At 42.6% G+C, this 276,016-nt stretch overlaps 3 long non-coding RNA genes across 3 annotated transcripts; 2 read left to right on the top strand and 1 right to left on the bottom strand.

Moving 5' to 3' along the window:
• Positions 1 to 53,535: 53,535 nt before the first annotated feature.
• Positions 53,536 to 70,551, top strand: Gm29968 (predicted gene, 29968). Its single transcript, NR_136895.1, has 6 exons — positions 53,536 to 53,803; positions 54,934 to 55,034; positions 65,687 to 65,775; positions 67,207 to 67,346; positions 67,867 to 68,119; positions 70,016 to 70,551. It is a non-coding gene; the product is annotated as a predicted gene, 29968 (long non-coding RNA).
• 4930480M12Rik (RIKEN cDNA 4930480M12 gene) lies at positions 65,374 to 94,814 on the bottom strand. Its single transcript, NR_046278.1, has 3 exons — positions 94,765 to 94,814; positions 92,394 to 92,515; positions 65,374 to 65,751 (listed from the first exon to the last, which is right to left on the bottom strand). It is a non-coding gene; the product is annotated as an RIKEN cDNA 4930480M12 gene (long non-coding RNA).
• A 761-nt stretch (positions 94,815 to 95,575) lies between these two features.
• On the top strand, positions 95,576 to 214,119 carry Gm29687 (predicted gene, 29687). The gene is made up of 5 exons (NR_131149.1): positions 95,576 to 95,678; positions 96,400 to 96,451; positions 175,447 to 175,822; positions 208,589 to 208,685; positions 213,869 to 214,119. It is a non-coding gene; the product is annotated as a predicted gene, 29687 (long non-coding RNA).
• The last annotated feature ends 61,897 nt before the right edge of the window (positions 214,120 to 276,016 follow it).

The following is a 276,016-nucleotide window of genomic DNA, read 5'->3' as shown; positions in this document are numbered from 1 at the left end:
GTTTCTTGATCCACAAGTTGACAATGAAGACCAACCATTACAGACTCTCTTAAGAGTAATCTCAACTCTCAGATGCTCAATTCATCTAGATAATGTGGTAAATCAGCTTTTGACTTACCCCCTTATTTCTTGTGGTGCTGAACCAGTGTTACATCTTCAGGAAGGCTGCTGCACATGACATCGCTCCATCCATGTGCCCAAGCCATGCTGCCATACTTTAATGAGGGCTCTTTAATTACCAGTGGTATTCTTTTGAATGCTGGAAAAAGTGCATAATATAATACAGATACTTCTGGAAGCCATCTTTCCAAATCAACAGGGCATTGGTTCCAGGGTCCCCAATGATAGTGAAACAGATGTGAAGATAATGAAGAGTTTGTAATCCATGTGCACACATCCTACTGTGGACTTTCAGTCATCTTTAGGCTTCCCTCAATGCCTAATACAATTGAAATACTGTATTAGTTACATTTCTATTGCTGTAATTAAATCCCATGAACAAAACCTACTTAAGACAGAAAGAATTGCTTGATTATCCAGACATATAGAGTCCAGCACATCAGGAGCTCCATGGGTTGGAGGCAGGAACAGGAGGCTGAATGATCGATCACATTTCATCTATACTGAGGAAGCAGACAGATGAAAAGGAAGTGAGATGAGGATATAGACTCTCAGAGCCCACCCCAAGTGAAGTACTTCCTAGCAACACTGTACCTCCTAAATGTTTTATAACCTCCAGAAAACAGCACCACCAACTGGGGGCCAAGTATTTAAACACAGGAGCTGATAGGAAACACTTTTCCCACAAGCCACCACAGCGTCTCTGTAAGGAGTTGTTATAGGGGAATAACCACAAGGAGGGAAGTCTACACATTCAGTGCAGAAGTGGCTTTAAGTTTTCCTGGATATCCTCCCCTCCATGGTTGGTTGAATCTGCGGACATCAAACCTACATATAAACATGATGAAGTGAACAAAAAGCCAAAAATTCAGTACATGTCCCCTGGAGTTTTCCATCTGCCTCATCTGAACTTTCTTGGATAATATATACCTTATCCACTAAGGTGAATCTAGGAACAGGTAACTAGTTATTTGTCCTGTATTTAAGTTGGAAATATACCCATAGTCTTAAGACATGGGTGGAGGGATGAGTTCTCTGATAACTTGTTGACATGGGCACCGAGGGCTCCGTACATTGGTTACGTGTCTTTGCTGTGACAAAGGCTATGGAGGAGAGGACTTACTTTGCTTCACAGTTCAAGAGTACCATCCATGATGGTGAGGGACTCAGGGTCATAAGACCATGAGGCACTTGTCCTACTGCATCTGAAGTCAGAAAGAAGTGAGTGTTAGTGCACAGTGCCTCCACCACCATCACTCCCCACCCAGTGAACACAGTCTAGAAAGGCTCCCAGCCTTGCCTAGAGACTCCTCAAATTCTGTCTAGTTGGCATTCAAGATTAACCATCGACTTATGATACTGCCCGTCACAGAGCTTTGTCTGAAGAGGGAAGCAGAAGTCAGTTCTTGGAATAAGGAATGACAGGTGCATGGCAGCTTTGGTATGGCATGGACATGGACACTCAGCCCTTGGAGGTCTAGAAAGATGTCCAGGGGATGCCATGCATGAGCTAGGTCTTGCAGATGGATAGGCGTTAACCGAGGAAATGAGTGTTGAAGAAGAGGCCCAGTCTGACAAACACAGGCAAGTGGCTTGATCTTATGTGTATGCTGGCAATAAAGTTACTCCAGTGTGACCTTAGGGTGGCACAGAAACTTGGCTTTCTTTGTCAAGATTCTGAGGGGATGTGGAGCTTCCTGGGTGCTGTAAGAAAGGACCACACCATGTAGGTAGAACAGCCTATAGTCATTGTCTCACAGATTGGTAGCCAGGAAGGCCCAGATGAAAGTGTCTTCAGGGTTGGAACCTTCTGAGGACTGTGTTGAAGAATCACTCATGTATCTTTGTTTCCTCTTGGTAGTAGTATCTAACAGCCCTTGACCTTCTCCAGCTGGTATGTGTGTATGTGTGTACATATATGTACACGTACACATAAACACAGACACACACACACACACACACACACACACATATATATATATATATATATATATATATATATATATATATATATATATATATATATGTAATCCTATTCTGTCTCCAACAGCATGTGGTATTCTCCCCCATGTGCCTGTGATTGACAGTTATGGCCACACGGAGAAACTCACCTTGATCATCAGAAAGACCATTCTGCTGACAAGGTCACACATTCATGAGTTCCTGGTGTTCAGTTTTTGGGAAGTTATAATTCTGCCTTTCCCTGGCAGCATGGTGCAGAGAACACTGCCCCAGCAAATGTATCAGGAGCTCACTGAATCAACTAGGCTGATGGAGACATGAGCTTCTGGCATCCACCTATCTCTTTCCCATAACACCAGGCTATCTACACATGCTGCTATATTTGGCCTTTAAGTGGGTGCTGGAGATCTGAACTCGGTTTATCATGCTTGTACAGTGGGCACGTTATGGACTGAACCATATACCACAAGTCCTCATGCACAGATTCTTAACTGCAGATTCTTTACAGTCAGTGAGGAACTCCCAGTTAGGCAGGTAGACTCCCTTCCGTGAGACTCTGAGGATTTGGCTTGCAGAGTCCACCCAGCGTACATATCCTCAATCATAATTCATTTGGGATCCACAAAAGGACAAAAGCCCAATTGTGCTCAGACATTTGAGGAGAACCTTTCAGGAATGAGAAAATGAGGCTGCCCAGAGTGGAATGTGCTCCTCTGCAGAGCTCCTAAGGCATTGTGAGTGCACAATGGATGGTAAATAATCACGGAATGTTTTTATTAACGACAAAGGGGTAATCAGCACCATAATGAAGCTTGCAGATGAGACTAAACTGGGATTTATAACAAATACCAATTAGGAGACAGAGACAATGGAAAGAGACCCCCCACCCCAGAGGGAAAGTTACAACAAAGCAAGTTTCCGTTTTTGCAAAATAACCACAAATGCACCTGCGGAGGATGCACACTGTGGGGAAAGCCCAGAGTGTTTAAAGGGAGACAGTCCCCAGACACAGCATTTTTATGACAGGCACGAATGAACAGTACAATTGATGATGCCAAACATGAGATGGCAGGCACTGTGTTCTTCAATGAAGATGCAGTACACTGAAGCCCCTCATCTGGCTACACTTCAGGACCTACCCAAGATGCTAACTACCCAGGACCTCTTCCGTTTCATATGGACGCACCTCAGGCCTCCAAGCCCATCTTGCTGACTCCTCACCTCTGTTCTGATGATCTTCTCCATGCTCTCTCTGATGCGTCGTCAGCCCAAAGTCCTTGAAGTCCTCTATGCACTTGAGTGGCTGAATCATGTTCCAAATAGGCCCACTTACCTGCTTGCTGTTCAGTATAACCTGCAGTCCACCGGGGAAAGAATCATGAAGTGACCCTTGAGTGGGGGAAGGCCACATTTCAGGCCACACTAATAGGTTGTCTGACGTCTGTACTATTGTCCCCCAAATACACAATTGCTTTCTACCTTCTGTCCATTGAAATTCCACTCGGGGCCTGACCAAGCCTTGCAGAGCCCTCCCAGTCCCCTTTGTTCATATCATCCTCATGCATGCAAGAAATCTGTCCAAATTTACAAAACATTGTAAAAACTTACAAAAATAGGGTTCATGTTTTAGGTTTGGTTATGACAAAGAGGGGTGCTGGACTGGGCAGGTTAATGGTGCTGGGTGTTTACATCTAAGACTTTTTATATCTGAGTAGACCAAGAAGCACAACCAGCTATAACTCGTTCTCGGTGTCCCACCTTCTCCAGCCAAGTTTCGCCTCCTAATGATTCCAGGAAGCACCAGCACCTGGGACCACCTGCTCAAGCACACAAGCCCAAGGGCGTTCGTGTCACATTTAAACTAGAGAGGATAATGAGTGCTAAGGCATCAGGGTAAAGGGCGAGGACACCAGCTTTGCATCTGTGAGGAGGAAGGCACTCCCATCTGTCCTATGGAAACTGAAGAGAAGACCTTACACTTCCCGATACTGTGGAGAACTCAAATTCTGCCTGCTACCCATCCATTGAGTACCTGGCTACCAGCACTTCCACAGTCACATGGGATGGATGGATGGATGGATGGATGGATGGATGGATGGATGGATGGAATTTGAAGATGACAACATCTTCTCATAGAATTCTGCCAAGGGGTCCGTGGGTGGAGTCAATCTCTTCAGAGATCATATGCAACACAGAGAGTGCTCCCTGGAGGAGCAACTTGGAAGGAGGTAAATGATGGAGGAGATGAGAGGCTGGAGCAGGTTTGCCATGAGTTTGAGGCCAGCCTGGGCTGTGTGGCGAGTCCTCAGAGAACAGAAAGAAATCACAAGATGGAAGTCAGGAGGGAAGGAAGGAAGGAAGGAAGGGAGGGAGGGAGGGAGGGAGGGAGGGAGGGAGGGAGGGAGGGAGGGAGGAAGGAAGGAAGGAAGGAAGGAAGGAAGGAAGGAAGGAAGGAAGGAAGGAAGGAAGGAAGGAAGGAAATGGGACTGACTGTGTAACCGGAAGTGTTTAAAGCCTATTTCCTGCTTTAAATTTTTAATATTTTTATTTTTATTTTTATGTGCATTGATATTTTGCCTGCATATATATCTGTGTTAGGGTGTGGCATTCCCTGGAGTGGGAGTTACACAGGTGTGAGCTGCCATGCTGGGAATAGAACCCTGATCCTCTGGAAAAGTAGCCATTGCTCACAACTGCTGACCCATCTCTCCAGCCCCTATTCCTGCTTTTGAATGAGTTTAGTTTTTTTTTTTTAAGTTACTGTTTAGTGCTCTGAATATTCCATGGAAGAAGTACTCTTATGCTATGTTTAAGGCCTTGAATTCCTATTAAGTAAAAGGTACTGTTTTTCATTACAGAATTGCCTTGAAGAGTTATTAATGATCCAGAAGTCTCAGCCAATTAGAGCATCATGACTGGACTCCCCGCAATGGATCCCTTCTCTTTCCTGCTTCATCTTGTGTTTATTTTCTGTTTTCTGACCATTCTCTTTCCCCTAAGATTTTTAAAGTCTACAAAATACATGACTAACCTTAAGGATGCAGTTGGATGATTTTGTCTTTTTTATTTTCTGGAAAGATGCCTAGAAACAAGTACTCCAGAGACAGCTCTCTCTAGTGCACACATGCCACTATGTGTCACCATGGATGTCCCACAAGCTGGATATTTCCATTGTCCCCCAAACCTAGACTGGCTGGAAGAGACTCTCATCCCAGTGGGCTCTGAATTCCTTTTCTCTTACAAACTTCATCCAGAACACACCCAAAGCAAAATGGAGGGAAATGTGCAATGTGTTTTTTTCTGGAGTCCCAAATAACTGTTCCCTCTTTGGCTCTAGCATTTCTTTCTTTTCTTCACTACCCATGCCAGCATCCTTCACTGTTGTCCAAATCCCAAAACACTATGGAGCCCTTCTCATAGTCTCCTTTTACACGGAGAAACACCTGGCTTTCTCCAAGAGGCCTAGTAGAGACGTTCTCGGTCATATTCCACTTTCCATAACATGCATCCATCACACTGCCCCATGCCTGAGCAGCATCTGCTGATCCCTCCTTCTTCTCCTGACGCAGTAGGACAGTGTTGGCAACTGGATGGACTTCCACGTGTCTGTTTTCTTTCCGGAACCCGGTTCCTTGTAAGCAGAAGGCACCTGAGCTGACCCTGAGGGTTTCCATAGCATCTCAATGAATGAGGAACAAATGGTTTCAGACAAAGTAGATGGAGCGGGTGGGATCAACTGGGAAACTAATCTGTTTTGATGACATCACTAATTCATCACTAGTTCCCTTTGACTTCCCCTACCAGGGGTCACAGGTGGAGAGACTGGTATCTTTTCAGACCTCAGCTTCACTCTTAAGTCCGAGTGAACACCCAAGACCCAAGCAAACACAGCATATGGTGCTTTGACCACTCTTCTCCTCAAGCCGGTTCACGTCTATATTATTTTACCCGGTTTTATGCCTCTAAGTTGCTTTTGGGCTGCCAGTGTCAGCATGGAACCCTGATGGGAGCTTAGCTTCCCACCAGGCTTCAGTTGAATGTGTATGAATAGCCCATAGTAGCTGCTTCTATTGTTCCTGGAAGCCTTGTATTATTTAGAGAGCAATCAATCACTTTTCTGAGGCAGCCTGGGGAGCCAAGCCCACGGTGTGGTTGATGATGGCTTTTTCTTCCAAGATGAACAAAATAAAAAGCCTAGCCAAGGCTTTCCCGAAGACAGGCTTATCTCCCGCATTGATTGGCAACATTTCTACTCCAAGGTGGAATTCCATTACCAAACAGCCAGCTTACAGACACAGCTGAAGGTTGGCACCCCTGCTGCCAGGATCTGCGGACTCTTGGCACATTTGCTCTATGCAGCTCATGCTTCAGGCCCAGTGCTGAGGCTTATAGCTTTGTCTTGCATTTCCATTGCTAAAAGTAACATTGCTCCCAGATTACCCATGAATGTGCATTGCTAGAATTTCAGTAGTTGGTAGGAAGGAGTACTTAACACATAGTGGAGAATGTACTTCGTAGTGTTGATCTTTTATCTAAAAGAGGGTACTTAACAAATATCACTGGTATTTTAAATGCTTATGTATTTTATGCATATGAGTATTTCCCTCCATGTATGCCCATATACAATGTCTTGGAGTCAAGAAGGCATTGGATCCCCTGGAACTTAAAAATGTTTGTGAGCTACCATGTATGTGGGTGCTGGAACTGAAACCAAGTCTTCTACAAGAGCAACAAGTATTCTTAACCACTGAGAAATGCCTCCAGTCCCATCAAATATTGCCCATATTTAAATAGTACAAATCTGATAGCTATTGTTTCCCATCTGACTCTGAAGTAGGTAATAAAAAGAGGTACAAGAAATATGCCAGATAGCTACTATTTAATAAGACATAACTCCAAAATTCAGTAGCTTCAGTTGAAAATCATTTAATCATACAGGCTAGTGCAGTGATTCTCAACCTGTCGGTCACACCCATCAGAAAACACATATTTCCCATGGTCTTAGGAATCACCAACCATAAATTTATTTTTCTTGCTATTTTATAAGTGTAATTTTGCTACTAAACATGTCTCACTTCCTAAGACCATCTTAGGAATATGTGTTTTCCAATAGTTGAGATCCACAGGTTGAGATCCACTGGTCTAGTGGTACCGGTAAGAGGGTGGGGGCACAGTGAAACCTCTTAACTGGACTATTCCATGGATGAGATATAGGGTTCATTTGGGGAAACTCAAAGCTGCCATGGCTACCTCCCCAAGAATACAGAGAATAGCAAAAGGCAGCAAAAGCCTTGTCAGTTTTAAGGAGGCAAGTTTTAGGGCAGTGAGGAAGGGCATAGTAGCACTCAATGAAAACATGAATCCAGAATGGAAGACTGAGCTGTGTCAGGCTGGTAGGCACACTGTCATCAAGAGGGTTGTCATGGTTTGCATATTCTTGGCCCAGGGAGTGACACTATTAGAAAGTGTGGCCTTGTTGGAGTAGGTGTGAGTTTGGGCTTTAAGACCCTCATCCTAACTGTCCAATAGCCACCCTGCTAGCAGCCTTCAGATGAAGATGTAGAGCTCTCAGCTCCTCCTGCACCATGCCTGCCTGGATAGTGCTATGTTCCTCCCCTTGATGATAATGGACTAAACCTCCAAACACAAGCCCCTAAGCCAGCCCCAATTTAATGTTGTCCTTATAAGACTTGCGTTGGTCATGGTGTCTGTTCATAGCAGTAAAACCCTAACTAAGACAAGAGTGGAATATGAGAGGGGGACTCATCAGATGGAAGAGGAAGGACCAGGTGACCGTGCCCCAGAGTCTCTGCTCCATGAGAACGAGCAACCCTATTCCAGGTACACAGCCCTGTCTTCTCCCCATCATTTCTCATCCTGCTGTAGACTGGTGGCTGTTAGAGATCTGCCAGTTGCCCATGTACACTGGGGATCATCGGTGAGGCCCACACATCATCTTCCTAGCACTACACTCTGAAGCATTACTGAGCTGAGTATTGGGCAAAGAGAGAAAAGCTAAGAGGTTAGGCTTTGCCTAAACTGCTGAGGCATGGTCAGTCTTTCTGGGCTGGAGGCCCTTGTGTGGGCATTGATGCTGGATGAGAGCACAAAAATAGGATTGACAGATGCTGTGAGACAGACTTTTCTTGGGTCCTTGGGGAGATGTAACACACACAGACATACACACACACAATCACAAACAATCAAGCATGCACACACCTACTCATCCGAGAAAGGAAGCCCAGGATAGACCAATGTAACAGTTGCACCAATCAATTGGTGAACCAATGAGTGTTTTTTGGTTGGTTGGTTGGTTGGTTGGTTTGGTTATTTTTCCTGCGGTCTTCCAACTGGAGCATGGGTAAAGGAGTTCCTTGCAATGAGCAGGGATAACTCAAAGACAGCTGCATTGCCAGAAAGCCCAGCCTTCCCAACAGGATCCAACCATGCATCTGCAGTTTGTCTGGTCAGAGTTTTCGCTCCCTAAGAACTGTTTGCTTCCTTTTATTCTTTTGGTAGGGGCCCTGAAGAACCTTGAGGCTTCTTTCCTTCCTATAGACGTGAAACTTTACTTACCTCCTATTGACAACTGGCAGCTCCTGGACCTCCCCCCTCCTTCCAGGGCCTAGCATTCTGGTTTGGAGAGAATGGTTCCAGTTCAGAGGAGGTGTCATGTGCAACAGCAGCAGTCCAGACAGCAGAGAGATAGTTGAGCCTAGGCAGCTAGTTTGGAGCAAAGAGGACACACTTAAAAGCTGCTTGCAGGATGGATGTGGAAGACCATTCGAAGGGGACATGTGGCAGCCTCAAGGGCTCTGTTTGGGCTCCTGCTGTGGATGTTCAGGGTCTTGGGGGGGTTTGAATGCAGAGAAGGAGCAGAATGGAGAGGGGGGCACTGTGAGTTTAGTTAGGAACACGGAGAAGCCCAGTGGAAATCCCAGGTGCAGCCCGACCTAGAAGAAAGCCCAACAAGATAATGGGCACAAGGTTTGACTTTTGGGACCACTTTTGCATAGAAGGGCAGTAGGGCATCAGGAGGAGGTGTGCATGAGAGAGAGCAGGAGGTGTGCATGAAGGGCTATATCCAACAAGAATAGACTCAAGGCAGGAGAACAACACTGATGGAGAAGCAGCAGAGGGGACCATATTTCCCAGAATTCCCAGGTGGTAGAGGGAAATGCCATGAGTGGAAAATAAAATACCTCGAAGGAGCTCTGGATTTCCTCTAAGGTTGCAGAGGAAAGCTCTGTGGGATCTTGCTGAGAGCATTCATTATCTCTTACAGTAAGGAAGTAGTTGACGATCTTGTCAAATTCCATCTTCATGGAAGTAAATGGAGGATACAGACTGGTATAGGAGGAATGGTGGAGAGGGGGAGGCAAAGGACACATAACGAAGTCAAATGGTTGCAGGAAGTAGATTGATGCCAGAGAGAAATCTGCTTTTTTGAAAAAGGAAGGAAGGAAGGAAGGAAGGAAGGAAGGAAGGAAGGAAGGAAGGAAGGAAGGAAGGAAGGAAGGAAGGGAGAAAAATAAAATAGGCCTAAATACATCATAAATGTGTGTGCTAAATAATCAGGGGCAGGAGTTTGGAGGAGGTCCTGCAGTGAGTGAGGGGGTTTATGAGGAGAGAAATCTATAGATAGATAGATAGATAGATAGATAGATAGATAGATAGATAGATAGATAGATAGATAGATAGATAGGTAGGTAGGTAGGTAGGTAGGTAGGTAGGTAGGTAGGTAGGTAGGTAGGTAGGTAGAATAGCCAGCATGCAATGATCCAGCATGGCCAGCAGGTGGCATGGAAGCATCGTGTTTCAATATTTCTAGGATCTGTTTTGTTAGTAGTTTTGTTTGTTTGCTTCCTCTCTCTCTCTCTCTCTCTCTCTCTCTCTCTCTCTCTCTCTCTCTCTCTCTCTCTCTCTCTCTCTCTCTCTCTCTCTCTCTCTCTCTCTCTCTCTCTCTCACAATGGTTTGAGACATGGATTTTGTGTCTGTCCTTGTGCATTTCTTCTCACACCCGTCCTTTCCAACTTCTTGGGAAATATCTTCTCTATCATGATCCAAGGCAAGGCCCTGTCTCCAAGTGGGGTTTGAGTGGGGAGCTGGGGATGGATAGGATGGTCAGGTCGGCCTTCCTTTTCTCAGCTCACTAATTGGAGATCCCTCGAAGCTCTTCCTACTAAGGTCATCCTAGACGTGGCTCCACCACGCAGGAAGGTGGTGTCCCCTGGAAACAAATATCCTGAGTGGGGCCGGTGTCGGGGCTTCAAATCCTTTGTCCTTCACAAGCCTCGGCATGAGAAACGAAAGTTCAAGGACAGCCTGGGCAGTGAAGTAAGACCATGTCTCAAAGCATCAAGAAAAAGGACAGACGAGAGAGCCCACTGTCTGAGTGCTTGCCTAGTGTGGGTGAATAGGACAAAGAATTTCGCACACCCTGGGGAGGAGAATATACTCAGCTAGAGTCATCTTTCTAAATAAAACAAGTTTATTTGTTCATCATTCTAATTAAAGCAGGTACGTTTACCTGAACAACCTTCTTGAAGAGTATCTCTGTGAGGGCGTTAGCCACCAGTGACATAGGTTTTCCCCCATGCCATATGGCGATGGTACCACTACCATGGCCCAGGTAGACGCTGTTCATTCCCCATTCATTTTTCTGGTGAGGGTTCTCCACCCTTCACCCTTCAGAAGCAGCCCCAGTTGTGACAAAACTGTATCCTGTCTACATCCAGAACGTCACTGAGTTTCTCACACTTCCAAGTTCCGCGTTCCTGCCTTTTCACCCTGCTAATCATTTTCTCAATAGCGCATCTATTCTTCGCAGGCCTTGAGCACTTGTGAGGCAGGTGGGGTTGATATATCTGTAAGGCACCTTGGCATGAGTGCCAGGCCCTTTGTTAACCTCAGCGAGGTACAGTAGACCCGAATCCACGTGGCTGGAAACCATGGACCCTGCAGTGGGTCCGGCAAAGCATGTGAGTTCGCTAGGTCGGATAACTCCAGTCCAGTGTAAGGAAGGTTAGAATTAAAAGCCGCCGGAAGAAAAGGACGGGCTCTTGTGAGCCACACTTCACCAGGGACTTTAACAGGAGCTATGGCAGCACTTGCCCCTCCCATCCAATCGATTTGAGAATTGCATAAGTAGCTTTTCTATAAGTGGATTGTCTTCTCCATCCCAGAATTATCTCCCCCTGCTCTGCAAGCCCTCGTCGACTGAGCTCCTGGATAATGTCTGGTAATATTCATTACGAAATTTGATTCCTTTTAAGACGCGGCTTTCTCTGCGTTTCCTCTTTGATGATTTGGAACTGATGTCACTGACGTCTTGCAGCACTGTCAAACGGGCCGGGAGTCTCCAACTTCTTCCCTGATTCCTACTCCTGTTTAGAAACCTTTTGCTCTACTCAGGTGATGTGTGATGCTCCCCCACATACATCTTAGAAACCGGGATTGCTGGTGAGATGACTTACTGGACAAGAATAGGGTTCATTTGTAGCAGCTCTGTTTTGAGCACTGTCACACTGCTGGTGTCAGTGGAGATGAGACTTGAGCCCTTATCTTCCCCATCTTGGGATTCATTTATGATCTTCAGCCCAGCCTGGTCACCTTTGCTCTCTCTCTCCCTGTAGGTCTACGGTCACTGTTATTAGATCACTTCACAGCTTTTTGCTATAATCACCACCGGAAATGTAAAACCAGGTCTTGGTTCCATTCTCCAATCCCATTACTACCCGGCGAAGCAAACAAATGTGGCTTTCTTCAGCTCATCCATTTATTTTTCTTAATTTTATCTATTTAATTTCTTGAGTTGAACAATGTGATGACCATTTATTCTTGGTTGTCAACTTGACAACATCTGGAATTAACTAAAATCCCAAAATGGCTAGACACACCTGAGAGGGATGGGTTTTTTTTTTTGTTTGTTTGTTTTTGTTTTTTGTTTTTTGTTTTTTTAATAAGAAAAGCTAGGGAGATCCACTTCTGATCATGGTCTTTGGGGTGGGAAGACATGTCATTAATCCAGGTCTTATGAGCTGGGGAAAAAACACCTCTAACCTGGGCCACACCTTCTGCTGGTAGCCTAGATAAGAGACGTGGAAGAAGGAAGCTTGCTCTCTTTGCCTTCTCTCTATCTCACTAGGAAGTCCATACCTTCACTGGCCTTAGAGCCTACTTCTTTGGAATTCTGGTGTACACTGAAGACCAGCATGAACCTTTGTCAGCATCCTCATGAACTAAACAACTACTGGAATCTTGGATCTTCCATGCAGAGACAGCCATTCTTGGACTGGCTAGACCATAGCCTGCAAGCCACTCTAATAAATCTCCTTTCTCTGTATAGAGTGAGACCAATTCTATGATTCTGTTGCTCTAGAACCCTGACCAACACTAAGCATTAGATAGGGTGTGGGAGCTGCAGTGTAAACTATAACCACAAGTTCATGTATTTGAACACTTTCTCTCTAGCTGGTGGCACCATTACAGATGTCATGGAACTTTTAGGATGGGCTTTGAGAACTTATGGCTCTCCCCACTTCCAGTTTGCTCCCAAGGTTCTTTAGTGTTGCCTTCAAACTGTGATTAGTAGGTTTCCTGCTCCAGGCACCTAGAACTGTAAGTCGACGGAAACCTTTTTACCCTAAAGTTGCTTCAGATCATGGCATTTTATCATAGTAACAGAAAAGCACAAAGACACCAGGTGTTTCCCTTTACACTTCCTCTCTAAAGCAATGGGGGGGGGTGTCCCCCTACCCCTACCCAGTTCTTACACTTACATTCTGTAGATTGTGGCATTTTATATTCTTGTGGTTTTGTCTAAATACTGTGTAGTCTCAGAGTAGGGATTTTGATATTCTCTCGTCTCTGAACAAAGGATTGTTTAGATGGAAGATTATTAAGTTTCCTTGTAAGAGGTTTAAAAGATTGCTCTTGTGTTGTAATTTGGTCTCATAGTTTTGTCTGCCACAACTATATTCTGAATACTTAATAAAGGTTATTTTCCCCTGTGATTTAACCAAAAATCAGATTTCAGTATTGTGCTCTGGTGTGGTTTCTCTTTTTTGTGGCACAGAATTAGATGTGTATCAGCTAGCTATGGTCCCAGTTGTCATCATCTGTTTACGTTTTCTATATTCTGATAGTTTTGTCTGCTTTTGTTTCTTGTAAAATGAGAGGTGAACATTCTACCACTGGAGTGTTTCTGCTTATCCATACAGGTTCTTTATTTCTTGTTCATACATGTGGGGGATGTGAAGTCCAACTCTTAGGTGTGATCTGGTTCATGCTGGAAGCTTGTCTCTCTCCCGAGCTCACCCTATGTGAGTCTGAATGGAGCCTCCATGTTCTTGCCTAGAAAGTGAACTGATGGTCCCTACATTCTTGAGTTTTCATGCACTTTAGGAACATGAGTTGCAAAATGTCAGGGTTCCTAAAAGATACCAAGATGGTGGAGCTGATGTGACTAACTTTGTAGATATACTGGGCTCTTGAATATTAACTGTCCACTTTACCAGTGACTATGTGATGCCCACCAAGTCAGCCTTCTGGCAGCTCCTCTTTTCCTTTGGACGTTCTGTGTATAAATGCCTCTGCCACAGCATAGCTGTTCCCACTTCTCCAGGACCCCTCCTGTCTTACTGCTGTACCCTAAAATCCTCCGCATTATGGTTATTTCTTTTGCTTCTGTCATGTTAGAAGTAATTCTACTCTGGCTGCTTCCCACAGTTACACCCAATGGGCTCCCCTACTTAGCTGCTGTGTTGATACTGGCTGTGACTGTGGTCATGTGTGCTCATTGCCTGTGAGCACACTCTGCTACAGGGCTGGCCAGCCAGGCTTCAACTCTGGCTCCTCTAGTTCCTTCCCTGCAGGTGAGAGCATCCTTACACTGATGTTGCCTCTCAGGTGCTAGGAAAATCTAGAGGCATGAAGGTACTGACTCTCCATAGGCACAAGGGACTAGAAACTATGTTTTTATCTACAGGGTTAGTATATCCTTGAAGTCTAGTCTGAGCTTCACATTCTAAAATGCTGGTTTCTTTTTGTTCCAGAACGGGACTGGGTTAGAAAGAGGATGCTGGTGTCTCAGTCCCCACATCCTAGAGGGGAAAGGTGGGGGGGGGCAGAGGCCAGGAGCCAGCGTCTACCTATGTGTGTCTATTTCTCACATTTGCAGTGTTATCTCTCACATTTGCAATGTTATCTCTGAGCTAATGATCTGCAGCCACAGCCACAGTCGTCTGCAACCTCCATCAGGTTCTAAGATACATTCTATCTAATCTGACTCAAGACATTGTATCAGCTCACAGCAGTGTGGGATTGCCGGTCAGTGCAAGGTTTTCTCTGTTGCAGGAATTTCAAGGGTCTCTAATAGCTCTGGGGCTTTGGGAGGCCCCGACAGGCTTCTGTTTCCCAAGGAATTGTGCATTTAGAGAGTCTCTTCAAGTCACAGGACAAAGGAGCACCTATGTCTGCTCCCATCTGAGACCAAGCAGAGGCTGGGGTGTGACCACAGCTGGCTAGCATGCTTTGGTCCAGCTGTGCCCCCTGCATTGTCATTGCTGATGTGTATTTCAAATATGATCATACATGCAAAAATGTTTAAAATTGAATGTACACAGTGTCTGTCCTCTCTGTGTTGGATATTATTAATAGTTTAGATCATGTGCCTATTCAGAAATAGTGACCTTTCCTGCCTCGCATCAATGAATTGATGGAGTCTAGGATTACATATTCATGCAGGAGGTGAATCAACCAGGTCGGTGGAAGCTTGACAGAGTAATTAGGAGCCAAGTTTTGGCTGTTTATATTTATTACCAAATACTGCCATGTAGATCTAGAGTGACCACACCCCGAAATACCAAATGTGTTCCTGAGGCCAAGTATAGAGCTGACTGTAACACATAGGAGGTCCTGCCCAGGCTGACTGGCTTGCTGGGGCCAGGAAAGGTGCCATGTGCTAAGCTGCCATGGTGGGTCTGGCCAAAGGACATTAGCGAGATCATATTTAGAGAAATATTGATACTATGAGTGTGATATATCCTGCACAGACTCATGTGATGAAGCCAGCCCCTGATCACCAGGTATACTGCTTGAGATACTGTGGAACCTTAGGGAGGTGGGGTCTAGCTAGAGGAAGTGGCTTACTTACCTTTGAGGTTATAGCCTAGCTTGCCATCCAAATAATACCACCACCAGCCCTCAATTTCACTAGAAGCCACACGAACCAGGCACCATGGAGTCTTATGTCATTGTGCCTTCCCCACCATAGTGAACTGTATACCCTGAAATCAGGAGCCAAAATAAAACCTCCATCTCTTAAGTTGCATCTTCTGACAATATCTGGTACCACCTTAGCTGGCCAGGTGGCTTGCTCTAAGCTGTTGCAGTTGTAAGCAGTGTGATGGGAAGCCAGAGAAGCAGAAGCTGGGTGAAATGGCAGGGGGCAGACACAGGCTTGAGGCACTTCCAGAGCTCAAGTGTGTGTTACTAAACCCTGGCCCATAAGGAATCACAGAATGTTGGTGTCAGGGACTTCACCATGACAAATCTGGACCAAGGACACATGAATGGGGTAGGGAAGGAGCTGAAACCCAAGGAGCTGAAACCCCCAGAAGAGCTGCCTTCCCTCTGTGTCTGAAAGGTATCTGCTTGAAACCTGGTTCAGCTGGAGGCAGCTGCACCACCCAGGCCACTCAGTTAGGAGAAGGAAGAGGTTCTTGGATGACTTAGCAGCTCCACACTTTGTCCCAGGGCAGGAGTATCTGGGCATGGAGAAGAATACATTTAGGTAACTGTCATGAAGGGGATGGCAACCCAGGAGGAGGCCACAGGGAGGCAAGGTCTCCTGTAGTGGGAGCAGAGTAGGGGGTCGTCACAGATGAGAACACAATTCTTGGTCTTTTGTTTTGTTTTTGTTTTTGTTTTTGTTTTTGTTTTTGTTTTTGTTTTTGTTTTTCGAGACAGGGTTTCTCTGTAAAGCCCTGGCTGTCCTGGAACTCACTTTGTAGACTAGGCTGACCTCGAATTCAGAAATCCGCCTGCCTCTGCCTCCCAAGTGCTGGGACTAAAGGCGTGTGCCACCACCGCCCAGCTAACAATTCTTGGCCTTTTAAGGCTTCTCAGTTTGTCAATTTCAAAAACCGGTATTTGGGGAACCTGGGTTGATGAGTATGTGGATAAGAGATCATGTTGCACAGGCCTGAGGACCTAAGTCTAAATCTCCAGCACCCACAATATGCCTGTAACCCCAGGACTGGAGGACAAGGGAATAGAGACAGCTGGATCCCTCAGGCTCACTAGCCAGCATGGCTAGTCAGAGTTTGTCGTGTTCAGTAAAATATCCTGTCCCAAGGGGATATAGAGGAGAGTGACAATGCAGTTCACCTGATGTCCTGTTCTCCTCTGGCATTGTGTGTTTGGATATATTTATGTACAGGTACACACAGGTACATGTGCATACACAGAGTTGGGGAGAAGAAGAAGGGGTACTTTCTAACTACACAGTAGCATATCATTTGAAGCTCCACTTAAGCATTGAGCCAGTCTGTTTAGCTGATAGTGAAGAGGAAGTGGATTTTCAACACCAATGGCTTTCCAGGATGTGGGCAGCTCCTGAGTGGAGCACAGATGTAGATGGCTTCAAGAATTGGGCTCTTTATTCTCCTAATCCCCTGGGGCCAGTGGCATAATTTTATTCAGGCTCCCCAGGATCACAAAGGGGTTTCTTTCCTTTTGAAGGTAACCCATGGCAGTTGTGTCTGTTCAAACATCGCCAGCGGGCAGCCCAGAGCCCCATGAGTGTGTGCTTGATGCAAGTGCACATTTGTGAGGGTGATGTTTACCTGTTCAAACACAGGATTTGACTTAAAGCCACCAGCAGCCGTTCTCATCGATCATACCCAAACACCCAGACAGGGTACCTGGCTGGGTTCTAACGCAAGTGATGGAGGGTGTCTGCCTCTGAGGCATTATGGTCATACGTCTTTCCCATTAAGACCTGGAAACATCTGTTCTCCACAGCCCTTTTAAAGGCTACATTTTATTAGGTATTAGTTAATGATTGCAGAGTTATTTGCCTTTAAAAAGCAGGGGCTTTTTACTGCACATAGAATTGGTGTTTGGGGCTAAAGTGGCCACTACACAAAATTTTGGGGTCCTCAAAGGATCCCCAAAGCATCAAAGCAGTAGAGTATCTAGCTCAGGGTCCCCCTTTGTCCTATCTTTTATCCAAGTCACTCTGCTCTAGACCATGATTGTACTTTAATTACAGTTACAGATTTGTAATTGTCTCTAGCACTGAGGGATATCCCACTGGGACACTCAGAGCAAGGACACCCAGGAGTAGGGCTAGTGAAGATGGACAGTTCCTATTCCAGTAGACCTGAATTCTTGCCGGTGGTTGCTGGGACAGTGAGGACTTAAGTAGCTACTTCCTGATTCTACAGGAGCAGCCAATCCCAACAACATGAGCATGGTCTGGGAGGAGCCTGAAGCCAAGGCTGCCCATGAAGCAAGGCACTGGTCTGGAGAGTAGGGATGCCCTTCAGTGGGCTGTGCAGTGCTTCCCCAAGTATCTTAGAGCTATGAGGCCTTTCATGTTCACCTATACAGACATGCAACAGTTTTACTAGAAGTCTAAGATGAAATTTTCAGGATTCATGGGCTGAATGGACAGCTTGATTCAGACAATGAAGCTACAAGTCCTGGGATTGCTCTGCTGCCCTGTGAGAATGTTCAACAACTGATTCTGAGCTTTCTAGGCCCATGGTGTGCCAACACTCACATACCCATCTCAGTACTGCAAGCTTGGCATTCACAGAAGGGTCTACAACTCACCGTGGTGATATTATCATATATTGCTTAGTTAGTTATTTTTGCCTTCTACGATGTCTTAGCTCGGCTTTGGGCAAGGGGCACTTCTTCGTTTGTCTCTGGCACTATTTCTATGCACACCCACACTCCACTGTAGCCTTCTTAATTGAAGAGGGAGATTCACATAAGGTGATAAATGAAAAGCAAACTCTAAAGAGCACCTGTTTCCTATCCCAGACGCAGAGCACAAATTGCACAGTTACCTGCTTCACCTATGCCTGAGTGAGACTCTTCCACTCATTAGACTTGAACACCAGGCAATGAAGAAGCAGCAGACCCTGAAAACCTTTCATTAAAGTTCAGTAGAATTTAGCATCTGCAGGGGATGTGTTCCAAGACCTTCTGTTATATCAAAATCTAATGATGTCTGAGTCCCTTGATAAAATCAGGCAGGATTTACACCTAAATCCATGCCTACGCATGCTTTGAGTGTTCTCTTAGATGAGTGCAATGTAATAAATGTGATATGTGTGGTGCCTGGAACAACGGCATGACAGGAGTCATAAATGCCCGGCACATAGGCATGTGAGTGTTTTCCATCCGAGGTTGGGTGAGTCTCATGGGTACTGGAGGCAAACTGTGTGAGGATCTGCATTTGTGCGTGTGCGTGTGTGTGTGTGTGTGAGAGAGAGAGAGAGAGAGAGAGAGAGTATGTGTGTGTCAGTGAGTATATGTGTGTGTGTGTGTGTGTGTGTGTGTGAGAAAGAGATAGAGGAGAGAGACAGAGGATGAGTAGAGGCACTATCCACAGTTCTTTGTTGGTCTCTCTTACTAGCTTGGAAATTGCCAAACATATTAACCCAACCGGGCAGTGAGGCACCATCCTCGCTCCACTTTCTCGGTGCTGCGATTATAACCACTTGCGACCATGTCTGTCTTTCTCATGGGGTTCAAGTGATCGCAGTCAGGTCCCTGAGCTTGCGACTGCAGAACTCTACTTATCCCAGCTCTTTCTCTAGTCTTAAGGAGTTAGAGCTGATCTGCTCCTCCCACTGCCTCTTCCTAGTTCCAGCAAGTGAATGGCTAGTCAAACAAGGCAGACCTTCTGGCTTTGTATCCCTAGGAAGAAGCAGGGAGCCTGAGAAAGCAGCTCCATGTGTGCCACACCTTAGTCTCACTGGCCAATGGCAGCAAGAGGAACATTTACATCAAGAGGAGGACCTAGCAGAGGGTATGCAATGCCTCCAGCCCTCCCTCACGGCCGCTGCGTGCCACGGCTATTTGGATATTGGAGCTTTAGTTTTCTTCGACATAAAGCAAGTGTTAGAGATGGGAAGCGTGAGGGGGGCAGGCAGAGGGCTATGATGTTTGCTAACATCATCTGAGATTTCAAGGTCTACACAGGCTAACGCAGAGCAAATGAATATAACCCATAGAGCCTCTATTAAGAAGCATGGGGACACAGAGGTCAAATGGTGCCCCCTGGAAGTTCTCAAGGTCATAGATAGCTCCACATAGCGGCATGTCCCTTGATGGCGAGGGACATGTCTCTATGTCTACCAGAGCAGGATGCACAGATCTCCTTCATCTAATCGTCATCTAATCGTCATCTAATCTCTGTTGGAGATTAGAGAAGAGTAAATGGTTGTACCATCTGACTGGTTCCCAGTAGATACCCAGTGTCATCTATTTCTCCTTCATGGTCCCCAGTGGTCAGAAACTCTAAGCACTGGAACTCTAAGCCCTAAGGTCACTTTCACAACAGTGGCCTTTGGGTTCAAATATCTGATTTCCAGGCAGCTGTAGCAGAAAGGTCCTTGCTCTTGACTAACTAAGGATGAACTAGGTGTGTGTTTGCTTTAAGAAAAAAAATGAGGCAAACAGTTGGACCATTTCTGCTTTGTGTTTTTGGCTGGCTGCTTCCTGCTTCATAAATCTGGAGAGGGATATGAGGGAGTCAGTGAGCTGCTCCCTGTGTCCCAAGCCTGACTGTTTTGGGGGGTGGGGGTTGCCACAGTACCTCTCTGGACCAGCTGCCGCATCCATCTGCAGCTGGGCCTCTCCGTGATCTACGGCCAGAGCGCTGCGCCCAGAGCCTTTATTGCGGCTTCGCAGCAGCTGGTGTAAATGGGAGTGGAAAATAAACCCTTCTCTTCCTCAGCATTAGGCAAAATGCTCGCTAACACAAATAAACACTCACCTTGCCTCTTCTGTTGAGGGCTGAGATTACCCCAGTGTTGCTGTGAGCCCCTGGCTTGCTGCTCGGTTTTTACCTCTGAGGCTGATGCATCCAGGCAAGGTTAGCATTCCTGGCCTGCAAGAGGTGAGAGTCCACAGAAAGGGCCTTAAGCTAAGAGAAGCATCATCATTTCCACTGAGTCTGGATTTCAGTTTGAGAATCCGGTCTTTGAAATGACAGATGGCAAAAGCGATTACTTAGCTGTTGACAGTACTGCACTTTATAGGACCAGTGAGGCAGCAGGGCTGCATTTGAAGGGACAGAGAGCCTGTGCACCATCCAGCCTGGTCTTATTCAGGCTTACAGACAGCAGGCGATGGGATAGTCTGAGATGCCTCAGTAGACATGCAATGAGTCCCAGCAGTCACCAGCAGCAGGGATCCTGATAGGAGGTTGCTACACAGCTAAGGGGAGCATCCACTTAGCTTCTCTAGCAAGTCTTTCTAGTAGATACCAATCAAGTATCTCTAGTGTGGATATACTAAAGAAGTGGGTTAGAACTTCCAAGGAGGACAATGGAGCTGTGTACAATGGTGCTCCCAGCATTAGGGCAAATATCTGGAACACAGCAGAGCTGGCCATCAGCGAGAGTCATGGAATGGGATCTTGAGAGATAGACATCCCACAGTAACACATAAGGATGTGACAAAAGTCACTTAGTCATTGTGACTGATGTTAAGATTTAGTCTCTCCATGAAGCCTTTTCTGACCACTTACCTAAGATACAATTTCCTCTCCTAGGCATTTGTATATTTCATTTATTTCCATTTGCTGTTTCCTAGGCGATTTAAAATACGTCCTTTAGATGTCTTAATGGCAGCAACAACATATGTTACATCTCCTCTCTATGTGACAGGGCAGTTGCATGGACGCTTGCCTTCTTTGCCTGAATGAACAGCTCTCACGTGAGTTCCTGGTGAGCACCGGGAATTGTTGACAAATCTGCCAGCCTGGTGAGCATAGGGCCAGGCGGACAGACTGAAGTGAGGGCTGGGTCTACAGGATGCCCACCCTTCTGCTCTGTGCTGTCTACATCTGCACAGGCCTTCCTCCCAAAGTAGTCCAGTGGGGAGGGAAGGAGCTGATGGGAAGTACTATGCTGGGGGAACCCAGAAGTCAAACACTGTCCCTATAAATGGAGCAGCAGTTGAAACAGACCCTGACTGATACTTCAAAAACAGTAGCCGTACCCCTGAGTGCCTTAATTTCACTCTCACAGGTGAAGAGTACCCCACTCTTTATCAACCCCAATATGTGGTTTCCATTCTTTAGGTGTTCTGTCAACTTCAGTCTGAAAATATTAAATGAAAAATGTTAGAAACAAGTGATGTAAGAACAGACTGTCAATTGTTTTCAGTGCTGGGAAATATGTTAAAGTCTGTGAAATCTCTCCTGGGATGTGAGTTACGGACTCACTCCTGAACCTAATGGATTCTAATGGTCCTGCTCGCTAGTCCCAGAACCAGCATCCTAGAGACCAGATTGGCTCTTAAATATTTCCAGCACTGAGCTCAGATGCCCTTTGCTTTATTAAATAATGAGCCCAAGTATAGTGCTGTCGACTCTATCATAGTGCAAGTTTAGTTTATTTTGTTACAGTGATAATCATACTGCACCTTGTTGATAAAGTAAACTTTGTCATAGGTTTGTGTGTGTATGAACAACATACACATTTGTTGCATTTGGGGCTGATACTGTTTATAGCATCCCTTGGGGATCTTAGAACACATTCCCTGTGAGTGGGAGGTTACTTTAAGGCAGCAGTTTTCAACCTGCAGATTGTGACCTGTTTAGGGACCAAATGACCATTTCAGAGGGGTCACCCAAGACCATCAGAAAATACTTTATTTACAATTTATAACAGTAGAAAAATTACAGTTATGAAGTAGCAATGACACTAATTTTATGATTGGAATCACCATAACATGAGGAACTGTATTAAAGGGTCGCAGTATTAGGAAGGCTGAGAACCACTAGTCTAAGTCCTTATAGTCTTAAGTTCTAATTGCATTTTGATCTGCGCCTTAGCAATAGAGGCCCTCACAAAGACATACCATGATGAGACCTAGTTGAAGAATGCCTTAAGGAAGGATGGATCAGAACACATGGAAAGAGGTGTATAAAAAGAGACCAATGCTCTGCTTTCAATCATAATATCAGGGACATGGCCCCCCTTTTAGAGGAGAAGGGAGGGGATGAATTGGGGGAGGGACTGGGGAGGATTAAGGTGAATAAATAAATTAATTAATGAAAAAAAAGTCAAAGACTAGTGAGGGGTAGTGGGATGGCTCAGTGGTTAAGGCTAGTTTGAAGCCAAGCCTGAAAAACTGAGTTCACTCCCTGGAACCCACATGACAGATGGAGAGAACCAATTCCTGCAAGTTATCCTCTGACTTTTGTGTGTGTACATATGTGTTACATGTACAATAAATAAATAATCTGAAAACACTAATAGAAGACTCAGTAAAAACTAAAGACCTTCATCATACTCTCCCCCTTAGGTCCCTGGGTGAACTCCCTCAAATCTTTTTCCTCTTTTTCCTTTTTCCTTAGAACTTAGGACATCTACATAATAGGTGCAGCCGACTGTGGAAAGCAAGAGTGCCTCTTTCATGTAAAAGATGATATTTAATGTGCCCAGAAACAATGTTTCCACAAAAGTTGAGGCTCACACTCGATAGTTGATGATATTAAATAAAAATATATATCAGCACATATGGGTAACCTGTGCCCTGAGGTGCTGGGTACTGAAGCTAAGGTCATGAGCAGACTTGTAAACTCCAAGACTAAATTACATCCCCAACCCTAAGTCAAATCAAGTTGTAAAAGTTCTCTTCTGTATATTCTCTTGCCTCAGTGAGTTAGTAAGTGCCATCCCCCATTATAAATACAAGCTCATGCCACCCTTTTACAAATACCCAAGAGAAACAGTATACAAAGGAATGGTTGCTAAGGCTCTCTAGTGAGGGCTAGTCCATGGTTGGCTGGCTGCTTCGTTTCTGGTCCATGGTGAAGAACAGCATCTCAACAGGTCCACATGGAGGAGCCTAGCTGCTCACTTAGTGGCAGCCAGGAAGCAGAGAAGGAGGGAGAATGAGGCTGAGGACAGATTATATCATTCCCGGACTCATCCCCCGGTGATGTTCCTCCTCCAGCCAGGCACTGCCTCCTGGTTCCCACCACCTCCTACCACACAGTCCAATTACATCACCAAGGGATTAATCCATTGACCAATCAGAACCTTCTGGATTCAATTCCCTGGCTGGAGTCCAACCCTTCCTTCAAGGCATAAATCTTTGTGGATACTTCATTACAACCCAGGCAGTTTCTTTTACATGCCCTTGTTCTTGGATTCCCCTTCCATACTGAAGACTTCTCAAACATCTGGTGCTTCTGGAATTTCAGAGTAAAAAGCTGAGCGTTACCCAGCTATTAGAGCATCTTAAGTGAGCCTGTCGTGTTAACTGGCAAGCTCTGCTCAGAGTCACTAGCATCTGGGCTTTATAATGTGTGACCTTGGGCCATGTTATTTCTCTTGGGCTTTCCTGGGGTATGTTGGGAACACATGGTTAAGGAACTTCTCTTCTACTGTGGAGGGTCTTCCTTCATTTGTTCCTTTTGCCCTGAGCTAGACTCTCTCCTCTTCACCAGTGACATCTAAATCTAGAGAAAAAATCATTTTCAAGATGTGACCTCCCACGAAGGTGCAGGGGTGTGGCCTCTCCATTCATTTCCAGCTCATTTCCTTATTCCTGCTTCTAGAAGCATGGAGCTTGAATAAATGATAGACTTTTGTACTAAGATAATCTTTTGCCTGTTATCTGCAGTGATTGGTTAGATAATCTTCATTGTCAACCTGGCTTGGATGAGATCCATCGTGAGAACACACACACACACACACACACACACACACACACACACACACACACACACCACACGAATGTACCAATGGGAGTACTTCCAGAGAAGTTTGACTGAGGAGCAAAGATCTACCCTGAAGATAGTGGCAGCATCCTGTGGGCTGGAGTTCTGGACTAAATACAAAGGAGAAAATGAGCTGAACATCAACATCCAAGTCTCTCTGCTTCCAGACTGTGGACATGATGTGAGCAGCTACTTCATGTTCCAGCTGTCACAGCTGGAGCCATTTCTGTACCTGTGACTTCCTTCCTATGACAATCCCTCAGTCTGTGAGTTAGGATACATATGTCCTTCCTTGAGTCACTTTTGTCAGACAGCTAGGAAACATGATATTTGTGTTCTGATAATTGAATAGCTTTAAGATCTGTGTGCAAAGATTGCTCAAGATGGCCACCTTTTAAAGATGTGCAGAGCTCAAAATGAGTTTATCAAAAGGCCGTTCTGTCTCAAGTGCGTGCTGATTGCACTTGTCCTGTGTACAGTTTATTTTCTAAATGTCATCCAAGAGCTGGTCAGAGCTACCCACCTTGTCCTCATCTTTACAGCTATGAAAAGAGACAGTCATGAACACAGATCTTCTAAGAGCTTCATGTCGTTAGCTTAGCATCTAGAAAGCAGAGGGAGCCAAGTTTATTGAGTATCTAGTACGTGCAAGCCCCCTGCACAGAGCCCCATGCACATATCCCTTCCCTTTTCATGCCTTAGTGGGGAGGAGCAGGTGGGCTGCATTCCCAGTCTCCACTGGTGATGCAGAAGACTGAAAGTCCCCAAGCTGGAAGGACCCCAGGCAAGTGGAGCAGAGCATATCCAGGCTTGTCTGTACTCCACAGCTGCCTTTCAGGTCCAAGAGCATCTGCAGAGCTGCTGCTGTTTCCCTCTCAGTGCACACAGCTCCAAGAAAAGAGCTGCAGAACTCCAGTGCAAGCTGAGAGGGAAAGTATGTCTCTCTAGTGTTGCTCGTCACCACTGACAGCCTGTCTTCACTAGTTTGATGCACAGGGTCAGTTTAAATCCTAGATGTGCCAAGAGCCCCATCTGCTCCTCCATCTGAAATGGGAATATTTTGCTCTTTTTTTTTTTTTTGAATCTTGATTTGGTCTTTTGGTGTCTGTGTTACAGCCTTCAGTCTAGAGGCCAATTATGAGGAAATGTATTAAGTGTTATTGGGAAATGAGTAAATAAGACCATGGAATGAAAATAGGAAGTGGTGAGTGAAGTCTCTGTATGGCATCCAGTCCAGATGACTCAGGGAAAGCACACAAGTCTTCAACAGACACTGAACTCTGGCTTCATGTCTTAGTGTGAAGGGTCAAAAAGACACTGAGGGAGGAGACAAAACACCTTAGAGAGACTACTGAAAATGCAGCTGTTGCCATGGGACCACTACTGCTTATCCCAAGGCTCATCATTTATGTATGCCAGCCTGAGGAAAGACCAAGAGTAACACACAATATGTTGGAGCCTGCAAGCCTCTGGGACCTCAACCTTCAGCAAAGAAAGTGCCATCTCCTCTGTACAGGAAAGTGGATGATAGCAGAACTATAGATCCTGAAGCCATCAGGGCTGGGGATGTGTCATCTGGGAGTGATGGAATGAGTTCTTACTTAGACATCACAGGAACATGGTGAGGACCATCTGGGTTCCTGCTAATTATTGATGCCCAGAGTCGTCCTCAATTGTTTCTACATCTGGAAAGTGGGGTTCGTTGTGAATATTCAAAGGTTTACATGATGAGCAAAGGTGCTGCCATGTTTGATTGTGTGAAGTAAAGGTTAGAGCCATGCTACTCTAATAGCTCTTTCCTCACTACTGTGACAGAATTTCCCATAGAAACAACGGGGGAGGGGGGGAAAGGGGTCACTTCAACTCATAGTTTCAGAGGGATTTCAGCCTAACTCTGAAAGCACAGCGTTGGCAAGCAAAGTGCCCTATTGACAGGCGTGTGAGGCAGTGCGTCCTCATGGCAGAGGGGCCAGAGAGCACAGGCTGGAACCAGGGTGTGTAACCCCACACTCTAGCCCAGCCCTCAGTGACCTCCTTTCACCATCCAGGCTCCCACTGCTTCGGTATCCACAGGCTTCAAAGTGGAGCAGTACCACCAGCCTGTGGGAACATTCCAGATTCCAACCGTGAGCTGGTGGGACTCTGACAGTGGAGGAAGAGCAGACCTAAGGAAGAAAACCCATCATTCTTTTTCATTTGGGAGCAGTCCTTCTTTAGCTCTTTGCAGTTGCTGCCTCTTGGTGAGTGGTCAGCCTTGGGTTTCATGGTAGCCGGAAGCAGCATGGCAAAGCTGTGGCAGCTAACAGAAAATGAGGAGAGTTGGATGTTGCAGCAGAAAGGTCGGCTTCCATGGGTGACTGGCTCCTGCAGATGGATGTTTGCCCAGCACTGCAAACTGCTTATGGGGTTCATTTACATCTCCGACATCCCTTCATAAATAAATGGGGATGTATTTCCAACTTGGAAATTAGTCTCCCTTGTAGGATGTTTTTCTTGGGGGTGGGAGAGAATTATATGAATGAAGTATCTGTGGTAGTTTGAATGAAAATGCCCTTCCTAGGTTCGTAGGGAGTGACACTATTCGGAAGGATTAGGACATACATGTAGCCTTGTTGAAGTAGGCATGGCCTGATTGGAGGAAGTGTGTCACTCTGCTCAGGGTGGTGGGCTTTCAGAAGCTCAATCCAGGCCCAGTGGCTCCCTCTCTCTCCCTGCTGCCTGCAGATTCAGATGGAGAACCACCAGCTCCTTCTCCAGCACCATGCTTCCAGTTGTGATAATAATGGGATAACCTCTGAATTTGTAAGCCAGCCTTATTTAAATGCTTTATTTTTATAGAAGTTGCCATGGTCATGGTATCTCTTCAGAGCAATAAAAACTTTAACTGAGATGTACTCAGCATTCTTGGGCTGGTTGTTGGAATGAGAAAGTGACCCCCATTGGCTCCTGTGGCTGAACACTTCGTCTTTAATTGGCAGTGCGGTTTGGGAAGTTTCTGGAACCTTGGAGAGGTGTGGTCTTGCTGGAAGAAGCATGCCATTTGGATACAACCCTGACTACCCATAGTCTCACGTCACTTCTAGTTTGTTCTCACTACTTCCTGTGTGTGTATGATTGACATGGGATCTCTCAGTTTCCTCTTCCTGCTGCCATGACTCCCCATAATTATAAACTCCCTGTAAACTGTCTTGGGTCATGCTTTTTCTCTCTCTCATAGCAACAAAACATAGCTAATACTTTAATTCTACTCTGAATTCTTAGTATATATACACACAGTGATGGCTGTTAGCACCCATAGACTCCAGATCATTTCTGCCCTAAAACGTGCATCGTTAGAGATTAGTGGCACGTACTGAATGGACCAGGTTCTAAATAAAAGCTGGGCTTCATTTCTTATGATGTTTCTGTGATAAAATACTCTGACAAGAGAAACTCAAGTGGGCAGAGGTTTATTTCGACTTGATGTTCAAAAGTATATTCCAGCATGTCAGAGAAGTCAATGTAGTGTGTGCTTAAGGCAACTGGATATATCTAGCCTGGAAGCAAGGAGCAATGAATGCCTGCATTCAGCTCACCCTTCTCCTTTTATACAGTCTTAAGACCTTAAGTGTGACTCCTGCCACCCTTACTAACCCAGTCACCCCCAAGTATGTCAAAAGGCTAAGTAATTCCTCACAGGTATGTATGCCTGGATGCTTGTCCCAAAGAAGAGTCCAGATCTTGTCAAGCTGGCAACAAAAGAGAAAGCTGAAATGCAGAAATGATCATTTTGAAGGTGTTTCCATAACCACCTGGACAGGGGGGCATCTTACTGGTCCTCCTATTTTAAAAACCTTAAGGGGAAGGCTCCCTAGATCATAATTTTCAAATCCTGCCTTCATTAAAAATTAAGGTGAAGTAAAAGAATGATAGAATTCTTCCCCCAAGCAGAAAGCAAACTGAACATAGTCATCGAAGCTGAATGCCTATGGATGTTATGGTTCATAGTGTTTTAAGGAAATCAGGGGACTATGGCAATGGAAGTCCAATGGTGGCCTGAAACCTCCATGAATACAGAAGGAAAGAGGGTAGAAGCTCACTCTCCCCGTATGACAGATAGACAAGCAGGGCTCAGAAGTCCCTACCTGGGAATTGGTGACTGTGGGGGTGCCTTCTCTAAGGAGCAGCACTCTCTTAAACAGCTTGCTGTTGGCTTCCAAGGGTGGACACACAGCTGGGGTTCACCAGCCCCTACTTCTCCTGGCTCTCACTAGGAAGGATTGCCTCTGTTTAACTTTTTTTGGAAGATCAAATCTAAGGCTGGCTCCTTTGGGTCACAGGACTCCTTAGAGCACTTTTCTTTTCAATCCTGAAAACACTTCCCATGAGTCCCCTCTTCTGCCTACCCCTGACCTCCCTCCGTTTGGCTTTGCTTGTTCAGCACAGCAGTATTTATTCCCTGCTGAATGAATCCATTTCCCCTTACCAACACAGGAAACCTGAACTCCTCCTGGACCCCATAGAGAATTTCCTTGGAGAAATCACCAGCTTTGTTCTCAACAGCAGGTGGCACTGTTGCTGTAGGAAACCCTGTGGTTTCCAGGGCCTGGGCCAGCCATGAGATATTTTTACCCAAAAAGAGAAAAGGCCCAATATGAAACAAAAACTTGGCAGAAAAAATTCTGAGAAGAATGCAAGGCTCCTGAAAGACTGTAAATTACCAGCAAGTCCTTACACACTGAACCCCAGCTTCGCCAGACCCCAACCCCCATTCCACTTCAGGCCTTTTGGAAAAGGTAACCATCCCGGCAACCCATAGCTGCTAATGACCCCTCCCCTACGGCAGCACGATTCTGTCCCTTCCCACCAGGCCGGGAGGTTCCCACTCAGGATGATGTGACCAACATGAGAGCAAATGCCCTCTTGTCTCCCTGGCTACTGACCTCAGGGGAGCACAAGGGGACTTTGCTATTGGTGAGCTCTTGCCCAGAACCCCTGCCTCAGTTCTCCTGAGGCTCACATTAGCGAGAAGCTCCCGTTAGGGCTACATCTCCCAGAGATCCAGCTGAGTCCAGGTGTGGGCAATGTGGCCAAGAGGAAAAGCTATTTTTTGCCTTGTGCCCCGTAGCTTGCAAAGCTCAGTCACCTATAGATTGGCTCTTGGCATCCATAGCAACAGTATCTAAGGCTCCTCCCAGGTCTCTATTTACAGCACTGAAACATGAGTGTGTGTGTGTGTGTGTGTGTGTGTGTGTGTGTGTATACAGGTTCAGGTGTGTACCCATGCAAGCAGATGCCAGAGGTAAGGTTCAGGCTTATGTCCCAAGAGCTGCTGTTCCCTCCCCCTTTATTGATAGGAACTCTCCCTGGCCTAGAGCTCTCTAAGCAGGCTAAGCTGGCTGTCTAGTGAATTCTTGGAGGTCTGCTTGTCTCCTATGTACTGCTGGACTTTGAAGCATGACCCACGTGTCTGGCCATACCCCTGTGACAGTTATATATGTCACCTCTCCTACCTTACTCTGAAATGGTCCTTGGGTTTGGCAGGTGTGTGTGTGTGTGTGTGTGTGTGTGTGTGTGTGTGTGTGTGTGTGTGTGTGTGTGTGTTCAATGGAAAGTTGGCACATCATGAAATATATAAACAAAGAGTCAGAGTTTGAGGTGAATAGAAAGGTTGCATACGCCAGTAAAGAGCACACTCAGATGAACACATGACCATAGAACTTAAGTAATTATATATACACCATAAAGAGAGAAAGAAACACACATAAGTTAGGAGAGGTTATCCTGGTTAGCTTTAATTGTCAACTTGAGACAGTCTACAATAAAAGCTTCAATAAAAGAATGACCTTAATCAGATTGGTGTGTGGACATGTCTGTGGGGTTGTCTTACTGTGAGTGGACATAGGAGGTTCCAGTCAGCTGTGGGCAGTACCATTCCAAGTAGGAGGTCCTAAAACTGATAGGAAAGCTGAGTATAGGCTAGCTTCTGTGCGAGCTAACCAGCAGCATTCTCTCTAGTTCAGCTGTACCTCCTTGGCTGTGCAGTGAGTTCCTTGGTTAGAGGTACTGCAGGCAGATCTGTCCCAAGCTCCCTCCTGGTCGTGGCTCACTAATGGACTACGGTCTGGAGTTGTGAGATGAAACAAACCCTGGCTTCCTCACGTTGCTTTTGGTCAGAGTGTTTCTCACAGCAATAGGAAACCAGAACAGAGACTGAGGGAAGCAATGTGATCATTTCACTGTCAGGTGTGTGTGTGTGTGTGTGTGTGTGTGTGTGTGTGTGTGTGTGTGTGTCTAGTCCCTGATAAGGCTAATTATGTGTTGGGGTCAGGATCACAAATACTAGTGGATAGAATAGACTGATAGCTAATCTTGTCAACTCCAGATTTAGACCTACCATGGAGACAAACCTTTGGGCATGTCTAGGAGGGAGTTTCTAACTCGAGTTTCTACAGCCTGAATCCACAGGCTGGAGTGCTAGAGCAAATTCAAAAGGACAAAGTGGGCAGAACATCAGTATTTCTGTCTCCCTACTTCCTGACTGGCTCCAATGTGACTAGCTACCTCAAGTTTCTGCTGTCATGTCCTCCCTTGTGGGATAGCAAGGCAAACTAAACCCTTCATTCCTAAGTAGTCTTTTTAAAAAAATTTTGTCCCAGCAATGTAACTAATACAAGTAGATTTAACACCTATGCCACAATTCCTAAGGATGCAGTATATGTAAAGAGAAAGACCATTTTTGTCAAGGGATGAGAAATTATAGTACTTGTTCACTGAAAAAATGGGTTCTGGACACAGCAGGAAAATTGCACATATGATGACATGATGGCTAGACACCAAGCACAAAAACAGTATTAGTTTAAGCCAGTCAAATCCTGCCATGAGTCGGGGGTTCATGTGGGGGCTGAGAGAGAGAGAGAGAGAGAGGGAGAGAGAGAGAGAGAGAGAGAGAATGGATATGTGTACTGAAGCCTACTTGATGCTGGCTCTATGTTAAGATGGTGCTTGTTAATAATAGAGGAGCATGAAGTCCTACACATGGCTGAGGAGCTATCTCAGCAGAAATCTGCTAGGAGAGTCAGTTCTCTTTAAGGGCATGGTCCCTGCTAGGTCTCACACCCTCCTGGAAGGCCGCTCTACTGAAGTATATTTGCAGAACAAATTGGAAGGAAAAATATCTATACAAAGTTGAGTGGGCAAGGAAGGCAGGTGGATTGTGGAGGAACTGGAGGGGAGAAAGTATAATCACAATTCAGTTATCTAAGAACTAATACAGCATTTTAAGAGCTAGGTGTGGAGGCATTCCCAATGGGAAGAATTGGTTTCGTAGGAGGTGGAGGCAATATTGTTGAATCACACAAACTCCGGGAATTCCACAGATTACGCTTAGCTAATTGACCTAGACTTGTGTTAACAAGCGACCTCAGGTTAATCATGTGTTCCTCTAGGTGTTAACTTCCATGCTGGAGGATTGAACTTCCAACTCTCACTCAATGAGGTTGATGTGGGGAGAGAGAGAGAGAGAGAGAGAGAGAGAGAGAGAGAGAGAGAGAGAGAGAGAGAGAGAGAGAGAGAGAGAGAGAGAGAGAGAGAGAAGCATATATTTTGGTTCTACTTCAGATGCACAGAGATGCATGGCTGCAGCCATATAGTCAGAAGCAAAATGGCTGACCCATCATCTGAGGCACCTCGGTTCATGTTATAGATGGTGCGAAGGCTGTTTGCTGAAGGATTAGAGACTAATCACTTTTACATAGGAAAGAATGTGATCTTAGTGCCTGCCAAGGGCATGTGTGGGAGAAGTGATTCTGTTAAGAGTCAGATGCCTGTGGCACTGCCAGGTCACCGTGGCAGCTTTCATCCACATGAAATTCTCAAAGAATAAAATTCAATTAAAATATATAATGTTTCTTCCCCACTTCTGTGATGTTCCCTGAACCTGAGAGGTCGTGATTGTGTTGTAGGTGTAGTGATTGGGGCTAGGCACTTCACAGCCAGTTGGTCCTGGAATTTTTGACTCTTTTCTGTGATAGCTTTTATCAGATGCAAAAAGACCTTTCTTTGATGATGGCTGAGAGGGACACCATCTGTGAGTATAATGATAGGTATTTAGAATGCAGTAAAGCATTTAACTGCTTTAGGAGAACAGCAGTTGTTACCTATGGTCCACAAGATAATGGCTTCTATATATGGCAGAAAAGTTGCACCAATGAAAATTTAACAATATGGTTACCTTTGCAAGCCCTGCACAATGACACCAGTCAACATGACAATGAAAATGAAGAATACACACAGAGGGAGAATTAGTCTTCTCTAGGGTTAGGCTCCTGATTGGCTATCCAAACTCCAATGGCTCTAAACTCATAGACCTAGGAGCTACTCTAAATGGGTTCAGAAGGACGTGTGTGTGTGTGTGTGTGTGTGTGTGATAATAGTTAAAGGATAAGAGGCCATTTGTTTACAAGGAAATATGGGATAGATGGAAGAAGATGGTAGGGGAGAGTAAGAAGGAAACATTACATAAATGTAGTATCCATGCTTGAAATTCTCAAATTAAATTAAGAAGAAATGTAAAATAAATTCTTCCCAAATGGATTGCTACATCAAAGGGAGTTTATTTGAACACCCTATTGTATTGGAGGGAACTAAATGCCATTTCTTTTCTTTTTCTGTTTTCTATTTTCCAAAATAAGCCTGTAATAATTGTCTGCTAAAAGTAACAAAAATTAATGATGATAATGATGATGATGAAGTACAATACCAACCTGAATTGGAGCATTTTCTTTAAAATAAAAAAAATCAATATTTTTTTTTATTTATGTGCCTTTGTGTGTGTCCTCTTGTATATGTATGCCAAAGTGTGTGCAGTGTCTACACAATGCAGAAGAGGACATTGGGTCCTCTGAAGCTGAAGTTACACATGACTGTGAGCCAACTGGTAATGTGTGCTGGGAACTGAACTTGTATCCTTTAGAAGAACAGGAAGAGCACTTAACCTCTGAGCCATCTCTCCAGCCCCAAACCATTTTGTTTTAAAGAGTGTGTGGCTTAGGCTATCCCAGTCCTAGGTGTAAAGTTCAAGGTCAAGGTCCTGGAGACCTAGTGTCTAGTGAAGGCATCTTCCTGGCTTGCATACAGCTATTCTCTCTAGGTAGGGAGAGAAAGGAGAAAAACTCAAGATGGTGGTTAGGGGGCAGGGAAGAGGAAAAGAAGGATGAAGGAGAAAGCAGAGCAAGCTGTCTCTTCACTTCTTGTTTTTAAAAAAGTTTTATTTATAAGTGGTGTGTGTGTGTGTGTGTGTGTGTGTGTGTGTGTGTGTGTGCACATGAAGACCTTAGAGAGCATTAGATTCCTGGGGCAGGAGTGACATACAACTGTGAACAGCCCAATTTCCTCTTCCCTGAGTACTACCTTCATGACACAGTTATCCCAAAGTCTCCACCTCAATTTTCTATCACTCAGGGGATTCATGGAGACTACAAACACTCAGTTCACAGATATAATCCACTCACTGATGTTTATTTCCTGGGATCGTGTTATATATCCCAGGTTAGCCTACATCTCTTGATTCTCCTGTCTCAATCTCTGAAGACTAAAATCACAGGTGACCCCACCACACCTTTCCCTATCAATTTCAGCTTTGACCTGATCGCCCTTTCCCTTTCTATGGACTGCCTAACCTGGTGATGGAGTGACCAGGCCACCTTAAGGACATACTTGGATTGTGACTGAAAACCTGAATCATTCATCTTTCAAAATAATGTATCTTTCAAAACTCAGTCTTCAGAACTACAGAGTAAGGGCAATGCTCTGTATCCTGCTTAATTGTAGTGCCCTTGAGATAAGAGAAATAAGCAAGATTCCTGTTGGCCTAGCAAAAATTGACACTTTGTAGAAATCTTTCTCAGATATTAATAAAAACAAAGTTATGATCTTTCAGATAGATAGAAGCTGCCTCGCTGGGAGGCAGTCTGGGAATTTAAGAACATCTACAGAGCCAGTGCAAAGATTAATTAGCAGTCTGTCTCGAGGCAGGTCACAATGCTGAATGTCAATGTGCTAACATGTCTCCTGGTTTCAAGACAGTCACACCTTTTGTCTAATTTGTCTAATTCAAGGGGCTCCTGGAGCTGAGAGAGATGACAAAAATCTGTGTGAAAGAAAAATTCTCACTGACTAAATCAAGCTCTGTAGTTGTGTGAAACATGCTACTTTGGTGAGCTTTGCTGTGGAGTTTGTGTTGGCAGTGTGCAGTCAGAGTCCCTACAGGTAAACTCTCATCTTTAAAAACGGACCCCATACACTAAAAATGGCAAAATTTGGTTGTTGTAAATTTGAGAGTAGGTAGATGTTTGACTAAGGGTAAGTTTCCACTTGAGTCTTGTTCAACTGTATAGGTTTATCCAGCTGGCCCCATCTTTAAGATAAGCCATGGCTTGCACCAACACAAGACATGTAAAACTCTTGGTTATTCCACATGAAGATAGAGCAGTTGTAGAGAGTGACCCTGACTGGAGAGACTGCGTGACCCATCTGCTTTAGAATGTGGTGATAAAACAAAAGCAAACAAACAAACAAGCAAACAAACAAGGCTTTGAATTCAGCTCATTGGGGAATTAATTTCTAATTCCTGAATCAGCCTTTGGCTTAATAAATGGACTAGCAACATTATTTTTTTTGTTTTTATGTTTTGGTTTTGTATTTTATTGTTGTTTATTATTGTTGTTTTGTTTTCGACCTTATTGCTAGGACACAAAAGGCACACATTTTCTTGTAGATATTTGGGGATAGATAGTGGAAAATGGTTCAGATACCAGCTCTCCCATTGATTCTCACTTTTCACATATTACAGATATTTAGGGAGACATAGGTTGCCTAATGGGCTTATCAGAGGCCTACAAAAGACAGTAGGAAGTCAGGGATGGTTTTGTATGCCTGTGATTCCTTACTTGGATGTTGAACCAGAAATATCCCAAGTTCTAGACCACGCATTGTCTCAAAAACAAAAACAAACCAACTATAATCATCACCAAAACTCAAGTAGAGGAATTGATGTGAATTCATCGAACCAATATTTTGTGGTAAGCCCTTTCAGTATGTCCAAGGGCCATGCTAGTGAGATCCCTAACAATTGAACTCTATTGACTTTGGCTTTGTTTGTTTGTTACATTTTTTGAGATCATGACTCCTGTAGCCAAGTTTGGTCTCAGACTCCTCATATAACTGAGAATGGCCTTGAACTTCTGATCTTCTTGCTTCTTCCTGTTGGGATTGCTGGCCTGTAGCAACATGCCTGGTTTATGCAGTGGCTCTGAGGGACAGAACTAGGGAAGCCCTCTATGAGCTTAAGCACCAGATTCCCACTGTGGCTCTAAATTGCATTTTATTCCATATTTGGCCTCTCGGTATGCATGAACCCATCCATATCCAAACCCCTGGATGTCTGGCCGGCCTCACACCTTCATGTTATGTAAAGGGGAATCTCATTCATTCAAGCAGAATCCATGTACAGGTAACATACAAGACCTGAGCAGAGGCAGACTCAATACATCAACCTAAAGGGAGAAGGCTGGACCCTTGTCATAGTGTGGGTTCTGCCATGGACAAGGCATATATGTGTCTGTGCTAGTAGCTTCTCTTCGAGTTCTTTTCTTTGTGGTTCTTATCTTGCCCAAGCCTATGTTTGCACCCAGGATGGTTCATGGGTTCATTAGAGACATGTCGAAGAGCCAGTAGCCTCAGAATCTATAGCGCAGAAATGTGTTGGCATCAGAGCCTGCATTTTCTGGCTGGGCTCATTTACACGCTGATTTGAGTTTATGGAACACACTCTGAGTTTGCCAGTGGACTAGTCCTTAGCTGCATATACTTAAAGATAATTTACATTTATTCCATTTTTAGAAAGAATATAAAAAATTTCAATGGAGACATTTATATTCTTTGACATGTTGTGTTCTTTTGTCATCACCAAAATTCAGGAGATGCCTTTTACATCCTTAAAGTGATTAGTTCATCTTTATGTGTAGCAAATAACTTGTCTCTCTCTGTAAACTTATATTTATAGGGGAATACTGGACTTCCACAACACTTCTGAAACATTAATTCTCTGGTTCCAGCATCATAGTATTTATAAAGTACATTAAGTCAAAAATTTACATTATACATATTTTGATCCCAACCTTGTGTTAAGGCATTTAACCCTCAAGATAAACACACAGAGTTGAGAAGGCAGAATTATTGTCCCCAGTGTAGACAAAAGAGCCACAGTACATAGAGGTCCAATATCCTGTCTAGGGCTATAGTGTTTGTCAATAGTGGGGAATGCAATTCAATAAAATGTTCAGGGTCTTGTGTATGTGGAGCCATCGAAGTGTGTCTTTCTATAAATGGCGGGATATGTCTAATTAACCTGGCCTGGGAGCCAAGAACTCCAACTTTTCTCTTTACTCCATCTCTTCCTTTCTCTAGCTATGGCTCCCACTCATCTGGGGACTTTTCTAAATCTCATCACTTTAAATAACACTATAACTCCTTGATATATCCCCCCAACACTGCATATACCTACACCATAACACCTTACTCCAGCTTTCTTCCCTCCCTCCTTTCTTTTTCTCTGCTTTTGTGTGCAGTGGGTGTGTGGTGTGCTTGCCTTGTGCATGCATTCATGGAGGGCGGAAGTCTAAGCTTAGTGTTGTCTGCCATGGCTCTTTATTTTATATTTTGAAGCAGGTTCTCTCACTGAATCTGGAGTTTTATTTACATTTCAGCTAGCTAGCTGGCCAGTGAGGCTTAAGAATTAACTGTCTCTGCTTAGCCTTATCTGGGATCACAGGTACATGTAGCCCTGGCTCAAGAGACAACAGCTCCATGCAGCTAACGTATTACCTAATGTGTCTTTTCCCTAGCCCACCCCCTCCCTCCTGCCTCCATCACCTCAGTGACAGATGGAGGATATAGCAAGCACCACCAAATGTCCCTGCCTTTATAGTTCTGGGGCTTGAGGACAGGGCTTCATGCATGCTAGGCGAACACCCACCCCTGAACACTTGGATTGTCACATCTATCCTTGGTTGCCTTTCATGGGTGTCTAAACGTCATCCAGACCTACAATCTCTACACCTACTGTCCCTCGCCCCCCCCCCAATGTCGCAAAGCAGCTCCCTGAATTTCAGTGACAGGCCACCCTGTCCTTCTCTCAGGCCAAACAAATGGGAGAAGTCAACTAAATCTGTCTTCAGAACATGTCTTACTTTTGCTTTGCTGCGATGACCAAGGTAAATCCAAGTGCAGCAAGGTCGGTCAGCAAGCAACAGGCATGTGGGCTGGAGCAGCTGAAAGTTCATATCCTAATCTGCAAGTAGGAGACAGAAAGGGAGGAAGGGGAGGAGGGAGGGAAGATGAGAGAGAGAGAGAGCAAACACTGAGAATTGTGGTAGTCTTTCAAAACCTCAAAGCCCACCCCTAGTGACACACCTTCTCCAACAAGGTCACATGGAACCTTGTGGAATCAGATAGTGCCACCAACTAGGCACCAATATTCAAACATAAGCCTATGGAGGCCATGTTCATTGAGACCACTATAGGATACACCTGAAGCCCTTATCATTCCATTAGGTGTCCTGACACAAGCTGCTCTGATTCTTCTCAGATCAGAGCAGCTCCCTTTGTTTGTTTGAGCATCTCCTATGGCCGAATGGTGCATTTCTTTTCTTTTTCTTTTTTTCTTTTAGAGGTTTTCTTCATTTACATTTCAAATGCTAACCCAAAAGTTCCCTATACCCTCCCCCAACCCTGCTCCCCAACCCACCCACTCCCACTTCCTGGCCTTGGCATTCCCCTGTACTGGGGCATATGATCTTCGGTGCATTTCTAACCTAAACTACAGACAGCAGTCTTTGCATGGTCATGAACCTGTGTCTTCCTGCCTCTTGTATGTCTCGTTTTTTGCCATTTGTCCCTGGCCCAACACTCTCCTCTCTGTAGGCCACTTTTTTCTTTTTCTTTTTTTGCCAGTCCCCCACACCTCCTTAAGCCCCTGTCTTTGCTGAGGTGGAATCATGCCTCATCATTTGGCTTGCTCACTGTGTGTGGAATCCTCCTACTTCATCCTATGAAGACAAAGCAGGATCTGTGCTTTTGATGTTATTCCCAAACCAATAGTAATCAGATTTATTAGCCAATAAGCACGTGTTGAATAGGTTGAGCTTCTCTCTTAAAAACTGCCATTCATGAGTGACAGCGAAGTCTGCAAACAACCCTAAGCCACCTGTGCACAGAACAGGGTCATAGGTGATGAAAGCTAACAGCCAGGGAAGGATGTTCAAAGCAGATGAGACTTAGTTGCTGAGCCAGTTGCAGATTCTGCAAGCCAGAAGCCTACATGATATTTATCCTTAGCCAGGGTGGCTCTGGCTATTAGGGATGGACAGTTCAGTAATTGTATTGCTCTCCACCTAAGTCACCATTCAAGCTGACACAGTTTATATGTTGGAGGTTACATTCACTGAGAGATTAAAAACAGCAGAAGGAAGAACATGCCTTTGGTCTAGAAAAGGAGAAGAGCTGGGTGGCACTTGGGGCCAAGCCCTGGGCTAGCCAAAGTCCAGGGATGCAAAATTAGGTCTTGGGGAGAATGACCACATAATCACAGCCTAGCCTCTTGCTCCAGACCTCAACCAATGGAAAGGTGGTACTGGTTCCACTGTTTGGTTTCCTGGCGGTTGAAGAGCTGCAAGTGTGTGAGGCAGCACCTGCAGCCCAGCTACACTGAGGCAGGCAGGCAGGTAACACAGACAGCAAAGCAGATTACCTTTCTGGAATCTTCTCCAGCTCCTGTTTATGGGATATACCTCCTGTTCCTTTCCTTTTGTTTGTTTGTTTAAAGGACGATTAAATAACCTCACACAACATCATCCCACGGAGAATAAAATGAATCTGGAGCCTTTTTTTTTTCCTTTTGTGAGAGATAATGAAGTAAACAAACGCCCTTGCCTTCTGCCCACCTCTCAGGTGTGCCTGCTGTCAGCGTTCTCCGGCTCCAACCACCTTGCCTCTGAATAGGCTTTACTTACAAGCAGTGTTGGAGGAGCTCAGTGGATCCACAGCTTGTTCCTCCCAGAAGTCTTCCTTGTGAACCTCATTGAACAATGAGCCCGGGCCCTCCCTCCTGTGGATAATGTGGATTATTTGTCCTTCTTTTCATTGTCTGCATTTATTCCACATTTATCTTTCTGGTCCAGATTTCTATTTTGAGTCTGACAGCCAGGTTGACCTCTGCACCTGTGTATCTCAAAGGGAGCCATGTTAAAGGTGAAGCTGCCTTTTCCCAGTGACCGGTACCTGCATCCTCCCAGAACAGCTTGTTTGGACTAACGACTGTTTAAACTTGAAAACAACATCAAAACCAGATACAGATTAACCCCCAAATAAAACATGCAAGTACATTAGACATGGTTTAGTGGTTCTATAATAAACACAATCAACTAGCTCCCTTGGCATCTGATATGGGCAGGTGGAGACAGTGACCTCTCCTCTCGCCTATCTCTTACTTACCAATGACCTGTTACCTGTCATTTGTGTATAGCCTTGTATTGGTCTATTTCGTCATTAGCCACAGCAAACGTGATCCTTTTTATCCTTAAAAGATGAACACATAGAAGTCCTAGGTTAAGTTCCAGTAGACATGCCCTGAGGGAAGCAGGATCAGTCAGAGACAAATACCATCAGAGAAATACAACACGCCATCAGGGTGAGGACATTGGATAACTGGGAAGAAGTGGTGCAGTTTTTAAGTGGCAAGGCCACAACAAATTCAGGATAAATTTTGTCCTTCCAATTCTGTTGAGACATCCATAGATCCACCCACTTAAGCCCACAGTTTCAACTACACCTTCACTGTGAGAGAAAGTCAAAGAATATTTAACTTCTTGGGTGGCTTCAATGAAAACTGCTATGGTGGTTTGCTTGAGAATGTCTCCCAGAGGCTTAGTATTTAAACATTTGGTCCCAAGTTGGTGGCACTGTTTAGGGGTGCTATGGGAAGTATAGCCTTGGGGAGGAAGTGTGTCACTGGGGGTGGTATTTGAGAGTTCACAGTTTCACTCTCTTCCAGATTGCTCTCTCTGCTTCCTGTTCCTGTCATTATGTCTGCCAGTTGCTGATGTGCCTCCCTCCTGCCATGGCACCTTCTCCTTTTAGCATCACTGACACAAATACATTCTTTCATCCACAAATTGCTTTTAGGTATGGTATTTTATCATAGGAACAGAAAAGTAAGTAACATGGTCATCTAGTTAAATGTTTAAAGATGAAAGCAAAAAGGAACCTTCCTTGAGACACCACAGCCATCAGTAGAGCCTCACATGGGCTTGGGCTTCCAGTTTGTAGTTCTTGTGTGTGGAATATGTCAAGTCCCTGGCCACTGGGAAAATCAAGTGTTCTTCCATTCTAGAGGGATTTACCTTGTTAGGCTCCACCCCAGTCCTATTCAAAGAAGACATTTAATCATCGAGGCGTTCAGGAATTGCAAAGACAATGCTCTCGTGCAGAGGAGCTCGCACACATCACGTGGTATACAAGAACTCAAGCACAGGAAAAGTAAGCCAAAATTCACCCCAATGGAATAACCCCACTAAGATGGCAGAAGTCGAAATACTCGGATGCCAGCTGTCTTACTGCCTCTGAAGCATGTGAACCATCAAGTACTTTTCTTAGTTTAGGTTTGGTTTTTGTTGTTTTCTTTTTGTTTGTTTGTTTGTTGTTGTTGTTTTATAATGAAATCCTAACTCAGGAGGTGCCGCACACCCTCTGGGTCCCTTGTCTGCGTGGAACGCGTTTCTGGAGCAGGTGGGCAAGGAGTCGGCAGGAATTGACAGACAGACTCGACACAAGGGAGTGTGGATCTGAATGTAATTTGTCAAATCGAGCATCAAACTTTTTATACAGAAGAAGATAGGGAAGTTGGGTGACACACTGGCAAGGTACAAAGAGGTCACTGGATTCTTACACAAAACAAAGCAATACAAACGTGGAAGAACTGGCAGGAACCAACTGGGGTAAAACTCGATGTTAACAATTGGGATCAAAAACAGCTCCACCTAAGGTCCAGTTAATCTTAGAAGCCAGGGGCAAGGGCTTCCTGCCCTTGCCATAGTTCCTACTCTAGTCTATTGTATAGTCCACTTTGCCCCTAGGCCATTGTAAATATTTTTGTATTGTATTTTGTAAAAATGTTTGTGTATGGGTGTAACTCAGCTACCTATAATTCTAAGTATCTACTCTGGTTCCTCTTTAGGTCACAAATTTCCTTCTTCCTAGATAATGGTAAATTTCTGTGTAGGGCAGTGACTTAGCTAGGTCGGATCAAGGACTGCCTAGAAACTAACTTAGCTATATGTCAAAATATCAATCCTTAGGAGCACTTGTAATAAAGCAATACTAAGGAAAAGCACACAGATCCGTTTACCAACTAAAGCAAGGACATTGGAACTTTCTTTATACAGGGTGCCACGATTCCAGGAGACTAAGTTTCCGTGAACTTTTCGCCTTGGGACAGTGCCCAGGTTTTCAGGGCCTGTTGCACTTGTCACTACTGAAGTGGATGTAGCAAGGAGGACCACATACTCCTTAACAAACTCCGAGGTGGTGTCACTGTGGCTGTCTGTGGACCAAAAGGTATGCAGTGAAGTCTTGATTCTCTGTGTTGCATGTGTTTCCCCTTTGTTCCTGTTGTATCACAGTCTAATCTTACAGCACTAGGCATGTCAGCTCATAGCTCTGGGGGTGAGGAGTTGGCACCCAACATGTTGGCTCCGAGGAGTTCTTCCTTCCAGGTTTACAAATTCTGAATGTACGGGTCAGTGACTGAGGTTTTAGGAGAAGACAGTAGAATAATACAAATTCTTTAAATAATAATAATATTTCTTCTTTTAAAAAATATAGGAGTGCTCTGACTGCATGTACAGAAGAGGGCATCAGATCCCATTACAGATGGTTGTGAGCCACCACATGGTTGCTGGGAATTGAACTCATGGCCTCTGGAAGAGCAGCCAATGCTCTTAACCACTGAACCATCTCTCCAGCTCCAGATAAATCTATTTCTAAGTTCACTATGATTGCTAGCAGAATTTGGCTTCTTGTGGTCAGGGTTACAATCCCTTCCTTTCCTGGATGCTGTCTGCAGGGCCACTGCTAAGTTCAAGTTGTCTGTTTGCATTTGCCTCTTGGGTATTGCAGCATCTCCAAGACAGCAGGGGAATATGGGATTGTCTGAGTTTCTACATATCCATCTTCTTCAATTCTCCCCATCTGTGGCATTTCTCTCCAATCACTCTCTACCCCTCCCTCTCCCCTTCTTTCTCTCAACCTCCCCTCTTTATTGTGTCCATGCAGAGAGCTGTGCTAACTACAGTCTTCATTTCACCTGCAGAGCCTCTTTACATCTTCTGAAAAAATAGTTGCACATACTAGTGTATGCATATTTTATCTTGGGGAATATCTTTCTGTCACATCACAAGTGAAATTAGAATATCTAATAGTTAAAAAACTAAGAAAAAATTAAAAATAGAGTTATTGGAAATGTAAATGAAAAACAATACAGTAATTGAAATGAAAATCTTGTTGTAGGGTTAGACATAGAGAAATGGGAGTTTGAAGTGATAAGCTGAGAAAGGATCAGGGTTATACAGGAAAGCAAGATAGAGGTTGGAGTTCCTGGAAGAAACATTAATACTGGTAATTGTCAGAGTTCATGAGGGAGGTGGTGGAGAGAATGTGGGAAGAAACAATGTTCTGGGACCCATTAACTTGATTGTTCCACATTTCTTAAAATAAATCAGTCTTTACATCTAGAATCCCAAGAGGCCCCAAGCAGGGATAATAAAAATAATAAAAAGAAATCCTTACATTCTAGTGACACTGGTAAAATAAAAATAGAAACAAAGATTTTCAAATAAAATAGACTGTTGCCAAGGTTATTGGTTGACTCCCACAAACTTATGGTAAGGTCATATTGCTGGGGACACCACCTACACAATTCATTGAACTCGGAAAAATTGAATTGGTGTCAATCTAGAGTCTTTATCTCTGTGGAATATTGGTCGTGGTACTAGAATAGACTCTGCATTTTACCAAAGGCAAAAAAAAAAACCAAAAAACAAAAAACAAACAAACAAACAAAAAAACGGTAAGCACCAACTCAGCCACAAATCCTTTGATCTACAATGGTGCCCTGCCTGCAAGATTTGCTAGCACAATAGGAGCCGAAACTTGTGACAAACCAACAAATATGTGTTTGGATTTAAGGCACACCTAATAAGATGCAATCTTTTCCTGACACTGGCCAAAAATCTTATACAAGAGAGTTCAGGGACCTAGGGGAGAACCAAAAATTATTATTCAGCTAGAGGAATACAGCAATAAAACGATTTCTGAAGGCATTCTACTATACTTACACACTGGTGCCCTGCTCAGCTATCATCAGAGAAGTTTTTCTCCTGAAGGAGATGAAACAAATACAAAGATCCACAGGTAGACAATGTGGAGAGAGAGAGAGAGAGAGAGAGAGAGAGAGAGAGAGAGAGAGAGAGAGAGAGAGAGAGAGAGAGATTAGGGCACTCAGGCCTTAATTGATGTGTCCATTAAATCCCCCTCTTCAGGGCTCATGGATTCTGCGAAAGAGGAAGCATAAAGATTTTAAGAGCCAGAGAGGATGGAGGACATCAAGGAAACAAGGTCTTCAAAACACAGCAGTACTGATGCACATAAATACTCATAGAGATTTATAGTCCAAAATAATGGACTTTCTTTGGACTTACAGTTGGAGAGGATAAGAGTCCATCATGACCGATAAGCCTGGCAGGAAGTGGCAGGAATCCGAGAGCTCACATCTTTAACAGCAAACAGGAAGCAGAGAGAACAAACTGGCGAAGTGTTGAATCTCAGAGCCTGCTCCCAGGGATGTACTTCAACACCACTGCATCTTCTGTAACCTCCCCAAACAGCACGGCTAACTGGGGATCAAGTGTTCAAATGTCTGAGCCTACAGGGGACATTTGTCACTTAAAGCTCCACAGTAACCATCAGCTGTAAAGTGAGCTGAGAAAAAGCCTAGAGTCACCAGTATAAATGAATCCACACAGAACATGTGTTCATGTGGGTATGTATTAGTGTTCATATTAATGTAGCTGGAAGTGAAATAGAATGTTCAGTTAAGACTAAGGTTGTTAGAGTAGATCAAAATAGCTTTTAATTATTTATAATTTCGTTTTTATGTTTATATGTGTAGGTGGCCATGTCACAATACATGTGTAGAGATCAGAGGACAGTTTTGGGAGTTCAGTTTTCTCTTTTTACCACGCGTGTCCCAGGATGTGACATTGTTACAAGTCTTCTGACTTGTTAGCAAACAAAGTGCCTTTACCAGCTGAGCCATCTCATTTGGCCCCACAATTGGTTTTGTATAGAGAATGTATTCTATTAAGAAGAAACACATCTAAGACAAAGCTGGGCAAGATGATTAAAGTGAAGGTAAACACTATTCCCACAGGCTATGTTTGAATCTCATTTACTTCCGCTCATTGATGGATGAAGTTAGGATTTTCTTGCCTGTATTGTTCAGGGACAGATGAAATCAAGTTACATCCTAAACTGACATGCAGAGCTAATGTTATCACTGTCATCTGCTTTATGAAGGAAGTGTTTGCTGTATAATTGAGATTGCTTTCATACAAGCATGCTCAGCCATGTGTGAACAGTATCTGAACCTTTGACTGTCATTTATCTCCAGTGAATTACATGCATCACAACTGGGACATGGCACTGAGTTCATCTGAACTTGTACTCTGTGTGCTCCGGAAGTACAGCTCTGAAATGGTATTATGATGCTCTATTGAAAATGAGGAAAGCTGTTCATGGAGCAGAGAACAGAAGCTCACTAGCTCTGCCTTGGTCTCAGACAATGAAATAACAGCTAATGCATGCAGGCCAACACACAAGTTTTAAAGCTAGTAGAGACTAACTAGCTTTACTTGTGGCTCTCAACTGGGTAGGTATATCTGACTTTGAAAATGTTCTAGTTGAATTTGAAAAGGGGTTATTTAGCTTCTAAAGATACAATTACTTTCTAGCCAAATGTTAAACTCAAACAAGACACTGGAGTGGGTAAGAGATTGCCATGGCTATCTGAGCTGAATAAAACACCAAACCAAACCAAACCAAACCATACCACACACACACACACACACACACACACACACACACACACACACAGGAAGAGAGAGAGAGAGAGAGAGAGAGATATCATAAGAATATGTTTTCATTTTAATCAGAGGTGTGGGGATATGGGGCTGCTTTGGACTATCTGTAGGTTCAAGCTCAGCTACCTTTCTTATACATCCTAGGCTCACAAGCCTAAGAATGGTACCACCCACAGTGGGCGGCTGGTCTTTCTCACATCAATCACCAATCAAGAAAAGCTTTTCCAGATGTGGTCAATCTGATAAAGGCAATTCTTCAGTTGAGATAAGAACTAACCAGGATAGTTTCTGTGTGGATATCATGGGTTTTACTCAACCCTTGGATTTTGCTTCCCATATGGACATTCTCTTCTTTGTGAGAGGTTGTCTTCTCTGGCTTCACTGAGCACCTCACCACTCTTTCTGAGATGCTCTGAGGGTTTCCTTGGTCTCAGTGCGGATCACTTCTAGTTCCAGTTCTCATGTATGTGTGTTTCTTCCATGCTAGATACCATGTAGACTGGAGTTTGAATGGTATCCCATGTATGAGGCAGTGGTCCTCCCTCTCCCTTATCTCCATTCTCAAACCACGGACCTCTAAAGTATTCTTGTCCTGGCCACTGGAGTATGAGAGCTCCACCCATTACAGATGGGGGTCTAGGACCAGACATGTCAGGCTCTCTTTAAGTGCTTGTAAGTTCCACTCACCACAAATGAAAGGACCTTTGTAGGACAGATTGTGATGCAGGATGAAGGGAGATCATTCTTGTAGTTAACAAACATATAACAAAGTGGCATATTCTTATTAAGTAGATGCATGCCTGGTACAGAATAAATAGAATGTTCTATAGCACTTGAAGGCTACAAGCAGCATTGCTTTGGATCTATACAAGATGTAGTCATGTGACTCTCACCTCTGCACAGACAGCAACACTGAAGGATGAACTAGGAGGCTCTTTCCAGGTGCCACAGTTACTGTTCTATAGTCTCTATTAGGAACCGGTTTTTGGCCTTCCTATTCTTTATTCTATGCTTTCTCCCTCCTCTGATTCATTCTGGCTTTGACAAAAGTGACAGGAAACGGATTTACTTGTGGAATTCAGAGGGGCCAGCATCTTCTGTCCCTACAGTGCCTGGCAAAGGCTTCACAGGCAGTGCGTGACCCGAGATGCCCTGGAAGAATGAACTGCAGTTGATTCATGAGGCAAAAGTGAGGGCAGTCTATATGGAGGATATGAGATAGAAGGGTCACTGGTGGAGGGGATTCAGAAGGAGCTGAGGGAGAATGGGGTGAACATGACCAAAGTGCAGTGCACACTTGGATGAAATGTTCAAAGAAGAAATAAAAATATTGTCTTTTAAAAGGGAGGAGAGGTATCACAGCTTCTGTCTGGGATAATTTTAAAACATGTCAACTGCCTGTCTAAAGTAATTTAAAAACAGTAGTGTGTGTGTGTGTGTGTGTGTGTGTGTGTGTGTGTGTGTGTGTGTGTGGTGTATGTAGGAGAAAACGCACATGCGTATACACATGTGTGAGACAACATATCAATCTTGGGTGTCATTCCTAAGAAGCAGTCCTATTAGTTTTCTGAGACAGGATATGTCACTAGAATACAAGGCTCATTGCTTTGGCTGGTCTGCCTTAAGGACCCTCTGGTCACCACTTCCTCGGTGTTAGGATTACAAGAGCACGCCATATGCATGGCTTTTTACATGGGTTTGGTGGATCCACAAACCCAGCCTCTCAGGCTTCCTTGGGAAGCACTTGACTGACTGGTTATTGAGGACAGGGGAGTGTTGATGACATTTATATTAAACCAAGACAACAAAAGGATGCATGTCTGTACCAAGGGATTCCAAACTAGAGGTGATCTAAAATGGGACAGGTTGCTAAAGATCACCAGAGGTAATAGATAGGAAATATGGACACATTCAACCTGTCCCAAATGTCTTCCTTGGCCACACTGGTACTAAAATTGTATGCACAGAAGGAATGTTTATATCATGCCCAGAGAATGGATTCGCTTTGTGTTTTAGCCTCCCTGGTAATGTGTAACACCTGAGTGTTGACTGGCAGCTCTAATTGTCAATCTCACACAGCTTAGAACCACCTGCAAAGGTCTCACTGAGGGACTGGTTACATTGGGTTGGCCTCTTCACGTGTCTGTGGGAGTTTGTCTTAGCTAGAGTAACTGATATGAAAGGGTCCAGCCACTGTAGATGGCACAGCATTCCCTAGGCAGGGTCTCTGAACTATATAAGAGGAGAGGAAATGAACTGAGCACAGCATTCCTTTGTGAGCATTTTGTTCTGTTCTTCACTGAGAATATGACTTGAACATCTGTCTCAAGTGCCTGCCTTGACTTCCTCACAAGGAAGGAATGTAACCTAGAACTGTAAGCTGAAATAAATCCCTTTCTCATACCTTGGTTGTTTCTAGCTGAGGTATGTTATCACAGTGACAGAAAAGAACCCAGAACATTGACCATACCCTCCTAGAATCCTAGCTGCTCAAAGTGCTATAGTAACCCATTTAGAGCCACTTTCATAGTAGCCATACCCACAAATCCAGTGTGCTCCATACATAGACATTGAGTACTTTGTGGATAGCTGCCAATTGTTTTGATGGGAGGGAGTGGGAAGGGCAGAACAGAAAAGCTCATCTTGGAAAACAGTCACCTTTTTTGAGCAGTTTATGCCTGAGTGAACCTAGATGAAACTATAAATGGCTTTCTTCTTAAAACTGCTTGAAGGAATTCAGTTCAACAGATTTTCTCCCCCCTTGTTTCTCTGGAAAGCAGGCCTTTGTGCCTTTGTTGTTGACAACACTGGTCATTTTCCTTGAGCTATTCAGAATATTCTGGTTTTCCAAAGAAATGCCCAAGTGTGAAACAGGTATGCAAGCAAATTTTTTTTTATCATTTTAAAATAAATCTACAATGTTTCATGCCAAACAATTCCAGCTGCTGTGAGATCAATGTGTGTGGAATTATTAACAGGAAGAAAATTGTTAGCTACAACCTTTGGAGAAAATTTGTCTCAAGCAAGAACTTTCGTTGAAAGATTGTACCCAGCATGGAAATGTTTAATTCCCCCACAGTCACTCCACAGGGACCCACAGAGGATGCCACCAGCAATAAACAAGGAGATGCTGGTTACAGACTCTTGGAATTGCCAGCTTGAAATACAGAGAGGGAAATGGCAGGGAGGAAAATAGCTTCATTAACTGTGTCTCAGCTTTTGTAGAATAGTGCAAGATGAAAATTGTGCCTATAGATGGCTATTCGTGCTTGACCTAGAGATTCTCTGCACAGTAGATCTTCATAGAAGTCTTTACTCTCAGACTTTACCATGGCTTAGCTGGTAGAATTGGATCTATCTAAAGAAGGGAAGATCTTTGGGTATGCTAACTACTCTGGTGAAAATGTGAAGATATTTTGTTATTTTTTAAATGTTTCTGAAATATTGACTGTTCCAGTAAGATAATGTGTCTCTGGCTTTACAACACACATTAATAAAAATGTTCTACAACAGAAACAGTGTGCTGTGCTGGAGAGAGAGTTCAATAAATATACAGAGTGTTTGCTACAGAAGCACGAAGACCTGAGTTCATTCCCAGCACCCATGTAAATAGACAGGCATGCTAGCAGATGTCCTGAGCTAGGGAAATTCCTTCTCCTAGGAAAGTGGAACCAAGTGGTTCCCTTGGACTTTCTGGCTAGTCAGTCATAGCTAATCTGTAAGCCGCTAGTTCTAGTGAGAAATGCTGTTACAAAAGCAGGATCGAAAGTGGCTAAAGGGGAACAACACCCAAGATTTTACTCTGGCTTCCATGCAGACTCATGTGTACCCACTTGCATATACACATACCATATTCTATCCAACAAAAACAGGATGAGAAAAATATAGAGAAGAATCTCATGTTTTGTTTGCTGTCTTTTGACCCACTATACATTTCTTAAAATCAGACTGTTATATGGGAACATACAAATTAATTTGAAAGGAACCACTAAATAATTATACAAAAAGCTGTGCTAATAAGAAAAATTGGTAGAAATCATATGCTACTGAAGCAGATTTACAGAAATCATGTAAAATATTGTACTGGCTAGTTTTGTGTCAACTTGACACAGCTGGAGTTATCACAGAGAAAGGAGCTTCAGTTGAGGAAATGCCTCCATGAGCTCCAACTGTAAGGCATTTTCTCCATTAGTGATCAAGGGGGAAAGGCCCCTTGTGGGTGGGACCATCTCTGGGCTGGTAGTCTTGGTTCTATAAGAGAGCAGGCTGAGCAAGCCAGGGAAGCAAGCCAATAAGGAACATCCCTCCATGGCCTCTGCATCAGCTCCTTCTTTCTGACCTGCTTGAGTTCCAGTCCTGACTTCCTTTGGTGATGAACAGCAATATGGAAGTGTAAGCCAAATAAACCCTTTCCTCCCCAACTTGCTTCTTGGTAATGATGTTTGTGCAGGAATAGAAACCCTGACTAAGACAAATATCATTCATCTACTCCTATTTGGCTACCCACAATGGCTACCCCAATAAAAGTTAAGGAAGATAGGCAAAGAGCAGAAAAATTGGTAAAAGAAATAGCAATACTAAATATTTAACCAAAAGGCAGCAAACATCGCACTAAGCGTAAATGGTCTAAACAGTCAATTAAAAGACAAAGACTGTCAGATTGGAGTGAAATCAGGATCCAAATGTATCTTGTAGGACTGTTAGTGTATCAGTGTACATAAATAAGTCAGATGATAAAGTTGGAAACAGTTATAAGACAGAGGTAGAGGGATTGTCTTATAATTCTTGTTATGGTTCAGAGGAGTAAAAATTATGAGGAACAAAGAAGCTCTTCATACCAATGTAAGGACAAAAATACCGAGAGAATAGAATAATCTAGAAGGTTAATTGATCTACCTAGGATGAAAACTTTGAAGTATACAAAGACCCTTCTGTGACAACAGAAACAATGATAATTATTGAATTTTTTCCTTCCCCAGAATTTGACAGAAGTAAATACATTACTGTCTTCCTAAACCTCTGACTTTGTGAAAGAAATCATGTGATATGATTTACATCAACCAGCTCTGGTTTCACGGGCTTGAATGTGCATCAGAATAATTTGTTTCCTTGCTTGTCTCCAGCAAAGAGCACTGAAGGAGGGAGAAAACAAGGAGAGCACATTTGGATCCAAGCCTTCCCAGGAGTGTGCAGGGTTCACTGGTATGTGAAACAGCCCAGGGGTTGCATTTTGTCCTCACATAAAACCTGTTGCTAATTAAAGATTTAAGAAATACAGCTGGAGAAGTCACAGCAGCCCAGATGGCATTTCACAAAACCTCTGGTGAGGCTGAAGGCCGACAGTAATTCTGCATGATTCATTGCCCAGGTGGGACATGGGAGGCTTAGCCCAGTACACTCCAGGTGGAGAAGTACACCCAAGGATAGGAATCTCATGGCCAGGCAGATGGCAACTCAAGAAATCACTCTGGAATGATGTAGCCATCAGCTCGAACCTCTTTTCTCTCTGTCATGGAATATTTGTTCACATTGGTAATGGAGGAAAGAGAACTCTCATTATTCAAGTTTCATGTAGCTTTCCTACATGGTTTGTTTAAACTCCTTATATAACAATAATAAGATGAATATGTAATTTAGGTTAAACTATGGAAAGAAAAGTATAGGATGCTATATTTTCCAAAGTCTGATCCAGGAAACACCGATTTCTTTAATAATTCCCAAATAATGTGTTGAGAAACAACTAAAAGGAGGTTTGTGTTACAAAACATTGATTAAAGAAGAACCAAGCATTGTGGTATATACCTGTAATTCCAACACTTGTGAAGCAGAGGCAGAAGAATCACCATGAGTTAAAAGGAAGGGCCTGAAATGCATAATAAATCCTAGGTCAGCCAGGGTTATAAAGCAGGATCCAGCGTCAACTCCTCTGAAAAGCTTGGAATGCCTTGAGGGTTAAAATTCATGTTATGGACACATGAAGACCAAAGATTGGGTTGCCAGACTGATTTAAATTATGGGGCAGGGCATAGCAGCCAGTACCTGGAAGGTAGAGACCAGATCCCTGGAACAAGCTAGATACCTAGACTAGCCTAATCTAGCTGTAGATTCAACTGATAGACCCTGTCTCAACCAATAAGATTGAGAGAGGTCAGAGAAGAGTAGTAATGATACCTGTTGCCAACTTCAGCACATAAGCACATACATGTACCCACATACATGGGAGCATACATCAGCACATATAAGCACATACAACAGTAACATCCATCCCACCACCAGCAGCAGCAGCAACAAAACACCCAAACAAGAACAAAACTCCAAATAAAATGTGAAATGAAATATTTGTCTGGGATGAAAATATAAATAATTATAAAGGCCTTAAACATTAGAAATTTTAGGCTCAGTCTTTCCTAGGCTGTTTTTTTTGGGAACTGGCCAGATATGCTACATAAAAATTATTCCTCAAAAAATATTGCACATTCCCACCAAAACTGAAAACATTCCCAGCAGCTCTCAGTATCAGTGGGATGGAGGGAGGGAAGACTGTAGACATCCAGGATTCAGCTATGCTCCTGGTGGATTCTCCTGACCCAACAATCCTTCCCAAGGGGCCAAGGACTAATAATCCCCAGGTGTCATAGTTAGGTTTTCTATTGCCGTGACAGAACACCATGACTGAAAGCAACTTGAATAGGAAATGATTGTTTGGTTGTTTGGTTGTTTGTTTGGGTTTTGTTGTTGTTGTTGTTCATTTCCACCTCCATATCACAGAGACCATCATCAAAGGAAGTCAGGATAGGAACTCAAGGGAGGAACCTGGAGGCCAAAGTTGATGCAGAAACAATGGAGGAGGGCTGCTTATTGGCTTTGTCCCCAAGGCTTACTCACTTTGCTTTCTTATACACAGTCATTGATAAATTTACAAAGGACCACCTGCCCAAGGATGGTACTGTCCACAACAGGCTGAGTGTGTCACATCCATCATTAATTACAACAGTTCTCCATTTCCTACAGGTAAATCTTATGGAGACATTTTCTCATTGTCATTCTCAGGTGACTCTAGCTTTTGTCAGTTGCCATGAAACTATCCATCACACAATGGAGCAAATGAATACAAATGCTACCACTATATATCTAATATCAAAGGACAATCTTAAACTCATCAGATGTACGTATACGTTTGTAACTGTTAACACCTAGTACTTTATGTAAAATAAGTCTAATGGGCTTTATCATGGGTGTATAAATCTTCCAGGGAAATACTGGAAGCCTCACTAAGATGTTGGTCTGTCTCACATGAGGCCAACTTGCTGTCTTCAGACTGGTTCTCCCGTCCTGTCATATGGTCATACTGGGGCATGCTGGTTTAGGGGTTAAAACAATGTAGGATTCTTCTTTGCATAGATTTTTTTAGTGCATTCCTGTAACAAAATTAAGTATTGGAAATGACCAGCAAAGAATTCGCTTACTGCCAACGACAGGAGAAGCACATAGCAGAGAGTTGAGAAACACATGGAGTCCTGATAAAGTAGCTCAGTTTTGCTCAAACTGCTCTGGTGCTGGCTGGCAGCAAACCACATAGTTTTTGAGGACATCCCAGGAGAGCAATCAAAGGAGCCCTGGGCTTCAGAGTTCAGGGCTTCAGGGTCCAGGTTTAAAAGACAGAACTCTTTGCTGGGATGACTAGCTGATGACACTCTAAATATCAGGGTGTGTGGGGGGCACACTGCCAAAGGAGCACAGCTAGAGATGCAGGAATATAATGAAGCAAAGGAAAACTGAGCAAATGGGAAATGAAAGCCATCGTAGCAGCGAGGACTATTAAACCACCAAAAAGTCCCCCGAGGGGAGTGATGGAAGCCTCCTTGCTCGAGCCATTTCGAAACCAGCAAAGCAGGGGAAAACGGACTGTGGGGAGCAGTCTCGTGCCGGCAGGAGCAGACATGATGATTGAATAGCTCTTGTTGGTCTCTCATTTCCACATTCTGTGAAATTGTATTGCAGCGAAGAAACAAGATTATCGTGCACTCTGGTGGGATGTTCACAGTCTCATCATCTGAAGCAGAGAGCTGGAGAGAGAAGAGACACAATTGCAAATCCTGTCCATCCTCCTGGACATTTTTTATGAGCTAAGGTTGCAGGTATGGCAGAAGGTTAGAGTTTAGGCTGACGTTTCTCTTTCATCAACTTTACCTGTGAAGTGGTTCCGGACAAACGTGGTGACTGGAGGAGGGATGGTCAGATATGGTCTGTGTATTTCTCAGGGTAGGATTAGGTCTGGTTACTTGGTCTGCACACAACACTCATGAGTCGGACAGATTCCTCTATAATGAAGCTACAAGCCCCCTCTATGCACTCATCTTGGGAACAAGTCAAGTCAGTACTGAGGTGGTTCCTGAGATCTTGTAAATAGACACAGCATTTTGAGGAGGAGTCCTGCATGTGCTGTCTGAGGATTTGTGTCCTCTCTTTCATTCCTTTGATCATCTGTTTACGTTGCTGTGGATGGTGAGTCAATGTAATTTTATTCATGTTGCTCAAAGAATTCCAGCCTCAGGGATGTGAGTGCTTTCAGATCCGCTCATGTACCCCTCTCTGCTTCTTATCCTATCAGTTTCCATCCATTTGTGTCCTACAACAATGGCATGTTCCACAACTGTCTTCTGTGTTCCCTCTCTTTGTCCTGAAGATGGGTGTTTCTTGGAAGAGTCCTGATACCTTTCAGAGCAGACAAATTCTTAGAAACCAAAATCTAAAGGGCAGATGTTTGAAGTCCTCTCAGTATACTGAAGGTACATTTTACATATGTGTATTTATATTCAAACATATCATCTCTGTAGACATATGTTGTGCATTTGTGTAGATAACAGGCAGTCTCTCACACACTCACATACATTGGTTCATTCTAGCATTCTAGTCTCCTTACTGGCCTGTGCATGCACACACACACACACACACACACACACACACACACACACACACACACACACAGAATCACACAGAATCACAGAAGCAGGCTGATGGAGTTTGTTCTATCTTTATCATTTCTAGTTTAAAACAATCATCATGGAGTTTGTTCTATCTCTATCATTTCTAGTTTAAAACAATCATCTTATCTAGGTAACTCAGGCAAGCTCCCCTTCTTCACCTCGGGATGTCATGTGAGAAACTTGTAATATACACAGGTTAGTTTGGGATTTGAAAGGACCTCTTTAGGTCATCCAGTTTAATTTTTGTTTCTTAGATTACAGATGTTCAAGCTTATTCTTTCTCTGTGAAATCTGCATGTCTTTGACAAGCTCATACATTCACATATTTATTATACTCGTGCCACACACATGGATGCCAAGAAAGGGTCAGCCATAGACTGCCAGCATCAGCCCCTGTATAGGATATTGTGGAGTTTGCCACACAGAATTATAGAACAGGTAACTGCTCCCAACCCTGCAGGACTTCATGGACATCTGAGACCTGGGTAATGCAGCAGTCTCAGTTCCTTTCTCTGTCCCAGTGCTAGCATGCACCTCACTTACCAAAACCCAGGATGGTTAAAATGCACTGTTCTCATTATGTTGAACAAATGCTTATCTTCTAGATCCATTGGAAGGGGGATAACACATGACATCATTTGCCTTCAGGTTTTTTCTCCTTGTCTTCTTTCCTGTATGGGGAGACATGAGTTCCTCACCCTCTCATTTTCTTTCTCCTTGAAAAAAGTCCTATAAATGTTTCTTTTAAGGTAAGTTTGCTAGTGACAAATTTTTACAATTTTTATTGGCTTATAAAAAGACTTATTTCTTTTGTAATTTTGATGGAATATATATATATATCTTTATGGATGTTTCTCTTTTTCTTGTTTAAAATTTATTTTATTTTTTAGCTGTATGTGAGTGGCTACATAAATATGCACGTGTGTGCGTGTGTGTGTGTGTGTGTGTGTGTGTGTGTGTGTGTGTGTACAAGTGCACACAGAAGCCAGAAGAGAGTATCATATTCCCCTAGAATATGTTGAGAGATGTCTGACATGGCTGCTGGGAATGGAACTTGGGTCCTCTGCAAGAATAGTACATGCTCTACACACTGAGCCCTCTTTTCTGGAAGGTTGGCAGGCTGTCTTCTTCCCTCCCTCCCTCCCTCCCTCCCTCCCTCCCTCCCTCCCTTCCTTCCTTCCTCTTTTTTTTTTTTATTTTTTGGACAGGATAGTTTACTGATATCTCTTCTTGTTTTTATGTTTCAGAAAAAGTTTCCAACAAAGTTGTTTTCCTTGATTTTCTAACCATAAAGAGTTCCTGTACCCTGGCCTCTTCCACGGTTCTCTTTCCTATTAATTTCTTCCAGTTTGAATATGACACATGTGGCTATTGATATATATTTTAAAATTTGGGCCTAGGTTTGTATTTATATTCCTTGTTGGGTTTATTGTTTGCTGTCTGACATCAATTGTGGAAATGTCTCAATCATAATTGATTTAAATATTTTCCCAATTGTATTAGTTGGGGTTTTTACTGCTGTGATAAAACACAATGCCCAGAATCATCCTGTGAAGAAAAGAGGTTATTTTGGCTTATACATCCACATTATAGTCCGCCAAAAAGGGGAGTCAGGGCAGGTACTCAAAGCAAGAACCTAGGACTCATAGCTGATACAGAGGCAATGGAGGAACACTGCTTACTGGCTTGCTCTGCATGGCTTGCTCAGCCTGCCTTCTTATACCTAGCAGGATCACCTGCCCAGGGGAGGCACCACCCACAATGGGCACCACATGTAGTGCCTTCCACATCAATCATTAAGAGACTGTCCCATAGACTTGCCTACAGGTCATCTGGTACTAGAATATTTTCAAATGGGTTTCCTTCCTCCAAAATGACTACCTGGTGCAAGGTTGACATAAAACTAGCCAGCAGAGCATCCTTTCTCTTTCCTTTTCTTTCTGGCCGTTCTGTTGTAAATATGCCATATTCTTTGTAATGTCCTCACATTTCTGGAACATTCTACATTCATCTTTTGCTGTCGTCTTTCTTTTTGTTTTTTTATAAAGACACTGTGCATTATCTATTGGTATAATGCTACCTTTCTGATATTTCTTTGGGCATTATTTCTCCTGAATGTAATATGCTTCTGTTACAGTGTTTTACATGTCTATCTCATGCAATTTATTTAGAGATCCCACTCCTTAGTTTTGTTGTTGCTGTTAAATGTGTTTAGATTTATTTATTTTATTAGATGTCTATGGTGAGTGTTTCACCTGCATGCTTGTGTGTAGAAAGCAAGTGTACCTGGTAGCAGGAGAGGTCAGAAGAAGGTTATAGATGGCTGTGAGCTACCATGTGGTTGCAGGGAACTGGGTCCTCTAACTTCTGAGTGCTACCTCCAGCCCCCATACCCAGCTGTTCCTGATGTTCTCCCTGTTTCTCATTTTTTAGCTTTGTCTGCCATTCTCTGTTATTTTAACTTCTTAGCCTGATGTCTTAATGACCTGCCATACTTGAGTCTGGCTCCAACCTTTGCTTTGGTGCTTTGAGCTGTGTCTTTATATCCTTGCACATACTTTATGCTTTTATTGAAAGCTCAATATGATACAACATATAGAAGAAGCTGAGAGAGGTAGATCCTTTGAATGGGGTTTATCGTTTATCTGGCCAGAAGTCAAGCTGTGCCTCAGCCCTCTGATGCCTGTAGCTGTGACATTTTCTTAAGTGTTCTAATTTCCAGCCGTCTGGGTTTCTGTAGAGACTTCTTATTAAATTATGTCTCAGCTCTTAATATAATCTCTTGTCATTTTCCAGGTGTCTGATGGTGGTAAGTCATAAGGGGAATGAGGCATTTTTTACTGTATTCCTGTTACTGGTCTTAGTCTCTAAGGGAGACCACGCCCCTGGGCTGTACCTTAGTCTATTCAGTAACTTCAGATAGATGGGACTAAACCTAGATGTGTGTGTGTGTGTGTGTGTGTGTGTGTGTGTGTGTGTGTGTGTGTTCCCCACATGAGTTAGACTAAGATCAAACCCATAAGTCTTAGGCTACTTCCTTTTGAGGCAATCCTTAGTCAAGGATTCTCTGGGTAGTTTTGAAAACAGCCTCTCCAGTGCTCAACCATGAGGTGGTTTCTTTTCAGTCTCAGATAGTTTATTCTGGGCTAAGGTAATGGAATTGGGGTAAAACTCTTGAGCCTGGGTTCTTCCTCATAGTATAGATATACAGGGATTTGTTAGCTCTCTAGGCAATGTGCACTGAATTCACTACAGGCTTATAAGTTCAACTTAAGTTTGCCCCTCAGCATAATACAAAACATTATTATCCATTAGACATAAATGTGCATTAATTATGATGATACTGAAAATAATTTGTATTCATATATATGCTCATGCATAAATGCATATAATAATATACATAACAATTATGCATATGTACCTGCATATGACTCTGTAATATGTATACATTGAAACATTAATATTGACATACATTTTTAGGAAAAGGTGAATTATTGCTATAACAAAAGACATAGACTTCTCTAAGTCCTGTGTTCTCTAACCATCCTGCCCTCTTTCATCACATGACCCTCCCCACCTGCCCTTTCTCTGTATCTGTTCTAACAACTCTTGAAAGATTATGTGATGCTTGCTGCATTTTCCTACTTGTTATGGTGGAGACAAGTTGTTGCATTCCACACTTTTGAAAACAACCTACGCTTTCAGAGTCAGGGGTATTTTAAAATTCACCAGCTATCTCCTCATTCAAGGAAGGTATATTATTCTCTCCCTTTTGTTCTCCTGTTGGTTGTCATGTTTGAAATGCTGCATTTTTGAAAGGCTGACCTATGATTTTCTTTCTTTCTTGCCGCTTTTAAGAGCGCAGGCAAGAGAGAGGAGTCCTGTTGGTAGACCACTCAGGCCCCACAATGCTATCATCTCATAAAGGATTTACTCTATTGTGCTTGAATAGATCTTATTTTTTTAAATAATTCATGGTTCCGGAAATATTAATCAGATGAATATTCATAGCGTAGCAGTGTAACCAGGTGGAATTTCACAGAAGGGTGCTTGACCCAAGAGAGACTTCTGTACAAGGTAAAAATGGAGAAAAATACTTTCAAAAGAATTTAAATGCACCCAGTGCTTTTCATTTTACTTGCTTAAAATTAGGAAAGAGGATGGAAGTAGCTGTCATTTGCTTTCTGGCTATGACTGATACCTCATTTCAAATCTCTTTTCCTGTCTTTGTTCAGCTTCAAAGGCATTAGAGACCAGTCAGTCACTCCCTTGCTTCAGTTCTTTCAGGTACCCACTCCCCAGCTCATTGACAGTCTGCACAGCTGGTAACATTGGCATGGAATCAATGTTATCACCCCTGCTACAATTTTGTCTGCCCTGAAGTTCTGGGTCAGGGTCATATGACCCTTCTAGTGAGTATGGGTAAACTGAGGCACGTGTGACACGCTGATGTGTGACACACTGCGTTGTAACAGCTGTGGTTATTAGCTGAGGTGGAGCTGGGATTAAATTATTCAAGTCAGTGCCACTCCCTAGCCTGGTGGAAGTTCATACTGTAATGGGAAGGACCCAAGATGACTTATAATCAATGTTAAAAATACCACCTGAGAAAATTTGCATTTTCCCATAAGCTGATTCTCCATCAGTCAGACCCTCATCTGACAGAAGGTCATCCAGAGCTTCTTCACCCTCTCTAATCTGCCTGTATGTCTCACACTGAAGCAAATGAGAAATCTTAGGGAATGATCAGGCAAGTCTGACTTATCTACCTCCTTGGTTAGAATGTTGTAGGGTCCTGGGCTTTGTCATTTGTCCAGCATTACTAAGGACCAGTATTCCTGAATGTTTCGTATGATAATTCCACAAAAAAGGAAAGTGATAGGACTTCCCCAATATTTTTTTCTACTCTAATTGCTATCGATCTCTGTTCGCCCATTTCTGTATTTGTCATTTTTACTACTTGATTTTCTTATGGGTTTTTCTAAAACTACATGGACAGGCTTAATGCTAACATCCATCCACTCCACCTTTACTTATCAAATGATGTTCTTTGGCTCTGTGGAGAACAGATGTAGATGTAGAGTATGCTATGAGATTCTGAAGAGGGAAGAGCAAGGAAGATACCTTTTCATGTTGCTGTGTACAAGATCTTGAGCAACCTAATCCCCACCTGCTCTCTCAAGTGCACACTGTCACTCTCCAGCCAAGTATATCATATGGGATCCCACTTTTTCTACATAACATGGTTGTTTCCACCTAGAAATGATATCACTGTGATTAGCTACACTAATCTTTTACAAGATACAGACCATTGACATGGAGGAAGGGCTCAAGATGCTTGTATGGGGCACATGGTGGGGGCTCATGAGCTGCACGAGGGAGGCCCTGTTCATTCCTGGGACCTATTTTTGGTGGTATAGTTGCCCCCCAAACTGCCCATGTTTGTATGAGTAAGTCCAGTAAGTGTATTGAATCTCCTGGCTAAACTTGAGCAGACTCATTTCTTTGGTCTTTATTGGTGTCCTATCTGAGATGAGTGGATATCTGTCATATCTTCCCAGGAAAAGTTAGCAAGGAAGCACTGCAGAAATAAGTTTTTAACATTAAAATGTGTTAAGTTCTGCATTACATTAAGAGAGTGTAATGTAAGGATAGTAACTCCTACTTATTAAGGTATCATAGATGAGAAGAATCATGAAGCAAGACCGTCTGCTCTCCTGGGAACCTCTTATAAGAAGGACATCTCATATTTAGTCACAGAAGAGAGAAGAGAAAACAAAGATCCAAAGAATTTATGTCCTACCCAAAGTTATATTCCCCATGGAAGGTGCAGACATGATTTCAGTTAAAAATCCCTTCTCAGGTATGGACAGCGTGCTCCCAGCTGTCTTGTGGCTGGATCTTTCCTAGGTCAGGTACTGGAAGTTAAACCCTTAAGATGCTTCTGTCAGAATACACCCTCACTCATGGCCCCACCCTTACCCACCCATCATTTTGTCAATGATGATTACATTTTTTGGACTGAATACAATCATCTGTATAATTGGAATTATGACATGTCAAGAGTTAAAATTTTTCTAAATACTGATTGAACTCAAGAACACAGTGAAACTGGAGCAAAGGGACAGCAATGGGAATAGCAGCTTCCAATGGGATGGAGTCTCACACTTATCAGTGGATTCATTTTTAAGGACCATTTGCACGACAGGTAGGGCTGACCAGTTTGTTATACAAGCACAGAATCCCAAAGCTTTAAAAGTGAACCCTTCCTTTAAGATCTTCCTGTGTAGTTCCAAGACCCAGGGAATCAGGCCTGTCCCTCCACACACTGGGAGGGACTCTGTTCCCTTCCTGCTGGCCAGACAGCACACCTCGCTTGGAAAACTGATACTTTGAAAACTTCAGCTCTCCACACATAGCTCTGAGAGCCACAACAAAGGCACAGAGATAAACCATCTTTATTCTCTCAGATTTTGCTTGGAGACAGGGCCCAGTGACTACTCTGCTTCTCCAGGTATGGGGACAGGACCAGGCTTGGATTCCTGCTGGTGTCTGGTTATCCAACTCTTTTGGTCCTAGGCTCTGTCTATCTCACTAGAAACTCACCCACGTAGTTTCCATTTTGCAGATCAAGGATTACATGTGTTTACGAGATGGAGAGTTACACACATTTAGTCCTAAAGTCAGCAGAACTGAAAATCTGTTTTTCTAGTTATTTTGAAATTTCTTAAGCATTCTGTGGGAAAATATATTTACCACAGCTAATAAGACTCCATCTCTCCACTATCATTACGTTTCTTCGCAGCATTTCCAGTAAGAGCACTCCAAATTATCCCCCCTCAGCTAGTTCATCTGCTCAGTCAATAAGCGGCATTTTATTGCTTTTATGAATTAAGCCCTCTGCATCCAATCATCTTGGAAACATCTGCACAGAAACAGTCTAGGGAGCTTTTGAAAAGTCAATCAGAGGAGAACAGCTTTCACTTCATGTGTTGGGCTTCTCTCACTTTTTTTTTAATTTTAATAAAGTATTTACACATGTTTGCTGTGCCTGCAATGGAAACACGGTGGCGGCTGTCACTGCGGCATCACAGACTATGGGGAGAATGCTCAAAGCCAAGGTGATGGTGGCCTCCGGCTGAGGCTTCCGTCATGGCTGCTGCCGAGCAAGGCTGATAGGACTCGTGTCGACTGGTGGGTGATGTGTATTTCTTCACCAGTTCTACCTTCGTGAGTTCCCTATTGTAAGGAGTCGCCATTACATTTACAATGTAATTGTAAGTGAGAGGAAGAGGGAAAGTGCCCAGTTACAGCTGGGGAATTGGGCTAGCTCCCATGCAGGGATGGACATGTGTATGCCACATGACACTGATTGCTGAGGTAGGAAAACACAACGGAGACATCCAGGTCTTGTAAGATAGCCTACTTAGTGAAGGTCTTACATTTCAAATAGGTAAACCTGGGCTTTATCCCCAAAACCTACTTAGAAAGCATGGGTGGGTGTGGTCTTCACATGTGTGATCCTAGTACAGGGGAGGAAGAGACATGGTCTAATCCTGGTCAGTCACCATAGCCTGCTTGCCAAGCTCCATGTAGTGAGAAACCTTGTCTGAAGAGAAACAGTTAGACAAACACAGGGAAAATTATTCCAGGTAGTACATATATGTGCACACTTTTCTGCTGGTGCTCCTAGAACATGTACACATATGCACAAACACACAGAAAGGAAAAAGAAGGCAGACAGTGCTGCCCAAGGCTGGGATGTAGGTACTGAAATCCTTACGTGAGTTAGGAGACCTGCAGTGCATTCATCTTACCCCTTCGTTTGTTTGAAAACTTCAGCTCCCCACACATAGCTCTGAGAGCCATGACAAAGGCACAGAGATAAACTACCTTTATTCTCTCTGATTTTGCAGGGCCCAGTGACTACCCTTTAATAGCGCCACCGTTGTATCTTTTGGATGAATATTCACTGTGGGTTTTAGTGTGTCTCAGCCTTTGTGATTTTCATGGTCTATAGGCACTGGGTGCCTCTTTTTATCCCTAGCCTGTGAGTGTGGAGCCTTTCTTTTATGAGTTTCAACTCCTTGGGCTACTGTGTATGGATCTAGTGGTGGAGAGGGCAGAGCATCACCATCAGGGATGACCTCCAGGAGGAGCTGAGATACAAGATCAAGGACAAAGATGCCAAAGGAGAACAGGGATCAGAGATCAGGGGCAGGGAGCAGGGGAGTGGGGAGCGGGGAGCAGGGACCAGGGAGTGGGGAGTGGGAAGTAGGGAGCGGGGAGCAAGAATCCATTCTTCTCAGTATTCTCACTTTCTAAAGAAAGAATCGGGGCAGAAATGTGAAATGCCATGTTGGGAGAAAACCTGATAACATTGTGTCACTTCCAGGTTCTTTATTTTCTATTGTTTTTCCATCTTTGCTATTGACGGGTTGTCTAGTTTCCTTCAATCTTTCCCCCTTTTCCTTCCTTCCTTCCTTCCTTCCTTCCTTTCTTCCTTCCTTCCTTCCTTCCTTCCTTCCTTCCTTCCTTCCTTCCTTCCTTCCTTCCTTCCTTCCTTCCTTCCTTTTCTCTGTGTCTCCTCCCTTCTTTTGTCTTTTCTTCTCAACCTTTTCCTTTTGGGATGAAACCTAGAGTCTCATGTGCAGATAAGCACTCTATCCCTGAGCTACATCCCTGATTCAGCCAGTTACTTTTAGGCAGTACAGGGAGGGATACTGTGCATTGCTCACTACCAGAGTCTGCAGAGAGAGGGAGGGCAAACTACTTTGAGAGGAAGCATGTTTAAACCCTAAAGATCTCCAGAGCAAAACTGAATGTCAAGGACTTGTGCTGCCTTCTAGACTAGATCTTGGTAGTTGTGGTAGCATGCTGCTAAGACCCTGGATGAGCGAAGGCAGTAGACAGGTTTGGGAGGGACAACTGAGAAGAGGAATAATGTCCAGTCTTCATGAGTCTAATGTTTTCTACATGTCAGGAGAAAAGCAGATGAATTTTTCTACCTCTATTCCATCTCGTTCCTCCTTAACTGGGAGCAGGGAGCACAGAGGCTCATGTCTAGTGATTATTGAGCTATGACTCCCTGCCTTAGTCAGGGCTTTGTTGGTGATGGACATGCAGTTATTTGCTTCTGGATATAGATGGGGTGAAACACTCTGAAGCCCAGAAGGAGAGAGGGTTGAACATTTTGGGAAATCTCTGGCTACCCCTTAACAGCTGAAGAGTTGAATTCAGCAAGCATCTCTGGCTTAGGAGAATCTTTCCAGAGAGGTTGACCCCTGACTCCCTGCGACCTCCATCACCTTTGATGGAAGGGATGTAAATCACTCCAGCATCAACCCCAGGAGTGACTTTGAAGGAGTTATAATCCACTTTGCACTGAAAGGAAGCAAAGGGTCTGTAAACATCACTGCATCATTGAAGTCAATGTCCATTGTCTAACTCTGGGCACTGACAAAAAAGATATAGGTGTACTTCACTTTGTTGTAAGGTGTACTTCATTACAGGCCCATAATTTACTAGGAATATGAGATCCTCACTGTTTCACAACAAACAGACAGCTTCACAGACAGTGTAATTTAGATGGGATACCTTCCCTTTTAAAAATAAAGAATACTTTGGCAACTAAAGGAAGAACTTTTTATAGCAGGAGAATGTTCCTATTTTTTTTATTGTTGATGCATCATTACCTTCACATATTATTTAATGCTTTCTAGTTCTGTCCTGAAAATAGACAAGTGGGGAGTATTAGAGAATTCTGGTTTATTTTGCTGTCATTAACTGTGCTAGTACTGTTGTGAGAGTATAGCACTGACCCTTAGACTCCCATGGCTGGAGATGCTGGGCATGGCTGTGGGGACACCACAAATGGGAGGAGTCTGGTCCCTTCATCACCATTCACTGTAACACAGTGACAATTCAGTGAGACCTTCATGTCAGGTATCTTCTGTCTTTGCCCGAGTCAGTTGCAGCTGGTTGTTTTGTTGTGGTTGTTGTGGTTGGGTGTTGTTGTTGTTTTGATAACTTCAGACTTGCATACATATTCTAGGCCCCACATGGTGGTCCATGACTTGCTCCCACTGCATTTTTCCTGTTCTCTGAGAATGGCATCTGATTTATATACCAGACATTTGTTGTGGTTAATTGGAAGGTGAGCAGCGAAGATCTGCTGAATGAATAAGTTAAGACACTGTTCTGAAGAATGCAAGACTCCTTAGTCTTGACTAGAATTATCTCATTTCCTACAAGTGGCTTTAATGGCAGTAAGTCCTTCTCCTTGGCTTAACTTCTGGCCATACTTAGCTCTTTTCTGTGCATCACTTTCCATCCTTTGAACACTGTCTTTATCTGACTCCCAGATCACTGTTGTCTATGATTTCTGCCTTTCTCTCTTCTTAAAAGACCTGTTTACTGTATTTTGTATAGATATAAATATGTGCCTGGATGCATATATGTGCACCAGTTGTGTGTATGAACCTGTAGAGATCAGAAAAAGGCATAGGATCCCCTGAGTCAGGAGTTACAAGTGGTTATGAGCTACCATGTGACTGCTGGGAATAGAACCCAGGTCCTTTGCAAAAGTGGGTGACAAATGCTATTGACCACTAAGCCATCTCTCTAGTGCTCTGACCCTTTGTTTGACTTTCTCTCCCTCCCCCTCTCCCTTCCCCTCCCCCTCCCCTCTCTCTGGTCTCCTTGGCCAGATCCCCATCTTCCTGACTCCAAAAATTTAGGGAGGTCTGAGCTTCAGCCCATGTTTTCTTCCACTTCATGATCTTCATGATCTCATGCCACCCACAGCTTTAATTACTAGCTAGTTAGCAATGACCTCCAATTAACATTTCCTACTCCGGCGTCTGTCTAATCTCCATGTTTCTGTATTTAATTGCCTATTTTGCATCATGCCCACTGTTAATGTTTATTATGAACTTCAAAAACATATGTTAGAATCCCATGAGTATGGGCCTTATTGGAAAATAGGGTCTTTGCACATGTAAAGATGAGGTCACAGTAGATTAAGGTGGGTCCTACCTATTTCAATGACTATGACTTCAGGAGAAAGAAAGAGACTCAGAAGAGAGACACTGGAAGATTAACATGTTACATCAGATGCAGAAATTGGACAGACACATCTGTAAACCAAGGAATATAAAGAGTCCTGGATATGACCAGCAGCTGGACAAGGCCAGAAAGACTTCTCATCTGGAGACTTTAAGATGAATATCTGGATTTCAGACTTCTGGCCTCCAAAACTAGGAGCTGATAATATTTTGAATTTCAAAGACTCTTGGGGCTGCTTTGTTATGTAGCCCCAAGAAACCAAGAATGTCCACAATACATATCCTTACATTTTTGTTTGTTTGTTTGTTTGTTTGTTTGTTCTCATGAGATATAGTTGTATGGCATCACACAAGCTGGCCTGGAATTCAAAGTGATCCTCTGGTTTCAGCCATCCAGGTCCTGGAATTGTACATGGGAAACTTGGTGAGTTCTCATTCTTTAACCCTAACCCCATTCATCATATACTTTCATGATTGCATATTATTCTTGTTTCTTTGGTCAACAGTCTTGGTGTTGCAGTCTTATTGTTCATTTAGGTTATCATGGGAGCTCGTTGATGTGTGTTCCTGTTTGTATATGTACCTCTTCATGTGTATATGCACATGTGTCTGGGGAGGTCAGGGGTTCATGTTGGGTTTCCTTCCTAATTGCTCTCTACTTTTCCTGTTTCAAGGCATGGTGTCTTGATGGTCTCTGTCTGTTGCTGATTTGTTTAGGCTAGTTGTCTAGAAAACCCCAGGAACCTTCCTCTCCTGCCTTCCCAGTGCTGGATTATAAGTATCCACTACCATGACTGGCTGCATTATCTGTGTTCTAGGGTATCAACTCTCTTCTCTTTCTTGCATGGCAGGTACTTCATCTATTGAGCCAGCTCCTTAGTCCTAGTTATAGAACCTCTTGCTTGGACTTCCCACTGTCCTTATCTGGTCAACACAGTTTGTTCTAGCAGCAGAAACCACATGGTCCACTCCTCATCCTGCTCAGATCTTTCTATTGTTACTACCTAAGCACAGTTCACTAATATCTACCCCTCTGCACCCCCCCCCGCCCCCGGGAATTTATCCACTTTATGGCCTGACTTCCTTCACAAAGATAGAAGCTCTACAAAGGCAAAGAATGCAGTCTCTTTCTTGGCTGTGTCCTTGGGGCTCAGGTCAATAACTAGCACTCTATGCATTACCTGTTAGTTGGATGAGTTATAGCCTTGCTTTGCTTAGATTCATGATGTCTGTCAGTTGGGTTGTTCTCCTCTCTATTACAATCACCATGCAGAGCAGTCTAGCCTAGAGGGGGCAGATCATTATCAAGGTGGACTATGGTTTGTTCTTTTTCCATCACTGTAAAATCTTGGCTGAGGAACAAGACTATGGGTGCTCAGTGTCTCTAAGTAGTGGTAGGTACCTATAACACTAAAAAGCTTAACCCATAGAAGCTTCAGGATTGTCTTCTTTTCTCATTTAATATCTCTCTTAGACAACACACCACAGCTATTTGGGAGTCCAAATATTTCTTTATTGCTAGAAAGCCTGAGAGGTACTGAGTTATAATACGGTTTGGAACTCTATCCTGGACTATTTGTGTGAATAAGTGTTTAGGTTCTAGGTTCTGGTTCAATTCAAATTCTGTTTTTCTAACCTTGAAGTTTTCAACCCAGCCTCCAAGTTATTTTTCAAGCATATCTTTTCTTCCTCTTGGACATAGTTGGGGAGTTGATCTCTTCAACAATGAGGTTCTGTGAGGTGGATTATGACTAAGTTTTCAATTTATGTCTTATGTGGTAAATAATAATAATAATAGTAATAATAATGATAACAATAATAATACCCTTTCTCTTTTTTTTTTTTTCTATCTTAGTCTCCATCTTCTCCCTGGCCTCCAAGTGATGAACTTTCCTTGTTCTTTTATATCCCACTTTGGATGTTTTACTTCACCACAGGACCAGAAATGCTGGAGTTAGTGACCATGCACTAAATAATCTGAAAGCATAAGTTCAAGTAATTCTTTCCTCCTTCATATTAATTTTCCCAGGTTTTTGTTAGCCTTAGCAATCTATCATAGCTTCTGTCTTGAGACATCTGCATATATTAAAAGTCAATAGTCATCAAATGGGCTCAGAGGACATTCCTCCTTCTTCCTGTCTCCATTCCTTTCATGCTAATATCTGGTATTTAGCTAGAGAAAGTGTCAGCAATGTGTGACAGAATAGTTGAAGTGATATTGTTCTGTAAAACATGGTCAAATTCAGAGGCAATACAAACAGCCCATTGTCCCTTCCTAGCTACAGCATCAATATATCAGGCACGGAAGTAGATAACCTTCAAGAAAATGGGTGGCATATATATTGGATATTAGTTCCCTATCTGATTTAGGATAGGTAAAGATCCTTTCCCAATCAGTTGGTGGCCTTTTTGTCTTATTGACGGTGTCTTTTCCCTGGCAGAAGCTTTGCAATTTTATGAGGTCCCATTTGTCAATTCTCGATCTTACAGCACAAGCCATTGCTGTTTTATTCAGGAATTTTCCCCCTCTACCCATATCTTCGAGGCTTTCCCCTACTTTCTCCTCTATAAGATCAAAAATTCAGGTGACAGCAGATGCTGGCGAGGATGTGGAGAAAGAGGAACACTCCTTCATTGTTGGTGGGGTTGCAAGCTTGTACAACCACTCTGGAAATCAGTCTGGCAGTTCCTCAGAAAATTGGACATAGTACTACCAGAGGATCCAGCAATACCTCTCCTGGGCATATATCCAGAAGATGTTCCAACCGGTAAGAAGGACACATGCTCCACTATGCTCATAGCAACCTTATTTATAATAGCCAGAAGCTGGAAAGAACCCAGATGCCCCTCAACAGAGGAATGGATACAGAAAATGTGGTACATTTACACAATGGAGTACTACTCAGCTATTAAAAAGAATGAATTTATAAAATTCCTAGGCAAATGGATGGACCTAGAGGGCATCATGCTGAGTGAGGTAACCCAATCACAAAAGAACTCATACAATATGTACTCACTGATAAGTGGATATTAGCCCAGAAACTTAGAATACCCAAGATATAAGATACAATTTGCAAAACATATGAAACTCAAGAAGAATGAAGACCAAAGTGTGGACACTTTGCCCTTCTTTTAATTGGGAACAAAACACCCATGGAAGGAGTTACAGAGACACAGTTTGGAGCTGAGATGAAAGGATGGACCATCTAGAGACTGCCATATCCAGGGATCCATCCCATAATCAGCCTCCAAACGATGACACCATTGCATATACTAGCAAGATTTTGCTGAAAAGACCCTGATATAGCTGTCTCTTGTGAGACTATGCTGGGGCCTAGCAAACACAAAAGTGGATGCTCACAGTCAGCTATTGGGTGGATCACAGGGCCCCCAATGGAGGAGCTAGAGAAAGTACCCAAGGAGCTAAAGGGGTCTGCAACCCTATAGGTGGAACAACAATATGAACTACCCAGTACCCCCCAGAGCTTGTGTCTCTAGCTGCATATGTGTCAGAAGATGGCCTAGTGGGCCATCAGTGGAAAGAGAGGCCCATTGGTTGTGCAAACTTTATCTGCCTCAGTACAGGGGAACGCCAGGGTCAAGAAGTGGGAGTGGGTGGGGGTGCATGTGTGGGACTTTTGGGATAGCATTGGAAATGTAAATGAAATAAATACCTAATTAAAAAAAAAGGAATAAGCTATTTCTTGAAGAAAAAAAAAAAGGAAAAAAGAAAATGGGTGGTTGCCAATAAGGAGAAAAATTCAGGTCCTGAAGCTAAATTTCAAAGAACAAGAATTGAAATAGGTACACAATGGTAAGATTCACACGCCCATTTGCTTGGGTATTGGTTATGGTAGCTGAACCATCTGCAGGCCTTTCACCCTTCTCTAAGGCTGCATTATGTCTCAGAATGATGAGTTTGAAAACAGAGCTCTGACCTAGAGGCCACAATCCAAGCATGACCAATGCTCTGCATGATCTGCCCACACATAATTGCTATTCAACCCCTATGCACAAGTGGCACAGTATTAAGTAATTCTATAGGAACCCCCCCCAGGACTCTGCAGCATGTCCCCCAACCACAGGGATTGAAGCACTGAGAGGGTAGATTGCTCGCCTCCCTCCCCCACTTCCAACCTTCCTCAGAACCAGCCTACTAGAAACTGAATCATAGCCAGCAAAGAGAGTTTTAGAAATGAAGCTTCAAGCTTTCCAGAACTGGTATAAAAGAAAGTCTGTGAGAAGAGTTTGGGATAGAATCTACATCTTTCCCCATGAATTTCAGAGAAACAAAATAAGTAAATGAGTAAAAAAAAAAAAAAAAAAAAAAAAAAGGCTGCAATGTGCTACATAGTAACCATTCTGTAATGTGCTATATAGTGGCCATTCTGTAATGTGCTATATAGTGGCCATTCTGCAATGTGCTATATAGTGGCTATTCATGGCATCAACTGAATACACACCAGATCACATACTCAGAGTGAACAAATAATGTATTATTAAGTACTGATCATTTCTCTTTGGTTCAATTTGTAATCCTCATTTTATAGACACATGCTCAGAGAGTCAAGTTCATTCATCTAAGAATGTTCTGCCTGGATTTGAACCTGATCAAGCTACTCACACGGCTTACTTTCCCTTTGCTTTATCAAATCACCTTTCAGCATCTATGTGACGAACGGAAAAAAATTCATCTTCATCGTTGCTGAATACTGACTGAGGCTGAACGTGGCTGCTTCCCCGCTTCCTACACTCACTTGTGAAGACTGTATACTGTGTACATCTTAAGGGCACCACTACCTGGACACAATCCAGGGCCATGCAGTTCTGAGCATTAGAGGATATAAGACACTCTATATAATCGGTGATTTCGTTTGGAGCTAATTTTACTCACCCTCTCCTTACAGTAGAGAAGTGGGCTTTTAAATGCAGAAGTGAATGTGCTCCCTGGCTGCCTTCACTGGGGCTGCAGTGAATGCTCTTACAGGAACATGTTTTTAGAATCCAACAGCTCTACACTCAAGAGCAGAGTGTAAATGAAGTGACATGGAATATTCTGTGCATAATGAATTGGCCATCTCCTATTCATCCTGCTGATTTGGCATGGTTTGTTTTTTTTTTTTTTTTTTGAACATGCACCTGAGAATTCTGCATATTTTCTCTTGAAATCTTAGAATAAAGAATCTGGAAACAAAAGCTGAAGGACCGTAGCTAATGTGAGGTGCACTGTATTTGGTATCTATCTCATCTGCTTCTCTCCCCCTACTTCTGGAACCTTTCAGAAATGAAGACTTTTCTATGACAGTGGGTGTCTCAGCACAGGTTGGAAAAGTGAAGAAAGCTGGGGATTCCAGGTAGACATTTTATGAGCTCTAAGGAGGGAAGGCATAAGACTTATTCAAGCTCATGTGCACACATATACATGCAAACACAACACACACACACACACACACACACACACACACACACACACACACACACCACCTCTGCTTCTATTTCATTCCAAAATGGAATGATAAAGACATTCTGCTGTGTTTTAATTTTCCACAGTCTTCCACACCCCCCAAATCATTCTTTTCAGCCTCCATTTGCAGAGGTCTAAACATGAACAAATAGAACATGGCTTCTTGCTGAGATTGAATTTAGCTCTTGAGTTTGGAAGATTTCACCCTCTATTGCCTGACTCATCATTCGTGAATCTGTCACGAGGCAGAAGATCATAGCAGACGGGCATGAGAAAGAAAATCTGCTTGCTTGATAGACACTAGGAAACAGATATATGAGGAAGAGAACATCCTTCAAAGACATGTTCCCAATGGCTTGTGTCCCTCACATAATGATAAGCCCATCATGGTCTAATTCAGTATTAAGAGTAGGGTCCTATGACCTAGTTACTGCTAAATAATGCTACCAGCTGGAGACCAAGACTTCCTTTATATAATGGACCTTTTATAGGATAGTTTATATCCATACCTCAGTGAGGGGATATTGAGCATGCCTGAAGGGGAAGGTCTGAGGACTGTCTGCAGTGGGAGAAGCAACTGAGGATATGGTCATCAGTCTGATATCATCTACCCACCCAACCCCCCCATGTCAGAAGTCTCCATTCCAGACACTTTACAGAATACAAAACCACACATTCTGAGTATAAGACTGATCTAGAATTTCTGCTCTGAAATTTGTAATGATGCCTACCTCACAGGGTTGTATTGACGACAAGGGTCCCAGCATGTTCACCCACAATGAGAGTCAGCTAGTGAGCAGCAAATATACTCTTCCCTCACCCCCTGGGGATGCAGTGAGGCCTGATCCAGTTCCCTCTGGCTATCTCTAAATGGAAAAGGACTCCCAGCAAGAGACCATGCAAAATGAAGTGCTGTGATTTCATATAGGGTTTGTTCCAGGCACACCACTGTGATCAGACATCCAGCCAGGGGCGCCTGCTATTGCAATAATCATACGTGTCCTTGCATCTCATCTCAAGCTTTAGCATGTCTTTCTAGCTGCTGAGCATGGTAGGTCTCAGGTGGGAGTATTTCAAAAAAAGAAAAAGACAGATGGAAGATTGAAGAGGGTTTGTGTCTGCAGGCATTTGCACATGGGAACTTCAGGAAGCAGACGTGATGGAGCTAATGCTGAAAGTGACAATTCATGGGGGACTTCAGACATGCAGAGGAAGAGTTGAATGAAATCACAGTCTCCCCGACCACATCTTCCCCTTAGATCCTAGTGCCTTGGATGTAACCTGCCATCTCACAGTTTAGCTCAGAGAGGCATGCCCTGCTGTGAATGCCTCTAATTAGACCCCTTTCTCAGGTGGGATTGCTAGTCCCAGCCATGCTAAGGCTAAGGGATGCAGTTACAGGCTTGTACTGTCAAAGATGAGTGCAGCTGGGGAGAAGGCTCAGTGGATAAAATTGCTTGTTTTGCAAATTCAAAGACCGGAGTCTGGACCCCTGCTCCTGTGCTCCATAAAAATCAAGGTTCTCACGAGGCTGCTTGTATTCCCAGCACTTTGGAGGCAGAGAAGGGATTCTTGAGCTGGTTAGATTAGCTGGAACTGGTGAGCTCCAAGTTCAGTAAGAGACGCTGCCTCCAAGATGAACTGGAAAGCAGTTGAGCCATGAGTTCATGATCTCATATACCCTAGTCCTGAACAAAGCCAGGGCCCATGTCAGGTTTGAGCAGGGAATGCTCTGAATTTGCAGCGTAGAGCCCACTCTGTGGTGCCCCCTACTCTGGGGTGAGCCCACTGAAAGTATTCTTAATATTTCTGTCAATATTGTCAGAGGAGGATGTTGGATCTCCTGGAGCTAGAGTTATGGATCATTGTGAACTGCCAAATCTGTGCTGTGTCTCCAACCTGAGTCTTCTGCAAGAGTTGTCAGTTCTCCTAACCGCTGAGCCATCTCTCTCCAGCCCACAACCTTTTGTTGGCATGGGCATACTTTATCACTAAACTCCTAAGCATTTCTCCTGAGCTTTCTCTTACTACTGCTGATTTACCTAAAAATATTCTTCTGTGTCCTTCATTTAAAAAAAAATGCCTACATACACACACACACACACACAAATGTTTGCAGGCAGGGGAAAATATGCAGGTCAGAAAACTTACATTTTTGTTTTCTGTTTGCATTGACTAAGATGGTTTGGAACCACAGGCAGCATTGCCATGTAAGACAGTAGGGCTCTGACCATGGCATTCACCCAGGTTTGTATAGAAAAAGAAAGTAGGGCAAAAATCTCAGAATATGGAGACTCAGAAGATGACTGACATTTTTTTTTCCCGTGCTTAAAAATTAGACGGGAAAGTGCCACAATGGGAAGGGTAGGGATCCAAGAGAAATAATCCTAAATTTCAATAGCTGGAAACAATAGACCAACACAATAAATAAAGTAATATGGTGCGATAAACAAGACTGTACACTAAATAGCCATATATCCTATAATAGAAATAAATAAAAAGGAAAAAACAATCTACAAAATATAAAATAATTTATGAATCTATAGCATTCACCAGAAGGTGGGGTACAACTTTCCATTGTTTGGAAATGGTCTGGTATAGTGATCCCCATTCAAAGAGGAGGACAGTTGGAAAAATATTAATTCTTGTAGCAAATAACTGGTTTCTGTGACCTTATCTGGGAGATCCCAGTTGACTCCACCAGTAAGTCTTATGATAGTATCCACCCATTTCTTGACAAAGACATGAACACATAAAACATACACATTTTGAATATAGCCAAGGCTATGTGAATAAATGACAAGCCTCAGCAGATAATAATAATACGTCAATCTGAGCTTATTGTAGTTAATTATTGTTAGCACAGGTAATATTCTAATGTAAGATGTCACAAGAGAAGGGGGAATTTAGAAATTCCTCATGCTTTATTAGAATTTTCTATACAGTAAATATTATGTTGATTTAGAGTTTAAAATAAAAAGGTGCTCTATTTCCTGGTCTCTATACAACCTCGGCCTTAGTCTCCTCGTTGAGGCTGTAATACTGAATGAAAGAACATCCCTGGCCTGGCGAAGTATATTTTCTACTGGGACAGATTTCTTGGGCTTTCTTTATATTGTCATTAAATTTGGATCTGTGCGCAAATTAAATTTGCATGAATGCTATTTTGAGGCTCTCACTTCCCTCTGCCATTCAGAAACTTCTTCAGATGTCAGGCATGACAAGAAGTGAACATGAATGTAGACAATGTCTGCTGAGGCTCCGCCAACAGTTGATTCACATACCATGCCTGTCCCGTTCCGTGAAAGGAAACTGTGATTATTGATTGCACACAAATCCTACTTCAGGGGGTATGTCTCAGTATTTAGCCAATAAAAAGGTACCCATTGACTCCCTTTCAGCACGAGTAGGAAGGCAAAGTGATCAATGCCAGGAGGCTGAGGATGTCAATTGGTTGGTGGAGTGCTTGCCCAGCATACATGAAGCTCTGGGTTCCAGTCCCCACATCAGTGCACGCCTATAATTCCAGCAATGGTATGTGGACACTAGAGTGTCAGAATTTCAAAGTGATTCTCTGCTACAGAAAGGGTTTGAGACCAGCCTGGGATACATGAAACTTTGTCTTAAAACAAAATGAAAAAGGAAACTCACCCCAAAACAGGTGCTGATAGGAACATATCGGCAAGTATAATTATCTGAAACCTTTTGGCAGGTGGAAACCATTTATATATCCCTCAAAGATGGCACCTTTGTAGCAAGTTATGATAACTGACGATCTTATTAGTCTAATTAGTTGGCATGCTGTCAGCTTTCAGTTACTACAATAAGGAAGGGACACAATCAACTTCTAAGGAAAAACAGGTTGATTTTGGTTCAGACTTTAGAGGACTCAGTCCATACCCAATTATTCTTCTAAATTCTAGTATTATAGCCTGATGACATATATGGACTGGGAGCACAGTGCTTGAGTCACTTACGAATTAGTCAGATAAAAAAGAGAGAAAGAGAAAGGACTGGAGTCCCACAATGCCTTTCGAGAGAAACACATCTCCAGTGCCCCCAAAGACTTCTCAATAGAACTCATCTTTTAAAGCTGAAATCAAATCCTATATAATACTCAGGTATATCAAATGACAGCCTTGGGAACTAGAGATGTAGCAAGACACCAGATGGACCAAGTATGCATATTGCCTCTGCCACAGCGACTCTGCCAACAAGAGTGCTCCTGGACCCGTATTTCTTTTCCTATCTGACTTTTTTCATTTAACCTATGTCTTCCAGATTCATGCTATTAGATAGTCTCCTTCTTCAATGAATAGGATGGCAGTGTGATGTTAATGTGGTTTTCATTCTCCATACATCTCTTGATGGATACTTATGTTGGTTTACATTGGCATAGTGCAGTGTGGGTGTCTTCAGCAACTACCATCTTACTACCCACACTGGCCACCTTTATTTATTTTTCCAGCAATAGAAGAAGGGATGTCCCTTCATCACCTGACCTTGCTAGGACCTGTTGCCTTTTGTCTTTATGATTTTTGTGACCGATCTGACAAGAAGGAGGAACTATCCCACTGTGGGTATATTTTGCATTTCTCTGATGATTAGAGATAAGTTTGTTGCCTTATGAGTGAGGAACATTTATAATTAGCAACACAGATTACCCTTGTAATACGGAAAACAAGTCTCATTTTGTAAACAGACTCAAGTCATGGTAGGAAGTGTACATGCACTAATTCTGCACTGACCTTTGCAAAGCTCATGCCAGAAATAAAGGAGGGTTTTGGGGTCTGGAAATGATTAACACAGATGCTGTCATGAACTAGGCTGGTGAGTTTCTGTCTTGGTTGTACTTTGCTCATAATCGACAAGGCCTTGAACACCTGACTTACCATCCCCACATATGTATCTTTCTAATGAGTGAGCCTCTTGTACCGCGCTCACTGTCATGATGAACATGAACTAAGCTGGTGGTTTAAAGAGTATGTTTCCCTACACACCCCATCTTGGAGCTCTACTTATGAACAGAAGCATGGAAGATGACTGCACAGCAGTATAACTGGCATTGAATAGGTGTGAAACAGCAAGGGGCATTTGGAGTATGGCGCATCCGTGATAGCGACAAGCAGGGATGTGGATAGCTCCAATTGTGTCTTGCTATCTGTTAGAAGAGACTTGTTGACCTCATCGAAGGATGAAGAGGAGAACATAGATCTAACAACGCCCGAGAAAAAGATTTTTTGATAGGAATCAGTCACCTAGACACAGTGAAAAACAAAGCTGCCTAATGACTGTGCTTTCACAGGGGACAGTTAAACAGTTTAAAAGTCAACACTGCTGGAGGAGATGACTTGTCTTGAGAAAGCAAGTGTTTCCTAAGGAAGCCTGAGTAGCATCCCAGTAGAAGAGAGATCCAGTCTCCACGCAACACAGGCTCCTGCTTCTTAGTCTGCTCCGATACATACCACTAAGATCCTCTTAATTGTCTGAACGTCCGTTGAGAAATTCCTCAGCTCTCCTCAACAAAAGCCATTCACAGCACACATTTCCTCCACTGTCCCCATGAAGAGACCTGCATGTGGCACTTGTAAGTACTTTCCAGATGTCTCCCTAGCCTTTCGAGAGGCTGTGGAGCAACCCTGTGGCTTGCTATCATAACGGGCTGAATTCCCTCCCCCCGAAAAAATATGGGATTGGGATGAGCATAGTGAGTGCTCAGCTTGGTGTGGAGTCAACTCCGCCATATCACTGGGGAGTCAAGAACGGGAACCCCAGAGGGAGAGAGTCAAGAAAGTCACTGAAGCAGAGGAGCCAGAAGGACCACTCACTCAGAGGACCTAATGTATACTTGGTCCACGCTGCCTACTGTGTATATATGGGGACACATATATTTTTGGGGAAGGGTACATTATGAACCCTTGTTTCTTAGTAATGTTAGCTTTCCCCCCACTGAGAACAAGACTCTAGAGCCCTGGGCCATGGCTCTGCATCTTGTATGTCTGTGTGAACTAACAGAAAGCTCACTTCCTAAGGACAGACTGAATGTGCTGGCCTCTTCCTTCCCTACTAACCCCAGATATGTACTGTTTATTAACAGACTAGCTAACTACACTTAGTCTCAACGTGGATTCTTATATAAAAACAACTATTCCATTAAGTAAGCATAATGATGAACGCCATCTCCACACCAAGCATTGGTGTAAGTGCTGACTCAGTGTGACAATTGGAAGTGAGTGGAGCCCTTTTGGAATTTGCAACATGGAGGGGAAGATAAGAAATCCTGCATACAATTAGAAGACAGTAGGGTAGGCTAAACATTAAAAAAAAAAAAAAAAGGAACTCAAAGATAGAAGCCCTGCTTTCTGAATGTAGTATTTTAAGTGATTTCACCACCTTTACTGTCAGCAAGTTAATTTGGCAGGTAATAAATGAACACGATATCAGGATTGGGCCTGCATTTAAAACCAACTCCACTGAAACACCCACATATACATAATAATGGAACTATTGGTATCAATAATTGACAGTAAAATAAGTCCTCAGGAAACCAAATTATATCTTTCTTTTGGACATCATATCACACTGTTCATAAAAATCAAGGCTGGCCTACAGCATACTCTGTGTGGGTAGCAGGGGCTCCTCTCAGGAGGGAGGGATGCTGCAGAGGCCAGGAGGGGCTCCAGTCAGTCTCAGAACCCGGGACTCGAGGACTAGCCAGACGTGTATGTGTATGCGGGACCAGAACAATTTCCAATGAGATTTATACCTGCCCAGGTGGTTTCTCACAGAGGGTACCTTGATTGTCAAGATGCCCAGTGGGATTCCTCTGAAGCCCTTTAACTTCTGCACCCACCAGCTCATCTGGAGCAGTTGGCTTCAATCCCCATCATTGCTTTCTCCTGAACAATCCAGAGAAAATGCTGATGGCCAGCAGTAGGATTATGTATTCACAATATTTTCATATCTATGCCAGGAGACATAAGCACAGAGGACATCATTTACACTAAACATCCTGGTGTGTCGCTACGGAAGATGAGGTTTGCACAATCCGACAGGAAAAGAGACATTCCTTTAAAAGCAGAAGCCAATTATATAAGATGATACTTGCTTCATTTGAGAAGTCTTTCTGATTTTTATATTTAAGGATTTACAGCAGGGACGATGGGAGCGAAAAGAATGAGCCACGAAGGAAGGGCTTATTCAATGTGGCACCTTCTGTGAAAGTCTTAAAAAATCAAAGTACAGTACATTTCCCTCCCCTCCCCTTCCCTCCCCACTGTCTCCTTCCTTCCATTTTGAGCATTTTTGCATCTGCCACTGTTAAGGAGGGCGGGCGGTTGCTTTTCAGAGTGTCCCTCATAGGCTTTCCCTGCTGGCCACACGGCCTTCTGTGCGAGGGCCGCAAGCTCGTTGTATTTTTCCGCTGTGTCTAAATAGAAATCGTTCATTCAAATCTTATTCAACTTCCTAGATATAAAATGCAGAACGTGGCAAGGGCCCAGCGCTCTCTGCGGTCCGATGCAAATGTATGCAAATTTCTTCATATTAGAATCATTGTCTGGTTGTCATCCTCGCACGGGGCACATCAAAGCCATATGACCTGATTTTTGCACCTGCTGTTTAATTAAATTTACAAGGCAGACACACTCTCCACTCCCACTGTTGCACAAATCCGTCTTTACAACCACAGCTTCTAATTTACAAGGCAGTTGACTGCTGAGTTTTTTTTTTCCATCCATAGCTGCCCAACTGCTCTTTGTTAGACTGAAGACTTTTTAAAAAAAATTAAAAAGGAAGGCATCATTTTGGCAGATGGACTAACAGAAATATTAAAAATTAATTTTTATTTTCGATCCAAGGCTTGATTTTTAAAGCTCTTCAAGTACACAATCCATATATAGCAAATTGCATCTTCTTTATGGATGTGTGTTGAGGGGTTTGGCCTGGGCACACAACCCGCATGTGGGTTATGACGATGCAAAGAAGGGTCTGAATCCACGCTTTAAAGCAGACTTAGTTCTGTCACTTACCCACATATTAGGCAGGTTAGCGCTGCTGGGTTCTCCACAGTTTTATGGTTCTAATTACTTAGAGAGCAAGGGTGGTCACACACAAGGATGGAGACTGGAGGACAATCACAGTTCTGAGGGCTGTGGCTGTTTTCAGAGAGATATTTATTAGTGAGAGTGCTGTGCTGTGAAACTCTCCCTTGGCCTCCATCCCTGAAAATTTTAATCTCCGCACCACAAGTATCTAGACAACAGGGGAGGAAGGAAACAGGAATGTTGGACCCTCCTTGCTTTCTATTGAGTTTCTATATAATACACACTACCCCCAACAGCCACCGAGGTCTTCTCTCTCCAAGAGCCCGTGGCTCAAGTTCATATCCTCTCCCAAAGAAGCTAGTCTGTGATAGGAGCTGGGGAAATGTTTAAAGAGGTTAGAAGGAATGAAAAATACTTCTTTGTCTGTTCTTCCTCGTTCATCCAGGCTAGGGACCTAGGTTGGCTGATAATGCCCCTCTGTTACTGTAGGACATTCTATTTATTTTTATTCAGTCTGAAATCTTCAAGACCCTCAGAGCCATCATTTTAATGACATAACTTGAAAGATGATTTTCAGATAAAGGAAAGTGAACTTCTGAGATCTGACCTATAGGTGGCGCCACAAATTCACCAAACCAAAGAACACTGCAGTCAAGTTTGGAAAAAGTGGCATAAATTTAAAACCTTGAGCTACACTAACTGTGGGACATATGGGTTGCGTCCCAGGCCTGCCCAAGAATAACTTTGAAGAAAATTTTGTTTTCTGGCAATACAGATGCTAACACACCACAGAACCTTTAAAAAGAATAAATATGTAGATGGCTCAGAACTTTCAGAATAATTTAACCTTCCCCCAAAAGTTAAGATAGGAGCAAAAAAAATAAAATAAATAAAATAAAGATAGTATAAGCTTTAGTGCTCTGCCTTGGGGAAGGGGGTGAGCAATTTGGTGACAGTGATGCTCAAAGAACAGTTTGCCAGTTGGTGTGCATTTAATAATGCTTTATTGTATTAACTTCCAATGTAAAGGGAAAGAGAGAAATTTAGAATAATCTGATCCTTGATGAATAAATAATATGAAAATAAGGTCCTGCATGTAGAAAAATGCATAAGTATCCAAATTGTGATCTTTTTCCTTCTTTTTTCTTGGCATGAACTGCCTGTTCCAAGTGTTTCCAGTTGTGGATCCACTGTAACACTTAGGTAGGTGTTGCCTGGAAAGAACGTTTTCTAATGAAGCAGGATTTGTCAGCCCATGATTATAACTGCTATTGAAGCTCTAAGACATTAGCATCTGAAGAAGCAGTAAGCCTTTAATTCTTAAATGTCTTGATTGGTCTCGAAAGTGACCAGACACAAGTCAGAAGCAACAGGCATGTCTGTTGTAGCCGTAAAGACCAGCAGCTCTCTTGACACAGGGGTTTCTTGCTTTAGGGTGGACTTCTGGAGAAACATAGTAAGGACATACAGAAGAGGGGTATAGCTACAATTAGTGCTGTTTAGTCCCTTTGACTACGACATCCCCTGTGTGATGGAAGCTTCCAGAGAGAAGGAAGGGTCAGATGACCCCCTTGACATGTTTTTTGGTTGCTTTAGACAATTGGATAAGGGCAGCAAGCAAGACTGGTTTCTATTTTTCCTTAAGTAAAAATGGTTTAGCATGGGGAGCTAAGCATATGATTCAATGGTTAAGGGTTAGAAGACATGGGTTCACTTCCCAGCACACATATGGGCAGGACGTGGCCACCTACAGCTTCAGTTCCAGGGCATTTGATACACTTTTCTGGCCTCTGTGGGCACCAGACATTTACATGGTCCATAAAAACTTACATAGGCTCACACACATACACATAATAAAAATAAATGAATCTTTAAAAGCAAAGAAACCATGATGCAGGTGCTGAGGATATGGCTTAGCAGATATGGCATTCAGTCTAGAGACAAAAGGAATTGGCTTTGAGCCCCAGCATCCGTGTGAAAAGATGGGCTCAGTGGCCCCTGCTTGTTGCTTGTAACCACAGTGCTGGGGAGGTAGGGACAGGAAGATCCCTGAGGGTCACTAGCCAGCTTCTCACGTTTGACAAACTCCAGCTCAATGAAAGGCCCTGCCTCCAAAAGCAAGGTGAGTGACCCCTGAGAAATCACACTTATGACTACATCCTCTGACCTCCACACACATGTAACACATGATCATACACAAACACAAACATACACATAAACATGCACATGTACACAGGGACACACGGATATATACACATGAACACACAGAGACATATCATACCACACACACATGCACACACCTCGCACACACTTAACATGGTGGTACAATTAGCTGTGCAGATTGTCTATCCAAAATAAACAGGCCAAATAACATTGCGATACGTTTCAATGTTGAAGAAAAAGGCTCCTACAAACAAAAGAGACTGACTCCTGTGAGCAGGAATCTGACTACTGCAGCTTATCTTGATTTAAGCTTTCATTACATTCTCACAGGCACGATTCAAATGGAGACGAAAACTTAAACATTACTGTGTGCAGTGCTTCCTGTCAGCCACTGGTTCTTCCTTCACACATTCACACTAAAATGAATGCAGAGGTACCAGTCCACTTCACATAAAGATGCATGCCTGTGTGTGTGTGTACATACAATTGGAGAAAAGGAAAATGGTGCTTAAGTCTGCGTCTCAAAGCAAGGACTGCCAATATAAATCTCTTGATTTGGATCTATGCAGAGTATCTCATCCCGTCAGGCACAGAGCTGGGTCATTCGCAGTGTCTTCTTCTTCACCACATTTTCACTGGTGTACTTTCCAGATGCTGACTACTGGCTGGCTTGTGTTAAATAAACATGTAGTCTCTTCTTGGGGAGTTCATGCTTTTATTGCAGAGGCAGGTGCTATAAAGAGATGGAGGTATGATTCCAATGATGTGAACTAGACCTTGCTTTTTGCAATCATCAGTTTGTTCATTCGCAAAGTGAGGCCAAAGCAGTTCTTTACCAAGTTGGAAGGATTAGGTAAGGCCAGCATTCAAAAGATTAGACATTTGATGGGTCTCTATGAGACTCCACAGGATTAGGCTGGCCATGTACACAGAGTCCTCACATAGACTGTACAACTTTTCCAATCAACTCGGTCACCCCAGAAACCCATGGGATTACCCCAAAGTCAGCTCTATTTTTCATAGAAGTGAGAATCACTTCTTTCTTATGTGTCTTTTTCTTTTAGTTTAGGTTTAAGGTTTTTGTTTGTTTATTTTTTAAACCATGTTTCACTACCTTCCCATAATCCTGTGCTAATTTGCCTAGCATACCAGACTCTACCTCTGCCAGCAGAGTCCTTTCTCACCAGAGTTCCTGTACTTGATGGTCAGCCATGATATCTGCTCTCATTTCTGATGGACCATGAACTCTGTCAGAGAAAACTCTTGCATTGAGTGAGGTCTCTAGGTGGTGGAAGTCTTTCTTGTCCCTCCTTTTATATCAGCTAAAAGTCTGTGAAGACATTAGGATATAAACACAGACCTGGGCATTTTGCTTAGGGACACACCTGAGCGTAAATAGCATGGCTCTTTGTCATGAAAGAAAGTAGATGATAGAAGCTTCACCCTATCTGTAGTTAGCTAGCAAGGAAAGCAATAAGGTACTAAGAGGGGCAGCAGACATCCATAGAGTCTGAGGTATAGGGGTACAGGCTGGCATGTGGCCAGACTGGGGGTGGAAGGTAATATATGAGTGTGACATTTAATTATCTCAGATGCAGTCAGAAGGCAGGCAATGGAACCCTAGGTTTTGCTTATCTACAGGCAGGTTGACTATCTGATATGGTAAGGTATCAAGTATGACAGTGTTGGAGATGGCCTGTTTGGCTACTTCAGTGAGAAAAAAATTCTCATGATTTAATGAATTAAACAACTGCTAGTGTAACACTCCAGGATTCTGTCACCTCTATCACAAGTGAGATGTCATGTGTCATGTACCTCCTCGGGCCATGAGGAAGTCTGGTGAGGCAACTCCAAACTCTTCACAAACTGCAACGCTGGAAATAGAAGTCAGGGGCTGTGAGTCCACCTCCATCAGCCCTCAGTGCACGGTCACTGAAGGCAGCAGGCTTCCCTTGCTGCAGTGACATTATCCTGATGCTTAATGAGGACACAGTGTGGGGAAGCCTGACAGATACTTGGTTGATCTTGTAAGTGGGGTAGGGTGGAGCCAATTGAATGGAAGAACATTCAAAAGAGTGCGTGGGATTCTGGACCTGCAGTGTCTAGCAGGTAGGTGCACAGACATGTAGACCCTGGCCAACAGTGGTTGCTCCACAGAAAAGTGTTAGCTTCCATTGTAAATGGGCAGCAACAGGTGACTCTGGTGCTTCTAGTCTGATGTAGAGAAGACTACTGTGTCAGTATAGAAAGACAGGTAGACACTGGGTCCCCATGTTGATCCTGCAAAACTTGTTTTCATGTCTCCCAAACCCGGTTCTCTCCCATCCTCTCTGCATGTTTATGTTCATGAGAGAAGGAAAGTCTCCCAGTTCCAAGCCTCTGTCCCCCATAGTTAGGAAGCCACGGTGTTCAGCTCAATGCCCTAAGTCTCATCATCTCCATCACTAAAGTGGATAAACCCAACTTCATGGTAGATGATGGGGAGGTTCAAGCAAACTGTACATTTTCCGAGTCCATTATTGTTTGATATGTTACAGTTGCTCTCTGAAGTTTGTTATTGAATGGCCAGCATCCTTGATGGAAAGGACCATCTCCAGGCACCTTTGGATCCTTGGTCTTTTCTACTGCTTGATGACTGATACATCCTTTTTTAAACCGTCATTCTTAATTGCCCATGAGAAGGTGACTTCCAGGTGTTTCTCAGTCAGGTGGCTTATAGATAAAAAGGCTTTAGCAGAGAGTATTGGGAAGGAGCCAACGGCTGTTTCCTTTGGAATGTAAAAAAAAAACTCAAGGAGCCTAGCTCTAGGGAGATTTAATGTAAGATCAAACATGAATCACTGTGCTTGCTATTGCTTTGGAAGGAGGGACCTGTTTCTAGGAGACTGTATCAGGCACTCTAAATGCTTAGCAAATGCATGGCAGGGGACTATGCTCTCTGAATGCTAGATATTTCTGTGTTTCTATTTGGTCAGTGCAATAATTCATCTTGATTGCCAACTCATTGGATTTAGAGTCACCTAGGAGACATACATACTTCTGGGTGTCTGTGAGGGTGTTTCTTAAATGAATGAAGAGGGGATGGGGGCTGAGTCTCAGTTTTCTCTCAGCTTCAGGACTGTAGATGTGATGTGGGGAGCTGCTTCAGGTGTCTGCTCTTGTGCCTTCCCTGCCTTGATGGCCAATATCCTTAAACAGTGGGACAGAATTAACCCTTCCAATAGTTTGTCTTAGCCACGGGGACCAGTGGTGCATAAGTCATCATCCTTACCCTGCAGTGTACCAATGGGCTATGATCTAACTACTTACTATTCAGGGCGCCAGGAGCCCACTTTCCATTCACACCCATGTTTCCATAGGATCACACAGATCTGTAGAGTTAATGAGACTATATTGGATTTTGGTTCTGCTGCCTACTCAATATAGGCTTAGTCCTAAGGAGATTATGTAGGTGATAATCTAACATCTTTTGAATGCTTTCCAGACAGTCCTGGGCCTCATGGGAAACCCAGTGCTGATAATACCACCCGGTGAACTTCTCTCTAGGAAGAACTCATTTTTATTTTACGAATAAACTTCCACTATTGCCCTTCTCAATCAGTCCTTATATAGATCTATACTGAGAACAAATTATCTTTCTACCAAGTGCTAGGCTTTCAGGATCTCAGAACTGTCCTTTTCTAACAGTATTGTAGGAAATGTCATGTGCCTTATCGTCATGATTTTTATGGTACCTATTTGTCTCTCCTTCCCTCCCCTAATTATCACAAATTAGAAAATTAACTCCATTTTCACTCTAAAATCAAGCAAAACTACCAGACAAATGCAGGCTTTTTGATCGGAGTGTGGGTTCAGTCTGTTCCCTTGGTTCCCTGTCCTTCCAAGTCACCTCATCTGCTGGAAGCTGGGAAGTCTTGAATCTGTACATCTCCGGACTTCATTTGGCCTTTGCCATGTATTTGCTCAAATTGTCTCTAGGAGTCAAAGAACACCTTCAGAAGTTTTGGAGCTCTCAGAAGCTCTCACAAAACCCCTCCCACACAGCCTGTTAGGAAAAAGTAGACCAAAGTTGGCCATCAAAGGAGGCTAGGCATCTTGTACACATAGCCATGAAGTTTCTTTGACCTGCAAGGGCAAGAGGTAGGGGTATTATATCTCTTATCTGTGAAGAGAGGGGAGCTCTTTTTGTTTCTAAATATAAACAGAGTATTTTTATTGATTGACAATTTTCTATATTTGTGCACCTTTTGCTCATATTCACTCATCATTCCTGTCCATAGTTTCTCTAGTATCCATCTTCTCTACTACCCAACTCTTGCTAAGGTATACACATCAAAGCTAAAAACATTTCCAAGGGACTCATTGACATCCCCAGCCATAAGTTTTTATTCCAGTGTGTTCCAGTGCATTGTGCTGGTAGCTACCCACCTCCAGCCTCCCCAGGAGGCCCAGAGCCTCACAATATTGATAGCTAAGGCTACTAGGAATTTGTGACTTTGATGATGACTTCCTTTCTCACTGAGAGCCAAGGTGGAGAGGCAGATAACCTCAGCCGATTCGGCTGATGCCCACAGCTGCTGAGTAGGCAACTCTTGACTTTCATGTTGCCATTGTGCAGTGTCAGACCTGTTTGAGCTTGACCCATCCAGTGAACCCCAGATCCCTCCTTGTAGAGACACAGCCCATGATGCGAAAAAAGTTTCAAGAGTACATTCATCCAGGGAACAAGTCCTGCCCTTGGCTCGCCTCAAGCTGGAGGCTATGCTCAGGCGGAGGGATAGGACTTCAGTGCTGTGGCACACTGGCAGGTGACCAGAGTGACTGTATGGCTGAGCGTTGGAAAGAAAGTCTACCATAGATGAGGAGTGAAGAAGGCAGATTCATTTGGTTGCCCGTGTAACTTGCTGAAGTAAACAGCCACTTCAATGCCAGATACCTACGTGTTTGAGGTTTTCAAAAGCACAATAAATAAGCTTAAGTTTGAATATGGTCACAATGTGCATGTAAAGTCATTAAAGCAGTTTGAAGCAGGGAATTTTAATATTAGATGACCTGCTTAAATAGTTGCTCACAGGCTAGCATTTTTGGTCTTTTAACACTAGGGAAGGAGAAAAGCTCATGAATGAGCTTGTGGAGGCGTTCTGGGGAAGGACAGGAATTCCTACAAGGAAGATCAACTCCTGGCCAGTCCCATGCACCTCTCCTCTGCTTTTCTGAGTCTCTGTCATGAAGGGAGGTTACCCTTGGTCTTCCTTTGCTGTCCTCTCTGGAGCTGCCTTGTTCTGGGTTGTAAGTGTTGGAAGATTAAGCTAATGATCTCTCCTGCTGCTGGTAGTGGGGGGCCCAGGCCTCCTTTCTGGCATCCAGCCCTGGTTATTTTTCTTTGAAATAAAGAAACAGGCTGTCTGACATCAGGTGGAGGCCTAGGTGCCTTGCAGAGCCTCAGGTTAGAGAATATCTTTGCCTCTGGTGACAGATGGGCCTTGTGATGCTCTGTCTCTCAGACCTCTGGTTTCAGCAGCACACGACATGAGACATCAAGATTTCTGACTCTCTGTCATCCATTCCTATTAATTTATGACAGAACTCAATCAGTCCAGCTGCCTGCCTCGTTGGGGCAGCCACAGAAAATAAAGAGAACACTTGGTCACCTCAGTGACCTAGTTTTTTCTCCTCCCAGGCAATACTTCAGCAAGCATCTCTCCCCAGCATAACAATCTTTTGCGTCCATAGTTACCAGTGATGTTTGATTAGACCCTGAGACACCATTTATCAAATCGCTGTTCCTTTCAGACTCCTGGCAGACACCCTATGTGTTGACTTTTAAGTGTCAGGAAAGCACGACTTTGTTTCTGTTTCACGCTATTTAATTCAAAGGAGGTGTGTTTGTGGGTGACTGGAGGCTCTGCAGGAAAATGTGTCCTATTTTTGTATAATATTGTATGTCAGGTTTGTTATTCCCCATTCTGTTCTTTATTGGGCTCTTTTCACTTTTATTTTTTTCTTTGTTTTGGTCCTTGTAGCTTTACAACAGAGGCTTGTGTCAATTTTAAGACTGTAGAATTCTGTTTATATCATAAACTTTCAGGACAGAGTCATGGAGTTGTTGGTAGGAGACTCTACTCATGTCTTCTGTCTCTTAGTTCCTGGTTAAAGAAATGATAGATTACATAGTTGCTAGACTGCTTCCTCTGCAAGTCTTTCTTCCAACCTCGGAGAGGCAAATTCCTAAGAACTGGAGAATGAAGTGCAAAGGGGTGTGGATTGTGACTTTTGGGGTTACAGTTTCAGTGGAAGAAGTAAGCCCTTGTTTCTATCCTCTACTTTCCATCCTATCCCCACATGATGATGGGTCATGATGATGAAGATGGTACCCAAGGTATGGCAGAGGTATGGGGACACCTGGTCCCAAGATGCCTAGGATTCATGTAGCCTCTGCACTCTTCTTTTTTCATGGGAAAATGAAATACTGAAGCTCAAACCATTGCTTTCTTCTACATGGAAGCACACATGATCTTAGCTAGGAAGTTGCTAGCATTTCAAAGTTACATTTACTTCACCAGGATCAGAAATATCTCTTACCCCATTCTCCTCCTCTTCCACTTTTTTTTCCTCCTCCTCCCACAAGGGACTCACTGCAAAGCCCTAAACTCACTTTGAAGACCAGGCTGCCCTTGAACTCACAGAAATCTGTCTATCTCTGCTCTCTAAGTGCTGGATTAAGGATGTGTGCCACCATGCCTACATAATGCCTGCTTCTTAAATACAACTAAACAGAATATCTCCTGGCCTTTCTTAGCAGTTTGCAGTGCTTCCGGAGAGTCATCCTTTTGAAGTCTTGCTCTCCTTTCCCACTCTGTGTTGTCTTCCCTCTCTCCCTCCTTCTGAGATGTGTAACTTGCTGCTTATGTACCAGCAGCTGTAACTTTTACCTATGTCATTTTAATCTGCTGAGGAAAATGGCATTTGTGTTAACAAATTCATGAAAACATCACGAAGGGTCTACTGAGATCTGGCATTGAGAAGACACTCAATGAGGATGACCTTGACAATGAATGAATGGAGACCTGAGGGAAAGAGAAATCTAGCTTGGTAATAGAAGGAGAGAAATGCTTCTAAAGGGAGGATCTGACCACATGAAGAACCTGATATTAGAGCTATTATATAAGAGAACCGAATGCTCTTTCTCTCTCTGTGTATTACACATATGCATGTCTGTGTGTGTGTATGTATGTATGTATATGTGTCTGTGTATATATATATATATATATATATATATATATATATATATATATATATATGTATGTATGTCTCTGTGTGTATTATATGTATGTGTCTGTGTGTATATATGTATATGTGTGTGTGTGTCTCTCTCTATGTGTGTGTGTGTGTGTATGTGTATATATGTATATGTGTATTGTATGTATATGTATCTATTTGTATGTCTGTGATCTGTGTATGCAAGTGTGTGTGTGTGAGTGTGTGTGTGTGTGTGTGTGTGTATGTGTATGTGTGTGCGATAGAAGAAGGCACGGGGGAAGTAAGAGAGTTGAGATTAGAGAAAGGCCTATGAAGACCCAGTGATCATCCAGAATCCACATCAAATAACCACAGTCCTCTTGCCATCTCAAAAGTTCAGACTCCATTAGGGAAACAAGAGGGCAGGGTCTTTCTTAGACATGAAATGACCCAAATACTTGTATCCTTTTTCCTACTCTGCTCATTGCAGCAACCTGTGGTGTGACAGCAAGGATGGTGAACATGTCTGGTTGTAAAGGTGGTTGGGACATGCTCCATCTTCTTGGCTAGTTGCTAGGCAATGTTCTTTCTGCCTCAAACTCACATGTCTGTATGCCTTTCCTCATATCCCCATGTTGATTGCCCAGCTATGCTCATGGGTGCCTGCTTAGAACAAGCTACTCATTTCCTTCTCTGAAACCTCCTATTCAAAGGCAGATGCTCCCACATGCTGCCCGAAAGATGTTGCTCTGAGTGGCTCTCAGCAGCCAGTATTTTCACTGCTGTTCCTTGTTGAATCAACTCAACACTATACTTAAAAGTGTAGTGGAACCTTATCTTTGGAGGATCCATGGAGGAGCCCAGGGGCAATGCTTCAATGTCCCATTGTTAATGGAAGAAAAGAATAGATGGACAGGGTTCATGGTAGCCAGGTAGTAGACATAAAAGGATGATATGACTCCAAGTTCCCAGGATGCTGATCCACCTATTAGACCCCACTTCCCCAAGTTCTCAAAAAACCCTGGAATAGCCCATCCACTGGTAGAACAAGTTTCAATATGTAACATTCAGTGCATAACATGCAGTTGTTTTTTGTAGCATATGACTATTCTTGCTATGACATTTTGTTATGTTTCAGAGGATGTGAACAACGTGATATCACAGCATCCTTTCGATGACTCTGTCACCTTGTCAAGGTAGCAGCCCCCTTTGAAATTAACAGGGATCAATTATTTAACCCATCCTCCCAAGTGAGATGTGGGAACACTGAGAAAAGTCTGGAAAGAGGAAAGGCATGTTCTCAAATGAAAGAGAAGCCCTTCAAAGAAGAGAATAGCAACCTAGAATATATAAGAAATCAAATGGAAAGTTGATAGTTGCTCTCAGTATCTGTAGGGCTGTGATATACAAGCTGGTAATAGGATATTGTCCATTTTGGCAAAGAACTAAACAATATGAGAGATACAGTTGCCTAGCAGAAAGAACTGTGAAAATTTGCATAAATAGAAATATGGGATGATAAGGATATTACCTCTTAATTTGTTGATTCATAGTGTGTCAGAATATATGTAGAAAGATTAAGGACTCTAATAGGAATATTAAGAATTTATGTCAGCAACAAGGTATTCACTGCTGTAGTGTTAGACAATGATGCTTTTGTTAATGTTTTATATATGTGTCTCTTACAATAAGCCCCAAACCATCAAAAAAGACCATTATAGTTTTTATTTTCTTTGGTAGAGTCAATTCTTATTCATTCACTCTAGCTATGTCCTTCAAAGCCACTGGAGACTTGGAATTATTATCTTGAGTCAGGCAGACCTAGAGGGAGGAAATGGGATTTTGTTTCCCCACGTCTCTGGTCACAAGTTCATACACTGGGCAGTGTGACATCTTGTATATATGGTTCTGTTTATTTGCATCTTTGGTGGTATTATATGTATTGTTAGTTGTCCCTGACTCACAATTGTCAGATCTGTAACTAGCACATGTATTTTCATCTTAGAGTATGTTGGTCTTCTTACACTTGGAAATGGTAGAATGCCTTTCGTACTGGTCAGTTTTAGTGGTCAAATTGATACAGACAAGAGTCAATTGAGCCCATCTCAATTGAGGATTTATCCAAATCAGATTAACCTTTGGGAATGTCTTTGTGGGGTTATCTTGATTATTAATTGATGTAGGAGGGCCCAGCCCCCTGTGGGTAGCATTATTCCCTGGGTTGTATAAGAAAGCCAACTGAACATAATCCTGTGAGTAAGCCAGCAAACAGCATTCCTGCATGATCTCTGCTACAAGCTCCCGCTTTAGTTCCTTCTCTGGCTTCCCTCAATGACGAACCATGACAGAGAAATATAAACCACATAAACTCTTTTCTATCTAAGTTGCTTTGTTCATGGTGCTTGTCAGAGTCAGATAAGGAAACTAGAACACCTTCACTATTACACTAAAGTTCAATTTAAACAATGGTATCACACAGACACATTTAAGACACAAACAAGAGCCAGACCTTTATGGCAGAATATGGCTCTGTTTAACCTGAGCCAGGAACTTCAGTGTCAGTAACTCTGCTATTTCACTGTTCTGCATGTGAAAATCAGAGGACACAACAGGTTGTGCTTGGGATATCAGAAACCCATTTTAGAGAGTAGGGGAATTGATAGTACGCTGTGGAAGATAAGGGTTAACTGAACTTAAAAGTAACAGTTTGCAGTGGGATGCCCAGAAATTAAACCATAAGCCCACCAAACTGGGCACCTCTCTTTGCTCTCTTCCTAAATATTTGTGGAGCCATGTGCTAGCCACACTTTCTATCAGTTACAAGATAAAAACCTTGCTAGCACTGAGATTTGATGGACTGGAATTCATGGTGGCTGTACATAGCTCAGGAGGTGAAAACGTATTTTATGTGAAGCAGAAAGTGGGTTGCATGACCATAGATTTCTGTATTATTTTGCTCAAGGGACAACATTTGATGATGCTAAGGTGATGAATAGGTTTTTGAAGTCATGATCATTATATGTTTTGGCTAATCTAGAAGAGTTTCCTGCAAAGATAACTGAGTCTGTGAAGCCTGGTGTAGCTCCCTGGTTCTCATCTATTCTAGAAAAGAAGCAATTGATTGAAGGTTTATGGTCTCTGGGCTCCAGTTCAGCACATATGTGCTGCAAATAATGAAAAAATATAATGTAAATGGCTAATAATGTCTCAGGGATCCATTCACGGATCCTAAGCATTTCAAGGGATTGTCTCCTAAAAATGGTCCTTTGAAGTTGTTGCTATTGTTGTGTGGAGCTATGTCTAGGCACATTGTATCAGAGAGAGATTGTATAAATCACCCAAAGCCACACAGGTAGGACAGAGACCTAGGAACTTATCACTATACTGTTCTAACTTCCAAACACACAAGTAGAGGTCAGATGTATTTGCCTTGAGGAAGCAAGAGAAAGACAAATGGTCAGAAACTGTCACCCTATCAGAATCCTTTGGTCGATAAACAAGCCCACCCTCCCTGACTGCCCTGCTCTCATTGACTAGACACCACAGACATGAAAATGTCTACAGAGGAGACTGGCAGAGGATAGAGAATGCTGAAGTTTCCATTAGACTACTCCTTGAGGGAGTAGGAAGGTGGCCTCTCTGGTTTTATGCACGTGAATTTTTTACTTGCTGTAGTAGAAAAGTCAAGGAATTTGGTTCTATCCCCGCCATAAATTAAGGATCAGTATTATAATGCTAAGTGATCAAATCTGCAGAGACAATGATATCCAATGCATTTGTTGTCGTCTTTATCCACAGACACATGTGAGGAATGCTGACTCAATCCATTCTGCAAACCAGAAAACATCAGTCTAATAGACAAAGATATTTGAATTTAGTCTCCAGGGATAGCCTTTCCAGAATTTAAAGGGACCACTTCTGTTTGCAGATCCAGTTGCTGTCATTAACTCCTGGATTGAAGGAATGGCTCCTAGCATGGTAAGTCTGTCTGGCTTAGAGTAAGTAACCTGATCCATAGACACCAGTAGTACACACAAATAGCCCTTCTGTTCTCACTGAGAAAAATAAAACAGCCATCTCCCTTGATTTCTTTTTAAACAAAACAAAAGACAACAAAGAAAAAAAACATACCTCTATAAAAAGTTGTAATATCCAAAATGAATTCAAGACCACTCAGTGCCTTCCCCTTCGAACAGGACTTTCCAAATTGTACTTGCAGGCCAACTGCAGAGCCAGATAAGGAGGCTGGCTGACTAAACAAATATATAAACATAATTTTAGAGGTCAAAATGATTAACCCTGCAGCTACCAAAACAATATTAGCTGTTCTCAGAGAAATAACCATAACAAGATTAGCAATTCTCCTGCCCCCTACCCCCCACTGAATTCTGACAAAGACCACAAACCACCCTGACCTTGTTGGGAGAATTCCTCTGATGTTAATAGTTGTGACATTAATAGCTGATCCATAAGTTCAAAATGTACTATTACTTTGTTGACCAAATCATAATAACCCACCATGGGAGCAAGCAAAGTGAGTCACTAGGCCAAAGGGTTACTTAGTCACTATACAAACCAACCAATGGCTGAAAGGGTTACTTGCTACACCAATGAGAACCTTGTTGCTCAAATCTACCCCTTACAAAGGTATAAAAAGTGTTCTTTCTTTGTTTTGGGTTTCTCCTCTGGCCTGTGTGCTGGGAGGGGAGTCCCCAACATGTTGGATCAATAAAAATCCTCATGCGTTTTGCAGCAATGGCGGTGGTCTCTGTGGTCTTTCTGAGTAAGGGTCTTTTGATGAACTCTAACAAAGTCACAAATCAGGCTGTCCACTAGAATTCAAATCAGATTTTATATTTCAGGGGTTTATAAAAAACCAAAAGAGCAAACAACAAACAGACAGACAAAAAAAAAAAAAAAAAAAAAAAAAAAAAAAAAAAACTCCAAAAAACAAAAAAACCCTCCAGAAGACATAGAAAGAGGTAGCTAGCCAGTTTTCACCACTAACTCGCTTTCAGGGACCTGGGGCCATTTGATGACAGGTTTGCTTTGCTCCTCTATCCTGTGGGTAGACTGCACCCACTGTCTTCATTTCCTGGGCTGTAGTGCTCCCATCCATAAATCAGGGAAACTGGAGATCAGTAATGAAGGGGGTCAGCCAGTTTCACTATTAAATTCCTCAAAGCTGTGGAAGCTGGCCCTGGTGTCTAATCTCACTCCCAGTGTATTGTAATGTCATAGTAACCCAGGTGCAGTCCCCAGGATTTCATCAGAGAGGGCACAGACAATGCCCAGGCTATGAGGCTAGGAATCAGTCCAACAGGTGTTTATTTGTTTGTTATTGTTGAAATTCAGAATCTGAATTACAGTTCCATTAAAAGGGGGACCAAAAAAAAATCTGCCTCTTTCTAGATAGAACCAATCAGTTAAGGGAACAAGAATGAAATATCCTGGAATATGACATATAGTACTGCTGATACTGGATCCTAGGCTTCCGGATTGGGAAGGAAAAAGGACAAGTTTTATCAGGAGATGAGAGCCCTTTGGGAAGGAGCCCAGTAGCTCCTAACTCTCCCTGACTCCCCAGCTGACAACAGTGAAACACTGATTAAGAGGCTGCTGTTTTTTTCCCAATGGTAGCAGCAATCGTTCCCTGGAAGCCAGCTCTCTTGATTAATGTATAAAGGAGATGCGAAAACATACACTCTGCTTTTCTGATACTAAATATACACACCTTTAATCTCTGTTCTCCAGCCTATGCAAGAGCTCACCAGAGAAGAAAATCAAATAGCATACTGTATACAGAAGCTCTCTCCCCCCAAATGCCTGGTTCCTGATTAGAGCAAGAAGAAAGAATAGGATGCCACAGGGAAAGGCACACATCCAAACTATGGAGAGATATCATATTCCTTCTCTCAAGGAAGTGAGGAGCATCTATATGTTTTAATTAAAATATGAAATGCATTTAAGTAAATCTCACTAAGCTCTGAGTCAGCACCTTTAGAAATCATTTTCTCTTTGTTGCAGCCAAATGCAAAGTGATTGATCCGACTGCGAAGTGTAGGGTTTGTGGGACTGTATCAATCCGCCATTTGGAGACTCCGCGCCAACAGTTGTATTTGGTAAGGCGAGTACTAGAGGGAACTCGTAGAAAACTAAAATGCTTGTCAACAGATGAGACACAAATGTACGATCCAAAGCTGTTTCTGGAACGAGCCATTTGGGGAACTGCCACACAGCTTGAGAGATCTGAAAGAAAATGCAGGCTCCACGTGACAACTTTAAATAAAACATAAAGGCCTTTGCTCACAGGGTGGGGGGTCTTACTCTTGCTGATCTACTAGTTTTCCCTGAAAATTGTATTAGCTTGGAAAGTAAACACAATTACTCTGTGAATGCAAATTATGCTTCTAACTAATTACTGATCGAATCCAGCAAAGGACAGCCACATTTTTGTCTTTTGAAATATAATATAAGAAACATTTGTAGTGTGGAGGCTTACCTTGTCCGTCCGAGGAAATTAATTTTCTTTCCTTACCCAGAAAGATTGGTAATTAGCTGGGAGTGTGATGTTCCCTTGTTGCTATGACTACAGCAAGACTTCATAAGGCCCCAGGACTGAGAAAGAGCAAAGGTGACAGAGCCCTTGAGGGAGAGATACTTCCTTGCGGAGCAAGTACAGCCAGCTACCCACCCCATCACACAAGAAGAAGAGGAGCTGGGTTAAGCCTACGGTGCTAATTTACAAAGTATTTTAAAATCAAAGATTGTCCGCACAACATTGTTAACTTTATCTTCTTTTTTCCCCCTCCTTTTTCTTCCTCTGTTTTAAACCCAGGTGTTCTAGGTAATTTGATATTGCTATTGCCTCCAGGGATTTTGTTTGTTTGCTAGTTTTAATCCAAGGAAGTAAAAGAGGCCTCTCAGAGCCACAAGGTTGAAGGTCAAAGATCCCTGGGGTCTGCTGAGCCTAAAAACCCTCCCATGTGGACATTTTCTTAGGTAGAGGAGGCTGCCCATGCTGGAATTTGAGTTTGAGAGCAAGCTTAAACCCCAGAAGCTTCACAATCTTAAACAAGACTGATTCCCCATCATCCTAGTCTTACTTTCCCTGTTGCTTTCTTAACGTTTGATATGAATCTAGGATTCTGTAGGATAGACTTGGACCACCAACACACTTGTTTTTCTGTTTTAAATATGTCACGTTATGAGTCTGTTGTCCTGTTCCCAGCATCCCCCACGTGCTGAGGCAGGTGCTGGCATGAAGCGAGTGAGTGTGAGCCTTTAGGGAATTCACGTGGAAGGGAAGGAGAAGGGTGCACTTACAGGAATAGCATTGGTGCTTAGGGTAGGAAATGAAGGAACGGAGACAAACCTTGACCAATTCGGAGCTACCAAAGTGGAGGACATGGTGAGGTAGGCATGCAGTGATCACAGATAGCAGATGAGCCTCATGGTCTCTTTTCCTCTAAGAATCATACAAGGAGTTTTGAGCATTTCCTTGTGAGGGATCCTATCATTGTCACAGTATAAGTAAATCACATGCAAAGCTACATACTTTTGTCTCATGCATTACAGAAAAAAAGGAAAGCCAAAATTCAGCTCTGGAAGTCTAAGAATGTATGGCTATATTTCTAAAATGTAGCCCATCATACAAAGAAAACAAAAAGACAGACACTCAGTGACGACTTCCTCCTCCTCCTCCTCCTCCTCCTCCTCCTCCCTCCCTCCCTCCCTCCCTCCCTCCCTCCCTCTCCCTCCTTCTCTCTCTTTCTCTCTCCTACCCCTCTCCCCCGTGTGTGTATGGGTGTAGTGGGTGGGTATACACAACTGTACATGTATGTGTAGAAGCCAGTGTGAGATGTATTCTCCATCATGGTAGTAGGTGGGTGTGCACATCTGTGCATGCATGTGTTGAAGCCAGCAGTCAGTATGAGATGTCTTCTTTTGGTACCTTCTCCTGTCTAGAACCGTAAGCCAAAATAAACTCTTGCTCCCATAATTCACTTCTAGTTGTGGCATTTTATCTCAGCAACAGAGAAGTAGCTGAGACATTAAGGTAACAATGTAGTGGCAGAGCTTGTGCTTAGCATTGGAAGGTTCTGATTTCAATCTCTAGTGTATCCTCTCCCCACAGAGAACATCATTACCCATCAACACAACAGAAACCTTTATATCCCTTAAAAATGGTGAGTACATTTTATATTTCTTCTTTGGAACAAATTTTATACTATAAAAAATTAAGAAGTATGTTTATATAGTGTTCTATTATTTATCTTTAAAAAATGAGTGTGAGCCTTAATAAGTTAAAATAGTTGTCATGGATGCTTGATGGCTTGGGTTTAATTCATGAAACCCATAAGGTGAGAGGAAAAGCATCCCTCAAACTCTACACTTTTGCCTAGGCAAGTACAACCATACAGACATGGACACAGACACAGACACAGACACAGACACAGACACAGACACAGACACAGACACAGACATAGATGCACATGCACGCACACACAGAGAGGGAGAGGGAGAGGGAGAGGGAGAGGGAGAGGGAGAGGGAGAGGGAGAAAGAGGGAGAGGGAGAAAGAGGGAGAGGGAGAGCAGAGTTGATTAATTGAAAACAAATAAAAGCTTAATGTATTCATTTAAAGATTAATATATACATACTTGTACATAAATATGGTGCTTCTGGGAGAGTACATAAGAAACTGGTGAGCTGGTTTTCTTTGCTAAGACATGAGAAAGGTATAATTTTTCTTGATTTCTCGTTCATGCACTGTGACAACTGTGTCATATTTTTAAATGAGTCCTACGAAAGTGGGCATATCAACTAAGGAGAAAAACTGCTTTACTCACTCAATTTAGAATTTATTTTTTCTCTCCTTTCTTATGAATCCTGGAATATTCTTAGCTGTTTTTATTACTTCCCCCTTCCTTTTGTCCTCCTCTGCCTTTGTGTTAGCAGCCACAGTCTCTTGAGTGTCCTGTTTCGTCTGCTTTATTTTTCTGTAGAACTTCATGGATTCTTTTGTAATTTCTGCAGCACTGCTACCAATTTAACCATGTTTTGACCACTACATTTATTCAGTTTAGTACATGTTTAATTTCTATATTCTTAATTGAGAATTTGTTTGATTCTTTTAAGTTGGCTTAGCGTTTTTATATACTGGATCTTCTAAAAAATATTTACTTGGATTATTATCTCTCTAAATTCTGGTTTCATTATTTCTAGTACATGACACTCTCTAGACCAACCTTTTGTTATCTTCCTTCATAAACACGTATGCACTTCTTCCTTCCCCACCTCTCTCTCCCCTTCTCTCTCTCTTTCTCTCTCTCCCTCTCTCTGACTTGCTCTCTCTGCCTGCCTGTCTGTCTGTCTGTCTGTTTGTCTCTGTCTCTCTCTGTGTGTATTTGTATGTGTATGTACATGTCTGTGTGAGTGCATGTGAAAACTAGAGAATGCTTTTTGATGTCTTCCTCTGTCCCTCTCTGTCTCACTTTCTTTGGACAGCATCTCTCACTGAACTGCATGCTCACTGTTAGGTTAAGCTGTATGGTCAGTGAACTCCAGGGATCTGCCTGTATTCTGCAATCCCCAGCACAGGCTCTAAGAGTTAGACCCAACTTTCTATGTGGTTTCTAGGAATTCAAACATAGATCCTTATATTTACAGACCAAGTGCTCTTCTCCAGTGATCCATCGCCCCAGAACTGTGCATTGTACTTTAACATCTGAGTTAATGTACCTTAGTTGTACATGTTAGCGTGGTTTAGGATAGGACGTGTTCCCAGCATGCAGTGATCAAGTCTGGTCTCCCTTGCACCTCTTCCCTATCCCTTTTCCAGCCTCTGGTCTTCACTGTTCTGTTATCAGCTCCAAGCTTTCTTTTTTAAATATCCATGCATAAGGAAAATCGTTGACTGCTCTTCTTTGTCTGTTCATTTCCCTTAATGGAATGCCCTCCAGTGCCACTTAAGTCACTGCAGATGGTAACTTCTCAGTTTTGTGATTTTGCTCATAAACTCATCTTTCCTAAGTCTTAGCCCATGTCTTTTCTCTTGTGTGGGGATCCCATGAGATAGGGCTGGCTGACTGGCTGACTGGTTGTCTGTTTGATTCTGTCGAGGGTATCTCCACAGGAAAAGTGGGTTTTTAAGTACAGACCCTGTGGACCCATGGATTGGTCTCTGGGTAGAAATACCTAACAGAATTGTGTTCCTTTCAGAGAAATAGACACCCTCTTTGTTTCCTCCCCTTTGGACACATTCTTCATTCCATTTTTATAAATTAGTAGCACTTGGGAGATGTGTATTCCTCAAAGAGTTTCCTTCAATTCCCACCCCAACTGCTTTTTGCCTTGTGACTTTGACTCTTTTTTGTATGCTGCCATAAAAATTCAGTCGTCAAACATCGGTGGACTTGCAAGCATTACAGACTGGAGCAGTCAAAGCTTTGCATCCCAGTCCTGTGGCCTCCACCTACTTTATACTTCAGGTAACACACTTTTCCTTTCAGTTGCAAAACTGAATACTCATTATGTGAATTGGAGACACCTTTAAGACAGGTAATCCTAAATTTGGGGGAAAATATTTATAATAAAGAAATTACTCAAAGGAAGGTTTCCAGAACTTAGAAGAACACCTGCATATGAAGAAACCTAGGGTAACTAAGGAAGCAGAGGTAAAGGGATCTTAATAGCAGCTAAGGTCACAGTGGGGTGTGGGTTCTAGACCACTGAACTCTGGCTCTCTGCTGACTGGCACAGGAAGCCACTGAGTGATGCAGGAGACAGATGACATGTTCTGAGTCATGCTCCAAGTTGCTCAATCATCCATGGTGTTAGTGCACATGCAAATCAGGGAGACCAGCTGTGAAGTCACCGCAATAACCCAAGTCACAGTGGGAGGTTCAGGCACGGTATCAGTGACAGGGTGGCATGCCGTCACTGGATGCTGTGTGTACTAAGGTCGGACTTTCTCATGGACTGAACACACATCTTGAAAGAAGTAGAAGAGTCAACCTCCAGTGTCTCCAGCCCTTTTTCAAATCCAATTTAATCAAACCCCAAATCCCATCCCTCCTTCCAAACTTGTTCTTCTCATTGATCGCCCATTTTGACTTCTGGTAACTCTCTTCTTTTAGTTGTCAAGCCTGAAATCTACAAGTTACTTTGACAAGTTTCAGATCCATGTCTGGTCTTATCATTGGACTTATGTTTTATGAAAAAAAAACAAAAAACAAAATAAAACACAAAAAGAATAAAGTGGAGTCCTATTCCAAAGCAAATTTATATTTCCCATAACCATCCCCAGCAGAAAGGAATCAGCATGTGTTGTGGGATTATTATTTAAATGTTTATAGTCTGCCATTTTCTTCACACCAAGGCCCCAGCAGTGTAAGTCAGCCAGGCTCATGCAGGTATTGTCTGCTCCATCTGGTCCTTGGCGTTCTGCAGGTAGGCCCTGGATGGTGCAGTAGCTGATCAGACGGGCTCACACAGGTATTGTCTCCTCCATCTGGTCCTCGGCGTTCAGCAGGCAAGCCCTGGATGGTGCAGCAGCTAAGAGTCCATATGGTCTCAGGTGTAGCCCCAGGTAGAGCATATTGCTGCATGCCGGTCTGCAGGCCCTGAGGCAGGAATGACTGCTGGGAAGCATACATCTGAGTGAAGTGGCCACTGCTGTGCCCAAATCAGAGGGCAGAAGGTGTTCTTGGCTCCCATGATGCTCCACACTTCCAGGATCGGTTGGAAACCAAGACGCCATCCTGAACGGCAAATGTCATGCCCAGGCAGCATTCAGAGACAGTACTGAAAATGTACTCTTCTCTGTCTGCTCTCTGCCCTGCTAAATCAGAGAAGGGTTTGGAAACCGTGTAGATGGAAAATGGCATGCCTGGGGTCTCAGAGTGGAGTCTCTGCAGTTTGCTCTGCTTTCTCATCTCCCCACTGGTGATTTAGGAGTTTTGTTCTTTCCTTCATTTCTAAATATGGAAGTAGTTGTTATCTGTCCTAAATGCAACCGCACATGTATTACTTCATCCATAGAGCCAAGAGAGAGTCAGTATGCTCTTCAGTCCTTGAAGAGCTAACTGTGTTTTCTTGGAGTTTAATATTCACTCTCAGTTATGAAGTATCCAACAAAAGAAAGTGTGTGTGCATTCTTACTGATACAAGGAAATGCTGTGAACTTGGTGCCTGTAAACCACAGAAGTGTCTCACAGCTCTGGTGGTTAGATGTCCAAGTTCAACATACCAGCAAATGGGCATGTGGAAGTCCCACTTTGATCCATAGCTGCTCACTTATTGCTGCATCCTTATATAGTAGAAGAGCCAGAGGTTTCTTTTGGGAATTTTACCACGAGAACAAACAGAATAATAAAGCAATAACAATAATAATAATGATGGTGATGATAATAACCTGTGATCACAACACCCCAAGATACCTCCTATTACCATGACATAGGATTTAAAATTTGAGTGCATAAATTGTGAGGGGCACAGACACACAATGCCATAGAACTTTTCAACATGGGGTTGTTCTTGTCTGCCTTCTTTCTCCTCGTCTCACAGCTCACTGCTGACCAAGGCACACCTTTGGTGCCCTATTCATTTGGGTTTTCTTACTTTCTTTTTCTGTCATTCCATGTACATGTCTGAATCTATTAACTTTTTAAAGTCATATGCCGGTCTGGAAGATGGTTTAGTGAATAAAGACTGAGTCCCATCTCAGGACCCCCATGATTGAAGAGAGCAACCAGCTCCTGGAAGTTCTCTTCTGACCCACTAATGTGCACTGTGGCATGTTAGCACTCTCCCAATAAGCAAATCCAATATAAAGATCCTGGAGTCAGCTTTATAAAGAAGTGCCCAAAGAGTAGAAATTTGATCATGAATGATATGGTATAAAATTGTCTAGTTTTTCCCTTTTCAAATAATACTTGGAATTTAATTTGACCCTACAATACAAAAACAAGACAAAAAATAATGTATGCATATTTTTGAACAATAAAAGGGATCAAATAACATTATTTTCATAGTGTTTTAAAGTATATAAAAGAGTTTCATTTTCAAATTCTTTGAATCTACTTGCTATTGTATATTTATTAAGTTTTAATAGAGTCTGTATATCCCAAGGCAAACTCAAACTTGCTACATATCCAAGTACAACTTTGAACTTCTAATCCTCCTGAGTGTGAGAATCACAGATACATACCACTAAATCCAGTATGTGTCTTACTGAGGAACCAAACTCAGGATTTTGTGCTTGTTGGGGAAGCAGTCCACCCATGCAGCCACATCTTTGCATCCCCATTTGCTCTATAAGACTCTACCAGTTCAATCCCAGTTTGAACTTTAGTAGTTCAAACAGATGGCAGTTTGTGTCTCATAAAAAGCAAGGCTGGGGATGTAACTCCGGCAGTAGGGTGCTTGCCTGGCATGAATGAGGCAGCGTATTTGATCTCGGGCACACTGGATATGCCATGAATGCCAGCACTGGGCAGGTAAAGTGAAGGGAATCACAAGTAGAAGTCATTCTTGAATACACAGTGCGTTTGAGGCCAACCTGGGCTACTTGCAATAAACAAGCTTTAAAAATTTAAAAATCAAGTGTATAAACATAATATTGACATCATGGATAAGAAAGAATGTTCCGTGTCATTCTCATGGTTTTATTTGAATTAAGTAGGAATTGTGGTTTATAAGAAGAGAGAGAAATTATGGTTAAGTGTAAGAGCAGAATTTTTATAGCTCTGCAAAGAGGTTTTTTTTGGGGGGGGGAGGTTCGAGACAGGGTTTCTCTGTATAGCCCTGACTGTCCTAGAACTCGCTTTGTAGACCAGGCTGGCCTCGAATTCAGAAATCCGCCTGCCTCTGCCTCCCGAGTGCTGGGATTAAAGGTGGACGCCACCTGACTTTCTGCAAAGAGTTTTATAATGCAGGGGACACTGAGGATATGTGAGATGAAGCTTTCTGAATGTGTTAATACCAGTCACTTTGAGTGTCTACTTGTCAGCCTGGCATGACGGGGGGTTACATGCCGTAGTGTTCTGTCAACAGATGACAGTCATACTTAAGCTTCCAAGTAGCAGTGAAGTGACCTTTGTGGTCAGACCCTTTGTACCTTTGACTACAACAAAGTTGATTGGAATTGTCTTGGGCATTTGCCTGTGAGGCCTTACCTGACTGATTACGGGGTATTTGCGCAGTCAAGAGACGGCATGCATATTGTCATCACAAGAGAGGCCATGGATACTGTCATCTTCTCCTGATGTTATTGTCTACTCCACAGAGAAGAATGATGAGGTTTCAAATTCTTCACCCTATGCATGTCTGTGGACTTGTGATTTTTGCTCCTTTTGGCATTACAGAGCCATGAAGACCGTGTTTTGTGTCTCACCTTCATCTCCTCTCATCTATGTAGATTCTTGTTGGGAGATCTCTTTCATTTGATCCTCAGATGAATGTATCTTTCCCATATCCATCCTTTTCTCGTGTGGCCCCCCAATGGTGTTGTTTGCTTCAGGGGTCTTCATTACCTAGAAATAGGAGCATCATACTTATTGTATCCTCTCCAGGTGTAGGTCACCCCATGTAATACTGAGGTATTCCTTACAACCTACCCACAAACTGCTTCAGAGAAACTGTTTTCCCACCTCACTCAGAAAATACATATTTTCATATATATATATATACTGCCTGCTACTTAACCTGTTACTATTTCAAACTCAGTGGGCTATTATTAGGAGAAGGAATTTCCTGATACCCTTTGCCTAAGAGACTGGCCCCAAGGGCCTAGCTTTATACTTTCACTGGAAGCTCTGTGGAGGCTGAAGCTTGCATAATTGGCTTTGACACACTGTAAGTGGCTAAGACGCTGGTGCTTTGGAGGGAGGGATGATGGTATGCAGCCTCTCCTGTAAAGAGAGGATGGGCTGAGCAGCACTGTTATCGAAGGTTTGCAGATGGCCGTGCAAATGGGATGCTATCCTGGAAGCATCATGTGGAGTGGGGAGAGACGTTTCTGCCTATGTCCTCATGTTTGAAATTTGTTCACTCCGAGTCCTGATGGTCACAGTGTCTGGGCACCACACCATGTGTCCTCCACAAGGGTAAAGAAGGCCACTTCTTTTAGTCCTTAGAGCAGCAGCAGTAGCTAATGGGCCCCATAGGATAATTCTGGACTCGGGGCTAAAAGGAAGGAGTGAGGACTGGGCACAAGGCACAGCTCAAAAGCAGGGAGACTTGAGTTCAACCTCCAAAACTCTTGAAAATGGCACAGAGAGTAGAGGTACCTACAGTCCTCCTTTTAGGGAAGCAGAAGCAGACTGATCTCAGAGGTTCACTGCTGGACAACTAGTATATCTGAATTAGTGATTCGAGGTTCAATGAGAGGCCTTGTCTATATATATTATTAACATTATCCCTGCTACCCCTGCTTGAAGTTTGAGGTGTAAGCTCTTAGCTGTTCTTGCTGCCTTTCCTAGTGCTTGCTGCCATCCTATTCTGCCTTGGTGGTGATGAATTCTTATACTTCTGTAGCTGTAAGCCCACAATAAACCATTCCTTCTGTAAGTTACCTTGGTCATGGTATCTTATCACAGTGATTGAAAATGTTTTCCACACATGGCTGGAGGCATTCTTCTGTTTATCTTGCCATCCTTTCCAGAAAGGGCAATGTCACACTCAGAAATGTGATACTTGGAAAGTGCTCGACATAGCGGACTTACTATAGATGTATCAAGTACAATAATGGTCAAGGTCTTATGACTTTGTTTCCCTTTAGGTAAAGGACTAGCCAATGGGAAATACCTGAGGATGTAGTAGATCCTTCTACATGGAAACAGTGAAATGAAAAAAAAAATCAGTTTTTCAGAGACAAATTCCAAATAGCATAACAAAAGCAATCTCAGTTCCTTACAACCATAGGCACAGATGGGACCAAAGATCTCAGCATATCCATGTGTCAAATATTATCCTCATACCAGAAGCAACATTAACAAGCTAACATAAAGAATTCAAGGATGGAGTACTAAAAATGAATCTTAAAATAAGACAGACATTTCTTTTTATATTTATAATTATCCTAAGTGATTTCTTAAGATTTTTCTCTGTAGGAGTCAAAAATAGAAACTTGAATAATATCTATTACTTATATTTCTCTCTAGATTGTGACTTCTAAGAAGGCAGGCATTTTTGCTTATATAATTTCCCAATATCCTAGCTCCTATACACTGCATGTAGACACACACACTCTCAATTAGCATAATGCTTGAAATTGTAAACCTCAATAAATCTTCAAATGGAGTGGTTGTTTCAAGTTACTTGATGATCATTAAGATGTTGCCATGAAACAGTGTCAACCGGCCAGAGCTCACAGTGACTAGACCACCAACAAAAGAGTACACGTGGAGCAACCTATGGCTCTGGCCGCATAAGTGGCAGAGGATGGCCTTGTTGGACATCAGTGGGAGGAGCATCCCTTGGGCCTGAGGGTGTTTGATGCCCCAGTGTAGGGGAATACCATGGCAGGAAGAAGGGAGTGGGTAGGTGGGTGGGGGAGCACCCTCATAGAGGCAGAAGGGAGGAGGGATAGGATAGAGGGTTTCCAAAGGGGAGACCTGGAAAGGGGAAAAACATTTGAAATGTAAATAAAAATACCCAATAAAAAAGAATAAATTATGTACCTATAAAAAAAAAGAAAAAAAAAAGATGTTGCCCTGAGAGCTGCAGGGAGAGCTCAGCTGGTAAGTCACTTGCCTTGAGGCATGGTAACCTGAGTTCAATTGCAAGAACCAACAAAACAGAACCAGATGTAATGGTGTTCAAATATACTCCCAGCACTGTGGGTGGAGAAAGAGATGAGTCCTTGAGGTTCTCTGATCAGTCAAAATAGCCTCCTTAGTAGTCTTCAGGCTAATGAATGACTCTGCCTTAGGCTAATAGCTCCCAAGGAACAATCCTTGATTTGTTTCCTCCTCTGATCTCTATACACATGTATGTACATGCATTCATGCACATCTACACACACACACACACACACACACACACACACACACCCCTTTGTACTTATACAAGGATGTTTCTATGGATTATATAGTGCATTGCTGAGTGGGGACACCAGAGCATGTTTCTCCTATCTGCTTGTGACATATCTCTAAAACACACTGTCAACTATGACTAAGACAATGAAGAAGAGTAACTCTACAGACATTGCCTTGGTCAGTATGAGGAAGGGGAAAGCGCTTGTTTTTCAGAGATTAGACTCATAGTGAATGCGTATGTTTTCTGTTTGCAGATTCTGGTGAGGTATAACAGCTGAATGACTGATGTAAGGGATGAGAGGGGAGGGTATCGAATCCACCTTGAGAATCAGATGTTGTCCCCAGATGAATCACTGAGCTATAGCTCAGTGCAGGAACTTTCTAGGTAGACTGGGAAGAAAGATGCATGCATTAGATACAGAACCCAGTCAAGAGCCCACCATATCATCATGAATGATTAGATTTTATCGTAAACTTCTTGATAGTAGGGACTATGTCTATAGCACTGTGATTATCACAAAACTTGTTCCATAAACAGCTGTCAGATCAATATATGGAAGAGAGAAATGGCCTCCCAGACTGCCAATTGATTTGAATAATTCTTGCCTCATTTTAAATACCTGGCATTTGACCTACACTTTCCACATATGGCTTATCTGAAAGTGGGGGAAAAACAGAAATGGTGCTGAAGTTAAATTTTCAAGTAAGAAGATGGCAATTTTAAATAGCTATAGCAGAGGATGGGAAAGAAGATAATGGTGAGGAAAGTCAATGGTCTTTCTGATAGCAGAAGTCTGGGTGATACCCTAAAAGGTAGATCAGATGTCCTATTCCTGTCTCTGCTCCATTGTGACCTGCTTTCTCTTTGCAATAAACCTGCATGCTGTAGCTAAGGAGTCTGTGAAGCTCAATGACATACACCCCAACTGGTAAAGAGGATGTGACAATCAAGCCTATTCTTAAGTGACAGTTGAATTGAACTTTTCTGGAAAGTGAGTTGAGGGAATGAAAGGTGAGGGGACTTTTAATGGCCCTGCTGTGAGGTGTCCATCAGAATCGTGAGTTTTTCTCCCACCTAGAGACATGACTGGCCATGCCAATGACCTTCAATCTGTGATATCCAAGACATAATTCTTGTACTGACATTGAACTGCAGTCTAGGACAGCTGCATAGACAGGAATAGGACATCTGATCTACCTCTTGGATATCATCCAGACTTCTGCTATCAGAGAGACCATTGACTTTCCTCGCCATTATCTTCTTTTGCAATTTGGCAGAGAAGGCAGCTGGGCCACTCTGGAAGCTAATGGCTATTATGAGGCTACAGATTTTGAGGGACCTACAGACCTCCCCCACCCCAGTGTTACCTCATAGCCTATGTATTAATGAAGACATCTTTGCTTTCATTTCTGGTTTACAGTTCCAGACAGATAGGTCCATAATGGTGGGAAAAGCATGGGAACAGGCAGTTATAGTACCAGAAGCAGGACGCTTGTTGATCTCATTTACCCACCCCTCCCTCTTTTGATAGTGCCTTACTGTGTAATCCTGGCTAGTCTTCAACTTGCTTTGCAGATCAGGAGACCAGGATGAACTCACAGAGATTTATTGTTTCTATTTTTGTCTCTCAAGTGCTGAAATACAAGGTGTTCATCACCTTGATTGATCATCTTTATGATAGACAGACAGACAGATAACACATTTGAGAACATAGAAAGTGAGGTGAGGCTATAAATCCTCAAAGCCCACCCCCAGTATCCATTGGCATACTTCCTCCAGCAAGACTGCGCCTCCTAAAAGGGTCCATGATCTCCTCAAATAGTACAACCAACTAGAGACCAATCATTCAAATATATAAGCTATGAGAGATTTTTCTTTTTGTTCATACCATCTCAGGGGCCATGTAAAAATCAAGACTTGCTGCCCTGGTTTGCATTTAGAATGAACCCAAATGCATATGAAAACTCTGTTACATTTTACTGCTGTTGTTATTGCAGTATGTGATATGTGTATTCACCCTCAAATTTTAAATCCATTACAAGGAACAAACAAATCTATTTTTTTAATTAGTGTCTGGGACTGAGGCCACACACTTCTTCCTTTTCCCATTTGCATCTTCTTTAGATGGGCTGAGCAGATGTGTGTTTCACCTTATTCTAAAAGCCAGCATCCTGGGGCTCTGTCTTTGTGCAGGCTGCTGTAGGAGGTGGCAGAAAACTCATTCCCTCAGCCCATTTTGTTACCTCAGCAGGAAATCTGTAGAATTTTTAGAATTTTCAATGACCTTGCACTTGAAACTATAGCTAACAGAAAAATGACTGCTGGGCATTTTACATTGTTTTGGTTTCATTGGTCAGGATTATCTATGCAGTCATTCAAACATGAATTCTTGGGCTTCTTCCCTAATTCATTTTAGAAACTTCATTTGCTATCACCTTCTTCCTTCAAAATCTTCAGTACTGCTCAAATCTATTCCTTCTTCACTGTGTCCATTACTTCTGTCTAAATTCATTTTTTTCAGCTCATCCCTACAAGATCCCTTTCAAATTTCTAACTATCCATAGGAGAAACTGGTGTGGAAACATTTTGAGGGATTCAAAGAAAGACAGATCATGGACATGGACATGGACATTCTAGAGGACAAAGTAGTCTTGGGACATAGACTGAGCACCTGGGAAGATACAGTTTAGATAACTTCTTCCATCCAGTAAAAGAGAGTTTGGACTTAATTTAATAGGTGACTTGGAACTTCTGAAAGTTCATTGTGTAATATCAAGGATAAGAATCAGAGGTAAGCTTGTAGAGTTCAGGGATGGGAGCAGAAACTAGATCAAGAGATAGAGTTTAAGCTGATGATATTTGATCCTTTTAAAACACAGTTTTCTCAACTCAAGTATCAGCCATGTAGCCTTCTCTTGTGTCTTACAGCTTTTTGTCAGCATCCAACCAGTACCTTGCCCAGCCTTCCCAGAGAAGAGACATATGGATGTATAGAAGGAGTTGATAAAATTGAAACAACCTTAAAGTCAATGAATGTTGTCCATTGAATGTTTGTATCTCACAAAGTCCATGTGTTGGATAGAGCATTGGCTCTCAGTAGAATAACATTTGGAGGCAGATTCAGTCCTTTGTGTTATTTCTCTCAGGAGACTTTCTGTTCATAGGTAAATGAACTTCCTACATAGGACTTCTACAACTTCTATTGTTTGGCACCATAGAAATAAATGTAAGAAACAGTTACTGCTATCTATCTATCTATCTATCTATCTATCTATCTATCTATCTATCTATCTATCTATCATCTATCTATCTATCTATCTATCTATCTATCTATCTACATACACACACATATCTTCATATAATGCAATGATTATGATATATTCACAATGAAATAAAGGGTATTCTCAGGATTGGCAAATTCATTCCAGAAGAAAAAGAATGGAATAACTAATTGTGGGAGTGCACATTCATGTGGAAACAGGAGGACAAGTTCAGGTGTTATTCCTTAGGCCCTGTCAACTTTTGTTTCATGTGGGTTTTAGGGGATCAAGCTCATATTCATGTGTGGTCAAGGCAATCACTGGACAGGCTGAGCTATCATCTCTTCAGCTGCTATTTTAAAATTTTAGTCAGAGATCTCAGTATGTATCTCAGGTTGGCCTCAAACTCCCAACATGAATGTTGTGATGGCAGGAGACTATCACCACAGTAGTCTTGTGACTAAGCTTGTAAGATCAGGAGCAGGAGTAGGAATTTTCCACAGTGGCTGCTGGGATGCGAAGCTGTCATTTTGAACCAAATCTTCAACGTGAATTGAAATTGAGAAAAAATACCACTCAGCCCTGTCAATTCAGTGGAAAAAAGAGAAAAAACAAAAAACAAAAAGGAACAAACAAACAAAGAAACAAAACAAAGAAACAAAAACCTGACAGCTGCACCAATAGTTTTGCAAGAAGCCAGAACACACAGCAGACTTTTCTCATTGGGTCAGGTTGCAAGAGGTGTTATGCATTCTCACATGCTGTTTCCCTCAGAATGCCTATTGTGTGGAGGGCTTGGAAGCTTCCCTCTTCAGAAATCAAACAAAACAGGTTCCTGCTTGCATGTGTGGGCAGACTGGGTATTAGAAAGAAACAACACAATGCGGAGAAATTGCCTTTCACTGGGATGCGCTGGTTCATTTGTACCTGCTTCCATCGGAAAGGATAGGAAAGCATCATATCGTATTTATCAGCAGAGAACACATTACAGGGTCGCGCTCACCACGGTTTACCAGAGCAGCCACTGACAATGCTGCAGCCTAGGCTTCCAGATCTGTTTCAAACCAGCAAAATGTTCCACACAAACTCATATGTAGTGACATTCTGTGTGTCCGATCTGCTTAAATTTGCCATGGGAAAGATCTGCTTAAATTTGCCATGGGAAACCAATAGCTAGGGAAGGTGGGAAGGTCTGTAATGATTATGTCCTGCTGATAACTCTTGTTTCTTTGGGAAAGCAAAGATGGTTGACTTGGCAATTGACAAACAGATACAGTTATTTGTATTATTTGTGTGTGTGTGTGTGTGTGTGTGTGTGTGTGTGTGGTGTGGTGTGTACTTATATCTGGGAATATTAGAAAAAAAGAAATCAAAGTCCAGTCCCAAGACTATGTTGTTTCTATTGGAAATAACCTTTTATATATGTGTGTGTGTGTGTGTGTGTGTGCTTTTCAAAGTAATGACTTAATCAATGGGATAATATTCATCCCATGAAATACCCTTTGGCCCCTACCCCAATCTTCTTTTCAAATTTTGTACAAAGGGACTTCGTATTATAGATCACTGCTATGATTCATAAGGCATTTGCATTTCTGTCAACCCCATGGTTCTTGACAGAGGAAGTATTATAGTTGTCTGAAACCTAGGGGCTAAGGGAAGCAAGAATGACCAGACTTCTTGTGCAGTGCTATGCTTCCACAAGGAAAGCCTAGTTTGGGATCATTAGCATCTTTGATGGAAATGAAGATATTGAACGAAACAGTTTGGTCCTTGGCTTTAGTGTTCCCAGAAAGTCTGAAAGAAAGAGGAGACTCTATGTGACCTAGTGGATGAAGTCTGGTAGCCATAAGCATCAAAATGTATGCAGAATTTGGTCATAGAGAACAACAAATGCTTGGGTCTGGACTTTGTAAAAGGTTTCTGTGAGGGATGATGCTCACACTCATGTTTCTGGCTTACACTTCTTGTTCCCCTTTGCCCTGCCATCAGTTCAAGTATTTATGTTTATGGTAATAGTTGAATATCGTATAATATACATGATAATAAAGCACTCTTCTACCAAGCTAATTCCTCTTCTTCTTCTTCTTCTTCTTCTTCTTCTTCTTCTTCTTCTTCTTCTTCTTCTTCTTCTTCTTCTTCTTCTTCTTCTTCTTCTTCTTCTTCTTCTTCTTCTTCTTCTCTCTCTCTCTCTCTCTCTCTCTCTCTCTCTCTCACACACACACACACACACACACACACACACACACACACACACACACACAGGGTCTCACTGAATTGTTCAGACTGGCCTTGAGTTCTATAGCATTTCCAGTCAACCTTGAACTTGTGATCTTTTGGCCTTAGCCTTAATCTCTTGTTTTACTGTGATTACATAAATAAATAAATTATTTTATTTTTGTTTTGTTTTTCTGAAACAGCCTCACTACATAGCCCTCACTGACCTTGAACTCATTATGTGGACCCTGGTCTCAAACTCACAAAGATCTAACTGCCTCTTCCTCCTGAGTGCTAGGATTAAAATCATGTGCCAACATCCATGCCCCGCTTAAAAGTGCTATTTTAAATAATCAAAATTTACATAATATCATTTGCTTTAGTTTTATGTGCCGAATAAGGTGTTATCATAGATCATTTGGAAATTATTTTCATATGAAAAATATGAAATTTCTCATTTTATGAATAAGCATCTACTCCAGTTCACATAAATAAAACAAAATTGAATTCTGTTTTAACAATTTTACAATAAAAGTAAATAAACTAAGTTAAATTTCTTGTTTACAAAGAAAAAAGTGCATTTTCAAGGTCATGAGTTTGTTTTTATACAAAATAAATTTGAGATTTGCTTATAGAAAATCCTCTTCACTGTGTATTGGTGCCAAGAGTGGTTCCTTAACTTCACCAATAAAGAAAAATAGTCTCTATTTTTCAGAATTATCACTGATAGATGATTCCATTAAGATTTTTGCAAACATGGTGTGAACAATGCACATGTAGTATAATAAATAATTGTGCAGATCTGACAGGCCAGCAGAAGGCACCGCCCAGGCAGCATCTGCCCAGCCCTCCTGGGGCTGTGTCTCTAGAAGGTCTCTTCTTCACTGGTTGTGAAGCACCTGGGGTCCTTACATACCTCATTCCACCTCCTACAGCCTAGTTGGTGATCTACCCCCCCCCCCAGATTCTCTCCAGATGTGAAGTTCTCTATGGGAACTGCCCACCCGAGTTCCACCAGAGTGTGCAGAGAGAGTTCATTCTCCACACAGCTATGTTGACATTACCTATGGACTTGAACTTGTGGTTTGTGACACTTGACAACTTATTTTAGTCATCTGTATGCCTCATACCAGCCCAATGACTCAATAAGCTATGTAACCCTCTCAATCTTTGCATAGCCTTTCTGTAAATTAGTCTTCCTCCTTTGTAAGTTTGTTATATAGGTTACACAAAGAACTGTATGTTAAGGATCTGGTAAGGTATCACATCTGCCATGATCTAAGAAAGATGTACCCAAGTGTCTTCTTCTTGCTAAGTAGCATATTCGGTCCTACACAGGGGGAATGAGTCCCACTATCCTTATTGCATTATTGAGGCTCCGCCAAAATTAACACTTTCAAATGTATCTTGCCAGGGTGGAGAGAGTATGTCCACCCTGCCTTTCTGACTTCTTAATACTAACTGACCCAACATTAACTTAACAATAGTTGTCAACATTAAAATGTTCTTAACCTTACCCTATTCTTGACCTTGGTTTTCTGCTTCCTGACCCTCCCATGTCACGGCTGTAATGCTATTGTAGATAGTAGAATCAATGGGGCAGTCATTTTGAACAATATATTGCCTCCCTGGAAAGTCATTTTGAGCAATGCAGAACATTGATCTTTGTCTGGTGTATTGAAGAGTAAGTCTTTTAAGGTAAGTGGATATTTAATAGGTATTTTATCAGAAGCAAATCTGAGATTTGCTTTATGGAAGAGCAAACACATGGATCACATTTATACTTCTGTTCCTTTTCCCTCTATTCTAGCTCACTCAAGATTTCCCTTGGAAATCAATTGAGTAATATACATGTGAAGTCACCTCATATCCAGAGGTCATGAAGTCCCATACTTTGTGTTAGGGTTTGAATCCCAAGTGCTGTGACTTTCAGGGTAGATTGGGATGAACTCTCTGGTATTTGGCCTAGAACATAACTTTTTCCCTCCAGTACAGGCTGGTGTCACATACAAGCACATCTGGGACGTAGAGCTCTTGGGTTTGGTCTCCTTTCTGAAGATATGCATTCCTTTCCTGGTGTCTCTATGGCTTTGTGTAGAAACATTGTGTGATGCTTAATTTTGCCTATGGATTTGAGAGTAAGACATGCCTGGGACATTAGTGAAATACATCTTTGGATGTGTCTGAGGAGGGAAGATCTGTTGCAGATGCGGATAACCCCACCTCACAGGTCAAAGTTACAAAATAAATTAAAAAGAGAAAAGGAAGAAAGCTAAAGGAGCCTTGGTATTTCCCTTTCCCCACTTCCTGGTTGGTGTCACAAGCCATGGATTGAGTTGTTCACACCTCCGAGCCTTCCCCACTATGATGAGCTACATTCTTGTGAATTATGTACTGAAGCAAAGCCTTTCTCCCTTAAGTTACTTCCGGTAGGTGTTTGATCACAGCAAAAAGAAACATAGCTAATATGAATTATTTCTTAGGTTATGTTCCTGACAGATACCATTCTTCTTGACCTGTGTTCCCCCAAACTTGCTTGTCTCCTGGCTTCTCTCCTTTCCCCATTTTTATCCTCCAATTTCCTGAACACAATAGGCAGACTTTCCACATTATACACCTAGTGAACAAAGCCAGCCCCCATTTAACTGCTCCATGATCATCCTGTGGTCAGAACAGTTCAGGGGAAGAAATGGCAGTTTATTTCATGTGGCTAAAAAGAGCCAGCCACTCATTTACATTTATTAACGATTAATTTGCTTTTCTTCTGGTAAAGTCTCTATCTGCTTTTCAGAAGACTTGTGATGTTTCCTGTGGGTGATTGGGGGAGGTTTTACAACACAGATTATTTGAAGCACAGACAGTAGAACCTGAGGGTGTTGGGTAAGTGGCCCATCCCTGACCATGGCCCCCAGCCAGTAACTTTCATATTAAAACCCCAAGCCCCACAGTTAGGAAGATCATAGAACAGTGACACATAGTCTCAGGTTCTTATCCCCAGGTCATGGTTCTTTTCTTTCTCTGTCAATGAAGCTCATTCACTAGAAGACACTAAAGGATGTTGTCTTTTAGGACCATGGTGTTTCCCCAGGGCCATACAACTCTTTCCCTGCCCCCCCTCCCCCAGGCAGATCGAGCTCCTTGTGTTGCCCTCCATATGTGTTAAAAGAGTGAGGATTTATTCTGAGAAAAAAAGAGAGAGAGGGAGAGAAATGCAGAGGGTGCTTTTGACATTTTAGAATATGTTCCGGGAAGGCTTTGACATCTGTGACCTCAATAATGGAAGGTTTCGCCATGCTGTGAGGGGTGGAGACCAGCAGGCAGCTCCTGTCAGCGAGTCGGGATTGATAAATTCGTTATCTGGTGCTCTGTCAAAATGCTCCTGTTAGCTGGGCGTGATCTCTCTCACACATGGAACACGGTGAAGCCATCTGCTCGCTTTGGAAGCGTGTACTCTTGAGCCCATCTCCTATGCCCAACTCAGGGCTGTGACTCACCCTAACATAAGGTGATTCATGGATACAGAGGTGCCAGGCTGTAGCCCTCAGGAGCAGTCGCTGGTGTCCAGCTGCAGTGCTGAGTTCTGACAAATCACCCTTGTTGCACCCACCATTCACTCAGGGATCACTGGAGCTCTGGTTGAGTGCTAATGTTTTTATAATGTGCCTGCTTTGCACAGACTGGGATCAGAAAGCAGGCTGCTAAGTGTTCTTTGTTTCTCTTCAAACAAGGGTCTTTGGAAAACTACCACTTTCATCGGAGCCGGACTGGTGGCTTTGCTTGGCAGAGACCAACGACCTGAGGTGTGGGTGTTCGATCAAGCCACTCGGGCTGGCTGTCAGCCACGGGCCTCTTATGCTCTGCTCAGGCAGGAGCTGGGGGTGTGTAAGGCTCTTGATTAATGTGAAAGTCCTTCAAGTGCTCTGTCTTTATGTCTAAGAAGCATCGAGGCATTGCAGTGGAAGATGAGGTGGATTCTGGGCTGTAATTAGCAGAGTCAGCCCTGGCCAGTGCCACAGACTAGCAGACTGGAATGCCAGGAAGGGCCAAGGGTTCCAGAAACCACAGTCATGATTCCCTAAATCCTCTCTGCTTTCCCCTCTGGGTAATGTAAAATACCAAATCTCTGATCCTCAACTTTTCCTCGGTAAAAAGGACTGTATTTTACGTGCCGGATGATGGAAAGTGTATGACATTGCCTTTCCCCAAGCTTGGCTCCTAACTCAGCAAATGTTAGTTTCTTCTAAATTCAGACATCTGAAGGGCAGAACACTTAGAGAAGCAGAGGAATTATGTATCGAGTCCAGAGGATGAGCTATCTGCTAGGTGACAAGATTTTATTGTATGCATAAAATTTATGGGGTGACCATTTTCTTCTGAGATTCAGGTCTTAAGCCTCCGCCAATCCTTCTAGAATGTGCTGCAGAAAAGCATGGCAATGTGGATGGGGAGAGAGCTCGGCTGGTAAAGTACTTGCTACACAAGTCTGAGTCCATGCCCAGAACCCAGATAAAGAGCCTAGCACTGTGATGTGTTCTTGTAATGTGAGTTCTGGGGAAGCAGGGACAGGCAGATCCATGGGGTTCACTGGCCAGCCATGTCACCCCACTTGTGAGCTGCAGGTCAAAGGGAGATCCTGTCTCCAAAAACAAGATGAATGGAACTTAAGGAAAGACAGCTGAGGCTGACCTCAAGCTGCTACACTTACACACACGAAAATGTATGCGCATAAACCCACACAGACACACATAGACACAGAGACAGACACACAGACACAGGCGCGCACACACACACACACACACACACACACACACACACACAGAGTTGAGAATCAAAGACCTGAGACCTTTTTCTGTTGTCCCTGGGGATTCTGCATCTTTGCTTTAGTGTTCTTATCTGATGCCAACCCAGGATCACTCTCTGTACCAGGCAGGTCCATATTAGTTTACTGCTCATGGACTCACTGCATACCTCAGTCACTGACTCAGCCCTAGATGTCTAATTAAAGACACTGGCTCACGTTCTATGTCAAGGACTCATATTTTCTGCTTCCTTGGACATCCACACTGTCACAACCCTTAGTTCTGCCATCACAGTATAGTGCTAGACAGATGCTGTTGGCCTATAAGCCAAGGGTTGTTTCTCTAGAGCAGTGAAACTCTCCTTTGCGTGTTGGATCATGGACCAGCTATGATGCCATTGCTTTGCTGCTCCCTGGCATATTTTGTTAGACCTGTAGACACAGTCTGTTTTTCCTCATGCTCATTGGGAATGTAAGAGAACCCAAGGCTTTCAGTTTTTTGCTGATGTAGCAACACATCTCAGCTTCGAGACCATTTTCTTGCTCTATGAGGCCCAGCCATGTCTTTTGGAGGAGGCAAGATTCTGGCATCTTACAAATCAAAGTTTATTATTACCAAACACAAAGCTTCACTTAGACTATTTCGATGGATGTATTGTCTGTGGCTTACAGACAAGAAGCTCTATACCCATATGTCAGTGAGAGGAGAAAGTAGGATGGAATGATCTTGTAATTCTCTTTCTTTCTTAGACTGTGGAGAAATATTTATGTTTTCTTTCATGGCCATTGCTTCTGGGTGGACAACTGAGTTGTCTGGTTTTCTTGGCCTGAGATGAGGCTTTGACGGATCTCACAGTTGCCTTGTGAATTTCAGGGGTGATCTTCTGATGGAAGAGATGGAACAGCCATGCTAAACAGGAAACAGGGAGTTCCAGGCCAAGGAAATCCAACTTTTATCCTTTTCTTCATCATCTGAGGTCACCCCAAGGGTTCAGCATGGAACGAAGGGAACTGACAAGAGTCTTTTTGTTTGTTTGTTTGTTTTTGTTTTGTTTTGTTTTGTTTTGTTTTGTTTTGTTTTGTTTTGTTTTGAGACAGGGTCTTTAATCGCAAGGGTGGCTTGGCTCTCTCCTTTGACCTCTGGTTTCCCTGTCAGTCTTCTGCTGACACACAGGAGTCAAGATTGACAGGAGCTGTCTTTCCAGGTTGACTCTGTGTGAGCCTGATATCTAGGCTGCTATCAAGCATGAGGCTACGACACAATCCTGTGCTCTGTTGCACTCCCTGGTGCTCTCCAACCATCTGGGCATTGGGCTTCCCACAGCCCAGTTAGGATGACTCGCCTCCTGAAATAGCTGAGAAGTGAACCTTCTTTTTTCCAGTTCTGGTTCCCTTAAAGGGACCCAAGGTGCCCTGGGGGAAGCAGCATTTTGTTTTTCACAGACAGTCTCATAGTGTTTCAGATAGCCTGGTTTCTCTCTGCAGCTTTGTTTAGAGAGTGATTTCTGAGACAACCTTGTTGGCCAGGACAATCAACGTTTTTTTTTACTACCATCTACTCTCCACCTCTGCAGAGACAAGAGCTGCAGCTTCACTTATAGTCTCTCTCTTTTTATCTTTCTCTATATCTATGTGTCTCTATCTTTCTCTCCTTTTATGTCTGTCTGTGCTTTTGCCTCTATCTCTGTACCTCTATCTTGCTTTCTGAGCTCTCTGCAAAGGAAGCAAATGATCTAGATAGACATGTAAATAGGATGGAGTGGCAGCATTCCAGATCCTGGTTTGGTCCATCATTATGGTTTTGACTCTTGTGGGCTCATGTCTTTGAATATCTTGTATACTGATGTACTGTTTCCTTGGAAGAAGGATCTAGAATAACCTCTCCCTCCCAGAGGTAGCTTTTGTCAGACAGATCAGCACCACAGGAAGACTGGTGGAGTTAGCTCATGTTAAGGTATAGGTTTTATCTGCCTTGAGTTCAGTTCGCATCAGCGTCCAGTGAGGAGGCATCCTTCATCTTTCCATATAGTCAGCTGCCATTGCTTTAGAAAGAGAAAGGCTGTAAGCTGTTACTGAGTTCCTGGGAGCCCCCAAATAATGAATTCCTCTACCTGTTGACAGCCCCAGCTCTTAAGCTGGAACAGATGAAAGGACTCTGTAGGTTACTAGGCAGGTGAGCCCTGATGTAAAACCACTGGGCACTTTTCTAACACTCTGAGGTAGATGACACTGGCTCATGTGCAGGCTGGAATCTGTTTCAATAGGCTCCATAATGGAAATGCACACTGAACCCTCATGGACATGTTCTCAAAGGTGTTGGAGTACTACTGTCTTGTGAGCTGGACTGTGGGTTCTGGTCCTTTCTCTGGTTTTCCAGGCCTTCCATTTTTTTTATATGCATAGTAAGTAACAGGTTTTTTTGTCATCTTCTTGGTCCATTCAGTGATGAGTGGACATTGTAACCCTAGGGAAACTGACAGTGAAGGGACACTCTTAGTATTAAAGCTGGTCTCACCGATGGCAGCTACGACTCTCAGCCAAGAGCAATGTAGAGTGTGAGACAGTAATGAAGAAAGCTAGTAAGTCCAAGGTTGAATGCACATGTGGAAATACAAAGTGGAGTCATGATCAGTTGGGTACAAGGAAACACATCAGCTGTGATGTCCGCAGCATGGCATGTGGTTCCCTGTGAAGATAGCTAAATTTTGAAGTCAAATGTGTTCAATTTGTCTGCTTAGAAGTGAGCAGGCTTTGGACAGTGCAGTCACTATTTCCCAGGTGCATAGGTCCCAAGCCTAAGTGGCAACTGTGATACAACCTTCTGTGTCATTGTGGGGAGGGAAACGTGACGGGCAGGAAGTGGTAAAGGAGGAAGTCACCCAGAAGCACGTGCATCTGAGCTGGGCTTTGAAATACGCTGACCAGTTCATCCAGACAATGCTTGCCTCTCCAGGAAGTAATAATGTACAGGGTAGATACAGGACTCCATAGGCCAGGTGGAGAGAAGGAGGGAGCAGGAGGCTCCCAGGGCTGCTCAGGGCCAGAGCACCCACATCAGGTTAAGGATGTCCACTTGGTCCTCTTTGCATTTAAAAAGCCATCCTTTCTGCTGGGGAGAGACGACAGTTTAGGAACAGTTTGTGAAGATTTGTATATTATGTGCATATTTTAACTCCTCCCTTCCTTTCTCCTAGCTTCTTGCCCAGAAGAATGTTGTCAAGGGGGCAGAAATGAGCTGTGTGCATTTTCTGGCTTTCACACATCCTCAGTACTTTGGGGGAAAAGTGGTTTATATAAAAATAGTAACTGGGGATGAACCCAGTGCTGGCCAGGAAAGAGGGAGTTGGGGCCTGAGCGATGATTGGGTGTGAGGGTGGTGGAACAGGAGAAACGGGAGGGGTGAGTGTATGTGTATGTGTGCACACGCACGTGTGCATGTCCATGCATGAGTGTGTGTGTACATGTGTGTGGGTGTGTGTTTGTTGTGTGTGGATGTACATGTTTATAAGGTGTGTGACTGTAGTGAATGTAGAGTTGTATATGAATATGGGAGTGTGTAGGGAGTATTACATGAATAGAGTTTGTGTTTCAGTGTGTATTGTGTGAGTGGGGAAGAGTTGTCACCCCATGTCCTTCTCATGTGGAGTTTTATTCCTACTGTTCCAAGCCTAGACTGACCTTACAAGAGCTGGTTACTGGTACTGAGGCATTTGCCTGTCCCAGGCACCGAGTCTGTGTAGTGAATGATGGGAAATTACATGCTCAGTGTATAAAGTGACGAAGGTTGTAAATGTGTTCAATCCTCTTTCCACCTCTGCCCATTTCACACAGCTAGGGAAGCAACAGGAGAGGAGGGGGAATAATCAGTAAATGCAGGTGCAGACTTGGGGTGCTGCCAGGTCAGAAGGGTGCCACGGGCTGTCACAGAGCCTTTGTTAGCTGGAGAAAGTCCCCACGGAAACACCCACACAAAAGCCTGTTTGTCATTTCACAACAAAACCTTAAAGGGCGAGTGAAAATTACCCCAATTCTTAAGTCAAGAAATCCAAATTATTGGATGTCTGAAGGAGCATCAGCAGAGCCATCTTGTTAGGCATCAGAGCCCATGGAAGTCACCCTGTTCTATAAGCACAGCATCTTTGCCTCCTCGAGTCCATGTTATCATGGCTCAGTGGCTGCTTATCAAGGACACATTAGTTAACTTATAGAGAACTGTGAGGGAAAGAGTTCTGGGAATACATTTGCTGATCACCCTGGGTACCAATGGAATCTTCCATTGCTTGAGCCTCTGATGTCAGGGTTGATATCTGACGGATAAGGACACAAAGGCCTGAGCTTTGTTTCCAGCTTGTAAACAAAGTTCCTGAGAACTCCAGGAAGTAGGCCAAGGTTATAAGAAGTGGGACGGTTAGGTCATAAACAAATGACACCAAACTTTATGGTTTTTATCAGTCCACAATCGCATCCTATTGAAAATGTCTATACAGTATTTAAAAGAAACAAGATTTTTGTGGCATTTGGAATTTACAAATAAATGCTGTAGCTACTCATAAACCATCCTGTGGAGACAATCTGAAAAATAGACAATCTCATTTGTTGGGATGAGCTCTGTCTCTCTCTCTCTCTCTCTCTCTCTGTGTGTGTATGTGGTGTGTGTGTGAATATGGTATCTCTTTCTGTGTGTGTATGTACATGTGTGTGTATGTGGTCTCTCTCTTTGTATGCATATGTGGCATCTCAAGTGTGTAAGGTTGTGTGCATGTGTGTGTGTGTGTGTGTATGTGTGAGATGTTTCTAGAAGTCGACATCAGACATATACCTTCCCCACTGTTCATCTTACATTTTGAAGCAGAGTGCTCACCAGTTGGTTATATTAACTGACCAGCAAACTCTGGTGACCTTCCTGAGTCTAGCTCCCCCAAGTTAGAATTACAGAAGCCAACATCTGGCTGTTTTGCATGGGTGCCAGTGTTCTGATCTCAGGTCTTAACATTTGCATAAGACTTTTCTGGAGTAGCCAGTACCCTACAGTACCCTAGAGCTTATTATGGCTTTCACTGGCATTTCTGTATTAATTCATGGTTTTCTTCAAATGTTGTCATCTTATTTCTTCCAGATATTTAGGCAAAGAAGAAGGAGGAAACCACTGACTTCAATTGCTTCCTTCCCATTGCCACTCACATCCTCCTTTATGTCTCCGCTTCTGTCTGATGCCTCACCCTTGATAGACAGCTAGTTTTGCTGACTGTGCTCTGAGGGAGCCTGTCATGATTTTTCAGTAAGCAGGTTCACTGTGAGCAACATCCTGGGTTACTAGTTATCTCTCTCTGACCACTTTACATCGCCACTCCATTATTTTCTGAAAGTCATGATCTACTGCTTAGTTTTCCGTTGTTATGATAAAATAACCTGGCAAAAAGCAAGTCAGAGAAGTAGCATTTATTTTGGTTTACAGTTAGACAAGGGATACAGTCTATTATAGTGGTAAAGGTATGGGATTCTGGGAGCAGAATGATCACATTTTACCTGCAGGCAGGAAGCTGACAGGGAAAACAGGAAGTGGGTGGGGTGGGGCTACACCCCCTCAAAGCCTGCCTCCCCCACCCCTGCCCTGTGATGTACTTCCTCCAGCATGGTTCCACTTTCTAAAGGTTTCATAATATCACCTAAAAGCACTGTCAACTATGGAGGAAGAATTCAAATTCATGAACTTGTGTGAGAGCATTTCTCATTCAGCCCACTACACAGGGCCTCTGATGAGAACATGCGGTGAATCCGTTTCTTCATTTCCAACCACCTTCCTTAAATGTCATCTTTTCGCTCTTGACTTTCTGTTATTTTCGTTGAGCATCCCCAGTTATGTATGTATGTTTGTGTTTGTGTGTTGATAACCATGTGCTAACTGTTTTAGCTCTGTGGCTAATTGCTACATACCGTGTAGGGTCTGTGGAAAATTCTTCAACCATTTCTTCTCTTTCTGCTGCTCCTGAGATTCTAATTACATGTGTATTACCCTGTTTGATATGTCTCTGGAGATCCACTCCCTGTAAAATTTATTTAACTTGCTTTTTGATTTACCGTTTTGGGCAATTTCTCTTGAAATTTCTGTTTATTATAGATTCCTTCCTTGACTATGTAGGAATATTGATGAGATTTTTGAATGAGTTCTGTAGGGGTGCTATGACAAGATACTACAAAAATGAGTGTATTTACTGTGTTTGTTTACTTTTTATGTGTATATAATACCTCTGTGGAGGTCAGAGAACAACATGAGGAAATTGGTTCTCTTCTTCTATCACATGGATCATGGGAATCAAACTCAAGTCATCAGCCTTGCCAAGAAGTATGCTTAACCACTAAGCCATCCCATTGGCCAAAAAAAGAGTGTATTTATAGTATCCGAAACTATTCTCTAACAATTTCAGAACTTAGAAGTCAGAAATCAAAGTTCCAAGGGGCTCCAGTCCCTCTGAGGGCTTTAATGAATTTTTGTATTTATTCTCATGCCTGCCTAGTTTCACACACACTGGTTTCCTCTCTCTGTATAGGGGTGTTATTGTAAGCCCCCATTTAACCTGGCCTCATTTCAATCAGTTGTATCTGCAAAGACTCAACACACAAATAAGATCACATCCTGGGGTTCCATGTAGATATAAATACAGGACAATATTCTTCAAACCAAAAGCTGAGAAATGGCATGGTGTGCTTCTATATTTTTTAAGGCTAGCATTTCTATTTTGTACATCTATAGTGGCTTCATCATTCCACTGACATTACCAAAATGTTGAATTTTGTACTTGTTTTTATTAGAACTTCTAACAAATTAATGACAACTGCTTTAATATCTCTGAGTGATAATCCCAATGGTCTACATCTTATCTAAGTCGAATTTTGTTGATGGTGTTGACTCTTGGCTATATGTTATACTTCCTGGCTTTATTTAGTCCTCATACCTTTGGTTATAACCAGGTATCTTATGTGAAAGCCTGACATATACAAATTCTACACCTGAAAACAGACATACTTATATTACTGCTGATTTGAGATTTGGCCTGAGTATTTGTTAATGTTGGAAAGTATTCAGACAAATTATGGAATGATATTTATTTATTTACTTATTGTGTGTGTGTTTTTTCTGTGTGTTGTGCGAGGGCACACAAATGCTATAGTGTTAATGTGGAGGTCAGAAGACAACATACAAGAGTTGGTTCTAACCTTACACTTTTCATGTTGATTATAGGGACCCAAACTTTGGACCTTGAGCTTGGAAGCAAATATCTTTACTTACCCAACTGTTTGTCTATCTTTTGGAGTGAGTGATAATTTGTTTCTGAGCAAAGATCAGTTACCTGATGGAACATTATTTCTGGATGTGTCTGAGCAGACATATACAAATCTCCATTTACCACTTCCAGACCAATACCCAAGTCTTTCTTGATGAACCAATGAGTTTAATTGGGGTGACTTACAGAAGCGCATGTAAGGATTTACTTTTAGGAACATATCAAATTATGTATGGCTACACAATGAAATATAAGCTCCCTCCAACTGATTATACATCTCCCTGAGGGGTGAGCTCTCATATCCTATATATTCATATATTCACCTCATGAGGCATTTTGGTCTACCTCATGAGCTACTCCTGTACTTCTTCAGTCTGTAAGTCCTTCATGAGTCTCTCCTGAGTCACCTTGTGTAAACACTTGCCACTCCACAAGAGCGTATCATTAGGCTCAGTCTTTTAAGGGTATCATAACCCTTATTTCAAAATTACACAAGTCAGGTTGTTCCTAGGGGATAGAATCCCACCATAGTCAATCATCTAAGCTGTAGATCTTACATGTTGAATCTGGAAAGTCAGGAAAAGGATGAATTTGCTCTCTGTGTTTGTTGGAGCTGGGACATCTATCCTCACCTGGATTTGGCTTTCCATCCTCTGCCCTCCAGACTTGGACTGGACACCATTGGCTTTCACGGTTCTGCAGCTTACAGATGGCAGCTTGTGTACTTTCTCCATAATCTCATGTGCCAATTTTCACAACTACACTATCTATCTATCTATCCACCCATCAATCATCTACCCCATTACCCTCATCTCTCTGGAGAGCTCTAATTAGAAAACCCTACTTGATACAGTATGAAGAAAGAAAATACTGAAATGTGAAGTAGGTCTGAAATGATGGAATCATAGAAAAGAAATTGCAAACTGCTTTTAGCCTAATACAATTTCTCTGGTATGTTCAATAAATACCATACAGAACAAATATCCCAGTGATGTGGGCCTTATATGGTGATCAACAGAGGCATGTCTTGATCAAATTGCTTTCTAGTTAAAGGGCTGACACCCATTTTCTGCTGGACTTGCCTCCTGGAGAAGAGGTTTCTTTCCTGCCTACTGTGTTCCCTATCATATGGATGTTTTCTCTCCTTCCTTCACATTAATGCTGTAAGTATTGTTCACCACACACACACATACACACTGCCAATTAAGCCAAGCTAATCACAGAGATAATTGCCATGTGACTGGAAAGATGAGGAATGAAACCATCACTTCAGCCTACGTGTTTATTTCTATTAAAATTTAAGTTTTCTCTTACCTGTTGCAAATTAAAAGCTAAGTAAGTGTAGAACATGATGGGCACTTGATGGTACCCAAATGAAGGAAGGGAGGAACCGAAAGAATTAATGCTTTTGTAAACTGATTTTCACTTTGATGTGCTATATAAGGATACACTATGACACATTGTTTTGCCTATTATTTCTGTATTAGTAGCGTCAGCTAAGAAAACAAAGTAAACCAAATAGAACTGTTTATGTTCCAGCTGGAAGCAGGGGAGCTAAGGATAAGCATTCTAAAAGCGTTCTAAAATCCAAAGTTCTTTAAATAATTTCTTTGTTGGTTCTTGCCAGCTTGTTAGGTGATGAGTGGCCTTGCAACAGCCACCCAGGTGGCCCTGTAAGCAGGCTGTTTATGGGGACCTTACAGAGAATTCTTCTGTGGAAGGAAAAATGAAATCTCTCTGCTTCCCTCTTGTTTTTATTGTTTTTTGTTTTTGTTTTCATCTTCTACCTCTTTTCTTTATTCAACATACATTTTGTATATCCAAAGACAACAATGTTTTAGGCCTGGGATGAGAAGATGGAAAGTCAAGGTCTTCACTCGCCCCCACCCCAGAAGCTTCCACAGAAGGAGCAAGAAAACCCAAAATATGTATCTCAGTTTTTTTTTTTTTCATCTTGGCATTTTTATGGGCAGAGCAGAGATTGTTCTGCCATGGTGCTGGCGATGCCTTCCCTTCTGGCTCTCGCAGCCTTTGTTTTTGGCTCCCAAGAGATACCCCCCTCCCCCCATCTCTGTGTGTGTGTAGTTTAAAGTGCAGTGAACCGCACACTGAAGTTCTTTCTCTCTGCAGATTTTGTAGATGTGACATCTCAGCCCACACAGCCCACCTGCTCCAGTCTCTCTTTCTTCTTTAACAACTGGTGTTTGGAACAGCGGTGCTGACTCTGGAGGAGTTAGCAAAGCGTGAGGCAGCCAGAGAAGCCCAGAGTACTCAGTCTGTGCAGATCAATTTGGAGCCAGCTGGCCAGGTGTTGAGATCAAGACCGCATGTCCATCAGAAAGAAGGTCACAAGTCCTGGCATGGCCACTGCTAGCGTATCATTCTTAATAAGTACAGAAAATTCTGGAAATGTAGTTGTTTTAAGAACAGTGTAAGGAAGTGGAAGCCTTCCTGGGATGCAGGTGTGTGGTTAATACTTTGTGGTTTGTGTGTGGTTAAAACTTTGGTTTTTTTTTTTATGGCTTTCAGCAGCAATTTTGGTTGTTTCTTTTTTCATGTATATATATATATATGTATAATGTGTGTATGTGTGTATGTGTTTATGCATATATATGCATATTCACATGTATATATGCATGCACATATTTGAGAATACATATGTCCATGTTATGCATATGGGGAAGCCCAAGGTTGAGAATCTTCACTGCTGAGTCTTCCACCTTATTCTTTTGAGTCAACATCTCTGGCAAACCCTGACCTCTCTCCTATGACTGGTTTATACTAGCCAACTTGTTCCAAGGATTGCCTGTCACTACCTTCTAAGGCTGGACTTACAAGGAGACCACCACACCCAGCCAAGATCTCTATAGATGCTGGACACCTGGACCCAGGTTCCTTATTCAGGTCTTCTTGTTTTTGCAGCAAGTGCTATGAGCACTGATCTAGAATTCTGGCCACCCCATTTTTAAAAGAGGTAACATGTCCCCTGGTGTCTGTCTGCATAGTCAATCTGAAGGGCCTTGCTTAGCTCTGGGTCCCTAGTAGTGATCTCTGTGCTTGACAGAAATGAATACAAATGAATGATGATGGCAATTGGTGGGAACCCTCCTCTTTAAGAGCCATGTTGTAGTGTTCAGAAGTCTTGACAATACCTTCCTGTCGTATGTAGCTATCTCCATCACTGGGAGTGAGATGTTCTTAACTAACATTGGGATTTCCTCCTTGCTCTTCATGAATTACTGATCACTGCCTTTTATTCTCAGGACTCCTGTAGCACCTTCATAGATGCCTTTCCTGTGATCTTTAGAGGGATTTATGCTCTTGTACTTTTGTAGTCTGGGACTAAGTCTACATGCCCTAGGCTATCAAAATTCAGCATGGCTTTGTCACTTTCAAGAGGTCAGTGAAGTGTAAGCTAAAGCAATCCTTACCACTCTAGGGGGTGGGTCTTTATGATCTAGAGTATAATCACATTCTAATTTTCCTCCATCTAAGAAGCCAGCAAGATTTTAGACAGTAACCAAGCAGGGAACAAAGATCCTAGAGGAAATTTGACAGTGATGATCAGCCCGGGGTGCAAGGTAGACACATCAATGGCTCCTGTTTATGCCCATCTTGACTAATGCAGGTACTAAATCCTGATGAATCTACTACCCACGAAGGCAGTGCTATCTGCTTTTCTGTGACAGTATCCAGTACTAGTCAAAATGAGATGGCTTTGCTACATGTATTGATGCTATCCAATAGCCCCGTGGTTATGGTTTGGTTGCTGTGGAAAGCATGATCAAACATTCTACAGTCAGCATTCTCTGTTCTCTTGGTTATCTCAGCAGTAGATTTTACAGTGTGTAAATGTGCAGAGTGGGCACTAGTAAAGCACAATCAAGACACAGCTCCACATGTACTACAAGTGATGCTCCGTTGTGACTCACCTGTGCCCATTCTGTTATAGGCTGCCCACAGCTAATCTTATGCTATTTATACTATCACGTATCTGTGCAAAGACAGAAGACTTACTTCCTACTTCTTTACAAAACACATTTGTTGAAATAATATTTTGAGTCCTTCCACTATGTTGATTGCTTGATCAAACTTTTAAAATGTGTAATGAAGTTCAAGGTTGTCTCCTGAACAGTAGAGTCTTTATGTGTCTATCCAAGCACACTGCACCAAGGTCCAGTTTCATGTACAGGGATTACTGTTTCCTTGTCTTATGATTGCATCTCAGTACTTTCCATAGCCTCCTATCTAACAGGGACTGAGATCCACTAACCTGTAATATGTGGAGCTATAATGAATGGATCTCTTTTAGTCTTAACCCTCTGGGACTGTAAGCTACAATGAACTTAAGCTATAAGTTGCTTCTGGTCATGCCATGATGTTTTACTGTAACAACAGAAAAGTAACTGCATCAAGGAGGAAATATTTAGTTTGGTTCATTGTCTTAGAGGGTTCAGTATGGTTGTGTGATGGACTTGTGTGCTTAGGTAGAGCATCATAACAACAAAAGAGTGTGGCAAAGGCTCTTCACCTCATAGTATACAGTGTTTTAGTTTTTCTTCTGATTTTGTGACAAATGCCTTAAAAGAAAGCAACTTAGGGAAAATAAAGTGTTTGACTTATTTGTGACAGTTTAATGTGGGAAACACAAGACAAGAATTTAAAGTGTTATATCCAGTTAAGAGCAAAGAAAAAACATGTGCATAGCCATTGTTTTCTTGATTGCTGTTCATGTTCAACTAGGTTTCTTGTTTTCCTACAGTTCATAGTCCAGCTCTCGAAATGGAAATATTCAGAGTTCTTTGCACTTTCAGTAAGAACCAATACAATCAACCTCAGATATGCCCATGAGCCAATGTGATCTAGGTAATTCCTCACTGAGGTTTGCTACCCAGGTGACTCTAGACTGTGTCAGGTTGACAGACAAAATTAACCAGTGCTACCTGGAAGTAGAGGAAAAAAAGAGAGAGAGATAGGCAAAGGCAAGGGAAAGAATACTTTTCAGTGATGCCTCTGGGTGATCTACTTTTATCAGCTAGGTTCCATCTAAAGTTTCTGGAACCTTCCTAAAGTGCTAATAGGCAGAACTGAAGTATTCGCCACAGAAGCCCATGGGCCACATTACCTGTTGGGACTGTGGTACTGTCTTGTCTAAGGACCTGAAGTGGTGGGGCATCTTCAGATGCCCCAGTGATCAGATACTCCATTGAGGCTGTTTCTTTGTCTGCATCCTCCTGGGGGCTCATGAGCATTGACTGTTTATAATGGGGTAGGGAAACCTCTTTCACCAAATATTCCAGGCTCTGCTCCTCAGACATAGCATCACCTTGTGTTGGAAGGGAATGGAACCCCTAAATAGTCTGTTTTGTCAACTAGATAAAACCTGAGTGAGAACATCGGAAGTGGCTTTTCAGGGCAGCAAGTTGATGCTGGCTTCAAACTTGAATTTGTATTGTTATTATCTAAAGGATGTTCAAACGAACACTTCACAAGGAATCCTGAACCTGTGTGTTGTGATTTACTTGTGCCATGATGGTGAATGCACTCTGAGGGGCTTAAAAGCACCCCCCCTCCCATTGAGTCTCTCATGTAGACAGAGCTGAGAACCATGGAGCCACCTAATACTTTGCCAAGAAATTATACACAGGTGTTCTGCCCTAAGGCTTATAATGAGTAATTACTTTTCTTGTTTGTATTTTTTGTTGCTGTTTGACAGTTTCATACATTTATATAACAAACTTTTAGTCATTTCACACCCCCATTTTCTTCCATCCCCCCCTGAAGCCTTCATCTCAACAAGTCTCCTCTTCCTTCCATGCCTTGTTTTGTGTGTAGCTCACTAAGTATAGGAATTACTTGTGTGAGCATGGGTGGGAGTTTATTTAGTACTCATAGGCATTATAGGAGAGTGTACCATTATTCTACTACACAGTCATGATATCCAATTAATTTCTAAGTATAGATATTAGAGTTTATGGATTAATTTTATCTAAATATTCATATGTATTAATATTAATGAGCTGCTTCTTACTGTAGGGAGGTGGTGGGTAGTACAGTAACCTTAACTGGCCAAAATGCTAGTGGACTGCTCAGTCTGAAATGGAAGAACTACATCAGCCACTCACAGACTCAGGGAACACAGGGGAAGAGGGAGTAGAGAGAATGTAAGAGTTGAAGGTGAGGGGCAAGTTGTAATTAATTTTTGAAGTGGAGGGACCTGGATTTTACCTGCAACAATGTCAGGAAAGCAAAAGGCAAGATCACGTGGCAACACCTCAGTGACTCTCAATACTTTTCCTGTTTTTTCTGCAGTGTTCTCATTCCTCCCACTGTTCACCATAACTTTTTCTCAGGCAAATGTGGGCAATGACTTCTTTCGACAGCCTCTTAGAGACATCACAGTGTGTTTTCCTCCTAGGGTAGAATTTTTTTTTAAAACTTTTTCCTAAGTAATATATAAAAAAATAAAAGGTGTATATCTTGTCACTAAACAGAACAGTTTTCAGAGGTCTAAGGTCTGTGTGTAACACTTTCACTTCCACACATGACACCATGTCTTTGGCGTCTTGACACTATAAACAGGATCTAACCTGACTATTAGCAGTCACCCACAGGCACGCGTCTCTCTCTGTCAGCCCTACAAGCTGTTAGGCATTAACACTCGACGAAAATATGCCTTGAAAATGTCACGGCCTTTATCACTGCAGCTGCTCTTAAACTTTCCTAGTTGAAACTAAGTATGTTAGACAACAGGGTAGGGACAGAGCCATAAGAGCCAATGACTGGTGAAGATTGCCGAGCCTGGGGTGAGGCAGCAGAGAGACTCCACCCTTCACGTGTGCCCCGAGGAATGAGAGCTGTGAGGAGTGCTGTTGAATTGTATCAGCCTCCAGGGCTCTTCCTGGGATCTGTGGGAGAGCATCCTGGCAGTGTGGCACCCTTCCAAGGATTTTCTGTTGTATCGTCACTGTCTCTGTTGGTTAAAAATACTTGTTGTCTGCCGGGCTACACACTAAGGTGTTTCTGAATCATCAAGTGTAGGAATTATTTGTTTTCTTTTGAAAGGAGTAAGTAAACCCTTTCTGCATGAAATTTGACACTGAGCATCCACATTTAGTTATCTTGCAGTTGTGTACTTAGTCCCGTGTCCTAATAATCCAAATGACTATAGTAATAATAACTTGCACAGAATACATTTCCTCAGCCAAAAGATGATCTTTTTTCTGGGACTCGTCCCATCATTCCTACACATCTTGGTTAATGTCTTCAGTTTCTGCTCCAGTACCTCTAACTATTGCTCCCAATTCCAGCATTCCATGTCTTTCATTAATTACTGACACTTTTGGTGGCACACTCATCTGGTGTGTTTCTGGAAGGCAACTATGTCTTATAACACAGCACAAATGGCTGAGATAAAGACCAACCCCAAAAGACCATGAAGCTGGAATGTGACAGTGAAGGCATTTGAGTAAATTCCTGAAACAAAAATTCATGGGAGACTTCTCTACTGTGTCACCAATGCTACCTGTCACCTGTTTTCTTTACTGCCAAAGCAAGGTACTACAGACTGGGTGTGTTTTACAGCAGGAATTTATTATCTTATATTTCTGATGGCTTGAAGTCTGAGGCCATGATGGACAAGGTTGGTACCCACTGAGGACTTTGAGGAAGACTCTTCTGCTGGCCTCTTTCTTTATCTTGTAGACTATACTTTCATGATCTACTGAAATCCTTCTTGTATACATCCATTTCTTATTGAACACAACATACTAGTTTCCTCTGAGGTACTTAGAATAGAATTATATATTCTGAGATATGCCTCTAACTGAGCCCTGACCTTTGAAGTGAGTCTTGGTGTCTGTTACAGTAGAAGAGCACTGACAAGGCATTAAGCCTTCTATATGAAATAAATTTGCTAAAAGAAAGACAACATTTTCTTTTCAATCAGAAAAGTGTAAATAACAGCTAGAAGACCACCTGTGTGCCAATTTTGTCTTTGAAAGAATGGAGTCAATCGTGGTGCCTGCCTGAGGAGGTAGCTCTGAAGGCTGAGTTAATAATTGCAAAGGACATAAAACACTGTCTACACACATGTATGAAAGTTCTGACTGTACATAGGTCTTACCTAATCTTCAGTTGATCCTTTTGACTAGGAGAGGTCAGAGAGCTTCATCCTGGTTCTAGCCAATGTCTGTCTGTCCTGATTCCTCTGTGGTCCTCCTGTTGCTTCCTATGTCATAATCTCTCATATGAGCTGGCTCTTAGTAAAGGCTCCTCAACACTGATTCAGTCTGGTCAGTGCATCCACACTGAGTCATATCTCTGCCTTGCCTTGCCTTGCCTTAGTGAACGAGGATGTGTCTAGTCTTGAAGTGACTTGATAATGCCAGCATATCAAGTTTTGTTACCCAAAGGGAGCTTCCCTTTTCTCAGAGGAGAAGGGGCTGGGGAAGGAAGGAGGGGTTGCAATTGGGATGTAAAATGAGTAAATAAATTAATTAATGGAAAAGATAGCACTATCCTGTCTCAACCCAGAGCTCTGAAGCCTCTCCTGATTTTGTTGATTTTATTGTTTTCTGTGCAGAAAAACCATGACGTGAAGGAGATGAGGCAAGGGAAGCTATGTTTGTGGATGATTTCTGCAATGGTCCTCCCTTGCTGGAACCTTCTTTGGAAAGGGTCTTTATGGACTTCAGTTTGTTTATACATAGAAGGGAGCACCGGCAAGGGAAAACTTAACATGTTACCCAGAGAATTAGCCTTTCACACCAACATGCAACCCCATCTGAGGTGAGCTGCCTGCAAGCCCAACTTCACAGGTAGCACAGGGGGACCTGACTGCTCTTCTATCCTGCAAAAAGCTCAGAGGAAGAGTAAATCACACTATAGAGGAAACACTGAGCAGGGAGTTTGGGGAAGCTTCTGGAGATTTAATGATCATGAATGTCAGGCCCAGCACCAGGGATACTGACACTTCAGGCACACCTCAAGCCAGCCTGGCTGGATTAGTCCTGCTACCAAAGAGAAGGGCAGGGGAACACAGGGCTGTCCTGCCATACCTTGACTTTCTCAGTTCTGCAGAGCCTGGGGGGTGTAAATTTCACTCAGATGATTAGAAAAAAATATTGGTGAGCAGGAGTAGGATGGAGAGGAGGGGGATTTCAAAGTGGGAACTTAGAAAGGGGATAGCATTTAAAGTTTAAGTGAAGAAAATATCTAATTTTAAAAAAGAAAGAAAGAAAAAAATACTAATTTTCTGGTTTTCAACTTGAAAAAATGGGTCCTAAATTGCTCTGTCCTGAAGAAGAGAGATCCATGGAATCCTCAAGTGGTCCCAGTCAGAGACTTGATAGTTACCGTGAGAGACAGACATGAATGGATGGGTAGAGCCAGTGTCTTGGGGCATAACTAGGGACAGAGCCTCAAAACCATGCAAAGAAAATACCAGTAATTTTTTCATTGATACAGGAGCCAGCTCCTCCTAAATACAATTGTTGTATTGTCAAATAGAGTCTATTTCTACTGATTAAAAAGAGAATGCATGACAGGAACAATTATGGGTCAGAGATGTGACTGTGGGGTGGCAACACCATCCCTCATCTGATGTCATGTCTTCCTGCAGGAGGTGGGCTCTATAAGTTCCCTCTCCCCACTGTCAGGCATTTCATCTAAGGTCCCTCCCTGTGAGTCCTGGGAGTCTCTCACCTCCCAGGTCTCTGGTGCATTCTGGAGGGCCCCCCCTCTGAGGTTGCCTGTTTACACACTTTCTGCTGGCCCTCAGGGCTTCAGTCCTTTTCCCTCAACTAATACCAGATCAGGTTCTCCTCCCCCCCCCCCTGCTCCCCACACTGACTGTCCTCCACTCTCCCATTGACCCAGTCCACTTTCCCTGCAAGGTCCCTCCCTCCCTCCACACTGTGATTGTGATTGCTTTCTTCTCTCTCCCAAGCAGGACTGAGGCATCCTCATTTGGGCACTTCAGCCTGTTGAGCTTTTTGAGTTCTGTAAACTGTATATTGAGTATTCTGTTTTTTTTTTTGTGTGTGTGTTTTTTTTTTGGTTAATATCCACTTATTAGACAGTACATGCCATGCATGTAATTTTGGGTCTAAGTTATCTCACTCAGGATGATATTTTCTAGTTACATCCATTTGCCTGCAAAACGCAGGATGTCCTCCTTTGTAATAGCTAAATAGTTAAGTACTCCATTGTGTAAATGACCCACATTTTCTGTATCCATTCTTCTGTTGTGGGACATCTAGGTTATTTCCAGCTTCTGGCTATCACAAATAAGGCCACTATGAACATAGTGGAACATGTGCCCTTGTGGTGTGGTGGGGCATCTTTTGGGTACATTTCCAAGAGTGGTATAGAATTACAGGGATGGAAATGGAGAGGAGCCTGAGGAAACGAAGGCCCAAAGTGGGATCCAGTTCATGGGGAGGTCCCAAGGCCTGACAATATTACTATGGAGCACTCACAAAAAGGGACCAATCATCACTGCCCTCAGAAAGACCAAACAAGCAGCTGAAAGAGTCAGATGCAGATATTTGCACCCAACCAATGGACAGAAGCAGCTGACTCCTGTTGTTGAATTAGGGAAGGCTGAAAGAAGCTGAGGAGAAGGGTGATCCTGTAGGAGGACCAGCAGTCTCAATTATTCTGGACCCTTGAGATTTCTCAAACACTGGACCATCAAACAGACAGTATACACCACCTGATATGATGCCCCCAACACACATACAGTAGAGGACTTCTGGGTCTGTGTATATTCAGAGATGATGCACCTAACCCTCAAGAGACTGGAGGCCCCAGGGAGTTTAGAGGTCAGATGGGGTGGAGGATGGGGGCATCCATGTGGATGGGGTGGGGTGGGGAGGAGGTGTGGGATGTGGAGCAGTCGGAGGGTGGATGGAGGGGAGGGGAATGGAATATGGAGTGTAACAAATAATTTAAAAATAAATAATTTTTTTTAAAAAAGAGAGAGAGAATGCATACTGTTCCCAGACACCTTCATGATTTATTGCAGCATACAGCTTCTGTAAGACTAGAAACAAAAGGCTGCCTGAGTAGTGGGAAATGTAATGCAATAAAACCCAGCTGATAATTCAGTTTCTGTTGATAAATATGCATGATCGGCCTACTTGTGTGCCAGTAATGAATAGTAGTCTAAAAAAATGAAGGCGGTCTGGATCAGAATGTAGCTGCAAGAATGGGGTTTTGAGATTCAGAGACACTCACAGTACTCTACACCATGCATGACTATGTTGTGGCATAACTATTTATGCAAATGAAGTTGTACAGTGTATCATATCTGAAAATAACAGGGACAACCTCGTGCCTAATATCACTGTGAGCCAATAAGTATTAATGAAAGAGGGATTGATGTACATGTAGATACATTCCCCCCTTTACAGATCACCAGACTCTGTGCAGCTTTTTTTTAAAAAGTAGTTAAAATGATTAAATGCATCTTTATTGAATGATAGCTCTGATGAATCAAGTACCCTCTTTGCCATGGTCACTCATTGATTACCATGGAGTGAATAATGAAAACATTTTATTTTAATGCTGACATTTACTGACAAAGCGATCTCACATGAAGTTCTTCAAAGTGAGAAGAAGGTGTGCCGGGCATTGGGGCAGTGGTATGTGGGTAGTGACCTCAAGAGGATGGGGACCTAGCCATGTGGATTTAGGTCAGGGATTTTTATCTTCTTAATATGGACTATGGCATATATTGATTCATCTCTCTGAAGCTGAGTAACAACATGGGGTCCGACACTGGGCGTAGAAATGCAGGCTAGAGCAGAGGTAGTTCCGTGGCAACCCAGACACACGTGGGCTCTTGTGGAGGAAAGTGAGGCCGAGGAGATGAGTGAGATGCTGGAAGAAGGAAGGAGAACATAACTGGGATACAGAATGAGGTGGGGGTGGGCTAGTACTTGAGAATGGTGAAAGATGGCAGTATACAGATAAGAGTGGTGTACTTAGAAAAATACAATGTTCCTCAGAGAAGGATGACATTATACAGAGAAAGTGTGGGATTCTATGATGGATAGATTCGGAAACCATGAACACATTCCACTGATTTCATATATAGCACCAGATACTTCCAGATACAGTAAAGACATATTAGAGGCAATATCAGAGCTTAGCCTCAGTTGACAGGGGGTTCTTCCTCTAGACACACACCAAAATTGTCACCTAAAGAACTGGGTATGATAGTAACATCAAATCCTGTTATTATATTGGTCAGACCAGCTCAGTGCATCTGGCCTTGTGGAGAAAAACTAACACAAGTGTATTTATTAATCTAGAAAACAGAAACAAACAAACAAACAAACAAACAAACAACAGATGATGTAGTTAGAGTTGTGGTTCTGTGATTAAGAGTACTCATTGCTCTTGCAAAGGACCCAGATTTAGTTCTCATCACCTATAGCTTACCAACATCTATAACTCAGACTCTGGGGATCCATTTTCTTCTTCTGTATTCTGTGGGTAACAGGCACACACATGGCATGCAAGCAAGCATGCATGTAAACATTCATACACATAATGTCAGGATAAATCTTTAAGAATCTCCATGGACTAAGTGGTTAAGTGTACTTGCTGTTCCAGGAGATCTGATATCTCTGGACTCTGTGGGCACCTGCACTAAAAGCATATAAGCACATACAGGCACACATACCTACATACTGAATTATCTAGGAATAAAATATCAGAAATAAATCTTAGAAAATAATCAGTCCCAACCCCCAAAAAAATCCATCATGTAAGATATCCAGAGATATGGATGGACGTACCAAGACTTTTGCATCTACCTGCCCCAGCCAAGGTACATTTCCAAATGTTGACCTAGTGGGCTCCTAACATGATTGATCTTTTTCATGCTGTTCTCCGGACACAGCCCTAATAGAGGTGTCAATGCTCACGTAATCTTCATACAGTATGGTATGACCAAGAATGATGCGTCACTCCGTGCAGAAGTCAATGCTCTGCCCGGGCACCTGTGGAATTTCTTCAGTCTACCACTTACACTAATCACCTATTGTGTGTCAATCAATCAACCGGGTACTGACTGGAAAAGCTACAAGAAAACAGGACAGCATTCTGCCCTCGGGAAGCTTATCATAAACAGAGGCACCTTATTTGGAGGTCAGAGGTTCAGAGATGGTTAGGACCTTGAGGGTGGGAATAAACCAGTTTAGCTTTAGGAGTCCAGATGAGCTTCCGGGGGAGGTAACTCTGAAGCAAAATCCTGGGGTCAAGGACATGCCCGTGGATAGCAGCTGGCTAAATAGAAGATAAGAATGATAAATGGTGATTATCCATGCTTTATTCTGCTCAAGAATTTCAAAGCATTTTTTAAGCTCTCTTGCTTAGTCCTCATCGAATGGGAGAAGATGGCAAGAGACTTCTCATGGCAATTATTCCGTCTTACAATAAACTGATCTTGGAAATGATGAATTCTATCTTTCTGGGACAATGCAAACAGTGGATAAGAAAGGTCAGAACACAGGCTCATGGGAGGGATTGGAACACTGTGTGAGTCTGTGCTCCATCAGACCATTCCTTCCTACCCTAAATAGTTCTGACACTGGGAATGCATCTTGGAAGATTTACATAGCATTGTATTTATTATGATAGTGTGCTCGGATGCTGACTAATATTGTTACAATGAGCTAAGATCTGATGAATATGAATAATAATAGCATATTTTGGCAACAAAACAAGAATGCAAGATTTCTAAGCATTTATTCTATCACCAAGACATTTCTATCACTAGAGGAAAGAGAACTGTAATGATTTTGACCTGTGGAGCCCATATAGCTATAATGAGTCTGTATTCATTATGTATATATTTGGAAAAATATGTTTGTTGATTGATATCACAATTGTTTTGGATTTTAATAGTCACTATAATAACAGCCACAATGTCCTCTATTCATAGAACTGCCCGTTGTTGTGGCAATGGATTAAGCGTCTCATGTCCTTCTTTCTGTTACCATATATTATCAGAAAATTAAAGTGAATTCAAATCTAAATTCTACACATTAGAAAGCCAAGAAATTAGCATGTAAAATGGCTAAGGAGTTTACATTCCTCTGCTTATTGTCAAAAATGTAAATGTAGGTGCTGAAGCATGGGCTCATTTCAAAGCAAGAAGGGTCATGGATGAACTGAGTGAAAGAAAGGTGTCTCTCGCTGTTAGAAGAGACAGGGACTGTGGCTGAGCCTTGTGATGGAGTTTTAGCCATTTCTGTGAATTTGACAGTGTCATAGACATAACCCAATTTGATCAAGTCATATAGAGAATTATGAAACCATGTTGTTTGTAAAACAAGAATGAAAATCATCTGGCCAAATAGGCTTTTCTTAAGGAAATGGTTAGACATAAATAATGTAAAATAAACTCATAGTTCAGCACACATGTTGGATAAATTAGACTGATAGCAATATTCTAAAAATCTTATTTTTACCTTCATAAAGAAAGGAAAATTATTTACCAACATTTTTTTTCCATTTTTTATTAGGTATTTAACTCATTTACATTTCCAATGCTATACCAAAAGTCCCCCATATCCACCCACCCCCACTCCCCTGCCCACCCACTCCCCCTTTTTGGCCCTGGTGTTCCCCTGTACTGGGGCATATAAAGTTTGCAAGTCCAATGGGCCTCTCTTTCCAGTGATGGCCGACTAGGCCATCTTTTGATATATATGCAGCTAGAGTCAAAAGCTCCGGGGTACTGGTTAGTTCATAATGTTGTTCCAATTTACCAACATTTTGAGAAACCTCATAAAATACATTGATCACAAGAATTACATGGAATAGAAATGTAGTAACTGGTTCCTTGATGAATTGCTTTAATTTGAACACAACTCTCCATTAGACATCTCCCCCACTACACATGCCATAGGTTTCTGTTTTAGTCACTGTTCTATTGCTGTGAGAAGACACCAAGGCAACCTTTGAATGGAAGTGCTTACATTGGAGGCTTCCTTATGGTTTCAGAAGGTTAGTCTGTATTATCATGGTAGGGAGTATAGGAGCAGGCAAGGAAGTAAGGCATTGGGATGGTAGCTAAAACATCACATCTAATTGTCAAGATGGAGGCAGAGAGAAAGAGAGAGAGGAAAACTGGTCTGGTGTGGCCTTTAGAAAATGTCCAAGACTATCTTTGTGACACAACTCCTAATCCTTCTTAAACAATCCATCAACAGGAAAGCTGGAAACCAAACATTAAAATGTATGATCCTAAGTAGGCTATCTTCATTTCATACCACCATGGTTTATAATAGAATTTTTTTAACTGTCTCTTGCCAGGGTCAATGGTCTAAGGCTTAAGAGCAATATTGACAAAAACATTCTGTAACAGGCCAAAGTAATTTCATTTGGTTTGAAAATACAAAATTGAAAAATTCTAGGGAAATGGACATTTGTTTTACTGTAGGTGCTATCATATGCATTTTATATGTGTGTTTGTATGTTGAAACACACATATTCAAGCACACTTCTGTTTGTGTTATATATATTTATATATAAATATGTAATATACAATACATAAAATATAGTGTACAGAATATAGAGTATGTACAAAATATAAAATATAAATTATGAAATAAAGTAGAAAATAGAAAATAAATATTAAATATTACATATATAATTGATATATGATATGTCATATATAATATGTGATATACATGATATATAATATATTCCATTCCCTCCCCCCATCTACCCCCCATCTGCTCCACATCCCACACCTCCTCCCCACCCCACCCCATCTCCACATGGATGCCCCCAGCCCCCACCCCACCTGGCCTCTAAACTCTCTGGGGCCTCCAGTCTCTTGAGGGCTAGGTGCATCATCTCTGAATATACACAGACCCAGAAGTCCTCTACTGTATGTGTGTTGAGGGCTTCATATCAGCTGGTGTATACTGTCTGTTTGGTGGTCCAATGTTTGAGAGATCTCAGGGGTCCAGAATAATTGAGACTGCTGGTCTTCCTATAGGGTTGCCCTCCTCCTCAGCTTCTTTCAGCCTTCCCTAATTCAACAACAGGGGTCAGCTGCTTCTGTCTATTGGTTGGGTACAAATATCTGCATCTGATTCTTTCAGCTGCTTATTGGGTCTTTCTGAGGGCCATCATGATAAGTCCCTTTCTGTGAGCACTCCATAACCTCAGTACAGAATACCCAAGATACAGTCTACAGAACTTAAAACGCTCAACAAGCTGAAGTGCCCAGGGAGAGAGAAGAAAGCAATCACAGGTGTGGAGGGAGGGGTGTACCTTGCGGGGAAAGTGGATGGGTTGGGGGGGAGAGTGGGGAGAGTGGAGGGGAGAGGGCGACCTTTTCTGGTACTGAGTGAGGTAAAATGACTGAAGAAGCCCTGAGGGCCAGCAGAAAGAATGTAAACTGGCAACCTCAGGAAATAGGAGGTTAGTGGGACCCTCCAGAATGCACCAGAGACCTGGGAAGTGAAAGATTCCCAGGACTCAAAGAGAGGAACCTTAGATGAAATGCCTGAAAGTAGGGAGAGGGAACTTATAGAGCCCACCTCCTGCAAGAAGACAGGACATCAAGAGAGGGATGGGGTTGCCATCCTACAGACACATCTCTGACCCATAATTGTTCCTGTCTGAAAAAATTATAGGGATGGAAATGAAGAGGAGCCTGAGGAAAAGAAGGTCCAGAGACAGGCCCAAAGTGAATTTTATTTCTTAACAGTGGACATAATCTGATTTGAACAGCAGAGATAGAGCTCTGATTCTCAGACAGGACTGTGTAGGGTTTGTATTCAGAACATATATAGGCTCTATCTTGGCACAGCCTGAGGGAAATGTAGATGTTTGTTCAGGGCAGGCATCTAAATAAAACTTTCCTGAGGCTTCATTGTTGTTTTGTACTATAGCATACAATAGAAACGATGCTCACCTAAAAATATTCAAAGATTTTCTTAGAAAACATCCATGAGAACTCATGTGCCTCAATCACATACTACTTTAAGAAATACAAATAAAACCCCTTTAAAGGGATGTATTAATATGTATCTACTTCTATTATGACCTATGACCCAAAAATGTCAAACAACTTGATAGTGATAGCTTGAACATGACTGATCTGTCTAGTTTTTATTGCCAACCTGACTCAACCCAGAGTCACTTAGGAACAGAGAGTTCCCACTGAGGAATGGCCTTGATTATATTGGCATGTGGGCACGTCTGGGGGGCATTGTCTTGATTGTTTATTGACAGAAGAGGCCCCCGCCCACTGTAGCAATGCTGTATCTAGCAGATGGTTTGGGGTTGTATAAGAAAGCAGGATGAGCAGGCCATGAGATGTAAGGCAGTAAGTAATGTTCATTCATGATTTCTGCTTCCAGCCCCTGCCTTGACTTTCTTTAATGAGGGACTCTAAGCAACAAGAGGAAACAATCCCTTTCTTACCCACTTTGATTTTTGGCCATGGTATTTATTACAGAGTGCTAACTACAACAATGACTTGTTTGATTAATATATCAAGCAGAAACTCTTCCAACTAGATTGCACACTTTCTAAAGATATACTATGCTGTATATTTGTTTGTTTTTCAGTCAGTAGACTTTATTCCTTAGGGCAATTTTAGACATACCAAAACATTTAATAGAAAGATTAAGAATGCCTTGGTTTCTCTGTTATTGATGAACGAAGATAATGTGGTGCATTTGTGACAAATGATGAACCTACATCTTTGGTAGACTATTATTTACTGAATGCCACTGCTTGTGCCCCAATTCACTTTGGTTGTGTACATCATTTGGGGTTTGACAAATTCACAATAACATCTGATTTCCATTGTCAAGTAAATTAGTGTCACCACCCAGAAATTCTTCTACTCTGTCTGCACATGTCCCCCTCCTGTCAAACTCTGATTTTATTTCATGACCTGTACAATTTTGCTTATTATTTTGAAATGCCATTACACTGGAATTTTCCTAAACGTGATCTTCTGGAATAAGATTTTTTCACTTAGAAATAAGTACTTGGAGCTTTAAAGATGGTTCTGTGGCTAAGATCACATACTGCTCTTGTATCACACCATGTTGGGCAACTCAGTACCATCTGTGACTCCAACTCCAGAGGATGCAGTGCCCAGCCTCCAAAGGCACCGGCACTCAGGTGCTCATACCTACCTACATATATACATAAATAAAAAGTAAAATCTATCGAGAAGTGCTTTAAGATCCCCAATCTCTTTTTTTGGACTCTAAGTATCATGTACTAAGGGATATTTTTCTCTTTGTAGTGAAGACCACTATCTGTTTATGCATTCCACATTTTGCTTGCTTTTAAATTTTTGGTTAATGTATTTCCATATATACAAATGAATACAACAAGCCTTTTTCTTACTGGTTGAGAAAATGAGGGGGCATTTCTTTTAGTGAAAGGGGTGATATTATATACAGTCGCCATTTATATAAAGTCACCATAGATGCCTCCTGGATGCCTCAGTTTTCAAACTTTGCCACATGGTCTACTTTAATTCCTAAACAGAACAGAGTGCTGCCCCTTTAAAAAGATATCAGTCACCTAGTTCAGAGTGAGTCTGATTCCAAAAACGTTCCTAAGTGTTGAGAACAAGCAGTCTGCGCACAAAGTAAATTCACTGTCACAAGACAGGGTGACCTGGTATCCAACTTGATCAGGGATGTCTGAAAAAGCAGCTTATTGGAAAAAAATTATGTAGCTGAGGGTGGAACTCTAACTTTAGCATTTATCTTATATGTGTAATTTGGGAAGCAAGGATAAGACTAAATATAAGATAAAATAAGTAATGTTGAAAAATTTAGGAGTACGGATCATCTGGCCTGGGATTACACAATGATGGGGTTATTTTCCTTTGAAGGGCCTCCAGCTCTTTGTGTTGAGCCTCTGAGCTCCCCACTGCAGCACTGTCCACAATGTACTGGTTGTTAAGGCTATCTGAAGTGACTATGTGGCAGTAACAAGGAGGATCAGCTAAAGCCTGTGGTCACCAAGCACACACCAGCTCTCTACTGAAACTTAAAAGCACTTTGTGTCATTTATGTGCCTCATAAAAGCTGTGGCTTCAAGAATGAGAGCTAAATGGAAGAAATGGATGCTGTGTTCTATAAGGCAGGATGTGGCTGGAGCAGACACATGGTAAATGTTTCCTATCCTGGTATGTCATTTGTATAGTTACTATAGTTGGTATATAGTATGATGCAATGATCTAGTTAGGGCCAAAGGGATGGCCCTCATCCTCCAAAGGTTTATAAATATCTACAGTGTATAGCACAATCCAGGGACTTTGTCCTGTGTAAGATTTAGTGGTGTAAGCTAGGTCTGTGACTCTGCTGGAATGCATAAAACATCCCAGATGAAATCTAAGTCCTGGAGGGATTAAACAGACTCTTAGGTTAAGATTTCACGAAAGCAGGAATCTTTAGGGGCAAAGTGGAGGCTCCACAGCCATTTTCCCCTTGGCAGCATCTACCAAATCTTTTCATAGAGTTTCAGGCTGAGCATCTTGGATTTGCCCAGGCAGAGGACTGATGCTCTGGGACAAGAAAAGCGGGAGAGTTTGGCAAGCTTTGAGGAGCTGGAAATAAAACCAGAGACATGCATGCCAGAACTGTTTTACCTAATAAGGAAGAAGCGCAGGGCAGGGAGTCTTGGAAAAGGAGGCTGAGACTCTTTTCTGCTTTGTCTTTGCTGAGGCCATGGAGATTAGAGTTTGAGGCTCATTTAGTAACTCTGATGAACACTGGAAGCTCTGAGCCCAAAGCCTGCAAAATGTTAGGCTAGATCTGGGGCACACTTTAGGTAAATTGAGTCTTATATAACTTCTACTCATGTTTGATGTTGTGTCAGTTTGGGTTTCATTGCTGTGAAGAGACAATATGACTGAGGCAACTCTCATAAAGGGCATTTAATTGGGACTGCCTTATAGAGAGGTTCAGAGGTTCAGTCCATTATCATTAAGGTGGAAAATATGGTAGAGTCCAGGCAGACATGGTGCTGGAGAAAGAGCTGAGAGCTCTACATCTTGATCAGAAGGCAGGCAGGACAGCTAGAAGAGGGTCTCAAAGCCTACCCATAAAGTGACACTCTTCCTCTTACAAGGCCATACCTCCCAATAGTGCCACTCCCTGGATCATGCATATTCAAACTACCACAGATATTAATCATGAAGTGATTCAAATGAAAGTGCTCACCCTCCACTTCACCAGGGCAGGAAGGGGTAGACAGGTCTTTATGAGACAAGATGAAGTACCATCCAAACCATCTAATAGACAACCGTGTTGAGGCAAAGTCAACAGAGGGCTAGATAAGAAAATTATTAAAAATTAGACAAGATCAAAAGAACCATAGATTATTCTGAGGTTAGAAGTGGCAGATGGATGCTTAAATAAACTGTGATTGATAACTGTAGGAAAAAAAGGAAACCAAAGAGAAACTTGATAAAGAACCAAGGCTCTAAAGATAAAAACAAAAAGGGGAAACATGGATTTTCCAAAATAAAAGTGTCAATAATAAGTGGTAATGTGGAAGGCAATAAAAAATATAACTGGCAGCAATGTAAACAGTAAGGAATAAATATTTGGTGAATCCTCAAGAGTGATGCAATGCAGGGGACAGACCCCTACATTATACACTGCTTATTTCCATAGGACACCACCCACTAAGGGAGTCAAACTTATCCAAAACCCCAGTCCTGTCACCGCTTTCTTCTGAGACTCTTTATGCTTAGTTCAAAATTTTAGACTTATCTCTAGAGATGTTGATATTAACATGAACTACACACACTGCATGTCATAATTAGGATTTTTTTACTGCTGTGAACAGACTCCATGACCAAGGCAAGTTTTATAAAGGACAACATTTAACTGGGGCTGGCTTACAGGTTCAGAGGTTCAGTCCATTATCATCAAGGTGGGAGCACTGCAGCATCTAGGCAGGCATGGTGCAGGCAGAGCTGAGAGTTCTATATCTTCATATGAAGGCTGCTAGTGGAAGACTGGCTTCCAGGCAGCTAAGATGAAGTTATTAAAGCACACACCCACAATGACACACCTATTCCAGCAAGGCCAAAACTACTCCAACAGGGCTGCATCTTTCAATAGTGCCACTCCCTGGGCCTACCATATATAAGCCGTCAAACCAGGTTCTGTATCCTGATTCATATTCCTGGAAATACACCACCCCCTTCTCCCTTCCATGTCAACTTATAATTCCATCCCCTTTGTCACAGAGGAAAGTCAGTCAAATGAACATTGCTCAGATTCCCATGCAAATCTCAAAATCACTTAAGTCACCCAACTCAAACCTACCTCATTCTTGATTATTCACGTGGGAAAGTCATTTCTGAGTTCCCATCAAGCCTACTCCCTCTCCTCCTTCTTCTCAGGCACTAAACCCGTTACATCTTGCTCTTCACTCTCCAGCGTCCATCCATCTACACCTGAGTCTTCAGCCCTCCAGTACCCATCCATCTTTTTGAGTATTTAGCCTGTCTCCTCCAATGCCTTTATCCTATTAGCCCTCAGCTTTATGTTTCTTCCTATTTCAACACTAACAGGTTATTGCCCTCAATCTGTCTTTGTCTCTTCTATCCCCAGCAAAACCCTTTAAGTTGTAACAATTTAAAGCCCTGGTCCCTTGATCTCTGTATCATTGTATCTGTCATTGCACAAGATTCATTTTTTTTTAATTCCGTAACTCTCTTACTCACTGCTCAGTAAAAAACACCGTTACCCTGGGAGCTTGCTTTCCTTGAGTGGCGTGGGAAGGTGTGATGAGAACGTAGGACGATGCCACTACCTGTTTGTTTTGACAGCATGATGGTGCTGAAACTATATGGTCCTAAACTATACTGTTCCTTGTCAGATAATTACAAGAAGTCAGCACTTATTATATTCCTATTGCAAAACAAGGCTCCCAGAGAGGACCATCTGCATATAGGTTACACCAAACCATGAATGATCACCTTCAGCTGTTTTTCTCAGACAAGCTCTTGATTTTTAGAGGAGGAATCTATAATATGTTGGCTTTTCCCAGAAGCATATTCGGACACGTGCAGGATGTGAGATAGTGATACCACTCTGGAGTCAGGAGTTTCTGCTTCCGTCGATGCTGGAGCGAGAAAAGCACACAGCTCTAAGGTCTACTTTAGGATGCTGTCTTCTCTCGCCTGAGTAAATGTCAGACCTGCAGAATTTGTGGCAACACAATTCTATTCTTGGAAAGGAAAAGTTTTTACTGAGACTCTTTTTTTCTACCTTGCCCACAATGTACAATGTGTAGTCAAAAGAACTCAGAAATAGCATAGCTGCAGGGATGTGTTAGCATTAGTGCACTTAGGGTTTTCCCATTGGATTTTATAGTATAAAATGTGTTTTTCTAAATCTCCACATAACCCACCCAGGTGCTCCACCAGCTAATTGTGAAGGAAAACTATTCTAGGGTCCAGGTGTATGACACAGAGAGACAAACAGAATGGATCTCCAGTTGTCCTATCATGCTACAGCTAAGCTAACAGTACCCTTAACTATAAAAGTAGTGTAAGCATTTCACATGGGAAGTGAACGGTGATTTTACATCATAAAGAAATTTCAAGAGACAATATGTAATATACATGTATGTATGCATATATCTCTCTACCTCTATCTCTTGCTCTCTCTATAATATATATAAATATTATATAAATACATAAGCTCATATATTACATTATATATTTATATATAATATACTATATGTCATATGTTATATATCATTTATCTTTCATATCATCATGTCTCATACCATATATTATGTATCATGTATATCGCATATTATATATGACATATCATATATCAATTATATATGTGATATTTAATATTTATTTTCTATTTTCTACTTTATTTCATAATTTATATCTTATATTTTATATTTTACACATATTCTATATTCTGTACATTATATTTTATAAATCGTATATTGCATATTTATATATAAATATATATAACACATACAGAAGTGTGCTTGAATATGTGTGTTTCAACATACAAACACACATATAAAATGCATATGATAGCACCTACAGTAAAACAAATGTTCTATTAATGCTTGTTTTTTCTCTTAGCAGTGTCACAATGGAAATATATGACATGTACATGGTAGTTTGTAGGCAGACAATATAGTTTCATAAAAAGGAGCTAAGGTCTTATCAGTAAAATACTTGATAATCTCATATACTAATAATGTTTATTAAAAGAATGCTGAACTTTAAGATTTGGTGTTGATATGGGTATCTTTTACCTCCAAATCCTTTTTGTTTATGATGATCTACCTGCATGGTCTCTTTTTGATTTTTGAACATATTTCCATGGTCTGTTCACTTGCCCCCAAATCTGCCCTTGGCTCATGTGATACCTCTCTGTCCTGATGGCCTTGCTCTGGCATGCTCTTTACCTCTTCCCGAGGAGGACCACCATTCCTCTAACTGCTAAATCTACTCAAGTATCTCCTTCCATAGTTCTCTGGTTTCCTCTACTTTATTTATTTTTAATTTTTTATTAGGTATTTAGCTCATTTACATTTCCAATGCTATACCAAAAGTCCCCCCATACCCACCCACCCCCACTCCCCTACCCACCCACTTCCCCTTTTTGGCCCTGGCGTTCCCCTGTACTGGGGCATATAAAGTTTGCGTGTCCAATGGGCCTCTCTTTCCAGTGATGGCCGACTAGGCCATCTTTTGATACATATTCCTCTACTTTATAAAATTGCTTTTTCTGACATGTGCTGCATATTCACACCTCTGTGCTGTGGTCCCAGTAGTATGCAAGTCCCCAGTGGGTCAGACCTTAACCTTCTGATGGATACTACTGAAGGAACTTACAAGGCTAGGGCCTTCTCCTATTTTGATTTACCCAATTAACCCAAAGTATTTACCTCTTTTCTATGGAGTTAATTTTTATCACTCTTTGAGACTTTGATTCTTAGATTAGTTTCCTACCAAGACTATTCTTTAATGCTTAAGCAAGACAAAGACAACCATGGTAGAAAGCTCCCTCAATCTGATAAGAGACAACTACTCAACCAAACCAAACCAATCAGAAATGACCTGGGAAACAAAACTTTCCTAAGGACAGGCTTTTGCGCACTTAAGATCAGGAATGAGACAGCTGGATTCTTTCAGCTTCCCTTTAAGCTTTCTCTATTGCTCCAGTCATTTTTAACATGGACTGTGTGGATATATTTCTGTCTCCAGAGTGAGGCTCTCTGAGCCAAGACAATGGTCAGTGTGGGCTTCAGGAAGATTGGACAGCAATCTCTAAGTATTGGCAAAAGTTTGATTCACATTATTTGGAGGCACTTGCTCTCCCTGCCTCACACATGGCTGGTGACACCTCTTTATGGAGAACATTCACTCATATTACACAGTAGAATCTTCCTCTATATCAAGGAAAAAGAGCCACATGCACTGACTATCCTGTATAACCCTGGGCTCCCATGACCTGCTATGGGCTTCCATGCTCTGCTATGGTGGAGTCATGCTTCAGACATGGGCAAGTGTGGCCTCTCTTCCTAATGCCTCAGGGATGTTTATATCTTAAGATTGCTGAAACTCTGAGGGATGGCCTTTCCTCTGCTCCAAGGATTTCTTGTTTTATGTCAGAACATCTGTGCATACATAAAAATGAACATCTACACAGCTCAATAAGAGAAAGAAATGCAATGAATACAGATCATAAAGCAGAGAGTGGAGGTTCTTTCTCTGGCTGTATGATTATTAAAGGATGTTCTATGTTGTCATAAGAAATAGTTCTGTGGGGCACCAAATGGACCAGTCTTGTGGGATCCATAGTGCTCCCCAGTGAGGATGGGTGAGATGATGCCCGAGTATTTGAAGTGAGAAGAACAAAGAGCTTAACATCAAGCCAGACAGAAGAGAGGCATAGAGCAAGTAGTCTATTTCTGCAAACTAAGAGTGAAGGCCAGAGCTTCAACAACACATCGCACAGAGCCTCACACAAGCTGTGATGATGAAGGGACAAGACCTGCAAGAAGGAATCAGGATAGAGTAAGAGGTGGGCGCTATCTGAACAGGGCTCAAAAACCGTGAGCCGATTGTGTGAAGCCATGGCTGAATTCAAGTGAAGAGACATGTTTATGGCAGAGACATTTGACTGTCTAGGGAAGGCCCAGAGGGTTGTCACCAAGGATCTCATTAGACTCTTCATGTTTTCTGGGACAGCCCATGGGTTTCTATCAGAAGTAATGAGCAAGAAGCAAGCTCAGATTCAGTGATTGTCAAGATCCCTATAAATCAGTTCCACCTTCTTAACCACCCTGGCCCAGGGAACTGAGCTGATGACATTCACGCCACGCTTTACTCCACTCTCAAAAGAGTCATGATAAGATAATGTCATGCATGTCACCTGGCATGTGTGAAACTGGCAATCAGGGAAATCCTCAAAACACAACTATGATATGTGAGCTCTGCCCATTCTACATCCTGAATGTTTTCCTTCCACCTACTCTTGCTTCCCCAGCCCCTACTGGAGCACCCTGCATAAGTCTGCAGTCTGGCTTTGGTAATTGAAGGAGACTCATTACTGACCTTGCTGTTCATTTAATTCCAGCTCATTTGCGGTAATTTATTCAAAGCCAAGGGCACTGGTACAATAGATGATGTGAGTATCTGAGGGCCAGGCAGATGAAAACTTGTTGAATAGTGGTTCTTCAATCTAGGCTTGGGTTTTTCCTTTTTTATAGATACTAGAAAGCCACTAGAGATGCCAGCAAGAGCAGAGTCAGATTTAATTTTGGGTCTCTATGGGTTTCCTTTCCTTTATTGCCAACCCATGAACTGTATGGAACTTAAGGTGGAACAAAGAATTGGCAGAGGTAGGAACCCAGTAGAAGTTCTGACTACTGGCAAGCCTGGGAGTGTCTGGGGAAACACAGGTGAGGCACCCTCGTCCATGTTGCAGTGGTTCTGTGTGCTCAGCCCACCATGGCACTTTTGCATTGCACTGCATTTAAGGCTTTGTCCCCATAATATCTACTTATGAGGGAATATTTATGACATGAACTTTCCACAAAGGCCTCACTATATGTGGCACCTTTTCCTGAGACTGCCCAGTTCACTGTTTATACTAGAATCACTTGGGCCACTAAAAGTACTAAAATGCCTGAATTGAAACATAGTCCAGAAGCCATGGAACATAGATTTTAACAAATATCTAAAGAAACATATAAACATAATAAGTATGAAAAATCATGGTTACATAGTGTTATATTACATCATTACATGGTATTCAATGTTTGATAAGTAAATGAATAAGAGGAACTATAATTCTTTGCATGCAATTATGACTACTACACATCTCAAAACTGAAGTAGTCAGTAGAGTAGTCTGTATCCCACTGTCTCACTGACATTATTGTTCGTTTGATAAATGTTTTTATACAAATATATGATGTATATAAATATAACACAATATATATTTATACAAATTTATACACAACATATTTATAGAAATATATTATATATTTATACCAATATATTATATTATATATAAATATATAAAACATATTTATAAATATAAGCACTATATAATTATTTATGTATTTATATATTGTATGCATTATAGTGTTTATATAGTATGTATAAACATTCATACTAAATATATATTATGTTGTGTTTATGTGGATGCATAAATTGTTTCATTTTTAAGTATCTGTGATTATTAATTTTAGGTTTCACCTTAACTGAGTTGAGGGTTGTCTAGATAGATATAAAGCATCCCTTTGGGTATAGCTGTGAGGATGTTTCCTGAATTGACAAGCATTTGAACTGGTACAGAAAGTCTGTTGTCCCCAATGTGGGATCATGTCAACCAATCTCCTTAGATCTTAAAGAGGGGAAGGAATGGAGGGTTCTTGCTCTCTGCTGCAGCAGGTGTACCCTTATCTCTTGTTGCCTTAGTTATTTTTATTGTTGCTGTGATAAAATCACCTGAACCAAGGCAGTGAAAAGAGAAAGAGTTCATTCTGTCTCTATATGAGGGTACAGTCCAACACAGTGAGCAAGTTACAGCAGCCAGTGCTGGTCATATCACAGCTATAGCCAGCAAGCACTTGGCGGGATAAACACTTATGATCAGTTAGCTTCTTATTTCTTATGCCATCCATGATTCAAGGCCATAGAATGGTACTATCCTCCTTTAGAGTTCATCTTCTCACCTCAATTAACCTGATTGCCATAATTCCTTGTAGGTATGTACAGGGGCTAATTTTAGTGAATAGTCTTTCATATGTGTCCTTGAATGCTTGTCTTCTAGGCAATTCTATTACATACCTTGTATATTTGACAATCACACTTGTCCATTTCACTATCACACTTACCCTCTGATGTCAAAGTGTCATATTCTTGGGTCTTTGAACTTTAATGTTTACCAGGTTCTCGTGCTTTGACCTGGGACTCAGAGGAACACTATCTGCATTTCTGTGTCTTCTCCTTGGAGATTACATTCCATGTACTATTTCAGACTCCATTATTTTGTGAACCAATTCTACTAATGTCTGTCATCTATCTATCTATCTATCTATCTATCTATCTATCTATCTATCTATCTATCTATCTATCTATCTATCTATCTAATCTATATAAGTATGTAGTATCTATTATCCATGAAAATCTATTATCTATATGCTTATAATCTGTCTAGCATACATATATCTTCTTATCCATCCATCCATCAATCAATCATCTATCTATCATCTACTTATATATCCAATTCTGCTCGTCAGGAGAACCCTAATCCATGATCTCTGTTTCATATAGAAATTATAATATTAGGGATAAAAGTTTCATTCAGACTGTAGTCAACTGACCCGAACTCTTCTCAGCCATTTATATGGGACACAAAAGATCCGTATAGCCTTCCTTGTAATATTATTTGTGTAGACACCTTCATTGCCTCATTTTAAATGTTCTGATGCTATGTGACCCTGAGTAACTCAGCTCATCCAGCTTGACTCCCATTGGCCCACTTTCATAAAACTGCATTTCTCATTGAAACACCCTCCCCAGGTTCTTAGGTCCACTGGTGTATTGATGCTGGGATGGATATATGTGTTCCTGAAGAAACAAGAACAGTCTTGGAGTATGCAATGTCACCTTGTGATGAACTCTTGGAGTCAGACAAAGACAAGAACATAGTTGTAGGACAAATGAACACAGATTGGCTAAGGACTTTGGGTGTTTGGACTTCTATATATTTCTTTCTTGGGTTATTTTGTAGACTTATTTCAGAAAAATTTGATACTTCAAACTGAGCACCCAACCTCCTAACTCCTCAATAGAAAAATGCTCTCAGAAGATGGAAAGATTATTGTTAAGGACAAATATCCCAAATCATTTTCTGATTGTCAAAATGCTTCATTTATCCCCTCCTCTTTCCAGGACAATACAGAAAAGTTAACCTAACTGGGTTGGACCAAAACCAAACTTTAAAGTTTACTACTTTTTAGATGAAAATTTAATAAGGATGTCACTGTACATGAATCGTGTTCTGGGAGACAGTCACTCTGTGCCATGTTCTTAGGAAACACATCTGCCTAAAAAAGTCATGGGAACCACTGAATATACCAGGATGAACAGCTTAAGAGACTAACACGTGTGCCTTGAATTAGCATATATTAATTATGCAAAATAATATGTTTCATTATGACATTTTTATATATGTATGATGCATGTTTTATAGCTTACGTCTTTTTCTAAATAAAAACAGCCTTCTACTGGTTCTTTCTATCTACCCACCCTCTACACACATGTACTGGCTCATCATCAACATCACTGAAAAGAATCTGAAGCACGTTTAAGTTTTAAATTTGGTTTAGTTAAAAGTGGGGTGGCTGCATTAACAGTCTCTTCCGCTGTATGTGCAGTAGACTCTACCAGGATTCTTCAGCTCCTCACACCCTCACCTTTCTAAGCTGAGGTGAGAGATGAAAGAGCGCTCATGTACACCTCAAATGTCACAGAGAGCCCAGCTGAGCTGCCACTCACCCCTTGTCAGGAAGGCTTAATTAAGAGGGCACAAGCAAATTCAGAGGCATAATCATGAGGGCTCCGAAGCTCAGCTGTGTTTGATCCTGATCTTCCTAGCACTGTCGATCCTGCCTTTCTTCATGGGAACTCTTCTGGTCTCTCTCTGTCTCTGTCTCTGTCTCTCTCTCTCTCTCTCTCATCTATCTTCCTACTTAAATACCTACTCTCCTATCATCTATCTATATATCTACCTATCATCTATGTAAGTATGTAGTATCTGTCATCTCATCTATCTATCTATCTATCTATCTATCTATCTATCTATCTATCTATCTACCTACCAATCAATGGATGCTGTAAGCAACCATAGCAGGGCAGAGAGCCACACTTGAGTAGTGATGAGAAGGGGGTTGGGGGCACTTTTAAAGCAAGAGACACTTCTCTCAGTCACCCTTTTTAGATTTAGGAAGCAAACAATGGCTCCCGTGGAGGCTTCTCAGCTACATAGTTCCAGCTACAACATCTGAAGACACGATGGTGTGCCAACCTCTAGGATTAGTAAGATCCCCATCTCCGCCAATTTTGATGAATGGAAGAGTGTAACTGCTATTGTGCTTTGAATGAACTTTTTGTTTTTCTTTTTCTTGTCTTTTTGTCCAATGCCCCCTCCCGTTTTTCTTTCCTGTTTTTTCCCCATTTTGAAACACATGGCTTATCAGCATGGTGGTTGATTATTAGCTACCAAATATGCCATTGTTCTTGATTGAGCCTGGCCTTTTAGTATAGACATTTTCAAAAATAAATCCCCACAACTGTAACAATGAGGAAGAAAATAAACCCGGCCCTGAGCTAGATGCTCACCAATTGTGCTTCCGCTTTCCCGCTTTGTGCCCATTCTGGTGGCAGAGCAATTTTCCTCTCCTTCTGAGTGCTCCCTATTGAAAAGCTAAGTGTTTCAAATCGAATGGGCAAGATTCAGTGCTTCGCATCCCTGCAAGCTAAGGACATACCATCTGACCATTAGCACCCCACTGGGCCTCACAAGGACCATTTTGTCTCGGCTGAATGTCATTTCAGCCAGTAACAATTATTTACTTCTGGAGAAAAAATTTGCTAAGGGACGGGAACCAACTGGTGCCTTTGATTTCGAGGCCTGCTTGGTTATTCCTGAGTTTCAGCTTGGGAAGGAAATTTGCAATTACCCCCTGAGAACAAGCCATTCTGCAGGCATCCTGATGGCTGATGGCATATGAGTGTAAGATGGGACGAGGCTTTGTTAGGCGAGGAGATACCAGGATCCTGTGCAAGCAGAGAGCTTGTCTCTGACTCAATTTACCATGGATCCTGGAAAATTCCCCAGTCCTCCAAGTCTCACTCAATTCACCAAGGAAAAACTGTGGCTGGATTTATCATTCTATTATCTGCAAATGGGAAATTTAATAAGAGTATGAATTTCTATTGCTTCACAGTGTTGAGAATTCTTTACATTAGAGCAAAAAAGAGAGAGAGAGAGAGAGAGATTCTTTCTCTGAAGTCTAAAAACTCTGTGGCACTAGCTATCTTGTCTGTGCTGCATAGCATTTCTTTTAGGCATAGTTTGCTCTGGATTTTGGCCATTCTAATAGGCACACAGTCTTAGCTCAGTATATCATTTACATTTGCTAATGGAGAAAGTCCCTAGTGGAGGCCCAGCAGACTTAAAGACTTTCTTAAGGGGAGCCCATACTTGCCAATTCAGAGTGCAAAATGCCGCACTTGACTACTGTGGGAAAACATTTGTATGGTATTTCCATGGTATTTTTAAGAAAGAAAATCAAACATAAGTGAAAGAGACCCCAAACAAGCTCACAGAAAAGTATTAAAAAATTGACTATCCAACACTGGGGTCAGTCTGGTACCCAGATACCATTTTTCACTTAAAATTTTTTGTTAAAACAGGATACAGCATTTGAACTCATGTCAATATTACATCATAGCACAATATAATATGTGCTTTCTGCTCCTTCTCTGAATCTGTGCATGTTGGCTAACATTATATTTGGGTTACCACATCTAGGAAAGAGCAAGTTACAGGCTTGAGACGGCACTACCACTCTTGTCATTTCTGCTATGGATATCACTGGTTTTGGCAAATTCCTGTCTAATGCATTGTCAGGGTCTTCTACTTAAGATCTTTCCAAATTTTCATTATTAAAACGGGGCAATTTCCACCTGTGTGAGGATGATGTAAAAATCTGATAACATGGTCCAAAGGAAGGTGCACCTCAGATCGTTTGCAAGCATGGGTCCTATTTTCTGAATGTAGTAAAACACAGGCTTTCCTCATTTCAAACACCTGTACTAAGAATGATGCCTCTATGAATGAATGCCCTCATCAATGAAGATGCCCTAGTGTCCATGTGCTGGAGCAGAACAGAATCTGTGCATTTTTCTCTGGAGCCTCACACACTAACTCTTTGTGCACTCCTGGCTTTTTGTGATTTGGAGAGAAGTTACTTACAGCTTATTTTTCTTTAAGAGGTTGTTTACATGCTTTCACTCCTACTTCCATGTGTAAGTGAACCTAGTGTTTGGTTTCATTCTGAATAATGAAAGAAGGAAAAGAAATAGAATCTTTATAGCTGCAAATCTGGGCTGATTCTGACTGCAACTGAATGCAGACTTTACTAACACCATACAGAACCAGTGGACATAGCAGTGAGCCCAAGATAGGTAAAATCCCAGGACTCTAGATTATTACAAATTTCTTTGGTTCTTAGCATGTTGAATCATGCTTATAAATTTGTCTAGTGATACGTTCAAAAATGTGCCATACTTCCCTGACCATGCCATAGAGCTGGGTAGCTTAGTATCTTCTGGAACATCTTCATCACTGAAGAATTGGTTACTCACAGGTTCTAGGGAGAAAGCCCTTGAGTGCCCCTGGATGGTGTTGGATAATATACCCCAGATGATTGCAAGAGGGCTAAGAAAAGGGCAACCTGGTATTTCTCAGAATTGGTCATGGGCAGGAGATAGCATTTTGTTGACCAGTCAAAGGGGAGGTGGAAATGGCAGATAGGTCAACAAAAAACCCCATTATTTATGTACATATGTATGTATGTATATATCTATAATCTCCTCTCTCTCTTTCTCTCTCTCTCTCTCTCTTTCTCTCTCTCTCCAGATGCACTGTCTTCAGTCTTTTTTTTTAACTTTAAACAAAATTTTATTACACAAAGGTTGTCACATAATTGGATACTTCTCTACTTTGTACACAATCATTCCCACCCTGCACAGAACGGCGGCTGCTTCTGAACTCTCATGTGGTGACACAGCGCTACAGTCCTGATGCTAACAGAACAGTAGAGATGCCTCAGTGATTTAAGTTGAAAGCAGGACACTGGTATATGGCTCTTATACCCAGCATCAGGAATGTACAAATGTCTTTATTCAAAAATACAAAATAAATTATCTGTAGGCATGGACAATGACAGCAGTTAACCATTATATATCGTCAAAGGAAACCAGTAACTGATGGTTACAATGATCAGCCAGCCTTCTCTTCAGTCATTTTCTCCAAGTGACTTCTCTGAAGTTATTGGTGAGGAACCTGCCTTGAGCTTCCTGTCACAGTTCATTGATAAGGGCAAAGCACTACTCTAGGAGTTAGAACATGCCACCTCCCATACCCCCTCCCATGCCACCCATTGCACCCATTCCAGGGTCCTTCTCTTCTTTAGGAATTTCTGTCACTACAGCTTCGGCTGTAGTTAGCAAGGAGGCCACCCCAGCAGCATCCAGTAAGGCAGTTCTTACAACCTTTGTTGGATTACTATCTCTTCTCTCACTGAAATTCACCCAGAATCCTTTACTTTTTCTGTTATCCAAGCATTTTAGAACATTTGTCAACAATAGAAGGTGCTCTTATTTTTATAACACTTTCTTTGAAACAAAAACTGACCCCTAAATAAAACTTATTTTTATACCAAAGTAAAATTGGTTATTTTGAGTGTTCCAGCAATGGCTTTTCATATCAAGAAAAGAGAATTTACTTATTCAGTAGGTACCAAAATGATTCCACATTTGAGGATTAAGTCAGATTCGGGTCATACAGACTGAACTGAGATTGCTCATATTCTCACCCTCATAGCAAGGATATCTACCTACTTAGGCAAGATCAAGCCAATTCAGGGTGATTTGGCAGGTGATGATATTATTTTCAAAATGCATTAGATAAGCTTCAAGACTTTCTCCATAATGACATCTGCTGGTGTATCCCTCTATCTTTCCACTGTAAGTGGGTGGGTCTCACTTGAGAGATCCATTGAGTTACAATATACATTAACAAGTGCTGTAACACACACACACACATGCACACGCACACACGCACTCTCATGCAGGGCCTCACTGTGTATTCCTGACTGGCTTATAACTTGCTGTGTAGACCAGGCTGGCCTTGAACTCATAGAACCATCTTCCTCTGCTCCCAAACTCTGGGATTAATTTCACAAGGCATCACACCTGGTACATATTTTTTCTCTTAAATTCATGTGCAGTGGTAGATGTGAGAAGCAGTACTCTATTTGGATGACCAGGGATCAGCCTGAATATTAGATGAGTCTAGGTATAGAGACTCTTATAAGCAACTTTGCATGCTGCCGGTTGGCACAGTTCATGATGCAGGCTAAGGTAAGAGGCAGTACAGGGTCCATTTCTGGGACATAGACCTCCAGGTATGACAAAAATCATCATACCTGCATCGTAAACCCTGCTCTGAAGCCTGTAATTAATATATTGCCTCTTTTCCTAGTAAATGTCATCGATATGTTATTAATGGTGTCATCAAAGAACAGAAAACTGCAGGGAAGGTCTTGTGATTTCAATTTCTTAGTGGATGGTAGATATGAGGACATAATGACTCTCTTGGAAGAAGATTTGCCCAAGCAAAAGGCCTACTGTGCGCAGCTTTCTCCAATATGTGAAGACACCAATATCTACTCTCACACAAGGAAGGAATGGAGACAGTCATACTGACTTTGATCGTATTAGAAAAGATGAATTGAATTGCATTTTATATATGATAACACATATTACTAGGCTACAAGATACAGCAAATGACAAGGGGTAAGACTGTAAAGGGTGTTGGGACAAAAAAATAGCAAATAGAAAGAAGAATGGATTGAGAAGTGCTCACAGACAAATTTAGTCTTAATGTTCTAGTATCCAATATCAAGATGCAAGCAACCTGTGATGTCTCAGAGTAGATGACGTATGAATACATGCTGCTCTCCACTCAAACACTATCATGTCTAATCGTGAACTTGAGACATTCCATTAAAATTCTGTGGCACAGCTGCCATTGTGCAATGATATTTTTCTACCAAACACTGACATAAAATTAACCATGACCTAATATGACTTGATACTTATGTAGCCCAGGCTAGTCTTTAAGATAGAGCAGTCCTCCTATCTCAGCTTTCCAACGCTACTGAGACCACTAAAAGATGCAGACCACTAAGCCTAGCTCAAAATATAAAAATAGTTTTGTGAGTCCACGCATATTATGCTTTGGGGACTGAGCCTGGGGTCTCATGCATGTGAGGCAAGCCGTCTAACACTGACCCCAGTCCTCAATATGGCTACTTTTAATAGTACTTCCAATCAATCTTGCATCTAAAAACAAAAACAAGAAGCCAGAAAAAAGACATTTATGAGTCATCAGAAAAGGCCAAGAAGACCCTTGTCCAAAGGAGGAGCTCTACAAGTCACTTAAGATGTCTGGAAGCCATGCACGAAGAGGGAAACTAGAAATTTCTGAGCTACTTTTGACCTAAAGGCTATTGATAATTAATAATTACCACTGCGACTACTTGAAGGAGCATAGTTTGCATAAATAAAATACAACATAAATGAGTTCACAGTGATGTGAAGATTTTTAGCCATGATTGCAAATTGAGATGTGGTTACAACCAGATTTTCCCATCTACAAGGCTACACTTGAACGAAGATTCCCCCCACCACCCCTGCATAGTAGACAAAGCACTGTGTCTCTCTCCTCTAGGGCACAGCTATATATATAGGCTCAACTGCATTTACCTGGGCAAACATTTCTTCATGTTGTCCAATTTGCTCCAAAGCACAGGTGTGACTACCTGTGCATCTATCTGTCTTGTTACTGCCACTTCTTCATTCTCAGCTTCCAAAGGTATTCATGACTGCAAGTCAAGATGCCTCTGTGTCTGTTTTGTGCATATTGAAGCCACATAGAAGGCACTTTCCTTGGCCGCTCTGTTGAACTAATGGAAGATGGAAGACCTGACTGTGTTGAAAGCAATGTTACTTCAGTGTGAGGTTCCAAACACCTGTGAGATAAAACAAGTCATCTTTATAGTAAGAGCAGAACAATGAGGGCTTTGTTGTGTGTATAAGAAAGGGATATGAGTCTATGGTCAGAATGCTCCACTTTAGACATGCATTCTAGAATGTTCCTCCAGGGCTTGGGATGAAATCTGCAGACGTTTTTGTTTGGAGAAGTCTCTAACAGGTGATGTTTTCAATCCCACAACAAGGATATGCATTCTTTGAAAACCACTGCTTTGGTGTATAATAGATAGACTGCAATTTAATAGGTACCAGTAGTCAAGCCTTAAAACACATCTGTTGTTGGTTCAAACCATGGGTTAGCTGAGACATCTCCATATAAGAATAATAACAAACAACAACAACAACATTAACAGCAAAAGCACATCTATTGCCTGGTTTTCTTTACTATTCATTAGATAATAGAATTCTTGTGTAAATATTGTCTATACTCTTTTGGCCAGATTTCTGTCTGGTTTTATATCAGTTTCCAATAATTTCCATCACATCAGATCACTCACCAACTGTGAGTGTGTAATGAGAGGGTGTGGCTCAGAGCTTGACTTTCTTTAACTGATGGTTTTGTTCAGTGCTGCCTATGGTTATATTGAGGGCAGAATCAAGATCAACCCCATAGTTCCATCACACCTTTTTTCAGCCCCCATGCTCACTTTTTTATTATCAGCACAAGAAATCAGATGGAAGGCATTGATAAGTATTTTGAATTCAGTATTTCCAGTTTTGCATTTGTGATTTGTGTTTCAATTATGCATTTTGTCTTGCATGTTCTTCCATCCAGTTGTGTTTTCCACCAGCCTCTAAAACTGTCACCTTTTCATCTGTGGCTTCTTCCTTTGGCTTTTGATTTGCTAGGACTTTTGTACATTCTTCTCAGGGGTATCCTGGGTCCAAGGACTGACCATCCCATCTGTCAAATATTGAAAATGCACACAGACCTTTCCTTCACCTGCAATATGCACAGGGTTTATTTACGGTTTGAAAATGAAGCAACTGCTCACAACTGTCTTGGTGCTCTTTGCTTTCCTAATGGCTCCTGGTTTTATTCCATTTTATGTAAATTGGGTCACAGATGTTTTATTGCTGCGGAATGCTTTGAAACTATTTCATATGTTCAGTGGGAAAAGAAGACTCTCAAAATTCATGCTGAAATAATTAAGCTTTTTAATTTCACTGTCAAGTTATCAGAACAAGTGATGAATCTCTCTTTATATTGCCTGCCTCTGCACACATGACTTCCCCCTCTCTGAGATACTGAGAATTCTTTTCGGCACCCCACACAGGCATTCTGTTTAGCAATGTCTCAGACAGGCTTACCCTGTGCATCAGTCCTGTTCCTGGGAGCAGGCACAGGCTGTTCTGCAGGTCTCTCAAATGGAGACCAAAAGATCCACGAACCCAATTGTCTCTCCCCCATTTCCTTTCAGTCCCAGGACTACTAGAAGTGTCAGTCTGGCCTAAAGACATGTTTTCTGTCTTTGTGGATGTGGCCGAATTGAACAGGCTTCATCTTCCCCACAGTGAGGTGGACACACAAAGGGAGGTTTATGCTGGACCAGGTCAGCTCCTGACTCCATGGGCTTCATACCACTCCTTTGTATATAGGATCCTCCTCCTATGTCAAGAACAAATAAGTTCCAGGAATGATGGCTCACATCTGTAATTCTTGTACTCATCAGATACCTGCAGGAAGATTGCCTCAAGTTAGAGGTTAGTCTAGATCACAAGTGAGTTCCGGAGTTCTGGGGAAGACTGGGCTACAGCATGAGACACTGCCTCAAACAAAACCAACCAATCAAAAATCCCACCTATAACAAAAAACAAACACAAGGAACTTAAGATAATTCTAAGAACTCTCTGGAATATAAGCAGCCACTGTATCTGAATGTGTGCGATAACTGAAGGTTCCATAAATGTTGGTCTGTGGACTCCTTTTCCACCCAGAGATTTGTTTTCTTAGAACCAGTTCAGGCTGGTATATACCCCCAGGTCCAGCACTGTTTATAGGTCTTAGGTGTTCCTTCTTCTCACTTCTTTTCAGCTGATGAGATGTCTGTAGTCCTAGCTTCCTGGAGTCTCATTAGAAGAGACTGATCTCAAAAATTAACAGGTTCTCACAATGTCTTAGGACAGGGCTAGCTGCTCTCTTGACACAGATATGCCGTGACTTACATCAGAAAATTGAGCAAGTGGTTAGCTGCCTGACCAACCAACTCTCATTCCCCACCCCCCTTCCCTTCCTTCTCATGCGCTCTCCAGCACTGAGTTCCTCCTGGATGTTAAAGCAGGAGTTGGTAAGAGCATTAGCTGCATAGTTCTGAATAAATGTGGAAACTGCTGTGGGCAGATGGTTTCCGTTGTTGTCTTTCTTCTGCCGTTGCCCCAGAGCAGAGACAACCGCTAGATGAAGGAGGTCATTTGTGTTTCAGTGGAAGGGCAGCTCTCTGCAGTCTGGGACTTGGCAGTTGCCCCAGGCATTTGTGATTGTCACAGAGAGAGAGAGAGATGTGCTGCTGGTACCTAAATGTGGGGAGCCAAGGAGACTGCTTAACCATCTTGAGAATGCAAAGCAGTTCAGACTCTCCAGCCCCAGCTATGCATGGAGTAAAAAATGGGCAAATGCAGGGCCAGGCTACAACCATCCCTCCCAAGTCCAACCTCAAAGTTTCTACAATGACCTAAAACAGCACCATTGGTGGCAGGACCAGTACACAGACTCGGTGGGGAATGTTTCCATTCAAACCAGGACAGCATGGAACCATGCATGCCAGTGGATTACTCCTCAGAAAAATTGCAGATCATCCCCTAGGCAAGACCATACACTATAAATATATGTTCTTGGGTAACACCCCATCTCCCTGTGAATTCTGTCTTTTTATTCACTCACTCTGCACCCTGCCCTCCCTGCTTCCTTGATTTCCTCCTGCTCACAGTCATCCGGGCATTATTTGTCTGCATATATGCACAGCTGGACCACACTGATGCCAGTGTCCAGCCCGTGGACTAGCCTCTTCTGACAGGTGACGAGCAGCTGTCTGGAGAATGTCAAAAGATTTTCTAGGCTCCCCTGCAGTGCTGGCCTCAGAGCTGTCATGTGATCTCATAGCAAAACAATAGGAAGTACTGTCTTCCATGTGATATAGAATCCAAGGGATAATTGAGCACTTTTTAAAAGCTGTAACTTCTCTGACTCACTCTGGGAAGTCCTAACATTCTCAGGTATTTTTATGTTGACTGGAGCAAATGACACCTTCTGTTTCTGGAAAGCATTGTGGGACACCATATATATGATGCCCCAGATTGGTACCTGGAACTTTTCGGCAGCTTCAAAGCTATGCTGCCAAGAGGCAGAAAGGTCATAGGACTGAGTATGTGGTGGGTTACCTGGTTAGTGCTATGTGCTGGGTTACTCAATTAGTGCTGTGTGTGTTGGGTTGCCTGGTTGGTGCTATGTGCTGAATTACCTGGGTAGTGTTATGTGCTGATGATCTACTTTTCAGGTATGATGATATACTCCCGTCTCTGTCTTCTGTGTGATTCTCAGGAAACATTGCCTGCTCAGTGTCTACCTTCATCCAAGTTCTTTGTTGCAGCCTAAGTCCTTGTACTAAGATATGAGAACCTGGATATCTTGACAGATCTCATCAACCTGATATCCAGACACCAAAGATCAAATTTGTGTGAGAACTGATCAAAGTCTTCTCACCACTGGTACTAGTGGGAAGATCATTCTGATATCTGCATTGGAAGCTGCCACAATGCCAGGAGGACCTGAACCTGGCTGCATGTCATAGCTACATCTTAAGTTTGTTAAAACAGCTCCTTTCCCTACCTTACCCTGGAGTAACATTAAATTTAAATCTTAGAGGGCAGTGAAAAACAGTGGGTATTTAACATAAAATCCCTAACTGATTTTCACTTGGTCATCTGATTTTAAACACACCAGTATTCATTACATTTGATCTGGGGCATTCAGAAAAAGACCACCATGTCTGTGTGGTGTCTGCAGAGGCCAGCCATCTTGGCATCTTGCATTGTTCCCGAAAGCAAAGTAACTTGCAATTGGTGCCGCCTCCTTTTGTTTATGTTGTGAATAACAGATGTAGGAAAGCAACATGACACATGCTTGCTTAATGTGATCACGGCAATTATTCATTTATTCATCTCAGCTCAGTGCACTGATGCAAACTGGCTCTGTAGATCTTACAGGCATGGCCTTTATGAGTGTGTAAACAGAAACCCGTGTCCTCTGTAATAAATCATCTCCAAGCCCCCGTCACTGCGCCTCCTGATGCAGTGAGCACTGATGAGGAAACAGAATATGAAAACTGATCTCATGCTATGAAAATATCAGCATAAGTCATCCAAGAATAACCAGGACATAGGGTTACCTTTCTGAATAGCTGTCCTGCAGGTACCAATGCACAGAAACTGCAAAAGCGAGAGAAAAGCACTTCTGTTGTCCTTACTGCCATTCAACTAAATGGCAGGAACACTGTTTACTGCAGGTTGATATCTAGACTGGGTTCTGGACAGATGCAGATTTATGGCATCTTTTTTTCATTGAATTAACTAATTTATATCAAATGCTTTCCCCCTTCCCTGTCTCCCCCTCACAGAAACACTCCCTCCATCCCCCCTTCTCCTCAGAGCACCCCAGTATCTTGCAAACATTGGTACATCAAGTCTCCACCAGAGTAGGCACATCCTCTCTCATTGAGGCAAGACGAGGCTGCCCTGCTGGGGAATGGTACCACAGTAAGGCTTTAGGGAGAGCCTCCACTCCAGTTGTTGGTGGGACCTCAAGCTGTACAGCAAATCAATAGTGATAAAAACTGCGTGGTATTGGTATATAAATGGACATGGGATTGAATAGAAGACCCAGAAATAAACCCACACACATAAGGACACTTGATTTTTGACAAAGAAGCAAAGACCATGCAGTGAATGAAAGAAAGCAAGCATCTTCAACAAATTCTGCTAGTCTAAGTGTATGTCTACATGTACAAGAAAGCAAGTAGTTCCATAGTTATCACCCTGCAAAAACTCAAGTCCAAGTGGATCAAAGACCACAACATAAATCTGGATACACTAAATCTCATAGAAGAACAATTGGGACATAGCCTTGAATGTATTAGTACAGGAGGCAGTTTCCTGAACAGAACACCAATGGCTCAGGCTCTAAGATCCACAATGGATAAATGGGACCTCATGAATCTGGAAATCTTCTGTAAGGTAACGGACACTGTAAATAGAACAAAAACAGCAGCATATAGATTGGGAAAAGATCTTCACTAACGCTACATCTGGCATAGGGCTAATATCCAAAATATATAAAGAACTGAAGAAGTTAGTCTCCGACAAACAAGATTTGTGGCATCTTATTCAAAAATCTAAGATAAAGACAAATACAGATTGTGATATAGCAAGGAAATTTTATTCAAAGCAAAATATTATTTTAATAATAATAATAATAATATTTTAATGCAGGTCAAACATGCCACCAAGAGGAACAGAGTGCCACGTGAGTTAGAGAGTGTCTTAGGTCTCTGGCTGGTGCTGAGGAGGAGGGGGAGCCTGTGGATGTGGGGTATACAAGAATTGTCCTCTTCTTCCACTGACACACTTGAGCTGTCTAGCCTTTACATCTGTTTCTTTTACTTCCCATGATGCATCTAACTTTGATCATATACATGTTCCATCACACATAAGGACAAGATTGCAACTAGGGTTTAATACTATTCCCCTAAAACTTCTCTCAGATGACAGTTAGTTTTTCTCTACATGAACTCAAAAATCTGTCTAAACTAGATGGTTCTTCATCACTCAAATGCCCAGCTATATCTGAGAATATATGGTAAATTATTTAAAAATAATTTCACTCGTGGGAACTATAGTTTTATTATTGCCACCCCTCTCTCTCTCCTCTCCACATCCTCTTGTATACCCTCACTACCTCTCAAATTCATGACCTTTTCTTTTAAGTATAGGTGTGTGTGTGTGTGTGTGTGCCTTGTGAGTCCATTTAGTATTGTTAGTACATGTTTATGTGTCCACATGTATGTATATGTGACCGTTTGGGATTGAATAATTCTTTGGTGGGCTCATTCATTCCTAGAGAAGACTGATCCTCCTCTCTCAGCAGCCATGGGTTCCCTGTAACTCTCCATCTAAGGGTGTGGCCCTGTGAGATTTCTCCCATCTCTATTGGCATGTCCACTCCTGTTGGCACTGTGCAGATCTTACTTAGGAGACTCTATTGTTTGGATGTCATGGTTGCACTTTTCTATCATAGATAGAAGCTGATGTTTACATAAGGGAGAAAATTTACCCGTGTATAAAAGTCAAGAGAAGAAATCAACAGAAAGAATAAAGCTGTTTTGTTTTTGCTTGAGTCTGAGTATCTCCATCCCACGTTGCCCTGGTTGGTCTCACATTTAAGAGGTCAGCTTATCCTCTCAGCTCAGACGCTCAAGTATCTGGGACTACATGTACTCAGCTGAAGAAGAAAATGAAGAGAAAGGGAAACTTGTGATAAAGTAAACATCAAGTCAGGCCTATGGAACAAGCTCTAGGGATGAGGAAAAAGAGCACCCCTAAAAAGGCAGCAAGGACAGGACCAGGGACCTGCAGTGTGGATGATCCTGCATTTGCTCACAACTGAAGGAATGAGGTAGTCCACATATTGTAGATGGTTCTGTGGTTTTTGTTTTCTATAATGCATGAGGATGGCTCATTGGTGGAATATGAAGAATGGGCCACTAATTATGATGGACACTAGCAGAGTGACAGAAAGCAAGGATTCCATGTGGTGCTGACAATGTGTTGGACCAGAATGCAAGACATGACATGTTCTTGTAATGACAAACTGAGAGGGGATAAGAAGACACATACTAAAACTGTGAAGTAAGTCAAATAGAGAAGGAATATCTGGGCTTCAGAATCAGGGGTTTAACCTCCAGTGAGGAGCGAATTATGGAGGTCTGATGGTTCCTCGTGACCCTCACATATAATCGCTTTACTCACATAGCTGATATTTGCACAGCTGTGTATTTCATTGGTTGCTTGCTCCTGCCTCTGTGGTACTCTGGAACCAAGGTTAACCACAAACTCTTCTATCATAAAAATTAGGACTTTACATTTCTTTTTGAAGCATATATATATTTACATATTACATGCATATACTCATTTATAGATCTAACCATATATATATATATATGTATATACACACATACATACATATATAGGGATGGATTTTGAGATTCTATTTACATATGTTCAAATATGGCTAGATTATTTATAAAATGTACATTTATTTTAAGTATATAACAGCATATTTTAATTTTAACACTACTGAAATTATATACATGAATAGACAAGTGACATGACAATTTCCCCCTGATAACTGCACTTTTGTGTTAACAAAAAGTTGTTTGATCTTTGTGTAAGTATGCATATGTATATGATATATTTGTTTGCATATGTGTGTCAGTGTGCATAAATCTGGGCACGCATGCTAGGATGTCAGAGGACAACCTTGGGTATGGGTCTTCTCCTTCCAACTTGTTTGAGGCAGGGTCTCTTGTTTGCTATGATGTACAGCAGGCAAGCTGGCCCATTAGCTTTTAGAGATTCTCCTGTCTCCACCCCCCATATGTCATAGTAGGGGTGCTAGAATTACAGGCATAGTGCATACCACTACATTAGTCTTTGTGTGGGCTCTTGGGATCTTAACTAAGGCTCTCATGCTTGTCTAACAAACACTTTTCCCACTGAGATGTCTCCCTAGCCCCATGTCTGCATTTTTAAACATTCAGTATTTATAATTTATATTCTATATTTCTATGACTTTGATGAACAGATAAAAATAATCACATCATTTTAATGGTTTATGTCCAATTTTGTATGATGTTTATGCAAACATTTTAAATTTTTTAATTTTTTTTAGTTTATACTGAAAATTTTCAGTGTAGAAGTTCTTTAGCATGGGAGGGACAACACTGGTGGAGATTTAAAAATAATGTAGACAGAGAGCACTCCTTGCAAGTAGGGCTTTTGTTGGAGTGAGACGGATAGGTGAAATAAATTAATGGAGAATGAAAATTATCCAAATTCTGTATGTACATGAATGAAAGTGTCAAAAATAAAAAAAAAATAATAAATTAAAAGCATAAGGAAGGTTTCTATCTTTTGTGGCTTTCCAAAGCATGGGACAGATGCCAACATGAAAGGAGAGTATCCAGTTTTACCTGTCCTGCTTGATTTCTGTTGTTGTGATAAAACTGTCCAAAAACTACTTGGAAAGGAAAATATTTATATTAACTTACAGCTTATGATCAACCATTGAAGGAAGACATGGCAGGAACTCAAAGCAAGAATCTAGAGACAGGAACTGAAGCAAAGACCATAGAGGACCACTGCTTACTGCCTTCCTCTCCAAGGCTTGATAAGCTACTTTCCCGGGACCACTTATACAGGAGTGGTAGTACCCACAGGAGAACTGGGTAATCAATCATCAATAAAGAAAATGCCCCCGAAGACAGATGTAAAGGCCAATCTGACAGAAGAAATCCCTCAACTGAGGTTTCCTCTTCCTAGGTGCATGTTAAGTTGATAAAAATCCTAGGGTGACATTACCTGTTGACAATGTTCCAGGCATGTTCAGCTAAAATGCATGAAAAAATTGGCAAACTATTAGAAATTTTATGAAACTTACAATTACACGAGTAACAGGTAAGAATAAGAAATCAATATGGGATTTCTCTCCCCTTTGCTTTTCACCCGAGTCATTCAGTTCTAGTGTACATTCCAGACATTATCCAGATGACAGATGAAGCAACAAGCAGGCAAACGTGTCTAGAAGATATTGTGTTGGGTACAGATCTAAATTCCACCTATACATATGTATATGTACCCTAAATCTGTGATTTGTGCCACCTTAAGTTGTTTCTTAAGGTTCTGAGCATGAGGAAAAGATCAGATTTGAGAGGGTAGAATGCATTTTCTGGAGAGACCTCTCACGCTGAGTATTAGTGATCTCTCTCCCTCAGAGTGTGGAGCCAGACTATGAGGGGAGTTCTGCAGAGCAAGTGCTGTCTGTGAAGGTTCTGACACTGGAGAGATCTCTACACTGGGGAAGCAGAAGGAGGAGAGTGTGTTCCATCCCAAAAGTGTCAAAAGGAATGACACGAGGTGAGGCTAGAGGAACCAAAAGGGGCTGACTTACTGTAAGGGGAATGCTAATTTTATTATTACTATTGTTATTATTATTATTATTATTATTATTATTATTATTATTATTATTATTATCTGATTGTGTGTGTGTGAGAGAGAGAGACAGAGACAGAGACAGAGAGACAGAGCAGAGACAAAGACAGAGACAGACACAGAAACATGCAAGAGCCCACATATATGGAGGGCAAAAATTGATACCTGTTATCTTCTTGGATCATTCTGTGTTACATTTGCCATCCTTTCCTGAAGCCAGTGCTGGCTGATTAAAGTAGTCTAGGTAGTGCAATTGATCTGAATCCCCTCCCTCTGGCTTCTGAGCTCTGAAATTAAACGGAGGGTGCCAAACCCGCTCTGCTGGTTAGGGTTATATCAACCAGACACAAATTAGAGTCCTGTGAGGAGATCCTAATTGAGGGACTGCCTCCATAATATTGCCTGCAGGCAAGATTGTGGGGAGTGTTTTCTTGATAAATGATCTGTGTAGGAGAGTCCAGACCACTGTGAATAGTTACACTCCTGGGCGGATGGTCCTGGGTTGTGTAAGAATGCAGGCTGAGTGAACCGGAGGAGCAAGCCATGTTCCTCTGAGGTCTCCACTTCAGTTCCTGCCTGAGGTTCTTGCTATGAGTTCTTCCCCTGATTCCCCTTCATGATGAACTGTGATTGGAATGTTTAGGCCAAATAAACCCTTTTCTTCCCATGTTACTTGGTCATGGCATTTTTCTACAGGACTAGAAATGAACTAGGATACTAGGCAAGTACTCTAACAGCTGAACTATGGACCAGGTCATCATTGCTTGAGTTTTCATTTTAAAACATCTGACTTCACTAATGTTATTGGAGACAAGGAGCCTTCTAGAAGGGAACTGGGTTGTTTCTTTAGGTTCTGAGCATGAGAAAAAGATCAGATTTGAGAGGATTAAATATGGTGGAATAGACACAAGATACTATGTTAGCTCTCCTACTTTCACCCTGAGCATAGAGGTAGATAGGGGGATGGATGGGTCAATGGAAGAATTCACTGTTGATGGAAAACCATAAGAAATGTGCTTAACAGAGCATGGTACCATTTATATCAACCAGAATTTCTGCAGCTCACCGAGGAGCTAGGATGATAAAACAACCCTATTGCAAGAGATGAAGTCTCCAGTTGATAGCTGGTCAGTATGGGGATAGGACTTGCATATGGTTAGATAACTTCTGAGTCTGTCATGTTTTTCCCTGGAGTCTGTGGCTTAAGTTGGTGGCCCCTGAGATATGGACATGGCAAGTTCATCTATTTATGTCTTTAGCATCCTAGTTGAACCTTTCCTGAGCTGCTCTGTCACTTGGCGTCATCCCCATTATCCATTGGTATAAGCAGTAGGGGTCTCCCACCTCTCAATTAAAAATGAAGATGGTACCAAGCAAGGGAATGTCCTCACAACCTCTTGGCCTCTCTAGAACACAGTTCATATTCTCTTGGATGTCCCTAGGGACATTTGGTACAGCACATTAGGAAAACCATGAGAAAGATTTTCCTAGAGAGTCTCAATTTGGCAATTGCATTTTCTAAAGCCGATCACACCTAGTGAGTGATACAAAGGAGGATCCAGGAGCTAAATTAGGATGAAGCCAAAGCATGTTTTGTTCTTGCTCTATCTCTTCCTTTTTTCTAGGAAAGTTAATTCAATGCAATTTATGTTCCTATTTGAGGAAAGGCATTCAGCCCAACTAGTTGGCTGAAAGACATATAAAAGGCTCCAGCATAAATTCCATGTAAATGTGACCTTGGAAATACTCTCAGCTTGCTTCCTAAGCAGGAGTCTGGCCATAGGGATGAGACATCAGCTATGAGCTTTGGAGAGAATGGAGGCAATAGTCCTCAGCTCCGTACTTACTAGGCCTCTTCCTTTGTCTTTCTTTGTTGAGTCCGTTCCTTGACATATGACATCTCTCTACTTCTGCCTCATGGGCTTGCCATGAAGTCCAGATGAAATGAGAATGTGAATGAACTGTGCCAAATGCAGAGAGCCCAGAGGTGGGGGGAGGCCATTAGCATTCTTGACATCAGCTTCCTCTAGCAGCTACTGAGCATTGTGCAATTTGCACAGTTCCAGTCTGTTCTTCCTGTGCCTTTCAGGGACGAGAAGGTGGCCTTTGGCTTAAAAACCTGACCATCACTTGATTTGTGTCCCTAGGCCAGCTGGTAGACCTCAAATGCAGTAGCCAGTGTCCATCCTGCCTCTCCAAGCAGTGTGTTTAGAGTGAGCCACTCAGGTTCTTCTCTTGCTAGCCCTCTATACCCGTAAGAAGCTGACAATTACTCTGGTTTCCATTGGTCATTTCTTCCTCAGATTTTGCTCAGAATTTGGACTAGCCAACAGGGACAGCTATTTGGTGTTGCTAGTAGACTCACTGTCCTTGGGCTGGAGCCTTGCATGACCATTGATATTTTACACTGTATCCTACAGTGATATTGTTCCTACCTACAGGTCCTAGAATCAAACTTTCTGAGAAAGATTTCCCTGGCCTGGCACCTGTCTCTTCTACCATTGGGAAATCGTATTTCCTAGAGCTGTGAGTTGAGCTGACTGTAGTGTTGATGGTTTATTTGTGCAAACTCAATCTCCCATATGAGGTTCAGCATGGCACCTAGAGTATCTTCCCTTTTACGTATCCATCCCCATGCAGGCCAGGGTGCCACTACACATTCATGATCCTGAAATGTGACCCAGTAGGGTGATTTCCCAAACCGGGTCTTCTGACTTCATATCTATACCTTGTCTCAGGGTCCCTTTTCCTTTTTAGCATTATCTTGCTCTTAGAGAATTTAACAGTTGATTGCAGAGGGGAGAGTGACATTGGTACCTTGGATTGAGTCTTTCCTTTCTATACAGACCACAGCTTCTTTCAGTGTGGAAGTAAAATGGGAACGAGGAATTAGAAGCCCCTCTTCAGAGCACCCCATCCCATAGGTTCCCATCAGTGGCTCTTGATGAGCTCTCTGATGTCGTTTCTACCTCCTCACAATGTGCCTGACTGACCCTTTAGTTAATTGTATTTGTATGTGGTTGGGTGGCCTTTGTGCAGAAACTATCAAGGTTTGTTGATCTGCTGACACTAGAACCACTGAGTTCCAGCAGAAACTTAGCTCTTGGGTGGTTTTATTGGGTGTGGTGGTTCATTGGCATAACTGTGTGTGATGTGCTTATACCGTAGGGTTTCTTTGGGGGGCTCCTGGAGGGGTTGACTCACACTGCTGTGACTGTTTATACATGTTTTTAGTTTTTTAAGGAGCTGAATTACAAGGTCATCTGGTGATTTTATCTTTAACTTTTTGGAAACTGAAAGTGATTAGCACAAGGTGACACCAGCAATGTGTGGATATTTGGCTCTTCAGATCCTAGTATTGGTTATTGTCTGCATCTGTGCTGATAGTCACCCCCAGAGAGTAGAATTGATGCCATGTTGTGATTTTCTTCTCACACACACACAAAGGGTTTACAGTAGCATTTATCACACTGAGAAAAACTGTCTCTGGTTATGATCTTTACATATAGCCATGCATGCATATAATGCTATTGGATCATGTCACCCCTCAACCCATTTGGTCCCTTTCACTTCTGATGCTGTGATGGGCTCCTCTTTCTAAATAGTCCCAGTCCTACGTTTCTTATTTGACAGAGTTAGAGAATCAGCAAGTTTAATTAGGGCTGCTTATGTGCACAATTGAATAGGGTATTTACAGGAGCATGGGCACCTCCCAGAGGCTACAACATTGAGGAAAATGTTCCTCCTAACCCAACAACCAGTAACTCCTTATAGATCCTCAGGGGTGGGGTGGTGGCCATGAGGCTCTCTGCCTCTTAAAAGAATGTGGATGGGCTGATCTTACCTGCCCAGGTCACCGTAGCTGCTGAGGGCTCAAGTGTGGGCCATCATGCAATGCCTCATACTCAGCTTTCTCCAGGTCTCCACTCTTGATTTCACATTTTTTCAAGTGAATAATGATGCTGAGTATTTGGGCATTGTGTTGGGGAAATGGATTGTTTCCTCTGACTGAGCTGTGTTATATACTCTAGATAAAAGCCTTTTACTGGATACATGACTTGTAAATGTCTTCCATTTCTTTCAGTTCTCTTGCCACACTCACATACGTGTCCTTGGTGTCTAAATACTCATCATTTTGATGAGGTTCTATTTGTTTTGAGCTTAACATTTAATATATATGACACTATTTTATAACCCAATAATATTTATGACTATATTTTCCTCTAAAGTTTTATAATTTAGTTTTTGACTTTTATCTCCACAACTTTCTTTCCTCCCTTCTTTCTCTCCCTGCCTCCTCCCTTCTTCCTTGTTTCTCTCCTCCTCCTCTTCCTCCTCCTTCTCTTCTTCCTCTTCATTCTTTCCCTCCTCCTCCTCCTCCTCCTCCTTCTTCATCATCATTGCCATCATTGTGGTGAGAAAAAGTTTTATTCTGCAACCTAGACTGGTCTCAAAGTTAGAGTGATCCACCTGCAAGCATTTCCTGTTGTGCTTCTCCTCCAGCTATTGAATAATGGGATTGACATGCCAAACTTTCTTCCTGAATTCTGAGTTGGTTTTCCTGAGTTTTCAGTTGGTCTGGGGTAGAGGTCTAACCTCCTTCTGAATTGTCCAATTGTTAGTGTCTCTTGAAAAAAACTACTTCTCACATGAATTATCTGTAGGATGATGCAGTCTTTTCTAGGATATTATCATTCACTTTTAATATTAGAGAAGCACATACCTGACACATTCAGATCTTGACTTGCCTAGGTTGTCCTTCTGTGCTTTGATACTCCCAGGAAGTTCAGGGTCCTCCTGCATCTCTACCTGTGATATGATACTTCGAGAGTCACTGGTCACGTTGAGTCCCAGTGCTCAGCTACTCTGTGCTATCTTCCCCAGTATAGCAAAGACTCTCTCACTTTCCCCTAAATCCATATGAAATCGCACCATGGGAACCTCATCTTTCAGTAAGGATTGAGGATAAATAAATGAGACCCCGGTAGAGCCAGAACTATTACTTACCTCAGAGTCTAGAGAAGGATACACATCTTAACAATGTGGAATATTGTTCACATGAGGTCTTTCCTCTTCATTCTGTCATATCAGGGCTCTGGCCTTGGTCCCCTGGAGGCATCATGCCTCTGGCCTACAGGCAGCTTGCTCTTGACATGTCAATCCACTATAGCACCTGAAGGTAACTAACCACTGGAACCTGAACGATATTACCTGGTATGTGACACTTGCCATCAAGTCCCCAGAGAAGCCCTCTTCACTGTCACCCATGTTGGTGTAGAAAATCTTCTCTGCTCACCTTGAGCTTTAGTACATGGGTCACACCCCCTGCTGCACTACCTTATAATTAGGGTTTAGTTTCTGGCAGGTAGAAAAGGCTTGGGAAATGTTCAATGGATATATGAGTGACCAGAGACTTCAAAAGTGTTCCATAGCATATGCTGAAACCATGACTTCCTGACAATGTCCACCTAAGGAAAGTGGGTTGCTAAATGCATTTTATGAGAACATGTTAGGAACTTGTGCTGGGAAAAAAATCAATCCAAACTCAAAGCCAGGCCCCATGTGTGACTGAAGCAGCTGCCTGCATCCCTGGATGTCAGTGTTGCTGACTGGCCCTCTCTATCATGACTCTAGGCTGTTATGTTTCTTCCCGGGCTTCTGTCACAGGCAAAGGATTCTATAGTTCATCCACTGATTTCAATAAGATAAAATACATCAGATTAAAATATGTTTTTGATTTTAATAAGAGCCACATGGGTCAGTCACAATTATAATTTTAATTTTTTAAGCCACTATGGAAAAGGAAGACATGAAAGCAATTGCAACAATGCATTTTACTTAACAAACTGTAGCTAAAAATTTACTATGCAGCCAATATACCAATTACAATGGTCGGCTTGGTGTTTTGTTTTTTTTCCGATGGAGTTTTCAGAACTTTATTTGTATATTGTATACACAGCCTTGAAGATTCAAATTTACCATGCTTAGGGCTGGTGATATAACTGAGCTGGTGAAGTGCTTGCCTAGCAGTGCATAAAGCCCTGGACCCCCTGGACCATGGTAACTGGGTATGATGGTCCAGACTTGTAACCCATGCACTTTGGAACTTGAGGCAGGAGAATCAGTAGTTCAAGGTCATCTGGACTACCCTGGGCTACATCACTCCTGTAAATGTGCACATGTACACATGTGCACACATGCACACAGGCACGCACATACACTCCACCAAAAACTCCCCAACAAATTCATTAGCTACATAAATGTTCAATTGTCCAGGTGCCTTATAACTTTTGGGTTGGACCAGAGAGGTTTAGTGTTCTATCACAGTGAATTGATGTGGGGCATGATTTTAATTTAGTACAGCTCTGCTATTGCCATGGCATTAGGAAGATTGAAGCAAGGAGAGGGACGTGTTTGCTACGTTGCATCTGGTTGCACTCTCTGAAAGCTGTTCCTGGGAGGCCCCGCTATGGACCTCAGGAAAGTGGGTGTGGCGGGGCCACGGCCTGTTGGTTTTGTTAACTTGACACAAACCTACCAAAGTGTGAGACTTGTGTTTTTATTTTATAGAGGTTCACGATAAAAGACTGTGGCATGCTAGAAAGACTGAAATTTTAGAGAGACATCTGATATTTTAGAGAGGTTTGAATTTTGAAAGACTTTGGACATGTTGAGATTTTTAAAGATTTAGGGACTTTAATTCATTAGAGAGTTTTATGTTGTTATAATAATATTTAAATTACATACTGTGGACAACAAGAAGGAATGTTTATGATTTAATAAGGATGTGTTTATATATGAGGTTGACAAGGGGTCAGTCATGTTGGTTAGATTTATGTCAACTTGACACAAACCAAGGTCAGTTAGGAAGAGGGACTCTCAATTGAGAAAACGTCTCTTTAAAACTGCCTCAAAAGGCAAGACTGTTGATCATTTTCTCGGCTAGTGATTGTTGTGGAAGGGACAAGCCCACTCTAGGTGTTGTTATGCCTGGGCAACTTGTCCCGGGTTCTGTAAGAAAGCAGATGGAGCAATCATGGGGAGTAAGCCAGTAAGCAGCACACCTCCATCGCCTCTGCATCAGCTCCTGCCTCCAGGTTCCTGCCTTGACTCCTCTCAGTGACAGAGTGTGACCCGACAGTTGTAAGCTGAGATGAATGCTTTTGTCCCTAAGCTGCTTCTGTGCACGGTGTGTTTTATCACAGCACTAGAAACCCCAACTAATACCACCTATAACTCCATTTTGCATTCAACTTAGAGGAAACTTTGAGGAACTGATCCTAAGGTGTGGAGTTCTGCTGAAACCAACCCTTGCCACACTTGTAGGGCTTCCAGAGAACTCTTCAGTTTTCTTATGAAGAGATTTTTTTTTTTGAGCTTCTGCTGGCAGTTTTTAATTTTTTTTCTTCCAGCTCTTGTTGAGATTTTTTTATAGACCCTCAGTTGTTCATAATAAGCCACCCACTTTCGGATAGGTTTTCTCTGCTGCATCTGTTACTAGATGGTAGCAGTGAGCAAGTTCGAGTTTAGAAACACTATGGGAAATGTTAAACACTAGCATTTGGTGGAAGCAGGTGCCACGGGACCCACGTGAATGTCAGTCGCTGCAATCGATAGGGGATTCTGGGGAAACATTCACTTGCCCCTGCTTAAAATTCTGGGGAGGGTGGCATAATACCCGAGCATTTTCCCTTCAAGTTTCAGCGTAGGAAATCTGTCCCCAAAGCTGTGTGGATCTCTGGTGAAGGCCAAGTCCATATTGGCTCTTTTTACTTTCTGCTTTTTCCCCCCAAGTCTTTTCTCTCTTTTCTCCATGCTTTATAGCACTTAGGATTCCATTGTGCAAATTCTTGCTTAGGACTTGAGATTTATGTGTCTTCTCTACCTCTTTTGCTGACCACAGGATTGAGGACATGGAGAGGAACACATTCATGGCTCAGCCTAGCCTATCACAAAACAAGAATGGTCTATGCTACAAATCTGCCTACAGCCAAGTGACCGGGACCCTGACTCTCCTATATAAGCAAGCCATTCTCATTTCCTAGCAGGACACCTGCTTGTCAGCTCAGTTGTATTCTAACTTCATGGAAGATAAAGTAATATAAGTCATGATGACTGCTAGAGACTAGTGTACTAATAAAGAGAAACAGATATGTAAATAAACCAAGGGGACAGTGCTTCACACGGGCCACAGATCATTGTCTGCAAAGACTTTGATGGAGCCAAAGAAAGAATGGTTCCTTCCATGTGGAGCTATCTTGGAAAAATGCCTCAAGGAGGTGAGTATCCAGTGAAGTTGAAATGAAAGAGGGGAAATGTGTTAAAGAGCAGATGGGAAGGAGGCGTCTACATCAGCCAGAGAACTGTCCCAAGGGATGCCAAGGTATGTGCAAGCCTTTCAACAAGGCCTAAGATAGGATGTCCAAGTGCAAGGCTGAGCAGATACTAGTGAGAGTTGGCCTATAGGGAGAGGCAGTGCTCTGAGAGCGCAAGAAGCCAGGCTTCTCAGAATGGAGAGCTTCTGTTTTCTCTTACTCGTTCTTCTCTTTTGTTAAGAATGCATTCATGATTTATTTTCTGTATGCCTTCCCTAAAAACCTGAGTCCCACAATGAATGGCCCTTTGCTAGGCCGACCATCCAAGGAACTGGTTCCTCTGATCATCCCTTCCATAGTAAAGCATCCTTGCCTATACACCCAATTTGTCCTAGACAGCATCTTCTTGGCGACAGGAAGAGGCTATTTCCATTTCTGTCTTTCCAGAGTCAGCAGGAGGCCCAGCAAATGGCAGGCACTTATGGGATGAAGAAACATGAACAACAAATCTCAAAGGAATAAAGCCAGTCTGTCTCTCTGGAATTCCAGGACTTTGTCAAACAGGCATGTCTTAACCATGGCAGGGAGTTAGGACGTCTGTCTGTTAAGCTGTGAAATTAAAACACCCCAGGCTGGGAGCCTAAACAATGGATATTTACTTTCTCTTCGTTCTGGATCCTAGATATCCAAGGTCAAGCCACTGACTGCTTTGATTTCTGAGGAAGCCTTCCTCTTTGGCTTGTATGTGGCCAGGTCCTGGTTTCCTCTCCATTCCTTAGCCTGGCCTCTTTGGCTCCCACAGTGTCCTATCTACTGTTCTTATGATGATAACATTCTTATTCTATCAGAACCCACCCACTGAAACCCAGTTACATCCCTAAAGGCCTTGTCTCCAAATTTAGTTGCATCTTAACATTCTGAGATACGGCTCCAATGTATAGATTTTTTTTTTTAATGTGGGAAGGACAGTTCAATCCAAAATAGATAGTTGAGAAAACATAATTCTAAATTAGACAACCTATGGCCTCAAGTTGTTCAGATCTACTTTAGCAATAAATCCTGTAACTTGTTTATCCATTAGCCATGTGTCTGGCATCCTGTTCATATTTGTGGAGGGACTCAGTAATTCCTGTGCACTCTCTTCCCTCAGTTATGAAACAGATCAGAGCTGCTAGTTGACATGATTCATGGACAAATGAAAGGAGAACAAGCTGCAATGGGAAGTGCCTGTGTGGCAAGACACCAGCACAGGATATGATTGTGAGCTCAAAGCTGATGGTTTTCTTTGTGACTTTTTCCCATTATTTCTTTACAGGTTTTCTGGGCAGAAGCATTTGGGCTGTAGTTAGGCTCCTGTCTTTCAACTGCCTCCAGGAAAGGTGTAGCATCAAGGAGCAGAGGAACGGAAATCCTTTCTTCTGGTATTATGATATCAAATACGAGGTTTTCAGTGAAAAAGATTCAGTACAGAAATCTGGGCAATAACGTGTTAAAAACAAGGAGGCCCCCTTTACTCTCCCCTCTCACAGGACACCCAGGATCCATTATGAAGGAGGAGAAGGAAGAATTAGGAAAAGAGAAGATGGCGTCTCAGGATAGTGACAGCTCCATTTTGGATTTCATAGATGAAGAATCAGGACCAGACTTGTAACATATACTGCCCAATGTTCTCCAGAATTCTGGAGGGATCTGGGAGGATCAAGAAAACTCCAGAGAAGCCGGTCTCCATCCAGGCTAAGCTGACAGGAGGCATAGACCCTCCTTGCTTCTAGCAGGGATGTGAGGGAGAGGCCAGGAATTTCTTGCTCATGCTACTGCACTAGCTGCCTCGGGCAACTGACTGGTCTCCCATGGGCAGAGAGCAGAGCTGGTGCTTGCTGGCAGAGCCTTGGCACTCAGCTAGTTTCCTAGGTGATTCTGATGTGCCCCCTCATTCCACTATAACATCCCCCTAACTCTAAAATGGAGTGTTAATGGAAGCCCTTCCTCTGCATAGACTTAGGACCTCAGAGTTTAGCAGTGGTCTTGTGGACACTGCTCATGTGGGGTTTGCTCAGTTGGGACACCCCAGTCCTTTTAGATGGTGCATGACAAAATTTACTAGAGCACATTAAGACAGATTTAAAGGACAGCACAAAGCAGTCTGGCCTTGGTTCTCTTTTCCAACTCCTTCCCTCAAGCCTCTTCCCTCATGTGTGGCAGTTCCACACTGGGTGGGGGTGGGGGACATAGCCCTTCCGTAGCTGACTGTCCTATCTGTTGGCCAGGAGAGAGGCCGGGAAAGGAAATCCAGGCATGATTGGTACTTGTCTGAGTGTGCACAAGAGTCTTGTTACCTGCCCATCCTATGTCATAAGGTACAGATGACCTCTAGTGGGTGGAGCTTCCTACCAAGACATGCGTTCGGCTTAGAAAAACAAGGGTGACATGTTTGCCATGCGTCCAGGCTGCCATGCGATATGGAACTTGTGTGATTAGTCCTCAGTGCTCAGCTGGGGGAGAGGGGGGGATGTGACACCCTTTCCGTTTCATAGACTCCACTCATTCCACATTTAGTTCCAGCTCAACAGCAGGAAAATTAAATTTAGTTCAATCTGTTAAACTCAACTCAGTCCAATATCTTCTCAATACTTCTCTTTTGAGGTAGCAATTGTCTTTTTTTCTGCTTTAAGAAGGGGAACCAGCCACAATGTTTTGCTCATATCTCCTGATTCTGGACTGCGTTGGCTTTGCTATTCCCAGTACTTGGTCTAAAGCTGAAGCCTGAGTCAGAAACATAAGCACTTTAACTGCTACCTATGCTGGTCACATTAATTCTCACTCCTGAGTGCAAGTAGCCGGGAGCTCTGCAAACACTATACCAGAGGAAAATGAGGCATGGGACGAGTCAGTCCGCACCTATGAATAATGCATAATAAATGATCAACACATGCTTGTCCAGTTAGAGAATTAAGCAAAGTAACAAAGAACAACAACACAGGCCATGTTCTGTACCTATCTGTGCACTCAAGTTAGACACTGTCCTCCAGGCTATCTTCAGGATCGGTGCATGAGACCTGAGATGCATGCAGAGATCAGTACAGGCTCTGTGTGGTGAGACATCTTACCATTCAGGGAGGACTGAGGAAAGGCTGGATCCAGTGTGAGGAACGGAATGTGCCAAACTTGGGGAATGTGGAAGTTTAGCAGTTTTGAGTTCTGTTCCTTTGACACAATGAGGTGAAAAGAACCTGGTACCTGATACATGCAAGCAACTGTTAGATTCTACCTCAGCCTGCCATAGGGGAGGGTGTCAGCACGCCTCAAAGCAGGCATAAAACAAGGCAAAAAAAGGGGGATCAAGAGGGACTGGGTTCAATTCCTCATTGCTGCTTACTGGCTATACCACTGGCCAAACTGATTGAAATGATGAATAGTCACAATGATGCCAACCTTAGTCAGTCACACAGAGTCTCATGTGAGGGGAAAGGCCACTGCAGGGGCTAAATAGGAATCTTCCATCAGAGGTATGATACTGTGTTGTGGAGATTACACACCACAATCCAAACGCCCATACATGGTGATTGACAGGTAAGCCTTCAAAACTAGCAAGACCCGCCTAGATGCTTCTGGGTCCAGTAGCTGTTGAGCTTTGCCTAGCAGACCAAACATGAACAAAGGCTGCAGTTTGTCCTTTGTATGGCTCTGCGTTTCCATCCTCTGGAGACAGAGCTAAGGTTTGCACCGAGGCTGCCAAGCTCTGCCATTTATTCCCGCTGGAACCGGCACTGGGGCAGAATCCAATCTCATTGCAGGCACTCTGGAGTCCTTGGAAGAAAGGATGCGTGCGGAATATTAATATAAACTGTTGTTATCAATCTCTGCCTAAGTCGCCTTCACATTCTGTGTCTCCTCAGAGGTTGTAAAGCAGAGCCTTCCAGGAAATGTGCAGTTGACAGCCTTCGATTCATTCCAACAATGACTCGAGAACCTGGAATTTCAGTGTCTTTTGCATATGTGTATGCATATACCTGGCATTCTACTACATAGGAAATCCAGTTAGGCAGCAGGAGTCCCAGGGAAGCAAGGCCTTCCCTCCCCTCAGCAGTGGCACAAGAGGGCTAAACAGAAAGGAATTCACAAGTGTCTTCATCTCTGTTTACTCTTGGCCGCAAGGCGTCCAGGCATATGAAAGGTGGTCTACTCACAGGGGAAGTTTTCATTACAACCATCTATTTCCAGGGCTGGGGTCAACCTCCCTTCCTCCCTCAGGATTCTCAGCCAACTTTGTTTCCATACCCATCAGGCTGTGCTCCTTGCCACTGTTCGCTGGCCTGGAAATTCTCTCGGCTCTGTCAGCCGCCCAGTCTCCTTGTTTGCTGTGTGTGTTTGTCTTTCTGGTATGAAGTTTGTTTTTCAAGCTCTGACAGACTGGCAAGGCAAACAAGGTTGCCATTTTTGTTTTGTTTTGTTTTTTTTTATGAGTGTGGCAATTTTTAGCCCTCTGCAAACAATCCCGGGACTGGGAGGTTATAATTTGGGATGCCATGTGTATAGGCATATATTCAGCTTGTATTGTGGCTGAGGCAAGGAACTGCAGGAAGGAGGTGGAAGACAGAGGAACACGGGTGGTTTTTATCCGCTGTGGAGGGACAGAGCTCCTGTCAGAATTAAAAGATCAGACAGGAGAAAAATACAGTGTATAAAGTGTTTTGGAGAATTAATTTTGAAGATCATGCTTACGTCTGTCTAGATTATGCATGTACAGCACACAGGAATGAGCATCACATGTCACATGCATTGATTTCCAGATTATATGCATAAGCTCTGGCAATCTCATTCTCTCAAATTCCACAGATAAAAAGACAAAGGGATTTCTGAATGTGAGGGGAATATCACAGGTGTAAAATCACCATAAGGAGCCGGGAAGTGGTGGCGCACCCTTTAATCCCAGCACTTGGGAGGCAGAGGCAGGCAGATTTCTGAGTTCGAGGTCAGCCTGGTCTACAAAATGAGTTCCAGGACAGCCAGGACTACACAGAGAAACCCTGTCTCGAAAACAAAACAAAACAAAACAAAACAAAACAAAATCACCATAAGGAGTAATATTATCTCTCCTGTACAGGCACAGTACTGGGTAAGAGGACTGCCATGGTGGACTTCAGATGAGAGCTATGAAAAGAGGGCCAAAGATAAAGCTCTCATCTTTTAAAAAGCATTTTAAAATTTGTCTTTATTTTTGAGAAGTTTGTACATGAGCACAATGAAATATTATCTTAACTACACCCTATCCTTCCAACTCATCTCATAGCCTTCCAACATACCCCAAGCTTCTTGTCTTTAAAGGCCAGTTAGTGATGCCCATATGTGCGTGCTTATGAGGCCAGTCTATTAGATTATAGGAATTCTACCGGTGGCCATATTGTGAAAGAGGAGTGATTTTTCCTTTCTTCGCAGTTATCAACTGCCAGGAGCTCCCTGGGGCTGGGGCTTGGAGATCACCTACCCTCTTGATGGTAGGATGGTAGCTGACCTTGTGCAGGTCTCGTACAGGGAACCACTGCAATAGCCATACCACGACTAGAAGACAGCATTTCACAGCTCTCCTCCCCATCCTCTGCCTCTTAGATTCTTTCTGCTTCCTCTTTCACAATGGTGTCTGTGCCTTAGTGGTGAAGGGTGGTTTGGGAGGATCAGTGAACTATAAACTGATTAAGCAAGGTCACTCAATCAATCGGAACTCTTTTCAATTCCTCAGCAGTGGTTAATATCATAAATTACTAGTGTAAAGAACAGGTCTGGCAAGATAGCTTAGAGGGCAAAGCTCAACCCCCTGCATAATGGGAGGAGAGAGTAAACTACCTCAAATTGTCCTCTGGCCTCCACATAGGCTCTATGGCATGCACACGAATAAATAAATGCAATAAAATAATGAGCTGGAGAAATGGCTCCCTGGTTAGGAGCCCTTGTTACCCTTCTAAAGGACTCAGAGTCAGCTGCCAGCACCAACATGGTGCCTCACAACTGTCTGTAACTTTAATTCCATCAGATTCTATGCCTTCTTCTGGCCTTCTCAGGCACTAGACACATTTATGCTGTATAGACACATGTGCAGTCAAAATGTCCATGAATATTGTCTTAGTTAGGGTTTTACTGCTGTGAAAACAGACACCATGACCAAGGAAAGTCTTATAAAAATACAACATTTAATTGGGGCTGGCTTACAGGTTCAGAGGTTCAGTCCATTATCATCAAGGTGAGAGCATGGCAGTATCCAGGCAGGCATGGCGTAGGAGGAGCTGAGAGTTCTATGTCTTCATCCAAAGGCTGCTAGTGGAAGACTGACTTCCAGGCAACTAGGGTGAGGATCTTATACCCACACCCACAGTGACACACCCATTCCAACCAGGTCACACCTATTCCAACAAGGCCATACCTTCAGATGTTGCCACTCTCTGGTCCAAGGATATACAAACCATCACAAATATAAAACCAAACAATGTAGAAATTTAAAAACCTTTAAAGAGACTCATTGGAATGGCTGTGAGGATATGTGCTGGGCACCTTGCATATTCTAGGCTAGGTACCAGGTAAATGGGCACAGAATCCCAACAAACATTCCACTGAACATACTGAGTTTGCAATATGAACACCATATCTACTTTTTTTTTTTTAACTTGGACTATAGACTGTATTTTGGAATGCAGTCTTAGGAAGAAAACAGAGTACAACATGGAGGTGTTAAATGGCAGATCTGAGATAAATATAAATATCAAATGTGTTATTTTGATGTATATGGGCGATAATTGGATTTTAAATTACCCATCCATAAAGCACAGAATTCATAGGGCAGGAAGTTTAGTTATGAAAATAATTATAAGAAAAAGATCTGTCGTCCTTACATGTAATTCTGAAATACAAGTACATATATTTCAGGAACATTCTGAGCTTCCATTTCCCACCCCCGGACTTTGCAACTGAGTTTTTGCACAAGGTTGAAGCACAGCACCGAGTCTGTGTGAACTTGTACCTGACTGGGAAGAGCGAGTCTGAGGACTGAGTCGGGTGTCCTTCCATTTCTTTCTGATACTTTATCCAATGGCGACTTGATATGCCACAGAGCAGGAGAGAGTGTGTGGACTCCTGGGATATCAGAATTTTTGCCAAAGTAAGAAAAAAAAATCATTTACAAAATCACACCATCTTTTCACCCCTATTTCGGGTATTCAGTAAATCTTTGTTGAATGTGATTGGGTACCAGGTGCCATTCAGACATGATTATGGTTTAGTTGTCACAACAATTCTGGGGAGTGGTCTCAGAATTACACCCACTTTAGAATTTGAAAGGACTAGTCAGCAAAATCAGGAAGTGAGTCTAAAGCTCTCACACAGTTCAGACTGAGCACCCCATAGAATGGCTCTGTTGAAGTCAGTTAGCGACCGGAGATCTGCATCAAGCAGATTTGGCCTGCAGTGATGTAATGTCTGTGTTTTGGGAGACCGGGTTCTTGGTTTTAACCTTGGGGTAGTAAACAGCTATTTGGTAACAATGAGTGTCACTGAAGGTTGAACCGGTGGAGACAGATTTTGGATTTGTGGAGTGAAGAAGTGATTTTTATCACAATACTGCTAGTGGATAGCAGCTTTGAAGATAGAGGAGTTCTGTGCAAGGAGACTTTCAGAAGGAGGGCTTCTTATTTCCCCATTCTGATCACTAGTATATTTAATTATTCCTAAACAATCATGAAGGACTTTTTTTAACCCGTAGCTTAAAAGTGAATTTGAATCAGATCATAAGAATAAAAATGTCAGGGTGTTTTAGATATTAGTTGTTCTTAATTGCTGCTTTGCAATTGATCTGGCCTTTATAATAGTAAAGCCTGTTTCTGGCTTAAAGGACAACACAAGGAAATCCAGATCTGTGCCTGAAAAGGTAACAATCAATTGTGGTTTTGAGCAGCTGATGGTAAGAATTGCATACCAGCTTTCAGCAGGTGTAAACACGCAGATCACAAAGTGGAACTCGATTAAAATAATTAGCACACACAGGTGCAAATCCAAGACAAGCCTATTCAATTCTCTATGCATGGCATGGAAGTTGGAAACGTGGAAACCAGAAGTTTGTGAAATGGCTGTATAAAAATATTAGGTACCTGGTTGATCTCTACATCAAACCTACTGGAGAACCGTCTTCCAAAAGTATCTTCCCCTACACTCTGAACAGTTATCAGTGGCTCATTCCTATGTGCCGTGTACCAAGCATTAAAGGAAGTTCACTCTGAAAAATAACAAAGGCCTGAAGCCCAAACCTTCAGTTCCCGAAGGGGTGTATGCTGGCTCTACACATTGCATTGATTGTGGATGTACCATTCTAAGATGGTTGATGGGGTTGAAAAATATTTCTTGAACTATAGAAATAAATAATCACTGTGGGGTGGAAAGTCATTATTTGGCTAAAAGCAGTGTTATGTGCCCAGGGAGTCAGCTCTGAGTGTGAAAAGTGAGCTGTTGGTGTGGCCATCAGCGGTCATGGTGCTTATCGGTAAGATCTTATTTCAAAGTCTGCCTGAGGGACCAGCTGTCCTTTCATACCGTGGCACATTATGAGTCTGTCTTAGATTGTTTCTAAGAGTATTTAATGCATTTAGAGCAACACAAGGAGCATGTTATGATCAGAGGTTGCTATCTTAGTATGTGGGGATGGTGAAAGGAAGCAACAACCACTGGGAAAGAACAATGCCTAAAACCAAACATTCTCGCGTGCTTAGATGTATATGTGTATGTGTGAATATGTGGTATGTGTGAATATGTGTGTGAATATGTGTGAAGCATGTGTGTATATGAGAAAGCACAAATATGTGTGGAAGTCAAAGTTGATTTTGAAAGTCGTCTTCTGCTACCTTGTACCCTGGGGCATAACTATTAGGCTGGGATTTCTGGCTAGCAAGCCCTAGCAAGTCCCCTGTTTTTACCCTCCAGCCCTAGGATATGCTGCTGAACCTGGTTTTTTATATACACGCTAGAGACCCTAAATCCAGGCCCCTATGCTTATGTGCCAAACACTTTTCCTACTGAGCCATCTCCTGGAGAAAAGGAGCATCCCAGGGCTTCGTGCTTGCTTCTTCATCAAGGACTGATGATGTTGTCTCTATCCAGAATTGCAAGAACCTCTGGAAGGCAGAGGGTTTACAAAAGATGTCAGATGTAGACAAAGCACTAGATTTCAGTCATGAGTGCTTTTCACCAGGTATTTTAGCTAAAATGTTTTTCGTTTTGGTTTGGTTTTACATATGGCACTTTGTCCGTTTAGGATATAAAGCATGCACACAGCAGGACACAGGGAGGACACAGGCTTTCTACCTGATAGAAAAGGAATCCATAGAGCCTTTACCACTGCAGTTGTCTCTGACAGTTATGATCTCTGGGGAGAGAAGTTAGCCCAACCTATGAGTGACTGTGACAACCTGCAGGTCCAAGAGGCCGTCCTAGTCCTGAAACTAAGAAGCACACCCTTGAAACTGTAATGTTAAGCTTAGAAGGCTCATCAGCACTTTTAAAGAAAAATTTGCATACTTAGATAATTATAATTTTAAAACCAGTTTTAAAAATCAATGAGGTGGGCAGCAGGTGTCCAATTTAAGACATAAATGACAAGATTGAAAAAAATAAGAAAAAATACAGAGCAAAGAAATACCCAGAGGTGACCAGGAGGAAGTGAGCTATATCCATTGCTTCAGAGGTGCTATGGTTTTTTGATGATAATAATAAATTTAGGAAAGTCTTGTAGGACTGCAGAGGAAGTATAAGAAAGTATTAGGAATCTAAGATAACACTGCTAAATAGGCAATAGAGGATGAAGGCATAAGAGACTTTTAATTACAGTTGTGTCAATGAATTAAGACAATATTCCGACAAATTTAAATATATGCAAAATATAGTACTCTGATCTATACTGAAAAAGAACCAAGGAAAGGAATAGTTTCCTAGCCATTAAAGGAAATGAATTAGAAGTTAAAAATACTTGCACCAGGGAGACGCTAGGCCTACATACTTCCATGAGTAATCTTTATCATCCCAGGACCAGAATGTTCTAGTCACTGCTGAACTTTCCCAGAGCACAGATGCGGGAACATTTCCCAACACATTTTGAAAGGACAGTGTAATTTTGACATCAAAGCTATATGCAGTTAGTACAAGAAAAATATATTAAAAGTTCTTATATATGTGTGCAAAACATCCAAACAGAATATTGACCAGATCTGGTAATAAAAACAGCCACATAGTGAACACATTGGTTTATTTCAAGGAAGCATTGCTTAGTTCAACACTTAAATTTTGTTATTACAATTTATACGTGAGAAGAAAAATAGCCTAAGTATACAGCAAATGTTCCTAACACTTGGTATCTGTCAGTATTAAAATGACTGACAAAATTGAGAGGAAATGGAACTTTCTGGTACATCGGGAATATTATACTGTTGGGGGAAAGGTTAAACTTTTCAAAAGTTGTCTGAACTCAGAACAGACACCTAATATCATACATGTTTTCTAGAGAGAGAAACAAGAAGGAAATAATTACAAACTAGAAAATAAAACCATGGAATCATTCTTACTTGATGATTTCTTATAATGAACACATAAAATTATTTATATATAAGTAGCCAATAGTATTATAAAATCTTAGCAGACTTGGTGAGTTAAAAAAATTATATAGGAGTCAAATGCATATCATAACCTCTATAAAAAAAGCTTTGGGAAAATATGAAGGAGAAATACACAGACATAAATGTAACTCCAATGGATCAATTCTTGTCATTAAAAATTGCTGATGGGGGAGTTGGAGAGATGGCTCAGTGGTTAAGAACACTGATGGCTCTTCCAGAGGTCCTGAGTTCAATTCCCAGCAACCACATGGTGGCTCACAACCATCTGTAATGGGATCTGATGCTCTTTTCTGTTGTGTCTGAGGACAGTGACAGTGTGCTCACATACATAAACTAAATAAAATCTTTTTTTAAATTGCTGATGCATCAAAAACATTAAAGAGCAAAATCACTGGAGAGAGGACACATTCTCGTGCTGAGGACTTAAACATCATAAAGATGATGTTTATGTAGGAAAATGCAAATTAATAGATGAAAGAGAAAATCAAATGCATCCAAACACAGACCAGTGATAAAACAACAACAACAACAACAACAAAACAAAACAAACAAGTGAAGAAAAAACTGATATGGATAAAAGTGTTTGAATAGATCCCTGCCTCACAATACATAAAAAATAAATATCTGGCTTAACATATCACTATGAAATCTAAGCCTGCAGATGAAAGTATGAAAACTAGCACTTTGAAACCTTTAAAGTTAGAGGCAATTTTCAAAAACAATGCTCTTCAAAATTAAGTAATGGGGATGAGAAATGTAAAAGTGATACAGCCCAAGGTATAGTTACAGATATAGTACAGAATTTGCCTAGCACATAGAAGGTCCTGGGTTTGATTCCCCAGCTCAGAGAGGGGAGAAATAGAAAAGGGAGAGAGATAGAGGGGGGAGAGAATGGGAAGAGAGAGGGGAAGAGAGAGAGGCAGATCAGGAGTACACACTTAAAGAGGAGTCAAAGCGACAAAATCATCAAGTGATGAATACTTCATTGCTTTATTTACTTACTGGTCAATAATTGCTTCTTTGTCTAGTTTATCTGCTTAGAAGACATGTAGGATTTGGGGTGGTAAGTACCGTTGTATGTTCTGAGTTCCGAGGAAATTTAAACATTAGTCCCACTTTTTAAAAAATAGTAAAACTTACATGTGCCAGCCTAGGACAGTAATAATGTGAGCTGCCTTGTTCCACAGAGCACAGTGCCTATGCCTCCTGTGCCATTGATGTGACGTAGGGTGACCACACAGCTACCCATAGGCAACTTCAGCTCTGGCCTTTCAGCAGATACTTTCTGGTTGGAAAGTCCTAAGCTGGCTAGGGAGTGATTCTGGAGTGATGTTAAACAGTTAGACTTTTCCCCCTAAGACCCCATAATTTCCCCATCATCTCAATCTGAAGCCTTTAATCTACCTGATAGAAGCCTGGTGACACCGCTGACCCCAGAAATACAAAGGCCTGGGTCCTACCAACAACATCTTCAGCCTTCATGGAAAATCCAGATTCCACAATGATCAACAATGTGGCGGACCCGGCTTGAAGGATGCATGGCCTTTGTGTGTTCCTCCTTTATTCCAAGGACTCCTTCCTGAGGCATCAGTCTTAGCTCTACTTCTCATGGGATCACCCTGAACACTACATCCGTCCAAAGAACCTTCCATAGATCCCTCAATCAACTAGATTTACATATCCCTGTTCCATGGTGCCTTAGACAAGGCTTTAGTGCTGTGTCTAGCCCCACGGCCTTAGGAAGCTGTTAATTTCATTGGAATCTGGTGTTGGACATTCATCGAACTATTATATAAGCCTACCAAGGATTACTCTCCAGATGTGACAGTCTGTCTCTCTCCTATTATGGCTTCAGTGTAACATGTTCCTGAGAGAATCATGTACTCAACACTTAGTACCCAGGTAGTTGTACTGTTTGTTCAGGTTTTCAAACCCTTAATGGGACCTTGCTGGAAAAATTAATTGCTGTTGGGTGAACTGGAGGACTGGTGTCTAGTCCTGAGTCTAGCCACTATGTTCTGTTGCATAATCTCCTGAGATGAGAGCAGCTGGTCCCATTATTATATCTGCTTCGTTATATTGGACTCTGTCTCTCTAAACCGTGAGTCAAAATAATACCTTCCTCCCTGAAGTTGTCTCTGAGAGGGATTCTGTCCCAGTTAATGGAAAATTCATTAGTGCAACTTTCATCACGGACAGGATTTCACTCCTGGGATTGGAGAATACTCAAAGGAAATATTAATAAAGTTTGGAAGGTCCTGGAAGATCAGAGGTCTTAGGTATGATGTTAAATTGTATAGAAACCCAACATCCATTTCTTTGATTTCTTAGTGGCAAAATAGTCTAGGTAGAATGGTTGTGTCACTTCAGGAAGTCTACTTGTGAGCTACCCTGTGAACCCCTGTAGTCTGCATGTTCACTGTCAGAGTCACTGACTGACAGGAACATCCTACTCTTTGCTGTGGACCCAATAGCAGCAATGATCTCTATTGCTTATGATGGACTGGACAGCTCCAGTTTAAATGAATCAAGCCTCCAATTACAAGTGGAAATATGTGTACATGCATGTTTTGAATCTGAGACTACACACAATGAACCCGCTCTTCAGTAAACATACATAAACATTGTCATTCACAATGAGAGAAGGATGTTGGCTTGGTGCTAGGATGACATGTGCATCTTTGAAGATGTGAACACAGTTGCTGTGAGGGATGATGTCCATAAGAGTCACCAAGTCCCAGGCACTGATATTCTGTCTGCAGGAGTCTGGTTTTTATTTCTCTGGACTTGGAATCTCCATCTGCTGAGGACCCCAGGGCCAGGCTGACTCAGGGAGCTGAGTCCAAGTTATCAACCACACCTCCACCCCCTGCCCACAGGAGACTAGTTTCTGTAACTAGAATGGGTTCATCTTGGTGAGTACAGAGGCAAAACAAGCATGTCTACTCCTGCTGCCACGCCTCCTTACCATGAGAGACTGTACTCTCCAAACCCTGAGCCAAAAGAAACCTGTTCTCCCTTATGCTGCTTCTTGTAAATTATTTGGTTACAGCAAGAAGCAGAGTACCTGGCCCCCTTTTCTAGTGTGGTGCAGGGCGCTTCCTAGAGGAGGGTTTCTAGACAGTTTTCCCAGACAGGCACAGTGGCACACAGAGCCGTTAGAAGACAGGGCACAGCTTGGTCATGACCACTCCACATTTCCCTTTCCCTTCCTTGGTGTTTGCTTCCTAAGCTAGCAGTCCCTGGAGCTCCCTACAGAGCCCAGTGGGTGTTGGCTCCAGGTCTTAGCTACTTTTCTGTTGCTAAGATAAAACACCACAACCAAGGAAACTTGTGGAAGATTTGAATTGTGCTCACAGTTCTGGAGGGATAAGAATCTATTACAGTGCTGGAGCAAGGCAGCAAGAGGCAAACATGATGGCTGAAAGCTTCAGCCTTGAATTGCCAAGCAGGTCAGAGAGAGCAATACGGCAGTGTATGACTATTTTAGCTAGTCCTCAGTGACATGCTACCCCCAACAATACACCACCATTCAAACCTCCTTAAACAGTGCCTCCATCCAGAAATCAAGTGTCCACATGCTCAGGACAATGGGGTGGGGGACATTTCTCATTCAAATCACTGCACCCAATTTCCTTTGTATCACCAGTATCTGGCACAATGCTGCTCCCAGTCAGTGCTCAGCTCAGTCGCTGGCCTCCAGACTGCAGGGCTGGCCAGGGTCTGAAAGCTTCCTGTGCTCAAGCCCGCTACTACTGGGAAGGACTCAGACTGAGCATGGCCTGTGCTGCCCAGAGGAGAGCACGCTGGGGTAAGAAAGAAGAAAAGGAGCAGGGAGAGGAGGGGACAAAGAGAAGGAATCTAAAAGCGAAACTGCCTCTTGCCTCCAATCTGTTCTGGTTGTCTTGTTTGCTGAATTTTGCTTTGGGCCAAAACCCTGCCAGTCTCGCAACAGAGAAAGCAGAACCAAATTGCTGTCGGCAACAGCAGGAGCCAGAAGATCCCTGACACCACGAAGGGAGGATTATTTTTAATCTGGACAAATGTCAAAAGCTTTAGCAGCTTAATGCCAAACCTCCAACCTCATGTGAACCTTTAATTAGCTGAGAGGCTGGGGACCCTTTCTTGGGGGCTGAATGAACCAGGCTCACCACCACTGTACTGGGCTCTGTGCCTTGGTGGCAGCCAAACTGGAGCCACTGGGTGGTGAGGAGTCGGGGCGCCAGGATTGAGAAGCTGCCCTGGCTTCTGAGTCGTGTGTAGTCCTGGAATGGCTGCCCCCTAAAGACTTTTGTTTCCTCTGTGTCGAGTAAGGGTAGTTTCTAACTTGCCACCTCTCTGCTGTAGTTGGAGGAGCATCAATGCCACCCAGCAGCTGGCTTGTCACACACATTCAACACATGAACACTGAGACCTGGTAATAGTTTGTCTCCCTCTAGACAGTTCCTGGGTGTCAAAGCATGGTATCCCCAGGCCTGCTGACCCAGGAAGGATCCAAAGAGAGCCCACCTCCTAAACCCCACAGGGAGCTGAGTACAGAGCAGACAGAGAGAACTAGACTTGGTGACCAGTCATGATATCTTAAAACAAGTGGTGGGGACAGGCCTGGCGTGCAGAGGACAGCATGTGCATCATGTCTAGGGTTGGGTTCCTGGACAATGGCCTTCGAGTCAAAACGTCTCTACTTTCTATAGACTCAGAGGGCACCGGAAATTGGTGCTTGGTACCTGAGATCACTCTGACATCCCAGAACCTTTGGTTAGATAATATACAGATGGAGTTGGTTACCAGGAGCCTCTATGAGCCTGTGCTCTTCTTTGTAGGAGTGTCTATTCTCTCAGACTTCTCTATTTACATTGTGATCAGAAGAACCATTCTTGAACCTTCTTTAAATCTTCCACTGACTGGAATGGCTGTCTAATACAAAAAGAGATTTATATAATCAAAGTTACTAATGTTGTTTTAGAATCTATGTTTTCCAAATAATGTGACTAGCCAGAGAAGCTGCCTCTCCCTCAAGTGTATGCTCTGGCACTTAACCAATACATCCCTGATCACCCAGGCTTCATGCTTGTTGAGGTTCTGGGAACCCAGACCCTGCACCAGGGCAGCCGTGCTGACTGCTGTCCAGAGCCTGGATACCCCTGAGAGGGAACATCATCTCCTCCCCTCTTAGTATTTGTGTCTAATCAGTCACCAAGTTCTAATTATTAGCAGACTGTCATTAGGAAAGTACAGGCACTGTGTGGGCAAAGAGTGAACCTTATTCGCTAGAGGCCAGTGTCAATCATGAAATAGACATGAGTCTTCTTTGTAAACGTAGACAATAGTTTATTTGAGCAGGTAGACTTTTTGTTCTCCTGAACACAAACACTTTGTTAAGCCAAAGGGTGACTACTTTATGTGAAAAGCTATTTCCTGTCACTGAAGAAAGGGCAGCAGCTTATAAAACATCACTTTTATGGATAAGCATAAGCATGTTCATCTACAGTTAGGGTTAGCAACATTGCGTTTAGTCGTGATCCATGACTGTATCATCTGTTTATACCTTTGGCTATCATGGGGATTTGCACGGAAGCCATCACATAGAAGTAGAGACAATGACAGCTACTGAGTGAGGTTCCACAGCCTCTGTTGGGGAATGGCTTACCTTTATCTCACTTGGCATCCAGTGCAGTTCTATTCTCACAGGGTCACCACCCTTGTACTGTCTTGCACCTCAGAGTTGGGAGAAACACTAATGCTTTGTTAGTTAAGTTGAAACAGCTTTCGAAAACCTGCCTTGTATACAGTTTGTTCAAACTAAGTCTGTAAACTCAAAGGAAATTATACAGAGGAGGCAGTGTGTTCACCATTTATTCACTCAGTGCCCTTGAATGGAGCTCAGCCAGTGACCAGTATTGAGTTCCTTTGCAGAGAAAGACCTGGGCGCCCCACCCCTACCCCCACTAGGCCCCTCATGTCTTTGGAATCATAGCAGGTGGTTGCATTCCCTTTGGAAGCTCACAGTGAGGAGGAAGACTCTTTGATTTTTTTTTTAACTTTCTAAGACAGTTTCTCACATAGTCCACACTGGCCTTGATTTTCTACACAGCCAGGGAACGCCTTGAACTTCCAACCCTCTTGCCTCTACCTTCTGTGTGCTGGGATTACAGGTAGCACCACCACCTCTGGTTTATGTGGTCCTGTGTGACTCAAATCTGGCAAGCACTTCACTAGCTGGGCTTCATTGTCAGCCCTGGGACTCTTGTTCTTGGTTTGTTGACCTCCGAGTTGGTAAATGTGATGTGCTTTGGCCTTGGTCAGAGAAAACAAACCCAGAATGGCAGGAAAACTTATCCGTGAGTGTTTGAAATGTTCTTTTCATTGTGGGGAGAACAGAAGCTGTCTTGTCAACAAGTACCCCTCAGACCCCTCTCTCTCCAGAAGAGGGTGTTTTAAATTATGCAAAGGCTATGAGAGCCCCAGCCATGTTTCTGGACTCCCAGCATCCTCTGTAAGGCTCAGCTTGACCGCAAACCCTCCATGCTTGTACTTCTCATCTTGGACACTTTCCACAAGCCACATATGGGTGGTGGGGTGGGAGAAGAGCTCTAGGGCATGGCTGTGCTCTGGGAGTTTGTCTTACAAAAGAATATTTTAGAAGTCTCCTTCCTGCTCTCCTTCCCCCTGGCCCCTGCCAGTGTGCCTGGCCTCTTCTGTGCTCGCTGGCTGTTTGCCAGAGGCATTGGCAATCCTGCCAGTCTGCCCTGCATGCTGCATCTCCAAGGGCATCGTCTGACCACAGGCTGGGACTCGCCTCTCCCAGCCCAACTGTGTGTTTCCCCTCACTCAAGGCACTTGTACCTTGAGGGAGGAAAGTCCAAGCCACATGTTCTGACAGCCTGCCGGCTGGTCCCACAGAACCTTCTTTCCAGAGCTGGCCAGACTGAACACACACTCAGCCACCAGCTTTTGGCAAGGAAGGCCTCCCTGGGGAATCTGCCCTGTAACTCTTTGTTCAGCTGGAGTCCCAGAAGGGAGCAATAATTAAAGAAAACTTTGTAAATGTTCAAACTGAATAAAACTGTTGTTGTTCATGGCTCCCTTTCTTCTTCATTTTGCCATCTGGAGCTACAACCTGTCCAGTTTATGAGCCCAGATCTGTGTCCTGCTTACTCCTGTCACTTGTCTATTGAGCCGCCTCACTAGTGGTTCTCTGACAGAGAGGAGATTTGCTGGTTATTTGTGCCCCTCCCCTGCACGCCTGAGATCTTCCCTTCATCCTGGCTCCAGGCGGCACACCTCCCCATCTCCCCGCCTTCCATATGCTTTGGAGATATTCCTACCACTGACATGCATGGGCAATGGCCATGTGGAATGTGTGCTTGCAGCTGCCTGGCTTCTTGATGTGGCCCTTGAGGGAGCTACCCATCCGAAGAAGAAAGCCAAGGGAACTGAGTTGAAGGCTCTGGCTGCAGCTTCAACTTTACAGTACGTTTTATAAGCAGCAAAGCAAATACAAATAGATGAAAATAAAGTAATAAAAATGCTCTCATGATGATGGATTAAGACCTTGAGTTACACAAATGCCAAAAACAAAGTCCCAACAACCCCATCCAGGCAAGAAGAGGAGTTGGGGATTATGGATCCCACCACCAACATCTCATAACGTAGCAGATGTGGTTCATTTGCTAAACTGAAGGCAAATTGTGTTAGCGTCCTGATTTCCCTAACCAAAGCATCTGTAGTCCTTAAAAGTAAGGACTATACTAACACAGGTCCTCTAAGAGGGAGGGTGATGTGAAGGAAGCAGTATGAGGATGGAGGTTGTGATTAAGTCTGAGTGATGCTCTCACAAGCCAAGGAAAGACTGGGGTACCAGGAACTGAAGAGAAAAGACAGTTTACAAAAGACTGCAGGGTTCCCTGAAGGCCTAGGAGGGAACAGACCCATTCCAGCACCTGGCCTGACTGTACTTCAGCCTCCAACACCATAATAACCTTCTCTTCCCATTATTAGTTCGTTTGAGCAGCCTCAGAAACAGGCACTGGCTGCCTGAAACTGTATAATAAAGTTTTATTTATAAAGGATTCACAGAACAATAGGGCAATGAAGACAGTAGTCAAAGGTGTGCCATTGTGCTCTCTCTCATCTCTCACCTTACAGTATTATTTCCTTGCCTTTTTTCATTCTAAAATCATTTATTTTATATTGAAATTATTGTAATGTTACATCATTTGTCCATTCCTTCCCCACCCTTCAAGCCCTTCCATATTTTTCTCGTTGCTCTCTTTCAAATTAATGGCTATTTTCATTAATTGCTATTGCATCCATATATGTATATGCATATAAATAGTTGTATGTAATATATATAAATATATTATACAGCACACACATATTCCTAAAGATAAACTGCTCTGTCTGTGTATTGTTACTTATATGTATGCTTTCAGGGAAGACCATTGGGTATTAAATAAGCAGACTATGTGCTCTTCCCTGAGTAAAACTATTTCTCTTAGCATTGTTTAATTTCCTGTGGTTCTTTGTGTATGGTTGAGGCCTTGTGGGATTTCCCGTCCACTTTGGCATGTCTGTTATTGTCCTCGTTCAGCTCATGTTGAAGCAGTCAAGTTGATGATGGCTGTACCTCTTGAAACCATCTCACAGGAAGCTCCCTGGCCCTCAGGCTCTTAATGTTCTTTCTACCCCATCTTCTGCACAGCTCTCTGAGCCTTGGTACGGGGGTCATTCTATAGACATATCCCTTAGGACCAGGCTTCACAACTCTGCAATTTGATTAGTTATAGTTTTCTGCAATGGTCTCCCTCTGAGACCATAGAGAGAAGTTTCCTTGGTAAGGATGAAGACCACACTTATCTGTGGGCATAAAGACAAATGTTTAGAGTGTAGTTAGGTGTTGTGTTAGTTTAGTAGAATAGTGGTTGTAGGTTCCAAGATCCATTTCTTCACTAGCCCTTGCTAGTCAGATATGTTTCCTGTACCAGGCATGACTTCTGTCTTGTTGAGTGGATCCAATTAGAGAGCTATTGGCTCCCAACAAAGTACTGGTGTCACTTGTGCACACTTAGGATTATTGTGTCATGCTGGTCATTGGTGTGGTTTGTAGGCATTGTAGCTGAATAAGACTGTTGCTCTCATCCCTCCTTTACAAGCTTGCATGGTACCTTCTGGTATCATGGGAGTTAGTCTTCAGGAAGGACTGAATTATTTCCTTTATCTATCTATCTGTCTATCTATCTATCTATCTATCTATCTATCTATCTATCTATCTATCTATCTATCTATCTGAGACAGCGCTCCACTACGTTGCTCTCCCTGGCCTAAACCTCATTATGTCAATCCAGCTAGCCTTGAAATCACAGAGATCCTCCTGCCCCTGCCTCCCGAGTGCTGCACTATCCTTATTGTATTTGACTCTTTCATCCTGGTGTGAAGACACGAGATGATGCAGCATCCGTGTAATGAGATAGGAGAAGTGCAGAACACGGGCCCTGTGACAGAGCATCTGGCTGCTGAGGCATCAGCCTGCAGGTACCAGGTGTCTGGCCCATTGCAGTCTGTACCTTTGCCTTCTTGTGGCAGATGGCGAGCCTGCTCCCACACAGTGAATGCTGCAGTGGCCACAGCCGTTGAGAGTAAGCTCTGGAATATGCTGTTTTCTCTCTCTCTCTCTCTCTCTCTCTCTCTCTCTCTCTCTCTCTTTCTTTCTTTCTTTCTTTCTAGGTTTAAAATGCTTGTATACTTTTTAAAACTATGTATAAAAAACATGGAAATAGTTTTTCATGACTCATTATAGGAGTTCTCAAAGACAGTTTAATCCTAATTCCAGCTAACTAAGGAGATTTTAAACCCCTAAGGCCTTTCATCAGTTTTGCTTGTTTACTTGTTTGTTTTGAGTCAGGGTCTCTTGTAGCCCAGACTGACCTAAAACTTGCTGTGTAACTGAAGGTTTCTTTCTAATCTTCTGGGCTCCATCTCCTTATGTACAGGCCTGAGCTACCAGGCCTTGTTTGTGCAGTGCTAAAGAACAAACCCAGACCTTCTTGTACACTGAGAAAGCACTTTTTAATGAGTTATAGTTCCAATCCATTTCAGTCTTATAGATAACCCCATCCATCACAAAGTCCTGGGACTCAGGGATAAAGTTGACCACCAGAAATATCTACTGCACAGAACTGAGAGTGTCAGGGAGGAAGTCCTGTTAGAGTCCCTAGTCTAAGAGCTTCAGCCTTAACCCAGAATAACTAGCACCATGGATTCAATGGGTCACTGTTCTTAAGGGAGCAATGAAGACCCTGTTTATAACATTAAAGGAGGCAAATGAACCAGATACAGCTTCCCTGGGCCCCTCTTGCTGTTTGTGGGACCCCAGGATTTGCTGAGTGTGGGGAGCCGCCCTCACATTCGCCGTTACAAGATGGTGCTGACATCCTGTGTTCTAAGTGGTAAACAAATAATCTGCGCATGTGCCAAGGGTAGTTTTCCACTACATGTGCTCTGCCTTCCCCGTGACGACAACTCGGCTGATGGGCTGCAGCCAATCAAGGAGTAATACGTCCTAGGCGGAGAATAATTCTCCTTAAAAGGGACGGGGTTTCGCCATTCTCTCTCTTGCTCTGGCTCTTGCACTCTGGCTCCTAAAGATGTAAGCAATAGAGCTCTTGCTCTTGCGCTCTTGCGCCCTGGCTCCTAAAGATGTAAGCAATAGAGTTCTTGCTCTCTTGCACTCTTGCTCCTGAAGATGTAAGCAATAAAGTTTTGCCGCAGAAGATTCTGGTTTGTTGCGTTCTTCCTGGCCGGTCGTGAATGCGTGTAAGAGTTGGTGCTGAGACCCGGGACGAGAAGACCTGGGACGAGAAAACCCGGGACAAGAAAACCCGGGACGGTTACCATCACCGGCGCAAGGAAGATTCCCTCATTCCGGAACCAGAACTGCAGGTCACGGTAATAAAGGTTCCCGTAAAACAGACTGTTGAGAAGGATTCAACTGCGTGAATTCAGAACTCTTCAGCTGGGGAACGGTGGTAATAAAGTGTTCCCGTAAAACAGACTGTTGAGAAGGATTCAACTGCGTGAATTCAGAACTCTTCAGCTGGGGAACAGGGTACCCGTAAGTATAGCTTTACAAGGTAAGTCTGGTCTTGAACTTTCTAACGAAATTCAAGACAGTCTATCAGAAGTAAAGTGGGAAATAGCTTTACAAGGTATGTTTGACCTTGAACTTTCTCTAGTGTTAGGAGCCTTTTTGTTCCTTTTCACATGTTATCAAGTGGTTAAGGTAGGGCTGAAAATTCTGGATGAAATTCAGGGCAATCTATCAGAAGTAAAGCGGGGAGAGAGAGTAGGAGCAAAGAGGAAATATGGTTCACAAAATAAGTATATAGGCCTTTCCACGGGTCTTGAACCCGAGGAAAAGTTTAGGTCAGGTAAGAATACCTGGGGAGAGATTGGAAGGAAGGAGAAGGAAAAAGAAAAGAAAAAAGATCAATCAGCGGAGGTTTCTAGGAGAAGGAGCCTATACTCATCACTAGATGAGCTCAAGGAGCCAGTTCTTAGTAGTTCTGAATCAGATGAAAAGGCTATTAGGGCCTGGAAGGCGCTCTCCCGAGCAGGTGAAGCCACTGGACAACTAACAAAGATCATCCAGGGACCTCAGGAGTCCTTCTCAGATTTTGTGGCCAGAATGACAGAGGCAGCAGAGCGTATTTTTGGAGATTCAGAGCAAGCCGCACCTCTGGTAAAACAGCTCATTTATGAGCAAGCCACACAGGAGTGCCGAGCGGCCATAGCCCCAAGAAAGAACAAAGGTTTACAAGACTGGCTCAGGGTTTGTCGGGAGCTTGGGGGACCTCTCACCAATGCAGGCTTAGCGGCCGCCATCCTCCAATCCCAAAAATGCTCCATGGGCAGAAATTAATCAACTCATAGATCTTGTCCAGAAACAACTAGATGTATTATGGCAAATAACTCAGCTGGGATGTGAACAAAAGTTTCCGGGATTGTTCGTTACTTCCATTCAGTATGAGAAATTTACTAGGGCAGCTAATTTGTCAAAAAGTCTTTCTCAGTATATGTTACAGAATTGGACGGCTGAATTTGAACAGACCCTTCGGGAATTGAGACTTCAGGTCAACTCCACGCGCTTGGACCTGTCCCTGATCAAAGGATTACCCAATTGGATCTCCTCAGCATTTTCCTTCTTTAAAGAATGGGTATGGGTGGGATTATTTGGAGATACACTTTGCTGTGGATTAGTGTTGCTTCTCTGGTTGGTCTGTAAGCTTAAGGCCCAAACTAGGAGAGACAAGGTGGTTATTGCCCAGGCACTTGCAGCTCTAGAACATGGTGCTTCCCCTGATATATGCTTATCTATGCTTAAGCAATAGGTCGCTGGCCATTCAGCTCTTGCACCCCACGAGGCTAGTCTCATTGCACGGGATAGAGTGAGTGTGCTTCAGCAGCCCGAGAGAGTTGCACGGCTAAGCACTGCAGTAGAAGGGCTCTGCGGCATATATGAGCCTATTCTAGGGAGACATGTCATCTTTCAAGAAGGTTGAGTGTCCAAGTGTCCTTCTCCCCAGGTAAAACGACACGGGACCAGACCAGGACCCCTCTGGGTGATGAGCCTGGGAGGAGGTTATGTGTACGGCTCCTTTACCTGCACACTGGGGATTTGACCTCTATCTCCACTCTCATTAATATGGGTGGCCTATTGCTCTTATTAAAAGAAAAGGGGGATCTGTGGGGAGCCGCCCTCACATTCGCCGTTACAAGATGGCGCTGACATCCTGTGTTCTAAGTGGTAAACAAATAATCTGCGCATGTGCCAAGGGTAGTTTTCCACTACATGTGCTCTGCCTTCCCCGTGACGACAACTCGGCCGATGGGCTGCAGCCAATCAAGGAGTAATACGTCCTAGGCGGAGAATAATTCTCCTTAAAAGGGACGGGGTTTCGCCATTCTCTCTCTTGCTCTGGCTCTTGTACTCTGGCTCCTAAAGATGTAAGCAATAGAGCTCTTGCTCTCTTGCACTCTTGCTCCTGAAGATGTAAGCAATAAAGTTTTGCCGCAGAAGATTCTGGTTTGTTGCGTTCTTCCTGGCCGGTCGTGAATGCGTGTAAGAGCTGAGGAAGCTAATCCCTTGTGATTGCTCATGTCGACTCACAGCAGGTTGAATTACTACAATCTACTGGGGAGAGGCTTTATATTTAAGTGTGTGTGTGTGTGTGTGTGTGTGTGTGTGTGTGAGACTCAGCTCTGTGAACTTGTTTCTGTGGTTGACATTCTAATTAACATTCTCATCTCTGTGACCAAATATCTGTGAAGAAGAGACTTCATGAAGGACTGGTTTGTTTCTGCTCATAGTTTGGAGGTGCAGGCCATCACCACGGGGGTTGGGGAGAGTAGCACACAACTGTAGCTGCACTAGTGTGAGAGGAGTACACTGTCAATTGTTCATGTTTGAGTAAGCCCAGAAGCAAAGAGCAGAATGCTGGTACACAGGAGGTTTTTTTCTTTTCTCCATCCCGTCTCAGAATCCATGTGGTCCAACCTTCATTCAAGGAGGGATTTCTCCCCTCAGTTCATCCTCTCAGGTAATCCCCTTTAAAGACCTTCAGTACCGAAAGGCATGCCTTCCTGATTGTTTTTATTCCAATGAAGATGACAATAAAAATTAGCTTTAGACCATATCCTTTTCCTAATATAAGGCACTGTGGCAGGATCGCATATGTAAATATTCCCATGAGTTCTCACAGCAAATTACCACAACATGGGAGTAAGCTCACCTTGGAAAATCCCTTAACCTTGAAGTTGTGGAGGAAGGCTTAGAGAATTACATTGTCTTTCGGCTCTTCTAAACTTTAGAACTCTCAAGTCTTTTCTGTTTAGAGTAACTTTCTCTGTGGAGGCTGTGGGTTGCTGCTGAATCCAAGGACCCTCTGTGGATGAGGCCATGGAAGAAGCTATACAGTGAGCTCAGTCCTTTCTGGCCATCAGTGTGTCAGCGCTGGATCCCTGCTCTCAGAAGGCTAGACTCTAGATTGATGTACCTTTTCTGTGTCCTCATGTAGAGCAGCTGTAGACACGAGGCACTTGCTTCTGTGGTTGCAATCATGAATAAGATGGGACCTTTGTCTCAGTAGCTCAGCAGTCATCCTATAGGGTTTTCCACAGGATAACACTGGTAGCATCTAATTTCAAAGACAGTGGTGACTGGTAATAGTTTGGGTTTCCTTAACAGGGTACCAGAACCTGGATGCATTCAATGACAGCTGAAGTCCAAGATCAAGGGCCTCTTTGATCAGGTTTGGATGAGGGCTTTATTCCTGGTTTCCAGATTGATTCCAATTTTCTGTGTTTATCTAGGTGTGTTTGCAAAGAGAAGAGTTGGAGAAGGGAGGTAGGATGATCAGGAACACTCTCTGTCCTTACTCTTGAGACTTCTTTTTAACATGAATCACTTCCGTAAATCCTGACCTACAAATTCCATCAACCACATTAAGGGCTAGCATTTTAACACACACATTTGGGGTGACACAGCACTATCCGTAGCATTGACTCTGGGGGGGGGGATTCCTTAGAAGCCTTGCAAAGGATTTCCTTGGAGAACATGAGAAGAGAAAAGGAGGTGAACACATCTCCATAGGATGACCCTCAGAGGGACAGCTCCACCCTTCTGCCTGTAGTTATATCCTAAGTATACATGGGGACATGGAGATGCAGAAACACCTGCTATATTCTGAGCATCGATTGTCTAAGCAACGGTTAGAATGCTGTGGAAAGACAATCCATGCTTCCACTTGACATGTGCAGGCTATCAACCCACCTGTGGAAGGTGGCTGTGGGCTCTATCTACTGATGCCTTTTAATCTAAGGCTTACTCAGTGTTCTGAGAGCACTTGGCCAACACTCATAGACAGCCAACTGAAGATAGAGTCAGTGTTTCACAGAGAAGAGAGCAGAAGGTGAGATAAATCAGATGGCCTCTGCACTTGCCCAGTTGGTCACATGAACAGACTGGGTCAGGCAAGCCCTTCTGGTGCGTGCAGGAATGCCAACTCCATCCTACTTCATTGCTTCAAGTAGAGGGACTGTCCAGAACCAGTGAAATGACAGACTGCTATGGTCTATATACACAGACGTGCTCTGTCAACGTCTTTTGTTGAGTGAATCCAAGAGGATGTCAGTGTTGGATGAAGAATATGATCTGGAAGAATAGTCCATGGCTGTGTAAACATGTGACTGCTCTCAAGACAGCAGGAATGCAATGGGAAAGGAATAATTACATGTACAGGGTGCAGTGTGCTCTATGGCAAACAAGGATTGTATTACTTTATATTGGTCATAGGAAAAGCTGAAAGATGTGGAAGGAGGGAGGCTGAGTAGTAGTTTGCTGAACGATGTACTGAGATTGAGGGAAGGAGAGGCAACAGGGCTTGAATTGCTAACTTTTACTTTCTGGCGAGGTTCACTCACACCATGGAGTGCTGGAGTTCAGGAATATTCACATAAAGAAGAGAGGCCTTGCAGAGCACACAGGTCTGCAGCTGAGAAGCCCCCAACTCATGCCTCCCTATCTTGGCAAGGGGACGGCCATTTTCTTAGGTTAACTATGGTTCCTTAGAATTTATGGTGATACTGACCTGACAAATATGGGTGCCAGGTTTACAACACACAGAGGATGCCAGATGCCCTTGGTCAGCCGTTTTGATATCCTCTGCCCATGTGGAAAATAGACACCTGAACATCACCAGATGTGAACCTCAAGTCTATCTATAATCCTCATTCATCATCTTTTAAAATGCCTTCAGACATATTTCATACCCATTAGCTTAGTTACTATAAAAACTACCAAGTGCTGGTAACTGTGCGGGCGAATTGGAACATATATACTTTTTAAATCAATTATTTGTGGGCAACCATGCAACATATATACAGATTCTCAAGGAGGCCAGAGAGGGTACTGGATTTTCTGTAGCTGAAGTTACAGGTAGCTATGAGCTACCTGACATTGGTGCAGGGAGCAGAACTTGCATCCTCTCAGGAAGCAGCAAACGCTCCCAACTGCTGGATAATTTTTTCACCTTTATCTTCCATACTTTTAACGAAATATAAGTTTTTGCACCTACTGGGGAAAATAGTGAAACTATTCATTTGGAAATTTTGAAAAGAGACTTGCAATGCAGCACAATTTGATTTTAAAAGAAATTGAAATTACATTTTGAAGATGTCCTTTTGAGCAGCATTGGTCAAATAGTCAAGAACAGAACTGACTCAAGTGTCCATTGCTGATGGGTAGAAAAACATTCTGTGGTCCATGATGACCATGATGTCATGAAAGAAAGACAGTTTTAATGTTTGGTGTACACAGCAACAGATGTGACTCTGGTGCACCTGCTAAGTGAAACAAACCAATCTCGTACATATACTGTGTTTCCCCTCATGTGTGATACTTAGTAGACTCTGCAGAGAGTAAATGGCTCCATGGGTTGGGGGGAAAGGGCAGTGGAGAACTCTTTTTAATGGGCATTGGACTTCAGCATTGAAAGATGGGCAAATTCTGAGAGCTGGTTGTGGAACACCATGAACAGACTTACTGTACATGCAAAAATGGTTGAGATGGCAAGTTTCATTTTATGTGTATTTTATAAAATTGGAATGAAAAAAAAACAAAGATTTTCCAAGGATAGGGTAATGAGTGAGTTACACAGTGGCCTCATAGAGTTCACAGTCCAGTTGGATGGGCATAAATTTAACTGTAGGAACGGCGTAACATGGTAATAGCTGCAAAAGATGCCAGAGATCCTGAGGACAGGCTGGGGTGGGAGGGGTGCTGGGAGCTTCCAGAAAGGGAAGGACACTTCAACAATATCTTAAAGACCAAGTAAGAAATAGTCAAATAAAAGAGGCAAAGATATTTTAGGACGTCAAGTCAAAACCATATGTGCAAATTCAGGGCACTCTTGAAAAACTGCACAGATTTCTGCCGGGCTAGTGTGTTGGGTAGGAGTTGAGGGACGTAAAATGTGGAGTCTGTCTTGATTTATCCAGCATCTGCTGTGCCCAACCTTAGGAGAAAAAGAAACTTGGGGACATAAGGTGACCGTTCACAGCAGACAAAGCAGCAACATGGCTGTTCTAAGTTCTTCCCCACACAAATTTTATCTCAAAAAGGCACAAGAAGAAATTCTCTCTCCATTCCACAAAAGTTCCCATTATTATTAGTTGTTGTTGTTTTTTCCAGTAATCAGTGCTGATTTCCTCCATACCCTGGTCAATATTGTCAACTCGTGATTGAATAAGCACCTTATAAAGTTACCATGTAGTATGGCCCTTCAATTCAAGCCCCCAAAGGACACAGAATGGGGGTGTCTCCTGCTTTTGGGGTTCTGGCAACAGCTTCCTCTTCAAGTTTGGAGTTATAAGCCTCTGCTGGTGCTGGGCTCTTCTCTATCTTTGCTTCAGATGCCCCTGCTGTTAAAGGCAAATGCAGCATATCAAAGAAGATAACCCTCAAGCTACATAATAGGCAGAATCTTTCTTTTCAGATGAGTGGCTTAGGAAAGAAGACCTGCCAGCCCAGGCAATGGCTTTTGTAGATGTCTCCATCACCAAGGCCAGGGGGACAGCTCTGTTCCCTGCTTTCTACATCAACTATGTAAGAATAAGAAGAGATGGCCCACTTAGAGCTCGGTGCTAGATACAGAGGTAAGGAGAAGCAGAGCAGCAAGACATGGAAAGGAGGAGGGGAAGCAGATAATATTATTAGATGATGGTAGGAAAGGAAGATTCATTTAACATGTTTATTATCATATTATTGCTGGTTATGGTAGCTGATGCCTCTAACACCAGCATTTTGGGGTCTAAGAAAGAATTGCTGCGAGTTTGAAAACAGCCTGGGTTATAGGATGAGGCCCTGACTCAAATAAAACATGGGAATGATAATTCGATTTTATTAGAGATCTAAATGTCTGAGTACAGAGGGGTAAGGGGAGGGGAAAGGAAAGAAGAGAATTCTTAGTGTCAGGGGGTGAAGGGTGGAGGGAGACACTGAGGCAGGCAAAAGGGTGATCTAAAAGCTAGCTCCCTGTGGTGGATTATGGGTAGTACAGCCTGGTGAAGGATTACATAGTGTCAGATACTCTCCTGGACAAGTGTGTCCCACCCTTGAGTGTGACTATAAGTGTCTGAAAGTTGTGCCTAACTTTGCACACTTCTGCCTCACTAGGCCTGGCAGTGGTCCTGGAATTTCCCTTTCTGCCCTCAGGTGAGACTGAGGCTATGTGCACAAGGACCCTGGTACAGATAATATCAAAAGCATTCTGACACCACAGACTCCAGATCTGCTACTGTGTGTCTAAGAATCATGAAAGACATGTCATCAAAAGAGCTTAATATAAAAATGTGGTGAGCTAACCTACTTCTCTGGACATCTCATATTGCATTGTTGTCCTAAGCATCATGAAAGGAGACTACAAGATAAGTCATGTGACCTTCTAAAGTTGCTTACAGTCAATGACCATGGGACCTTTAGGTAACTCCTAATAGTATCACAAGAGTTTGATGCCTAGGGTCTCTAGGTACAAGGGGATGGTGTTGCCAAGCCATGCCTTTCCACCATTAGAAGCCAAAGGGAGGCATGAACACAATAGATTTGGTCTGTTATATGTCTGTATATCTATCTATCTATCTATCTATCTATCTATCTATCTATCTATCTATCTATATATATATATATATATATATATATATATATAGTTTATCTACCTATCATTTTATGTCTATTATCTATCTTCTATCTATGTCTCTATCTATTGTCTATCTCTCTATCATTTATCTATCTATTTCCCATCTGTCTATTCATCTATCTTTCATCTATAATCCATCTACTATTGTCAATCAATCTACTGACTATCGTCTCTCTCTCTAGTTTCCATTTTTCTATCATCTAATTATATACATATATATCATAAAATTCTCATAATTAAGATACATACTTAGATACATATTAATATATCTAGATTTAAAATAGCTACTTCTTTATATTCAAAGAGAACACAAAAGAGATAGACAGAGAGTTGAGAATAAGAGAGAGAAAGTTGAGAATAAAAATGAAAGACCTAAAGCAAGATAGCTTTGAGATTTTGGATGAAATAAACTGGACTAGTAGTGGGTCAGGTGGCAGAACAGGTGTGTTAATGCCAGAGTTAAAGTCAGAGCCAGCAAGGTGCCCCAGGTGGCATGAAGATGAAGCCAGGACACAGCTCATGGGAATGTGGCTATGTTACAGAAGAGCTTGCAAGGTTCTCATTGTGCGTTCAGTAGTGAAACCTCTAAGAGGAGTGTGACTCTGTATTTGACCTTTCTCATTCTAGCGGCTGAACATGTTTGTTTGATGGAATTAGGAGCTGTTTTGTTAAAGCTTTTCAGTTCCTGTTTGCATGATTCTTTAGACGGCAGTGTAGGAGTTTGTTTCCAAGAGCCTCTTGTAAATTCATTCAGTAATTATTTATTGACAGTATGCAGTGTTAGTAAGTCCAGAATCTTTTCTCAGTGCCTCTTTCTTAGTGTATATGGAAAAGTTCTCAGGGCTAATGCTGTCCAACCTGGAATGGCTCCTAAGGAAAAGGTAATTTAAATCACTCAGGTTGGCTATGTCCAGCAAATGCAAAGATCCAAGAAGAGTTGACTCCAGCTAGATTCACATAGAATTGGATAGAGGCACAGTGGGTAGGGTGTCATCCTACCTCCCCTCCCATCCACCCTCATTTCTTCACTACAGTGAGGATAGACCACAACCCTGGGACTCCTATACTGATTTCTACTCTGTTCCCCAGTTCCTGGCTACCCTGGCTCAACCTCAGCACTTGCACCTCATCTTTGGTGTGATTAAGAACACCAGAGTGTTTGTGAATAGATTTAGACAGTATCCATAGAACACAGAAATATGTGCTGGGAAGGCAGAAGGCTTTGGGGGGGCGGGAGATGGAAATTGGAATTGCATTTACATGGCCAGCTGAGCTCCAGGTCTACCAGCAGAGAACCAAGCAGGATAGCACCCCAGCACACAGAGCCTGTTAAAGGAACAATAGTTAAGTTTTACTTCTGCTTCTTGCCCTGCTCTGTATATGACTCTCTCAGCCTGGATTAGTGTGTCCATTTCTGCATCAATCCCCACGCATCCTTTGAGCGCCAACTCAAATGGCACCTTCTGCTGGAAACTTGCACCATTCTGAGTCCCCTCGGAGTGGAGCTGCATCCATCTCGCACCTCCTCTTGTTGATCTCAGCTTTGGCTTTTTCCACAGCCTTCCTATTATGGCCATCCGTTTGCAGAGACCATGCCTGAGCTATTTGTGCATGCCTGCAGAGTGTCTCTCTAGACTCTTGCAAAGATTAAGTCTTGAGTGAGAGGTTGAACTCTTTATAAGCATTGAACTGCGTGTTTTCCCATGTTATGCACCAGTAGGCCCATGAGAGAAGAGACGAGGGGAGATCTGCAAGGGAAGTAAATGGTAGTCGGGTACCTAAACTGCACAGTTGTAACTCTTATTCTGAAAAACAAAAACAAAACAGCCACACACACACACACACACACACACACACACACACGAGAGAGAGAGGGGGGGGATATGTTAATTTTAACAGGAATAACACACAATGGTGTACGTGACACAATGGAGATGAGGCAAAACCTGGGGGGGGGGAGTTGCAATCCACATGAACATCCAAACCTAAAGATAATTCCAAGCGAAAAGAGGGATATTAGACCCCAGAGAATGCAAGTGTCTCAATGAAATCCTCCACCCCTTCATGCCTCCTTGTGTAGAGCAAAGGTGACCACCCCTGAAGTACACAAGGCTCTGACACAAAGGGCTGATGGCCCATCTAGAAGGTGCTCCAATCCCAGCTTCTGGTTTCTGTGCACTGTCTCAGCTGTGTAGCTTCAGACAGTCCATCAATCTCCCATGTTAACATGTCTACTGTGTGGCATGTAGGTAGTGATAAAGGCAAGGTGATGTGTGGATAAGGCATAGGTGGTGTGTGGATACAGTGTGGGTGGTGTGTGGATAAAGTGTGGGTGGTGTATTGATAGACAGGATGGTTGAATTAAGGTTTTAGATCAGATTGCTTTTTAAAGCTCACTTGAGAATTCATACTCCCGAACAAACTTTCTGTTTTATGGGTGTAGTTTCTTAGAAAAAGAAGCAACAGTCAACAAACCATAACACTGAAAACATTGTTTCACACCAGCATCTTACAAACTGCCTTACTGAGCAGATTGTATATTTCTGCTCTATAGTGGGACCCAACACACACTGAGGTAATGATGGAAATATGAAATGAATTTCAACAGATAACTAAGGATGCAGCTTCAAAGGCTGGTCGAGTTCTTGGTACAATAATCTTTTCCCCCTCTAAGTCATTTATATTTTATGAGCCGGAAACAACCGATTCCAATAAGTCTTTGGGCTATGGAAGCAGCCAGGGTTGGATGAAATGTAGCATGGTGTAATGGATGAAGCAATCACTCAGACGGAGCTCGCAGCTCATCCGTCAATAAACCTGTGCTGTGTTGAAGCTAGTGGAGTATGGGAGATAGACATCCAGAAGACGGTGTTTGTTCAGTGCATTGGGAAAACCCATTTTTCATCGGCTCACCAAATGTGCCTGAGAAGTTACTAATTTATCATGTAACAAAACAAAACAAAACACCACTGGTGTGACATAAGCATGCAAAACTTGGGAATACTCCATTCCCTTCTTTTGAACCTTGGAAAGCCAGTAAATAAAGATTATGATGGCAGTGACAAACTGGGTGGGATCTGGCCTGGACTCAGCAGAGGTGGAAAGAGTGTCACCTACACGGGCTTGGAGATAGCAGGAAGGCCTGGGCTCTGCTTCAAGGTCCTTGGGAGTCAGCTCTGAAGCAGGAGCAGATTAAAAGAACTTGAGGATGAACTTGAGTGTCCTTGACGAATTGAAGAGCTCCTCTAGGCAAGCAGGCACTTCATTTCCTAGTAGAGGTAGCTCAGTCCTCAGAAGATATTTCCGAACTAACTTATAGTCTTCTGTCTCTCCAGGGCTCAGAACCCACAAGGATTCTCTAGAGGCAGGGTCTCAGAAGAATGAAAGCTCAGCGTCTGTTTCCATGTGCAAATTGGGGGAATCTTGTTTCAGGTTGGTTACATTTGCTTTTGATGGCTATGTCATAAGTTTCCACAAACTTAATAATCACGATTTATGATAGCATGGTTTCTGCGGCTTGGGAATTCAGATTAAGCTACCTAAGACCTCAGCTCATAACTAGATGATTTTCAAAATGTCCAGCAACCTTTGCTCAGTTGGTAGAGTACTTGCTTAGCATGCACTAAGCCCCCGGGGCAAATCTGTATAATCTGGATATAGCAATGTACAGCTATAATCCTAGCACTGGGGAGATGTTGACAGGAGGAGATTCAAGGTCATTCTTTAGTACATAGCAAGCTCAAAGCCAGCCTGAACTACATAATACGCTGTATAAACAAGCAATAAGCAAGACATCAGATAAAATATCTGTTCTTTGGAGACTCAGGGGGCAACAATCTGCCCCAGGCTTCTTGGGCTAAGTACAGAATTCAGATGCATGTGGTTGTGGGGGCCCTGGCTACTACTTTTTTCATAGGCTGCAAAAAGTTCTCTGAAAGAGCAGAAAGCATTCTATTTTTTCCTTTTTCTTTTTCATTTTTTATTAGATATTTTCTTTATTTACATTTTCAAATGTTATCCCCTTTGCTCATCCCCCCCCCTGAAGTCCACCCCATCCTACCTCCCCTCCCCCTGCTCACTAACCCACCCACTCCTGTTTCCCTGTCTTGGCATTCTCCTACCCTGGGGCATCGAGCCCTCTCAGGACCAAGGGCCTCTCCTCCCATTGATGTCTCACAAGGCCATCCTCCAGCAGAAAGCATTCTTAACCATTGAATTATCTCCCCTGCTCCTTTGCACTTATTTAAAGAGAACATATTCAAATAGTATGGAATTGCTTAATGTGGCAGAACTAGTATCACTAGAGAAAACAAGTGCAAATCCACTAATTTCATGAAGAAAAAAAAAAAAAACCAGAACACTGTCATTGTAAATTAGACATTAAAAAGAAAACCAATAACCAGCAGCCCAAAGATGTTACAAACACTGACCAGTACGCATTCCCCTTTCTCTCCTTACATTCATTTCTGGTTCATTCATTATTTCTTAAGTAGAGGAGGCTATAAGGAGACCCAATAAAAACAGGACTGGTATAGGCTCTAAGACAGCTTATACCTGTTCTTGGTTCCGGGCTGTGAACTGCAGTCACTAGTAATGATTGAGGCAAGCTGAATGCTGGGCACAGAAGAAAGGCACCAAACCCCTCAAAGAGAGAAGAGAGTGGCTGATTTGAGGTGAAAGTGTGACAAGAGAAAGAGAGAATGTTCAAAGCATGAAGAATACACTGTCAAATGAGTGCCACTTGCAGCTGTGAAAGCCCTCAAACTACTTCAAGGAATCTGCTCAGCAATAAAGAAGTCAGATAGTTTGGTGTGGCCAGCATAGGAGGGCCCAAGAAAGTGAGAGGTTAGAATGAGAGACTAGACAGACAGGAATAAAACCTACCTCCTATGGATAAGTAAAAGACATAAGGTCCTCCTAGGACAAGAGGTAATCACAGAAAACTCCACTCACTTTATATTTAAGGTCTCAACCTTTGAGGAGAGTTTTAGGCAAAGCACAACTTTGGACTCACCAATGTGTATATGGGAAGTTAAACAAGCGTGTGGATACCAAGAATTAGGCATGGGGATGGGTTAGATTGCCCACAAATTATGCATGGAGAAGGGCAGAACAGAGTCTGAGGGAACACCGACATTTAAAGAGAACTCAAGAAACAAGCAACTGTGAAAGAACACAGGAGGAATGGCTTGGACGGTAGCAGTGAAGTGATGGAATGGAAATTCCCATGAAGCAATAGTCTTAAATGGCTTTTGGGATTTTCCAGTTTCTTTAAGGTACGGAGTAGATGTTTCTTCCACATTGAAAGATGTCAGTGGTCTGCAGTCTTCCTCAGCATAAGAACAGGTTCTTGCTTTGGAGCTGAACTGCTGCATGGCTCCACTTGCAGTCGAGTCTTCTCTGTTCTGTTTCTTTAAGCATGAATGTTCTCTCTTTACTCACACCAACACCTTCAACTCAACTGCATTCCTTTGTCAACCCTTCTGCATGTTTTCTGTCTCAGCCCAAGCATCCTTTCTTCATGCAAATGCTTCCAAAAATATTCATGAGTTGCTCCTAGGTTCTCCTGTGTGCTCTGATGGACCTGGACCAGGTAGAGACATGTTAGGTGGCATCTATATGAGAAGTCATAACAAATAAAAAAATGAAGGTCAAATAGGAAATTTGGAAGCTTGAATAATAGAGATCAAAGCGGTGTGCTCACAGACTAAATTATTGCATTGTCTAAGACTGTTTGTTTCCAAAAACCAAAAGCTGGATAGTGCATATCTTACAGTTTCTATGTAAACCATCCCTATGGCTTCTTAAATGTTAGTGTATAAAACTTTTCCACAAAACATGTAAAAGCACCGACTTACTCCAATAGGTTACTTACAGCAGATCACAATACACCCAAGTCCAACTTCACAAATAATACATTATGCAAAGCAGCAGTAGAAGAACAGTTATTTGTCCATTTGTCATCTCTATAAAGGTGCTGGAGAAGTAAGAAATGAAACTTGCATCCAAACAAGTAATCTTTCAGAGGGGGAAAAAAAATCAAGAAGTCCAGTAGCACTGTCACAGTTGGGTAGGATACGTGCTAGTTGGCTTTTGGTTTTTTGGACTTTTTTTTAGGTTTGTTCATGTAGTGAGGTGACTATTTTGCAGTGTTGGACTTTTGAGTCTAACACTGAGCTTGATGGGAAGGTCATGGTGTTGGGAAGAACATTTATTGATATTTCCAGAGGAAGGCAGGTTCTTACTTTGATTTCACAAAGTTTATAGTCAAGGCCACTTGTTCCAAATTTTGTGATTTTCAGAGTAAAGGCGTAAAATGTAGACTGCCTGCCTGCCTGCATGGTGAAAGAAATGAGTCCAACAGGTTACATGAAGAACAAGTATTTATTCCTTGATGTTGAAATTTATCGTTGTAATCTATACTACCAAGCTTAATGTTTAAATTCTATATTTTTAGATTTATTTCTATTATTTTAAAATTATGTGTATATTTTTATCTGTGTATGTGTGCATAAGCACAGATACTTGTAGAGGCCAGAAGAGGGCATCAGATATCCATGTAGCTGCAGATATAAGAATCTGTGAACCTCAGGAATGGATACTGGGAATAGAACTTGGGTCCTCTGCAAGAGGCAGTATACATTCCTCATTACTAAAGCCACCTCTCCAGTCCCTGCATTCACATTCTTACCTAGGGAGCAATGGGCAAACATGAATCTGCGAGGTGTTTTCTGGAGAAAAGTCCTGAGCCAAAATCACCAACATACAGGGTTATAAGGTGACTTAGGAGTTCAGATGTCTCCATGAACTGCGTGTGTGTTTTAAGTTTCTTTGACCGCAGATGTTTAGATTAGATAAAATCCAAGAGCTCCTGTTTACTTTGAATGACATTATACAGTAGTGTCTATATCAAAATAAGCTATATCTGTCTATATATTGTTCATTTTAATGCAAATACCTCAAGTCACATATCTTAGACCCATAATATCCCTTACTTACTATATAGTCACCAACTTCAGGCAACAGAATTGCCTGCTTCCAGAATACTAGAGATGACCTAGTGACACATTCAAGTTGACTGAATTTGGACTGAGTTTTTAAACAAACATTTACAATACAGAAAAATATATACGAGAGAATTAATTGTACACTGTTCAAAACTTGTTTTTGCTCCAGTAAGGAAATGTCATTGTTTGCATTTGACTATTGTTTATTTGAGAAATGGTAGTGACTGCCTTGTCCTAGCTCAGAGAAGCTTTAGTAATAAACATAATAGGTAGGGATTCATAAGATTACCCTGTTGTAATCTCCAATCTATTATTTTCTTGCAATAGCTTTCCCTTGTGTTAACATAGTCTTTTCAGCAACCTGGTTCAAGGGTTTATCTCACCCTCCTGTTCCTATGAGTAGTCTTAAAAAATAAACAGTACACAGCTTTTTATAATAAAGAAAGCAACACTTATCCTGAAATGTTTGGCCTCATACCCCAGTGACAACCAATTTTTTATTATATTAGAAGTTGTATCTGATCTCTAGTCATACATTTAAGCTGGATTCCTGTAATGTATTGGATCATAATTCCAGTTACAGGGACAACTTGAGAAAATTCAAAGTAGCCCCCCTCTGTGTCTCCTGGGCAGAAATACTCTGCATGAGGCTAGACCGATCCTTCCAGCTCAAGGTAGAAAATGCTTCAAGGCTTTCTCTGCAGCCTTGCCACAGACACAAACAGGAGAACCAGATGAGTGTTACACCATCTTGGGTGGTGCAGGATTGAAGTCAGGGACATGGGTGAGAACGGGCCTTGCTGAACCACCCGGTGTGTTCCATACTGGCACAAGGAGGAGGGCACGCATATCTGGGAGTCCATACAACTGCAGGAACTGTAAGGCATGTTCCATGTTAGGATGTGGAGGGTCACATGGTGATCTGTGAGTCCATGTGGCTGTGATAACTGGGGTTTGCAGCACTAGCTGTTGGCTGGGTACTATCTGTTTGGCTCAGTTTGGATTATGCTAATAGGTTGATTGTCAATACTTCACTTTTTTCTTTATGGTGCCTTAACCTCTTTTCAAGAGAATTCCAAAACTGATGCTTTGCTTCCCATTCCTTGAAATTAACAGGGGTGGAGGAGAGCAGTTATGAAATTCATGAATTTTTAAGGAACCACGAAAAATAAATAAAGCAAAATGTTCTCTCATTTCTCTCCAAAAGAAGCAGCTCTGTGTTGAACAATGAAACCTAACTTCCTGGACAGAGACAGTGAACATGCCCAACAGTACCCGGAGGCAAATGCTGTGCTGAATTCACATCCCCAGCTTACATAACATCCCTCTCCCTGCCTGTCCTTGCTGAAGGATTTCCCACACTACACAGAAGTCAGCACTCATGTTTAAAACAGTGCATGGAAGACAGGACAAAGTAAACCGGTTACATGGGGGATTGTCCTTATAGATTTCATACTGAAGGCCTCAAAGTCAAATTGCCTCATTATTAGGCACCCACGTAACTGTAACGGAACCATTAACCTGTTCCTGTCTGGTGATTTTTTTAACACAGTTTTGTGTACACTATGAACTAGAATGTAGTCTTTTTATCTACATGTTCCCTTCAAGGTTCCTGACGACTTGAGATTGTCCACCTGATGCCAGTCCTCCAGTATCCAGGAGAGAATTATCTGGACCTCATGTTCCCACAATGCACTTCTTTGCACTTTCCCACACTGATGCTCATCTGCCACTTCCACCCACAGCCCGCCTTAAGCAATCTTCCTGCTGCCGTCTACCCATCAGCCTGATGTCTTCTGTTCCATGACATTTTTAGCATTGTCTGCAAACTTGGGAGGGACTCAGCACACTCCTCTACCAAATTAATAACTAAAACAAGAAACAAGACTCATCTTGACAACAACTCTGCAGACTACTCATTTACATTTAAGCATCCTTAAAGGAACTTGTTTTTATTGTCCCTGGTGGATTATTTTAGTAGTATTATGATAATTGAGACTTGAGTAATTTTAGAGCTTCGTGTTTGTTAAAATACTTTCGAAGGTACAATAAAATTATAGAGTAACCATATATTGGGGCAGTAGGAGCTTTTGAGTTGAACAGATAGTCCTTAACAAAATGTTTCAAGATTTGTAAAGATACACGAGAGAAGAGGAGGCAGGCCAGGATACTCAGTGCCAATCCTCAGGGAAACAGAGGGGAGGGGGACACGGAGGGAAGGAGCAAGAACTGACCAAAAAAGTATGGGTAGCAAGGATGTTGTCCCTTGACATTGTTCCTCTACAACATGACATGCCTTCTGCTCTTCTCCTGGATACATGGGTGTTCCTAAGACCCACAGGATATCAGCTGCCCAGGAACATGTGTAATGCTCCATCTGTCACCATTAATTCTGCTCTAGGAAACCTTGTGGTAAATGCATATCCTTATATAACCTTCATCAAATGCCCAGTTCAGGAGACTGGGATTGTTAGAACGAAATCAGCATTGCAACTGGAGTCAGGGACCTCCTGAAGAGAACTGTACAATGTCAGGTGTATGTGGCCAACCCACCTAGAACACTGGGTGATAGGTACAGACCTGGGGCAAATTGCACAGGGTAACAGCATCCTACAGTAGCTTGTGTTCTATCCATGTAACTACTTACAAATACTCATGACTTAGTACATCAGGAAGAACGGCAAGTGTGGGGAGATGGCTCACTCATTGGTGTTTGACTGTGAAGAATGGAGATGTGAATTTAGATGAGCCTACCGCCACATCAACCAAATCCCCACCCGCCTAAAGCCTTTGATGAACATGCTGCTATCATTCCACTAGTTCCTTTCTCACTGAGATTTCTGGGGATGTGTTTGTATACAGTTGGTAGTTCATAAAAGCCCCAAGGATGCCCACTTAATTTGTTCCTCACAAAACCCTGTGTACAAAGGCCTTTAAGTGCTCGGTGTATTTCCACCATAGTACTACAAAGATACTTCCAGGTTCATTCCTACTGAGGCAGTTCCATAGCCAATTAATTTTCAAAACATGTTGGGAAAGACTACTATAGCCTGTCACAGGTTCACGGTACTTTGTAGCTTATAAGATGGCACCAAAATCCTGACCATATTTAATCTGAACAATAGCTCTTAAAATCTTCAGGGAAACAACGAGATCAGTGTTTTATTAATACAGAAGTGTGTGTGGAGAATCTAGTGCCTCTCCCTGAGGAGAATATCATTTTTCCTTGCTAGGTAATGTGTAAGATGATTATTGACAGTTGCTAACCAAATTTTAAGCTGCCCATACTCTCTGCCAAGGGAAACTCTGAAGGATTCAGAATTTGAGAGAGCTTTGTGAGTTCAGAAGCTCCTCTGTAGTTCCTTTCCAGATGATCTAAATATCTGAGACAATAAGGCAGGTGCTACCACCCCACGTGCCAGTAGAGGCTCTAAAGGACAGCACCATGTAGCTCATCTGACCAGAGGCCAGCCATCCTGTCATTCTGACCCTCCAGAATCAAGCATGTCTTCTGTGTCCTTTGCAAAGCTCTGAATTGGGGAAGAATGCCTGCTCACTTGTAGGTAGCTTTGTGAGTGCCCCTGTTCACAGGTCCTAGGGCTCTAAATGTGTCATGGTGGTTTGGTCCATGTCTCTGGTACTTGTCTGAATGAGGTAGTGAAGCAGCCTTAAGGCTCTTTCTTTCAGAGGATCAGTTTAACCAGGCTTGCCATGGGCCTTCTGTTTTTAGAAGATTCCTGGACAGAAGGTCCAGACCAGTTCAGATGCACTGGTTTTGTGATCACTTGTTTAACATTGGCCCAGAAAATTAACATGTGAAGTTGTTGATTTCCTAAAATACTGTTTTGTTCAGCTAATATAGTGTCAGGCCCTTAATCCTTGGCCATTGGTTTATGTATTTGTGAAGCAGGCTTCTTGATAGCTACCTGATCTTCTATACCATTTCTAAGTCACAGCATGCTTGGACTCAGTTATGCACTGGCATGATGGCCCTTCCTGGAACTGGCCTCAAGGTGACCACTTACTTGAACATATGTGTGTGCTGTCATGTTCCTGTGAACTCTTTATCAGAAGAAACTCAATTGCTCATCCAGGGACAAGGATGGCTTGTGTGCATGAGATGTGAGTCGGTGCCTCCCCTGCCCTGAAGATGTTTGTTGTGCATCCATAGAGAATTAGAACTCTGGAGACAGGTGCCTTGGTTGGGTGCTTGTTATATCATCTATACTCTGGGTTGTTTCTGCTTGTCTCAGTTTACTCTTTCTGTGGAAAAGTTACGGCAAGTAGCAGCATTCACAGAGCTTGTTCGTGCAAGCTGCTTTGAATAGTGTTTGGTACCTGACTTGTGCTGAGCAATTTTTTAAGCAAACATAAGTGTGCTGGTAAAGGACACCCTGGAAGTCATGTCCCTACCATCTTGCTAATTTACCACCTGCAGACATATCTGCACAATCTTACTGATTTCAGAAAAATCTCCTGGTGGAAATGACTGGTGAACAGCAGTTCTCTTGGCATGCACTTTGGGCATCTGTGCATGACAGGTCATATTCAGGGAAAACTGTTGAGAGGGTAGGAGGGGTAAGTTGGGGAAGGGGCAGGTCCTGTTTGCCACGGTGGATGGGCAAGCAGGATACTTCCTTACTGCTCAGTTACAGACTCTCTTTTGTCATTTCTGTTCTCCAACTTGAAGTCCAAGGGGAAGTGATTCCTCTAAACTCAAAGTTGGCTGAAGAGGATGCTGATGTACTCAAAGGCTGCATCTCTGCAAATAGCTGTCTGTTCTATTCTTGAAAACTGACATATGTCCACATTCTAGATGAGGTGCTTGAGGATCAGATTAGAAGTAACAGAACACAGAATGTGACTCAAGATCAACTGAGCCAGGAGGCAAGAGATGATCAGTCCCCACGCACAGTGGCCACATGGGACTCAGATGTCAAAGTAACCTCTCTCCACGTGAACACACAACTCATACAGGTGAGTATACAACTCCTCCTTCCACTTCAGGCCAGCATCTCCCTGTATGAAGATGCTACTGAACTCCCAGAAAGTCATGACTTTGGACAAGCCCACAGAGTTTTGGGATGATGGCTCCTGTACTACCCATTCTTGATGAAACAAGTGCTTATGTTGATTGGAAAAGTGATGACTTTATTTCATTTTATTTTTAGAAAAAAAAATCACTGAGCACTGGATGTCGGGGACAGCTGGAGTGTGTGGGACGTGGGACGCTATTTTTTTCCTGGCTGCTTTAGGAACAGAGCAGATGGGTGTCTACTTGATGACATCAGGGGCCATGGGTGGTCTACTCCAGCTGTTGACCATGTGACCAGGTTTACTATGGGCAAGACAGAATGTTTCCTGTCTGTTCCAGGTTTCCCTTGGCCTCCAGCTTCTATGAGTCCCATTGCTGTGTGGCTGAATTCATACCTGCCTCCTTCTTTCTGAAGTAGTCAGCCATGACTTCCTCTAGGGAAGACAATTACCACATACCTTTTGCAGGATGTGCAAAGGAACGCTGAAGAACTCCAGGAAAGTGAACAGTTGATGGGCTTTCCACATAATAAGAGAAGAGCTTCCTGTTTGGAAAGATGGCAGGTCTGGGTCAAGGGAGGTCTGAGGGGAGCTCATCCCCCAAAGTGAGCCTTAAAACGCTGCTCTAAGATCCTCGAGAGGTCTTAGATCTTCCTGGGATCACTGAATGCTCCTCTGGGGTGAAACTGGATATGTGGTACAACATACCACACTCGTCTCAACACTACACCACTGGCAAAGAGCTCCAAACCTTATGTATTACAGGCAAGCGCTTATCCTTGGCTACCCACCACTACTTCAGTCTCACCTCTTCTCTAGGTAGCCACACTCCAGGCGCAGACTTCAAGATTCATGGCTGATGAAATAGGAAAGATGTCAGTGTGGAAGTGATCATCAGTGTAGGGCTGAGCAAGGTGTTTCCCATCCTGGCTGATGCAAGCACCATGCAAGGATGACACAATCTGTCTGTCTGCTCAGTGACACTTCGCCCTCTTGTAGTCCTCACAGGGTAGCTTGATTGAACAGGTAACTAGGATTGGGTGGGAGGAAGGACTGTGACGTTTTGTATGCATGCTGTTAGTTTACTGAGACTAAGAATGGCCTAAACTTGGGCATGTTAGGATTCTCTATGGGATCTTTATTAAATAATACGCCTGGGTTCCCCAAACACCTTACCTCCTTGTGAAAGTAAGAGTACCCTGAAGCACCCTTCTTCTGTGTGCTCTAGAAAGTCTCTCCAACAAGCCACTTTGGCTAGTCTCCTGCCTCTGATGCGATAGCTCTGTATATCACTTTCCTTCCTTGGTGCTTTATTGCCTGAGCTTTTCATCAGTCCTATTAAGTCCTTACCCTTCTGTGACTTTGCCTTTGAGGAACTTACAGATCTAGGGTGGAACTTGCCTGGCAACAAGAAGAACTGGGGTTGGAACTCGCGCTTCCAAACTGAGGGCTGAGGCTTCCATGTGGCTTGTAGTTTGGAGCCAGCAAGTTCCAGTTCTACCTCCCTCGAGAGCCATGTGATGCTTTAGGGTACCTCTTCCTGTCTCTTGTCATGTAAGGCTTCCTGCGAGTCCCTGTGGGAAGGTGACTCAAAGCCAGTTTTGAGTTCTGTAGAAACTTCTTCAACACCAAGCAGGTAATTCAGGGGTGGGTGCAGACTTGATTTTGCAAGTGCATCTGCTCTGTTTATTTTTGCCTCTCTGCAGCATTATCGGCTTCTGCTCCATATGGGTGATCCATATTGTGCCTCAGTGAAATGATACCACATTATGCTTTTATGCCTTTATCATCAAACACTACTCGTGAAAAAAATCACCAGGTTTGCCTAGGTTCATCTGTTCAATTTATTTTTCCCAAACTTTATTTTGAATAAAACACCTACGGTAAATGTGATTTATGTAAATGAATAAAACAAAACTGTTATAGAAGCTTCCTTGACATCATTCGGTCCCGTTCTGTCGGGGCGCTACTCTGCAAAATCCTCTGGCAGCGTGCATTCCATAGAATTATATTATTTCTGAAATCACAGAGCCAAAGAGATAAAACTATAATATACTTTCAGATGCTTTAATTTAATTTTTTCGCCTCTCTCCCCAAGCTTCCCATATGGAAGAACTCCAATATTTTAAAAGGAGCTTTTACTTATGAGAATCTTCCAGCACCATTCCAAGTGCCTGTAGCTATTCCCCTCTCTCTCCTACTCTCCGCATTTCTCTAGCTTTCTCACACCTCACTCCCTGGTTTTATTTAAAGAATGGCAATCCATCTTTGCTCCCCCCCACCCAAACCCTTTTCCTTTATTGTTATATTTTCTTGCTTTCTACCCCCTGGGACCTGGATGGAAGAATTTCCATTTTTGGAGCTTGTGCTAGGGGCTAACTGCTGTGCCCAGGATTTATGCACATTATCTTATTCTACATGAGAGGCAGCTCTGGGATGCCTTCTTATCTCCCGTGGTCAGATGAGAGGAGAAACCTTGGGAGGCCAAAGGGTCTGGCTAGCTCAAAGAAACACCATTGCATTAACTGTGGTACACTGGGTTTGGTTAGTCATGATAATGTGAGATGGTTGGTCTTACAATAAATGCGTTTGTACCTGGTCTCTGGAACAGTGTGCTTCTGACACCCCAGGTGATGCACTGTCTCTTTAGCAAGTAGGGGCACATCACACAGTAGATATACTGAGTACTATCTCACCAAAGAAGCTACCACAGAAGTTTTATCAGCTTGGGCTAGCTTTTTCATCTGTACAGTAAGAACACTGTGTCCCAGAAAGAGGTTGTGACTTACTCAAAGCAAGACATCCTGCAATATAAAGTGTGGTATCGTGAGGTAACTGAACATGGTGGCCAGCAGCCATTTTTTCCTTGACATAACAACCAACAGGAGCTTCCCAAAGTCAATAGAGAAATAAAGCAGACACAAATGAGTTTCTAAATATTTACATTGGAATATATGGAAATAAAGATTTTTGCAAACTCGATATTCCTAAAATATATCGTTTGACGGCTCTAAATGCAAACATTTAAAAATAAAAGTGAATCATACTTCATTAATTTATCATAAAATACTGTCAGCTTGATTTGGATGACTGACTCCTTCTCCTGGTTGGTGGGCCATCTCTCTAGCATCAAGAAGTGTACATAGATGGCTACAGAAATTTCTCGAAGAGTTTTTCAAGTCTTCTCATAATTTTCAAGCCTGGGGTCAGAATCTGAACCCTTCAGCCTGTGATTCTCTTTGTGGGTTACTTGTCAGGAGAAATGTAGTAAGAAGACTAGCGCAGAGACTGGAATTCTTTACAGTGTTAACTAACGGCCTGGTTCTCTGTGTTCGAGGCTCTAGCACCAGAATGGTGAGTAGAATACCATCCTTACTGCCAATTAGCAGGGAGCTGTAAACTATCAGGATGCGCTGGAGGAAGGGAACTGAAGTTGAACTGGTATTTTTCATGATGTGACATCATGTGACATTGCCTCAGTCTCCTTAGTCTCAGTACGTGCGTCTTCCACTGAACATGACTGCATAGGTATTGGTGGCTATCTAGAAGAGACCATGACCATATTTTAGGACTGACTTCAGTTGCTCACAATCCATTTCAGTCTTGGTCCTGGAGGACTGTTTTTTTAATTATGGAAACAAAGTCTTGTAATGTTCTGGTTTCCTGCTCTTTTTTATGTTCCTTTGTTCCTAGGAGAAAAAAGTGTACTCCCACTGATACCAACTATACAAGAAAGTCGATATGAGGAAAGCTGCATCTGAGTCTTTCCTTAAAGCATCCTTGAGGCTATAGATATCCTGTTCTTAGCATATCATAAGTCAAGGCAGCAGGGCATTCATCTCCCCATGTGCATCCTCAGAGGAGCTGACATCTACATTATATCACTTGCATTGTGGTTTTGATACCTTCCCTTTCTGTGGAGATCATGGGGACAAATATCATCAAAGGGAGATCTTCTCTACTATAATTCAGAGGAAAAGGGTTGCCATACACAAGTCATACTCATAAAAAATACAGATTTTACTGTGTTGTTCTCTATTTAGGGGGCAGCCTACTCCAATCTCTCTTCAGAGTGTTTATTTTGGTCTGCTAAGTAAATATCTGCATGTGTCTCTTGAGAGATATCCTGCTCACAAAACCCCCAGGAAGAACACAACATAGTCACTACTTTATGAAATATAGTAATATAATGGAATACTGTACTAATTGCCATCCTATATGAGGTGATAATTTTGACTTCCTCCAAGGTTAATATTTAGCAACAATAGTGTAAGGTACATGACAGAATTAGTACTGCCTGGACAGGGTAGTGGGACTTTAAAGATTATCGAAGGTTTACATGAATTCAGATGTAGTTTAGGAAATGGAGGCCTAGAAGAGACAGAGAGAGACAGAAATCCCAGTCTAGAGCAACAGTTCTACAAGAATGCTGCTGCTGTGGCAGGCAGAGACTTCTCTACATGGACACCTCTGACAGTCTAAGAGGTGAGGTGTCATCACTGCAGGTCCATGAAGCAGAAGGTTGAAAGGAAGGGCTTACTTAGCTCAGAATTTAACCTTAAAACCTCCCCGTTCTCCACCCTTCTTTTCCCAATCCCTCTCTTAATGTGTGCCCATTTTGTCAATTCAATATAGACAATCCTTCATTAAGATTCTCTTCCAAGGCGATTCTAGGTTGTGTTGATAACTAAAGCTAACAACAACCTGCCTTTCATGATTTTTTTTCCAGAGAGCTAGGCAGAGGCATTCTGGAGCTCTAACCGTAGCAGGTTAGGCAGCCCGAATTGCTGGTGAGCAAGCTTTCCTGATACTAACTGCAGCAAGTATCTGAACACATCTGAACACAGGATTCTGATTGGCCCTTCACTTCTGTTAGTAAAGATGACTTTGCCTAGACTCCGATGTGGGAAAAAGGCTTGTCTTCTTCCAGTCGTATGTAAGGCAGTAAGGGAGAATATCAACTTCCATCAGATAGCTTCAAGCCCATTAGAGGTAGCTAGAATGCAATATAAAATAAAAAGAAAGGAAGGCTCTGGAAAAGTCCCTAAATCTCTAACCACATTTCTTTTAATACTTGAATATGATTGTGTACAGCACGCCATCCCCCCCCACTTTGATAATTATCTACATTAATGAAATGCAGAATGTTAATAAACTTCTGAGCATGGTATGCACTGTAGCTTTGAAAGTACACTGCTTTCTTCAGCTGCTCTTATATTCCTAAACTTATGTTACTCCTTGTGATGGTTTGTATAGGGTTGGCTCAGGGAATGGCACTATTAAGAAATTGTTGGAGCAGCTCTGACCTTGTTGGACTAGGTGTGTCACTGTGGATGTGGGCTTTAATACTCTCCTCCTAGTTGCCTGAGAGCCTGTGTTCTCCTAGATGCCTTCAGAACAAGAGGTGGAACTCTCAGCTCCCCCAGCCCCATGCCTGGACACTGCGATGCTCCCACCTTGATGATAATGGACTGAACCTTTGAACCTGTAGGCTAGCCCCAATTAAACGTTGTCCTTATAAGAGTAGACTGGGTCATGGTATCTGCTCACAGCAGTAAAACCCTAACTAAGACACTCCTCTATGCTAATGAAGCTCAAAAGGTCTAAGGATTCCAAATGAGCAAGAGTTCTAAGAGCTCAGGAGTCCATTCTCATTTCCATATTCCTTGCCTGAGTACTCTGGTTCAATTTCACAAGTGCAGCCCTATCAATATCTGTATTCTATCCTTGAAATCAGTTTTGCTATCAAATGTAAGGTCTTGCTTGTTGTCTTGTGTCCATAAACCATAACTGTCATCCATCTGTACCTGCTATGTTCTACTTGGAAAAAAAGAATTATTTCAGAGCACATTTAGGGTCTCAGAAAATTGGAAAGTACAGAACCCTGAAATCTTCTGAGACCAGGGAGTCTACCACCACAGCAGCGGATTTGTTGCAACTGAATAACCTATATCGACACATCATTAGCCTCCTCTCCAATATATTTATTTCATTGCTTTTGACAAATAGATAATGTGGTGGTTTGAATGAGAATGCCCCCCTCCCATAGGTTCATGTGTTTGAATACTTAGGCTCAACTGGTGGAACTGTTTGAGAAGGATTAGGAGGTGTCACCCTTTTGGAAAAGATATGTCACCAGGGATGGGCTTTGAAGCTTCGAGCCCAGATCATTCATTCTAGTTGGTTAACTCTCTCTGCCTTGTGCTTGAAGATACAGATGTGAGCTATATGCTGCTCTGTCATCATAGGTTTTAACTCTCTGAAATCATGAGCACCAGATTAAGTGCTTTCTTATCTGTTACTTTGGTTATAGTGTTTTATCATAGCAATAGAAAAGTAACTGAGACAGATAATGTCAAGTACATACCATCATAATACCACATGGCAGAGTATGACAGCCCTGAAGACCTGTGCTCCAGCTCCTTCTTATCTATTCTTTTGCTCCATCTCTGAAAACCATGTGTCTTTCCATTGTCTCCACAGATTTTCCTTTTCCACAATGTCATTTAGTCAGAATCCTATGATACATAGCCACTACAGACATTTTTATTTCAGTTAGTAATGTGCATTTAATTTTCTTCATGTCAGACACAGCTTGATAACTCATTTATTTTTAATCTAAAATAATACTTAATGTCTCTGTGTACTAGTCTGTTTATCTTTTAATCATGGACTTCAGTCTGGGTCATTTCCAAGTCTGGGTAATCATAAATACATACAAATATTATGTACAAGATTCTGTGAGACCTATATGTTCAACTTATTGTCAATGCCAAGAGTGAGATTTGAGAATTCCCACAGTTAAAGTGCACATAGTTTTCAAAAAAAAAAAAATCCAAATGTCTCCCCAGGTAATGGCACCATTTCAACTTCCCATCAGCAAGGAAGGCAGTTACTTTTGTTGCTCTATACTTTCTCCACTTTGAGTTGGGTAGCATTCTGGGCTCTGATGCACAGAGAATAGTATCTTCCTTTTGTTCTGATTTGCATTTTTTCCTGGTGTACATCTTTTCATGATTATTTACCACTTCCATGTCTTCAGTAAGTTGTTCCTTAAATACTTCGGCATGTTCTTTCATTGAGTAGTTTCTTAGTATATCATTGCATTTCAAAGGTTTGTGTATGCTTCAGAGAGAAGCTCTTTATGAGTTATTTCTTTTCTCAAATCTTTTTATTAGTTCTTTCAGAGTTTCATACAACATGCTTTGGTAATAGACATTTCCTCCCCAAAATATTCCTCAATCCACACTCCTTTTCTACCCACCTAATGTGTCTTCTCTTTCTTTTTCTTTTTCTTTTTCTTTTTCTTTTTCTTTTTCTTTTCCTTTTCCTCTTTCTCTTTCTCTTTCTCTTTCTCTTTCTCTTTCTCTTTCTCTTTCTTTTTCTTTTTCTTTTTCTTTTTTTTCTTCTTCTTTTTGAAATCCTTCAAGACCAATAGTGCCTCCCAACTATTCTCAGGTGGGTGGCCTTCTTTTGGAGCATGGCTGACTGAACTGTATAAGTGTACAGGGACTATGCACTTAAAGAAAGTCATCTCTCACATTTCCAGAAGATAAACATGTCCAATAGCTTGATATCTATGGGTAGGACTGTGTGCCCAACTCCCTTCTCTGTGATAGGATTTGGACTGCCTTGTGCTTGTACAGACTTTTTACATGTTCTCACAACCACTGTGAGTTCATATATGTAGCTGCCTTGCTATATCCAGAAGGTAACGTTCTCTTTTAGTCATCCACTGTCTCACTCCCATACATGCATTCTGCTTCCTTTCCTGCAATGATCCTAGAATTTCTCTCTCTCTCTCTCTCTCTCTCTCTCTCTCTCTCTCTCTCTCTCTCTCTCTCTCTCTCTGTGTGTGTGTGTGTGTTCAAGTTCTATGGTAGTGTGTTTCTATATATCTTCTTCAAAAGTCCTTCAGTGTTATTTATCCCTCCCTACTGTTAGCTCTGGCACCCGGTTTTAAATCTTCCTGACCAAATATTCCCTTTTCATTTTTTATACAAGTATATTCTACTAGATATTTATTTTGTAAATATTTTCTTCCAAATGTGTGGTTTGTATATTCTCTCTCTACCCCTCTTTTTCTTTCATTTTCCTTCTATCTACCAGTGTTAGGAGTTGGACATAGGGCTTCTTAGATGCCAGGTAAGAACCACACCACTGAACGGTATCATCGGGTTGTTTTTGCTCTCTATGTTGAGACAGGGTTTCCGGACTAAGTTTTACCAAGTTTCCCAGACTACTGTTGCACTCATTCTGTAGCCCAGGTTAGTCTTGAACTTGTTGTCCTCCTACCTCTGCATTGAGAGTAGCTGTGCCACTATGGACCTGTTCCACCATGCCCAGGCTACTTAGTTTTTGGATGATTTCATAGAGTATAAATAGCTTGCTTCAGTGAGGTACAGCCTAACTAATTGCTTCTGTCTCAGATTATGCTCTTTCTATAATATCTGAAATGTCATCCCTGTTCTCTGGTCATCACGATTACCTCTTGGGATGGATCATAAAACACCGAAAACAAAGCAAAACAAAACAAAAACAACAACAACAACAACAACAACAACAACAACAACAAAAACCCAAAACACCCTTTTGGATGATAAAGGAAGTAATTGCCAAAATCAGGAAACTATAGAGTGGGAAATACAAACAACAAGGAAGAAGAAAAAGAAAAAAGCACTTTATTAAACACCAGGCAGAAGAATATCTACAATATTTAACAAACTGCAAAAATTAAATAGTGCCCCCCAAATCTCCTAATTAATCAGTCAATAATCCAATAAGCTGAGTAGACAGTTCTCAAAAGTAGAAAAGCAAATGGACAATAAATATTTGAAAAAGCGTCCAACATCTTTACCCATTGGGAAAAGCAAATTAAAATTCTGCGTGTCTTCCCTCAGACCTGGAGGGGACACTGAGTTTAACTCTGCCCTCACAAGTGTCCCACTCTCCCCATCTGGGATTAAAGCCGTTTATTTTGCTCCAGACATCCTTAATTTCCATGCATTTGTTCACCCACTGTCTTCCTTTGTAACTCATCCATGCCAGGGGTGCCACAGGGGGTGGGGCTGGGGGCTCTTTACCAGACATACCCTGTAAGATGTTTCCTTTTAAGCACTGAAAATGAAGACTAAAATTTCATGACAAACAGATGACAGAAGCTCTAAATGGGACTTCACATTGAGCATAATTCAATGCCTGATAGCATCTTAATTTCAGACTTCGAGATCTCTTTGTGCAGTAAATAGTATGATCAGATGCTTGTGGCGCATGCCTGTGGCCAATCACCATTCTGGTGCCTGCTTTTACATGATTAACACAGGCAAAGCCCAAGGCAAGGGAATTAGGAGGCGAAAACAATGACTCAGCATGTGTAGCCAAAGAAGTGATGACACACGAGGCCAAGTCACTTGTCATCAAAGTTTGCAGAGCAGATCTGCATGTGCATCATCCAGGCTGGCTTGCTCTCCACTCAGGAGATAACTCCTACTCTACTCAAACCCATGCTTTTTCTTAATACTATAAAAGAATGATCCTGGAGGTTGTGCCAGATGCAGGGGAGGGAGTTGATGTTTTTCTGATTAAGTCACATAGTCACAGGACATTTGAGATGCCACCTCACCCATCAGCATGCCTGTCATTATGAAAACAAATGGCAGCAGATGCTGCTGATGACTTATGGAAAGCAGAACCCTTATTCACCATTGGTGGGAGTGTGATATGATGATGTCACCATATGGAAAATCACACTGATATGGAAATCAGTGTGGAGACTCCTCAAAAATCTAAAAATAGAGCTGTTATATAGTCCAGCTATACAACTCCTGGATGTGTACCTGAGGACTTTGTAAAAAATCTGCACACCAACTGGATACCAATTAATATGTATTTATTGTTGTACTATATACAATAGCTGAGTTAAAGAACATGTGGCATGCAAGACACAAGCAGTATCTTTGTGTGTGTGTGTGTGATCATGTAGGTTTATGTGAATGGGGTATGTATGTATTCTTGTACCTGTATACAGGGTCTCCCATTGGCTTAGAGCTTTACCATTAGGCTAGGCTGACTGGCCAGAGAACTTCAGAGAACTTCAGCTTCCCCAGGTCTGAGATTAAAGGCCTCTACTTCCAACACTGAATTTTTATAAAGGTTCTGAGGATTGAACTCAAGTTTCATGCTTGCATAGCAAACACCTTACTGATTGAGTTGTCTTTCCAGGCTGGCGACGAAATTTTATTTGGTCATAATGAAAAAGGATATCATGACATTTGCAGAAAAATGGATACAACTGGAATCAAAATTATGTTATCTAGAATAAACCAGATTTGGAAAGGCAAATACTATGCTTTCATATGGGGACCTTGGATTTAAATGACTGTCTATGTGTGAATACAGGTGTGTATATGTTTATGTATATATATGTGGGTATATGTGTTATATGTGTGTACATACATGTGAGTATGTGGTGTGTGTGTGTGTGTGTGTGTAAACATGTATATATGTGTATGTGGTGAATCTCCTAAGAGGACCATAAAGAGGGAAAGATGACTTAGGGACAAGGTGGAACAAAGAGAATGGAACATCAGTGACACAGGAGGGAAGGTGGCTATTGAATGAAGGAGGAGCACCAAAGCAGTGGAGAGGATAGTGAGGGAGGGGACAATTAGGAACAACATGTGTTTGAAAATGCCACGATGACAGTTTACTAACCAACTCTAAGAATTAGTGAGGAATTAAAATGCTCTAAGGCCGTTTTTGTTTTCTGCAGGAATCGTAGCCGAATAAAGCAGACCGAATCATAATTTTGGAAAAGGATTTCTAGGATGACTTATCTTTTCTGAAAGAGCAACAAAAATGTTTCCAAATTTCACCGGGATTTGTAGTCATATAAACAGTGATTTTTAAAGTCTGTTTTGAAACAAGGCAGGTCATTAATTAATAGTAGTGTTACGGGTAGAATGGTTGTAGGGTGTTTTTGTAGGGTCCTGGGAGAGGTCCCAAGTAGCATGGGACCTTGAGTGTACTAGCTATTTGGGGGACTACAGACTAATAGCTGGTTGCTGGAACTGTGGCTTTCCTTAGCAAGCAGGCATCTTTGGAGCTAGAGTTGACTTGCTGAGAACATTAGAGGTCCTGGTCTTAGCAGGTGTATAAATTAGAAGGAAATCTGGCTCTCTGTGGAGACTGAAGACCTCTAAGATGTTGTGGTGGTTCAAGTCAAAAATTCTCCCTTAGGCTCAGGTGTTTGAACACTTGGTCCCCAGTTGGTAGTGCTATTGGGGGGGGGGGGTTATAGGACTTTTAGGACGTGTGTCTTTGAAGGAAGTACATCACTGCGGGCAGGCTTGGAGGGTGCATAGCCCCTCCCCATTTCTAGTTTGCTTTCTCTGCTCTGTGCCTGCTGTTTGCTTAGTGCTGAGAACCTTTCTCTTATTCCCCCACCCCCTCTCTCTTTCAGAAAGTGTAAAATCAAAAGATTAAAAAGATTTCAGCAGATCCCATAGATAGTATTATGTAAATCTACAATCAAGTTTCACCATTTCTTTGTCTCCATGCATGTGAACACTGTTCCATCTCACATGACCCTCTGGGTGGCTGGCATTTGCCTTTCTTCAACTTAGCTCAGTATCTGTTCTTTATATTGCTAGCTCTCTATAATGTGCCGAGAGTAGCTTGTCCCTTTCAGTCTGTTGCCTTTAGATAGTTTCCTTACCAAACTCTCTTATAATTCTTTCTAGTTCATTTGTTCTTTTTTTTCTTTCCTTCCTTCTTCCCTTCCTTCCTTCCTTCCTTCCTTCCTTCCTTCCTTCCTTCCTTCCTTCCTTCCTTCCTTCCTTCTTTCCTTTATACTTCCCAATTTTCAGATCTCATTAGAAAATAAACGGTGGGAAACTAGTATAAAAACAATAGTGATATATATAGTATAACACTGTATGCGTGTGTTACTATGTAATACAACAGTATAATATATAGCAAACTCCATCTCAGTCTGCAGAAACAAGTGGCACCTGAGTATGGTGGTGAACTGTGCTGAGCACTGCAGAGCGCCATGCAGCATCACATAGCCTGGTGCTCATGTTGTTTCCTGGAGCAAATTCATTTCCCGTAGAAACATGGTGCCTGGGGGAGGGCACCCGCAGTCACCTGGACAAGGTACTAAGGCTATAGTCAGACAGGCAAATTCACTATCTGCAGGAGACTTAGAGCATACATGGGTCCCTTTCCCTTAGTGTCTGAACTTCCTCAACCTGGAGAGATCCTGAGTCCCCTGGTTATGTTGCAGAGGTGTGTGTGTGTGTGTGTGTGTGTGTGTGTGTGTGTGTGTGTGTGTGTATGTGTGAAATGAATTCTCTTTATCAGGTCTGCCTGCCCCACAGAGATAAGTTAGTGACAGAACATCAAGCCTTACTGTGTGATTCCTACCCCATCGCCTTTTCGAGAGCAGCCAATTTTTACCTTTTTTATTAGAAGTCACTCCACTTGAATTAGCCACTGCCCCCTTGCTGTTTGACTATATCAAAATGCTTAAGTTCCATGGTGTGGGTAGAACCCCATATTATGTATGAGGACAAGTGCCAGGAGCACCTATGGAGCATTATCTCCACCTGCAAATAAGGATTAAGCTTGCAGAGAGACCGCAAGAGAGAAAGCCAGGCCCCAGCCTGTTACTTAGCGTCTGTTCCGGGGAGCCCGTGATTGCTTCTGCAAACCCAGCTAATGTGATTGATCTGATCCACAGCTGTGGAAGACGATGCAAGGCTTCTGTTCAGCAACAACACAAAACTGCAGTTCCAGGCTCACAGGGCTGATGCTGCCTAACTGTCCCAGATAAGCACTTTTTAAATTAGCACTTTAATCTTGTTAGTGGTCTATAGATGAGAACCCCTCTAGGCTGTCAGATGTTCACAAATCGGGCCGTTGCCCAGGAGCCAATAATATTTAGGAGACTAAAGCCATCTGGCTAAGGAGGACTGACTTTGTAACAGGGTTTGAGCAGACATACCCCCTCCTCCTCGGAGGCTCCTCCTAAGGGGTGGGGCATAGAATTTGTGAGCAGACTTTAGCTGTCTTGCAGCTGTTACTGCTTCATACCACCAGGGTCCATCTCTACTGTCCATTATTCCCACGTCTTTCTCACAACTCCTGTGGCCTCCCAAAAGATGATTAGATGAGACATTTGAGATAAGAGCACAGCATCTCGCTGTGGGACGAAGCTGGTGAAACATGGGTACCCATCTTGTCCAATAGTCAGTGTGGAGTGCCTCATTTCACATTACTTCTGCAAAAACCACGTAGCCATGTACAGGGGGCAATGGCCACCGCACCACAGTGCAGGCTGGGGAGACACCATGCTTTCCATATTCTTTGCATCTCCTTTTTGTGTCTACTCACTTTGGGCTCTCTGTCTTTAGAATATGATACATTGTCATTTTTATAGCACTTTCAATAGGTGTTTCTAATTACTCAAGAGCACTATTTATACTAATTTGACAGGGATATGACCTCTACACTGACAGCTCTGCTTGTTCCTGGGGTGAGTGTGATATCAAATGGGACTCTGCCCAAAGTTATGCTAGATGGCAGGGTTAAAGACCTGGAGAACTGTTGTAGAGCTGCTGAAGGGAAGGGACAGGCCTTGGGTCTGTCACTTCTGAGGTCTTCATCGCACTTCTACATTTCCACCCTTCCACCTCCACATGGTGTATCCAGAGGTAGGGTCCAGATAGACAATCTCCATCACAAGCCCTCTAGAAGACCGTTTTCTTGCAAGCCTATCCTGCAACACACTAGACAAGGTGGTTTCTTGCTTCTGAGAGTTTCTAGGTATGTCTGATAAGCATTAAGACCATGGCCAAAGGTCTGGTGACAAGTTCTACAAAGGATGAGCTAACCTGGAGCTAGGGTAGAAGCAGGAGGTAGCACATGGCAGACACATAGGACAGGAGTGGAAAGAGGAGGAGAATAAGAATATTATTTTGGATCCTATCAAGGGAAGCAGCAATAACTATACTTTAAGGAGCTTAGAGATACTTGCAAATTAGTAAAGACTATGCATTAAGAACGGTTTGAGTAGCCAGGTGTGGTGATGTACAACTTTAATCTGGGCATATGAGAGGAAGAGATCTCTGTGAGTTCCAGGTCAGCCTGGTCTACATAGTGAATCTCATAGCCAGGGCTACGTAGAGAGATCTTGTCTCAAAAACCAAGAGAGAAGGAAGAGAGGGGGGGGGGGCGAGGGAGGGAAAGAGGGACAGACAGACAGACAGACACACAGACAGACAGACAGGGGGAGAGACAACTGAAAAGCTGGAGAACTGTTTAGAGTTCTGTGAGCCAGGCTAAAGAGCTTTGATGCTGTCTGCAGACAAGTGAAAGGGCTGAGCATGAAGCTTCTACACTGGAGTGATCCCTGTGCCCTGTATAGTGTGCCTGCTGCGGACCTCTCTCCCTGCACGCTTCAGGAGACCCCAGCAGCTTTGCAAAGCACCGTGTAAATTCAAGCAGAGAGAAATTGTGTTGTTTTCAAGGATTCAGGTGGAGCATTTCCAAGACAGAGTTTACGTTCTGGAAGCATCATTGTGGTGTTTGACAGAAGAAATGAAACAGACATTTGGTTATTAAGGTAGTATATAAAAATAAAAATACTTGTTAAGTATATATAATAGTAAATGGTCCCTTAACAATTTTAACACTTGTCACTCTCCTGAGAATTATGTTTGAAGGCTTGCTGACTGTGTGAACACCATGGCATGTGTATATGTTGAAACAGATTTTTCTTAACTTGACACAAACTAGGGTCACTAAGAAAAAAGGAAACTTTGACTGAGAAAATGTCTCCATCAGATTGGCCTGTAGGCAAGTCTGTGAGGCAGTTTCTTGATCAATAATTGATGTCGGGGGTTGGGGTGAGGTCCAACCTACTGTAGGTAGTGCTATCACAGGGCTGAATATGAACCTGAGGCGATAGCCAGTCAGCAGTGTTCTTCAATGGCCTTTGCTTCAGTTTCTGCTTCCAGCTCCCTGACTTGACCTTCCCTGACTTCCCTCACTGATGAACTAGGACCTGGGGAGCATAAGCCAAATAAACCCTTCCCTGTCCATGTTGCCTTTGGTCATGATGCTTATCAAAGCAATCTACGTTTCACTAATACAGGTCAATGAGGGAGAAAAGACAGATAGAAGTGGGAGTGGACTTTGACAAGTGATGTCATTTTACCATGGAGGGTAGTGAGGGATTAGGAAGGAGTATTTTTGTCTTAATTTCAGATAGAATGTGTCATAAGGAAATTGGAAAGCTCGTGTGGTCAATGAGCTGAGACAGGAAGTGATGAGTTTAAATACAGCAATCAGGATTCATGTCTCCAGGATAGAGTCCATCAAGCTTAATAATCACAGTGTTGGACTCGTAGATACTGGTGTCATTGAACCTATAGCTTCTTAATAGTAGGATGTGTGATCATTAGATGATAGATAGGTAGGTAGCAACATGGATAGACAGATGGGTGATAGATAAATGATAGAAAAAGATAGCTGGCAGGTAATAAATGATAAAACAACAGATAATAGGGAGGTACATAATTTATACAAGGATAATGGATAGCAACAGAGATTATATATAACAAGTAAATATTGTATATCTCATATGTAACATATATTATCTATCACTATACATATGTGATAGGTAGATAGGTAAGAGATAATAGATGATAGATAGATAGATAGATAGATAGATAGATAGATAGATAGTAAAACAATAGAAAATAGGGGGTACATGATAGAAGGATAATGATAGAGTTTATATAATATATATTAAAATAACCCATATATAATATATTATATATCATTATATATACTCATATTACATATGTATTATATATAAGTAGATAGGCAATAGGTAGTAGATTATAGGTAGATAGATAATAAAATCATGACAGACGATAGATAGGTGACATAATAGAGGTAAATGACAGACACTACCTATATAGAGCTAGACATGTATGCACAGAGACAGATGTACCTAACTATATTACCTTGCACTTCATTGAAGGTGCAGGGCACTGGTGCAGAGTTCATTCACAACAGCTTCTGTGTCTGCCCAAAGCCTTCTTGGGCTCAGAGCCTTGTCCCCTCTCCCATCTACCCACAGGACTGGCATGTACACGCTGACCACCTTCACATTCATGCTTGTTTCTCTTTGCCCATTTTTCCTCATTCGTATGATGCAGAAAGCAGCACATGTCTGAAAGTAACGCTGCAAGGTTAACAGGATAAGATACGTAAAACACTCCCTGTGTGCCTGGATAAAATGTGCTGGGGAGTTCTGGCTTCACGCCTGGGTTTCAGTGTGGCTTAGAAGCTCAAGTGTCTCCCTTAAGTAAGGGAACATCGCAGATACATAAAGGCAGCAAGACAAGATCAGGGATTGCCTTACCTGTAGTGAACTGCTCATCACTTCCACCTGCAAGTCCAGGAAGGCTGCAATGTGTGTGGCAGTGTTTGAGGGCTGGGGTCGCATGCTTTGTTTCCGTCTTACATATTCTGAGCCTAACCACTCAGAGTATGTCTAAAACCAGTCTTGAAATTTCAAGCCAGAGGGTTTTTTTTAAAATAGGATAATTATTTTATATGTAAAATTTTAATGATGAATTAAACAAGCAAGCTGACTATTCAAGTTCTTCTAACTGCATCACAATTGACCCAAACCCCTAGTTAAAGGCAAATCTGTGAGAGTAGACTTCCCCCATGGAAGAAGACGAATACTCTGTTTTACAGGCACAGCTTCTGACTGGAACTTGAGGACCAGGACCTTGACTGCTTTGAGCATGTGAGCTCCGGTCTGTTTGTGTCAGGAGCTCTTGTCTGTCTGTAGACACAGTTTCTCCACCTGCTGGGAGTGAGGGGAGGTCAGAAAACTTAGTGTTTCTTCCAAAATGCCTGATGTCCAGCCCAGAAGCTTAGATTCCGAGGCGAGTCAATACTTCCCTGGGGAACAGTCCCTTGGTGTTAGCCAGACTGGGCACTAGATGGCACTGTGTTGCAACAAAATTCAGGTGATTAGTGAATTTTATGTGGCTGTAAATAAGGAACTCAGCTGCAGGGGTAGGTGAGTCCCCTCTAGAAAGTTGCTCTGAGGGGTCTCATAGTTGCTCTTTCAGGACAAGGTCTTTAGGCTTGTTGATCACCCAGAGAGTTTTATTTCAATTACACTTAAGAGAGATGTTCTATGTATGGATGGTTATACTCAAATACCCATTTTGGTATGGCTTTGCTCTGTGGAGTGGAGAATAGTGAAGACCAAAGACCCAAAGGGGTACACCCTGGGCTCCTCTCCTGAGCTCCTAGTCCTCTCATCCCACCAATGAGACTCTCAGCCTACAATTCCCAAGGGCAGCATCAATCCGTCAATCATGATGTCTTGGTATCTTCTCACAGCTCCTCTGTATTCCTAATTCCCACCCAGGAAAGGAAGGGGCTACTATGTACATATATATGGCTTTTTTTACACCCCCATTTATATCCAACAAATCATTGTGCCCTGATTGTCATTCCCCATTTCTCTGAATACAAAACCTTGTTGAAGCTATTCTCTCTGCCTGCCCTCAGAAGTGATTATGAATTTCCAAATTCATATTCTATGGTTGTTACTCTGCTAACTGATCACTTGAGTTGAGAATTTCCTCTCTATGTATAAAGAAACAGAACAGTAAAACATCAGCAACAACTATGACATCCTGAGTCACGAATGTCCCCGTTGGCTGGGGATCTAGAGGCTGCTTCTCAGCACCCGGGAAGAGAAGCATCTATCTCTGCTGCCTATCTAGTTTGTCTCTGACACATTATCTTACTTGGTAACCCCAAGACTTTATGGGTAGCATCACCCCTGCCAGGGTATTTTTACTCACTACTGTTTTTCTAGCTGGCTGATTGGTTGTGCAAAAACCAGCTCTGACTTTCTCTACACCCATTGTTTGTTGTAGCGCCCGGTGAAGTTCTGCACACTCTACTTGGTTTCTCTCCCCCTGCCCTCAGGTTCTTTTTATCTACTGGAGTCATTTGTAAATCATACAAAAGAGTTATATCTCTTCCTCTTTATTGCCTTCATGATGTTTCGTCGGCAATAGGAAAACAATCATGTAATTGGCAATTTCTATAACATAGAAACCTTCCCTATCTCCAGTTTATTAACAACGTGGTGCATTGGAAAGTCCTCATAGATGGGCAGGTGCCGTATTCCAGAATGGGGTGCAAGTTCTTGATCCTCAGTTTCAGATGGAGGTCTTGCTATGGCCACAAAAATCATGTTTAGGCTCTGAGGGATGACATAAGAAGCCACCAGGCAAGTGACTGAGTGAAGCTAAAGAACCTCAGATCCAAATCCCTCTCTATGCTTGGCTTTGTGACTCTTGGGAGGGTTGGAGACAGGAAACTCCTCTCTCATTCTCTGAGGTTCCCTGGTCAATTCTGTCCACTTTGTACTGGGAGTCTTGGGGAGACAAAAAGATGGATTTGTCCACTATTGTGGGCAGATGACACTATTGTCCACTGAATGACTGGCTCAGAAACAGTATTTCAGCACTGAGGGTCTCCTTGTTTCTATAGCCAAATACATCATTCTTTTTTCTTAGAAGTTGTAACTCTACCACCACCACACACCTCTGTCACATGGCACTCTTCTTCTGTCTTAGATACCACTCAGGTCCCCATCCCAGGTCCTGGGTAATAGCACTCAAAGAGCTGTATGTTCCTCACCCCATCTTTGTTCAGAGTCCCCCATACCTAGGGCTGAGCATCCATCCCTGCTGCTGTAGGATGCTAACTCCTTTCTGCCTTCAAGCTCCGTTCTCCAATACGAACTTATCCATTCTGTTTGGATTTCATTGATAAAATGAGGAACATTCCCAAGAGAAATGCAGGTGTGGCTCCTCTCCAGTGTTCAGACGTTGTAAAGACCTCAAGAACATTTCAAGAGAGGGGAGGCCTGCTTTGCAGGCCCGCTATGATGGACATGTGGTCTTTGGCTCCTCTGGGATAGGTAACAGCTCTCTGCATCTCTCTTCTCTTGAACTCCAACATTTCAGGATGAGATTTAAGTAAAGCCTGGAAGTGGCAGGTAGCAACTCCAGAGAAGGGTGGAGACAGGCTAACCAGAACCCTCTGGAGACTGCTGAGGGTAGACAGGACCTCCGTGAGTTCCACTTAGGTCATGTTGTGGACCGTGATGACTTTGTGAACAGGGACTAGTATATAGTTATGCATTTTTTTATAAGAAGAAGCCTGATAACACACGCGCGCGCGCACACACACACACACACACAGAGAGAGAGAGAGAGAGAGAGAGAGAGACAGAGAGAGACAGAGAGACAGAGACAGAGACAGAGAGGGAGAAACAAAACCCTCAAATGCAAAGAGGCCTGCTTTAGTGTGTGTGTGTGTGTGTGTGTGTGTGTGTGTGTAGGAACAGAAGCAAGACTAAGCCACCAAGCAGGCTGCAAAGTGCAGACAAGCCAATCAAAAGTGTGACAATAAGAGAACCTGCCTTTGATGGGGACACATCTCGGGTTCCTCTACTGCCCAAGAGAGATATCCTGCTTGGCCCAAAGCCTGCTCAGGTACTCTTAGGATTCAGAAACTTGGAGTAGAGTGTGTAAGCATAGCTGCATGGGTCTTCATCAGCCTGCTGTGCTGGACCTGGGAATTCTAGCAGGTTTGACAGCTTTACCCTTTCCTAGTGGATTACATAAAGAAGTTTTTGCCACAGTCAATACGGAGTTTTAAAATGTTAAGGACTGTAAATGGAAGCAAAACCAATCGATGCTCTGTGCTGGTCCTGTGATAAGCAAGGGATCTGGACCCCAAGCTTGTTTTGAAGACTGCCCAGAGAGCAAGGGAAGCCAAGGAGAGAAGGAAGTGGTACCCAGAGACAGGAAGGGAGGCTGCACTATAGGTTCACGCCCCGAGTGATGCTTTGGGTCCCAGCTTTACAGTGCAATGTAAAGGGTATGAAGCCAGAGCAGGTGTTCTACAGAGGAACCACCCTGTCGGTAGGAGGGGAGCAGCCAAGAGGGATCCAGGAAATGCCATCTGTCCTTCAGAAGCCCTGTCACCACTGGGGCTGGGGCGATCTGAGTAGCTTCCAGCCCCGGCTGGCTCTTGCCATCCTGAGCCTCTGGCGGCTCTGCCCTCTCCGGAACTGTCTTACTCTTCTGACTCTGAAGGCCTTATTGATTGCTCAAAGTGAACTCTCAGCCCACGGCTTCCTCCACCCCTGGGCAGCTTGCATTTCCTCTGACGTGGTCTGTGTCTTCTCCCTTCCCCCAGCACCCTGAGCTTTTTACATTTCAAATATTTGACAGCTGGGTGAACTTCTGCTTCCGCCCAAAGAAGGACTCTTTGCAGTTCACAATGGCCGGCCAGTGGCGCAGGGGCAACTGTCGCTCCAGCTGTGAGAGAGGCTTTTGCAAATGCTCCGGAGAAGCTGCTGTCCAGCTGCGCGCCTCGCCCTCTGGCAGCGGGCTGCATTTTAATCAACCGGCTCTCACTCTCTGGGAGAAGGACTCATTTGTGGGGCTGGAGCAGATGGCCCCCGCCCCCAGCGCCCCAAGATCCTCAGGCCTTCCGCTCCGGCAGGTGAGGCCTGGTGATGTCAACGCAGGTGTGGATTGGAGGTCCCAGCTCCAATCCAGACCCCCAGAGCCTATGTTAGCGCTGCCTGTATTAGGCATACAGATCCCTAGAGTGCACTGTAAGGAACACACAGCCCTGGGTCCACAATACTGGAAGCTGGAATCCTGTAGATAATGAGAAGAAGATGCCAGATTTGATGAGAGGTGTACTGGGCAGGTGCCGACATTCTGCCCACCATCAGACGATTTGAACTAACTCAGCTTCTTGAACACCTCAGTGTATCCCCAGAGAGATCTGTGAACCTCCATCCCTATGTGTGGAAAACTCTGTGAATATCATGAGTGTCCCTGCCTGTATATATCTTATCCATCTTGTCAGAGCTGGTCTGGGCTGTCCAGCCTTGCAGCCCAGTTGTCTTCTCTGAATAGCTATGACATTTCTCTATGGTGCTTTGCCTGCCTTAAAGAAGTGTTCAGTAAATGCCAGGTGCCTTAATTTCATTAACTCCCCTCAATACCAGATGGGTCTAATCCCTGTTTTCATCCAAGGAGGCAGACACGAGGATTTCCCACTGTGGATGGTGCTGATAAAGCCAGGTTTGATGCCAGGTAGTCTGCCCCTCGCCCCTTCACACCCTCTGTTGTGCAAACTTGTTTGAGATGTGCCCCAGCCCTGCTTGTCTGATGAGAATTGTTGTGGGGACTAGACCTTGGCATTCTTCATCTCAGAGGCACCTAAATAGTATACCTGTGCAGCCGTGCAATATAAAAGGGAGCTACTGCCAGTTCTGCCAGCACCATTTGTTGAAAATGCTGTCTATTTTCCACTGGATGGTTTTAGCTCCCTTGTCAAAGATCAAGTGACCATAGGTGTGTGGGTTCATTTCTGGGTCTTCAATTCTATTCCATTGGTCTAAGATCAAAAATTCAGGTGACAGTAGATGCTGGCGAGGATGTGGAGAAAGAGGAACACTCCTCCTTTGTTGGTGGGATTGCAAGCTTGTACAACGACTCTGGAAATCAGTCTGGCACTTCCTCAGAAAATTGGACATAGTACTACCGGAGGATCCAGCAATACCTCTCCTGGGCATATATCCAGAAGATGTTCCAACTGGTAAGAAAGACACATGCTCCACTATGTTCATAGCAGCCTTATTTATAATAGCCAGAAGCTGGAAAGAACCCAGATGCCCCTCAACAGAGGAATGGATACAGAAAATGTGGTACATTTACACAATGGAGTACTACTCAGCTATTAAAAAGAATGAATTTATGAAATTTCTAGGCAAATGGATGGACCTGGAAGGCATCATCCTGAGTGAGGTAACCCAATCACAAAAGAACTCACATGATACATACTCACTGATAAGTGGATATTAGCCCAGAAACTTAGAATACCCAAGATATAAGATACAATTTGTGAAACACTTGAAACTCAAGAAGAACAAAGACCAACATGTGGACACTTTGCCCCTTCTTAGAATTGGGAACAAAACACCCATGGAAGGAGTTACAGAGACACAGTTTGGAGCTGAGACAAAAGGATGGACCATCTAGAGACTGCCACACCCGGGGATCCATCCCATAATCAGCCTCCAAACGCTGACACCATTGCATACACAAGCAAGATTTTGCTGAAAGGACCCTGATATAGCTGTCTCTTGTGAAACTATGCTGGAGCCTAGCAAACACAGAAGTGGATGCTCACAGTCAGCTATTGGATGGATCACAGGGATGGAGGAGCTAGAGAAAGTACCCAAGGAGCTAAAGGGATCTGCAACCCTATAGGTGGAACAACAATATGAACTAACCAGTACCCCGGAGCTCTTGACTCTAGCTGCATATGTATCAAAAGATGGCCTAGTTGGCCATCAGTGGAAAGAGGCCCATTGGTCGTGCAAACTGTATATGCCTCAGTACAGGGGAAGAAGTGGGAGTGGGTGGGTAGGGGAGTGGGGGGGGGGGAGGGTATGAGGGACTTTTGGAATAGCATTGGAAATGTAAATGAGGAAAATACCTAATAAAAAATAAAAAAGGGGGCGCTACCATGTCCTGAGCATCTACCCTGGCTCCCGAGTGAGTGGTCTCTTCCTGCTCACTCATCTGTCTGACTCTACCCTCCTGGCCAAGGAGATTCGTGATAGAGTTTGGTTGTGATGGATAGTAGGCAGGTGAAATCAGTAGAAGCTCCCACTGCCTAGGGGGCTACTTTCATTATCTAGCTCATGGTCAGCCTCTACAGTAGACCTCTTCTAGGCTCCGTGGACTTGCATTAAATTCTCACCTCCATCCACCTTCTCCTCTTCTCTAGAATGATGTGGTCATGGGTAGTAACATAGCCATTACAGGTCAGCAGAGCCACCACAGATTGACTTGAAGAAATTTAAAGGTATATAGAAAACAGAGGTAATGCAATCTCGTTCTCCCGTGCCAGTGAACCCAAACTCATGGTCCTAACCTGTCCTAGAGATGTTTTATTTAGACCTGATGTGAACAAATCAAAACTACTTCATGTTGGACTATTTAACACTTTAAAATCCAGATTTTTTTTTTCAGTATCTCTAGATGAGTGCTGAGTGATCTGGAATATAGGAAGTTGGTTTCCACAAGGTCACAGCCACTGGAGCAGATTTTCTGAGTGTTCACCTCCACCCTCAGCCAGTTCACTCATTCACAGCCTCTCTCTGGCTTTTGCAGGCTTCTAGAAGCCCCACCAATCCTGACAGAAGAGCAGCCCTGATAGAAAAACAGCTAGCCCCACAGAGTAGTAACCAGTCCTACTTTCAGTTGGAGGCAATGTCCTGCCATTCATAATAAGCTCTGTGCCTTGACAGAGTTTTTTGAATAGCAAGATGATTATTACAGAGCTCAGAGAATGGCCAAGCATCAGAAATACCATTAATTATGAGAAAGCCCCATGGATGTTTTCATAGATGTGGAAAACTAAATTCTAAAATGATGGAAACAGTGAGGGGGATAGCAGAGACTCATTGGCTAGATAAATGGATCTCCAGTTACTCAGGTCCTGGAGACTGTGGAAAGGATTGGAGGGGTAGGAAGCAAAACTTGACTTTGTAGATATTTACCTGATGTATGGGTGTCTTTAAGGAGATAGCAAGTGGCTAAGTGTTTCTGTGAATGTTGACTGCAAAGGTCAAGTCAAGGATGGAGAGAATAACCCTGAGGAGACCCAGATAATACTCCCTGAGAAGAGACAGAGACAAGAAGCCACATGAGGACTGGGACATAGGACACACCACCATTTAGATATATGGGAGATGAGAAAAAGCCAAAAACAAACTGAAGTTAAAGACCCTATTATGATATATATACATTAGCCATGCTTAAGCAAATGTCCTGCGACTCCCTAACTTGTGCACAAGGTAATGTATGTGAATGTCCATTATTTATTGGCAGAATGTCTTTTTTTTAGACTACAGTATGATTGAGATGAACCAGATGTCCAGTGGCATGTGATAGGATAACTTGTAATTGTGATTATAAATTGTAAAATATGACAAAAATGGATGAAGTTATGTTGCAAGTGTGTTATTATGAATACATTAAAAAAGTATAACCTTGGACATAAACAGTAGGATTCACTATCATGCAATCAATGAGAATACACTAATGTAGAATATGAAACCATTCAAAACAAAAACATACATTGCTTATGGTTGTATGCCCGTGTGATACCAGTGTGACTTGCAAGTGGGGTTCTGTGCACTCTGGTGTGGACAAGGACTGGGAGTATATGTGCACACTGCTAGACAAGATCCCTCAGGTTATATTGTGAATACCTGTAATAGTCGATTTTTAAAACACATCTTGGCATGTGGTGGATTAAATAAGAATGGCCCCAGAGGCTCCTATATTTGAATGTTTATTCATCAGGGAGGGAAACTCTTTAAAAGGACTAGAAAAATTGGCCTTACTGGAGTAGGTGCGGCCTTGTTGGAGAAAGGGTATCACTAGGGGTGAGCTTTGAAATTTCAAAACTCCATTCCTGGCCCAGTCTCTCACCCTCTGCATGAGGGCCAGGTTGTAGCTTTCATCTTCCTGCTGCCTGGAGATTAGGATGTAGAACTATCTCCCAGCTACTTCTCCGGTAAGTGTCACGTCTGTGTGCTGCCATGTTTCCTGCCATGATGATAACAGTCTAAAACGGAATCAATAAGCAAGTCCCAATTAGATGCTTTCTTTTACAAGAGTTGCTTTGGTCATGGTGTTTCTCATAGCAACAAACCAAACTAAGACAGCATCTTACTGATAAACAACAAATTTCAAATAATAACATAAATCCAATGAGATGTCTTTTGTTGGCAAACATTGTAAAGCTCCCTCTTCCCTCTCAACAGCATGGCTGAGAGCATAAGCTCAGCTGCTGTCTGTTAAGTGGAATAGGGACACCAGAGCTGGAGCCCTACAAGAAGGCTGCAGGTTCATCCTGGATCAGCCTTCCATCTTAATCTTTGAGGGAGGGTTTCTCAGTTAATCCCACAGCGTCTAGTTTGGCTATTCTGTCTAAACAACTTGCTCCATGGATCCTGTGTCTCTACCTGCCAGGCTGGAGTCGTTGGATCCCATATAACATTTACTGGAGTTATGGAGATTTGATCTCAGGTCTTTAATTTGATGTAAGAGCTTTAACCAAAGTGGCCATCTCCCCAGGCCTTCCTCAGCACATTTTTTTAGACATAAAGAAATGAGAAAGCACTGTTTTTAGAGTTTTAGAGTCTAGGATTGGAAAATATTCAGATGGTTAAAGACTGGGGGAAGTTTTATTCCAAAATGCTTAACACTGGCTAATATAATGCTTGATCTGTAAGGGTTTTCACGGTTTGAGAAGGACCCCATAGCAAATATTTTAAGCTGCCCAGGCTGTGAGATCCTCCCCTCCACAGCAGCTATTCTTCTCTCCCTTTGCAGTGATAAAGACAGCCACAGATAAGACAAGAAAGAATGGGTGTGACTATCTGCCCATGAAATGGTAATTGGAAACACAAAGATGGAACTGTATTGTCTCATGGACATTGCATGCCCTGTCTAAAGGGTCAAGTTGGAAACCCTACCATTGGCCCATCATAGCTCTGTACAAAACCACAAGATGGGTTAAGTCACTTTGGGTCACAGTTTCAGAAATGAAGGGAAGTTCCAAAAATTTGCTTTAATATTTTACTGTTATCCCAGTGTTTGTAAGATCCCCGGATTTTGATGACATCTTTTGATTACCTTTATATATTGGTGAAATTTACAAATAAGAATCTTAATTTTAAAAAACAAGCAGAAAGTGGCTGATCAGTTCCAGAAGTCATCAAACAATTACTTGGAAAATGGAAGTATTGTGAACAGTAATTATCTCACAATTTCATTTCTCTGGTGGTTTTATTACAATGTGCATATACAAAGCTTTCCCAATAGCTGCACTGTCTATGTCACACCTCTTGGTTTCAGCCCTAACCACTTCAGTTTGAGTAGACTTGATCTTGTTTGGTTTCTGTCTTCCAGCAAACTCAAAAAGAACCATTTCCAGAATGTAAAATGTGTCCAACCATCACAGTGAGGACTCAGGAGGAAGACAAAGATGTTTCCCCTGTCATTATGCTATTCAGCTACCAGGAGCCTGTGGGCACACAGTTCCCTTTTAGAGGCACAATAAGGCAGGTATTAAAGGTGATTCTACTACCATGTCCTTCCACAGCTCAACAATGAATAACACACTAACTACTGTGTTACTATGAAACAGTGCTGCACAGAAGAACTGTTTGTCAGGAGTTATAAACTGAAGGCCCAGGAGGGGTGGTATCTAAGTATAGTGCCTGGGTTTTGGAGTTTACTAGAAACTTTACTACCTGATTTCATGCCATCAGATCCACAATTGAGGAATCCTGGATGCAGAAACCTGTAATATTACTAGGGAATATCTCACCATGCTCCTTGACCTTTGCCTGTAAGAACACAGTCCTGGCTACGCTAGTAAGAAGACAAACCCATGGTCTGCCCTGTCTGTCCTGAGGCAGCACTAGGTTCCAGGGCTGTCACAGAAACATTCTTAAAATAGCTTCTCAAATGCAGAGATGCTGGGAGACCTGACTCTATCCAAAGGCAAAAATTTGCCATGGTTCAGAGTTCTCCCAATACACATGCAAATATGGTAGACTGTGGCTGCTTTGCTCTTATTTTTCACAAGCTGGGGCCATGCTGTGTGTTATGGGTAGGTAACAAGTCACCTTCACTTCTTCAGTATGTTCAGTTTGTGAAACAGTGGATCTGAGGATCAATTGATATAATCCATTTGAAAGAAATTTGGGAATATGAAATAAGTAAACTAAACATACAGTTATTTTTTCAGTAGAAATTCCATGTCTCAAACAAACAACGGAACAATCCAAACCACTAGGAAATGGCGAGCATGATAGCACACACCTTTGAGCTCAGCAGTTGGGAGGCAAAGACAGGTGGATCTCTATGAGTTTGAAGTGACCCTGGTCTACATAGTGAATTTCAATCCAGCCAGTAGAACTCAGTCTCTAAAACAGACAAGGCAAGAAAATACAAATGCATGGGTGACTTATAACAGCAGAATTGGCACCACTACACTGTGTGTGTTCCTAAGAAATAATACACGCTTACATGAAATGATGATCAGCAAACCTTTCTAATAATAAGAAAACTTCCTATGAAATATAAAGTTATCTAGAAAAGTAGGATTCTAATTCTGAACTTCATATGAGTTTAATGCGGTGAAACGCCCACAGTTAGGAGAAATGGCTCAGAGGTAATTTACTCCAATTTTTGCTTGCATTTATGAAGTTAGACCCATGGAATGAATACCAGTGTTTTAGTTTTCTCTCTTGGCAACTTCTTGATAATTTGGAATATATAGACTTAAAATGAAAACTGTATGTTAGGCTAAAAAGAAAACAAAGACATTATAATGATAAATTAATGTCATCTAAACCAAAAACAAAAACAAAAATCTGTCATCACTACCAAGTAATTTCTCGTCTCTTTAAGCTTAAATCCCTTAATTCATTAAGCTTATTAATTGACATCTTGACATTAAAGTCATTGGTGACTAAGCATGAAAGGACATCAGGGTCTATAAAAGGAGAGCCTGGAGCAAGCTAAGGTCCCAGAGTGCAGCACAGGTCAAAGTCACAGTGACCTCTGTGGTTGCTAATTTATGGAAAGGACTCATGTGTCCCTTTTCCAGGTAACCCTTTACTGCACTTGAAGTCCCCACCTGAATAATATGTAAATGTTTAGAAGTACTATCAGGTCCTGATGCACTAGTTCCTGATTAATTCTCTGATCTCATTATGACTAAAAGAATATTCCACTAACATCAGCATTGCTCTTAACTGAGACATCTCCCATCTTACCCACCTCCCACCTGAGGGGGACCACTCTGACATTCCTTAAGCTCCTGGAGTGTCATAGGCTTTCTTTGGCTCTATCACTTCCTAGTTCATTGCCTTTGCTTGAAGCTCTTTGTCTTTCCAGTTGACCCTTGCTCTTTCTTGTGATTGCAGCCACTCTGTGAGTACATGGACCGCTCCACCCAGCTTTATTTGGATAATCTCTTAGCACTCGCTGAGATCAGTCATCAGACAGTTCTGGGGAGCAGACTGAGACAGGCTGACTCTATGACAGGCTTCAGATTGGCAGTTCAGGAGACGAGGCCTAGATCTCTGTTACTGGAAAAATCCCAGGCCTCTAGCAGCCAATCAGAAACTGCCCCACCATGAGAAGCTGCCCTGCCACCTGACCTGAGGCAAGGGCACTGGGTCAGCAAGAGTTTCCAGGCTTCACCAGCAACAATTTCCAGCTCCCCACCCCCACCCCAGCGATGGTTCTGCAATGTCAAAAACAATTAAAATAGAGGTCACCCACCCCTCCCTGAAATTCCCCTAATGTGCTTTAAATTGGGCCTGTGAGTTCACTTGAGTGTCTCTATCTTGGTAAATGGTAGACCCCAGTATGCTGGATTTCTGCAGAATAACATAGTCTTTGTTTTTGTATACTATTTGAATCTGGGGTATCATTCTTCAGTGAATCATGGTCTCTTACACTGGAAATGACCATTTATGTGATCCAAAGAGGTATTAAAGGTAGGATTCCAGAAGATCTGGTTTTGTTGCTCCTAATGGATACATTTGCAGTTACTTCCTTAGCAGTTTCCACCTAGAATGGTCAGAGGCATGGATAGGGCAGTGGGAGAGCTCAAGGTCATTCCACACTACACATTGAGGCCTTGCATCAAATAATGTAATGGCTTTCTCTGCAAAGAGCAGATTATATTTATATCTAGAGAAAAGGAAGCCTCCCACAAAAGGGGCAAGTGAGTGCAGAGACAGCCCTTAGCTCAGGTGATTATAGCTCCAGGCTATCCTATTTAGTTTTTAGATAAGTGACAGCTTGTGACTTATGACTTGTAGCAGGAGTAGATTGTAGTCTGTTTACATATCAAGTTGTATTACAGTTCACTGTGTACGAACACGTGTAGAACACCTTTAAAATATACATGGCGGCAGTTTTAGGCCAAACTTAAAAAGAAGCGTGTAACTCTGATAACCCATTCATCCATCTCAACCTACTGAGAACAGATGAGGCTAGCAAGGTCTGGGATGACTTGTCTGGGATGACCTACAAGCAAGGGTTATTTCAAAAATAAGTTTGAAGAAGCCTGGCCTTTCATACCAAGATGTCAAATGGACTCCAGAGAGAACTGCATATGTGGGTTGGGCCCTTAAGGTGAAGAAATTGGGGGAGCAGGCCAGAGCAAAGCTTACAACACCTTCAGGAAGGCAAGACTCAACATCAAAAGGCATCTGGCAGTTCTGGAATGACTAGACTCTGATTGTAGCTTTCTTCGTATGAGGCATCCACGCCTGTGCTGCACACACGCCTCTCATTCTAGTCAAGTTTTTAGTGCTCCAGGATGACTTTCTGTTTCCCGTGGAAGGTGTTGCTTGGTAAACTTTTGAGAGTGTGCCTCCATACATAGTCCAGGTAGGCATTAAATTTGAGACAGTCCTGCCTCTGTCTCCTGAGTACTGGGATTTCAGGTCAGGTCACTGTAGCCCATATTCAGCTTCATATAAACTTGTTTGTTTTGTATTATTTTCCATACAAGGAAACTTCTTTGTGTAATCTGGGTTAAATTAGTTCATTTTGGATCTGAGGTGATCATGTTTCTGGTAAATTCTTAGGATGTTTATTCCAGGTTGTTGAAATCTACCTGTGAGATCCTGCCTTAGAGTAACTGCAGGGAGTTAGCTCCAACCCAGCTGCCTTCCACCTAAGGCAAGGAGGAGAGAGGTTGCATCCCGGTGACATAAGTATCCACCCTTCCCATCTTTCTCCTTCCTCTGTGGTTTAAAATTACTGACCATTCGAAGCTAGGAAAACATCACTTCTTACAGTAAGATTGGATCCCCCTTCCCCAAAATGTGCATGATAGTCTGCTGTTATATAGAGAAATGAAGGAAATTATGATGTAAAGAATTATTTATGCACACAGCATTGAGTTTGAAGTATATAGAGTTATTAAATTAAAATTCTCTCTAGATTTAAACAGATCTAGAAAAATAAATAAATTAACTTTAGACCCCAGCTCTGCTCCTGAAAATTTCAAATCAAAATATATTTTCCATGTATAAGTTGTTTATCTATATAAGCAATTCATTGTTAAAGAATGATTTCTGGGGGCCTAGGTATTAACTTCACAGACAGTGAGAAACTGAAAAGAGAAAACCACCAAACTGCTAACATCTTTGACCAACTCAGTGACTGAATCAGATTCCGCAAAGGACTTTGTATTAGTAGGTCTGAGTTAGGAGCCATCTAGGCCGGTTCCTTAGAGTGAATCACTGGCTATTTCACCAGCTGCTAGGCTCTGGACAGGCCTGCCTTCCACCCCAAACCTACCACTCACTCTCCCACCCCACCCCATTCTCAAGTAGGGCAGGGAGAGCTTTCACTGTCTTGGTGACTAGAACTAAGAAACTAAAGCAGTTTTTTATCCAGAATGCCATTCACGTTGACCCTTCTGCTGCTGCTGCTGGTGGTGGTGGTGGTGGTGGTGGTGGTGGTGGTGGTGGTGGTGGTGGTGGTGTGTGTGTGTGCATGTGTGTGTGTGTTCCTTCTGCAAAAAAATTGCATTGTTTCCCTTTTGCAAAAGGCTGCCGTGCAATGTATATGGTGACCTGACTGTGGCAGTGAAACCGTTCTATGTGGTTTGTCCCTCCACCCACACACAGCATGCTTTACAGACTTGACAGGGATGGATCAACCCTTAGAGGAACAAAGAAAAAAAAATTCAAAATACCCCTCCTCCAAAAAATACCCCAGAGTGTGAAACTTTCTGAGAAAGTCTGGCCTATTTCTTTAAAGCTGGAAAAAAAAATAACAAAAATAGAACTTTCTTGTTTATTCAGATCATATCAGTTCTGTTTCTAGAACCACACAGCTCAGTTGCTACCCAGCGATTTTTTAGAAAGTCGGATGATTGCGTGCGCGTGGCTTTTGCTGAGAGTGAGCTGTGCTTTTCATATCATTTATTAGAAGGTAAATGCATAATTACACAGCATGCTCATATAAGAGCAATAAACTTTACAGGAGTATTTATAAAGCGGTGTGTTTATATCAACGGCACTACACACACAACAAATAATAATAACATTGTGGAGAAAATTAGCTCCTTTGGTGCATAACATCCAATATGTAGCTCTGTATAATTAATATCCTGCAATTTAACATGTTATTCATTTTCTCTTTTCCCTCCCCTTGACTCAGAAGAAAGCAACAGAATTTGTTTAATTTAATATGGCATTTCACAACAGCATAGAGCCAAAATACATCCTGCTGGATTAATCTGATTTCCCACCCTATAAATCTGAAAGCAGGCCTGGGCTTATTAAGCCAGAGAGAGAGCTCTCTTGGCTTGTTAGTAAGTGTTAGCCTCCCTTCACTGTCTTCCTTGTGTAGCATGTGTTCTTTCTTCTTTTTGATTCTTTATATACTTTTATTCACTGGCTTTCAATAAGGGATTAAGGCTGATTTCCCCAAGAAAAACTGGAGAAGCCTGGAGCCACCTTTGACTGTTAGAATGGCAGAGAACAGTACTCTATGGCTTCCTGGTGTTGCAAACAGTCCTCCATGATGGGAATCCATTGGCTCAAAATGTTACCCATGCTGAGGTCAATAGACCTAGCATGAATTCTCTGGTCTTTTCATATAATACATCCGGATTACAATTTTTCCTTTTTCTACTCTTCCCAGATTCTCCCAGCCTTCCCTCCTATCCCAACCTTCCCTCCCATCCCAACCTTCCCTCCCATCCCAACCTTCCCTCTCATCCCAACCTTCCCTCTCACCCTAACCTTCCCTCTCACCCTAACCTTCCCTCTCACCCTAACCTTCCCTCTCACCCTAACCTCCCCTCTCACCCTAACCTTCCCTCTCACCCTAACCTCCCCTCTCACCCTAACCTTCCCTCCCATCCCAACCTTCCCTCTCATCCCAACCTTCCCTCTCACCCTAACCTTCCCTCTCACCCTAACCTCCCCTCTCACCCTAACCTTCCCTCCCATCCTAACCTTCCCTCTCATCCCAACCTTCCCTCTCACCCTAACCTTCCCTCCCATCCCAACCTTCCCTCTCATCCCAACCTTCCCTCTCACCCTAACCTTCCCTCTCATCCCAACCTTCCCTTTCATCCCAACCTTCCCTCTCATCCAGATCCACCCTCTTTCTGTTTCTCATTAGAAAGCAAACAGGCTTCTAAGGGATAATAATAAAATATAATATAATATAATAAGATAAAACAAAAACATCAGAATAGAACAAAGCAAGCATAAGAAAAGACATCAGACACAGATATAGACCCAGAAACTCTCTCATTAATGCACTCAGGAATCCCATAAAAACACAACCCAGAAGCCATATGGATATTCAAAGGACCTGTAAGGTAAAGGGTGGGGGATAAATATAAAAATAGAGTTAAAACTTAAAAACCACAAAAATAGAAAAGCTCTAAGATGACATTGTGAGACTAGGAGCCTACACATAGGCCTCTGAGTTCATTTTCTCAGACATTTACTGCTAGGCACGTGAACTCCACTTAAGAGTAGTTTGTTTCCCCAATGAGAGTCCCTTAGAGAAAACTAAATTTTCCTTTGCAAGTACTTATCGATTGGAGATAGCTTCTGGGTTAGGGATGGGGACATTCGTCTAGGTCTCCTTTCAGCTGGAGGACCCCATCTGGTGCAGACTCATGTAAGCCCTGTGCATGCTGCCTCAGTCTCTGTGAGTTCAACTGTGTATCTGTCCTGTTGATTTAGATGGCCTGGGTTCCTTGGTGTCCTCCATCTCTTATGGCTCCTATACTCTTTTTTTTTTTTTTTTTTTTTTTTTTTTTTTTCTTTCCATTTTTTATTAGGTATTTAGCTCATTTACATTTCCAATGCTATACCAAAAGTCCCCCATACCCACCCACCCCCACTCCCCTACCCGCCCACTCCCCCTTTTTGGCCCTGGCGTTCCCCTGTTCTGGGGCATATAAAGTTTGTGTGTCCAATGGGCCTCTCTTTCCAGTGATGGCCGACTAGGCCATCTTTTGATACATATGCAGCTAGAGTCAAGAGCTCCGGGGTACTGATTAGTTCATAATGTTGATCCACCTATAGGGTTGCAGATCCCTTTAGCTCCTTGGGTACTTTCTCTTGCTCCTCCATTGGGAGCCCTGTGATCCATCCATTAGCTGACTGTGGGCATCCACTTCTGTGTTTGCTAGGCCCCGGCATAGTCTCACAAGAGACAGCTACATCTGGGTCCTTTCGATAAAATCTTGCTAGTGTATGCAATGGTGTCAGCGTTTGGATGCTGATTATGGGGTGGATCCCTGGATAAGGCAGTCTCTACATGGTCCACCCTTTAATCTCAGCTCCAAACTTTGTCTCTGTAACTCCTTCCAAGGGTGTTTTGTTCCCACTTCTAAGGAGGGGCATAGTGTCCACACTTCAGTCTTCATTTTTCTTGAGTTTCATGTGTTTAGGAAATTGTATCTTATATCTTGGGTATCCTAGGTTTTGGGCTAATATCCACTTATCAGTGAGTACATATTGTGTGAATTCCTTTGTGAATGTGTTACCTCACTCAGGATGATGCCCTCCAGGTCCATCCATTTGGCTAGGAATTTCATAAATTCATTCTTTTTAATAGCTGAGTAGTACTCCATTGTGTAGATGTACCATATTTTCTGTATCCATTCCTCTGTTGAGGGGCATCTGGGTTCTTTCCAGCTTCTGGCTATTATAAATAATGCTGCTATGAACATAGTGGAGCATGTGTCCTTCTTACCAGTTGGGGCATCTTCTGGATATATGCCCAGGAGAGGTATTGCTGGATCCTCCGGTAGTACTATGTCCAATTTTCTGAGGAACCGCCAGACGGATTTCCAGAGTGGTTGTACAAGCCTGCACTCCCACCAACAATGGAGGAGTGTTCCTCTTTCTCCACATCCTCGCCAGCATCTGCTGTCACCTGAATTTTTGATCTTAGACATTCTGACTGGTGTGAGGTGGAATCTTAGGGTTGTTTTGATTTGCATTTCCCTGATGATTAAGGATGTTGAACATTTTTTCAGGTGCTTCTCTGCCATTCGGTATTCCTCAGGGGAGAATTCTTTGTTCAGTTCTGAGCCCCATTTTTTAATGGGGTTGTTTGATTTTCTGAAGTCCACCTTCTTGAGTTCTTTATATATGTTGGATATTAGTCCCCTATCTGATTTAGGATAGGTAAAGATCCTTTCCCAATCTGTTGGTGGTCTCTTTGTCTTATTGACGGTGTCTTTTGCCTTGCAGAAACTTTGGAGTTTCATTAGGTCCCATTTGTCAATTCTCGATCTTACAGAACAAGCCATTGCTGTTCTGTTCAGGAATTTTTCCCCTGTGCCCATATCTTCAAGGCTTTTCCCCACTTTCTCCTCTATAAGTTTCAGTGTCTCTGGTTTTATGTGAAGTTCTTTGATCCATTTAGATTTGACCTTAGTACAAGGAGATAAGTATGGATCGATTCGCATTCTTTTACATGATAACAACCAGTTGTGCCAGCACCATTTGTTGAAAATGCTGTCTTTCTTCCACTGGATGGTTTTAGCTCCCTTGTCGAAGATCAAGTGACCATAGGTGTGTGGGTTCATTTCTGGGTCTTCAATTCTATTCCATTGGTCTACTTGTCTGTCTCTATACCAGTACCATGCAGTTTTTACCACAATTGCTCTGTAGTAAAGCTTTAGGTCCGGCATGGTGATTCCACCAGAGGTTCTTTTATCCTTGAGAAGAGTTTTTGCTATCCTAGGTTTTTTGTTATTCCAGATGAATTTGCAAATTGCTCCTTCTAATTCATTGAAGAATTGAGTTGGAATTTTGATGGGGATTGCATTGAATCTGTAGATTGCTTTTGGCAAGATAGCCATTTTTACAATATTGATCCTGCCAATCCATGAGCATGGGAGATCTTTCCATCTTCTGAGATCTTCTTTAATTTCTTTCTTCAGAGACTTGAAGTTTTTATCATACAGATCTTTCACTTCCTTAGTTAGAGTCACGCCGAGATATTTTATATTATTTGTGACTATTGAGAAGGGTGTTGTTTCCCTAATTTCTTTCTCAGCCTGTTTATTCTTTGTGTAGAGAAAGGCCATTGACTTGTTTGAGTTTATTTTATATCCAGCTACTTCACCGAAGCTGTTTATCAGGTTTAGGAGTTCTCTGGTGGAATTTTTAGGGTCACTTATATATACTATCATATCATCTGCAAAAAGTGATATTTTGACTTCCTCCTTTCCAATTTGTATCCCCTTGATCTCCTTTTGTTGTCGAATTGCTCTGGCTAATACTTCAAGTACTATGTTGAAAAGGTAGGGAGAAAGTGGGCAGCCTTGTCTAGTCCCTGATTTTAGTGGGATTGCTTCCAGCTTCTCTCCATTTACTTTGATGTTGGCTACTGGTTTGCTGTAGATTGCTTTTATCATGTTTAGGTATGGGCCTTGAATTCCTGATCTTTCCAGAACTTTTATCATGAATGGGTGTTGGATCTTGTCAAATGCTTTTTCTGCATCCAACGAGATGATCATGTGGTTTTTGTCTTTGAGTTTGTTTATATAGTGGATTACATTGATGGATTTTCGTATATTAAACCATCCCTGCATTCCTGGAATAAAACCTACTTGGTCAGGATGGATGATTGCTTTAATGTGATCTTGGATTCGGTTAGCGAGAATTTTATTGAGGATTTTTGCATCGATATTCATAAGAGAAATTGGTCTGAAGTTCTCTATCTTTGTTGGATCTTTCTGTGGTTTAGGTATCAGAGTAATAGTGGCTTCATAAAATGAGTTGGGTAGAGTACTTTCTACTTCTATCTTGTGAAAAAGTTTGTGCAGAACTGGAATTAGATCTTCTTTGAAGGTCTGATAGAACTCTGCACTAAACCCGTCTGGTCCTGGGCTTTTTTTGGCTGGGAGACTATTTATAACTGCTTCTATTTCTTTAGGGGATATGGGACTGTTTAGAAGGTCAACTTGATCCTGATTCAACTTTGGTACCTGGTATCTGTCCAGAAATTTGTCCATTTCGTCCAGGTTTTCCAGTTTTGTTGAGTATAGCCTTTTGTAGAAGGATCTGATGGTGTTTTGGATTTCTTCAGGCTCTGTTGTTATGTCTCCCTTTTCAGTTCTGATTTTGTTAATTAGGATTTTGTCTCTGTGCCCTCTAGTGAGTCTAGCTAAGGGTTTATCTATCTTGTTGATTTTCTCAAAGAACCAACTCCTCGTTTGGTTAATTCTTTGAATAGTTCTTCTTGTTTCCACTTGGTTGATTTCACCCCTGAGTTTGATTATTTCCTGCCGTCTACTCCTCTTGGGTGAATTTGCTTCCTTTTTTTCTAGAGCTTTTAGATGTGTTGTCAAGCTGCTAGTATGTGCTCTCTCCCGTTTCTTCATGGAGGCACTCAGAGCTATGAGTTTCCCTCTTAGAAATGCTTTCATTGTGTCCCAAAGGTTTGGGTACGTTGTGGCTTCATTTTCATTAAACTCTAAAAAGTCTTTAATTTCTTTCTTTATTCCTTCCTTGACCAAGGTATCATTGAGAAGAGTGTTGTTCAGTTTCCACGTGAGTGTTGGCTTTCTGTTATTTTTTTTGTTATTGAAGATCAGCCTTAGTGCATGGTGATCTGATAGGATACATGGGACAATTTCAATATTTTTGAATCTGTTGAGGCCTGTTTTGTGACCTATTATGTGGTCAATTTTGGAGAAGGTACCATGAGGTGCTGAGAAGAAGGTATATCCTTTTGTTTTAGGATAAAATGTTCTGTAGATATCTGTCAGATCCATTTGTTTCATCACTTCTGTTAGTTTCAGTGTGTCCCTGTTTAGTTTCTGTTTCCATGATCTGTCCATTGGTGAAAGTGGTGTGTTGAAGTCTCCCACTATTATTGTGTGAGGTGCAATGTGTGCTTTGAGCTTTACTAAAGTTTCTTTAATGAATGTGGCTGCCCTTGTATTTGGCGCATAGATATTCAGCATTGAGAGTTCCTCTTGGAGGATTTTACCTTTGATGAGAACAAAGTGACCCTCCTTGTCTTTTTTGATGACTTTGGGTTGGAAGTCAATCTTATCAGATATTAGAATGGCTACTCCAGCTTGTTTCTTCATACCATTTGCTTGGAAAATTGTTTTCCAGCCTTTTATTCTGAGGTAGTGTCTATCTTTTTCTCTGAGATGTGTCTCCTGTAAACAGCAAAATGTTGGGTCTTGTTTGTGTAGCCAGTTTGTTAGTCTATGTCTTTTTATTGGGGAGTTGAGACCATTGATGTTAAGAGATATTAAGGAATAGTAATTGTTGCTTCCTGTTATTTTTGTTGTTAAAGTTGGCATTCTGTTCTTGTGGCTGTCTTCTTTTAGGTTTGTTGGGGGATTACCTTCTTGTTTTTTCTAGGGCATTGTTCCCGTTCTTGTATTGGTTTTTTTCTGTTATTACCCTTTGAAGGGCTGGATTCGTGGAGAGATAATGTGAGAATTTGGTTTTGTCGTGGAATACTTTGGTTTCTCCATCTATGGTAATTGAGAGTTTGGCTGGGTATAGTAGCCTGGGCTGGAATTTGTGTTCTTTTAGTGTCTGTATAACATCTGTCCAGGCTCTTCTGGCTTTCATAGTCTCTGGTGAAAAATCTGGTGTAATTCTGATAGGCTTGCCTTTGTATGTTACTTGACCTTTTTCCCTTACCGCTTTTAGTATTCTATCTTTATTTAGTGCATTTGTTGTTCTGATTATTATGTGTCGGGAGGAATTTCTTTTCTGGTCCAGTCTATTTGGAGTTCTGTAGGCTTCTTGTATGTTCATAGGTATCTCTTTCTTTATATTTGGGAAGTTTTCTTCAATAATTTTGTTGAAGATGTTTGCTGGTCCTTTGAGTTGAAAATCTTCATTCTCATCCACTCCTATTATCCGTAGGTTTGGTCTTCTCATTGTGTCCTGGATTTCCTGGATATTTTGAGTTAGGATCTTTTTGCATTTTCCATTTTCTTTGATTGTTGTGCCGATGTTCTCTATGGAATCTTCTGCACCTGAGATTCTCTCTTCCATCTCTTGTATTCTGTTGCTGATGCTCAAATCTATGGTTCCAGATTTCTTTCCTAGGGTTTCTATCTCCAGTGTTGCCTCACTTTGAGTTTTCTTTATTGTTTCTACTTCCCTTTTTAGGTCTAGTATGGTTTTGTTCATTTCCATCACCTGTTTGTATGTTTTTTCCTCTTTTTCTGTAAGGACTTCTACCTGTTTGATTGTGTTTTCCTGTTTTTCTTTAAGGACTTGTAACTCTTTAGCAGTGTTCTCCTGTATTTCTTTAAGTGATTTATTAAAGTCCTTCTTGATGTCCTCTACCATCATCATGAGATATGCTTTTAAATCTAGGTCTAGGTTTTCGGGTGTGTTGGGGTGCCCTGGACTGGGCGAAGTGGGAGTACTGGGTTCTGATGATGGTGAGTGGTCTTGGTTCCTGTTAGTAGGATTCCTACGTTTACCTTTCGCCATCTGGTAATCTCTGGAGTTAGTAGTTATAGTTGACTCTGTTTAGAGATTGTTCTTCTGGTGATTCTGTTACCGTCTCTCAGCAGACCTGGGAGACAGATTCTCTCCTCTGAGTTTCAGTGCTCAGAGCACTCTCTGCTGGCAAGCTCTCTTACAGGGAAGGTGCGCAGATATCTTGTTTTTGGACCTCCTCCTGGTCGAAGAAGAAGGCCCAAAACAGGGCCTCTCTCAGAAGCTGTGTTGCTTTGGCAGTTCCCAGAAGCTGTCAGCTTCTGTGGTGCAGACTCTCACCTGTGCAGACTAAAATCCTAAGTTCCAGGGAGTCCTGGAACCAAGATGGTGACCGCTGCTCCTGAGGCCGAGGTCGTCTCCCGAGCCAGGCGGACACCTGTCCTCTGGTCCGGATGGTGGCCGGTTATCTGCGACCCGCCCAGGCTGCTGCCTCAGCGGCTCTGTGCTTCTGCCCGTCCCAGAAGCTGTCCGGTTCTCTGGCGCACCCTCTAACCTGTTCAGACTAATTTCCTAGGTCCCGCTGAGTCCCGGAACCAAGATGGCGACCGCTGCTGCTGAGGCTGAGGTCGCCTCCCAAGCCAGGCGGACACCTGTCCTCTGGTCCGGATGGTGGCCGGTTGTCTGCGGCCCGCCCAGGCTGCTGCCTCAGCGGCTCTGTGCTTCTGCCCGTCCCAGAAGCTGTCCGATTCTCTGGCGCACCCTCTAACCTGTTCAGACTAATTTCCTAGGTCCCGCTGAGTCCCGGAACCAAGATGGCGACCGCTGCTGCTGAGGCTGAGGTCGCCTCCCAAGCCAGGCGGACACCTGTCCTCTGGTCCGGATGGTGGCCGGTTATCTGCGGCCCGCCCAGGCTGCTGCCTCAGCGGCTCTGTGCTTCCGCCCGTCCCAGAAGCTGTCCGGTTCTCTGGTGCTCCCTCTAACCTGTTCAGACTAATTTCCTAGGTCCCGCGGAGTCCCGGAACCCAGATGGCGACCGCTGCTGCTGAGGCTGAGGTCGCCTCCCAGGCCAGGCGGACACCTGTCCTCTGGTCCGGATGGTGGCCGGTTGTCTGCGGCCCGCCCAGGCTGCTGCCTCAGCGGCTCTGTGCTTCTGCCCGTCCCAGAAGCTGTCCGGTTCTCTGGCGCACCCTCTAACCTGTTCAGACTAATTTCCTAGGTCCCGCTGAGTCCCGGAACCAAGATGGCGACCGCTGCTGCTGAGGCTGAGGTCGCCTCCCAAGCCAGGCGGACACCTGTCCTCTGGTCCGGATGGTGGCCGGTTGTCTGCGGCCCGCCCAGGCTGCTGCCTCAGCGGCTCTGTGCTTCTGCCCGTCCCAGAAGCTGTCCGGTTCTCTGGCGCACCCTCTAACCTGTTCAGACTAATTTCCTAGGTCCCGCTGAGTCCCGGAACCAAGATGGCGACCGCTGCTGCTGAGGCTGAGGTCGCCTCCCAAGCCAGGCGGACACCTGTCCTCTGGTCCGGATGGTGGCCGGTTATCTGCGGCCCGCCCAGGCTGCTGCCTCAGCGGCTCTGTGCTTCCGCCCGTCCCAGAAGCTGTCCGGTTCTCTGGTGCACCCTCTAACCTGTTCAGACTAATTTCCTAGGTCCCGCGGAGTCCCGGAACCCAGATGGCTACCGCTGCTGCTGAGGCTGAGGTCGCCTCCCAAGCCAGGCGGACACCTGTCCTCTGGTCCGGATGGTGGCCGGTTATCTGCGGCCCGCCCAGGCTGCTGCCTCAGCGGCTCTGTGCTTCTGCCCGTCCCAGAAGCTGTCCGGTTCTCTGGTGCTCCCTCTAACCTGTTCAGACTCGGCTCCTATACTCTTACAGGGCTCCCTGATCCCTGTTCAGGGCTGAGTGTTCCAAGGTCTATCTATCATTCTCAGCATGTTGCTGAACTATTGGTCTCTATATTTGTTCCCATCTACTTCAAGAAGAAACTTCTCTGATGAAGGCTGAAGCTGATCTTTGAAACCACCCCTAAGATAGGGATTATCATTTATCCTTTATTCTGTGCATGGAAGACAGCCCTGCGGACACCCAGAATGAACCACAGGGTACAGAATGAAGGACTACAGGCTTAGTTTGGGTTTTAGAGAGGAATTCCTCCACCTTGCCTTCAGTGTTTGTGAGACGTTCTGCTTGAATTTGTTATAGGCCACACATGATATACAAACGCACATGTGCCTCTGTGTATGTGTTTGAGCGTGTGTGGAGTGAGTGTGTCTGGGTGTCTTGATGTATGTGTGTGTATGTGTTTTATGCACATGCTTTCGTGTGTCTGTCTGTGTGTATCTGTGTAAGTAAGTGACCAGGTTATACTGATGTTCACAAACTTTCAAAACATGATCCTAGGACACAGTCAGTCCTGACTTTCTTATCTCAAGGCAACGTTATGGAAGACAGTCAAATATATATACTCTGGGCCCTATCCTGATGTGTGTATCAAGGCTGACTCTAAGGAAGAAAGAAGTTTCTGCCTGGTCAGTCATCTCCTGGCCAAGAATACTCACTTCCATCCACTTTGATTTGAAGAAAACATACTGGTGTCCATGCCTCTGTTAACCAGTAAGTTAACTGAAAACTCAGCAACACCACAGAAATTCCAGGCCTTTTGGGAGAATGGTTCTTCTCCAAAGCAATCGTGGTCACTCATGTTAGGACATTTTAACAGACACCCAGTGCCTGTTATCTTCAAAGGGTTTTTATTTCTTTTTTTCTTTTTTCGCTACAGGAACTGTGAGTGCTGCTCAGAACTTTTAGTGATGGGACAGCGTAAAGCCAGAGCTGTAGAGGGATGCTCCTCACTGGATATACTCCCAAGGAACCATCTGCACAGATGGAAGGGATACAAGAGCAATTTGGTCTGTGTTTGCCCTGTGCCCCTCCCCCACACAGCCTCCCGTTCTGGTAATGCCTCTGCCTTTTCTCTAAAGCCTTACGTTCCGGAACACGCAGAGAAGGGGTCCTTCCTCTACACTATTTAGCTGTCACTGTCACCACTTAATAAACAGTTAAAAGTCAGTGACTCAGCTTGCAGGTGCCAGTTTGGCCCTGGTGACTGTCAAATGGACCCATCCCAGCTAATTTTGGTCTTCAGCAGCAATGCTCAGGATGCCTCGAGGCAGGCATGATGCCAGTGCATGCAGCCCACCACAGTCCAGGACCAGGAAGGGCAGGAAACGTGCATGCAGAGCATGGAGTCCAGTGGGGTCACATTAGTGTCCAGGTATGAATGATGTGGGAGATGGACTTAGGAAGAGGAGTATGGTAGCGGGAAGTTTGGCAGCAATCTCCGATCTGCTCTAAACACACAATAGAACTCCTGCACCCTCAAGGCAGAGTACCTCGAAGGGGTATTCCAGATGTCTGACATTCTTCAAGTATTTTCACACCTACCCAGGAGAAAGTGAAGACCATGCAGGAGCACACAGCATCCTTCCTGCCTTGCTCACCCTCATCATGAAAGAGTTGATTGGGCCACTCATTTTCTATACAAAGTACTGCTTCTTTCTTAGACATGTGGTTAGGGTCTGCACTGGGCTATCTCTAAATTAAGGAAGCCAGCATGTGACAATGGGCATCTGTAAGTGTTTTGTTTTTTGGTTTTTTTTTGTTTGTTTTTAGCTAACATTTTTATTTATTCTTTGACATTTGCATACACTTACATGATGTATCTTTATGAACTTTAATAAACCTAGCAAGGGACATTGTATAGCATTCAAACAACCCAGCTGCCCATGATCATCATGAGCTAGACACTGTTCAGCTCCAAGGACATTTGAGCATCGTCTGCAAGTTCAGGTAATCAGAGGAAATAGCCCCTTGCAAAATGACTTGATTTACAAAATGAGAGAAGATGAGGGAAAACTCACTTAGGGCAGGATAAGAGATTTAGAGTCATGTGTGAGGAAATGAGCCAAGAGCTATTATTATTAATATTATTTCCACCCTTCCCACCCTTTTATCTATCTCATTCTATACTTACCATTCTGGCTTATTACTCTTCTGGGGTGACGTTAGCAAAATGCTTCCCTGGCTCTCCTATTCCTTACATGGTACCCTAGATAGACTCCCCCAGAGCCCTTTCTGTCACAGCTCATGTGGACTGTGCTATTCTCTCTCTGATGAGGCTCAAGCTCCGAGGAATTGAGCTGAATTTCATTTTTGCATTGTCTCCCATGCAGCAAAAAAAAAAAAAAAAAAAATGAAGTTCAGTGTTTGTGTCAAACTTAACTAATCCAAGGAAATACCTGCTTATCATCTGAGTAGTTTCTCTGAAAGGATACAATAATAATAATAATAATAATAATAATAATAATAATAATAATAATAATATACACCCAGATAAAATTCTGTTTGCCTCACATGGCCCATCATAAAAAAACCTCCTTGCCATTTTAGACTAGGGCTTTACATAGCTCTAACCCAGCTTTGTGTCACAGTCTTCAAGCAGAGAAGTTTGGCAATGAACTTGACCTGTACCTCAATTGGATGTTGAAAGCCCAATTAGTAACTAACACTTGAGAAAGTTAGTGGTAGGTGTGGATTTCAGATGCATATGGCCAGGGTGCCAAAATCTTGATCTCACATCCTATTGCACCATGGGCAGAATGTAGCATGTGAGTCAGCCTTGAGAGACTCTCACTCTTCAATTACTTTTCAATTCACGACCTTTACTTTTTAAAGTGGTTTGTAAATAATCACTTCACCCATGCTTTTTTGTTTCTACTTTATGGAAGTTTCATAAGTGAGATAGCTCAGTGAGTAAAAGTGGCAAGTTCTGCATGGTCATGCAGAAGGGTCAATGTGACACAGTTCCTGCCCTTGGGGCAGAGCTAGCAGGGCAAGAATCTCCACAAATGCTAACGGTAGCAGTGGGCATGGGACTTGTTTATACAACAATATACATAATTTACTTGATGTTCCTCCTTTGAGAGATGTTCATTATGGGGGGATGTTCTTCCTGTGAAGGTTAATGACTATGATAATTAAAGGCAGCAAAAGTCTGAGTCCAGGAGGCAAAGGTGTGTCTAATGTCCTTAGCAAAATGGTAAATGCTGTGACCTTCAAGACAGCCCTTAAGGCTGTGAGAAAGAACTCTAAAAACACAAGTTAAAATATATAATTTCTCAAGTATGCAAAATATAAGGATGTAATATGAATTATATGAGGTGCTTTACTGACCTACAAAAAAAGAGACAGCTTCACCATGAGCCAGCTTGTCAGAAAGATATTAAAGGAGATATAGAGATTTAGGGAGTGATGATCACAGAGCAAGATCCCACCCAAGTAAACTTATTGTCTGCACTTACGAAGGCCGGCAGATTCATGAATTCATGTCTAGCCTAAGACAGAGTTGGTTTAGGCCCAAGCACAGAGGGAATGGTGATCTCAGAGCCAGAGCCCACTCAGCTAGCTTATTGTCTGTGCTTACAAAGGCAGGCAGATCTCTGAATTCATTTGCTATGTTTAAAAAAATGTACTTGCTGTTGTTTCTAAGAATCAAGGGACCAAGGTCAGAAAATGTTAATTTATGGAATAATCAAATGGGAACCTGGGGTGGATAATTGAATAGATATACAAATAAAAAACTGAGCTTTGGTCTGTAAAAGCTGAGCTGTCTAGAGATCTCTGGAGAACTGTCTCAAGCAGAACACAGAGCTTTCAGCTTGTGCCCACAATTGACTTCAAGTAGTTTCTTTTGCCACGCCTAAACACCCCTTCCTCAGATCCTCTCTCTATGCCAAGTCTGGCCCTTGAAATAAAGATAATTACTGCCAAGCCTGACAACCTGAGTTCAATGTTTGGCGTTTTTATGGTTTTTATGGTAGAAGGAGAGAACTAACTCATGCAAATTATTCTCGGATTTATATACCCATGCATGTGCATGCACATGCACACATTCATGCACATACATGTATACACACATAAAGACATGCACAAACACATATCATCCAATCAATACATGTAATAAACCTTTCAAGCTAGACTTCACAACTGTAGCCAAAGCTAGTAGTATAACATAGCACCTGGGAACACTAGAGTAGAGGAATAAGGACACACTGTGTTTTAGCAGATAAGCTCTAGTGACAAGGCCCTTAATCTCTCCAGGCTTCATTCCATTGACAAAGACTACGAGAATTGCCACTCTCACAAAGCCTGAGCAAAAAATGATAATGAAAACAATGTGCAATGAATATTATGTCACATTAGGCTTTTACTTGACACCAAAGGATATTATCCTTTTAGTCAGTATTTTGTAGCAGATAATAAAGTGGAATAAAAATGCTATTTTCTTTTTCCTCTAACTACTGGGAGACTCGACGAGGCTGTTTCATTCCCAGTCACAGTGGTTTTGTGAACTGAAATGTTTATAATGCATGGATATTTCTTTAGTTCTCAGAATATTTTTGTTTTTCTTTTACATTTAGATTTTTTGAAGTCAATATATTATACAAATAATAAGTTTTGGAAGAAGATGAAGTGTATTCTGTAAAAATTATTTTGATTATGAGAAGAGAAAAATACAAGCTGCTTGTCATTTGCATCTTATAATATTTTTAGAATAGAAAAATAATACAAATAAGTGAAGATATGCACGTATATTTATAAACACAAGCATACAAACATACCCACACAAAGTCATATGCTGATAAATTTGATAGCAGACTCACCAAAAGCAAAGATAGTAAACACACAAAACCTTCATGTGTAGGGGTTGCCAACTTCTCTGATATAAAAAATTCTGTCATGGCTAACTCCAAATTACCAATAATAAAGCCATGGCTTACATAAGGACTGGAAAATGCTTCTCACAGGTCCATGCCAAACTGGTGTGCAAAGTGGGCAACCAAATGCAGTGAAGAAGTGAGGTTATCTGAGCAACATCCTTAAAGGTTCATATTCTTGGGGGAGAACAGAGAAGAAATAACTCCCACATCCGTATGAGGCCAGACCTTTGATATACTATAGATTCATTCATTTATTCAATTTGCTTTATTTGTATAGTCATAACTAGATGCTAGGCATGTGATAATATGTGCTAAAGCAACAAATTGTAGTCCCTTAAGCCCAAGGAATGGGAGTCAGAGATGTGAAGGATATAATGGAGAGGACACAAGAGAGAGCTGAGCATATGGGCAGTGGGGCAGCTGACCACACCCAACATGTATGGGATGATCAGGTAGATTGTGACTCAGGAAAGAGGATTTCATAGGACAAAGGCAGCCAAGAGAAGGGACTTCCAGTTAATGCACAAACACACAGCTTAGTTGGCAGAATGCTTGCTTAGTGTGTCCAAAGCCCTAGATTCAACCCCCAGCACCTTATAAAACAGTTTTGGTGTCCCATACTGATAATCTCAGCAGTCAGGCCCCTGTGGGTGGAGGCCAGAAGATCAGAGCCTCCAAGTCATCAGTATGACCAGTTGAGGGTAATCACACATGGCCTCAAAACAAGAAAATATGTTTCAAGAATACTGGAATCATTTAAAAATAATCTGAGCTTATATTCAATATACAATGATTAGCATTTTCTGGCCAATGAACATTTTTCTTTCTAATGTTTTGTGGAATGCACAATTGATTTCTCTTTTGACATGATCATGATTTTGCTTAGAAATGTGTTTCCCATCATAAAATTCAATACAATGGCATTATTGAAGGTTTCTGAAAAGCCAATGATGATTCTACTTTAATGTTTATTACAGAACTTTGTAATAACAAAATTATTACAATGTCTAAAGCCCATGAATAGAAAAATGATTAAAATCTATGGGGTTTGAAATGACACATAATAAAAGAGATCAACATAAAGATATATTGATGTGGAGTTGTCTTACAGTCTTACAGCCATGAAGAAATAAGACAGCCAGAGGCTGGAAAGATGCTCAGTGTTAAAGAGCTTGATGTGTAAGCAAGAGGACCTGAGTTTGATCCCCAGCACCCATGTAGCAGCCACATCTGGTCAAGTGATTTTGTAACCCTAGGGCTGGTAAGTAGAGACAGGTAGATCCTGGGGGTTAACTGGCGAACAGTCTAGCCAAAATGACAAGATGCAGGGCTAGATAGAGCTGTAAACCTCTGGCCTCCACATATGTCCCCAAGAATGAGTATACCATCAGGCACACAAGACACACACAGACACCACACACACACACACACACACACACACACACACACACACACACACACACACACACACACACACACACACACATACACACATACATGCACATGAGAGAGTGAGGCTAATGCTCCATTTTATATATATATATATATATATATATATATATATATATATATATATATATATATATACACACACACATTATGAATGCACAGGATAGATAAATAACTCACCTTTGGATGTTTGTATATTTGGAAGAGAGAAGATGAGTAGAAGGATATAACCCAAAACAGAGGTCACCTTGTTATGCTTAAAATCCTCATCACATTGTATGTATATAATATATATGTATATAATACAATATTTACATAATTTCTAATATATCAGTCAGAAAAGTGATGGTCTGGGGAGGTTCTCACTTTCACTACTGTGACAGAAACCAGTAAAAATGATCATATATTTTCCTTGACCTTTATTTTATTTTTTTTTTCCATTTTTTATTAGGTATTTAACTCATTTACATTTCCAATGCTATACCAAAAGTCCCCCATATCCACCCACCCCCACTCCCCTGCCCACCCACTCCCCCTTTTTGGCCCTGGTATTCCCCTGTACTGGGGCATATAAAGTTTGCAAGTCCAATGGGCCTCTCTTTCCAGTGATGGCCAACTAGGCCATCTTTTGATATATATGCAGCTAGAGTCAAGAGCTCCGGGGTACTGGTTAGCTCATAATGTTGTTCCACCTATAGGGTTGCAGATCCCTTTAGCTCCTTGGCTACTTTCTCTAGCTCCTCCATTGGGAGCCCTATGATCCATCCATGAGCTGACTGTGAGCATCCACTTCTGTGTTTGCTGGGCCCCGGCATAGTCTCACAAGAGACAGCTACATCTGCGTCCTTTCAATAAAATCTTGCTAGTGTATGCAATGGTGTCAGCGTTTGGATGCTGATTATGGGGTGGATCCCTGGCTATGGCAGTCTCTACATGGTCCATCCTTTCATCTCAGCTCCAAACTCCGTCTCTGTAACTCCTTCCATGGGTGTTTTGTTCCCAAATCTAAGGAGGGGCATAGTGTCCACACTTCAGTCTTCATTCTCCTTGAGTTTCATGTGTTTAGCAAATTATATCTTATATCTTGGGTATCCTAGGTTTGGGGCTAATATCCACTTATCAGTGAATACATATTGTGTGAGTTTCTTTGTGAATGTGTTACCTCACTCAGGATGATGCCCTCCAGGTCCATCCATTTGGCTAGGAATTTCATAAATTCATTCTTTTTAATAGCTGAGTAGTACTCCATTGTGTAGATGTACCACATTTTCTGTATCCATTCCTCTGTTGAGGGGCATCTAGGTTCTTTCCAGCTTCTGGCTATTATAAATAAGGCTGCTATGAACATAGTGGAGCATGTGTCCTTCTTACCTGTTGGGGCATCTTCTGGATATATGCCCAGGAGAGGTATTGCTGGATCCTCCGGTAGTACTATGTCCAGTTTTCTGAGGAACCGCCAGACTGATTTCCAGAGTGGTTGTACAAGCCTGCACTCCCACCAACAATGGAGGAGTGTTCCTCTTTCTCCACATCCTCGCCAGCATCTGCTGTCACCTGAATTTTTGATCTTAGCCATTCTGACTGGTGTGAGGTGGAATCTCAGGGTTGTTTTGATTTGCATTTCCCTGATGATTAAGGATGTTGAACATTTTTTCAAGTGCTTCTCTGCCATTCGGTATTCCTCAGGTGAGAATTCTTTGTTCAGTTCTGAGCCCCATTTTTTAATGGGGTTATTTGATTTTCTGAAGTCCACCTTCTTGAGTTCTTTATATATGTTGGATATTAGTCCCCTATCTGATTTAGGATAGGTAAAGATCCTTTCCCAATCTGTTGGTGGTCTTTTTGTCTTATTGACGGTGTCTTTTGCCTTGCAGAAACTTTGGAGTTTCATTAGGTCCCATTTGTCGATTCTCGATCTTACAGCACAAGCCATTGCTGTTCTGTTCAGGAATTTTTCCCCTGTGCCCATATCTTCAAGGCTTTTCCCCACTTTCTCCTCTATAAGTTTCAGTGTCTCTGGTTTTATGTGAAGTTCCTTGATCCACTTAGATTTGACCTTAGTACAAGGAGATAAGTATGGATCGATTCGCATTCTTCTACACGATAACAACCAGTTGTGCCAGCACCAATTGTTGAAAATGCTGTCTTTCTTCCACTGGATGGTTTTAGCTCCCTTGTCGAAGATCAAGTGACCATAGGTGTGTGGGTTCATTTCTGGATCTTCAATTCTATTCCATTGGTCTACTTGTCTGTCTCTATACCAGTACCATGCAGTTTTTATCACAATTGCTCTGTAGTAAAGCTTTAGGTCTGGCATGGTGATTCCGCCAGAAGTTCTTTTATTCTTGAGAAGACTTTTTGCTATCCTAGGTTTTTTGTTATTCCAGACAAATTTGCAAATTGCTCCTTCCAATTCGTTGAAGAATTGAGTTGGAATTTTGATGGGGATTGCATTGAATCTGTAGATTGCTTTTGGCAAGATAGCCATTTTTACAATGTTGATCCCGCCAATCCATGAGCATGGGAGATCTTTCCATCTTCTGAGATCTTCTTTAATTTCTTTCTTCAGAGATTTGAAGTTTTTATCATACAGATCTTTCACCTCCTTAGTTAGAGTCACGCCAAGATATTTTATATTATTTGTGACTATTGAGAAGGGTGTTGTTTCCCTAATTTCTTTCTCAGCCTGTTTATTCTTTGTATAGAGAAAGGCCATTGACTTGTTTGAGTTTATTTTATATCCAGCTACTTCACCGAAGCTGTTTATCAGGTTTAGGAGTTCTCTGGTAGAATTTTTAGGGTCACTTATATATACTATCATATCATCTGCAAAAAGTGATATTTTGACTTCCTCTTTTCCAATTTGTATCCCCTTGATCTCCTTTTGTTGTCGAATTGCTCTGGCTAATACTTCAAGTACTATGTTGAAAAGGTAGGGAGAAAGTGGGCAGCCTTGTCTAGTCCCTGATTTTAGTGGGATTGCTTCCAGCTTCTCTCCATTTACTTTGATGTTGGCTACTGGTTTGCTGTAGATTGCTTTTATCATGTTTAGGTATGGGCCTTGAATTCCTGATCTTTCCAAAACTTTTATCATGAATGGGTGTTGGATCTTGTCAAATGCTTTTTCTGCATCTAACGAGATGATCATGTGGTTTTTGTCTTTGAGTTTGTTTATATAATGGATTACATTGATGGATTTTCGTATATTAAACCATCCCTGCATCCCTGGAATAAAACCTACTTGGTCAGGATGGATGATTGCTTTAATGTGTTCTTGGATTCGGTTAGCGAGAATTTTATTGAGGATTTTTGCATCGATATTCATAAGAGAAATTGGTCTGAAGTTCTCTATCTTTGTTGGATCTTTCTGTGGTTTAGGTATCAGAGTAATAATGGCTTCATAAAATGAGTTGGGTAGAGTACCTTCTACTTCTATTTTATGAAATAGTTTGTGCAGAATTGGAATTAGATCTTCTTTGAAGGTCTGATAGAACTCTGCACTAAACCCATCTGGTCCTGGGCTTTTTTTGGTTGGGAGACTATTAATAACTGCTTCTATTTCTTTAGGTGATATGGGACTGTTTAGATGGTCAACTTGATCCTGATTCAACTTTGGTACCTGGTATCTGTCCAGAAATTTGTCCATTTCGTCCAGGTTTTCCAGTTTTGTTGAGTATAGCCTTTTGTAGAAGGATCTGATGGTGTTTTGGATATCTTCAGGATCTGTTGTTATGTCTCCCTTTTCATTTTTGATTTTGTTAATTAGGATTTTGTCCCTGTGCCCTTTAGTGAGTCTAGCTAAGGGTTTATCTATCTTGTTGATTTTCTCAAAGAACCAACTCCTCGTTTGGTTAATTCTTTGAATAGTTCTTCTTGTTTCCACTTGGTTGATTTCACCCCTGAGTTTGATTATTTCCTTCCGTCTACTCCTCTTGGGTGAATTTGCTTCCTTTTTTTCTAGGGCTTTTAGATGTGTTGTCAAGCTGCTAGTATGTGCTGTCTCCCGTTTCTTCTTGGAGGCACTCAGCGCTATGAGTTTCCCTCTTAGAAATGCTTTCATTGTGTCCCATAGGTTTGGGTACGTTGTGGCTTCATTTTCATTAAACTCTAAAAAGTCTTTAATTTCTTTCTTTATTCCTTCCTTGACCAAGGTATCATTGAGAAGAGTGTTATTCAGTTTCCACGTGAATGTTGGCTTTCCATTATTTATGTTGTTATTGAAGATCAGTCTTAGGCCATGGTGGTCTGATAGGATACATGGGACAATTTCAATATTTTTGTATCTATTGAGGCCTGTTTTGTGACCAATTATATGGTCAATTTTGGAGAAGGTCCCGTGAGGTGCTGAGAAGAAGGTATATCCTTTTGTTTTAGGATAAAATGTTCTGTAGATATCTGTCAGGTCCATTTGTTTCATAACTTCTGTTAGTTTCACTGTGTCCCTGTTTAGTTTCTGTTTCCACGATCTGTCCTTTGAAGAAAGTGGTGTGTTGAAGTCTCCCACTATTATTGTGTGAGGTGCAATGTATGCTTTGAGCTTTACTAAAGTGTCTCTAATGAATGTGGCTGCCCTTCATTTGGTGCGTAGATATTCAGAATTGAGAGTTCCTCTTGGAGGATTTTACCTTTGATGAGTATGAAGTGTCCCTCGTCTTTTTTGATAACTTTGGGTTGGAAGTCGATTTTATCCGATATTAAAATGGCTACTCCAGCTTGTTTCTTCAGTCCATTTGCTTGGAAAATTGTTTTCCAGCCTTTCACTCTGAGGTAGTGTCTGTCTTTTTCCCTGAGATGGGTTTCCTGTAAGCAGCAGAATGTTGGGTCCTGTTTGTGTAGCCAGTCTGTTAGTCTATGTCTTTTTATTGGGGAATTGAGTCCATTGATATTAAGAGATATTAAGGAAAAGTAATTGTTGCTCCCTTTTATTTTTGTTGTTAGAGTTGGCATTCTGTTCTTGTGGCTGTCTTCTTTTTGGTTTGTTGAATGATTACTTTCTTGGTTGTTCTAGGGCGTGATTTCCGTCCTTGTATTGCTTCTTTTCTGTTATTATCCTTTGAAGGGCTGGATTCGTGGAAAGATATTGTGTGAACTTGGTTTTGTCGTGGAATACTTTGGTTTCTCCATCTATGGTAATTGAGAGTTTGGCCGGGTATAGTAGCCTGGGCTGGCATTTGTGTTCTCTTAGTGTCTGTATAACATCTGTCCAGGCTCTTCTGGCTTTCATAGTCTCTGGTGAAAAGTCTGGTGTAATTCTGATAGGCCTTCCTTTATATGTTACTTGACCTTTCTCCCTTACTGCTTTTAATATTCTATCTTTATTTAGTGCATTTGTTGTTCTGATTATTATGTGTCGGGAGGAATTTCTTTTCTGGTCCAGTCTATTTGGAGTTCTGTATGCTTCTTGTATGATCATGGGCATCTCTTTTTTTATGTTTGGGAAGTTTTCTTCTATTATTTTGTTGAAGATATTAGCTGGCCCTTTAAGTTGAAAATCTTCATTCTCATCAATTCCTATTATCCGTAGGTTTGGTCTTCTCATTGTGTCCTGGATTACCTGGATGTTTTGAGTTAGGATCCTTTTGCATTTTGTATTTTCTTTGACTGTTGTGTCGATGTTCTCTATGGAATCTTCTGCACCTGAGATTCTCTCTTCCATTTCTTGTATTCTGTTGCTGATGCTCGCATCTATGATTCCAGATCTCTTTCCTAGGGTTTCTATCTCCAGCGTTGCCTCGCTTTGGGTTTTCTTTATTGTGTCTACTTCCCCTTTTAGTTCTAGTATGGTTTTGTTCATTTCCATCACCTGTTTGGCTGTGTTTTCCTGCTTTTCTTTAAGAGCCTGTAACTCTTTAGCAGTGCTCTCCTGTAAATCTTTAAGTGACTTATGAAAGTCCTTCTTGATGTCCTCTATCATCATCATGAGAAATGTTTTTAAATCTGGGTCTAGATTTTCGGTTGTGTTGGGGTGCCCAGGACTAGGTGGGGTGGGAGTGCTGCGTTCTGATGATGGTGAGTGGTCTTGATTTCTGTTAGTAGGATTCTTACGTTTGCCTTTCGCCATCTGGTAATCTCTGAAGCTAGCTGTTTTAGTTGTCACTGTTAAGAGCTTGTTCTTCAGGTGACTCTGTTAGCCTCTATGAGCAGACCTGGAGGGTAGCACTCTCCTTAGTTTCAGTGGGCAGAGTATTCTCTGCAGGCAAGCTCTCTTCTTGCAAGGCAGGTACCCAGATATCTGGTGTTCGAACCAGACTCCTGGCAGAAGTTGTGTTCCACTCACTAGAGGTCTTAGGATCACGTGTGGAATCCTGTGTGGGCCCTTGCGGGTGTCAGGCGACTCAGCTGGCAAGGTAGCCGGGGCTCGAGTGGAGTGGAAGGGGTTTGTGCCCCAGATCAAGCCCGGGTAGCCTGCTTCCCTATGTACCGCAGTCTCAAGTTCTGCGTGATTGGATTGGGGCAGGCACTGTGATCCACTCACCAGAGGTCTTAGGGTCCCGTGGGGAGTCCCGTGTGGACCCTTGCGGGTGTTGGGCAAGACTCTGCTGGCAAGGTAGCCCGGGGCTCGAGTCTCGAGTCGAGCGGAAGGGACTTGTGCCCCAGATCAGGCCCGGGTAGCCTGCTTCCCTATGTACCGCAGTCTCAAGTTCCGCGTGATTGGATTGGGGCAGGCACTGTGATCCACTCACCAGAGGTCTTAGGGTCCCGTGGGGAGTCCTGTGTGGACCCTTGCGGGTGTTGGGCAAGACTCTGCTGGCAAGGTAGCCCGGGGCTCGAGTCACGAGTCGAGCGGAAGGGACTTGTGCCCCAGATCAGGCCCGGGTAGCCTGCTTCCCTATGTACCGCAGTCTCAAGTTCCGCGCGATTGGATTGGGGCAGGCACTGTGATCCACTCACCAGAGGTCTTAGGGTCCCGTGGGGAGTCCCGTGTGGACCCTTGCGGGTGTTGGGCAAGACTCTGCTGGCAAGGTAGCCCGGGGCTCGAGTCGACCTTTATTTTTTAAAGATATATATAGACATAGAGATAGAGATAGAGAGATAGATATAGATATAATTGTGGCATATACACTGATTTCTTCACTTTCTTCAACCCACTTTTTAATGTATTGCTGCCTATTTGCTATAACTAAGGATGAATTAAAGTATATATAATGGGGCTGGAGAAACAGTGCAGATGTACACAAGTATGAAAACCTGTGTTTTGATGACCAGGACCTACAAACATATACACTCGACACTGTTGTACTTCCTATAATTGTATCCCTAGGGAGCGAAGAGAGATGGATCTCTGAGGCTCATGGGCCAGTCAGTTCAGTGTACTAAGGTCAGTGAGAACCCTGATCTCACTAAACAAGGTGAGTGGTTCTTAGGGAACTACCTGGGGCTGACTTCTGGCTTCTATAGGCACATACACACATTTGCATATGTACCAGCAAAACCTTGTACCTACAGGAACACACACCTGAATGCACACACTTGCAATTTGTGTACTGGTTTCTCTGAAGACTTGGTGCGAACTTTGTATTTCCTATTAATTATGGACATCCATGCATGTACTTTGATCCCTAAACTACAACAGTTTCACAAATGTGGTAGTTTTCTTTTTTGTTTTTGTTTTTTTTGTTTTTTTTTTTGTTTTTCTTCAAGGGTCATACATTGGTGACTAGCCATATTCTAGTAAAATGGAAAGACTTGAAATTGAAGACAAGCCAGAGTCAGTGTCAACCATGCCTCTGCTGACAGCCTCTGCAAGTGGCCACGGGACACTTGAGGCCCAGTGTTTGGCCCAGAGTAATTGGTGTCCAACAGCTGTGAACTAAATTATACTGAAGCTAAACTGGCAACATGTGAGTGAGCTCCAGCTAAAAAGTAAACGGCATATGATGGAGGCCCCTGCAGCCCAGGTGGCATCCAACCAGGAATCTGATGTTCTGTTGACAGCAGCTCTGCTCCCACAGGCACCTTTGGGTGGACAGACAGACTCAGTAATTGGAGATGTGCATCTGGTCATGGGTCTAATGCACCCAGGCGTGAAGGTCTTAGCTTATCCAGGACAAGTCATAGACAGCCTGTGGCATCTGAATATCTATAAGAGACTGCCCATGAGCACAGCACAAGCCCTGAACTGGCTGCATTACAATGTATCCATGCACTTATATGCTTTTAAAAGATCTATTTTATCATTTTACATTACTCGTTTGTGTGTACACCATATGTTTGCAGGTACCTACAGAAGCCCAGAAAGAGCATTGATCCTCTGGAGTTGGGTTTGTATGTGATTTTGTAGCATTTGATGAGTGCTGGAAGCTCACCTCAGGTCTTCTGCAGGTACAAGTGCTCTTCTCTTAACCACTGAGCCATTCCTCCAGCCATCAATGCATCTTACTTGCTATTGGTCGGTAGCTCCCCTAGTCCACCATTTGTTTTACTTGTTTTTTCAAGAGTTTCAGGAGGGAATGCACAATGCTATGTGTAGGGCATGGCACATCTCTAGTCTCTGTGTGTGCTTCATTCTGTATCACTCATCAACCTTAGCAGTAAGACAAGAACTCTACCACCAGAAACTCTCCTAACTTCAATCTCTAGACCTACATGGTCTCTAACCCTGGGCCCCAGACAAGACTTATTGAGATGATCACTGTTATCTTTTTGGTTTTGGTTTTGGTTTTCAAGACAGGGTTTCTTTGTGTATAGCCCTGGCTGTCCTGGAACTCACTCTGTAGATCAGGCTGGCCTCGAACTCAGAAATTTGCCTGCCTCTGCCTCCCAAGTGCTGGGATTAAAGGCGTGCACCACCAGTGCCCGGCAAGCATTGCTATCTTAATAATATTAAATAAATTGAATTGTAGCATATATGGGTGATGCTGACTGTCAACTTAATAAGGTATAGAATCTGGGCACATCTGGCAGGGGGTTATTGAGATTAGGTTAACTGAGATGAGAACACTCAGCCTGAATGTGACCACCATCACTCAGACCACCAGGAACTCAGAATGAATATAAAGGAGACAGCCAGCTGAGCACCAGCATTTGGGGCTCTCTGCTTATTGACTATAGACACCGTGTGACCAACTACTTCATGTTGCTACTATGATGTGGCCATCATTTGCTGAACCACAGGAGTGAAAATAAATACTTTTTCTCCACAGGCTGCTTCTTGCCGGGTACTTGGTTACAGCAACAGAAAAAATAACTGATACAGAGACTGGGGGCTTGTTATTGGCATTCATAATACCCTGAGATCCATCAAAGCCAGGCTACATGTCTGCAGCTCCCTTGGTATCACTGTATACATATATGTGTTGTGTAGTACAAACAACAAACAAAACCAAGGCTGTACTGTGGATCTCTCTCTCTCTCTCTCTCTCTCTCTCTCTCTCTCTCTCTCTCTCTCTCTCTCTCTCTCTCTCTCTGTCTCTCTCTCACACACACACACACACACACACATGCATATACACACACACAAAGAACATCAAAGCACACACAACACACATACAGAAACAGACAAGTATTTTAAAAATGAGAAGAATGTGTGCTTTTTTTTATTCTTTGCAAGCATGTGAATGCGGGGTGTGTGTGTGTGTGTGTGTGTGTGTGTGTGTGTGTGTGTGTAGAGATGGCTATCTGGGTCTTCCTAGGTCTCTCTCACTTTAATTACTGGGGAAAGTTCTCTCAGGGAATCTGAAGCTACTAGAAGCAGCTCATGTAGCTGGCCAGCTTGCTCTAGGGAGCCCCATGGTCTCTGCCTCCAGACGGTTGGAATTATTGATAGTCTGCCACTTGCTTCAGCTTTTATGTGGGCCTGGAGATCAGAATTCTGATGCACTCTGTCATCTCCCCAGCTTCAAGAACAGTGTGTTCTTATAGCTCCGCAGAAGCCATTTGAGCATGAACTCTCACAGAGCTTTCAGATTAATTCCTACAGTTGGCTTTGTGTTTTTCCCCCAGTCCACATGCTGTCAGCTCTGGGTTTCTTCTTGCTTTCTGTCCTATCATCCATGCATAATGGTTTCTTGAGCAAAACCACAAGGCTCTATCTCCAACATCAGCCCGAATTTAAGGAAAGAAAGAGATAGAAGTGGAAAAAAGGAAATCATTTTTTTGAGAGAAAGAGAGAGAAGGGGGGGTAGGGAGAGGGAGAGGGAGAGGGAGAGGGAGAGGGAGAGGGAGAGGGAGAGGGAGAGAGTTAGTTCCAGGAAAGCAAACTCCCAGAGATCCCCAGCTGACTTACCTGTACATCTTCTCAACCAAAATAGTGTGAGCAAGCTACCAGGTCAGGTTTTGTAAGAGCCATTTTGTGGTCACCCAGGGGGGAAATAATCAGTGTTAAGGAAGGAAGAATGGTTCAAGGTAGGGACCAAATGATGCTTAATACACCAGGTTACACCTATTTGATGTCTTTCATGGTTAATAATGGTTGTCAACTTGACAGGATCTAGAATCTCTCAGAAAAAACCTTTGGGAAGGCCTGTAGGGGATGACCTGGCTCAGGTTAACTGGGGTAGAAGAACAGTCTTGACTGTGTGAGGCACCCACCAGTCCACGATGTGGTCCTAAACTTATCAAAGAGGAGAAGGTGGGATGAGCACCATGCATCACCCAGCACTTCCTCAAGCCACTGGGTCCATGAGCTCCCTGCCCTCCAGATGATACCATCCAACTGGGAGCCAAAATAAAGCCTTGCTTCCTTAGGCTTCTTGTGCCAGGAGTCTGACCATAAGCCAAGTAACTAACCGCATCTGCCTATGACAGTCACTGTAGCCAGTGTCTGGCTCTCAATGTAGCCATGCATTTCTGAGCCTCACTGAGATTGCACTGAGACTCTGCTTTGAGACACCAGAGCCAGAGCCTCTGAAGCTCTGTGGTGTCTTCCTTGGATGGACTTGACACCCTTTACACGTCCCTGGGTGATGCCACACTGTCTAGATTACCTTTGCATTTCACTTTTAAGGACAAATGTCACAATTTATATCTGTGGCTTGATGCCACATTTCAGGTCCAGGAGTCTTTCCTTTTGGTTTCAGGAGTGAACACCATCCCCACCAGTGATGCAGTGTTTCACCTATAAGTGCTTACATGCACACCAGATAAGGAACTCTGTCTGTTTGTTTGTTTGTTTGCTTGCTTGTTTTAGATATTTTCCCTTCCAAAAACCCCCTATCCTCTCCCCACTCCCTCTGCTCACCAACCCACCCACTCCCATTCTCAGTCCTATATGGCATTCCCCTATACTGGGGCATAGAACCTTCACAGGACCAAGGGCCTCTCCTCCCATTGATGACTGACTAGGCCATCCTCTGCTACATATGCAGCTAGAGTCACAAGACCCTCTGTGTGTCTTCTTTGATTGGTGATTTAGTCCCAGGGAGCTCTGGAGTTACTGGTTACAACATATTGTTGTTCCTCTTAGGGTGCTGCAAACCCCTTCAGCTCCTTGGGTACTTTCTCTAGCTTCTTCATTGGGAACCCTGTTTTCTGTCTAATGGATGACTGTGAGCATCCACTTCTGTATTTGTCAGGCACTGGCAGAGCCTCTCAGGAGACAGCTATATCAGGCTCCTGTCAGCAAGCTCTTGTTGGCATCTGCCATAGTGTCTGGGTTTCATGGTTGTTTGTGGGATGGATCCACTAGTGGGGCAGTTTTTGGATGGTCATTCCTTCAGTCTCTGCTCCAAACTTTGTCTTTGTAACTCCTTCAATGGGTATTTTGTTCTCCTTTCTAAGAAGGATCGAAGTATCTACACTTTGGTCTTCCTTCTTCTTGAGTTTCAAGTTTTGCAATTTGTATCTTGGGCATTCTGAGCTTCTGGACTAATATCCACTTATCAAC

This window comes from Mus musculus, chromosome 12, assembly GCF_000001635.26.
Source record: "Mus musculus strain C57BL/6J chromosome 12, GRCm38.p6 C57BL/6J".
NCBI classification, from domain to species: Eukaryota; Metazoa; Chordata; class Mammalia; order Rodentia; family Muridae; genus Mus; species Mus musculus.
Note: the sequence above shows the minus strand (reverse complement) of the source record. Positions and strands in the feature narration are given on the sequence as shown.